We start from the raw sequence: 287,351 nt of genomic DNA, 5'->3' as shown, positions 1-287,351 counted from the left end.
TTTCTCTCTATTGTTTTCTTTTTTTTATAATCATGCTCTCTATCACCATTCTGGTTGTATTGGATGCGCTGTCCATGTTCACGCAGCAATGTATTAGCGACTTTCAATAAACCCTATGGGACTTGATCCTTGCCCCTGATTTAAGGTGGGAATTATCGCATTACTCAACCACCTCACACTGCGTTGTCAACACTTCACACCGGGGCCCGATCTTTGCCCCCATATCATCGTATTTCACATTGTGTATTCTGACAGTGCCAAACACCATCACGTCGTCAGCATTTCCCACCGGGGCCCGATCTTTGAACCCGATCACCATATTTTAAAATGTGAATACTGACAGTGCCCAACACTATTACGTGATCAACGTGATTTTCTTTTTTTTTTTTGTCACCGAACAACGGGTATCAACCGTAAACGCCGGGGTTAGATCACTGCTCCTGAACACACTTCTTAAGGTGTGAAGCATTACATTGTCCAACTGATACGTGGTGGTGAGTACTCCACAACGGTGCCTGATCCTTGCCCCCGATTGACAGTCATAACTGGGGCCCGATTATTTACCCCTGAACATACTTCAACTATTAACCCGGGGACTAGTAATTTTGCCCTTGATAAGCACAGCTGGATCTGGCAGACTTGGGTTTTAGGGCAACAGATGGCAGAGTCACTGGTGGGGTTCAAGTGCCAGAGAGCATTAAATGCATACTTAATTTCCACACAAAGGCTCTTACCTTGTGATTTCCTTGGCTTCATTTTTTCTGTTCCTGTCGAGTCCTAGTTTTCCAACATCCTCGGGCTTCTCTTTTCTGTTTCTGTATAGTTTCTGTTAGGTTGTTTACAGTTTCCTTCAAGTTGCACACGTAGATTCTTCTTCAAAACCATCGCCAAATGTTGTAATCAAATGAAAGTCCGGACTTCTAGCGTAGATTAGTTAGGTTATTTTATTTAAGTTGTTACAAGAAGTAATAAGATAAACCCCCACCAGGAGTAGCTGCCCTGCTGCGCAGCCCATACCCAACTGACACTCACAGACATCCAACAATCTATCCATCAAACATTCCACAGCACACTCATTCTGGCTGAACAGCAGGTACACATAAGTTACAACAGAAAGCATAGTTCCTGGTGGGCTATATGACAGACACATCACATGCTAATTGACTGTATTTTTAATTTTTAATGTAAAAACAGTTATTTGTTTAACTGGGTCCTTTACAGTGATGTCTATAGAGGTGTAATTGATAACTTTAGTGGAATGTGGAGTAGCTACTTACCAGACATCTCCTGATATCCTCCATTGACCGTGGTGTGTCAGCTACAGCTTTCATCTTGTCGACTATTCTGTCCCACATCCTATTTTTCTGGGTGATTGGAGTCTGTTGGACTAGGGTCGCAAATAAATGTGGCTCTACTTTGATGATTTCATCTACAAAAACTATCAACTCCTCATCTTTAAAACGTGACTGCTTCCTCTGGAGCATGGGGCAGGGTGAGTGCGAGTGTGAAGGTGAGGATGAATATGAAAAAAATAGGGTGTTTTGAAAACAAAAACCTTTGCCAAAGTTTAATGGATATTTTAGTGGTTTATGTTTTTGGGGATCCACTCGGGCGAGTGAAGGAAGAGGAGACAAAAAGTGTTCATTTGCATTTAACATTGGCACTGTTTGAATCTGCACGAAAGGCGGCAGAAACTTGGAATGCTTTATTTTTGATTTGTGTGTCACTTATTGTGCCAATCCAGCAAGTCGTGGCAAAATTAAAAGGGGGGGGGATATCCTTTTTAATTGCTTATAAATATAGCATTGTTGTATGAATATGCAATAAATATTGCTGGCAATTAGCAGGTTGTTTTGTGCAGATCCGAAGAGAGGAGCTAAAGAGGTGGTTTAAATCCTTTTGAGGTACTAATAACTTTAGCTTTGCCAGATGGATCTGCATAAAGTTTGAAAGAGACTTAGTAGGTGTATCCTTCTCTCACTTTTCCATGTTTTGTACAGGACCATTGAGTGAGGGGAATTTCAAAAGGGGGAGGGGAAAAGCATTCACCTGCTAATAAATTTGGCACTGTTTAATAAAGTCATGAAAAATTGGGCAGACATTTCGCAGGCTGCAGCTAGTTTTATTTGTTGTCAAGTTTTGTGCAGATCATTTGGAGGGGAGTTTCATTCATTCACTAATAACATTGGCACTGGTTATTCTACATGAACTTTGGTAGCTAGCAAAGCTCAGCGCAAGACCAGGAAAGCCCTGCTGTACACAGTCGATGGTCTTAGGCTAAAGAGTAGGCGAACAGCCAGAATGGGCACATCACAGGCTGTGTGCAGTGGTACTCGAGGCAGGCATGGTTGGTTGGGCATTGGATCTGATCAGGTCCAGCAGCACAAAGCCAAAAGCTGTGCATAGTGTGGGTTGGGAGGCCAAAGTGGTTGGGCAGTAATTAGTGGCCAGAGGCTCCGCTGCACACAGCCAAAGCAAAAGTGCATAAAAGTTTGTGAAAAGTGTTGGTGTTTGGTTAAAACAAGATTAAAAACTACTAAACTTGCTGCCATGTTAATCTCTTAGGGCGGGAAAGCAAATGACAACAATTGATGGACGGAATGCAGAACAAATGAAAACATTCATCCCCAGTCAAGAGATCTGGGTTAAATCCATCACTCTTTTGGTCACCATGTCACCAGAGTTTAGACCTGGCCATAAGCTAATCAGTCTTGACCATGTGCCTCATGGGAACAGTCCAGTCCCAAATGCCAAGCCAGGTCCTCCCTGGACTGGTAAAAAGTATCCTAGGACCGGTTTCAGGGTGTCACTCGTCATCAGCCAAGATACTTGAATCCAGTGGCACTGAGAGCCTGGGACCCACATCTGGCGCACTTACGGCGAGAGAGCAAAAGACAAAAGTTGATGGACGGAATGTAGAACAAATCAAAACATTCACCCCAATCAAGAGATCTGGGTTAAATCCATCATTCTTTTGCTTACCATGCCACCCCAGTTTGGACCTGGCCATATGGGATTGGTGTCGTTACAACGCATACATTTACAACGACCTACCATTACAACGGAACTTTTACAACGCAAAAACTTTTACAACGCATGTATTTACAACGCATTTTTTTACAACGCAGGTACCTTTACAACGCATACCATTACAACGTAAGTATTGGTAAATATATATTAATTTTATAATCGTAAATTAATTAAAAAAAATATAATTTAAGGTAATTTAATTTAATTTCATTTCATTTAATTAATTTAATTTAAATTTAATTTTAATTTATTTTTACCCTGTACCCCTGTACCCCAAAAACCCAAAACTGACCCTGAACCCCAAAAATACCCCTTTACCCAAAGACCCAAAACTGACCATGAACCCCAAAAATACCCCTTTACCCAAAAACTAAAAACTGACCCTGAACACCAAAAATACCCCTTTACCCAAAAACTAAAAACTGACCCTGAACCCCAAAAATACCCCTTTACCCAAAAACTAAAAACTGACCATGAACCCCAAAAATACCCCTTTACCCAAAAACTAAAAACTGACCCTGAACCCCAAAAATACCCCTTTACCCAAAAATTAAAAACTGACCCTGAACCCCAAAAATACCCCTTTACCCAAAAACTAAAAACTGACCCTGAACCCCAAAAATACCCCTTTACCCAAAAACTAAAAACTGACCCTGAACCCCAAAAATACCCCTTTACCCAAAAACTAAAAACTGACCCTGAACCCTAAAAATACCCCTTTACCCAAAAACTAAAAACTGACCCTGAACCCTAAAAATACCCCTTTACCCAAAAACTAAAAACTGACCCTGAACCCTAAAAATACCCCTTTACCCAAAAACTAAACACTGACCCTGAACCCTAAAAATACCCCTTTACCCCAAACATATAACATTTAAAATATAATTATATACTTACCAATACTTACGTTGTAATGGTATGCGTTGTAAAGGTACCTGCGTTGTAAAAAAATGCGTTGTAAATACATGCGTTGTAAAAGTTTTTGCGTTGTAAAAGTTCCGTTGTAATGGCATGTCGTTGTAAAAGTTGCGTTGTAAGTGATATTTCCCGGCCATATGCAAATCAGTCTTGACCCTGTGCCTCATTGGAACAGTACTGCCCAAAATGCCAAGCCATGTCCTCCCTGTACCGGAAACAAGCATCCTAGGACCGGTTTTGGGGTTTCACCCCTCATCAGCCAGGATAGCTTTAATTCAGTGGCACAGTGAGCTCAGGACCCACATCTGGGTATTCCCGGCTCACTTAGAGTGAGAAAGCAAAAAACAATAATTGATGGACAAAATGCAGAACAAATCAAAACATTCAACCCCAGTCAAGAGATCTGGGTTAAATCTATCATTCTTTTGCTCACCATGTCACCCCAGTTTAGACCTGGCCATATGCAAATCAGTCTTGACCCTGTGCCTCATGGGAACAGTCTAGCCCAAACTGCCAAGCCAGGTCCTCGTTGGACCGGAAACAAGCATCCTAGGACCGGTTTTGGAGTTTTCATCGCTCATCGGCCAGGATAGCTTAAATAGCGTGGCACAGTGAGGCCGAGACACATGTCTGGGGATACCCGGCGCACTTATGGCTGTACTTTTGATCACTTTTTTGTTATTTTGTGTATCTTTTTCGAAATTTGTGTCTTAAGATTGGTCTGGTTCCCTAGTTATGGTGTGTGTTGCGTGTGTTGCTAATCATATTTGGCATGGTGTTCTGACTTGTTTTTTCCTTGTCTGTGGGGTTTGAAAAGTTTGAGATTTAATGTTTTAAAAATTATATTTAAATTGCACCCTGTTTAAACATAAAAAACCTCTACTTTTGTATTGCTGATTATTGGCAAGTATGAGTAAAGATGGATTCTTTATTTTATTGGATACAGGGAGCAAACTCTAGAATTCACTCACACATAAGTTCTGAACGAAATTCCATGCAGTTTTGTAAACTCCAAGAAAAATGTATTCTCCTTTCAAGGTCGTTCATTCTTGTCCCACAGACGTTATTGGTGATAATGAAAACAGTTCACACTAATGCCAACAGATGGCTTGCTCTATTAAGATTGCAAGGGAGATGAAGGGAGGCTAAGGAAGAAGCACCCATCTTTGCTACACCACTAGGTTAGGGCCGACAATTCTCTTTCATTACCAGTTGGTAGCATGCCCAATTGCATCACCTATATACACTTGCAGTACCACTGGCTGGTTTGAAAATGTTTACTGAGCACCTGAACAGGTGGGGACATAAATTGTCTAATGTTCTTACACTTCTTTAAATTGTAGACATACAGGGTATATTTACAAGCCCCTATCGTCACCAGAACGTCACTTTTTTGACGTTCTGGTGGCAATAGGGTCTTTGCCTTATTTACAAAGCAGCGTTAAGCCACTTAGCGTGGCTTAACGCTGCCTTGTAAATAAAGCACCTATTCACATTATACTTAGCTTGAAAGGGATGGGCAATGGGTGTTGCAGTGGGCGTTCTGCCTCAACACCCATTGCTTTTGACGCTGCCCCATATGTCCAAGAGTGGCATAAACATGGGGCAGTGCCAAAATTAAAAACAGTGAAAACCTGGTCTTAACAGGGTGTAAAGAGGAGAAATGCTTTTTTTCTCCTTGTTTTTACTGTTTTTATGTGTGCTGCATTGTGCAGCACACATGAAACCAGCAAAACGCCATGCAGGATTGTTGATGTATAGGAAGGTTTTCCTTCCTGCACATAAAGGTCGAGTTGCAACTTCGATGTAAGCAGCACAAAGCAGCACACAGAAGTTACAAATTGCCCTTTAAGATGGTTTATGTGCAGGAAGGGACACCTACCTGCACATAAACAATCATTCCCCCCAATGCAAGCACCCTTGCACTATGAAATTAGTACCGGCGCAAGTGGAAATGTATGGCTATGCCTTATTGTTGTAAATATGGAGCAGCCATGCATTTCAGAAGTGGAGGAGTGCAGCATTAAGCCAAGAAGGATAATGCTGCGCACCGCCACTTTTTTGTAAATATGACCCACAGTTTTTTCCTTCATATTAAAGTTTTTTATGCAAAATGTTTATAAACTTACAAGGTTCACAGAACCAGTTTTGTTGGAAAGTTACGCACGGTTTATCTGCATACTGCACAGCATCACATATCTCTTTAAATTCAGACAGAATATGTCCAACAATATTTTCAACGCCGTGTTCATGTATGAGAAAATCAAGTGCTGCAGAGATTAAAATAATAATGTGACAAAATGGGTGTGATAATTCTGTATTCCATTTCAACAAAATGGGACAAGTCACCCAGTAAAAGCAGCAACTTGAAAATCACAGGCTCTCTGAACTATTCAGGCTGTAATAGTAGAGTTCGCAAAATATGCAGAAATTATTCTGTGGTTACATATGTTCTTTTTTGGGAAGGGACCTTACTTTGCACTTTAGGATGGGCCGTTTTAAAAGTGGTTGTCGACGCAGCGTTTCGGTTTTTGGGTTAAACACCTTCTTCAGGACAGTTTTTCTCAATTTAAAATGCATTAAGACTCTCACTTCTGATTCTGGGTTCATCGAATAAAAACTATGAATTTGGAGAACCAATAACCTCCTTTCTAAAAACAACCTTAAATTGTCAAGATTTCTTGGTGTATTAGTGTACACTTGTTGCTGACTTGTATAACAACATTACATTGTATTGGGCCCTTCAGGAAGAAATAAAAATGACCCTTTCACTCATCTTTTCCTTTCTTTGAATGGCACTTGGTTTGTGGCCGCAAAGGTGTTTTTTCAGTGTTTATATGTTTACACCGGTGATGGCTATTTTCCTTTTGGTGGGGTTTTAATCAGTTATTATAGGTTTAAACCTAAAACCAGATAGCCTACATATGATCTAAGCAGTACCTCACTGATGAGGCCTAATAGAACCAAAATTGGTGTTTGGTTGTTTATGTTCCCTTCTGGAGGAACCTTCACCTAGTAGTTATGGATGGGCTGTTTTCATGAGGTGCAGGGTTAATTATTAAGCAAGGCAAGCTTAGTCTAGAGTGGCACAATGGGTGAAATAAATGAGTTGGAGTGATTTTCACTAGTTGGACTATTTGCAAGCATTCCTCCAGTCAGCTTTGGAATGTTTGATGGATAAGGGAATGTCCAGATGTTAGATAAGGGTATGCCCATACATAGGTATCTTGCTTGATGTGCTACTATATTCAAACTGTATCTTGCGGATAAGGCCTAGTAATGCAGAAACTGCACTGTGATTTCTTATGTTCCCTTCTGGTGGGAACCTCAACTAGCACTTTTGAATAGACTGTTTTCATGAGGATCAGGGCCAGTATTGATATGCATAAGGACAACCTTCAGCAGAGTGGGTGAAAGAGGACGAATTGGAATACTACACAGAACCAATGGCTGTGGTTAACCTATTTGTAAGCATTCCTCTCATCACCTTTTGTGTTTGGTTGTAGATTGTGTGATGCCAAATTCCTCTGAAGGGAAATCTTCTCTGCTGAACCTTCTATTTTCTAAGGGTAAGGGTGCTGCTGCTATCATGCCGATGCTGTGCTTTATGGGGAGCGCCTTTAGGGCAATTGCGAGCAGCCTTTTTTTACTTGCTTGAGACTTCTAGACATTCCATTTTGGGTTCTGGCAGTGCTCTAGTCATTCAACAGGAGGCTGCAGTTGAGCAGTTTGTCACCCGAGGCCGAGCGTGCATTTATGCAGCACCATGCTGTTTAGACGCGCAGCTGGTGATCCACTGGCACACTGAAGGTGCACCTATAGCAAGTCCATCTGTACCCTCACTTCGGCTAGCATCAGCCATGTTGCCCAAACTGCCTCTGACTATCTTGGACACAGCCCCTATTTTAGCGGAGAGATGAGAGCCTTATGACCAGGCTCTACTTGGCCTAACCTGTGGAGTCAAGAGCACTTCACTGGACATGTTATGTTATGTTAGGTTATGCTAGCAGTGATTTATAAAATGCACGTCTACTAAGAAGAGTGTTCAGGTGCGAGCCCAAAGAGAGCAGAAATAGAGTACCAAAATAGAGGCAAATGGAAAACAAGCATAGTTCAATAGGAAAGTTCTGATTTTTTTTTACTAATTTGAGTAGGGTTTTGAAGGCTACGGAGATGCGGGGAAAGAGTTCCACGACTTAACAGCCAGATAGGCCAGGAAACTGCCTCCCTTTCTTTTCAGACGAATTCTGGGTATGGAAGCCAGGCACATGTTCAAGGAGTGCAGGAGTCTGCCAGGGACATAAAATGAGAAACAGTTCCTCAAATATACCGGGCCATACTCGTAGAGCGATGCATGGGCCGTAACCAGAACCTTGAACATGATCCTTGTTTTTATCGGCAGCCAATGCAAGTTGCACAGATGCTGTCTAACACTAGTGTGTTTGGGTAAGTCCAGCAGCAGCTGCACAGTGGCATTCTGCTCAACCTGTAGATTGTCCATGAGGTAGCCCGGAAGACCCACCTACAATGCATTAGCATAATCGAGACGGGAGGTAACTAAGGCCCGGCCTACCGTTTCTTTGGCAGAGAGAGGCAGCAGGAGCAAAAAATGTCTAAGAAGCTTCGGATACCAAAGCAGGTGCCTGTCAGTTTGCGGACCTGGTTAACAAAACTGAGTTTTTCGTCTCAGGGTCGAGGGGCATCATCAGGACAGCAGCCTTGCCAAAAAATCAAAGGAAACTCTCCAAAAGCAGGATCTCTATTTTATCTTCATTACATTTCAGCTGGGCAGATGTGAACCAGTTGAACACAGCAGACAGGCTGGCTCTGACATGGGTGGTAGCAGTCTCATGCTTTTTCCAGGTGAATAAAAGCTGAGTATCATCAGCGTAAGCTACCACTTTTGCACCAAGGTCCTCGACTAGCTGGATTAGAGGTGTCAAAATGGATCCCTGAGGGACCCCTGTCTGCAGGGCTTGGGTAGTAGATGCAAAAGGGGGGATCCATACTTTTTGGGTTCTGACGTTGAGAAAGGATTTTAACCATTCCCATGTGGCACCGATGACACCTAACCTCTGCAATCGGGCCAGGAGCAGAGCGTGCGGGACCGTATCAAAGGTGGCAGATAGGTCCAACAGGACCAAAACTGCCCTGCCCCCTGGCATCTAACGTCTTCCGGATAGCCTCCGTAATTTCCTCCAAGGCAGACTCATTGCTGTATGAAGCTTGAAACCCAGATTGAGCCGGATGCAGCAGACCCTGCTGTTCAATATAGGTGAGCTGTTTATTAACCAATTTATCACATACTTAGGCCACACCCGGAAGTAGAGAAAAAGGACAATAGCTGGACCGGATGTGAGAATCAAGAGTTGGCTTTTTGATGAGGGACCAGCAGAGCCTGCTTCCTGGCAGAAGGAACAGAGGCCGAACCCAGTGATGCATTAATCAGCTGGTTCACCAGAGGATTGATGGCAACAGCTGCGTGAGCCATGAGTTTGGCGGGACAAGGATCGAGAGGGGAACCAGATTTTGAAGAGGACAAGGCAGCGAGGGAATCTGCAAGTGATATAACGGAGAAAGAGGAGAAAGCAGCTTTGGTGGAAGAAGCAGTATTAAGGTCAGAGAACACCTGTGTGGGCTTGGCTACTGGTTTGTTGAAGAGCAATTGAAGTGATCTAACTTTATTCAGAAAGAAGTCAGAAAGCTCTTCACACCAGGAGATAGGGGGTGTGGGCGTTGTTCATTGCTTTAGGGGTAACATAACTTTTAATAATGTTAAATAGTTCCTTAGCAATATTGCCCGACATGGCGATACAATCAGCATAGAAACAGCGTTCAGCTGCTACAATCGCTGCATAATATTATTTTGAGGCTTTTTTTTAATTCTATAAGCTATAGTTGTGCCTTCATTTTATTTCCAGCCTTTTACACTGCTGTTTCTGAGATTCAAGCAGTGGTTTGGACAGAGGCGCACTAAGGCTGACAGTCGGCCAGTGCTATGCAAAGAGCACCTGGATCAATTTTATGAGGCACGTTGCGTGTAACAGCACAATGCGGCCTAAAAGAGGAGGGACACTTGGCGATAATCCAGGAAAAGGAGATCAAATAGTGATCTGACAAGATGGCTGGCTGCGGGCAGGTCACCAGCAGTGGCAAACTGGAACAGATTATGTCTAACGTATCGCCTTTACTATGGGGCCGAGAGGATACATATTGTTTAAGTTCGCTCACATGCAACGTGGCTAATTATCCATATGTATATTACAGTCTACGAGGAGCAGGAAATGAGAGTAACGCAAAGCACTGGGCATGATCCAGGTATCCAGCAACTTAGGAAAGGTGCCTAAGGGGCCAGGAGGACAGTAGAGCACATTCCCAAGTCTTCAACGTCAGGAAAGTCAGTTAATTAATTGAATAGACACTCCTATTCCTCTTTTACCACCACTGCCACACCCCGCCCATTTTTTCAATCAGCACGGGCAATTTTGAAGCTGTTGGGAATGGCCATTTCAGTAACTGGACTAGAGGATGGAGTAAGCCATGTTTCAGTCAGGAAAAGTATGTCAAGAGACGAGTCAGTGAGTAGCTCAAAATGTCCTGGCAGTGTTTAGACATAGATCGGGCATTTATAAGTGCAGCCTTAATAATGAAAGGCACCCTTCCACCCCTGAGAAGATCAACAGGAGAAATAGGGTATTGAAAAAGTACTCACTTACACTTATTACAAGTGTAGGAGCAGTCCAACGTGGCATCCCATCTCACACAGTTTCTATAATTAAGAGTGTTGAAGGACAGCAATTCCTTTCTATTATACTGAATAGTTCTAGCACTGTTTTTAATAGAGTCCCCGGGTGCAGACAGGCATGCCTTAGGCACACCTTTGACACACTCGCACAGCACACACTTTAAACCCCCGCCCTTCTCAACCACTAGAACACGCACTCTCCCAAGATGGCGCCTATAGGTGGCTCAACCCTGAAGTGGGAGCCGACGGTAGCACAAAGTTAAAAGCACAAGATTAACACAGTAAAAGTTTTCCACGCAATGATTATGAGGTAAAATTTAAAATGTAGATGTTTTTTTGAAAAAGAAGCAAGTTCATGGACTTTGCGGCTAAACTATTCAGTACACAAATTCAAGTGCTCAGGACAACAGCCGCTCGCGTGGCACGCATTTTAAACCCCCACCCTTCTCAACCACTAAAGCACGCACTCTCTCAAGATGGCAGCTTAAGGTGGCTCAAGGCATGTTCTATTGTTTCCTCCTTAGACTTCCCAATACCTGCGTCCCCTTTAAGGAAAGGAAGGGTTTCAGAACATTATTGTGCAAGGGAACGATTTTGTTGCTAAATTATCAGCCCTTCTTATAAATGTTCATTCCATGCATAAACATGCCCACTGCATTTTTAACGTACTAGTAGAAGGTTAGACGTACTCTTTATGATGGAATCAAGGATGATTGAGTCCTTTCCCCCTAACATTCCTTTGCTATCCCAGAGGGCTACTCTCTGGTCTACTGCCATATAAGTCTTAAATAGAGGAGTGGGGGACATATTGCTTACTATAAACAGCCTCTGCTCTGCACCACTTTTAAATCACTGATGTCAAAGCAGCAAAGATGCTGGGTTCCCACCTTGTGGTGTTAACTCATACCTCTTTTTTAGGTATTCTAATTTATCGCCCCCGGTCCTACCATAGATTTCATTGGATCCATGGGAGCTGCTTTGGCTCCTGCACCTTCTGCAATGGGCCAATTTCAGTGTGATAGGGGATTTTCACTTACTTGGGGATGATCCGCAGGACCTATTGGCACCTATACTTTTCAAACGTATGCTCTTCCTGAACCTGTCTCAGCTGGTTCTGGCCCCCACCCACTTAGTAGGTCACACTCTTGATTTGATATTTTCGAATTATCTGTCTTCAAGCTGTACCCCCCTGCCGTTAACATGGCCCAACTGTTTCCTGATTCCTTTTATTTGAAATATGGTCAGACAATGCTTGCTTGACAAGAGGGAAGACTCTGACCTTTGAGCCTGGATGAAGGATAGTACAGAAGGGGTACATTTACTCAACAATACCCACTCCGGCCTGACGAATGAGGTCGATTCTGATGTGGGGGCTGTCAACTCATGGGGGGGGGGGATTTACAAGAAATTGACAAAGGGCAAAAAAAAAAACATGTGCCACCATGGATGAGTCATATTTAAAATACTGCGCACTATGGCTCAAGGAGTGACAGATGCCTCAGAAATTCTGAAGTATCTGTTGGCGCAAAAGTAACGCATTCCTGGAATTGAGTTGCAAGCATGACGCTACTTCAGCAATACATAGGGAGGCCTATACCTAAGACACTGCATGACTCCTTATGCCTGCTCCAAGCAGGGGTAAGGTTTTGATGCAGTGATGACCTAGAAGTGGTGCAGTGAAATCTTGTAGATTTCACTGTCACTTCTATGAGGCTTTCCTGCATGGGAACGCCCACCACATACATTATAGCTGACGCAGGTATAATGTGATGCAGGGCTTTACAACGAGACACATCTCCCTAGAAGTGTCATTTGCAAATGGGGCACATTGTTTACACCACCGCTGCAACACAAAAAGTGTAGCATCGGTGGCGCAAGTGTTGCAAGGGGTTGTAATTCTGCCAATGGTTAGTAGGGGCAGTTGATGGGCTGGCCCCTCTACAGGGGTGGAAGAAGAAACAGAGTAGGCTCCCGGCCACTTGGTTTTAGGACTCCATGGCCGAGGAACACAAATCCTAAAATACTGGAACGTACATGGTCAAAGTGTTATTCCTCTAACAGAAAAAAGAATTATAAAGCCATTCTTAGAGCTTACAACGGGTTTCCTAAACAGGATCCAAGTGTGACAAAATTAACCTTGCTTAGCACTTTCTCCGAGTAATTTTCAAAATCATTAAACCCTTTCTCTCCCCACAGCCCTGTTACTGGTCAACTGTCCTATTTCAAGAATTGTGTAATGGTCTAGCCACCTTCTTCGACATAGTTCTTTGCCTGCTCGCCTGGAGAACTGTCCTCCTGTTGATGTCTTGGCCCTGATAGTCATAACAGCAGGCTTACCCAGTTTAGGTCTATCTCCTTAGAAACATTGAGAGAAGCAATTCTGAAATGTAAATCGTGCTCCCTGTTGGAACCTTGCTGTTCTTCAATGCTAGCCGTTGTGGTGGATGTCATCAACCCACTGATCAACTCCATTTTTAACGAGTCCCGTGCTTTGGAGGTTCTGTCTGCTGCTAAGTGGCATAGCTAGAACATTTGCCACCATGGCAGACTCTGAGTTTGCCGCCCAGTGATGACCGGTGCTGGTAAGAGGGTTGGGGGGGGAGAGTTGAAAGACAAATAACACATTCCTTGCGCACGCCACCGCCAACAAAAGTGCTGCCTGTGACAGACTGCCCTGCCCCACAACCCAAGCTAACCTACTGTTGCTGCTTGGAAACTGGCATAGTGGTCCCACTGCTTAAAAAGCCGGCCTTAGATCCTAACATCTTCTATAACTACAAGCAAATATCACTTCTCATAGCCTTCACTAAAATGTTATAAACCGTGGTCTACACGCAGCTCTTGGAGTATCTGGAGGTAGGTACGCTGCTTCATCCTAGTTAATCCTAGTTTATCTGGCTTCCCTCCATGTCATAGTACAGAGTGGGCTGTTCTGGAGATATCGGACCATAATAAATGGTAATTGGATGGGGGAAAACATGGGGTTCTGATCCTTCTTATTTGGTCTGCTACCTTTGACACCATTCCACACTCTATCCTCCTGCACCTATTGTCTGCCATAGGTGTGAGGGGCAATGTATGGGACTGGTGTAAGTTCTCATGGTACTCCAGAGGCCAGTTGGTTTGGCTTGCTACTTTTTCTTCTTCTGAAGGGAAGGCAGTCAAGCAAGGGGTGCTACATTGCTCTTTGCACAGGCCCACCCATTTTAATGTCTTCATGTCATCTTTGACCTCTATGGTAAAGCTGTTTGGAAGTCAAATCAGCTCATATGCTGATGATACCCAATTGCTTTTTGCATTTGATGGCTCCCACGCATCGACTGCAACCTCCTTCAAGAACTGCATACATGGCATATTTGACTGAATGCAGGGTAGCCAACTTAAATGCAACTCAGAGAAGACAGAAATTATTCCATTTGGATCTCATATGTCAAACTGGTGGGAATATCTTTAACCCCCCCCACACTGCTGGACTCACTTCCTCAAGCAGCTGTGGTTAAAAAAATTAGAGGTGAATTTTGACACTGCTCTTGCTATCAGGCCGCAGATTTCTGCAGTGGTGGGTCAATGCCTTGGCATGCTATGCTCTCTGAAAAAAATTACTTTCCCTCCCCCCTATGGAAGCAAGGAGAATGGTGGCTTATGCGTTTAGGCATCGGTGAGCAGTATACAGGTGGTCCAAAATGAGTCTTCCTAGGATTTGTCCATCTCATCGGTTCTGAAGGTTCTTTACTGGCTGCATATCAGGAAATAGATAATATTCAATCCCCTGGGCCTGGTGCATAGGGAGGGGTATCTGGTCAGTCCAGATAATCTGGTGAGGAAATTTCCTGCCAGAATGCTCTTCTGTCTCTCTTCTATTGATTTCTTGTTTCAAACATGTCCGTAGTGGGGGTAAAACCTTCTTCCTGGTGGCCGAAGCCTAGAATGAACTCCCATGAGATCTGCGTCTGATTCCTCTTCAGACTGTATTACGTAGAAAACTGAAATCTTGACTTTTCTCACTGGGACAGTTAGGTGTGTGTTAGTAGCTATGTATGCAAGGGGTTTTCTTCCCCCTTATCACTGGGGCGCTCATATGAGTGGTTGTGCAATGTATAAATTCCCTCATTAATTCATTCAATTGTATTACACTGCAGATTAAGTAAGATTTTGCCATGTCCATGGTCAACATGTGCACAATATTGTATTGTTGCTTACTTTGACGAGTTAGCAAGTTCTCAGAATACTTCAGCTCAGTACAGTTGCATCAAATGCAAAAAGTCACACCTCATAGTGGATAAGCTATACTACGGCCCCTTGCATATGCAATGATCAACGTCATGGTAGGTCTTGCCCAGGTACACAAACAATTTGAATCAGAAAACCAGACTATTTAATTAGCACTGGGGTTATGTTTTTAAATAGCCTTAAGGGAATGCAGAAAGAGAAACAGAGCTCCCAACAGTGGCCTACCTATTCATCTGTGGTGAGTTGTTGTTGGGGAGGTGGTAAGAGACAGGATCAATTTATGGTTTTACCACAAGAACACCAACTCTTACATCTTTTTTGAGAACCAATATGGCCACTAGCTTTTATGAGAGAGCATCACAAAAATGCATGTTCCACCAACAATGGTAGGCAAAAATTATATGGGAGCAGGAGGAACCAAAGTGGGAGTGGGAGGAACCAACAATGAGGAATCTAGATGCCAGCTGTGACATATGATTAAGACAATTCATAATATTGTATTCTTTAGCATCAAGAGGGTTTATATACGTCTGTTTTGTGATTAAAATTATTTTTAAGACGCATTTAGGGCTGCAGCAAGCTAAGCATCCATTGAGAGATCATGGCACTTGACATAAATCTTACATTTTCTCATCAGACCAACAAGCTCTCATCTTCTTGTTTTTGCATCTTAAGAATGTTGAGAAAGATTCTTTCTTTTATCTCTTTTGACCTTCAGAAAACAGTGATCACTGGTACTTTACAGGTTGGATTATTGTCATACCCTCTATTTGGGCATTCATAAATGCTCCATGAACAAACTTCAAATATTACAAAATGCAGCTGCATGTCTTTTTTAAGAGAATACCTAAATTTAAAAAGGTTTCTCACTCGTTATTGGAGCTCCACTGGCTTTTGATCAAAAAGCGAGTTGATTATAAGGCACTCTAAATGGGCCCACAAAGTTTTGCACAATATAAGCCCTGAGTACCTCTGGAAGAAATTCTCATGCTACACACCTAGGATATGTTCGATCTGCTGCATCCAAAACTGTGACTATCCCCAAATGTACAAAGATTTCTGGGGGGGAATATTTGTTTTCTCAATGTGCAAACTCTGAAATAAACTGTCAACCCAGTTACAAAAACCTGACCAATCTGACTTGTTTTAGGAAACAACTAAAATCCCTATTAGTTTTAGTAATCACTTAAATTTCAGTATTTCATATTTCCTTTGTCTGTTTGCCTTTGTAGCTAACCTTGCACCAAGGCGTCCTCAGGCATTTGCGTACTCTATAAATAATATCAATATTATTATCAATATCAATGAGTGGGTGGATGAATGAGTGGGTGAAAGGATGAATGAATGATAGGCAGATGGGCAGGTGAAAGGATGGTGAAGTAAATGGATAAGTAGATGGATGAGTGAATTGAGAGGTGGATGGACAAATGTGAATATCCTGTCCTTGGTAGAGCAAGTGGCATGGGCTATTATGCACGTGCTATACTGTGAACAGACTGTCCACTACATTTGTCATAAACTATCACATCCACCAATCTCTGCATAAGGTCCTTCAGAGTTAGAACTTGTGCATTATCAACACTAACCTGTTAATATGTAGCTAAAATATTAATGGATTTACAGAATTTAAAACTAAATTGACTCAGAGGTTGATATATTCTCTGCTCACAGCAGTTTTCGAGACCCAAAATCTGTAGCCATCACCCAAAGCTACTGGAATGATGTAAATCCTGAGACTTCAGCCAAAGTGCTGAAAATGTTCTTCGACAAAAGCTCAAGTTCTGATTCTGGGATGTGTTCCAAGTATTGATTTAATGCAGGTGTGCAGTTCAAACACCAGAATAAATAAGGTAATCAAAAGTCATGTTTTTTGGTTTGTAAAGGACTATGACCAAAATTCGAATGAGAAAATTATCAATCACTTAGAGGGAAAAATATGCATTTAAAAACATGCAAATTCCAGGAGTGACATGGCCTTGATCTGATTTGTTCAAACCTGAAGGTGAGATCATTGCAATTTGATCCTATTAAAATGAGATATAAGGTCTGTTTATCCCCACTTCAGAGAAGTGGCTAGGTCCACTGTGAAAACTACTACTTTTTTTAGCTGAGCAGTGAGATCTGAGGGATGGATGAGAAGCAAAGACCACGCAAAGGTCAAACACTTACATATATTGTTAACAGGTAGCACAAAGAGAAAAAGTGGGGTAATTATGTGCCTTTTGTCATAACACTGGAGTGTGAATGCCATCAGTTGCAGTAAAAATGTACAAGGACAACAGAACATGCAAACCAATCCACTGCTCATAAATGTACACACATCTACTGTTTGAATTTGGCCCATGGGCGAGTTAAAAATTCAAAAGTAGATTTTACAAACAAATGATTTAATGAAAATGAGAACGCAGAAATCAGTGTTAATAAGATAATTGTAATTTTGAAATACGGACCCTATGACTGAGAATGTGTGAGCTGTAAACCTGTGAGAGAAAGTGACACTCCACAAGGAGGTCCGCATGGAAACGCTCACAGCTGCTAACTCGAGACACTGTTGAAAGCCTATCATTTTTTTTAAACTGCTAATTTCTGCTGCTAAAATCTTTCGCATTTATTTATTTTAAATAATACTTGAATTGCACTTGCTGAATTTGAATTGTTCTTGGTTCTAAACTTGCCTGCATCTATGGCCGGGATGCCTATCACCCCCTCCCAACACAATCCCCAAGGATGGGAAGACGGACGCAGTTCTGAACTTTTGGAAGGCGGGAGGGAGTTACCCTCCCGGCCGTATTTATTAAAATATGAAACAAAATTAAAACATTAAAATAACAGTTTCATATCATGTACAATTTTTCATTTATACATTACGATGCAGTCATGTTTATTGGCTAACCTTAACAAATCTCTAATACAAAGGTTCTCCTAGCCGAGTCTAAACATCCTGCAAATGCATACTTTCTAAATAAAAATTGTACATCCTAACATTACGGGCCAACAGCAAGGTTGTAACCGGTGTCAGATCCCTACTACCAGAACTCCCCCCTCACGGTGTGAGGGCCGGGCGCACAGAGGACTGTACCTCTGTGCCAACTTCCAATTTCCCTTGTCTTAGCGGGGGACCCTTATTTAACTCGACGCCATCTTAATGGTCGTCCGAGGACTCGTGTGAGGTGTCTAGAAGGTAGCGTGGACCCCCCTCCCACCCCACACTGTTCATCACATCCGCCGTCGCGGATATCCTGGCCCTGGGAAATTCCTAGGAGGGGCATCGAGCCGCCTCCTCCCCTGGGAGGGGCCTATGACCGCCTTCCCTTCGGCGACCCCAAACTTAGTGGGTGCCGCCTCCCCGTGTGAGGGGCCAATGGCCGCCTCCCCCCGGGTGCTCCCATCCATAACGGGTGGCGCCCCTCCTCTAGGGATCTTTAAATTACTGCTCACCGATCATGACCTTAACGCCACAGGCCGAATAGTTGACCGGCTATCCGGACCCCCCACACTCCTACTAAAGGTCATGATTATACAAACCCCTTAACCATGCTATGAAGTCTCCTATGAGTAAGACATTCCCCTCCCGGGACAAATAAACCCCATCTTCGAGATACATGTTATCCCCCCGAATACATCCATGCGTAATACAGTGCAACTGTCCTGAACGAAACAATCTACCCAGCTTGTTATTGACATTCTTTACTGAATGACTCAAAGCTGACACAGAGAGGGCCCCCCGCCACACCTTCCTTGGAATCATGCGTGACCATGCTATCGTGCACCCCGGAATCCTCTTGGCCAACCAGCTAACAGTGGATAGAACCCGCTCGAGGAGTACTCGCCGACCGAGCGCCACCAAATCATTTCCTCCCAGATGCACTATGATTATAGACGGCGGTGACCTTGTCCGCCCTAACAGTTCCTCGACAAAACATTGAAACTGGTCAATACAGAGCCCGCCCCTTCCGTGGAAGGTCACGCTGCATGAATCATGTCACCTGCTTTGAATACGTCCGCGGCACGCCTCTCGTATGAGTTGCCCACGACCCACACCACTCTTTCCTCAGCCGGTGGTCTTTGACCGCTGGTCCCCAGGTGTCGGGTCGACTGCACAGTCCGCCCCGCCTCGCAAGCTCGCGAAACTGTAAACCAAACAAAAGACAAGAAGCGTGAGTGCATGACATTAGCTTCACAACATGTGCAACCGCACATACCTTTTATAACAGTTCGAGGACCATCGCCCTAATTGTTTCACCATTTCCACACTCTGACCCCTGGCTGTAGCTTCTGTAGCAGCCCCTATCCTGAAGGAATGGGTCCCAAAATCGCTCGGGTCCAAGCCCGCTGCCGCGATTGCCAACGTTAACACCCGCTGAAACTGAAACCTTGTCAGTGGGGTGGCGTCGGTGTGTCTCAGCAAGCTTCCCCCCCATGCTACCGCCCTTTGCGCCAGATATTCCTCAACGCACTGCACCGGGCACATGGGGGACCCTCGCATGCGCTGGACAACAATACTGTCCCCCATTGCACCCTGATCGGATTTAGACCTGGCTATCATGATTACCATTGAATCACCCTTGATCTGAACGTGTTCCCGACACAGGCCTCCCCCCACATCCTTCTTATTTCTTGCCACCAGCTCGCTCACCCGCATAGCCCCATGGAATGCTAATGCGAAAGCGGCCCGGAATAGCACTGCTTCGGACTGGGAGGAACATGTCGCGGGGAGCACCGACATCAACAGGGACAATCTTTCTAACCCAATCGGGCGCCTCTCGTCTACTCTATGACCCTCGAGGCGTTGCCACCCTCGCAGTGCCTTCTTTACCAAAAAGGACGATGTAGGGTCCCTGATGCCATACGCCTGTGCCATGAATGCAATGGCGGCCCGGTGCCTATTGGCCGTTGCTGCTGATCGGCCTGCCTTGTGGAGTGCTACCAAAAACTTCAGCACATATTCCTCCTGCCCCCACTTATCCCCTCCTGCTGGACCCAAAAATGCACAATAGGAACGAAACGCTCCTTCGTACGCCTTCCATGTCCTGGGGGCTAAGCTGGCTCCCACGAGGTCCTGTAATCCGGGGCACCGAGTGACCAGAGAGCTTCGGGAAATGGTGTCGCCACTAGATCTGCGGAAGGTAGATAACCCCTGAAGGCCTACATGTGGGAACGAGAGAGTGCATCAATCGCCTGGTTCAGTACACCCGGCACGTGCCTTGCCCTAAACTGAACGTTCAGTCTCATGCACAGTAGTACAATTTCCTTTAATAATCTCAAAATCCACTTGCAGCGTGCTGCCTGGTTATTTATGCATTCAACCACGGTCATGTTATCGGACCAAAACACCACTGAGCGATCACGGAATTCGTCCGGCCATGCCTCCAGGGCCACCAAAATGGGGAACAACTCAAGAAACCCAATGTTACCTGTGAGCCCACTGGTGTGCCACCACGTCGGCCATGTTTGCGCCGACCATCGATTACCAAAGATGGCGCCAAATCCTATGCTCCCTGCCGAGTCGGTCCACAAACCCAGCTCGTCCGAGGATGCTGGTGGTTTGTTCCATACCACTCGACCGTTGAAATCCGCCAGAAATGCCAACCATATGCGCATATCCTGGCGAACCTCTGCAGACAGTCTCGTGCGGTGGTGTCCTTCTTTGAGACCGACCATGGCTTGTGCAATAGAGCGGAAAAAGGGGCGGGCCATTGGTATCACTCTGAGGGCAAAGTTAAGCTGGCCCACCGCTTGTTGCAACTGATGGAGAGTTACCTTTTCTTTGCTAATGCACAATTCTAGCGAGGCCCTAAATTTCATTACTTTGTCCCTGGGCAAACGGAAGCATCCCTCCACTGAATCGAGCTAAATTCCAAGAAACTCAAGTGAAGTAGATGGGCCCACCGTTTTCCCCGGTGCCAATGGCACGCCGAACCGTTTCATGAGATTGCAAAATTCCAGTAAAGCCTGTGCACATTCCGTGTCACCGGCTGGCCCCAAGAACAAAAAATCATCCAGGTAGTGCATAACCTGTGTATAGCCCGTAGCTCTGGTGAACGCCCATTGCAGAAAACAGCTGAATTTCTCAAAATAAGCACAAGAGATGGAGCAACCCATTGGCATACATCTATCCATGTGATAGCGTCCTTGAAACACAAAACCTAACAGACGCTGATCCCGAGGGTGTACCGGGAGCAACCGGAATGCTGATTCAATATCGGATTTAGCCATCAGCGCTCCGGGCCCCAGGCGATTCAACATGGCGACAGCCTCATCAAAGGATGCGTACCGCACCGAACAGACTCCTGGATCAATCGCATCGTTTACCTAAAGACCCCTAGGAGCCGACAAGTTATGAATTAACCTAAACTCACCTGGGTCCTTCTTGGGGACTACACCCAACGGTGAACAAATTAAATTAGGAACTGGCGGGTGCCTATATGGGCCGGCAACCCGGCCCCAGGCAACTTCCTTCGCAATCTTGCTTTCTACCACCACCGGGTGCGGCTGAACGGACAGTTGATTTTTACACAGTGAGTCCCCCTGAAAATCCCCCGCCGGGATGTCGAAACCATACGAGAAGCCGTCCCGTAACACCCCAGCGGAGACATGATCAGGGTATTCGTTTAGCCAGGGGATCATTGCCATGATATCTACGGGGGTAGGTAGTGGTACCCCTTGGCCGATGTTAGACCTGTTTGGCACCTCCTCTACCCCCGGTATCCCCATTCCTGGCTCTGCACGAACTCTCAGGGTGTGAAGAATGTCTGCATCCTGCACACTCATGCCTGAACTTACATGTCCCCTGTGGCCTCGTGCACTTGCCTCTGTTAAAATTCCAGCAACCCCTTTCCTACCCCCATTCCCACCACTCCTGGGTTGGTGATCACCAGCGGGGCTTGCTCGAAAGGGCGCCGCCGATTGATGGCGGGAAGGCGCCGACCCATACTCGCCGAGCGAGGACGACTTCGTCGTGCCCGGCAAGAGCTGCTTCTGCCAAGAGACAGAGTCGAGACAGTCCCACGTCAGAGACGAATCGTGCTCCTTGGCCTTACGAAACTTACTATCATAACCCCTCCATTGATCCCCCTCATATGTGTCATAGAAATCCATTATGCGTGTCTGATAACAGGCCAATTCACTCCAAATCTCTGGCTTACGTTCACCCATAATAGCAGTAAACATCCCAAAGGCCTTGGCCCAATTAGAGATCGTCTCATCTACCCTGAAGCCCGCCATTTTTGCGCGCCACACACTCGGATGCAACAAATCCTTCTGAGCCTTAACATACTCAATCTCGTGATGGTCAGTCAGGAGCGAAAACATATTTACATATTTATCAGTCCAAATCATTTCCTTCGTGGCCAGTGGAATATGCTGAACTACTTTTTCCCACCTTGAGGGCAAAGACCCCCCATTTGCCATTGGCAATGGCTGCTTACCCGACTCCATAGCTGGTCCCGCTGATTTTCCACTGCCAGCCGCTGGTTCTTCCGAGGGAATCTGTGCGGGGACAAGAGGGAGATTCGCCTTTGCAGCATCTCGCGATTGCCGCAACTGCTTCATTAGCAACCTAGCCTCTTTGGCTGTGTCTCCGGATGCCGCTGCACCCTCGGTATTCTTCTGAAGCCATGCGGCCAACTGGGCGGCCAACTCCGGAGGCATTTCCTCCTCGCTGGTGGGCGTAACTACAACCGGAATCGGTTGGCCTGCATCCGGGATCGGTACCGGGACCTCGACTGGACTAACTGGGCTTGCCGGGGGTGACTCGGGTACTGGGGCCTCCCCCCCTGCCGCCCTATTCCTGGCCCTTTTACCTCTCCCTGCGGGGACTACTCCCGGCAATTCTGTCCCGATGACTTTCTTCGGTCTGCCCGTATTGTTCATCGCCGCCATCTGCTTTTTCATGCTCGCCATATCTTTCATCAGCATGCGGAGCATCTGCTCCGTCCCTGCCTTCTTTCCGGCCTTCTTGCCAGGCATTGTTGTCGGATACTCGACCCTTGCTGCTTAGCTGCTCAACGAGGTCCTGGATCCGGATTTCCGAAGTGAAGAGAAGGCTCCTGGAAGACAAACACAAAAATTACAAGTTCTCAAAATTGCTCCTTGTTCCGTCGAGGGCTCACGTGCAACGGGAGGGTGCAGCTTCCAAGCACAGGAACAAGAGGATGCTTCTTTGGATTGTTGCTCCTTTTATTCCTCTTCGGGAGGGCGTGTACCCTACTCTGGTACGCCTACGGGGCGTGGGTAACGGTGTAGGTGTCTAGGACAACCCTTCTTGGGCGGGAAAAGGCGCGCCCCGGCTACGCCGCTTCGGGCATACCAGCCGAGACACGCTCCCCGCCCAAAATGGTTTCCCGGGGGGATCAAGGCACCCTACCATACGTTCGGGGGGACCGAGTGGTCGCCCCTTTCCATTCTGCCTTTCGCCGATAATCGGCATTATAAATCTTTGCACTTCCGCTTTGTTAAATGTGGTCTAGTGCAGTTAGGTGTGTGTTAGTAGCTATGTACGCAAGGGGTTTTCTTCCCCCTATATCACTGGGGCGATCGTATGAGTGGTTGTGCCATGTATAAATTCCCTCATTAATTCATTCGATTGTATTACACTGCAGATTAAGTCAGATTTTGCCATGTCCATGGTCAACATGTGCACAATATTGTATTGTTGCTGACTTTGATGGATTAGCAAGTTCTCAGAATACTTTAGCTCAGTACAGTTGCATCAAATGCAAAAAGTCACACCTCATAGTGGATAAGCTATACTACAGCACCCTTGCATATGCAATGATCAACGTCATGGTAGGTCTTGCCCAGGTACACAAACAATTTGAATCAGAAAACCAGACTATTTAATTAGCACTGGGTTTATGTTTTTAAATAGCCTTAAGGGCATGCAGAAAGAGAAACAGAGCTCCCAACAGTGGCCTACCTATTCATCTGTGGTGAGTTGTTGTTGGGGAGGTGGTAAGAGACAGGATCAATTTATGGTTTTACCACAAGAACACCAACTCTTACATCTTTTTTGAGAACCAATATGGCCACTAGCTTTTATGAGAGAGCATCACAAAAATGCATGTTCCACCAACAATGGTAGGCAAAAATTATATGGGAGCAGGAGGAACCAAAGTGGGAGTGGGAGGAACCAACAATGAGGAATCTAGATGCCAGCTGTGACATATGATTAAGACAATTCATAATATTGTATTCTTCAGCATCAAGAGGGTTTATATACGTCTATTTTGTGATTAAATTTATTTTTAAGACGCATTTAGGGCTGCAGCAAGCTAAGCATCCATTGAGAGATCATGGCACTTGACATAAATCTTACCTTTTCTCATCAGACCAACAAGCTCTCATCCTCTTGTTTTTGCATCTTAAGAATGTTGAGAAAGATTCTTTCTTTTATCTCTTTTGACCTTCAGAAAACAGTGATCACTGGTACTTTACAGGTTGGATTATTGTCATACCCTCTATTTGGGCATTCATAAATGCTCCATGAACAAACTTAAAATATTACAGAATGCAGCTGCATGTCTTTTTTAAGAGAATACCTAAATTTAAAAAGGTTTCTCACTCGTTATTGGAGCTCCACTGGCTTTTGATCAAAAAGCGAGTTGATTATAAGGCACTCTAAATGGGCCCACAAAGTTTTGCACAATATAAGCCCTGAGTACCTCTGGAAGAAATTCTCATGCTACACACCTAGGATATGTTCGATCTGCTGCATCCAAAACTGTGACTATCCCCAAATGTACAAAGATTTCTGGGGGGGAATATTTGTTTTCTCAATGTGCAAACTCTGAAATAAACTGTCAACCCAGTTACAAAAACCTGACCAATCTGACTTGTTTTAGGAAAAAACTAAAATCCCTATTAGCTTTAGTAATCACTTAAATTTGAGAATTTCATATTTCCTTTGTCTGTTTGCCTTTGTAGCTAATCTTGCACCAAGGCGTCCTCAGGCATTTGCGTACTCTATAAATAATATCAATATTATTATCAATATCAATGAGTGGGTGGATGAATGAGTGGGTGAAAGGATGAATGAATGATAGGCAGATGGGCAGGTGAAAGGATGGTAAAGTAAAGGGATACGTAGATGGATGAGTGAATTGAGAGGTGGATGGACAAATGTGAATATCCTGTCCTTGGTAGAGCAAGTGGCCTGGGCTATTATGCAAGTGCTATACTGTGAACAGACTATCCACTACATTTGTAATAAACTATCACATCCACCAATCTCTGCATAAGGTCCTTCAGAGTTAGAACTTGTGCATTATCAACACTAACCTGTTAATATGTAGCTAAAATATTAATGGATTTACAGAATTTAAAACTAAATTGACTCAGAGGTTGATATATTCTCTGCTCACAGCAGTTTTCGAGACCCAAAATCTTTAGCCATCACCCAAAGCTACTGGAATGATGTAAATCCTGAGACTTCAGCCAAAGTGCTGAAAATGTTCTTCGACAAAAGCTCAAGTTCTGATTCTGGGATGTGTTCCAAGTATTGATTTAATGCAGGTGTGCAGTTCAAACACCAGAATAAATAAGGTAATCAAAAGTCATGTTTTTTGGTTTGTAAAGGACTATGACCAAAATTCGAATGAGAAAATTATCAATCACTTAGAGGGAAAACTATGCATTTAAAAACATGCAAATTCCAGGAGTGACATGGCCTTGATCTGATTTGTTCAAACCTGAAGGTGAGATAATTGTAATTTGATCCTATTAAAATGAGATATAAGGTCTGTTTATCCCCACTTCAGAGAAGTGGCTAGGTCCACTGTGAAAACTACTACTTTTTTTAGCTGAGCAGTGAGATCTGAGGGATGGATGAGAAGCAAAGACCACGCAAAGGTCAAACACTTACATATATTGTTAACAGGTAGCACAAAGAGAACATCTTAGGCATGTAATTCTTTGGGGCAAAAGTGGGGTAATTATGTGCCTTTTGTCATAACACTGGAGTGTGAATGCCATCAGTTGCAGTAAAAATGTACAAGGACAACAGAACATGCAAACCAATCCACTGCTCATAAATGTACACACATCTACTGTTTGAATTTGGCCCATGGGCGAGTTAAAAATTCAAATGTAGATTTTATAAACAAATGATTTAATGAAAATGAGAACGCAGAAATCAGTGTTAATAAGATAATTGTAATTTTGAAATACGGACCCCATGACTGAGAATGTGTGAGCTGTAAACCTGTGAGAGAAAGTGACACTCCACAAGGAGGTCCGCATGGAAACGCTCACAGCTGCTAACTCGAGACACTGTTGAAAGCCTATCATTTTTTTTTTAAACTGCTAATTTCTGCTGCTAAAATCTTTGCGCATTTATTTATTTTAAATACTACTTGAATTGCACTTGCTGAATTTGAATTGTTCTTGGTTCTAAACTTGCCTGCATCTTCTGCCTTTCGCCGATAAGCGGCATTATAAATCTTTGCACTTCCGCTTTGTTAAATGTGGTCTAGTGCTCAGGGGGGCAACAGCTGCCGCACAGCAGAGATGATTGGTTTGTGGGCGGAGGGAAGTTGTTTAAGGGCCGTGCTGGAGCGGACACGCAGTGGTTGCGCCGCTGGCGGGCTGAAGGCACAACAAAAGCAAGCCCGTCTGCGCATGTCCGCACATGTCCGCGCACGGCCAGGCCGAGGGGCCAGAACCCCTCGCCCTCCGCTGACCTATTCGGCAGAGGAATTGCGGAGGCTGGCCACAGACAACCATGTTTTAGATGTTAATAACACAGACAAGCAGCGAGGACAAGATTTATTGGTAAAAAATGGGGCTGAAGTTTTATCTATGTCCCGTGCATACTAGCCCAGGAAAACCTATTTCTTAACAATCCAGCAGGTCTGAAGGTGGCGGTTCTCAACATACGCTCTCTACAGAGGCACCATCTTGAAGTTTTTTTCACTCCTGCAAGATGGAGATTAAGATATTCTGTCCCTCACGGAAACTTAGCTAGGGGAATCGTCAGCCCCAGACATTATTGCAGCTCCCCCAGAGGACTTTGATGCTCTCTGGCAAAATGACCTGGGCATACCAGAGGAGAGGGGGGTGGCCATTTTCTTTAGGAAAAGTCTAACGGTCACTGAGATAACGACCAAGAACTTTGACAATGCATACATTTTAGGGGTCAAAATCTCCTTTAAATCTTCATACATTCTACTTCTGGTAGTGTATCCCCCCCGCGGACCACCCCCAGCTTCACTGACCTCTTCCTGGAGCTCATTACGGATCTATGTTCCAGATATAGACGTCTCCTAGTAGTTGGGGACTTTAATTATCATTGGGACAAAGCACAAAGAGAGCCAGCTGCTAATCATTTCGAAACTGCTATTCTATCAATGGACCTTCACCAACTGGTCAACAGCCCTACCCATGCAACTGATATTAGTCCCTGCGCTTGGTCCAATCATTCGCTACTTAGATGTTGAGTCAAGAGTGATAGTCTACTATTGCAACCACCACTGGTGTGAAGAAAGGCGAGAAATTGGAGAAAATTTGAGACAGAGCATTTAGTAGCCACCCTGCTTACACTCCCTCCCTTAAAAACTACAACAGAGAATCTTGATCAGGAGAGTGAAGCCTTTTCGGCTAAGGTACGCAAAGCCATAGACAAAGTGGTACCAGAATGAAAGGAGAAAGTCAGGGATAAGGGTAAGGAGGCCCCATGGTTTAATTAATCTCTGAGGGAAAGGAAACAAAATCTTCGCCAAGCTGAGAGGCGTGGCACATAAAATATAACCCAGATGAGTTGATTGCCCATAAAGCCCTTCTCACCTCTTACAAGCAAGCCATTATAACTAGAAAAGCGGAGTACTATGAGGGAAGGATTACAGAGGCTGCTAATATCCAGAAAGAGACATTCATATTTCTGAAAGAATTAAGTCAAAAGTCTGCGATTAAATCTACGGTCGCACCTATCAACTGTAACTTCTTTCAGGCATTCTTTCTTCAGAAAGTTAGGGATATTATCTCAGAAATTGCAAACACCTCGACTAACAAGGATTCTTTTCCCCAGACCCAGTCTCCCACCGGCCCTGTATACACCTCACAAATTTCCCTAAAATAGACTCAGCTTCACTGCTTTCACTAATGAGTCACACCAAATCAGGCTCTCCGGCAGACCACTGCCCTCCGGGGACTTCCAAATGGCCCTTCCTGGCCTGGAATAACAGATTCTTTTGCTATTGAACAACTCCCTGGAAATCGGCTACCTACCTGTTAATCTAAAAGAGGCTAGGGTTACCCCCCTGCTAAAGAAGCCAGGTGTGGATGCTTCCACTCTTAAGAACTACAGACCTATCTCCCAACTCCCCTTCTAGGCAAAAGTGATAGAACAACATGTGCTGAGGACACTTTTGATCTATTTGGAGGACCATCAGATACTTCATGCATGACAGGCGGGTTTCAGAGCCCATCGTAGCACTGAGCTAGTGATGTTGTCTGTTCTTGATTAGCTCAGAAATTTGGATGACAGCAAAAAATCGAGTGCCCTGATTTTATTAAATCCATCAGCGACTGCCCAGTCTTTCTGACCTGGGCATCTGTGGGCTAGCACATAAATGGCTAGAATCATTATCAGACCGGACTCAAAGGGTTCAGTTGAGTGAGCATGCTTCGGCTATGGGCAGTCTTACTTGCGGAGTACCCCAGGGCTCTGCCTTGTCCCCACTCCTTTTTAATATCTACTTTCAACCCCTGGTGGAGACGCTGGCTCATATGGATTGCCGGGTCTTCAATTACGCAGATGATACCCAATTCCTCATCTGGATTAATAACTCTAGTCAGGACCAGGAATTGGTGCAAAAGCTACACAGACTCACAGTGAATTGGATGACGGCCAATTCCCTGAAAATTAATCATGATAAGACTGAAGTGCTCATCATTCCCACAAAATGCACCCCTTGGTATGACCTTTTTTGGCCACCGGAAATGGGCACTGCCCCCATACCAGTCCCGGTCGTAAAAAGCCTGTGAATAAAATGGACTCTGAGTTGTCCATGTCTAGCCAAGTCACCACGGTGGTAGCAACCTGTATAGGGGTGATGAGGCAGCTATGGAAACTTGCCCCTCTTCTGTCAATGGGCTCACTAAAGGCGATTGTATCCACCACTGTCATTTCTTGGCTGGATTATGGGAACGCCCTCTATATTATCCTCCCCCAGAAACTTTTCAGGAGACCGCAAGTAGTGCAAAATGATGCAGCCAAGCTCATCTTCAGACTTCCCAGAAGGTCCTGCTACTCTTCTCTCACACACATTGCATTGGTTCCCCATCAAACAGAGAGCTCAATTCAAAGGCCTCTGTATTGCCCACAAAGCAATCTACAGCTAAGCCCCAGTATACATAAAAGAACGCCTGGAGAACTATGTTCTCTGCCGGACACTGCGATCATCTGAGGCCTGCCACTTATTCCTTCCCCAATACACCACCTAATCCAAAGGGGGCAGAGCGTTTTCGGTTATGCGCCTACAAATCTGGAACAATCTACCTGAGTACCTCCGTAGGGAACCGGTCCTCCTTACTTTCAGGAAACAACTTAAAACGCTCCTATTCAAGGAGACGTTAGCCACAGTATAATCCGCTGCCTGTTTTACCAGTTGACGTCTGTGATTTTGGTTTGTTTTTCCTCTAAAAGCGCTTAGTGGCCTGAATGGGATTTGCGGTATATAAAATACATTTAACATAAACCACTTCAAGGCATCAACCACTTTAAAGGCCATTCACACTCCTTTCATTTGTCACACATGATATCCATTCACACCACCAGCTGTTTGCCTAACCTTATATAACACTTGCATTAACAAACTCGTTCTAGGGTCCTTCACTTTTTTTTATATGCCCACAAGACTGACACAACGATCACACCACCAATCATCCAGATATGAGCCATCTTACATACAATCAGTAAATCACTACACACACGGCCAGTCAACTGCCAATACACCCAGACACTGCCAGTCAAGCACCACTACACACAAACTGTAGTGTAGTTCCTATTTTCCCAATAGGCCCTGCGCATTGGAATAACATAAACAGTAGTATCGACATAGAAGTGCGGATCTTCCAGGCCTCTACTGACTATGCTAAACTTAATTGGGTTTGTTACCAACTAGCTCAGAGGTCACTGGAAACTTTCTTCTCTGAATAGGAATTGATCAGCTTCCCTGGTACAGACAAGAAGGGATTCAGTTTTCCAACAACCGTGCAACATGACAACTTTGCTCCTCAGATAAGAGTCAATCTCTAGAGTCGTGTGAACAATAGACAGTTATTTTACTCAGTCAGGTTGGTGCAGATTACTTTCACAATATGTAGAGAATAGAGAGACGGGCGTTGTCAATAAAGGGTAACATTTATTGAACAGTCTTTCTTCTCATACAAGAGAAATGAATTGCCACAATTGCAAGACTTGTTATTATAAAAAGTACGTACAGTAAGATAAGTATTGCAAAATAATACTGTAAAAGCATTGATATGGTTTCTTAGCCATACAATGGTTTAAAATGAATAAAACATATATACATTCGGGGAACATCACTTACAACGCTTTTTTTACAACGCACTACCATTACATCGCAACCATTACAACGCAAACCATTACAACGCATTGCGCTGGGGGGCGCTCTAGGATAGGGAATATATTTAATTTACTATCCAACACCTTCCCTGCTATCCACGGGGACTGGAGTTGGAATAGTAAATTAAATAATTCACTATCCAGCGCCTAAAAGCATTATGCGTTGTAATGGACTGCGTGGTAAAAACCGCGTTGTAAAGGCATGCGATGTAAAAGCATGCGTTGTAGTGACACCAATCCATACATTCATATATACATTAGGCTAAAATACTCAACTGGTGCTTCTAACTACGCCTACCCCAGTGTACCTGACCTAAGCCTAATACTTGGGAGGGGAGTAAGTAAGTAGCTGTAGTTTAAGTTGGTTTTGCCAAGGTTTGCTTCAAGAATTCTCTCTAAGGGTTTAGTCACACCATACCTCTGGAATAGAATGATGGAGGTCTGGTATCTCCTTCAGGGGGTCGATATCCCAGTCACCCGCAAGGGTAGACTAGAAACGCCGGAGCTGGATTTCTCTGCAGGAGAAAGACAACGTCTCTTCTCAGCGCGTCGAGGAGGAGGAGGAGGGGCAGCGTCCGCGGGCAGCTTGCATCTGCTGGGCTCTTGCAGGGGACGGCTGTTCAGCTCCTAAGTTCACCACACCATCGTTCACTAGTTAGCAGCGATAGCAGCAGCGAGATAGCTGGCAGCATCGGCGATGGTATCAGCGAGACAGCAGCATACAGCAACATCAGCTTTGTCCAGCAACTAGCGATTTGCTTAAGGCAACGTTGGTAATATTTATACCTGAAAGGTGCCTTGTTTGACGTAAGTTTTTGGACATAAGACGTCAATAAAGATGTCACTAGGAAGTGATCGTCTTATCAGTGCTCATTAGAGTTCTATTACTAATCAAAACACAGCAAGCGGGGATTTCCAGGTTTGCTGAGTTTTTATCTTGTTGAAGAACTCGGAGTGTTAATTTAGGAATCTCAGATAGTAACTTCTGCTATGTCATTGCACTAATTGGTTGCAAAGGAAGTGGCAGAGAAAGCTATTCTCAAATGTGGCTCTGTTCGTGTGAGGCCAGAGACGAGTTTCTGAATATTGCACTTGAACGGTTATGCCAATATAGGGAATAAATGGATTTATAGCCGAATAGGGGCATAAGGTCACAGTATCGATCAGGATCCTAGATTAGAACGCAACACCCACTCCACGAATTCATGTTCATCAAATTACTAAAACTAGAGCAATAAGATGCATGTGTAACATTGCCCACCCCAAAATACATATATGCATTTGAAATAGGCGTATTTGTAATACGTGAAAATTTAGGTACTGTACGTTTTTGAAGCGTAGAAATCATTCAGAAATTATAGCATATGAAATCAATGAACGATTATGCAAAAAGAATTGCACATGAAATATCTCTGAAACAGAAGAAGGGCGAGATCATTTCATCACATATAAATGCATTGCAATAAAATGTGCTAGAGGCTGGTGTAAAGTTATCATGTCTCTAGATGTAAATAGAAATAGAAGGTGAGGCTTCTGTTCTCTATGAATAGTTTTACTTTAAGCAAAGAATTTTTCGTGCCAGAAAAAGGTGAATATTAAAAAGTGTTCAATTCAAAAGAATTATTGCTTGAACGGGGAAATAGAGTTCCAACGCTTTTAGCAGTTTTTGTTGTTAAAAACTGAAGGCCAAATTCAGAGTTCATGGGAACGCTGTGTCGGAATGCTTCTCTAAAGTTATTGTTTCTGTTCGGGTGAGAACATCATATCAGACAGGCTCTCAAAGAATTGGTCTACAAAATCAGGTGACAGTTCAACCAAATTCGATAGCGCTGTAACTTGGCAGGTGTGAGAATGATTGCTGTCATCAAAGGCAGGATCAGCAATGCTCACAGATCGTTGTACCTGGATGATGTTGCTTTTGTCACTCGCTCCACTGTCACCACTTGGTCATAGTACAGGAGTCTCCATCAGGATTGGTAGCCGCTGGGAACAACACAATGCGTGAGCCTTTATCGGACTGAGCAAAGTATCGTCGTCCATTGGTACTGCTGATGGAAGTGAAAGACAGGTGTCCAACACGCATTCATCTCCGCATAGCATACATCGTAGCACAGGTAAGATGCAGGATTGCCATATAGGTCTGAATGAAAGGAACCAGGTCATGTTTTAGATCTCTCAGCCTGGCCAATCCAAGGACTCTAGTTATTCTGTCCCGGTAGCGCATTGCTAGGATTGTCTCTTCCATTCCCATAGGAGTCATGTCTGAGCTGTGGCTTGCCATAACGAAGCAGGAGGGTCAAAAATAAAATCCCTGCTACAAGTCCCAAAAATAGGGGTATGCCGCCAAAAACAGAGTGGACAAAATTTGGAACGATTCCAAGAATTGCTTGAAATGGTGTTAGCAGTCCCGTAAAAATCGTCTTAAATATGCCTGGGATGCCTGTGGCACTAGACATGTTAAGGAGTTGGCTCAACATTTCTACGAAATGCACGGGGCAATTTGTTGATAAAAGGGCATGAACCTCCGTTGCTGTCCTTGCAACTAGGAGATCATACGTCTCTTTTGATGACGTGATGGGCACTGTTGTCTGTAAAAGCACAGACTTAATTTTGCTTAAAGTATCAATTCGTATAGAAGAGAAATGCAGACGAGGCCAGATGGGAGTCTCTATGTCTCCAGGCCCGCTCGGGAACAATGCTTGCATACAGCATTTGACCATGGAAGTTACGCTTACGAGATAACTTTTCCCTGGAACAAGGCCACAACATCTGTGATCCGTTCTTAGAATGTAACTCCCATTTGCAAGTTGCATAAAGAAAGGCTCTATCTGCGTTGCAGGTGTGACAAGCTGGTGGCATGAAAGGTTGTTAGTATTACCTTCACAGGCTCCATGTAAATTAATACCCTGGCACACGACTGTCCTTCTACACCCCCTCCCGTCAGCTATGATCCTCCAACCTAGCCCTTTCCAATGTACCTCGCATCAACAAAACAACCATGGGAGGCAGATCCTTCTCCTACCTGGCAGCTAAAACTTGGAACTCCCTTCCCACTCACCTTCACCTTACTCAGAACCACCTAGCATTCAGAAAGCAACTTAAAACTTGGATATTCGACAAGTAATTCCCCACCCCTCCGTAAGCGCCTTGAGACCCTATGGGTATGTAGCGCGCTATATAAATCTTTTGACTTGACTTGACTTGACCACTTAGTGAACGTTTACAGTTTTCACCACTAAGAAATACATTTTTGTCGCTGTCACTATAGCATGATTGTGTGTATGGTAATTTCCATGCTAACTTAACATAACCTTTACCCAATCGTTCATACTGCCCAGTAGGCATGTATTCAAGGCACTTTTTAAATCAGAAAGTTGTTATCGGAATAGTGATAATTCCGTGTATTATCCATTCAATGACAGGACTTTCTGACATTGTCAATGGTAATCTCTCAAGTTGTTTGATGCTCAGGATTGTATAGTCTGCTCCTTTCTGTGCCAAGCTGATTTGTTTATCAGTAAGGTTAAAAATGGAAAACAATGACGTTGTGTTGATTAAACACCATGGCACATAGCCTGAACGAAGATTTTGCAGCGTCCAGCCTAATTGTACAATAGAACGTAATTGTGACTGGCCATGCTGTAACATTAGCAAGTCTCTGTCTATTATATCAAAGGCAGAGGATACAATATTGTCCAACGAATATATTCTGGAGGACAGAGTCATTAACCCATTGTCCACTACAGAAAGTGATTTTTCCAAATTAATACGATCAATTTCTCGTATTTTTTCTGCTGTTTCAATTTGCGTGACTTTCCAAGCCTCGTTGTACGCAGCATAGATACTGGTCGCTATGAAACGCTTTTGACGCTGTTTGCGTGGTCCAAGAATGAAATCGCGCAAATCAGCACCATCTTTAAGTAAAGATAAGTGTTGCTTAATTTCAGCCAGTGTGGATGATCCTAGCCATTCGAGGCAGAGTTTCCCTACACTGTATGTTGTTACTATCCCTGGATGTTGTCTCTGGGAGTATCTAGGGTCTTGTCTGGTCATTTTTAACCCCTGTGTTTTATTCAGGAATCTATCTTGACAGTTGTTTGTGTCAGTAGGCCAGATTAACCACTTTTTCCAATCAGGATGTGTTCTGTTAAAATGTAAAATTTTAGTTACGTCTATCTCAATATCTGTTGTTGCATTTTCAGGTATTGGCTTCGGAATAGACGGTCTGTTAAGGTCTTTGATCTTAGCTAGGCCAAGACAGGATGTTTGGTGAATTGTGTCATTTAAAAACATAATTTGTTCTGGTATCATGCAGGTTCTGAATAGTGCTCCTAGGCCTTGTACCTGCCAATCTTTTGTACCCCAAATGGTTTTCGTTTCAATGTTATTTTTCCAATAATCAAAACCAAATGTCATCATTTTTTCATAAAATGCTTCTGAATATATCAATTTAGAATTTGTCAGCATTCTTTTCATTCCTGTTTTATCTAACAATTTGTAATAAAATGTTTCTGCATCACTGGTGTTAAACCCTGAGAAGTACTTGAATTTCTCAAAGAACGTTTTAGAACTGCTTTTAGGTGGTGTAGCACAATGTTCCCATTGATTATACTTAAAAACATTTCTAGGCTGTGCAGATTTATGCAAATAATGATCACCATAATGTGTGTAGCAGAATGTCTCCTCATAACTAGATGAACCTTGTAAATAATCATGTTCTGTGAATCTAGCTGACATTACTAAATCAGACATCATGTCATTAATACTGTTAAAGTCCCAATCATCAGAGAATGTACTTGGTTTTACAAAGTCACTTAAGGAAACCTTCAGTTGATGAGGATACTTCAGGATCTCGACCGGACCATAGATCTCATAGTCAGTTTTCTCCCATACTACCCCACCGGGTATTGGAATGGCTGTGACATTTACTGTTGACAGTTCTCTTTTCTTCACGTGGGATGATCTGTGTGGTTTGAGGACTAAGTTGATGTTCTGACTTGCTGTGTCCATTGTACTGTATTTTCCCTCAATGAATTTTCCCAAACAAAGTACCATGATGAGCCAAAGCAGGAGGAAAAATACACCTAGACCGAACCAGAACTCTAACCAAGGGGAAATAAGGTAGATTTCCTTCAGTTGATGAAAGAGTTCCGTAGCTTTTTCTTTACATATCTTTTTTGTTTCTGGCATCACTTCGGGGTTACTTTGATCTTCAGAGAAGTTGTCGAAGTTGATGAAATAACCAGAGGCAGTTCTGTCAATTGATGGAATTGGATATTCAATTTGTCTCTCGGTAGCATTTTCTGATGCCACATTATTGTAGATTGGTGTTTCTTGGCGAACTGTTTCAATCTGTGTCTCAAGAGGCACGAGTTCCATGGCATTATTGCATAGTCCTTCTCTGTGCACTGCAGGCTGATCGAATGTGATTAGTCTTTCAGTTTGAACCTCTTGGATTGTTGCAAGTTTGGGTATTCTGTTGTTTCTCGGGAGTCCACTGGGCCTACTGTTGATTATAGGCAACATGCTTGTGGTTTTACCAGGTCGATAGATGCAACTCTGTTCTCCTTTTTACCAGCAAGGGGCCTTAGTACTACTGATCTTGTTCCGGTTACTGCCAAGACAGGTACTGCTTTTCTGTAAGAAGGCCCAAATTCCTTCTTCACCGCTATTTTTTCTCTGACTAGATCCCCAATCTTTGGAATCCAGACAGGCCTTGCTGGGGCTGTTGCTTGTGGTGCCTCGTCAGTGGTATCTGGCTGTTGCTTTAACTTTATGTTGCTTAAGGATTTTCTTGTTTCATTCAGTTCCTGTAAAACAGCCAAACGATCTTTTATATCAAAGTCTGTTGTTTTTTCTTGTACCACTGATATCTGACTATCTAAGTCCTGAATTGTCATTCTAATTCCGAACAATAGTTCGTATGGGCTGAAACCTTTTAGAGATTTTCTTGGCAAATTGTTAAGACTGGTCTGGACACTTATTAAATGTTTGACCCACCCAGCGCCTGAACCTAATACCTTCGCTGTTATAGATCGCTTTATGTCCCAGTTTATTCTTTCTACCACACTATTCCCTTCGGGGTGCGATGGACAAGAATACCGCAACCCAATTCCCATGCTGGCCATGGCCTCCCTATAAGCTCGAGAGCTAAAAGCAGGACCCTGGTCAGAATGGAACGTGGTAATTGCGTATGTGCCGATAAAGACTCGCAGATCTTTTATAACCGTTCTGGCGTCAGCCGAGCTCTGGAGGCCACATCTTTTAAGTTTGTTTAGCCTTAAGGATGTACAATGGGACGCGCTTCTCTTCTTTGATTGCGCAGATAGACCGCCTTATGCTGTCTATCAGGGTTCCTGACACTATACTGGCCGGTTCTCCACTGCGATCTCTATTGCAGTTTTCACAATTTTTAGCAAAACATTGAATATCTATGCTCATTCCCGGCCACCAGCACTCTGATTGTAATTCTTTCAGAGAATCCTTAATTGTTTGATGTCTCAGACCCAACTCCATGTGTGCTTCCAGTAAGAGGAAGCCTGTCCTGCTCCTGTTTGGAATCACTCTATCCCCCACTCCAGGGATTCGAGCAAAAGGAACGGAGTTTGCATTGATTATGTACGCATAATTGAGTGGATAGTTCACGGGTAGTGCTGCACAGTCGCCTTTTACGGTCGTTTTTACTGCCAGCATGGTTTCCCCGTCAATGTATTTTTTTGAACGCTTTTTTGTGGCTACGGAAGCCGGTTTAGTTGCTTCCACTGTGGCTGTATTAGCCAATGAATTCCCTGCAACGTGAACGCCATCACGTTGAAGACTCTGTGCGTGTATCACGTGAGTCTTTTGTAGTTCTTTTTGTAAAAAAGCTACCTGTTTCCTTAGCAATTTATGCTTTATTGTGGCACCTGTGTCATCTTTGTAATCGTTTTCAATCCAGCTCTGCAGTTTATTATTGTAAGAGTTGACGCATAAATGAGAATCACACACGATTAGTGTCGGGAATTCACGTTCTGCATTTTCGAGCGCCATCTTTAAACATCTGATTTCAGCTCTCTGAGCCGAACAGTACTTTACTGATTCAGTTTTTGTTATTTTCGGTCTGAATTTACCGCACAGCCAGCGACCTTTAATAATCGCACATGCTGCATCGTAGGATTTGCTCTCTACGTTGAAATGCTGTACAAATCTATCTGTATAGATTATACAGGCATATTGTGGGAGAGGCAGAAGTTCGATTGGCAGAGGATATTCTTCTTCATATTCTAAATCATTCAGTTCTTCGAATTGCGGGGCGAAATAGTATTTCACATCTTCCGCTCCTAGAGAATCTACATACTGTATCCATTTCGGATCCAGTGACACTGTAGGCAGGTTTACTGGGCTGAATAGCGCCTCGAAGGCGGATTCCGCTGTGAGGATATTAATCCTTTACCATGTGCTAATTCTCGTTCATTTGCTAATGCAATTTGCACTGCTTTCACAGTTCTTTCTGTGGGACTGAATGTTTTTTCTGCTTGTGTGTACAAGTGAGATTTTATTGAAATTGGTACCTTTTCTCCTTCATTAGAGGCCAGGTACGTGAATCCGCATCTTCCTGGGATGACTCGGATTACAAGATCGCGTGTGTTGTCACGTGTATCTAATTTTGTTTTTGCTAACATGTCTGTTTGCAGTGAGCTCAAAATTTCTGTGTGTTTTTGAGTCCAATTGATTTGTTTAAAATCAGGTTTAATTAGGTCGTAGAGAGGTTTAACCCTCTCTGCGTAATTTATAATGTAAGTTCTTCCGAAATTCAGAAAACCTAGAATCGATTGTAAATTCTTCAGCGTTTTAGGAGCTTGGAGTACAGCGCACTTCTCTAAGAAGTTGTCCGCTTGGCTATTTCCTTCACTTGATAATTCGTATCCTAAAAATAATACTGTCAGATGGGCAATTTGAGACTTTTTAAAGTTTAATTTGTAACCCTCTGCTGCGAACCCAAGTATAATGGTGTTCACTCTTTTCAAGTGAGTATCCAAGTCATCGTCTGTGAGATAGATATCATCTACGTAAGATAATGCCTCATCATCATACATTTGTAGTAACTCTGTTACTCTAGCTGTGAATAGTCCTGGGCTGTTCTTGAACCCCTGTGGGAGTTGACAGAAATTTTTCTGCGACCCAAATGCTGGGAAAGCGGTCAAGTATCTGCTTTCTGGTGCAATGTTTTGACAAAAGAAACCATTAGATATGTCTAATGTCGTTTTATATTTTTTCCTAACTATGTTATTCATTAGGGCTGCACTATGCGAGTTTTGTACTGCAAAAGTTTTGCAACATGCATTAAGGTGTCTGTAGTCTAAAACTAGACGATATGAATTGTCTGGCTTGGAGACAGGAAACAAAGGATTGTTCATTTGAGAGGTGCATGTTTCAATCACCCCTTGGTATTCAAGTTGATCTAAGATCTCCCTGACTTGTTTTTTAGCTTCTTGCTTAATGGGATACTGCCGTTGGGCAGTTGGTTCACTTTTTAATTGGATTTTGTGAGAAGGTGAGTCCTCATCCCATCCTACATGATTTTTATATAATGCAGGTGCCTGGGCCACTGCCCATTTCCCTGCATATGTATATTTTTTGTGAATCGGAATGTGATTCGAGAAGGCAGGCATAATCATTTCTTCGCCACGAGGGCACTCCCTGACAAACTCTGGGGGCCAATCTTTTTCAGCTAACAGAATATCATAGCCTTTAGAGAGTTTATCCCAAAATAGACCCTTTATTTTCCTAGTCTTATCACCCTCTATACGAAGTGTTATTTTGTATATCTTATGGGGCTCGCTAAGTCTGGTGTCGGCAGCTTTAACCTGAATGTATTCCTTCGTGTCCACTGTCTCCAGATGACTCATCAAGATCTTGCGGGCTATACTGATTTCTGCTGCACTGTCTAACATTGTCTGTGCCCACTCCCCGTTTTTCAACTGTGTCCTCAGTATTCTCGACATGTTCGATTACTCTAATACTGGCTACCTTCTTTTTTGGAAATTGAGATTTTTTACTCTGAGCAGGTTCCTTGTCTTTGGACTTGGTGTGCTCTCCTGGGTCTGACCGTCCTCTTCTTTCCGATTTCTGCGAAAAAGATCGAGAAGAACGTGTATCAATACTTTGATATCTATCAGGTTTTTTCAAATTATCCCTATTTCTAAGGTTATATCTTTTCTCAGAGGGCTCCCTCTGGGGAGACTGGTGTTCTCGAGTCGGAGTTCTTTCCCTCCGTCGAGGAGACCTTCCTCTGGACTGGAAAACTTTTTCCTTGGGAGTGGATTGTTTATTTCCATCCCAGCTCTTTTTAGGAGTGTTTAAATTATTTTTAATAAATAATTTTTCAGGATTTTCGAGCAGTTGGGGCTTTACTGGTTTTCCACCCAAGCTGTCTCTACCTAATTCTTCATAGCATTTCTCTATAATTCTGGCAAGCTCAATTGGCTGATCTGTTATATCTGTTTCCCTCAACTTCTGGCGGATCGCCACAGATGCTGCTTCTCCCTTTATGTTGGCTAATAATATAGCCGAGACCTGCTTGAAGTCTTTCAGTAATTTCATACCAAGAGTTAAAGCGGGCTCTGGACCGTATTCATTCTGAATCTGTTTTAGCACATCTTATTACCATATTACCGCCATAGACGGAACACCATGTGTTTTTGTGTAAATGGAAGCAAAGACTGTACCCCAAGTGTCACAGTCCTCCACGTGTGGTGCGATTCCCATAGGAAGGCAGATGGTCAAGATTCTGTGTTTCTCAATAGGGGTAGTATCCGGAAATACTGCCTCTATTTGAGTGATTTTCTGTGCTAACCAGAAAGGAATCTGTTCCCGTTTTACGGGTGTTTTACCAAGACATGACTGTATGTTCTGTGGTGTAATTTTATTAGTGTTCCCCTGATGAGGGGTCAGCTGTGGTACATTAACAGCTGGTTGGACTGTTGCAGTCCGCATTACATATTGGACTAATTGCCTATGTATTTTTATAAGTGTTTTTAGCTGTACTAACAGCTCTTCTCTAGACATTTTTGCAATGTCCGGATGTGGTGTGTAGCTGGCTAGAACCGGCCACGTTGCTCCTGGTCTACCTAGTGGACCGAGCCTGGTAATATGATCATTATGTTTTAGGGCGCCATTAAACCAGAGCAGGTGCTCTTGGAATATTAGTCGGATTTCAGTCTCCTCGAAAGAAGCATACTCTTCCGGTGGTTTCTCTATTTTGTAATAGTGAAACTCTTTTGTTCTAGCGTTTGTCGCTGGAAAGTTTATCCATGAATAGAATACCTCTGTCTGCCGATATTCGTGTGCCTCTATCACGAAGACTACTGTACCACCTTGTGGTGTCAGTCCGTTTTCTATAAGTTTTAACGTTATAGATTTTCTTAAATGGACCGGGATGATTATTGCACCCGGTTCAGTATCGTCGGGACCCTGCTGAGTCGCATTTACTGCACCCCCAGTGGTTCCGTTGTTTTCTTCTGACATTCTATAAATGCAGGTTTTGCAGAGTTGGTCTCCAAGGAGACAAAGATTAGGTGCACAATATTTTGGAACACTGTATCCTTCAACGTTGAATAAACCAGAGCTTTACATAGGAATCTCTTTCTACTAAGGTCGGGCGGATTTTAACCTTTCACCCACTCCAGACGTCTATTGGAGTATTTACGGGAGAAAGGGGTCTGTGTGAAATATGCACGACTGAGTTACTCTAACGTCTTGCGTTAGTTTATCGCCTTACCAAACGTTGGGCGCCATGTAGTGTAGTTCCTATTTTCCCAATAGGCCCTGCGCATTGGAATAACATAAACAGTAGTATCGACGTAGAAGTACGGATCTTCGAGGCCTCTACTGACTATGCTAAACTTAATTGGGTTTGTTACCAACTAGCTCAGAGGTAACTGGAAACTTTCTTCTCTGAATAGGAAGTGATCAGCTTCCCTGGTACAGACAAGAAGGGATTCAGTTTTCCAACAACCGTGCAACATGACAACTTTGCTCCTCAGATAAGAGTCAATCTCTAGAGTCGTGTGAACAATAGACAGTTATTTTACTCAGTCAGGTTGGTGCAGATTACTTTCACAATATGTAGAGAATAGAGAGACGGGCGTTGTCAATAAAGGGTAACATTTATTGAACAGTCTTTCTTCTCATACAAGAGAAATGAATTGCCACAATTGCAAGACTTGTTATTATAAAAAGTACGTACAGTAAGATAAGTATTGCGAAATAATACTGTAAAAGCATTGATATGGTTTCTTAGCCATACAATGGTTTAAAATGAATAAAACATATATACATTCATATATACATAAGGCTAAAATACTCAACTGGTGCTTCTAACTACGCCTACCCCAGTGTACCTGACCTAAGTCTAATACTTGGGAGGGGAGTAAGTAAGTAGCTTTAGTTTAAGTTGGTTTTGCCAAGGTTTGCTTCAAGAATTCTCTCTAAGGGTTTAGTCAACACCATACCTCTGGAATAGAATGATGGAGGTCTGGTATCTCCTTCAGGGGGTCGATATCCCAGTCACCCGCAAGGGTAGACTAGAAACGCCGGAGCTGGATTTCTCTGCAGGAGAAAGACAGCGTCTCTTCTCAGCGCGTCGAGGAGGAGGAGGACGCGCAGCGTCCGCGGACAGCTTGCATCTGCTGGGCTCTTGCAGGGGACGGCTGTTCAGCTCCTAAGTTCACCACACCATCGTTCGCTAGTTAGCAGCGATAGCAGCAGCGAGATAGCTGGCAGCATCGGTGATGGTATCAGCGAGACAGCAGCATACAGCAACATCAGCTGTGTCCAGCAACTAGCGATTTGCTTAAGGCAACGTTGGTAATATTTATACCTGAAAGGTGCCTTGTTAGACGTAATTTTTTGGACATAAGACGTCAATAAAGATGTCACTAGGAAGTGATCGTCTTATCAGTGCTCATTAGAGTTCTATTACTAATCAAAACACAGCAAGCGGGGATTTCCAGGTTTGCTGAGTTTTTATCTTGTTGAAGAACTCGGAGTGTTAATCTAGGAATCTCAGATAGTAACTTCTGCTATGTCATTGCACTAATTGGTTGCAAAGGAAGTGGCAGAGAAAGCTATTCTGAAATGTGGCTCTGTTCGTGTGAGGCCAGAGACGAGTTTCTGAATATTGCACTTGAACGGTTATGCCAATATAGGGAATAAATGGATTTATAGCCGAATAGGGGCATAAGGTCACAGTATCGATCAGGATCCTAGATTAGAATGTAACAAAACTGCTTGTCAACCACTGGTATAAACACTACCACATACTGCCAGTCAACTATCACTGCACACGCCAGCAGTGAACGGACACTATATACACATTGCTGGTCAACCACCACTACGTACACCATCAGCCCGCCACCAGTAAACACGCACTGGCAGCCATCCTCCACTCAGACATCGTCATAGAGCTCCAAGACATTTATTTCTAAAGCAATCTGAAAATGAACAGAATACACACAAAAAGAACATGCAGAACACATTAGGACATCCAGCTAAAAACAGAAAATTATTTTCATTTTTTTGTTTTTAAATTAAAATTACCCACCTTGTGGTAGAACTTAAAATATCACCCAACAGGTGTTACGAAACAGATTAAACAATTGGCAACCTGGTGGCAAACAGAAAATATATAGCTATACAGATCATAGTCAGTTTCCTTTTACTCTCATAGTTGCTCCCAATACTTGAGGTACGTATTGTAGAGTTGAAAACACATGAACACACATTGGCCAGAATTATCAGGACATTTGGAGCAGTACATACAACTCTCCTTTCCTACTTCTTTTCAAACACAGATTCTATTTCTCCGACAAGGTAAGTCTTATTTGGGTGAAGGAACAAGGTATTCAGGAAATTGACAACCTTTCAATCAAGGCATGTCCTCAACGACTTGACTATGGCCAGAATTTGAATGAGAAATGTCTCTATCGTTTAGAAATAAAAAGAATGAGTAATTTGGTAAAAAAGATTTTGAGTTGATTTACATCACTTTTGTGATGCAAACACAACTCAAAATCTTAGTAAATATAAAGTAGCGGCTGGCGAGTGGGGGGTAGGTAGGGAATGGGGGTGGACAAATAAAAAGAAATAAAAAAACACTTATCTGCTCACTGCAATGCAATCCTTGCTTCTCTAGACACAGGCGCCTGCTAAAATGCCTCATCAGGATTGGCTTGATCACAGATGATTTGCACTCCCACTCAGCATGGGTGCCTGTCCCTGCTCTCTCCAACCCAGGAATGCAGCTGCGTTTGGAGACCGCTTCACAGAGCATGTGGGTTTTGCTGGCCTGAGACGGGTGGCCAAACCCATATGCGCAGTGAAGACAGTGCCCAACACTCGCCCTCCAGCCTTTCACACCCTGGCCCGCCCCCATGCCAAGATCCCTTTTCAGTACTCCTGAACTTCCCATGTTTGCACTCTATAAAAACCAAGACACACATACATACACCAGACTTTTTGTCAAAAGTGTAGCATTAAGTATTCAATATATGCTGCTCAGTGTTCTATTCCTTCCATTTCACAGTTTTTCTGAGTTACCTTTCAGTTTAAAGACTGAGCGGGCTGCAATAAAGTTTTCACATTAGTCAAAAGAAGCCTGGCGGTGACTTTCTGGCTCTCCAACCCTATGTCACCACCTTGAAATCTTTCTTTGGTTCTCAGATCCCTTCGGACACATTCTTTCAAGGCACTTATTTCTGCTGATTAGAACTTTCATTCCTATAAGGTAGACTTCTTGATGGCTATTTATTCTGCCTATTATGTTGGTTAATTATTTTATTTATTGTACTGTTCACGTTTTTGGATATTCTTTGAAGATTATGTTAAAACTGGATCTTTATTTTCTATCTGAGATAAACTCCTATTTATATAGTTCCCGGAGCTAGTATTACTATCGTCTTTCTCTCAATTTCCACTGAGGAGATGGAATTATTACACTCGCTTTGTGTCAAAGAGTTCTGCTAATTTTAACTTGACAGGACATCAGGCCATTTGTCTAAGACTTCTAGCTATGATTAAAGCAAGAAAAAAATCATATTTTGTAACAGCCACAGTTCATGTAATATCCATGCTATATACACAAAAGGAATTATCTCTCACTCGACAGTTTCTTGGTAAAAAGATTTGTACATCTAGAAAAGAAGTGTATGTTCAGTAGTTAAGTAAAAAGATGATATTTAGATGTATTTTGTAGTAAAATGGACAATATTGAAAAAGACATCGGATGGGATCTTATATCGTGTGTTATTCATCCATTTATCAGGCTGACTTTCGGGCCAACACGCAGAAGTAGTCGGTGACTAACTCTAGTTCTGTGCTGGTAGATGACACTCCAAGGATTTTTAAAAGCCTGTAATAGAAAATGTACAGAATAAATGGGGTATATGGATCAGTACAGGTCATGTGGCAGAGGAATACGATGGTGGGATAGACACAATAAGCATAGGTAATACGGCACAAATACTAACAACATGATATTTGTACACTGTCACATAAGGAGGTAATGCTTCATTCTAATGAGTGAAAGTGAAAAGACTTGCACATTGTTCAAAGACCGGTTAATTTTTTGCTCCTATATATATTTATTACCTGTAATTACACTCATTCTTTGTTCGACAAGCAATGATCTCAAGATCCCCAACGCTTCCTTGTATCATTTGTCTTTACCCATTTTATCTGCAACTTTACAACTCACATATTCACTATCTATTGTACATTGTGTATTTTAAAGATATTTTGCTCTTTAGGAATAGAGTACTAGCACTGAGATTTGCCTTCTCTAAACAACACTAACTGGCACAAAAGGCATTTGGAGTCAAAGAGTGCATCATTATGTTTTGTAAAATGGTCCTAAATGGCAGTTTGGGGAAAGTCAAACCACTGATGAGATTACACAACCTGGCCAAAGTAATCACATTTTACAACTAAATCTAAAAGTGGAAGATTCTGTAAGACTACCTTATAGTGATAATTCTGTAAATACTATGTTGTGCTTTTTGTTGTAGTTAACATGGGCTTATTTATAAGCACATTCGGTCAATGGTGTGTTACTTTTTCGGGAGCACCGGCGGCGCAATGTGCGAGCTCATATTTAGAAGGCCACATAAACCCACCCAGTACTTTTCATGGGTTTGTTAATATGCCCCCTTCACGCAATACTCAGTGTGAAAAGGGCATTCCATGGATTTGCTGTGGGTGCTATCATGCAACATCCTTGGAATCTGATGCATTATAAACCTGTGAATGAGTCAGATTCCTACGCCTCTCTTGTGAATCTTAAAGAAGGCTGAAGGAGGAGAAGGATTATGTTACTTACCCAATAAGCATCTGCTCTTGGCATGTAGAGCTGTAGATTCACATGCTTTGCATACTCCTGCCATTTAGTGTTGGGTCCGGATGTTTGCAAGTTATTTTTCTTCAAAGTCTTTCAATTCACAAGGTAAGGTGACTCCTCCTTTCGGTGATAAGGTGCATGGGCATCGACTCCATTGTTAGATTGTTTTCCCGCAAGAGGGTGAGAATGTTGTAAGTGAGTATATTAAAGAGATGTCCATGCATATGTATTGCATTTAAAGCAAACTGCAACAACTACAGGAGGACTAGGAGGTGGGAGGGCGCATGTCAATCTACAACTGTACATGCCAAAAACAGATGCTTACTGGGTAAGTGACATAAGCTGTTCGCTGCATGTGTGCTGTAGGTAAACATGCTGTGCATAGACTATATAGCAATGCTCTCCAAAAGTGGTGGCTAACCAGTAGATGTTGCAGTTGTCTGGAAAAGTATCTTTAGCACTGCTTGTTCTACATTGGCTTGATTGGCACATCCACACAATAGTGTTTAGTAAATGAGTATGGTGTGGACCATGTATCTGCTTTACAGAAATCAGCAATAGGAATGTTAGCTAAAAAGGCCATAGATGCCCCTATTTTTCGAGTGGAATGCACTCTAGTGGGATGGATGAAGTTCTTTTAGCTTTAGCATATCAGGTTTGAGCGCAGTTAGAAATTGATCTGAGAATGCCTAATTTAGAAATAGGATTGCCTTTGTAAGTTGGAACAAATGCAACAAAAAGTTTTTTTTTTAAAGGAAATGTTTTGTCCTATCTATACTACTATTATAAAGCAAGAACTTTGAACCTTTGAGGCGGGTAAACTCGGGAACCACAGCGCCAATCCACACACCCGATACATCATTGTAATCGTCAGGGTGTGCAGATAGACATAGGCTATATAAACTATAAAAATATGCGTTATTTAAAAACTGTAACTTTAAAAAAAAAGTAGTCCCTTCAAAGTAGCGCCGGCCACGACCTGCGTGCTGACGTCAGGAGCACGGGGAGGAGCGGCGTCCAGGAGCGTGAGGAGGACCGGCGGACATGGCGCGAGGGAGAAGCGGTGACCAGCGGCAGACAGGCAGTGAGGACCAGCGGACAGGCGGGAGGAGCGGTGACGAGCGGCAAGGAGCGGCGGAGTAGTCAACTGAGGTGCGTGGGGAAGGAGCAGAAACTACTTTAGGGAGAAATTTGGTGCTTAGAACTACTCTATCTTTATCTTCTAAAGTTTATGCCTGTAGCTCAGAAACTCTCCTTAATTAAGTGGTTGCAATGAGGAAGGCAACCTTCCATGAAAGGAACTGTAAAGAACATTTGTGTAAAGGCTCAAAGGGTGGACCCATGAGTCTTAAGTACAATGTTAAGATTCCGCACCGGTGCCGGAGGTACCCTGGGTGAGGGCAGGCCAACATGCGAAGGAGTAGACTAATATATTAACATACTCTGAACCTAATGGACCGAATCTGAGAAAACCCCCACTGCTCTACATGTCTGTCTAGTATCTCACTCCGGTTTGCTGATCTGCAGAGTGGATATAAGCAGCTCTACGCTGCAATTATAATATTGAGGAATCCGCATTGCAGAGGGGGAGCTGACGGGGCAGACATATTGGGCCCTTTATGGTGGTGAGTGCCTGTTAAACACATTATAGTGTTTTTTCAGGAGTGTGCCCGGACGGAGGGGAGGTGCGCAGTGATAACGCCACAAATTGCCCACACTGAAGTGAAAGGGAGAACAAATCATACACAGTGGCCTGTTTAACGTCGAAGGACACTTAACTAAGGGCTAGTCATTCATGCCATTGACAATGGGACTAAGCACTGATGAGAGGAAGTTGTGTTAACTATTTCCTGTCTTATGCCTAGGATAATGAGCACAATATGCAGTTGATGTGATCCTGTGGTGGGCATGGAGGAGGTATACTGAAGACAATTAATCTAATAGAGAGAAGTCATCTGGCTGAGTGCATAAAACCCCTGACACTGGGAAGACGACGTTCTCCTGTGAGGCGTGAGATTCTCCTACACAGCGGGCATGTGGAACAGTGCAAGCATGGGGAAAACTGAACAAATTCAATCACGCCCCACGTTTGAGCAGCAGAAAAGTAGCAAATCACAGCAACGAGTCAATTCCGACTCGAAGTTGGAAACTCCAAGTGAAACCTTGAAATCCACTGAAAAAAAACGCTCCTAACCATGCAGTCCATTGATGGAAAAATAGACAGTTTGAATCTCAGGATGGACAATATCTCTACTAAACTAGACAAGCATGCAGTGTGACTGAGCGAAGTGGACGATGTGCCTTTGCTATGTCTCAAGATATATGCTCCAGTGGTTTTTACGAAAATTAACTTTGAAAAATATATATTGGGCTACATTGGGCTATATATATGTTAGAGCCCAAATGTAGCCCAATGTAGCCCAAAGATGGCCACCAGAGACAAAAAAAAACAAATGTAGCCCAAATATCAGCCAGACGTAGCCCAGCTATAGCCCAGTGACAGAATGTCCCAGAGTGTTCTAAAGAACAACTAGAGCGCTAACAGTCTTACTTATGACAAAAGTATGGCACACCTGAAGTCATCTTGATTGAAATAAAGTGTTAACACTTAAAACATTTAATTTGCAAAGGAACAAAATGAGGGGGTTCATTTTGCCATATAAATTATGATTAATGCTGAAGAAAGAAAAATTAGGGCACATTTTGAGTGACTTCACAAATCCTCTTATATTTCAGTAAAAAAATTCTGATATGCAGTCTCACAAGATGGCCACCAGAGACAAAAGAGCCCAAATGTAGCCCAAATATCAGCCAGATGTAGCCCAACTATAGCCCAATGACAGAATGTCCCAGAGTGTTCTAAAGAACAACTAGAAAGCTAACAGTCTTACTTATGACAAAAGTATGGCACACCTGAAGTCATCTTGATTGGAATAAAGTGGTAACACTTAATACATTTAATTTGAAAAGGAACAATATGAGGGGTTTCATTTTGCCAGAGAAATGTTATATATTACCTACTGGCGGTCGCCAGTAGGTATATATAGTTAGGATTTTTTTGAATAGGGATTTCTGAAAATTCTATGTTGAATAACTTTGGCGTTGATGGACGGAATTGGCTGAAATTTTCAGGAAAATGGCAATTTGTTTTCTGAGCGTCCCCCGAAAGTTTGGGGAGGGTTGGTCAAGTGGGGGCTGAGAGAAAAGGGGGGTCCCAAAACGTGTTTTTAACATTGAGTTTTCCATAGGGCGGTTGGACTCACTTTTAGCTCGAATGCCTGAAAGGATTTCCACAAAACTTGGCAAAATTGTAGGGACTGGTAGCCCGATGTGCCTTTGCTATGTCTCAAGATATATGCTCCAGTGGTTTTTACAAAAATTAACTTTGAAAAATATATATTGGGCTACATTGGGCTATATATATGTTAGAGCCCAAATGTAGCCAAATGTAGCCTATTGTAGCCCAAAGATGGCCACCAGAGACAAAAAAAAACAAATGTAGCCCAAATATCAGCCAGATGTAGCCCAACTATAGCCAGTGACAGAATGTCCCAGAGTGTTCTAAAGAACAACTAGAGCGCTAACAGTCTTATTTATGACAAAAGTATGGCACACCTGAAGTCATCTTGATTGGAATAAAGTGTTAACACTTAAAACATTTAATTTGCAAAGGTACAAAATGAGGGGGTTCATTTTGCCATAGAAATTATGATTAGTGCTGAAGAAAGAAAAATTAGGGCACATTTTGAGTGACTAATCCTCTTATATTTCATTAAAAAAATTCTGATATGCAGTCTCCCAAGATGGCCACCAGAAACAAAAGAGCCCAAATGTAGCCCAAATATCAGCCAGATGTAGCCCAACTATAGCCCAATGACAGAATGTCCCAGAGTGTACTAAAGAACAACTAGAACGCTAACAGTCTTACTTATGACAAAAGTATGGCACACCTGAAGTCATCTTGATTGGAATAAAGTGGTAACACTTAATACATTTAATTTGAAAAGGAACAAAATGAGGGGTTTCATTTTGCCATAGAAATGTTTTATATATATTACCTACTGGCGGTCGCCAGTAGGTATATATAGTTAGGATTTTTTTGAATAGGGATTTCTGAAAATTCTATGTTGAATAACTTTGGCGTTGATGGACGGAATTGGCTGAAATTATCAGGAAAATGGCACATTTTGTTTCTGAGCGTCCCCTGAAAGTTTGGGGGGGGTTTCGTCAAGCAGGGGCCGAGAAAAAAGGGGGGTCCCAAAACGTGTTTTTAACATTGAGTTTTCCATAGGGCGGTTGGACTCACTTTTAGCTCGAACGGCTGAATGGATTTCTATGAAACTTGGCAAAATTGTAGAGACTGTTTGCCCGATGTGCCTTTGCTAGGTCTCAAGATATGTGCTCCAGTGGATTTTGAGAAATTAACGTTCAAAAAAATATATATATCTGTGACAGCGTCCCGGTTAGCGCCCCGGTTCGCATACCAGACGCGTAACGGAACTTCGCGAGGAGAAGCGGATTGGCTCTCCGGTGACTGTCAACATTCTAAACAGTCCGGAGCGGCCGCCATCTTGTCTCTTGGTAGGATCGAGAGACAAGAGGTGGAAATAAACGAAGGGGGAAATGAATGAAAGGGGGCAAGGTAGACCCCTCCTGACCCCCTAGGATTGATGTGGGGGCTATTAAAGGGCCCCGCGGGGCAATAAAATAAAATAATTTTTTTTCGATTTTTCGCGGTGGAAGCGCTACCCGGTTCGCGAACCGGGTAGCTCACCGGTAGCGTAACGGGAGTCCGCCATCTTGTGTTTCGGACGAATTTAGTCACAAGATGGAGGATAAACAATGTTTGGAATGGGTATAAGGGGGCACGGGAGACATATCCTGACCCCCTAGGTTTTCTGAGGGTGGCTGAGGAGGCCCATATATGTAAAAAAATAAACCTTTTTTTTCATATTTTTGCACGTTTAGCGTCCGGTCCGCGCACCGGGTAGCATTCCGGAAAGCGTAACAAGGGGAAAACCAAGGGAAATAGTAAAATAATATTTTAGAGTGCTTTGAGGTAGGGTAGCTCTGAAGAGATCTGTTGTGTTGTGTGGGTGATGTAAGTACCAACATGTAGGTACCAATGAAGAGTCTAAAATTCAATGTACACCGTCTCCTCTGTAGATATTTTGTATGTTCTAATATGGGTTATTTGAATGTAAATGTGTGGAAAAGCACTTCATGCTTTAAAGCAATTGTATTTTTGAACTGATTGTTCTTTCCTCTTAGTCCTCCTCTTTGTTTTTTTCCCCACACTCTTCTTCAGCATGATAGTTTATAAATTCTTTCCCTCAAAAAATTTATATACATAAAAGAATTATATTAAATATATATAAAATATATTTTTCCTTTAAAAGAAGAATACATTTTACAGCTTTTGATATTTGCTATTAAAAAACCATTGAAATTCACTGAAAAAACCCATAGGTTATAGACCATATATAGTTAGGAATTAGCATTTACAAAACCTTGAAAATTCACTGAAAAAACCATAGGTTATAGACCATATATAGTTAGGAATTAGCATTTACAAAACCTTATTTTACTCACACAAAACCATTGAAATTCGCATATATAGTTAGTTGCACTAACTATATATAGCGCACCCGCAATCCATTGCTGATCATGTCACATATTACATCATTCATGACATGGTCAGTGACATCACTGATGACATCTCAAATGACATCAATGATGACATCACTGATGACAACATCCAGTGACTGTATGTTTCTGTAAAGGCAAAATATGTCTTACATATTGAAGAATGAGTGGATGTATAAGTGTCTGGATGAAGGATTTAGTAGGTGCATGACTGACTTTATGAGTGAGTGATTAAATGTGTCTCACTGAGTGCATGGGTTAGTGACTAAACTGTCTTAATGTGTGCATCATTATGTCTGTTGTTATGTAAACTGCTGCATGTGTTGATCAGTAGCTATATGAGTAACTATATGGGTTATTGATTGGTTGCCGAAGTATTTGTATGGGAGACTGAGTGTGTGTGTGGGTGGCAGGGAGGTGTATGACTCTGTGCATAGATGTGTGAGCAGGTGATTCACTAGATGTATGGGTTCAAAAGTGCATGTGGAAACAGCTGTATGGGCGGTTGACTGTGTGCATGAGTGTATTGGTGAGTGAATGGATATCTCAGTGGATATCTCAGTGCTACATGTCAAAGTAAGTACATATGTAAAACACAGTACATGTGAGAGTTGACATATATAAATAACTGTGCATAAGAGCCAGTGAATGTGTGAGTGGCTGTATGGATCATTGTGAACTTGTATCAGGGATTGTATAAGAGAGTAAATATGTGTTAGTATATGTTTGAATAAGTAAGGTGTGTATAACTGTATAGTTGAGGAAATTGAGGTGTGATTGATTCTTTGCATGACTGACTAGGTGTGTGAGTAACTCCATGGATGAGTGACAGTCTGTGAGTGTCTGTTTACACTGAGTGTATCTAAGGTTATATTAGAGTCTGAAGAGTTTCATCGTATAATCACATTGGTAATTTTCTCTAATGTCTCAGTGGATACAGGCTGTTTACTAATGACCTTGGATGTAAACATCCTGTATACCAATATCCCACACGAAATGGGAATTAAAGCGTGCAGAAGTACCCGATCAGTGTCATACCTATTTCACACCGAAATCGTGTTAGACATGATATACACATGTCTTACCCAAAATTACTTTTTGTTCAATGGCGCCATCTACCACCAACTGCTTGGCACTTCTATGGGCACTTGTTTTGCCCCGAGCTTTGCAGGAATATATCTGGGGTGGTGGGAAGAGCAAATAGTCAGACAACTAGAACAATACCATACCGGAGTCCGTACCTGGCTCCGGTACATCGATGATATATTTATCATCTGGGATGGCACAATAAAAGAAGCAGAAGATTTCGTTGCCATCTTAAATGTGAATGATTTTAATCTGTCATTTACAAGCCATATTAACAACAAGACAGTGGACTTTTTAGATCTTAAAGTTTCCATAGAAAAGACAAGCCTTGTGACAACTCTGTACAGGAAAGAGACCGCCGGAAACAGCCTTCTCCATGCCCAGAGCTGTCACCCCCGAAACCTGATTAATTCTATTCCTTTTGGTGAACTACTCAGAGCCAAAAGGAATTGTACTAAACAGGAGGATTATGAAAAAGAAAGAGCAATCATGTGTGAGAGATTCAAGAGCAGGGGATACAGTAAAAAGTGCATTGCAGAAGCTGTATGCAAGGTGAGAGAGAGAGAAACATCCAAACCCTTTACAGAGAAAGATGAAACTAATAAAAATCTAGAAGGAGTAAGATTTATAACTGATTATAACTCCCAATCAAAGGAAGTCAGAGGAGCCATTAATAAATATTGGAGTGCCCTTAAAACTGACAAGGATATCCAACAAGGTATCCAAGATTTCCCACAAATTACGTATAGAAGACCTAGGTCCCTGAAGGACAAGGTGTGCCAAACCTTGATAGCCAAAAAAAAGAAAAATAATCCGGTTCAGGGATTTTATGTGTGTGGCCGCTGTAAAGCATGCAAGTTTAGCCACAGCACTAAAGAGATAAAACTGTCCCAAACCTGCGATCCCTTTAAGCTCACAAAACATGTTACCTGTCATACAGAGTACATGGTTTATGCACTGAAATGCCCCTGCGATAAAATCTATGTTGGTAGTACCATTAAACCAGCTAAAGACAGAATCTTACCGCACTTGAGAGGTATAAAAAACCATGACAAGCAATACCCAGTTGCGAGGCACTTTGCTACTCATCATCAAAGCAATAGTAGCCTCCTCTCATTTGTGGTACTAGACTAAGTACCCCTTAGGGAAAGAGGGGGTAATAGACTGCAAGAGCTCAGACGCTTAGAGTCTAGGTTCATAATTAAATATCACACTTTGCAACCCCAAGGACACAATTGCGATGAGGCGCTTGGAGTGCATCTTGGATGAATAGAGATGATATGAACAACACCTTGCATGCCTAGCTAACTTCAATCCTTGATTTTAATGGTATGAATGTGTGAAGCTCACGGTTGTATGTTATATAATCACTGTACTTTATCATTTGTCACAGGTACCGATTAATGTGGGAGAGTATGAAAACTCAGCACAGTCAAAGACAGAAAGTATGTGGCAGGATGTTTCAAGTGGCAGAAAACACGTTATGCAGTTGTGCAATGAGCGGTGCTACCTGGTATGATTTAAAACTTTTGAATTAGAATGAACAGACAATGGAAAGATAACGGGTTTAGCCCACTGGGGCTGTATTACTTGGAACAATTACGGCGATACTTAATGTGACAGAGGATGTCCGAATAAGCAAGGACACTAACTGGAAATGACCCGTGTGTTCATACCTAATGCTTGAAAGTATGCATGCCAATAAGTAGCAAAATAGCACAACTGATTAGACCTGAAGTAAGGTCGAGTGCATAGAACAGGGCTATGAGTTCGAGACCCTGAACCAACATTTATGTTCGATTTCCAAATGTTATTTATTTTGCACTAAATGTATTTATGATTGACTTGAATATTTTAAAGAAACCACATTTAGGAATTCATTAATGTTATTTTTGCCATGTTATGCCACATATTGCTGACGATGTACTTTGAATCTGTTTTCTCAGTTCCAGACAAACAATGAAGTGGTAGTCTGTCGACTATGTTTATGTTAACCACGATCACATGATTTCTTTAAATGCTGGATGTAAACAGACACTAGTACTCGTGAGCAAGGGAAGTTGTTCCCGAAACGCGTCGAGTAGGGCTGTGATTAAAATCCAGTTTTGAACATATTTGCTGGCCTGGACATCGTTCTTTTCGAAGGTGAATGTGTGCTGTGGAATTTGCTGGGATTGGCGATCCCGTCCTGGCCCGCCGCTGCAAGGGGCCATCAGAGCTTTTTCGCCAAAACGTTGTGCTTGATATATATATATATATATATATATATATATATATATATATATATATATATATATATATATATATATATATATATATATATATATATATATATATATATATATATATATATATATATATATATATATATATATATATATATATATATATATATATATATATATATATATATATAGCCACTGCTTCAAGGTGCATTCTCATAGATGTATAAACTAGACTACATAGTTGTATATGCAGAACGTAACAATGTTTTGAAAGGAAACATCTAAAGGATTAATTTTGTTATCTCAATAGGTAACAGAACGTTTCCATTTTGCGGATTAAAAACCTCTGGTAGTATGCGTTCTTCTTTTAAGATTAGCATGGAGTCTGGTGGCAGATTTAAATATCCAAATTCCTTCTGCTGAGGAGCTCGGCAATCTGATTGTTCACCCCTGGAAGGTGTTCTGACAGGAGACAAACTCTGTGATGGATTGCGCAACTCCAAATGGTCTGAGAGAGGTGTGACAGTTGGAGAGTGTATGACCCCCCCCTGTGTTTGTATATAGTACATAGCTGTCTTGTTGTCCATACGGACTAAGACAACTTTGCATGTGAGATGAGACTAAAACGCTTTGAGTGTTAGAAATACTGCTAAAAGTTCTAGATAGTTGATGTATAGATGTTTGTGCTTGGTGTCCCAGAGACCCTGGATTGTGTAATCTTGGAGATGGGCACACCAACCTGATAGAGATGTGTCTGCTGTTAGCACGATCTGTGGAATAGGGTCGATGAAGATCCGCCCTTTTGATAAATGTTGTGGATTCCACTACTGCAGAGAGTGATTGGTGCGGCCGTCTACCAACACTAAATCTATGAATTGACCATGTGATTGATTCCACTGACATGCTAAGCATTCTTCTAGGGGACACATGTGTAGTCTTACCTGAGGCACTTTTGCTATGCATGACACCATCATCCTTAGCAATTGCATGAAGGTTCTGGCTGGTATTTTTATTTATTGATTTATTTTAAGTTTTCAAAAACCTTTACTGACAAAGTTGCATAGAAAATCACATTCTTGAGCTGAGTCAAAGCACCTTGTACATGAGTGCGATTGAAAGCCGCAGAGGACCAAAAGCACAGCACATCATAACACGACAACGTAGCCAATGTTAAACAGGCACGTTTGGACAATGAGCAGTCAGTGGTGTAAGGCTAACAGGTCTCGGGTAAGGGGGGGGTGGGCCCCTCAGAGAGGGAGAGGGGAGATGGAGGGGAGGCAGTTAACTAACCAACACCGGCAGCCGCCATGGGCGGAGTGCCAGCTGGGAGCACCGGAGAGGAAGCTGGGCTCTGGGGGAGTGAGAAATGTGGTATAACACTAGGGGTTCCCATACGTCAAGTGGGCGAGATCTAGCTGGAATGAGGTCCCAACATTCAGATAATAGTGTCTGGAAGCACGATGCATCCTCGAGCCACTGAGCGAATTTCGAATTTGGGTGCAGGATTGCTGCCCAAACACATGGCAACCCTGCGCTGTGCAAAGACAAGCAGCATGGCAATTAGGTGGTGAGAAGTGTCCGGGCAGAATTTACAAAAACCGAGGAGGCAGAGTGGGGGGTCGGCCTGACCTCGGGCCAGTAAGCGGAGACCCTGGGGCACAGCCAGACAAGATGTGAGAAGTCCTGGCTGGTAATTTTTGTGTGGCCTGAAACTGAAGTGACAGAGCTTGAATATGGCAAATTCTTGCTGTATTGGGAGAGGCTAGTGCTTTTTGAGTGTCGAGATTGACTCCCAGATAATATTGTGTCTGTGAAGGCTATAGTTGAGACTTCAATGCATTTACTGTGAAGCCCAAGTGGTGAAGTAAGCCCAGCGTGACCTGAGTGTGTTGTAGACACTTTTGGTCTGTGCTGGCTTCGATGAGCCAGTCGTCTAGGTACGGGAAGAAGTGGATCTGTTGTCTTCTGAGATGAACACTCTTGGGGCAGTAGTTACTCCACATGGAAGTACTTTGAACTGATAGTTTGTGCCTGCTATCACAAATCGAGGGAATTTACGCTGAGCTGGATATATGGGAATGTGAAAGTAAGCGTCTTAAGCCCAGTGTGGACATAAAATCATAAAATCGCCTTGTTGCAGAAGCACTTGTTGAAGTGTTAGAATATGAAAATGTTCTGGGAGTATGTACCGGTTTAACACTCTGAGATCTAATGGGTCTTAAGGAGCCGTCCTTTTTGGGAATTAGTAAATATAGAAAAAAAATCCCTTAATCTTGGTAGTGTAATGAACTGGTTCTATGGCTCCTTTCTGTAAGAGGGATTACACTTTTTGAATAAGTAATTGTAAGTGGTCTGACGACAGTTTGCAAGTACGATGTGGAATGTTTGGAGGATTGGTGGTAAGTTCCAGGAAATAACCATGACAGATAATGTGGATCACCCATTTGTCATTGGTATGGATTGCCAAATGGGGAAAAACTGTTGAGGTCTTCCCCCAACAGGTGTTAAGTGATTGTGGGAAAGTTTGGGCAGTCACTGTTTGTTAGGTGGTGGGGTGTTGCGTGCTGAGGCACCTCTACCCCTACCATTGGAATTATTTCCTCTATACCCTATTCTATACAAAGCCTCTAGAGCAAGAGGATTGGGAATTGCTTTTTCAAGTGGAAGCATTTGGATCTCAGGCTGTGGTTTTGGACCCTCCTCTGTAAAAAGAACAATGAAAGGAGCCACTATTTGATGGGGACTGGAGCGCTCCCATGGAATTTTATACTTCTGTATTTTTTTTATTTTTTCTAGGGATTGGTCAACTACAGGACCAAACAGGTGTTGTTTGTCAAAAGAGGTGTTTAAAATGGATTGTTGTGCCTCAAGTTTAAAACCTGAAATCCTAAGCCATGAGTGCCTTCTGAGGAGAATGCTGGTATTTATCTCCCTAGCAGTGGTGTCAGCAGCTTCTAGAGCCCATCTAATAGAAGAGTTAGAAATAAGTTTGAAATAGCTCTTTTATGTTGCTCTTGTGTTCTTCTAGGAGATATTGGAGCAGTTGCTTCATATCATCCCAATGTGCTCTATTGTACCTAGCTAGCAGGCCTTGTATATTTATTGATATAATGCTGCACATCATACAAAACATTCAGCCTCATATTTCAAGCTCTGGTCAGCCTGTCGTGTAAGAGTTACCCAGTCAACTAAATATATTTTGGCTCTTAAAAGTTCAAAGACCTGGTTTAAAGGATGTGTTTCACTGTTTTTGTAATGGAGTAGTCTTACATATAATATAGCTCACGGCCAGAGACTTGCTCTCTCCCGCTGCAGCTCCGCTGCTGTGCTGTGTCGCTGCCCTGTATAGGGCTTAGTGCAAGTAGGGGTTTGAGCTTCTATCCATACTCTATTGTGCCTGTTCTGTTGCCTTACTGTGTTCCTCAGAGTTAAGTTCTGCTGCTGTACTGTGCCCTTATTTTTTTTACTGTTGACTTATTGAAACAACAACTGCCGCTGTCCATGCCAAGCACCACCGACGGACAGTTCTCCTGCCATCACTACAGCCAGACCTTCACCACCGTTCAGACCTCCATGGCCTTCCCCCCACACCAAACATCACCACCTCCGAAACCGTGTGGTGCATCCTCTTTTGAGTGAACTCCCTGCACAGACAAGTAGTAGCGATCTGGGACCTCCTCAACACCCTCCCCCTAGTTGTTGCCTTCCTTACAGAAACCAGGACCAACACCTCCTCTGACCCGAACATCACCACCGCCATCCCTGACGAATACAAGATCAAGAGGAAGGACTGCCCCAACCGCTCAGGAGAAGGACTCGACATCGCACACAAGAGCTCCCTCAGATTCACCACCTCCAGCACGAGTGAATACTTCTCCATCACTGAACAACTTCACTTCCAGATCCAGAGAAGCCCTAAAACCACACTTTGTGACACCCTTGCCTACAGACCCCTCCAGACCCTGGGCTTTGTTCACCACTACATTCGTCATCCTCGTCACACCCCACTCCATCTCCTGCATGGACTACTTACTCATTGGAGACCTGTACTTCCACCTCCGACAACCCCAGCGACCCCAACTCCACCACCCTCCTGGATAACCTTGCCACCATCGGACTAAAACAGCTCATCATCACGCCTACCCACAAGGCAGGACACACACTCAACACCATCTTTGCAGGAGGGAACAACATCCACTTCAGCCACACTGTGCAACCCCCATGGATGGACAACCACTGCGTACACTTCCACGTTAATAACCCACGCCGCCAAAACATGCACCGCGCCCTCCACGAAGGAACTGGAGCAAAGTCACTGAGGAGCAGCTCAATCTCTACCCTGAAGCGCATTGCCCCCACCTCAACAGACGCCTACCTCGCAGCCAAAGAACTCCACAGATGGATCTCCAACTGCGCAGACAAGCACACACCCCCATGTAACCCCGACAGACAGCGCCCCAGGAAGGCCACCTGGTTCACCGCCGACCTTCAAGAAGCCAAATGCACCTGCAGATGTCTCGAGAAGAACTGGAGAAACAGCAAAACATTAGAAAATCACAAAGACCTCTTAGCCTTTAGAAAGGCCGTCAAAACTCATCTTTTTCAATAATCTTTCACTTATCTGTGCTACCTTCTCTCTGCATTTTGTCTACTCGCAGCGCCGGGACGCCCCTTGGCTGGGGCAGCCGTGCGCGATATAAATTTCCATAACATTAACATTAACATAACATTAACCTACAAGACGGCCATGACGGAACACCAACAACGCATCAGATCCACCAAAATGATCTTCATCCAAAACAAGATCCTCGCCAACTCCTGCAACTCCAAGGAACTCTTCAGCATCATCCAGTAATTCACCAAACCCTCCAGAAAAAAACACAGACATCACCCCTCTCAAGACCTCTGCAACAAGCTCAGGTCCTACTTCCATCTGACAATCAAGGGCCTATACGACAACTTCAGCGACCAGACAGTGACTCTGAAACCACTTCCTACTCCAGCAACGCCAGCCAGCCCACCATCTCTTCCTGGACCCCAGGCACTACCGAAGTCACCACTTCGAACATGAATGGCATCCACTCAGGAGACCCCACAGACTTGTGCCCACTGCACATCTTCCATAGAGCCGCCATCGCTCCAGGACTATGATGCACTTTCAACACCAGCTTCTAGACCGGCATCTTTTCCGTTGATTGGAAATGCACATAGGTCAGACCCCTGGTCAAGTAGCCCTCAGCGAACCCAACGGACCTCAAGAACTACAATCCATCTCCCCCCTTCTCACCGCACCCAAAGTCACAGAGAAGACCGTCAATACACAACTAAAAAAATTTATTGAAGAAAACTCCTTCCTCGACCCCTCCCAAACCGGATTCTGCATCGACCACAGCACAGAGACCGATCTATTTGCCGCCAAAGACGACATCCGCAGCCTCCTCGTTCAAGGACACACGTGGCCCTGATCCTACTGGACCTTTCTTCAGCATTCAACACTGTCTCCCACCGCACACTTACCGCCAGACTCCACGATGTTGGCATACAAGGAACCACTCTTCACAGGGTTCGCTTGTTCCTCACTGGAAGAACCCAAAGAATCAGACTGCCACCATTCCTCTCCGAAGCCACCGAAATCAAAAGTGGAGTACCCCAAGGATCACTCTCCACCCCACGCTCTTCTACATCTACATGACCTCCATCACCACCATCTTCAGACAACACGGACCCAGAATAGTATCCTATGCAGACAACACCCAGCTCAACTCAATTTCCAGGACGGAATGAAGGACGTTGCATCCTGGATGAGCAGCAGCTGCCTGAAGCTCAACTCAAAGAAGACAGAGGTTCTCGTGTTCAGATCCTCCCCATCTGCATAGGATAACACCTAGTGGCCCACTGCCCTCGGCAGCCCTCCCACCCCAACGGACACCACCAGACACCTCGGCATCATACTTGACTCCTCCCTATCGGAGACGAGACAGGTCAGCGCTTTTGCCTAGCTGCTTCAACACCCTCAGCATCCTCTGAAAGACCTTCACATGGATCCGCCCAAATCAAGGATGGAAGTCTCTCAGGCACTCATCACCAGCAGATTGGACCACGGAAACGCCCTCTACGCCAGGATCAACAAATTTCTGCTCAACAAGCTCCAGACCATACAGAAGGCCGCAGCCAGACTCGTCCTTGGCATACCTCGACATGAACACATCACCCAACACCTGCAGAACCTCCACTGACTCCCCGTTGAGAAGAGAGTCATAATTAAGATACTCACCCATGCCTACAAATGCCTTCAAAACACCAGGCCCCACTACCTCAGTGAGAAAATCTCCTTCCACATGCCCAAGAGAAACCTCCGATCCACCAACCTCGCCCTCGCCGAAACCCTGCACATCCACAGAGCGAGAACAGGTGGCAGAGCCTTCTCCTACATCGTGGCCAAAACCTGGAACGAGCTCAAGATTAACATCAGACGTGCACCCTCCCTGAACATTTTCAGGAAGACACTCAAGACCTGGCTTTTCGACTGAACGGAGATGCTACCACCTCCCCTCCCCCCCTCCCCCCCGCGCCTTGAGACCCTCACGGGTAAGTAACATGCTTACAGTTCCCCTGATTGCTTGATTCCTGGAAATACTAAAATTGAAGAACCTGTAGCTTGGAACTAAGCTGTAGTGGTCTGGTGTTATGGCAGTCACAGGTATTATAAGTGGGAGGGTGGCCATCTGAACTATATGTTCCACCATTTGTTACAGAGTGATGGTATTTTACTATACGTGACCAAACTCTACTCCTAGCCCATGCAAGTCCTAAATAGCAAGGACTACAGGAGTACTTCAAATGTTCCTCAATCAGAATGACACGTTGAAGCAAGCAGGGCACTGCTCCAATGGTCAGTATTGGTTGTGGTTGGCTTATACTCAGATCAAATCCTCCATGCTGGGCTTCAGTCAGGTGGGCCTCTTTCCTTACTTCTAACTGGCTGCGTGTTCTCTTCTTTGAAGCCAAAACAAACTTATAGGTCTCTTTCAGGTTCCAGGCCGAGTCCTTGCAGGAAGGAGAAGGTGCATCTCAAGATCCTATCTCTGGAAAACACGTTGGCTGTGTGCCGGTTGTTTAAGGATTGACTCAATAAAAAGAAGCACTTTTTGAAATTACTGCTTGCATGTCTAACTTTATACGAGTGCACCTTCCATTTTTTCTTGAAGACCGGGTAGATATTTTGGCCACTTGAGAAAAGCTAATCGTAATCATAAGGACAGATTTATGTAAAAATGTAAATACTTATCCAATTAGGACAGGTAACATCTCCCAGGATTTTCTTTTTCTTTCCCAGAATCAGGCTGCCAACTAGAGAAATAGCTGATGCTGGCATATTTGTATATTTGCTCAGTTTATCCTCAGCCAAGAGCATCTGATTTCTTGCCTTAACCCAAACCAAAGCTTCAAAGAGCAGAAATGGTCTGGAGGAATCAATACCAAAGTCCTATACAAGTCAGGGATCATAAATTCTCTAACTGGGGGAACACAATTCTCGATATTATTTTAGGACTATTTTATGTACAATGATCACATGCCTAATCATCATCATGATTACTAATTTTATTTGTAGTAATCCATACTTAAAAGCAATCAATCTTTTTTTACATGCTATTATTTATCATATCAAATGCACATATATACATACATCTCTATTTTAGCGAAATACCTATAGACACATTTTTAAATTCACAATACAAAAAACACTATCACAAAAAAGTAATTCTTTTCTCACCCAAAGAAATGCTACTAAATCAAACGGAGTGCCCCCCTATTCAATCAGGGGGTCCACTAAGAGGAAGTCGTGCACCAACACAATCGGTTCTACAAAGTTCTAAACCAAAATTCCAGATTTTGTTCAACCAAACAGTTCAATCAAATACAAAATATCAACAGACTCCTCTTGTCGAAAATGGCATGTCGACAAGGACGTGTTTCGGCCTCCAGGAATCTTGGCCTCCTCAGGACAAGGGTGAATAGAGAACTACTCTTCCAACAAAAGTGTAGTCTCCAGAAACATCCAAGGACTAGATCACTTCCTATCTGGTAAAACAGGGACAATCCTTCAAAAAACGTCGCTAGTGGCCCCTTACACGGCGGACTACCGTCCTCTTTAATGGGTCTTGCGGTGTCCGCCAGCTCTCTGCATTCCGTTGTAATTACGCGTGGAAAATCTCAGCTACTTCCAACCCAATCAAAACAAGGGATTTTACAATTGATCAGTGAGTAAGAGGCGCAGCTGTATAACATTCAGGCCCCACCAACCAGCCAGAGTTTTTGGGACTTGTGCCCAAGAAACAAAGGCTAACCATGTTACATGGCCATAGAATGATATGGATAACTTGTGCAGAACACACCATTTTGTGCAGACACACACTTGTGGTCCTATTTCATCTGCCAAGAAATCCCCTTTTGGCTCACATACCAACTACACCAGTATTACAACACAGAACACTCCCAAAACCATGAATCAAGAAGCCCAGTTAGGAGTTACTATAGAGAGGTTGATAGTCTTTCTTCCACAGCCTCCCACTGGAGATACAAGTAAAATCTTGAAACAATGAAATAACATCCAGTTGCTACCACCTGGCAGTCAGACCATACAAAACCAATTATGAATGCAAAATACTGAGTATTTTTGTGGAGTGACATGAACGGGTATTTGCTAGTAGCACTTTATGCATGTGGTACTGACATTTGTATCGCTGTATTACATTATTAGCGCATTATTATCAGAAATTATTGTTGGATACAATTCGATACTAGTGTTTTCAGCAGTTTGACATGAACCAAAAAAATAATCCAGCCAAACTAGTTTGTTATGTGGCACAGAAACAAAAGTAAAACCCGAATCCCTCGGTCTTTGTCTGTGCCATACATCCACTAGTCCATATTCCCTGACTAACCCCTGTAGTGCTCTAAAGGCCTAACTCTTTCTACCCGAGTATAAGGAGTTACCAACAAGGTTGAAACTGCTCTCTAAATGTTAAAGTCAAAGAATCAGCGGAGATGGCCACACAGCTAGTTCAACACTCAGATAATTCAGAGCTTCAGGATCATCGATGTTTGAGCCATTCAGGGGACAAATTGTGAAAGAAACACAACTAATGGCCACTTCCAGGATCACCCATCGCCCCAATCGATCCTCCTTCTTACGTTTGCAAATTTTAACTCCATGTTTTGCCAAAATTGCTACCCCCCTGTAGACGTGTAAAAGCCAATAGGACGAGGGCCAGATCTCTAAACCAGTTTCGTTTACATCAAGGTATATGTGTTTCTTGTTCAGATACCACCTCTAATTGCATATGCCTAATCAATTTAGCAATTAAATTCCTTTGTTGGGGAAAATTGAGGCCACAGATGTTTATAGAGCAAATACGTAATTTATCCCTAGCCATTTTCCTTGTGGAGTACCCGTTTTTTTCCTATGCTCATAATACAAACATTTCAAGGAAGCCTTAGTGACAATACTATTGGGTATTTTCCTGTTCAAATGGAGACATACACACTGACTATGCATATTAAACAACAATTTTTAAAATAGCTCAATCCGCTTATTGAGTCTGGAGGAAGATTCAACATAGATTTATGATACCAAACATCAATGCATATACCCCCTTTTTTGGCGAGTGGGCTTCTACCAACTATATTTCAGGACTGAATTAAATTGAGCTGGGACAATGCAGGAATCACTGTTCTAGGGGACCTCTGTCATGAAGGCCAATTAGCCTCATTTATGTCTTTACAAGAGAAGTTTGGCCTTTCCAGGAGTGATTTTTAGGTTTCGCTGGGGAACGGAGCTGTAAGCTCCGCCTCCAGAGAAATCTGTAGTTTCTAGTATGGGTGACTTGAACACGCCCCTCTGCTTCATTGGCTAGCTCCATAAATGGAGGCTAGCCATTGGAACAGAGAGGCGTCCGTCATGGCTGGACCAGATTCGGGGGCGTTCCCGAGAATCTTTGGCTTTTGGCTACGTCATGATACGTCAGCCAAAAGCCAGGAACGCCCCCGAATCTGGTCCGGCATTGCCGGCACCTGATTTTCGATTATTTTGTCCGCTGGCAGGTGTCTACCCTGCCAGGGACCTTGCCGCTGTTGTGGTACCCCGAGCGAGTGCCCACCTCGCTTAATATTTAGATTTAAGGCCGGTGCCCACCCGGCATTGCTCCGTGTATTCACCGCCGCGGCCCCGAGTGAGAGGAGGAAGAAGCGCCCGCCTTCAAGCCCGGGCCGCGCTGGGATTGGCCCAGCCGGCCGAGCCCCCTTCCGCGTCATTGCAGGAGGAGGCGGAGAGAGCCGGAAGGAGGAAGCAGCCTGCATCGATCAACCGTCCCGAGGCTCCCGAGCACAGGCCCTCCCCCCCCCCATAGTAGAAATCACCATGTCCCCTGCACCTTTGTCCCGTGCATCCCCGTGCGCCTCCTCCTTCCCTCGTGTCGGGTCACCTTCTCCGTGGGTCTCAGCCGTCCGTCTACAGCCAGGGCCGTGTCATGCAGTCCTTCATGAGGAGCGTTCCATGCCACTAATTTTGTCCGCCGGCCGAGGAAGTCCAGGTGAGTGGTTCCCTTCCCGCCCCCCCACCCCTCCCGTTGTCTGTTCCTTTCCCCCCCCCCACCCCTCCCGTTGTCCGTTCCTTTCCCGCCCGCCCCCCCACCCCTCCCGTTGTCCGTTCCTATCCCGCCCCCCCACCCCTCCCGTTGTCCTTTGCAACCGGCACGAGTCACTTTTTGTCTTGCACATCCGCTCTTCGCTACCTCGCACCTCATGTTAGTTTGTAATACCTGCACAAGTGCCACTTTGACTATGTACGTTTCTTCCTGTTCTTCAGTGTCTGCCTTCTGTTGCCGTATCCTACCTCTCCTTGCACTTCCTATTCTCTTGTATCCCTGTCACTCTTCTTCCTATATTGCACCCTTTGCTACCTCCTGTATTCCGCTCACTCACTATATCCACTATTGCCTCCCGTAACTCCACGCCTCCTTTTGCAAGTGTTCACTTGTCATTTTCTCCTCATGCCTCATTATTGTTCCCACTGCCAAGCACTCTGATGCCTTCGGGTAAGGTCCTCGCTAGATAAACACCTAAACAACTAAATAATTAATTAGGATCGCCCGGCCACGATCCCACCCGTGCCTCCCCGAGGACCCTTGTCTGTGCCTCCACAGCACCCGACCCCCGCGATGTCCCCCCCCCCAGCGCCCGGGGCAGTAACTCCTGTTCCATCGGCCCCAGAAGGATGAAAGGCACATGCATGACACCCCCCCCATCATGCCCCGTCCCTTCATTCAACCACTGCTCTTGTACACAGTAGCCTCCGAACCGCGTTTGCCGCTCCCCGCTTAAACACCCCTCCCCCCTCGCTCACTGCCCTTCGTTACGTTCTAAGTAGTACCCTGGCAGCCTTGACCCATCCCGCCCGACGTCCCATTTTGAGACCTGAATAGGCATCCTCTCCTAGCTCTGCCTGCCCCCCATCCCCCTTTGGACATAAGCCCCCCCCCTCCCTTCCCACAGTCCCATCCTTCTCCCTGTATATATTGTTGACTCCGTAGATGCGTGGAGCTTTGGCCCTGCTGTGTTGACCCTTGCCTCCATATTTCACTTACAGGGCGGAGGGAGGGGGGAGGAGGCTTCCACAACTCCCTGGCATACCTGGTGAAGCAGCCCCCACCCACACCATACTGACCCAATTCGCCAGCCCGCCCCCTAGGCGGCCCTACCTGCCTCCTTATCTTACCCCCTTCCTTTACTAAGACGGCCCTCTTTTCCTTATCCTAGCACCCCTCCTCCCCCCGCTGTTATTTCCTTGCTGCTCGTGTTGGTGCCCCATCCCCCCCAGTACCTTCCCACTCCCCTTCTTCCTTGTCACTACCCCCTATGCCGTGTCTTACTTGACTGCCTGCGTTGGTGACCCAACTCCCCCTCCCTTTGGCGCCCTTTCTGTCTCCCACCCCTTTTCAGCTTTTGCACCCTGCCATCCCCCAGAGCCCAAACCCAAGTAGAATTTCTTCGAGTCAGCGCCTGCTCACGTTCTTGCATCCAAGCTCATTATTGTCCTAGTCTCAGCAACATGAACCTTATCTTATCTCTTGCACTCTGCTGGGCGCCCTTCTGTGATCTGCCTGTAATATCTCTTCTTAATTCCGTCCATTTTGCATAGATGCATGTCCTGCACCCAATCACCCTTGTCCCCTCCCTCCCTCCAAACAGCGCCCCCAACACTCGCACCCCGCAGACAAATGCGTAGCTCGCCACACCTTTCCCGCAAACCCGCCCACTCCCCGTCCTGCATGCCCACTTGAATACCAACTGAACCACCACACTCATACTCCTTGTCCACCTTTCTGCCCCGGCCTCATTGCCCCTGTCTGCGCAGTGCGCCCCTCGTTGACTTCTCGTTTTTTTTCCCATCACACGTAGGTTAACCTGCTACATGCGGTGTTCTGCCCGCATCAGTCAGTACGCCCAATTGTTTCGTTCTTGAATTGTTAATGCTACAGACTGTCTTCTGAAAATGCGTTGATAATTTTACTGCTTGTGTTGTGTGTGGCGTGTAGGGCTGACCCATGTGCCCAGGTGATGGTGCGACCTTGTTTACTGGCAACAAGAGTGCTTTTGTATACCGTCTAGGGAAACAGTCGTATTTTAGTTTGTTGTGGTGCTTAGGTACCTCCCTAGTGGCTGTCGGGGTACCCCTTCTCCCCCTGGATTGGATTGCATGCATGTTCTTGTGGATGGCCAGGACCTAGTGTTTTGAAAGCAAAGGCAAGCCTCTGGGTGCATATGATTCTTTCCCTGTATCACGATGACCTCCAACAAATCCAAGAAAATGCTGCTTAACATCTCCCATATCAGGTTTTGTCCAACTATGTTGGTGTGGGAAATGGAAAGTACACCAGCCCCTGCAGCTAAGGGCTCGATGTCTTCATTCCTGTGCATTAGGCAAACAGGGGATGTGTGCTGTTTCACTGTAGGCCTTGAGTACGAACTCCTGCCAGTCTGGAATACTGAAGAGTGCATGTGGAATACTGGACACCTTGTTGCGGTCAAACGACTCAATGCACTCCCTCTAGATGGGATGACAATAGTCAGCAAGTTTCTCCATCCAGCTTCTGCCATTGCATTTACTACCCAGGAAATCTTGGCTGCTTCAGCTGCTGTGCGTGGAAAGGTCATCGTGCCTCAAAGGGATTCGCAGACCGCAGAGACTCTCAAAAGTGTTGCATTTTTCCCAGGGCCTTGTACGGAGAGATGCCACTCTTTCTGAATGTTGTGCTGCCTTGTCTTTGCCATTAGCATTCTACCAGAATCCTAACGCAGCCCTCTCTTTCTGACTTGTTGCATCCTCAATCCTGCTTTTCTCTACTACCACCACGGTATGCCATCTCTCACTGGGCTGTGTCAGAATCTCCAGCAACCCTCTGTGTAGGCTGTTCTATCTAGGTATTACCAGTATCTGGGTCTCTCCTTCCAAGACACCATCTCTTTCGAAGTGGTCCCACCAGTATACCACCAGGCCTGGGTACTCCAGCAGGAATACACTGTATGGTGAGCATGAGTACACTGGACCTGTTGTGACTGCTACAAGGTATTTCATCAGCATAGTAAAGAAAATGGTGTTTGTTTATAACTGGTAGTTAATAGTGCTTCTGTTGTTCTAAGCAGATAGTTTGGGATGTATTGTATATTGGGCTGTTAGTATTGCTCCCAGCTCTCACATGCAAGTGCCCACCTCAGTCCATGTTCTTTCCTATTAATCAACCCAAGTTCTGAGCCTGAAGTTGAGGAACACTCCCTACACTCATCCAGCACCTGGGTGGGGAAACCCTGTACCAACTTCTTTAGAGGTACTTGTGTATTTTCAGTTTATACCTACCTGCTGACTCTGGTCATTATCTACCTTCCTTGGTTAGTCACTGCCCTGAGGTCTGTGGGCAGGACTGACAGTCGATGCATCTTCTTTCCCACCGGTATTCAAAGCCTTGCTACATAGCTACATAGCTAGGCGACCAGTGCTTAATTTGTAAAATAAGTGCCAGGGCCCTCGTCAGTATAAGTTCTATTGGTGCAGAACGCAGGGACAGTTCCTCTGTTGTAGCAGAGGAGTGTTGCCACACTTAAATTATCCCCAAACCCCCAGAGATGAAAAATAACATGGTAATTCATTATCATTTTATTGATCATCCCCGTCCTGAACAGAGCATCAGGACGGGACAGGGCCTGTTCACATCATTTGCTCAAACAAAAGTAAGGCCCACCTGCACCCTAAGCCAATGAAGACTTTTACACTGAAGGGCATCCTGAGGTTCTTTACTCCTCCCTTCGGTACATAGGTGATGATGATGTTTTTACAGTCATTAACCAGTGACTGGCTGATGGTAACTTTAATTGCGACATGGAATATTTTATTTTTAGTATTTTACTTTTAGTTCCCTGCCCCCTCGCTGTGCTTGCTTCCCTGCCCCCTCGCTGTGCTTGCTCTCCTGAGTGTGTGTGTGGCTCTGGGTGGGTGTGTGTGGCTCTGGGTGGGTGTTTGTGGCTCTGGGTGTGTGTGTGTGGCTCTGGGTGTGTGTGTATGGCTCTGGGTGTGTGTGTGGCTCTGGGTATGTGTGGCTCTGGGTGTGGCTCTGGGTGTGTGTGTGGCTCTGTGTGTGTGTGTGTGTGGCTCTGGGTGTGTGGGTGTGTGTGTGTGTGGCTGGCTCTGGGTGTGTGTGGCTGGCTCTGTGTGTGTGTGTGGCTCTGGATGTGTGTGTGTGGTAGTAATTGCTGTCTGCTGTTGTCCGTAGGGTACAATAGGTTTCGGATTTGCAAGAGATTAAGCTAATGGCAATGTAAATGACAATGCCATTTATTTATCTGTTTTCAAAACCAACACATAAATACAAATTTTGTCATTTACAATGCCAATAGCTCTAACTTTTCCAAAGGCGAAACCATTGCATTGTAAATGCTTGTTTTAAGTTTCCACAGATTCGGAGTTTCTTAGGCTTTAGATTGCAAGGGGTGAACGATAATCTGGGAACTATTGGTCTGAACTGCTGCGAAAACAATCACGGATTGGGGAAATTTATCATGCATTACTGGCTGAGATCCCTGATGATTTAATAGCTCAAAATACTAGCTGGGAAAGACAGCTAGGAAAAATAGGGATAAATATGGGGAAATCATTGGAATTACCTAACTGAGCGCTCATATCCAGAAGTTTGAAAACTCAGCATTTTATGTCTGCTTTCAACTTACATTATACCCACGCCAACACTCCTAAGTGGGCTAGCTCTCGGGGAAGCTTGTGTAGCAGATGTGGGCTTTAGGGAGCAGATACTCTACACATGTTCTATGCGTGTCATGGTCTGGCGTTCTTTTTAAGTGATACAAGTCACTTTTTGAATCTGATTCTTGTTACTCCTATAATATTCACTTCTGATCTGATTATCCTTGGGGTAGAAAGCAATAAGGCGGGAGACTCCCATGGTAGGTCTGAGACCTGCTTTCTTTTCATTGCTATGGCCATTCTAAGATTATGTATAACATCTCAGTGGATTAGTCTGGATGCCCAACATTTATTAACTGGAGATCTAGCATGTTAGCGCTATACAACATGGAATCTTCTGTTCATAAAATGCGGGGGCAAAGGAGACAAGCATGGCAGCTAAAAATGTGGTCTACTATTACCAGTTAGAGAAGACTGTTTAGCATGTAAAGACATCTTCTATTATTCATTAGTTTCCGTTCCCCTTGGTGATTTTTCTTTTTCTTTTAAGTGGGGTCTGATTCTCTCTCCTTTTTTTTCTCTTTCAATTTTTCCTTTTCTTTGTCTGTTTTAGACATTTAAGAAATAACTGAATTTCTTTGCTTATTTCCAAATAGTGAACCCTCAAACATTATTATATACTAAAGTCTAATGTATATTGCGTATATGCTTATGAAGATGTACTCAAAGTGACAATTTATTTTTGAAATAGAAATTTATTTTAAAAAAAAGAGGGCGGCTTCAGCAGATGTCTCAAGTTGGCTCAATCAGCATGAGTTACTCATCAATAACTGGTTTCTAGTACTTGAAGTTGTAGTATCCAGATTATAATTTCGTTACTAGGACGTGAAGATGAAAAGGAAAAAACAACTGAGCAAGCTTTTAATATTTGGAATGTGAATATTTGCATATTTTTAATTACAGAAATGTATAAACAAAGTTTATTATTTTAGTACATATAGTTTGTTTTCCTGATCAATAATGCATCAACCCAAGCATCAAGATGCAAAGGGAACACCTGAACTTGATGACCTTCTCTTATTTGGCACTGGACTTCAAGGTAGCTTTGCATCTGTTTATTCTTTCAGTAAAACCACAGGGAGTTAGCTAGCATAAGTGAAGAAGATGCAGTGGCAATGTGGCACGGGGGTGTGATGGACTCAATGCACCCTAATTATGGCTGTTGTTTACAATTAAATAGTGTGCCTTCATAGCATCCTTGCTACAACATAGAAAGTATTAACACACACAAGCCGAGGAGTCCTAACTGGTCTATCCTACTTGACGGCCACAGACTCACTCACTTTTTTTAATTTAGAAGCACATGGAAACAGGAAATACCAAAATCTGAAGGTTATAGTGAAAGCTTCTAAGAATTCCTAGATACCCATTTCCCAGGTCCCTAGTTTCCTTGTGATCTACTGGAAGTTGTTATCAGAATACCAAGTACTCTGATGCATGCTCACAAGGCCTGCCAGATGTCTTAAATAACTTTCACCTTGTGATACAATAGCAAGCGCATTTCCTTACCTTTCTTGCAGTTTTTGCAGGAACTCTTTTGCAGCTTCTGGTTCTGTCAAGAGGAAGTTTTGATACATGCAAGTTGACTCTATCGCCCTCATCAGTGCTTCAATAGACATGGTGAGCTTCTGCAAAATCTTAGTAACTCTGTAAAAATGCAAGAAAGAGATTATGAGTCGTAGATTTCCACTTTCATCATAGACAGACAATCTCATCCTCATTATGAAAACTTGATTGTGATTGTCATGATATGAGATCCTGGCTTAGAAACATAAGGTCTAAATTATGTAAACTGCAAAATTGCCTGGAATCCAAAATTAACGTTTCTTTTGTTAGGGTAGTAAGAAATGGAAGAAACGAATTTTGCTGAAATAATCTATTTTACATTAAGGTCTTGATTTCTAATGATTGAACTGATATGGGTGAATAAGAGGAGTTAGGCGCACTGGAACATAGTATCCATAATAAGTTAAATATAAACAATCCATGCAGTCCTCCAAAGAGTAGGGATGTCCACCCACATCACCAAGTAAACATCAATTAGAACAAGAACTCTGAGCACAGCACGGTGTGTGGAACCACGTCATTCGAATGAAGTAATCATTCAAATTACGCGGTTCCACGTGCTGTGCTGGGGTAATCAGAGACACTGGCCCACACTCGAAGGGCGCGAGCCAGATTTTATTGAAACTGATCATGCCTAGAAATTACATCGGATAGTGAGAAATTCATTTCAATTATAATTAGCAACGATACAGTACATATGATTTAGATATAAACTTTGTGAAGAGTGAAGAATTTTGAGTTTACAGCCCAGGGGAAGTCATTGGGTGACTTACGGAAAGACGATACTCATGTTGGCTTGTGCGAAAGGTGCTAATCGATTAAAGACAAGATTTAATGAACCGGAGGACTGCTGGAGCTTTCTTTAGGACTAAAGATCGCAGGTGCTCAGAGCTCTTGTTCTAATTGATTCATAATGAATGGCAAGTGAAATCCTCTAATTTCAGGAAAAAAATATATCTGGAGAAAAAAAGTACCTTTCTAGCCATGGTAGTGGAATGAATGTGACAATATCTGTTACCTCCTCCCAACTCTACATCTGGTCCTCGGTTTTGAGGTAATCCTTTTGCTGGAAGGTAAATTAGTAGTAAGGGTACGACTGCACCTACTTCTAGCAATAAGGCCACCAATGTATTATAAGGTCCAGAGAAGGTCTCCATAAAGTATTCCCTTGCTCAACCCTTGGTAGCTGGCAACTAGGAAACAGGTATGTAAAGCATTTAAGAACACCAATACATTAAATAAGTAAGACATGCCACACAATCAAAATCCCACACAAAGTTATAAGAATATAAAACATTTTTATCTTTTATGCCTCAATGGGCAAGACATAGCATTTTGATGCATTCCCTGGTATACATGGATGAATGCATGGGAATGCACATGCTCCAACCATGGAACTCCTTCCCAACACAAGGTAAAACAAGGCAGTGCTATGCACTGCCTTGAGGTACTTCATATTTAGTAAACCATGCAAAAGCCTTGGAAAGTGGCTTTGCATGGCTTAGTACGTACCAAAAATGTTGTTGAGTTGGGCCAGCACAACAAAAGTGCAGGTTAGGTCACGCAACATGGCAGCTATCTTTGAAAAATATAAAACTTTGTTTTCATTGTCTTTTATGTATTCAACATGACTGGGTGCAGCTAATAGCTTTCAGCTTCGCAAATGCTGGTGAAGTTAAAAGCATTTAATTCTGTCCCCACCACGAGGGATTACAAAGGGTATCATCAAAATTTTAATCTGGCACATAGCATATTTTAGTGGAGCAATGGAGGAAGGGAGAAATATGACATCTAAGGCATCATGAGGGCTGCCATTTGGCCTATCACCAGGCCAAATGGCAGCCCATTAGGCAGGAGGGAGGAGGGGGAAAGATGGGAAATCCATGGGATTAAAGCACACACTGACAAATATTTTCGCAAGAAGTGTTAAACAAGTAATGGATCCTGAAAAAACAGACATAAGTAGTTACATGATGTCAACAGGTGAAAGATACCCCTTAGCCAACCAATCAACAGGAAGACTAAAGGAGCTATGCGCCAGGCGAGGCACACACACATGCTAGGGAGGAAAGCCACTAATGCAAAGAAAGCAATTGACATTCAACAGAAAGTCATTTAATCATGAGCAAAGGTTGTTGCTATGCAGTAATGTATACAATGTGGACTGTGACAGACAGATGGAGCGGTCTGCAGCGAGACCACACATTAGGTTGAGGGCAAGAAGGCAAAAATATGAGCTGGACATTGCAAAATGAAGGCAATTCAAAAGAAAAAAAACATTTGAAGTTCATATTAAGGCAGCAAGAGAAATACGTTTTTAGTAGGCACTGGAGTGGAAGGTAATAGATCTATAATGTGTCATTGTAAAGATGCAATTCAATAAAATATGCCATTAAATACGTTGAAGTCCTGTATAATCTATGTATTGGTGCTGAGGGTTGGACCCAACTGGATGTGAATACTAATTCTTTATGGGTTTTCGGAGTAGCCAAAAAAAGCGCTTCAACAGCCCGTCAGGGGTTAGAAGTGCTATATAAATACAAACCTGCTTTCCTCTTCCATCCTTCTGCTATCCTTCCGAATCTAAATAACTGACTAACATATCCACCCCTTAAATGTTACTTGCATGTTTCACATACTAATTCAACACTAATCCTTAATGGGTCCCGGAGTAGCATGCTACTCGCCAAAAAAGCGATTTGACGCCTCCTCAGGGGTAGTAAGCACTATACAAATGCAATTACAATACAATACAATACAATGTCGCTGACTCAAATGTTTCCTTTAGAAATTAATGAGCTTCAGCTTCTACTGGAATAGTGAACAAAATATATTGAACCCCATTAACATTTTCTTGTTATGTGCAGTAGGAGATAGCAGGGCCGGAAATAACAATTCTTGCTGGTGTTTCCCCGAGAGATAATGGGAATTATTATTTGACGGCAGTGACATCCATTTTGTTTACCCATTGCCCGGCTCAGCACAAACTGGAGGATGAGGATTGGGCTCGCAGCCAAAGGAAGTGGAGGGAAGAAATGCAGACACTGGAGTGAAGAGGATAGAGACGGGGCTATCTTTTAAAAGTCCATGAGGCCTTTTGTTGGGCAGGAATGTCTGATTAGTTGACCTGTGCACAGCCATTTGGTTAATGGTAAGGGAGCTGCAGAATGCTGGGAAAGTTGAGGACGTTTCTAGGTATTGTCCTTCTTGTTTCGTCTGTTAATGATTATTACTTAAGTTGGGTTCATACCAGCCAGGTGCAGAAACCTCACACCTCTTTTACGTCTCTTGTGGATGGCAATAAGAAGCATCACTCCCCATAAAGTCTGAGTCTGAAGAACAATTAAAAAAAAGAACAATTGATGCAAATGCTGAACAACGTCAAACATTCACCCCCAGTACAAAGATTTGAGCCTAAATCCATTGTTTTTTGGCCACCGATCTTAGGATGTTTGTTTCTGGTCCATAGAGGACCTTGATAGGCAGTTTGGGACTGGACTGTTCACACGAGGAGCAAGGTCAAGACTGATTTGCTTATGGATGGGTCTAAACTGTGGTGGAATGGTGAGCAAAATAACAATGGATTTAACCCAGATCTCTTGATTGGTGGTGAATGTTTGATTTGTTTCACATTCCGTCCATCATTTCTGTGTCTTTTGCTTTCTCACCCTAAGTGTGCTGGGTATCCCCAGACGTGGGCCCCGTTGATCAATCTGCCACTGGATTCAAGATACCTGGCTGATGAGGGGTGATACCCCGAAACCGGTCCCAGAATGCTTGATTCTGGTCCAGGCAGGATCTTGCTTGGCAGTTCGGGCTGGAATAGGAGTTGGTGGAGGCATAAAGAAGAAAAAAACGGGAGAAGGACATCAAATCCAAGGGTCCAACAAACTGTGATCTCTCTGGTTTTTTCCCTATCTGTTAAAAGCACATGAGGCTAGGTCATCATCACCCAACTAAATGTGCCGGTAGAAGAACATTTACTGTTTTTCTTTTCCATTAAAGAGGCTAATGAGGACAACAACAAAAAAAAGACTCATTTGCTTATGTCGGAGTCTAAACTGGGGTGGCATCCATTTAGCTAAAGCCACCTGCCTCACAGCACGCCGGACACCTGCTACTCTTTATGCGCTTCACAGTTTTGCAGCCTCCAGCAGCTTCCCTGTTCTCTGCCTGTGACACTGAAGCAAAAAAATTCTTTTTTTTTTATCTTCTGCTGTCTCAATCATGGTTTACAATATTGTGAACTCACTGAAGAATGCAACTTTTCTCCCGTGTCCTACATGTTTCCTTGACAGTATTGTGTTCAGATTGTACAGTCTGATGGTTGGTAACGTGGCACAAGTGGGACTTCCAGGTGCATACTTTGGATTAGCAGAGGTTGGGCATGTGCTCCAAGCTGTTACTCATTATTTATTGCTACACAGGGCAATATAAAACTATTGGTACTTAATACGCTAAAGAAGTCATCTACAAGCCCTTGTGTGCCACCAGAACGTCACTTTTATTGACGGTCCGGCATCGCACTCCTTATCGCACACATCACACATATCCTTGACCAACCACTCAACATATATCACTCGCATCACTCACACCACTAATGTCACTCATTTAATACACTGCACTTCATATACAACACACACACTACTGACATCACTTATGTTGTTTATCCCACTCACAGATTAGTATCACAGCACACACATCACTCCCTAAAAATCACAACTTTCACCAGTCACATTCCCTTTTCTTGATCACCTTCGAGAATCACTTAAGTGCAATTCCATATATTTGTAAGCAAGAATTCTAGGAAATTATTTAATAATGAAAAATTGTAGATATCAGCAAAAAGAAATGGTGTAACTCCTTAAGCAACCAAGTCACCACGTGTGCCTTACCATGCCTACCCGCTATATTGCTAACTTACCTACTTACAATATCTACTCATCACAACTAATGTATTACTACTAACAAACATACCTACAGTACCATACTTAAGTACAATATCTTTCTATCATATGAACTATACTTGATCTTTTTTGCTTCTTTTACGGGTTCCCTTCATTGACTGCTCTATCTCGTTCACACCCTCGCTCGCTGCCTCTCACATTCTTACCATGCTTTGGCATATGGTATGAATGACCCATGTCCCTTTTGCTCAATTCAGTGAAATGCACATTTGACATTCATTGACACATTGCAAAACACAAATTTATTACAAAAACTTTCCAAGAATCCTACCCTTGTGTGTATGCATGTGCATGCTCACATGGATTGCGATCTTTAAGTGTTTTGGTAAAAAAGTATAAAAAATATTACCAAATTAAGCCAACTTTGGGAACGATAATAGACCAGAGCAAGCACCAGACTGATTGGCTGTGCCAATACCAGAAATTTGGTGGGCCTGTTGCAGGAAGTAAGAATGGCAAGGACAGTTGAGGACAGGATTTGTTTATGGTTTAGGGAAGGGAGTGAGGGTGTTACAGAATGAAAGGATAGGAATTTAGAATTTTGTTTTAAGAAAAGAATGTATTTTTTCAATATGTGCCTTTCATTTATTTTTTATTTACTGCTAGGCATTACTGGTCAGTGTAGCAAAAACCTTTAGCTAAACTGGAAGCACCAGTAATAGTTATAGTTATACAAGTAATTATAACCCATGCCCTAATGCAACTATAGGTTCCGTCCTCACCTTGCACTGCTAATTGTCCCACATACTACATCACGCATGGCATCTTCTCTGACATCATTGACAATATAATTACAACATTTGCAATAAAATTATTGAAGAGAATACTATAATATAACATAACAGGTGTATTTGTAAAGCGCACGTTCACCCCAGCAAGGGACAGCTTGGCACTGTAATAACAGATGTATATTGTTACCCAACTCAATGGTACTCATTTTATCGACATCAAATGGATGAAAGGTTGAGTGGACCCGCCGGGATTTGAACCCGTGACCATGAGGTCGCACACAGAGCCCTGCAGTGGATGCATTAGTCCACTGAGCCACCAGACCCGGCAGACTATGCGTGGCTGGGCAGTGAGCTAAATACATTAACAAATTGCTGGCAAAACTCCGGGGCCCAAGGGCACCATATGGGATGAGGGGGCAGTCAAAAATGTTATAAATGAATAAAATAAGTGCTGGTACCCACTCAGGGACCATGGAAATCCTAAAGGAAGTAGTGGCAGGCAAAAGCCAAAGAAAGGAATTACAATTTTGCTTACATTTTTCTAGGGACATTGGAGGCCTTATGAATTATGGGGGCTGTCCCTCTAGTTTCCCCTATGGACCCATAGGGATCCCATGGGAAAAAAAAATCACAACCGTGCACTACAATCAGACACAAAAACAATATATTATAAACACAAAAATGAACAAAAATATCACATGCTTCTTTTATCACTGTTGCTAGAATATGGTTTACTAATGGAATAAAAGTATTGAAACACCCACTGTGTGTACAAAAATGGTGGTCGCTAGCTCTTCCACCACATAGCCAAGGAGCAGGCATGGAAAACTAAGAAAAAATGAGCCACACACTCAGACACACATGCACATACACACAGTGAGTATGTAGGGTGCTGAGATGTATTGACTGCAGTGGTTTGTAAATGGGGCCGCAAGAGCGAACAGTCTCTAAAAATTTAAAAACCATTGCAGATTAAATATAGAGGGGCTGTTCCCACTTCCAGCCCTGTTTTAAAAAAAAATCCTGCACATTAATTCACCGGTGGAGCGACAGACTTTATAAGTATTTCTCTGTTGCAAAAGTAATGTGGAATTACCAAATTCCTCTGATTCTACCGGCAGAATAAACAATTCACCCAGGCCTAAATGACAGCAGGTCCAGTCATCTTCTAATCTTCCACAGATCACGAAAGCATTCTGAAGATGAAGTAACATTTATGTCTGATGCCAGCTTGCTATTGGGGTGACTTCTTGGTACTCTCTCGCGAATGGTATACATATTCCTGGGACCTACTTTATTAAATTTTTTCAGCAGTTTCTGAGCCTCACTGCAAATAGGCCCAGAATGCCATGTATCAGGGAATTTTAAAGATGGTTAATGTCTCTGGACATACTAATCTTAACTTCTAAGGTCTGGAATGTGCATCAAAGTATCAAAGGGAAACCACCAATGTACTCCCTCTTCTAACAAGAAAATCAAAATACAGTCTGAAGCAGGCACTAGTACCACAAAAAACCAGAGATAGAAGTCTGGTAGGATAAGAGCAGGGTTCCTCAACAACCAGACAGGGACAACACAAGAATTTTCTCTCTCCCTTTCATATGGGACATTAATTATACCTGGATCTAAATAGATCTGTGAAACAGGATTTGACAGTGTGGTGCCACAGGATGCCCACAAGCCACACATCACATATTTGATGGAGTTCAGAGGGGACATATCCGTCCAATCAGGGAAATGTATTTGCTCCTGGGTGGCGGTTCACACCTCATTCATCCCTCCCTTTTTAGGCCAGGAGAAGTTGGCATGCTAATACAAATTAGCCTCCTGAAACTTCATTGTCAATAATATTTATTCAAAATCAAACTTAGTCTTTGAATTGTTTTATTTTTATTTCTAAAAATAATTGTTCACTTATTTTTCTAGTTGTTCCAGTTCTCAAGATTAAATACTAATTATTTATCTGTACTCCAGCTTTCTGGCATTCTTAGGACACCTGGGTCTTCCACAGGGAAAAATAGAGCTTTGGGATTGAGATTTCAAGGAAATGCTAATGTAATCTTATTGTTGGTGATAGAGATGAGGGTGGATTGTATGTGTATCCTGTAGTGGGGTTTTTGTTGATTCTCAATTTCCTTTAAAGCTGTTCAAAGTGGCGCTTGGACTCCCGGATGTTGTTTGTGTACTAGCTGCGTCATTTGTTGTTTTTGTGGGTCTTGATTCTGGTGGGAGCTGTGCAGGTGATGCAATCGGCGAGCCATTTATTGAAGAGCTTGGTATTAAAATTGAGGTTCCCAATGTAGTTGGTCGCCAAAGACTACTTGCCCGTTATTATTAAAATCCTGGACAGGGTCCAGTTCCATAGACTGTCTGGGAGGAAATCACAAAGTCTAACTGCCAACTCTACCCTGGCATGTGACCTAGGACAGGCTGCAGGCACATAATGGATAAGGGCAGGAAAATGCCAACTTTCTAAAAGTAAACTCAAAGGGGGGGGGGAATAGCCTTGGTACAGACAACTAGATAGAGCCCAACAACAATAATATTGGTAAATGAACAATAAAAAACTATAAATTACTATAAAATTAAATATCGTATATCAATATATTTAATGTTTGGTCTTAGTCTGTTTAAATCAAAAACAGCGTGTATGTTGACAGCTAGATACTATCTTGTTTAGAATTTGATGGGCCCTATCTAGTTGTCTGTACCATTGCCATCACCCCTTTCGAATTTGTTTAGAGTGGGTAGGTACCCACAAAGATTGTTAATACAGCGAATCACAATTATGAGCAATCATAGACCCCAATGGTACAGGTGGTACAGGTCACAGCGACTTGATACTCTCTGAAGAAAGATGTCAGAAAGGGATACACCATTTTTTACTGAGGAACACATTCAGAATTTAATTTCTACCCCCTGTCCTTTTTCTACAATTTCTTTCATTACCTCTGCCAAGCAACAAAATGAATCAGAAAAGCGAATAAGTCTACGTAAAAGGCATATGCGGACAGAATTGAATGGCTTTTTTCTACTTGTACATCTTAAAGCTGGAACTATCCCCTGGGGTTTGCAGGTTAAAAATATTCCAGTCATTTTCACAGAAGATCCGGAGTATAAAAAAGGATTCAGCTTTAGAAGCACCATATGTAGTCGTGATTTGATAGTCCGTTCAACGGATTTGTAAAAGACAAGCCAAAGAAGCAAACCATGCTGTAGCAGAGGCCAGATCTCTGCTAGAAAAGGAATTGGTTGCTTTTATAGATAACACTATTAACTTTAAATCCGCTAAACTGGGAAACGACAAGTGAACATTTAATGTTGCGACAGTCTACCCGTACCTGAAAGACGATTTCTATACAAAGGCGGACTCTCCCAGAATACTGTCGGACTACCAAGGAAGATCTAAAAACATGTTTTTAACTTTCTCCAAAAACTCATCGGATTCAATTGTAGATTCAGACCTAGGGGAAGGCCCCTCCAACATGAATCAACAAAGATCAAAGTATTTTTTTGAAAAAGGACAGCAAATAAAATGATTGCGCTTTAAACAGCAACCATGGGCAATGCGAACAAGGCGCCAGTTTTATAAAACATAAACACAACTTCGATTGTCAATTTGTCAAATAAAATATTAACTAAAGAGGAGGAATAAGTCCTTGAGTTAGGACTCAAATGTGTACATAGTACACACACTGACGTTGTACGATTGAAGATAGAAGCTATTGAGTTCTTCTGCAAAAATCAGATTAAAAGCTTTCTTTTCACTTAAGGAGAATGCAACACCCAATGAACCATCTGGACTTGCGCATAGATCAAAATTTACCCCCTCAGCCCACACCATTCAGAAGGAAAATATAGCATTTGAACAAGTAGTCTTGTCATCAATACAACAGCTTGAAAAGAAGAACCCCTACAGCACAAAAATCTAACATCAGGATAGCAAAAGGCCATTCAAGATCTTAAGAAAGATGACTCAATAATCATTAAGTTGTCAGAGAAAGGCGGTGTGGTGGTGGTTTGACAAGGGAAATGTATTTAAAAGGAGTAAGAAATCAAGTCAATAATCAGATTTGGTACCGGCCAATTAAGGATGATCCAACAGGATAAATACAAGGGCTAATAACTAAAATCCTTGATGATGGATTGGAAGGTGGAGCATTAGATCCTAAAGCATTCCAGTACCTCAATAAGAAACATCCACGGATCCCAGTTATTTATTTCTTTAAAAAAATTCACAAACAACTGTTGAAGCCACCAAGAAGATCGATTGTTTCGGGCTGTGATTCTGTAATGGAACCAATTTCAAAATACGTGGACACCTTCCTAACACCATTTCTACAAGAAGTGCCCTCACACTTTAGGGACACTATGGACTTCATCAATAAAACAGAAGGTTCACAATTTGATTCCCAAAGACAACCGTTGGTATCTGTAGATGTGGTCTCTCTGTACACACAGATTCCTCAGGATGAGGCCTTCCAAGCAATTGAATTTCATTTGGAAGCCAGAACAAGACCTCACTGAGTACCAACAGACTTCATCCTATAACTGGCATCAGTAGCATTGAGAAACAACGACTTCAAGTTTAAAGATACATTTTATCTGCAGACAAAAGGGACCGCAATGGGATGTCCCTTTGCCCCAGAGATGGTGGTTTTGTACATGGCTACATTAGAAGATAAATTAATTTTTAACAATAAAAAACATCATCTGACACAGTGAAATCCATATATGTTGATGTCATCTGGTGTCTATCAGCTAGATTCATCAAAGACCCGTTTTGCGAGTCTTTAGTAGCGATTCATAAGGAATCGCTATTAAGTACTTGCAAAACGGGATTCATGTAGGAATTGCAAAAAATATTGCGATTGGTGGAAAATCCTGGTGGAGTTGGCGGCACTCGTATGGTCTTTAATCCGTAGATCCTCCAACATGTAAATCGAGTGGGTGGACCACCAAGTAGGCGGGTGGTAAAACCATCGGAAAAAATGACGACAGGACTGGATCACCAAGAAAATTGGAGTGGGATTTTGAACTGTTTTTGGTATTACTAAATGCTTTATTGATTTTCTCTAAGTTAAGGTGTCTGCTCTGTGCCATAGCTACCAAAGTTTGAGATCAGGTTTAAGTTACTGAAGCTTTTTACTGGACCTAACAGGATTGTGCTTTTAATATTTGTGCTGGACATTTGCCGACCCTAACGAATAAACCACCTTCTCAGAGTACACAAACAAATGTTGAAGGAGGTTTAAACCTGATCACTTCTGGGAAACCTTCCTGTAGGCAAACAGCAAGAATGGTAACAAGACTACACACCTAAACAGAATAGGCTCTTTTACTCTTATAATCATGCCTTCCAGAGTGGAAAACTTATAAGTAAACCAAACTGATCCCATATGAACTTCTTGTATGCTCACATGAAGCCTGGCCCTCTGTAAGAAGCATGCTATTTTGAAAACCCATTTGGGGAAAGATACTGAGTAGGGCCCTGCCCCTCACAGTCCTAAGGTTATAGCTCCAGGTTACCGAGTGATGTGTTCTTCCACCACTAAGATGATCCTGTTCCCTAAACCTGAACTTAGATTACAGGGGCCTGGCAGCTACCTGCCCAACACTCCCAAAGAGCGTCCCTACCACATAAAATGTCTATGATGAAGCCTAACCCCATGTACCAGATTAGTCACTAGCTTGGCAAGCCTCACAAGACTGTCATAACTCATCTACCTTCAGCCTCATCTGGAGCCAGTAAACATGTTGATTTTGGCCAGCTGGTAGGCCGTGTTGCACTGGGGTATCACCAGCACTCTGGCTGACTCAGGGACCTTAAGTTCTCTACTAGGGAGACCAACCTCCCAGGAGATTTGATGATCTTTCGTGGTATTCCCATTTTTCTCTCTCTCAACTTGTTGCCAAAGACCTTCAAGAGTGGGTTGGTTACCTTTTGCAGGAGCTTACTTGGAAGCATCCACATGCTGCTTTCAAACCAGCTAGCAGATTTCCCAGAGCAGACACCTCTTCCACTGTAAGCTCAGATTCATCCTTCTCAGGGTTATTCTCCTCTAGGACCATGGCAATTCTGGGGATAGTTTCATGAATCCCTTGCCCCTTCTAATTCTTGTAGGAACTTGGCCCTATTTTTCAGGCCCCAAGCTCCACTGACTCCCCTGACAAGCACCTAGAGCATATCACATACCTTTGGTTGTGGAGTTCACAGGGGTCACCAACCATACTTGTCCAATCAAAGTTTACATGAAACCTCTTTATTATGGAAAATGAACGTAGCCTCAACTTGAATTGGTGAGCCTGCAGAACTGACTCCTTAATATATACAACTGCATTGCAAAGTGCTGGCTATAGCTAAATGCAAAAAAATAAGTAAACTATGTTTCTTGCCCCATCCCTCAATAAACTAATAAGCAACCCGGATTATTCATTAAGAAGAATATTCTACCTGATCACGTGTGAAACCAAAAAATATTTATGGGGACATTATTCAAATCCAGGCTCAACTACATAATTGTGTTGTACCTTACATATATACAATATATACAATATATTGGAAAACTTCAAAATGCCCAAAACTTGGATGCTTGCTCATTAACAAGTTGCTCACGCTGAGGAAATGAGACCATGTTTTTCATGCATTCAATAACTAAAACTAGCTTTATTGTCATTGATAGAGTTAGGTTTGAAGATAAACTCCTGGAACATAGATGTGTTTTATATATCAATCCTGAATGCCCGAAATCCAAACACCTTGATACGATCCAGTTAGCACACCTCAATATGTTAATTCTAAAGGTGCAGTCAAGTTTTAGTTATCAAACAAAGAGAGTCTACATTAATAGCTATAGAATCTACTCTCTGGAGTCTCCGACCTTCCATCAGAGAAGTACAGGTAGTTAGAGAAACTACTAAAAGGACTCATTTTGGTGAGTCCTTTACATAGTATCACCAACCTTTAACTTTCATAGTACATTCATTTATTCATTCAAGAAAAAAATACACAGAGTAAATAGAACACCTTCCTCAGTTGCCAGAACCCACCATACACTCAGTAGTGATGCTTCTGGTTGGATTTATCATATAACTTAGAAAAAAAGTCAAATGGAGCAAATGAAGAAAGGTGGCCAGGGTGTGAATGGTAAGGACTCAGTATGAGTATAAATATATCACACTTCTTTAAAATGTAAAGGTACAAGGCATTAGAGGAAATTGCCTACACATATGGAATGTATATAGTGCCAATGTTTAGTCATTTTACGAGTTTTTTTTGTTGTTTACAAACCATTTGCATTGTGGACAGCTATGGCCACTGCAAGGTGACTTCCTGGCTCTCCAACCATTTCAATATTTGTCTTACCTTGTTTTATCTGCAAAATGCACTTCATCAAATATCTCTTTGTATTCAGATTGCCATTGGTCAAATTTTCCAGCACCATGTTTAATCGAAATAAATTCCAAAGCCTGCAGAGATAAATACAGTAATATGACTAGAATGGAATGCCCAATCTCCTCTTCATATCTTTCAAAATATAAAAGATGCAGTAATGGCTGCAACTTCCTCACTATTTCACCATATTATTAATCCATTTCTCAAGCATAAGATCAGTTCAGATCATGGTCTGTCCTCTACTTCGCTCTCATACCTTTTCTCACCTGAAATTCTGCTATCCCCTCACTGACCATACATGCTGTAAGTCATGCAGCAGTTTACCCATCAGTTTTTAGTTTTCTGCCATGTCTGCAGGGAACTTTCATTTAATATTCAATGATATGTCATGTTGAAAACAAAAAATAAATGCCTGTGGTGCACCTGGAGTTTCTTGCAGCATGTGGGGGCTATTTCCCTATTTTCCTGTTAGCGACCACTATGCCATTCAAGATGGTTGCAGATAAAGTGAGTATTCGGACTGGTTAGCTAAATCTTTTTGGAGAATGGGACAGGCTTCTCAACCAGAAACCAAGAATTGACCCACCTATGCTTACGGTAAGGGAATTACAATGTGGGGAAGAGCAATGAATAGTTTTTAGCAGATTCCCTTTTTCAAGCTATTTTTAAATGACTCATTTAGTAATTTCTTCATCGGTGAGTGAGGGAGTGTATGGCATATTGTATATTACAAAATGGATTGCATTAGAACCTTGGTGAAAGATACTGGTTGTGTTGATCTGTTTTACACGGCACACAATGCTGGTTAATTTGCTTAACATAGCTGTGTGGGTATCACAGAATGTGAAAAACAATTGAAAATGGGGCAACCTCTCACCCCATCTCCGGTGACACAGTGAAAATATATACTCGTGCTACAGCAAGTTAATCCAGGTTTGCTCTAAGTTTATTCAATTCATCAAAAGATTCACAATTTCCAAAGTTCTTCCGTCGTCACATGAGGGACATCTTACACTGGTCACTATAACATTAAGCGCTGTAAAAATGCCGACAGGCCTTAATCAGTAGCTGGTAGGGTGCGTAAGTGATCCTCATACGTACATCCTTGTAACCCAATGCATTTCGGGCCTTAATCTGGTCCTTTGTCAGGGGTATTATCAAAGTCTGTTGCAGACAAAATAATGTAATTCAAAAGGTTGACTTCTGAGGCAATGTTCTTTACAAAAAGTCTCTCTTGTGACTTTGTCATGGAATTTCATTCACGTATTTAATCCATGGGTGCCGACAGGTCTAAAGGCAGAAAATGAACCAATAAGAAAAGGGTTAATAGAGTGCACACCAATTGCTTCCTTTCATCAACATTAGTCCATTTGTAAGTTTATTTGCGTGCTGGCTCAGTATTGTGGTCTGCCATAAGCCAAGTGCATTGTGAAAAACAATAGAAAATGGGGTGACCTCTCACCCCATCTCCGGACGCACAGTGAAAATGTATACTCTTGCTACAGCAAGTTAATCCAGGTTTGCTCCAAGTTCATTCAATTCATCAAAAGTTTTACAATTTCAAAGGTCATTCTTCGTCACATGAGGGACATCTTACACTGGTCACTATAACCTTAAGCGCTGCAAAAATGCCAACAGGCCTTAATCAGTAGCTGGTAGTGTGCGTACGTGATCCTCATACGTACATCCTTGTAACCTAATGCATTTCTGGCCTACGTCTGGCCTCAGATGCCATTGCCTCAGAAGTCAACCTTTTGAATTACATTCTTTTGACTTCACCAGACTTTGATAATACACCTGACGAAGGGCCAGACTAAGGCCCGAAATACATTCGCTTACTAGTGAGGAGGCCCAAGAACCATTGTTCCCGGACATTATGGCGTCCATTCAAAGTGTTAAAAAAAATCTGGAGCCTAAACTTGGCTCAGTAGTTGCTGACATGTCATTCATCTGAGCGGAGCTCAATAAAGAGAAAGAGAGGCTCCAAGAGAGACAAATCAACAGGTCACAAGGATTAATGAGACAACCACCCAACTAAAGGAACAAGTAGCCTCACTACTTAAGGACAATGTCCCTATGCAGGTTTGGCTGGAAGACATGGAAGGCAGATCTATACCTTTTGCTTCAGACACAAAGAAAATAGAGATTTAATGGAACAGAGGGCGAAAAATGTACACACCTTGTCCAAATGGCATATCTATGAAGAAGGAAATAGTGACAGGGTCGGGTGAAAATGTCTTCGATCCGGAAGGGAATTCGGAGGCATTTGCGCAACTATATTCATCCACTATCATTGGCTCCATGCAGAGATCCTTGACTTCCTTAGAGACATTAAGCTCCCGACTCTCTTAGAGGATCACCGATACTATTTAGAGGGAGATATCGAACAATGCGAAATAGAACTGGCAATACTAGCACTGAATTCGGGTAAAGCGATAGGATCTAATGGTCTTCCTATTGAACTATACAAACACTTAGGTCCAGATTAATATCCCATTTGCTCCACATTTGGAGGGAGGCGAGAGGCAAACATACACTCTCATCAGATCAATGCCTCGCCACAATAGTTATTATTCATAAGGCAGGGAAACCGCTGAAGAAGTGCACGTCATATCACCCAGTCTCTCTCTTCAATGTGGAGATCAAGATTCTCGCCAAGATTTTGGCTACAAGACTACGCAGGGTTAGAACTACCCTTGTGCATCCAGATCGGTTGGGCTTTATGCCTAACAGAAGAACCCGCTTCAATTTTCATAGGCTGTACAGAGTGATGGCGGGCTCCAGAAACGACAAAGTCTCCACCATGGTTTTGTCAATGGATGCCTCAATGGGGTTCGACACCCCTGAAAGGAAATAATTGTTTGGAACACATGACTGTATGGGCATCGGTCCAAATTTCCTGAGTTGGATGTGATTACTATACACAGCCCTCACTGTCTAGGTTAGGGTAAATGACATAACATTGCGTAGCTTCCCTCTGGGTAAAGGAAGCAGACAGGGATGCCCTCTTTCCCCCTTAATATTTGCTTTGGCCTTGGATCCCTCGGCGGCATGGGTTTGACAGGGTCCAATTGTGATGGGAGTCACATGGGGAGAATCATGGTAAGAACGCATTTATTGTATGCGGATGATATCCTTCTCTTTGTGTCCAACGATTACCTTCCTCACACACATCTTTCATACCTTTGGTCAGAACTTTGGGCAGCACTTGCCCATATTACATAGAGCGGTGGAGCTGCCCATGTCAGCTGGACACTTTAAATACCTAGGCATCTATGTTACCATGGACCCTGTCCTGATTTACCGCTTGAATTTATCATCCTTCCTGGACGTTTTAAGGCAGATGTCGAGCATTGGAAAACTCCACCGCTCTCTCTATTGGGGTGAGCGTCGATGTTTAAAATGATGAAATTACCCCGAATGCTCTACACTTTACAGAATACCCTCTACCTAGTGCCAGATAGCTTCTTCCAATCCATAGATTCCCTTCTATACTCTTTTCTATGGAGCCGAGAATTGCTCTAAACAAGTTAGTACGTGGGGTATATGATTGAGGTACTGGCCTTCCAGATATATGAAATTATTAATGGGCGGCACATCTAGCAATAGTGAATGATTGGGTCTATGTCCCCTGAGGCGACCCAAACTACAGGTTGGAGCGGCTCTCCATGGGACCCAGAGGATTTCCATCCATCCTATACAGTTCACCGAAGGGCAAAAACTTAGTTCCCCAAACACACAATAGCCCAGAAATGGCACACAGCCATGTCCTTTTTAGGTCTTGCCTGAGCCAGCGCATGCGCTACTCTGCAAGACATTTAGTTAGGGCTTTTAAAAGTCCTACCACAGCTCTGTGTGGCATTCTGTGTGCGATTATGCACACAGGCATGAGCAGAGGAGCCATCTGGCTTTCCTCTCGCGCTACCACGGGCGCAGCTCGCTCTGTCTCTCTGCACCCTTACAGCGCACCTCGCTCCACCCCTCCCCCACCACAGACCACGTTCCCGCGATCACTTTTGCTTTCATTAGCAGATCCAGATCTGCTCTTGACATTTCTTTTGGGCATGCGTACACTGCAAATCTAGCATAGTGTGGTGAGATTGCACGTCTAGAAGCAAGAAAGGAACTCCCTCTTGGCCTATATATACTTTATAATTGGGGAAAGCCTCTCGTTATTTTTAAAAAAAAGATATGTTTATCTACTCTGACTTTGTAAATACAATATGAATTTTTGTATATTTATTTAAAGAAAACTACATGAAATACAGTGAATCACTACTTGTTTTCAAATAAGAAAAAAGAAAATATGAATTTTTGCATGACAAAAAAACTCTAAAAATAAAAATAAATAAATAACCTAATAAGTCTAAGATGTGGTTTATGTATGCCCCTGTTATTGGAGGCTTTCCCCAATTATAAAGTATATATAGGTCAAGAGGGAGTTCCTTTCTTGCTTCTGGTTATTTCACCCCTCAACTCTCTGACCTCAAAGTACATTTGGGAGGGGGTCCCTCCCCTTATTCATGCGAGATTGCACGTCTAGCCAAGAACTCTTGTATTGTTTGTATGAACACGTGCAGCCTATATAGAGCATAAAATCCAGGAGTGCGTGTGATAAATTCTTTGACTGCGCTTGGACTCTGTAAAGGGAAAAGATTTTCCCTGCAGGGAAAGGCGGGAACATTACGTAATCGCGCAGGAATCCCTGGCCAATAGAGGAAGTTACTTCTTGGTTTGAACACTGTTTAACAGCTTTGTCAACTTTGGTCTTTAGAACACGTAGGCTGTCAAGCTGTTTCCGTTTCTCACAATGGTGTCTATTCCCCATGTTAATTGTCGCTAGAGATTTCGGGTGTCAGCAGCTGCTCCCGTGAAACATAGGTTCACTTATAAACTCTCAGGGATCCTTGATCAGTTTATCTAGGACCCAAATCTAAAGGCTTTCCATTTTGGCACGCAATTGCTCAACAGCCAGCCTCCTTACAGCTGGCTGCATTTAACCTGCCAGCCACCCAAACTTCTTTTTGGGACTATCCGGTACAGTAATCGCCAAACTGATACAGCAGCATACCATAGAATCTTCCTATCATTTAAAACCGTTTAAGTTCAGGTCAGTGGTAACTTTAATCATCCATCTGTACTCCTCTTAAATTCAGCTTATTTTATTTACAAATACAGGTATGAAAGAACTTTGTGTACATTCACTCTTGGTGAACACAATGCATCCCAATATGAAACGGCAGAGGAGCACAGACTCCTAGGTAAATAAAGATAGTTACTGGTTGCTTTTAACATATAAAAAAAAAACAACAGGGCTACTTCCTGGCCTTCCATGACACTTTTATGACACCACCCTCAATTGAAGCATTGGTTCCACAACCCTCTGGCAGCATCAGGACAACTGCTCACACATTGAACCCTCACAACAAAATCCCCAAATATTTTACATTATAAGCAGGAATAATGGTATGTCATACCATGACATTTCAGGACCGCCATAACATCTCCCTTCTTCCTAATAAATACCAAACTATGGATAAAATTAAACAAAACAAAGAGCTCTTGACTTTTATACTATAAACATGTAAAAGTAATACCAAACAAACGTGTGAATAGTATGCAGGACTGCACATCATATATCTCAGTATTGCAATGATCTTTTAATGGACCTTGCACTTCTACGTTGTACAGGTTATCCATTTCATGAAAATGTTTCATGATACTACAGTTTGAAGGAATATCCGGATACCCAGGATCTTTCAGATCATAAGCCACTTCCATCAGTCTCTCCATGTTCCACCATTTATTACCTTTGACACGGTCAGCATTTCCAGACACCGCTTTCTTTTGAACTGGTCTCCTGAACTTCGACATGCCTTTCGCAACATAAGTGGAATCTTTAATTTAAATCCAATATCCAATTTTCACTCTCTGAATATCTTTAACTGTGTGCGTGTCATTTTAGCTTGAGAAGCTTTCATTTTAGGTCAGATGATGCTGTCAACTTGTTTCTCAAGAGCAATTTTGGATTGAAATGTTCGTAGCCATCCTGGACACATTTTTGCTACTGGAGGACGCCCTCCCATAACTTAAAATGGGCTCATATCAGTGGTACCATTCGGGCTTGACCGATGTGCCCTTAACATGCTATCAACTGCTTCTATCACATCAACTTTTTTCTAAATAGACCACTGCACACAATCCATCAAAGTATGGTTCATCTTTTCCATGAGCCCATTTACTTGTGGATGATAAAGAGCAATTCTCCTATGTCTGTTGACATTTGTCCCTAAAGATTCATTCATGGATCTTGATACAAATTGGACACCATTGTCTGAAACTATTTCTTTGGGACAACCTTCCCTTAGGAATACTTCCTTTAACCCCTTTGGGGCTCATGATGGAATGATTCCATCATGAGCACCAGTGCTCCTATGCTCATGACAGAACCATTCTGTCATGTGCACAGGAGAACTAAATCCCTGTGCTGCAAACAGCAGAGGGATTTTCTTTTTGGGGGACCACAGAGGTGGGGAAGCTAGGGGAGTTTCCCTAACGTCCCAAGCCATTTTTTTTCTATCTAATGACTATCACTCGCATGGAAATTAAACTAACTTAGTTTCACTGTTTCTGTGCTTGTGGGGCTCTCTCAGCCCCCTAGCACTGAAACACATGGGAGAGTTATAGCTGGAAAGGGGAGGTTCGCCCCTTTCCAATGTTACCATTCTCTAGTGGATCCCTGCTCGGGATCATCAAGCAGGGATCTACTCTTTAGGCACCAGGGAGAGAGAAGAGGACCCTTGGTAAAGAGTCTTTGCTTCCCCATTGGATTACGGTATAATCAGTCTTTCTGCCACCCTGGGGAGGCAGATGGGGCAGAATGCACCGTAGAATCCTGGGATTCTTGTTTTTTTATAGACCAGGGATGGGGGTGCCCAGGATGGGCTTGCAAATGCCTCCATCCTTACTCCCAAAAACATGCAAGTCTTTCTGATCCCCCAGGGGGCACAGACCAAGGAGGGGCAGTTGCATTGATACTGTTGGACCTGTCGGCAGCGTTCGACACAGTCTCGCTTAATAGTCTGCTAGAAACCCTCTACGATAAAGGAATTCCCTCAAATGCACTGAACTGGATCAGCTCATTTCTAAGCAATCGAACACAATCGGTTCACCTCGGCCAACATCAGTCCAAATAGAACTCCATCACCTCTGGTGTCCCGCAGGGCGCATCCCTTAGTCCCACCCTGTTTAATGCCTACGTCTCCTCACTGGCCAAAATTAGCAGGAAGTGGGCCATTGGTATTTGCTCCTATGCTGACGACACACAGTTGATGGTGACTGAAGTCACCAAATCAAAGTTACACAACTGTCTTACGGAGATGGCACAATGGATGCACGAGCATTACCTAAAGCTGAATGCAGGGAAATCCGAGATTCTACTCTTTGGAGGCGCCAAATTAGTATGGAATCCTACATGGTGGCCACTCACACTGGGCATCGCTCCAACTCCAAAGCACTGCGCCAAAAATGTGGGTATCATTTTCAACGACACCCTGTCCATGAAGGACCATGTACGGTCCCTCTGTGGAAAGGGATTTACAACCCTTAAACTCCTGGGCAGGCTGTTCCCCTGGATACCACTCGACTGTAGAAGGTCTGTCATACAAGCATTGCTGGTTAGCCAAATGGACTACTGAAACGCACTATTCATGGGTATGAACAAACTCTTGTTCTCACGACTACAGGTTCTTCAGAATGCTGCTGCCAAACTTGTCTGCAACAAAGGCAGGCTAAGCTCAGCTACTGCATGCCTGAGGGCCTTGCATTGGCTATCCATGAGGCAAAGCGCAGCGTTCAAGCTGCTGAGCCATGCCCACAAAGCCCTATACTGAACAGGCCCTTTAATACTCCAAGAGAAAATTGAGTTTTACGTTCCTTCCACGAGTCTTCGCTCACTTCACTCAGCTCTGGCTAGAACTAAGCGCATCAGAAAGGTGAGAGCCAGCAGGCGTTTTTTCTCCCACTTGGCAGCCAGGAAATTGAATGAACTCCAGCTCAACCTACGACTCACTTCTAACTACTTGCTCTTCTGAAAAAAATTTAAAACATACCTGTTCCCTAAACAATAACTCCTACAGTTCTACTTTCAGCTACCTGTTCCTAAACAATAAGTCCTACTTTCAGCTACCTCACCATGACAGTTGCTACTAGCGCCTTGATATCCTTCGGGATGAATGCTGCGCTTTATAAATAAAAATAAATAAATAAATAGCCCCACATCCCCCCAGGGGCAGAAAGCCTATTAGCCACCATGGATTTTGTTTGTGTGCGCTTAGGGGTGGTGGCTGCCCAGCCTTAAAAAAATTGCTACAGTCTTTCTGCCCCCCAGGGAGGCAGATGGGGCAACATCCCCTTACCTGCCCCACCCCCCAGGGGCAGAAAACCCACTAGGCACCCGGGATATTTTTTTCAAAGTTCAAGCGTGGAGGCTGCCCAAAAAGGGAATGCCAATGCCACCAACCCCCCCAGAAAATGCCAAATGCCAGTGTTTCTGCCCCCCAAGGAGGCAGATGGGGCAGTAGCCCCTGATTTGTCCCCAGGGGGCTGAACACCCACTAGGAACCAGGGATTATTTTTTTTCAAAGTTCAGGGATTGGGCTGCCCAGAATGGGCATGCTAATGCCCCCATGCCCTAAAACAAAGTTGCAGTCTTTCTGCCCCCGAGAGGCAGATGGGAGCAATATCCCCTTATCTGCCCCCCCCCCCTCCGAGGGGGCTGAAAACCCACTAGGCACCAGGGATTTCTTTTTTTTACAAAGTTCAGTGGTGGGGTGCCCAGAATGTGCATGCCAATGCCCCCACACCCAAAACAAAATGCCAGTCTTTCTGCCCCCCTCCCCCTCCCGGTGGCAGTAGTCCCAGATCTGACCCCCAGGGGGCAGAAAGCCCACTAAGCATCAGGGATTAATTTTATTTTAAACACATTGGGGTGGGGGCTGCTGATGCACCAACCCCCTTCAAAAAATTCCACAGACTTTCTGTCCTCTCTCCCCCCTCAATAGCCCCTGACCCCCAACCCCCCAGGGCAGCAGAAAGCCCACTAGGCACTGAACCTTTGTTTCCAATTGCCTTGTTTTGGAATTTGGGCCCTAACGCAGCTGGCATCTAGGGAAACGTAGCAAACCTGTACATTTGTAAAGTAGACAACAAGGGGAATCCAGGATGGGGTTACTTGCATGCCTCTATCCAGGTTCTGTTGCCCAGAATCCCTTGCAAACCTCAAACGTAAAAAGAGACAGTTTACTCACATTTTTGTGATGGAAAGTTCTGGAATCTGCATGGATCCACAAACTTCCACCAGCCCTGCATTCTCCAAAGTCTCCGGATAAAAATGGTACCTCACTTGTGTGGGTAGAATTAGTGCCCATGACCGGAATTGTCACAAAATGTACTGTGGAGACTTCAAAATTATGGATTACAAAAATACCTTGATTTGCTTCTCGTAGTATATATGCGCCCTACTGCAGAAACCTCAAAAATTTCAAAAAAAGTAAACCTATAAGAGATCTTTCTCTTGAATTTCCCCAAGAATTTGAAATTCTCTTCCTCTTGGGATCAGGACCATCCCTTAATTCGTTCTTTTACAAAACAAATACAATTAGACTACTGAATAATCTCCTTCCTATCTGATGCAACTATCTATGCCAATTTGATTTATTTGCAGGTGTTTTCACTATTTCACTATTTCTCTTTGTATTATCTTTTCATGCTGTATATTCTATATTTTACTCCTTGTATAGTTGATGCTATTTATTAGGTTGTACAGTGCTCTGACACCAACATTTTGGTCATGTTCGCGCTTTATAAATAAAAATAATACATTTGCGAGAGAGTCACCTGCATTTTTGATCTCTGGCTCGGTGGCCATCTAGGTAAATCTACCAATCCCAGACATTTATGCAAACTTGACACCCGGGGGAATCCAGTGAGGGGTGACTTCCGCGGATTACCCAACATTTTCCAACCCAGAATCCCCTGAAAATTTCAAATTTAGCTGAAAATAAATCTAATTGTTCTCACATGTCTGGGTGGGAAAGTGGTGGGATTACCGGGCTGACATAAACTTCCTCCTACCGCGCGTTCCCCATGGGTCAAGTACCTGCGACAAGCAAGAGTTCAATATTCTTTCCAGCAACTAAAATGTCATCTTGAAAGGTGACAACCACTTTCAAAACTTCCTCGAGAATCCATTGAAAAACAGACCCTGCAGACACTAGCCTGAACAGCATCCTCCTAATTTGAAACGTCCTCATAAAGGCAACATAGGCAGTCAGGTGTCTAAAGGAAGGGTTCAACACTACCAGATGGTATGCAGATGCCAAATCAATATATCTGAATACTCTGGCACCCGCAAACATTGTAACTATATTATTTAGTCTGGGAAGAGGTTATGAGTCAATTCAAATCACTTTTGTAAGCTCCTGAGGTCAATGCATACCCTCAGCTGACCATTCTTCCTACGGGTTAGAACCAAAGGAGATAACCACAAATATAACTCCACTGGTTGTGTGTTAGACAGAGTGAAGGGTTCTGTGATGAACAGAGACTGGTTGTGTGGCGGACAGAGTGAAGATGATGCAGATGATGATGCTGCTCACAGAACTCATACAATAAAGTTGCTCTGACCCCGTCTCGGACTCGTGACCCTGCCCGCGAGCTCTTCCCATATGATCGATATGCACGGACTGATACCTTATCGGTCAGGAGCTCATTATCAGCATGCTCGGTTGCACGGTGCACACCGTCAGTGTGTGATGTGGCCATGTGGGATGCCCAGTGCTTGGGACTGCAGAGCGAACAACTCTTCTAAAACTGAGACCTCGGGTCTGGTACTGAGGGTGTAAACCTTCCGCCGGACCCGGGTCTTTAACAGCCACTACTGGATGAATGTCTCACCCCTGACACGAGACAACTGAACAGATCACCCCTGACATGAGACAACTGGGGGGTCTTACCCCTGATATGAGACAACTGGGGGTCTCATCCCTAACATGAGACAACTGGGGTTTCTGGCCTGATTGAACGTCTCACCCCTGACATGAGACAACAAGGGGTATCTGCAGGCACGAAGCACAGCCATTAGAATAAAAAGAGGCGATGCAGGCATTAATGCAGTAGCCTAATTTGTGAGACAAACTGAAAAGGTAGAGTAAATGAATATTTCATTACTTTAATTACCAGGGGCTACTCTTTTCTTGTTGTCTTGAGATGTGTTCCAGTACCTCGCACGCGAAGACGGTCAGTAAAATATAAAGTGCCAAAGCAGCATTGCAGCCGGTGTCCATTTTTCAGGACACTAGGGCAGGGGAAAGGCAAGAAAATGATTGATAAATTTTCGGAAACGTAAACACGCGCTCGATTCTTGTCAGGATGCAGCAAGATAAATCAGAAGAGATTTCAACGAGTGTGAACGCTGAAAGGAGAGCGAAGCCAGGGAGTGGGAGCACAAGAAGGAGAAAGAATGTTTTATGTCTCCGGGGGTGCTAGGTGTACGGCGGGCCGAGTCTGCACGGTACGCTCAGCAACTGCGGCACTGGTGGTGTGCACCAAGCCTAGGTGGCAGTATGGGAGAAGACGGTGGGGATGACAAAGAAGTGGGGACGACAACACAGAAGTGCATCGCGGAGCGCAGTGCAATGAAAACAAGCTGTCTCCGTAGAGCCGACGGGAGCGAAAGTAGAATGCTGGGCTGGAGGAATGCCGCCATTCTATCGCGAACACGGGGAGCGCGCCTTAAATAAATAAACAAACGCGGCGTGAGAAACAGATGTGTCACTGCAATTAATTAAAACAAGTGCAAGTTGCGGACAAAAACTGTTTTTAGGCGCCACTGCTTTGGTACATGGAAGTAACTGGAGGATCAGCAGCCAAAAGAAAGCCTGAACACAACACAATGCCTCAGGTAACCAATCCCAAGCGGAAATACAAATTAGACTAAGTTTCGGGCCAACATACATATTACTTTAGGTCTCGCTGAGACAGCGCATGCACTGGAAAACGCGAGACCTAAAAAGCACTTGATCAATCATTCTTTCACTCACCCATCCCTTATAACTGCCCTACTCACTAGCTCAGGCACTACCTGCATGCACCCACAGCTTTCTTGCAGTTGCTTCCTTGTATGCATACATGTTCCTTCAGTAAATACTCTCACTCACAGCATGCACTTACAATGGTATTTCAAATGTGCAAAGTGTTGCTACAACTTTTTTGACCCTCATAACGAAATGTACAAGTTTGCACAAAGGTCAGAATAATTGCTCTGATTACGGGTTGGTCAGAATTTTCTAACGCCTGGTAAACCCCTCTTTACGTAGGGACTGGAATTTCAGGTTGGGTGGTATTTACTTACAGCATCTGGTAATTACCAGGTGCCTTACATATCTTACACTTCTTCACATTTTAGTTAGTCAAATCTGCAAGAATATAACAGCGGAAAAGTATTTTACTGAACTATGTGAAATTTGGTGTGATAAACACCAAAAGCTTCATGCTAACCTCCAAGTACTAGTAATGAGTGTCATTTATTGCACCCGATAAATAACGCACCCCATGATATCATTATTTATCAGGCACAACAAATGGTACCTTCATTTGGACAAACATAGAATCAGGGCCTATGAATTTTGTGATAATTAGGACACAATCATAGATTTGCACCGATAAACTCTAGCAAGAACTTGCTGAAATTTATCCAGGTGAAAGTACACCAAAAAAGATGAAACATTCCTAATGTTTTGTGTTAAAAATGATCCTACATGATATGTACAATTTTGTTTGTAAAAACTCAGAATAGGAGATATTTACCACACCTGGTAGATACCTCACCTTGTAGTAATCCTATTTATCAAGTGTGGTAAATACCCCACCGTATCACGACAAATTCGTAATGAGACCCTTAGTATTTTCATAATGTACTAAGGCAACAGACTGTCCCTCTGTTGTTCTGCAATGAAAATTGGCATTGAGCTGGTTCTCCTCTAAAATTTAGGAATCCCAAAGCACCCAAATCATTAAAATGTTTTCTGCATGTGAACAACCTGTCCTGCCCACACGAGATTTATGGCAATACCTTTTTGTTTTAACTACATGCCAGCACACCTTTTTATTGTTATTTTGATTTTTGTATATAATAGTTGTCAGCTCAATCTTGGGTTCCACCTCCGCCACTCGGTCATTGCCCCTCACTTACAATGTCTTCAGCAGGCACGATTTACCATATAAAGCATTCGCCAAAGCCACCATCAGTTTTAGGCATTATATATGGGCGTCTTCATCTAAAAAAATTGTTTAGCAATCTACATTTTTAATTGAGAACACTGTTTACTTTTATAATCCAGATTCTATCTGATTAATCTTATTTGGCACGTTTCACTGGCTGTGGATCAGACGTTGAATGCCTGGGAGAGGTGCTGTTCTTTCATCATGGATTGTTGTGCTTTTTTATACAATTGACTTTTCTTGGTAGGAAGGTGCTTTTAACAATTATGGTACTTAGCCAGGCGAAGATATTTGAATTTTGCAAGAAGTGCCTGAACAGTTAATGAGGAGCACCTTGAAATGTGGTGGGGGGGGGGGGGGGGGGTCAATTTGCCAATGTCTTAAAATGTTCTGTGGGTTCAGAAGGCTCTGAAACATGTAAGCTTACATAAAATATTTAGGGGTAGAGATGGTATGGGGGGCATGGTAGACCACGTATGAGTTCAAACACTAATTTCAGGAACATAACTTGATGTGGACCCATGTGCTGCTGTGACATTCGCTATCTTGACATGATTCACCTGCATGTGAATACACAAGTTTATTAATGATTGAAATATGTCACAATATAACGTTTATTGGGGAGTTCTTAGTCATTGCTGCTTTACAGAACGCATCGACTATATGTTATAGGCCAGTGCCTGATGTGAAATGTTCATACATTGCTTTGATGTATGTTTTTTTACAGTTTAGAGAAAACACAAGAACAAGAACTGCATGACAACTTGAATTCTCCATTTGTAGATTAATGTGGGTGTTCCGCTCACCTCATTCCATGCATCAGAGGCACTTTGAGAGCAGTCTTTGTAGTAAAGTTCACCATGTGCACGTAAGCTGTAAAAGGCCAGGCAGCCGTTGGGTTTGAGGACACGATCTACTTCTGTCATGAACTCCTTCATATTGAACCAGTGAGCGGCAGCTGAAGCAGTGATCAGATCCACCGAGTTATCTTCAAATGGCATCTTCTCTGCAGCAGCAACTCTAGAAATTTAAGTGAAGAGAGGAGTTTAAATTAGGAACTTGAATCTAAAAATTATTTTAATCAAATATAATTCTATGATCTCAGGAAACTCCGATATTTCTGCAGGTTCTGCTGTTTACCTTTACAAATTTATTGGAAACTAAGAGGCAGATTTGTCATTCTTTAATGCAGCGCACCATAGCAATCCACCTTGCGGCTCTGCCTGAAAAGGAAGGAATGTGTTGTATTTACCATTATACAGCACTTTCCTGTCCTTTCCTAGCACTGGTACACGTTTGCCTGTCTAGCGCTAACGCAAGCATCTTTACGTCATATTGCGAGGGCTCCTGCTTTGAAGGCAGGATTGTTTTTATGCAGGGAGGGACACACACATAGAAAGAGGAAGAAACAAGGCAAACTAAACATATTTCTCCTTGCGCCTCACCTGGGGAGGCGCAGCATTTTCACACATTTCCAAGTCTACCACTAATGGTAAATCTGGGAATGCAACAAAATCCATGGGAGGATATGTGGGAACTCTAACGCTCCACCCATGGAACACCTCCCTGTAGCAGAGTAAACTAATCCAGTATTTTGAACTGCCTTGTGTGAGAAAGTGCCCTGTTTCTTGCATGGTATGCCCCTTCGTTTTGCTGAATTGCTGACGTTCTTTGACTGAGTGTGCCCTGTGCTCCTGCTAATCAGGTAGCCAGGGCCTATGTTTCTTCTCTAAAACTGCATTAGGGCCAAAACCCAATTGGCATCTCAGGTCACGGGTCAACCTCTGGTAAATGGTACCACAGGTACCCTGGGCACTGTGACCAGAGAAGGCCTCTAAAGGCTGCAGCACTTATTGTGCCACCCTTAGAGGTCCTGTACCCTGACACTCACACACTGCCTTGGCAGACTTGTTGTCTTGGTGCAGAACACAGTGAAGAGTCGACATGGCACACATCCCTGTGTGCCATGCCCACAAACCACTGCCCTGGCATACACCAGTCACCCCTCTAGCTGGGTGCACTATGCCAGTGGTGAGGGTACAGGTGCATATGGTGCTGGGACTTTGTCAATACGAACTCCACAGCACCATAATGGCTACTCTGAAAAACTGGGAAGTTTGGTATCAAACTTCTCAGCACATTAAACCCACACGGATGCCAGTGTGGGATTGAAAGTAAAATGCGTCACAGAGGGCATCTTAGAGATGCCCCCTGAAACTCAACCAACTTCTAGTGACCTGACTGAGTGGCTGCTTAGGCTGCCACCACCAGACATGTTTCTGGACCCCTGGGTCAAGAGCTGCTGCTCTTGTGGGCCTGAAACAATGCACATCCAGGGATTAGGTGCCAATCCTTCTCCCCAGGATGGGCAGGGTTCACAAAGGAGAAGCTGCAAAAGCATGCCGCCTTTGTGAGCCTCTCCAGACCATTTGCTGCTTTCAGCAACTGGTCCCCACTGGTTCTATGTCCCACTTTGGGTGGGAGAACCGGCGAGAAGAACAAGTGAGGAAGAGAGGTGTGCCCACCTCTGCCAACTCCACCCCTAAGGTGGGGGAGGCGAGGTGAAGCACAACCTCGAGTCCCCGCCATTTTGAGAATGGGGGCACCCTGCTAACCAGGGACAGGCTCCTGCCCCCTCTCACTCTGGAGAGTGGCTGAAGAGGGGGGGGTACCCACCCCAGGGAAGGGACCAATTGGTCCCTGCCCTTTACCTACCTGTAACACCCCTAAATCTAGCATTTAGGGGGCACCCTGAAACTTGCTTCCTCAGATCCAGCAACAAGAAAAGAAGATAAGAAGAAGGACCAAATAGCCGTACAGCGCTAACTAGAAGACAACGCCCACTTACTTGGCCCCAGCCCTACAGGCCTGTCTCCTCTCGAACCTGCTCCTGCGAAATCCCGGTGTTTCCTGCAACCAGCAACCTCAAAAACCCCAGAGGACCTGCCTGCCTTCACTTCAAAGATTGAATCTCCTGTGAACACCGGACTTGTTCAAGCAACAACCCCTGGCAGCAGCCAGGGACCACGAATCCAGCCCACTCTGCACCCGCCGAACCCGGCCTGAACGGAAAAAAAAACCAGAAGGAATTCCCCCTGGTGATCTGATCCATCAACCGGCAACCCTTGACCTGCCTCAAGCCTCCAGACGACGCCTGCAGGCTCAATCCATAGGACTTCCCCTACCGCGACCAGGGCGGGTAAGAAAATACGACATGCCAATGCACCCGACGCCCCACGGCCTTGTGTGCCCAAACCGATGGTGCCTAACCAACCCACAACATCCCGACTTACCCCTCAAAGTGGTGGTCTCACCTAGAAGATCCTCATCCCAGAGCCTGCAGTGTTTCTTTGTACTGGAGGTACTCCATTGAAAACAGGGCACCTGACCTCAAAATAGCACCTGCACCCGGCTGCCCTAGTGCCGCTGAGGGTGCACCTTTGGTGCTACTTTGGTCCCAAACTTGCCCTGAGCTAAACCCTAGGAGCTTTGCTCCGACAACTATGTGGCCTGCTTGCCAGCAGCCACCAACAGGAGACCCCCTATCCTCTATAGGATAACATTCAATCAATCAAGCATTTGTAGAGTGCTCTACTCACCCATGAGAGTCTCAAGGCGCTAAGGGGGAGGGGAGGGGGCAGCTATTGCTGAACAGCCAGGTTTTGAGGAGTCTCCTGAAGGTAAGTAGGTCCTGGGTTCGGCGTAGGTGGGTGGGGAGGGTGTTCCATGTCTTTGCCGTGAGGTGGGAGAAGGATCTACCTGTGGTTGCTCGGCGGATGCGTGGGAGGGTGGCAAGGGCGAGGTCTGCGGATTGAAGCTGGTGGTTTGGGGTGTAGAAGGACAGTCGTTCGTTAAGGTATGCTGGTCTGACATTGTGGAGTGCTTTGTGAGCGTGGGTGAGGTGTTTAAAGGTGATTCTCCTGTTGAACATGAACCAATGCAGATCTCTTAGGTGGGTGGGGATGTGACTATGGCGAGGGAGTCTGAGGATTAGGCATGCAGAGAATTTTTGTATGTGTTGGAGTCTCTTCTGTAGTGTAGGCGTGGTTCCTGTGTAGAGAGCGTTGTTCTCCTGGTTTCGGTGGTGATCCATCTGAAAATCTTGCGGAGTATGCGTAGGGTTTTGAAGCAGGAGGAGGAAACAGTGTTGACTTGCTGGGTCATAGAGAGCGTTGAGTCCAGGATGAACCCCAGATTGCGTGCGTGGTTAGTGGGAGTCGGGTCAGCTCCCAGCATGGTCAGCCACCAGGAGTCGTCCCGTGTGGAGGGGTGGAGCCGAGGTTGAGGACCTCAGTCTTGTCTGAGTTCAGTTTCAGTCGGCTGGTCTTCATCCAGTCTACAACGTCCTTCATTCCTTTGTGGAGGTTGGATTTGATGGTCGCCGAGTCCTTGGTGAGGGAGAGGATCAGCTGAGTGTTGTCAGCATAAGAGACGGTGTTCAGGTGGTGTGCTCGGACGATGTTGGTGAGCGGTGCCATGTAGATGTTGTAAAGGGTCGGGCTGAGGGATGTTCCTTGGGGTATGCCGCAGGTGATCGAGGTAGCTTCGGATCAGAAAGGGGGAGGCTGACTCTCTGGGTTCTGCCAGTGAGATAGGAGGTGAGAAAGTCCAGGGTTTTGCCTTGGATCCCTTCGTCGTGGAGGCGTGTGTGCAGGGTGTGGTGGCAGACTGTGTTGAAGGTGGCCAACAGGTCCAGGAAGATGAGGGCTGCGGTTTCACCCTTGTCCAGTATAGTCCTGATGTCGTCAGTGACGGCGATGAGGGTTATTTTGGTGCTGTGGTTACTGCGGAAGCCGGATTGGGAGAAGTCCAGGACGTTGTTCTCCTCCAGGAATTGGGTGAGCTGCCTGTTGACTTTTGCCAGGAATTGGAGCAGGGAGATGGGTCGGAGGTTCTTTAGGTCTGTCGTGGGATTCTTGAGGAGGGCATTGATTTTGGCGGGTTTCCAGCTCTCTGGGAAGGTGGCAGTCTTGAAGGAGCTTTTGATGATTTTCCTGAGTTGGGGTGCGATGATGGACCTTGCCTTGTTGAAGATATGCTGGGAGCATGGGTCGGAGGTGAGCTAGAGTGGATGGTGTTCATGATTATGATGGTGTCTTCATCGTTGACGTTGTACCAGTAGAGCAGAAGATTTGTGTTTTTGGTGTGTGTTTCGAGTCAGGGGTGTCGGCATCTGTCTGTATCTATGTGTTGAAGTTGTTGTGGATGTCTGCAATCTTGCAGTGGGAGAAGGAAGCCAGGGAGTCGCAGAGTTCTTGCAACGGTGGTACGTCATTGGAGCTGGAGTTGGGGGTGGCGAGTTCTTTCACGATGTTGAAGAGCTCTTTGCTGTTGTATGCACTGTTGTCAATGCGTTCCTTGAAGGAGGTTCTTTTGGCAGATCGGATGTGTTTGCGTCTGGCGTTCCTGAGGGCTGTGTGGTTGTCTGGTGTTTGGTCATTGAGCCATTGCTTCTCGAGTGTTCTTCAGGTGTGCTTGGAGTTCTGGAGGTCGGTGTTGAACCATATGGCTCTCGTGTCGGTGAACCTGTTGGAGGTTTTCTTGATCGGGGCGAAGGTGTTTGCGCAGTCGTCGATCCATTGTCTGAAGTTGTGGGCTGCTGCGTCTGTCTCGGTCGGCTTGGGTGGAGGGTTTCGGGCGAATGTGGTGATGAGCTGGTCTTCGGTGACTTTTTTCCAGTTGCAGTGTGGGATGCGTAGCGGTTGCTTGTGTGCGGTGTGTTTCTCGAAGGAGAAGCGAATGCAGTGGTGGTCGGTCTAGTGGAGCTCGTGGTGTGGCTGAAGGTGACGTGGTCACTGGTGGACAAGTTGGGGTCGAGCGCCTGTCCGGTGGAGTGGGTGGTGTCGTGACAAGTTGTTTGAGTCCGAGGTTGACGAGGTTGACGATCACTGTTGTGGAGTTGTTGTCGTTGGCATTCTGGAGTTGGAAATTCAGGTCTCCGAGGAGGATGTAGTCTGTGGAGGCGAGGGCGTGCATGCTGATGAGGTCGGTGATGGATTTGCTGAACTGTGGTCCGGGTTCCGGGGGTCTGTAGACGAGGGTTCCTCTGAGGATGGGGTTGTGATTGATGTGGATCTGGAAGTGTAGGTGTTCGGCCATGCTGAGGGCGTCTTCGGTGCTGGTTGAGATTCTGATGGTGTTCCTGTGGATGATGGCGATACCTCCTACTGATGTTGTTGTTGTTCCGGTCCCTGCGTGTAATCTTGTAGCCGTCCGGGATGGGAATAGCTATGTCCGGTGCCAAGGAGGTGTTCATCCAGGTATTCGTTAGGAAGGCAACACCCGGGGCTAAGGAGTCAAGCAGGTTCAACAGTTTGACTGCATGCTTGTGGACTGAACGGGTGTTGAGTAGTATGCAGCTGAGATGGTTGTGGTCTGCGTTTTTGGGGTGGGCAGGTTGTGCTGGTGAGCGCTGGCAGGTGTTGTTGCATTTCCATCAGGTGAACATTGGGCCTCAACACTTTGCACCCAGCCACCCTAGTGCCGCTAAGGATGCAATCTCAGTGCATCACTGACCCTGGGCGGCCCCTGAGTCTAACCCCAGAACCTTAACTCCCACCGTCAATTACTTACCTGCAAACCGATTACCTGTTTTTCCTCCATTGGATAACATTGACAATTTTCCTTCCAAAAAACGACTGTGTGGAGTTTTGAAAACTAAAGATATTCTTTAAAAATCGTACAAATAACCAAAACGTGTTTTCTCACCTGTTTTCAGGACATGTCTCAGTGCTGAATCTAGACATCCAGCACAGAGTCGGAAAAAGTAACGCAAAAGTAACTTAGTTGCAATTTGTTGAAAAAGCAACCACATTTCAAAGTACTATGTTTGTTGAGTGTTGCAATCTACTATATTAACTGTAAATCAAAGCAGGTACAAATTATACTGCATTTTCGAACTGTATTCAATCAAGTCAGTTATTAATGAAAAGTATGCAATGCTTACCTGTACTAGGCTTGCTTGGTTCTAAAAATAAAAACAGGGGTAGGATGTCGGGTGAGGATGTCAGGTCAAAGTGAATATTCAAATCACCAATCACCCTAGAGGCCTGAAGGGAAGAATGACGGATTTTCCCACAATCTACAGACTTAGGAATCTGTCCCTTCCCCGTCTCCTCTCACCACTTTTGACCTGGTGGCGAGATGGAGGACTTGCGGACCGCGCTTCCCAGTAACACCAGGACCGGTGATTTTCATTGGAACTATTACAAGGCCCACTAGGTGAAAACCTTAACTGTTTTTTTCCTCTTTCTTTCTTACTGCGGAGCCTGAACAATTTTGACCGATGCCCGGTGGAGCTGTCCCCTGAAGCTATAAAGGAGTCTGGCTCTGGTTCAATCCCTCAGCCATCACCTACCCAGCCATATATCTGACATTGTTTTCCCGCATCTCCCTGTGTTTCCTTCCCTCCCCCGCCTCCTCCCTCCATGATTCTTTGGCTGCTTCTCCTTTTCCAGCCCTGCTTGGAGCAGTGGAGTTCAGCTTTGTGTTTGTTTATCCTGCCATTTTGGGATAATTGCTATCAGCGTCTGAGGGTCCTTTACTTGGCGGTTTTGACCTATTGCCGGTTTATCCTTCTCTTCTAGTCTACTACCCCCACCCCCTTTTTGGCCTCCCACACCCCTCCCCTTATATACTATCTTTTATCCTGACTGCTTTGTTCTCCCTTTTTGTACTTTCCCCCTTGCCGGTCTGCCTGACCTGCATTCCTTTCCCGTTTACCATTACCCCTCTACCTTACCGTCCTTTTCACCATAAGACGCGAGTCTTGGCTATTCTACTCACTAATACCGCATATTACTGTGTAATTTAATGTCTTTTGTTTTCTCCTATTGTCTATACTTGGCTCCTGTAATTGATGTAAATATAGAACCAGTAACTCGCTGATCCTCATGTAAAGCGCTCTGATACCTTTCGGGTCTAGCCAGCGCTATATAAAACTTTGCAACTAAGTAAACAAATAAACAAATAAATAAATAAATAAATAAATATTCGGGGCCTTAATCTGCTAGAAGCTGGTTTTGATAGGCCCCACTGCCCTAGACCTTACAGTGCATAGATAATTTATTAATGTGAGAATGATACCAAAATTCAAACATACTTGTTTTCTCTATTTTCATCTATGAATAACACAATCAGCTAGTCATGGGGAAAGGTGTTTATAATGTTGGAGATGAGTTTTGACTTGTATCACCTACTGTGCCGACTCCTTGCCCCCTTCACAATGCAATACAACAAGATTGAGACCCCAGGCCAGTTGGGACACTGAGAAACTCAGACTGATGAAACGCCATTGCAAGTAACAGGACAGCAAATAGAGAATGAGAAAAGGCAATGCAAACAGGAGCAGAATCAAATGTATTCAAATCCTGTCAAATGATCTAGACCCAAACAAACACCAGATGATTGAGGGTCTAAGGGAACATTTGAAAGATCAAGCATGGATATATTCCCCAAAAGTAACTTTAAACACAACAAAATATCCACAGGTCTAGCAAGCCTAAACAGACCCTAGACACAAGCAGAGACCTTTAAACTGTAATCAGAAATAATTCTTAAAAAGGAAAATCCTTTTTAATGGACGGATTCCCATCACTCCCCGAAGTGACATGCTTCATCTTCTGGGATCTCCTCCTGGATGCAAAGCCTAGTGCAACCAAGTGCTACAACCCCCTCACTAAGAGGGAGGAGCTCAGGGATGTTTTAAAAGAATGTAGCGTTGCTAGGATTTTCTCAAATCTGATAGATGTGAAGACTTATGATGGATATGAGTGATAGGCGCAGTGCATGGGTGTGAAAAGTGAAGTGAAAAAGAAAATTGGTTAACAAGAGGCAAAAGTTTTATTCATTATCTCTTGATATCCAAATTAACAAGCATTTGCAATGCAATAGGTCTCGCAGTAGTAAATGTTTGAGCTACTGGTGTTGCAGCTAATAAGGAGAGCTAATAAGAGAGCCTGTGTGGTGACACAAACACACATGGGTGTGTGTGAAAACACACTCACGTGCACCGTCCGCATAGGTGATTTCATTATTTACCATCCAGTTTTCCCTATTGGAAAGCGCTCTGATGCCCACGGGCTGAGCCTGCACTACATAATGTCACAAAATAAATTAAATAAATAAATGTGTGGCATGAACATGGCCCGTAGACCACTGGCAAAGCCAATAGTTCTGGCTTGTAGGTGTAATGTTATTTTTTGTAGTATATATCTGGATGTAATAACAGAAGCAGCAAACTATGCTAAGCTTAGATTTTTAGCTAGCATGTTTTTAAACCATCTTGTTTTGTATTAGGCAAGAACTCTCAAACTGGAGTCTTATTTTGAAATTGTTTCCAGACATGAAATGAAATGAAAAACGATTTTTAACGCGCAACTAAGCCCAGATGGGCGTCAAGGCGCCTAACCAAATAATACCGGACAACAGAGACTGATCCTAATTACGGATAAGCCCTGACAAAACACCAGGTCTTGAGCGCCTTTTTAAAGGAAGACAGAGAAGGTTGCATCTTAATCTCAAGAGGTAACAAGTTCCATAGTTTGGGAGCAGCAATGGAAAAAGCTCTGTTTCCCCAACGAACCCTTTTGGTACGTGGGACAACCAACAGATTCATCTCAGAAGATCTGAAAGATCTACCAGGCTGATACCGGGTCAGCAGGGCACCAAGGGGGTCAGAAGAGCCCTCTGCCAAAGCTCGATAGACAAGACAGAGGATCTTAAACGAGATCCTGAGATGAATGGGCAACCAATGAAGGCTCTTTCTGGCCATCGTAGCAGATGAAGCTTTGGGAAGTGCTAAGACAAAGCGAGCAGCCGCATTTTGAACTACCTGTAATCGCTGAATGAGCCCCTTGTTGGAGTCTACATAGAGCGCATTACAGTAGTCCAACCTTGAACCTATCAATGCTACTGCCACCTGTTTGCGTGCTGAGGGAGAGAGATAGTGAAGGATCCTCCTGAGAATCTTTAACACTCCCCAGCAGGTGGCCACCGTACGGTTGACCTGCAGAGTCATGGATAAGGAGGTGTCAAAGATTACCCCAAGATTTCTTGCTGACTGGGAAGGGGATGGACAAGTTCCTCCCTCTAACCCCTCCCTCTAACTAAAACTCCTGAGGCAATTCAGGCCTTCCATTACCAAAGATGAGCTTTCAAATGTAAAACCAATCCCTGGTACACTCATTTATTAAACTTAAAGTAACCCCATAACGTGCCAAAACCAAAGGAAGCTGGCAGTCTCATGAACCCTACAAGAAGAGGGAACTCCACAGTGAATGACCAAGGTTAAATGAAAACACACACACAGACACACACCCACTTACACCAGAACCTTCTCTGAAAATGCCTCTGATATGGAAGCGCTATACAAACAATTATGGCTGGCTCCACACCGGCCGCTTTATGAGCATTTATAGAAGCACAACCTTATGATTACCCATCTATTACCCAGTATATCCCCTGATTTTCTCATTCAATTCATTGTTTGTACTGAAATCTTACTCTTTTTTCCTCATCTGTATCTATTCTCCGTCCGACTCGGTGTCATCAAGCACAGTTTCGCTTCAGTCTTGGACTTTCACCTGATAACTAAAGGCATCCGAGGTGATATAACCTTTGCTTCCATTTAATAATTAAGGTGATCTAACCGGATATCAATGGCCTTTGGGTCAAAAATCCAAAACATGAAACTATCAGAGGCGACATTGAGTGAGGTTACCGCCTTAAACACACAAAATGTATGCAGCCCAAACCCCTCTACAGAAAACCCCCACGTTGTGGAGAGTGTGAAGCTCGTATGATCTTGCAGAACTCTTAAGTTTGCCAGACCCATTCCTCTAAAGGCTACAAGACCAAGAGATTAACTAAAAAAAATGGGTTTGGTAGTTCTGTTTTATAATGGAGCAACAACACCCAGAATGCAAAAGTGAAACATGGGCTGGAAAACCATAGAATTGGGAACTTCTATACAAGAGGGTAACTATGTGGTGGAGTCAGAAACAAAATTTCACTGGAAGAACTTGAGGACCCGATGCAACATACGACAGGAGACGGCAAGCAGATCTGGGCACATACAGGCACACAATGAGCGTTTTTGGCCAACCGCATCCAGGCGGTAAAACTGGACACTTCCTACTCGCCCATTTTTACCCTTCCCTGCGGGGTGCCCCAGGGCTCCTCGCTAAGCCCCACATTATTCAACATATATGTGGCGGATCTGGCGAGAGTCATTAAAGCACATGGGCTCCGCTTAACCACCTATGCGGATGACACCCAATTGGTGTTGGCGGTTCACAAAGATGGACCAGCCGTGGCCGCTGGATTCCAGGAGGGGATGCGGGCCATCGACTCATGGATGTCAAGCAACTTCTTGAAGTTAAACTCAGACAAGACCGAGGTTATGACCTTTGGCAACCTTTCCCTGGAATTGTCTTCCATCTGGTGGCCCACTGAAATGGGTCCACTTCCCACTCTGGTTGCCAAGGTCAGAAACCTCGGTATTATGTTTGATGAGAAGCTGCGATTTAAACATCACATCAACACGGTGGTCTCATCGTCCTTCTTCACCCTTAGGAAAATCAAAAAGTTGTTGCCATATGTACCCTCAGGGGCAGGCAAAACCTTGATCACCACCCTCGTTTTCTCTAAATTGGATTACGGCAACGCCCTCTTCCTCGGAACGCAAGGACAAATCCTTACTAAATTACAATTGGTACAAAATGCAGCGGCCAGAGTTTTGCTGGACATCCCTAGCCGCCATTCTACCTCGATGGCTATTCGTCACCTGCACTGGCTCAGAGTCAAAAGCTGGATAAAATTTAAGGCACTATGCATCGCCTATAAGGCCATCCATGACTCAGGACCTAGGTTCCGTAAGGACGCTTTCCGGATCTATTCTCCTCCAAGATCGCTTCGTTCAGCTTACACCCACCTCTTTCCCGTCCTTCGCACCAGAACCACCAGCTGGGGTGACAGACGCTTTTTAGTGGCAACCCCCAGGTTGTGGAATACTCTCCCTTTACACATCAAAACCAGCCCTACCCTTATCATTTTTCGTAAACTCCTGAAAACTTGGTTATTCAACCAATGACACTTCGGTTAGCTTTTCGCCTCAGAAGTCCGAAATGCGCCGAGACATCCTCGGGTATTTGTGCGCAATAAAAAAATCTCAAAAACATAAACAACATATATACGGCAAAACAACGAGAGCTGGAAATAAGAGAGGCTCAGACCTGGGGAAGGGGGCACATATGTAAACTAAGTCAGGAAGCCACAGGTTGGTCCCGTGAAAATACAGGCATTTAAGCTTGATGACGAACTAGAAGTAACTTTGAGCACTACCCTGGGTGCTATATTTAGAGCCTTTAGTTTATTTCTCTCCCTCGTGAGGTCTCAAATGTTTTACAGACTTTTGTCCCCCAAATGTGTCAATCATCCTTGAAACAGAGCATCCACCTACCATGGGTAAATTGGAGTGGCTGCAGTTTGGAGACCCAACAGATGGGACATACAAGGAGGGGAGGGACATCTGTGTTAGAATGAACTCCAAATACGTGACCCCGTGTAAGGCCTGCCCATCTTCAGCTAGGAGGTCAGATACCTGCACATCTGGGGACTGGTTAGAGACAAACAGAAGAGTCAAAACATCTGGGGGCTACAGGAGTAAGCTCTCCACTCTTGGGGTCTGAGGCGGAGTGGCCTGCACACCTCGGGTGTGAGCGAGAGAACCCTGCACCAGAGTCCAGAGCCTGCGGGAGAGGTCTGCTCTCATGCCCTGGTCCACTGGTCTGCTCTCACGCCTGTGGTAACAGGCCTCTGACAAACCCCGCAGGATGTCTGTACTCACCAGATCTGCATTCACTAGGCCTGCAGGGCTCGGGGCAAAGGCAGAGATGGAAGACGATGATTCACTGAGCAGGTCAAGCCAGGGAGAGGCACGGGCAGAGAGCAGGCAGAGCACGGGTAGAGGAGGGGCACAGAGAGCATGAAGGGCAGAGACAGCTATATTGTAGGTGCTATGAAAGAAGGAGACGAGTTCAGATATTGGGAGGCTGTGGAGAGAGGCACTGGCACTGGTCAGGGCAAAGACATGTATTTAAAGGAGAGACTGGCAGAAAGAGGTGAAGCCCGGAAGAAACCAAGGACAGGTTGGGGGAAGGGGACAGGAAGTGTGAACAGAGTGGGGAAGGGGACAAGATGCACGGGCAGGGAGAAGAGTGGCAGAGGCGGTGAGAAAAGGGGACCAGGTAAGTAAAAGCAAAAAAACAAGCATCAGGGAAAGCGTTTGTTTTCACTTCTGCTTGAACAACAAAGAAGCTTGCGAGTGGTGCGCGCGCGGGCACCACTGAGAGCCATGGCCTATTGGTGTCTATTACGCGCGTAAAAGACACCAAATGGCCATGGGAGGAGCAATGCACCCGCCTCGGGCCAATTGCGTGCAGTCTTTTAGAATAATACGCACGCAAAGGCCAATGGGGTTGCTGAAAAGGAAACGCACACGCACGAGCTGGTGTGATTCCTAGGTCAGCTTAGATTCCCCGTTTTTCACCTACAAAATGTCTGGCGCTGCACGATCAATGCTGTGCAGTGCAATGCTCCGCAGTGCAATGCTAGGCGCATGACCTAAAAAAAGTGCATATGCAGTTCTGAAATAACTGCATAAGTCCAAAAACAAGGTCTACATGTTTCAGCCATATGGATTATATGTAATCCAGGCCTTCCTCAGGACCTACATGTATAATTGCTACTGTGTAGTGACTAAGTGAGACAAACTTCACACAAGGTTGGAACCAATACAACCTTCTGGCCGGATGTTTAGGTCCTCAGTGGATTACAGAATGCTATTGGCACCTAAAAAAACCCAGAAAAGGGTCAAATGCTGCTGCCTAATGCTAATGCAAAGTGTGGATCAGAGCTATCCAGCATTTAGGTACTTGCAATGCTGGATTTCATGAAGGCTATACCTTTTCAAAGATCCTGTGGAATCAGTCATCTCTTGTAGTTCTTTGGCAAAAGAACGATGAATTTAACCCAGATCTTTGACTGGGGGAGACTTTTTGCATTGTCAGCATCATGTCCATCATTTGTTTGCTGTAACAGTTTTGGCCCTAAGTGGGATGGGTATGCTCAGACGTGGGTCCCTTGCTCACTGTGCCACTGGATTCAAGCCAGCCTGGATGAAGAAGGGTGACATACCCCGAAACCGGTACTGGGATGCTTATTTCCGGTCCAGGGAGGATCTGGCCTGGCAGATCAGTCTGGACTGTTCCCAGGAGGCACAGGGTCAAGACTGATTTGCATATGGCTGTGTCCAATCTGGAGTGGCGTCGTGGGCAAAAGAATGATGGATTTAACTTTGATCTTTTGACTGGGGGAGAATGTTTGCACTGTCAGCATTAAGTCCATCATTTGTTTGTTGTAACACTCTATTGTAATCCTAAGCACCTACATGAATATAGAACATTTATTTCAGTTACTTTTCATGTTGACAGCACTAGGATTTAGAAGAATCCAAACCTGGAGACAATAAAATAAAAAATTTAAATCTCCCCCAATTATCATAATGCCTGGTAGATTGCACAGTTCCAACCCTAAGATTTGAAGTGGATCAGGAATATCAAATCTAAGACCACAGTTTTAAAAACTGTAACTGCCACAATCAATTAAAAGCTAACTTTATCAGTAAGGGGCGTATGACATGTGATGTAAAAATTTTTAGCTAGCCCACTGCTAGTGGCAGCTGATAAGGAAAAGAAACAGTTGTTAACCCAAGAATAGTTTTCTTTTAAATCTTTTTTTACCTCGGATTCATTGAGTCTTTTACAAAATATTTATCGATGTATTAAACTGTAATAATCATAAACATAGGGCATTCCTCATTTGGTTATTATTTAGACCATTAACTTTGCAGTTGTAATTTTTTGCACCTGTGTTTAAGAGGAGCAGATGTATGGGAAAAATCAAATTCTTACACAAACAGCAATATATGTAAAATGTTACATCCTTCTACGATGCACCTTGCAGTATTTATATCAGTGTAAATTATGCCTGCTTTTTCGCTTTTACATTTCATGGTAAATACACCCGGAATCCGTGTGAACACCACCCTCACCAGAACCACACACTCAGTTTAGCTTAATCCTCAAAACCAGCCTCACAGTCTATGACACCCAACACACACCAAAGGTCCTTAGTGCCTTTCCCTATGTACTTAGCCCTCAACATCTATGTACATCTTGCATACTCCTCTAAATGGTATGTTCACTTCGCACATGCGGCTGAGCAGAGGCAGCCTTCAATGGTTTGTGCCACTCTTCACCAAGAATTATCTGGCTTCAGATATCTCTGACAAAGTATAAAAACATACAGACCAGAGAACCTTCAGCTTAGCTGGTTGAATAATCTGTCCCTCCTTACTATACTTTTCTATCATGTATTCAAACTTCCAGTGACAACAAGGGGTTCCATAGGAGACTCCTGGTAAGATTTGAGAAGTTAAATCCAAGTCCACCTGAATAGTTCTTAGTTGAATTGCCTGTCTCAAAACTCTCTTGTGAGTTTAGAAATCCTAGGAATAGGCCACAATGGTCCGAGGCTGGGATCCTTTTTTGAGGGTTTAAAAGGAACCATTGAGCCCTTGCTATTGATAAATCTGTGTAGGGCTCCTTAAGCATGTATATTGAATTTAATTTAGAAACTCCCTCAATATTGGACTTATGTTTATCAAAGCTCACCGGAACTCAATCAATCTATTTTTTTTTTTTGTCCTCATTTGCCATAACCTCCATCCACAAAGATTAGCCAACCACCATGCGTGTCTACCTTGAGAAACATGGAGATCTTTCATCCTTCATGTCCTTTCCCAAGCACGATTTGTTAGTTGGCGGGAGACTAAGCTTCAAAGGTGGAAACGGAGAGATGGGAGCAGCCCTTTTGCTCCAGCCAACGGTATTCAACCTGACAAACCCGGGATTTTGTTTCGGAGGGGGCCACGTCCCAAGGTCCCTAGAGCATATTCGGCATAATCATAGGACCCGGGGAAAAAAAAACACAAAAAAAAACCCGGAAATACTATCTCCAGTTAATTAACAGATCCCAAAAAGACAGATTTCTTTTACTACACGATCTGGCCAAATCAGTCTTTGAGGTTTCATACAATGACATTAACCAAGCTGCGTGTGATGGAGCATTGGAATCCACCCAATATTTACATATTTGTCTTCTTGCCAAAATGATAGAATAGAAAAGAAAAGTCTTTGCCTGACCGGTTACACTTTCCGCCAATCCAAAGATTATTAATGAAAGAGTGATATTCAAGGATGTACTATAGATCGATTCCAGGGTAGCCTTTACTTCTTCCCAAAAGAGCGTAATAGCAGGATAATCCTTAAACATCTGTATGTCTGTAGCTGCCACAAGGTTACCCTTATTACACTTCTTTCCCGGGAGAAATTTTGAGAGCCTTAGGGGTGAGAAATAAGTGCGGTGCAAAGTGAACAAATGATTACGCCTTGACCATGCTGGCTTCACTGTTCCGTAAACAAAAGTGAAGGGTCTCGTCCATAAATACTCGCACTGAAGGGCCAACTCGTTTCCCCATAGCTCATCTGGCAATGTTAAATCCCCATCCGCCTCCTCCACTATACTCCAATACCAGGTTGCCACCTCTTTACCTCCCTCTCGCTTTTCTACCAATTGTTGTTCAAGGTAGCTCTGTTTCCCCAGTTTGGGACCCCTCCTACTTACTGCTCGCGCCCAACTGTCCAGCTGTATAAATTTGAACCAAGAAAGGGCCGGGCCCACCCTATCCCTCAACCCCTCCCAGTCCTGGACCTTCCAATCAACCAATAGCTCTCCCCATATGAGTATCCCAGCCGCCTTTAACGGGATTGCCAGACTGTCCAGCATACATGATGGCTGCCCTGGCGAATCCCACACCGGGGAAAAATTAGAGTAATAGTGTAATCCGACTTTCTTTTTAATCTGCACCCAATTTATTATGGCAGACTAAGTAAGGTCTTTAGTCTAACTTTCTTGAAGTATTTCATATCTCCAAACTTGAATAGAAATCCGTCTAATGGAACTCAACCAATCTTGAATTGGCCCTACAATATCTGTTCTCAACATCTTCCAGTTTGGTGGAAAATATTTCTTTCTGAATTTGGATCAGCATTTCTGAGTTTCTTATCTGTTCATCTTCAATTGCAAAGACCCTCTGTTTGATTTCTTAACATTTTGAATTTCGATCTTGCCCTGATCTATGATATCCAATATAGTTTCTATTTTACCAGCTGCCTCCACTTGTGCTGCCTTTATTTCCTGAATTTCTATGAGGAGCTGCTAGAGTAAAGAAATCACATTAGTATTGTGGTGTTTTATCCACCGGATCCAGGAACAAATAGCTTTGTTATGCTGCTTCCAGAGTTGCACCACTGGATCTCTTGCAGACTTGGTTGGTACCATTGAGATCTCATTAATTCACTTTATTTCTGCAGAAATATGCTCCTTCAATAGATCCATAGTTTTTATATCACTGTCACCTTCAAGGAAAGCTTGCTTTAAGATTGCCAAATTGGGATTTGCACCCTTAATCTCAGAAGCTGACTCATGACCCACTGCAATGATATGTGGATGTTTGCACCCCTAGTTTACCCCTGGAGATGTGGTTGTTGTTTCCCTATTAAAAACGGAGATATTGAGGAACGGGGGTCTGTCTTGAATTAACTTCATTAGTGGCAGGTGGTAACGGGCATGGGAGGTTTGTTATACTGAACTGTTTCCTTAATCCACTCTTGGAGATGCGTGGGTGAATAGCAAGGCTTAATGCATGGCCAAAGGTGTCACCCCTACTGATTGCATCATACTTTAGTGATTTTGGAGCTGCCACATGTTTTTAAAACTTGCATTTACTCCCACATATCCTTTAAGTTGTGAACTAATTGTTCATCTTACACCATTTCTCAAGTTGCAGACATTTCATAAGAGGCAGGTAGCAGGAAATTACATTCTTGGGTTTGCCATGTTGGTGAGGCGCCATAGATGTAAGGTCCGGTTTTCGAGGCAACCACAGCACCAAGACCGCCCTCATCACAGCCACTGACGACATCAGATCCCTGCTCGACAACGGGGAAACAGCAGCCCTCATTCTCCTAGACCTCTCTGCAGCATTCAACACTGTCTGCCACTGCACCCTAGTGCAGCGCCTCAGCAACATCGGAGTCCAAGATAAAGCACTAGAGTAGATCATCTCGTTCCTCACCGGAAGAACCCAGAGAGTCCGCCTCATCTGTTCAGATCCAAGGCCACCGAAGTCATCTGCGGCGTACCACAAGGATCATCACTCAGCCCAACGTCTACATGAGCCCTCTCGCAGCCATTGCACGCAAACACAACCTCAACATCATCTCCTACGCCGACGACACCCAGCTGATCCTATCCCTCACCAACGACCCCGCCACCGCCAGAACCAGCCTACACGAATGGATGAAAGACGTCGCCGAGTGGATGAAGAACAGCCGCCTGAAACTGAACTCCGACAAGACGGAAGTCCTCATCCTGGGATCTTCGCCCTCCGCCTAGGACGACTCCTGGTGGCCCTGGGCACCACTCCCAAGCCAACGGATCACGCACGCAACCTGGGCTTCATCTTGGACTCCTCCCTCTCGATGACCAGACAAGTCAACGCCGTTTCATCATCATGCTTCAACACCCTGCGCATGCTCCGTAAGATCTTCTGATGGATCCCCACCGAAACCAGGAAGACGGTTACCCAGGCACTCTTCACCAGCCGACTGGACTACGGAAACACCCTGTACGCTGGAACCACAGCCAAACTTCAGAAAAGATTCCAGCGCATCCAGAACGCCTCCGCACGACTCATCCTGGACTGGCTCCCCGTCAGCAAGAGGATTACGTTCAGGCTCCTCACCCACGCACACAAGGGCCTCCATGACCTGGGCTACAAGTACCTCAACAACCGCCTGACCTTCTACGCACCCACCCGCCAGTTATGATCGACCAGCCTCACCTTCACCGCTGTACCACGCATCCACAAAGCCACCGTTGGGGGAAGATCCTTCTCCTACCTGGCGGCCAAGACATGGAACTCCCTCCCCATCCACCTTCGACTGACCCAGGATCACCTTTCATTCAGGAAGCTCCTCAAGACCTGGCTCTTCGAGCAGTAGCGGACCCCCCCCCCAGTGCCTTGAGACCCTTCCGGGTGAGTAGCGCGCTATACAAATGTCCATGATTGATTGATTGATTGATCATTCTTTAATTCCCTTTGCCACCCTAGTTCAGACACAGCCCGTGAGGCACAGGGGTCAAGCCTGATTTGCATATAGCTGGGTTTGAACTGAGGTGGCAAGGTGAGATAAAGAATGATGATGGATTCAACCCAGATCTGTGACTGGGGGTGAGTGTCTGAAAAGTTTCAGCACTATGTCAATATCTCCTTGTGTTTGCATTACAAGAGGATAGCAGCCTTTCACAATCACTCTTTAGTGGATGAATCAATTGTATTGCATCATCTATGAAATCATATGCCTGTGTACTCTCGATAAAGCGTAAACAACTCCTGTAGGCACTCTCAGCTTCGATCTTATTCCTGCAACAATGTACTCCCTGAGTACTCTATAGGAAATCTCAAAACAATAAATGTGATCACTCAATCCTCCAAGAGAGGAAAAGAGCCAAAAGCAGTTGTATGACCCACAGCCAGCCAAGCAGTTCAAACACACGTCTGGAAGTGAATAGGGGACAGAAAAGTCTCCGAGCCATGCTGGGCTCTCATCCTGCAACACACACCTCAGCTTCCGCTTCACTCCAGCATTTCAACCGCCAGTCAAATTTGAAACATTAGATCACTCCTTGGTATTTTTGAAGAGAGAGCTGCATACTTGAGCCAGAAGCAATGAGATCCTGAAGCTGAGGGTAGGCACAAACCACTCCGTCGGTAGATGGTCTCCGTACAGAATCTCACACACAGCAAGACAGCAACACTGGTCTGGACTTCCGGTCACCATGACAGCTCGAACAAAATTTCTCTTGTGAACTTCTCCCATCATCATCAAGTTTGAAAATGTTCCTCTTTCCCAAATCTTGACATTCTTGTCCTCTCGTCTAAAAAAGTCTAAAAGACTGCGCGCAATTGGCCCGAGGCGGGTGCATTGCTCCTCCCATGGCCATTTGGTGTCTTTTACGTGCGTAATAGACACCAATAGGCCATGGCTCTCAGTGGTGCCCGCGCGCGCACCACTCGCAAGCTTCTTTGTTGTTCAAGCGGAAGTGAAAACGAACGCTTTCCCTGATGCTTGTTTTTTTGGCTTTTACTTACCTGGTCCCCTTTTCTCACCGCCTCTGCCACTCTTCTCCCTGCCCGTGCATCTTGTCCCCTTCCCCACTCTGTTCACACTTCCTGCCCCCTTGCTATTGATAAATCTGTGTAGGGCTCCTTAAGCATGTATATTGAATTTAATTTAGAAACTCCCTCAATATTGGACTTATGTTTATCAAAGCTCACCGGAACTCAATCAATCTTTTTTTTTTTTGTCCTCATTTGCCATAACCTCCATCCACAAAGATTAGCCAACCACCATGCGTGTCTACCTTGAGAAACATGGAGATCTTTCATCCTTCATGTCCTTTCCCAAGCACGATTTGTTAGTTGGCGGGAGACCAAGCTTCAAAGGTGGAAACGGAGAGATGGGCGCAGCCCTTTTGCTCCAGCCAACGGTATTCAACCTGACGAACCCGGGATTTTGTTTCGGAGGGGGCCACGTCCCAAGGTCCCTAGAGCATATTCGGCATAATCATAGGACCCGGGGAAAAAAAAACACAAAAAAAAACCCGGAAATACTAGCTCCAGTTAATTAACAGATCCCAAAAAGACAGATTTCTTTTACTACACGATCTGGCCAAATCAGTCTTTGAGGTTTCATACAATGACATTAACCAAGCTGCGTGTGATGGAGCATTGGAATCCACCCAATATTTACATATTTGTCTCCTTGCCAAAATGATAGAATTGAAAAGAAAAGTCTTTGCCTGACCGGTTACACTTTCCGCCAATCCAAAGATTATTAATGAAAGAGTGATATTCAAGGATGTACTATAGATCGATTCCAGGGTAGCCTTTACTTCTTCCCAAAAGAGCGTAATAGCAGGATAATCCTTAAACATCTGTATGTCTGTAGCTGCCACAAGGTTACCCTTATTACACTTCTTTCCCGGGAGAAATTTTGAGAGCCTTAGGGGTGAGAAATAAGTGCGGTGCAAAGTGAACAAATGATTACGCCTTGACCATGCTGGCTTCACTGTTCTGTAAACAAAAGTGAAGGGTCTCGTCCATAAATACTCGCACTGAAGGGCCAACTCGTTTCCCCATAGCTCATCTGGCAATGTTAAATCCCCATCCGCCTCCTCCACTATACTCCAATACCAGGTTGCCACCTCTTTACCTCCCTCTCGCTTTTCTACCAATTGTTGTTCAAGGTAGCTCTGTTTCCCCAGTTTGGGACACCTCCTACTTACTGCTCGCGCCCAACTGTCCAGCTGTGTAAATTTGAACCAAGAAAGGGCCGGGCCCACCCTATCCCTCAACCCCTCCCAGTCCTGGACCTTCCAATCAACCAATAGCTCTCCCCATATGAGTATCCCAGCCGCCTTTAACGGGATTGCCAGACTGTCCAGCATACATGATGGCTGCCCTGGCGAATCCCACACCGGGGAAAAATTAGAGTAATAGTGTAATCCGACTTTCTTTTTAATCTGCACCCAATGTATTATGGCAGACTAAGTAAGGTCTTTAGTCTCACTTTCTTGAAGTATTTCATATCTCCAAACTTGAATAGAAATCCGTCTAATGGAACTCAATCAATCTTGAATTGGCCCTCCAATATCTGTTCTCAACATCTTCCAGTTTGGTGGAACATATTTCTTTCTGAATTTGGATCAGCATTTCTGAGTTTCTTATCTGTTCATCTTCGATTGCAAAGACCCTATGTTTGATTTCTTAACATTTTGAATTTAGATCTTGCCCTGATCTATGATATCCAATTTAGTTTCTATTTTACCAGCTGCCTCCACTTGCGCTGCCTTTATTTCCTGAATTTCTATGAGGAGCTGCTTGAGTAAAGAAATCACATTAGTATTGTGGTGTTTTATCCACTGGATCCAGGAACAAATAGCTTTGTTATGCTGCTTCCAGAGTTGCACCACTGGATCTCTTGCAGACTTGGTTCGTACCATTGAGATCTCATTAATTCACTTTATTTCTGTAGAAATATGCTCCTTCAATAGATCCATAGTTTTTATATCACTGTCACCTTCAAGGAAAGCTTGCTTTAAGATTGCCAAATTGGGATTTGCACCCTTAATCTCAGAAGCTGACTCATGACCCACTGCAATGATATGTTGATGTTTGCACCCCTAGTTTACCCCTGGAGATGTGGTTGTTGTTTCCTTATTAAAAACTGAGATATTGAGGAACGGGGATCTGTCTTGAATTAACTTCATTAGCGGCAGGTGGTAACAGGCATGGGAGGTTTGTTATACTGAACTGTTTCCTTAATCCACTCTTGGAGATGCATGGGTGAATAGCAAGGCTTAATGCATGGCCAAAGGTGTCACCCCTACTGATTGCATCATACTTTAGTGATTTTGGAGCTGCCAAATGTTTTTAAAACTTGCATTTACTCCCACATATCCTTTAAGTTGTGAACTAATTGTTCATCTTACACCATTTCTCAAGTTGCAGACATTTCATAAGAGGCAGGTAGCAGGAAATTACATTCTTGGGTTTGCCATGTTGGTGAGGCGCCATAGATGTAAGGTCCGGTTTTCGAGGCAACCACAGCACCAAGACCGCCATCATCACAGCCACTGACGACATCAGATCCCTGCTCGACAACGGGGAAACAGCGGCCCTCATCCTCCTAGACCTCTCTGCAGCATTCAACACTGTCTGCCACTGCACCCTAGTGCAGCGCCTCAGCAACATCGGAGTCCAAGAGAAAGCACAAGAGTAGATCATCTCGTTCCTCACCGGAAGAACCCAGAGAGTCCGCCTCACCCGTTCAGATCCAAGGCCACCGAAGTCATCTGCGGCATACCACAAGGATCATCACTCAGCCCAACGTCTACATGGGCCCTCTCGCAGCCATTGCACGCAAACACAACCTCAACATCATCTCCTACGCCGACGACACCCAGCTGATCCTATCCCTCACCAACGACCCCGCCACCGCCAGAACCAGCCTACACGAATGGATGAAAGACGTCGCCGAGTGGATGAAGAACAGCAGCCTGAAACTGAACTCCGACAAGACGGAAGTCCTCATCCTGGAATCTTCGCCCTCCGCCTAGGACGACTCCTGGTGGCCCTGGGCACCACTCCCATACCAACGGATCACGCACGCAACCTGGGCTTCATCTTGGACTCCTCCCTCTCGATGACCAGACAAGTCAACGCCGTTTCATCATCATGCTTCAACACCCTGCGCATGCTCCGTAAGATCTTCCGATGGATCCCCACCGAAACCAGGAAGACGGTTACCCAGGCACTCTTCATCAGCCGACTGGACTACGGAAACACCCTGTACTCTGGAACCACAGCCAAACTTCAGAAAAGATTCCAGCGCATCCAGAATGCCTCCGCACGACTCATCCTGGACTGGCTCCCCGTCAGCAAGAGGATTACGTTCAGGCTCCTCACCCACGCACACAAGGCCCTCCACGACCTGGGCTCCAAGTGCCTCAACAACCGCCTGACCTTCTACGCACCCACCCACCAGTTATGATCGACCAGCCTCACTTTCACCGCTGTACCATGCATCCACAAAGCCACCGTTTGGGGAAGATCCTTCTCCTACCTGGCGGCCAAGACATGGAACTCCCTCCCCATCCACCTTCGACTGACCCAGGATCACCTTTCATTCAGGAAGCTCCTCAAGACCTGGCTCTTCGAGCAGTAGGGCCCCCCCCCCAGAGCCTTGAGACCCTTCCGGGTGAGTAGCGCGCTATACAAATGTCCATGATTGATTGATTGATTGATCATTCTTTAATTCCCTTTGCCACCCTAGTTCAGACACAGCCCGTGAGGCACAGGGGTCAAGCCTGATTTGCATATAGCTGGGTTTGAACTGAGGTGGCAAGGTGAGATAAAGAATGATGATGGATTCAACCCAGATCTGTGACTGGGGGTGAGTGTCTGAAAAGTTTCAGCACTATGTCAATATCTCCTTGTGTTTGCATTACAAGAGGATAGCAGCCTTTCACAATCACTCTTTAGTGGATGAATCAATTGTATTGCATCAGCTATGAAATCATATGCCTGTGTACTCTCGATAAAGCGTAAACAACTCCTGTAGGCACTCTCAGCTTCGATCTTATTCCTGCAACAATGTACTCCCTGAGTACTCTATAGGAAATCTCAAAACAATAAATGTGATCACTCAATCCTCCAAGAGAGGAAAAGAGCCAAAAGCAGTTGTATGACCCACAGCCAGCCAAGCAGTTCAAACACAAAGTCTGGAAGTGAATAGGGGACAGAACAGTCTCCGAGCCATGCTGGGCTCTCATCCTGCAACACACACCTCAGCTTCCGCTTCACTCCAGCATTTCAACCGCCAGTCAAATTTGAAACATTAGATCACTCCTTGGTATTTTTGAAGAGAGAGCTGCATACTTGAGCCAGAAGCAATGAGATCCTGAAGCTGAGGATAGGCTCAAACCACTCCGTCGGTAGATGGTCTCCGTACAGAATCTCACACACAGCAAGACAGCAACACTGGTCTGGACTTCCGGTCACCATGACAGCTCGAACAAAATGTCTCTTGTGAACATCTCCCATCATCATCAAGTTTGACAATGTTCCTCTTTCCCAAATCTTGACATTCTTGTCCTCTCCCTTAGCAGTTTTTTGTTTATGGGGTTTTAGTGCAGGTGAACAGTTTTGAAGTGCGGGGACACACTTTTCCTAGTGTAACCAGGCGCTATATAAATGGTGTTATTATTATTATTATACCTCTATTGTAGACTCATTACCAACCACTCCAAACATAACTGCATTGAGTTATGTGTGTGAGGTTAAATTTACTATCCATAAACCACCCATAGCCACACTGCACAAAGTGTTGGACTTTGTATTGGTTAAATTTACTATACCCACTCCAAATGTAACCACATTGGGGCAAGTGTTAGACTTTGGGAGGATTAAATATACTATTCCTACTCCAAATATAGCCACATTGAAGAAAGTGTCTGGCTTTGGGGCAGGGGTCAAGATTCACTTTTTTTAATTCCAAATGTAACCTCATTGTAGAATATTGAACACTTGGGGGGGTGGGCTTAGATTTACTATTCACACTCTAAACCTAACTACATTGGTGAAAGTGTTTACTTTGAGGGTTGGGGGTGTCGAATTTACAGTTGCCACTCTAAACTTAACCACAATAGGTTAAATGTTATACTTTTGGTGGGGGTTGAATGTACTATTTGAACTTCAGACTTAACCATATTTCAGAATGTTTTAGACTTTGGAGGACTTCCAGTTATTAATTAAACAACAAACTTACCCTCATTGGGGAAAGTGCTGGACTTTGGAGGGTTTAAATTCATTGTTTCATCGGTTCCTGGTCTTGCCACTGGACCGTCTTGGATCCTCCTCTTCTTCTGCCTCTTCCTTTGTCCCTCCCTCTGTTAAAAGGGGGGTTCGGGAATTGGTGGAATTGTGGTGGTTGTAGATGATGTCCCAGTGGTATGTTCCACATGGATGGAGGTCCTGGATATACCTGGGGTGGGAAGCGTTGCTGTGGGAAATTCTGGAACAGAGGGGGCCGAAATGTTGTCACTGTGTTCCCCTGGCGCGCAGTGTGTAGCTTCTCTCTTCATGGCTTGAGTCACTGCCGAAGGAACCCGATCTGCTCGATTGGTTGCTGCTCCCTTCGTCGGTGGAGGTGTCGTAATTCTGGAATACGTAGTCTTCTTTGGTAGAAGGGTAAACCTTTTCTTTACAACTATATAATACACCATTGTAACTAAGTTTGCCCTACATGCTAACATAACTTTTATGTGCGTATGTTTTTCTTCCTCTATATTTCATTTTTTGTCTCACCAGGTTGGGGATGGGAACCTACAGTAAGAGTCCCTATCAGCGAAAGGACGCTAATACGCCTTAAGAATAAGGTATCACAGGTCCACAGGCTCATTTGCTGGAACCTATTTCATGTTGTTTGTTTTTCACTTCACACTCCGGTCCTGACGAAGCGCCACGGGATTCTTTAGGGACCACTTGAGAGCACGACACATGTTGACCTTATTTTATGTAGGACTTTTTCACTATAGCACACATCCTGAGAGCAGCGGTTAGTCACACATCTGCCCTCTATATTTGTTCTAAAGAGGAGCTCCAGGATCCAGACCCTTTTAATTTCCCATATGAATCCCTGAATAAACACAGGTTCTGGGTACCATTCGGTAATTTTAACACTCACTCACTTTTTTAAGATGCCCACATACCCACATGCTCAAATGCGGCGTATCCTTAAAAGATCTCTGCCAAAGAGCCCTTTTGCGAGGCCCATGAGGGACTGCATCGCCACCCCCATGAGAAGCAACACCCGATGCTGAAGCATGACTCTTGCAAGGGTGTGTGAGGGCAATATATTCAAAAGGAGAAATTCCCCTCATCTCTTATGTAGATCCAACCTGTTGTGAATCTTAAGTATCATAATTTGGTAACTGTCTGAGTTCTGAGGAACTTTTACCCCCCAGTGTATAAACCTTAACTTGTAGGAGCACGGGTACTGGACCTCCTTCCTTTCTAACTTCGCTCCCGGTCCCCAATACCTTTGTGCGATTATAAGATTTACTTCTCCCAATCCAAACCTTACCCCTTTGGGAAACATGTTGGATTTTTAGGGGGATAAATTGTTGTCTTTCCGATTCAAACTTAACCATGTTGGGGAAACTGGTGGACTTTGGTGGGGAGGGAGAGATGTCCTATTCCTATAGCTAACTAAACAATATTGGGGAAAGTGTTGAACTTTTGTGGCGAGGTTACAATTACTATTTCCACTCCAAACTTAATACATTGAAAGATTTCATGGTTTTTGGAAGAAATTCAAATGTACTGTTTAACCTCAAAACAACCCAGTTTTTTTTATTCTGAACATCTTGGAGTCTTATGTTAAACAGAAGCAGTACAAAAGACATACAAATACATCAAAAGACAAATTACAAACTATGTTTAAAAATGTAATATTTAAAAAACAATATAAAATTCCATTTCAGAAAGTGGAAACGAATGCAAGGGAAGTAGCACCCCCAACTGAGGTTGAGTTATAAGATGTTCTAAAATGTTACATAACTGTGAGTACATCTGGTGATACCCCTTTATTTATCTAGAGCCAGGGTTGCACTACGGAAGATCAGCCAACATTCACCATGACTATATGCTGACACCATCACAGACATGAATTTAAATGTGATCTTTATTACTGGAACTTGACCGTACTATAAGTAACAAATCATCATTGACATGGGAGGGCCTTATTAGAGTTTTGTGGATGTAAAGCTCTGCCGCAAATGTGTCAGGGTCACGTACTCCGTATTATAAGTGCACAATAGCCAATGGCACTTGTGTTATAGTGGATGACTATTCCCCAAATGTTGATGTAGTATCCGGTCCCTCAAACATTAAATAGGGACATACGTTTCTTCAGACAATGACAATTTTGCAGCCAATAGGGGAAACTACACAGGGGTTGTGGTGGCTCTGATTTATAGGAAAAGCATGCAATGTAATAACAAACCCCGAAAGTTCATTTATTTTGAAATTCTAAAAGTCTTCCAAAGATCTGCAAATGATTCCATCGCCTGCTATGTGCATGGTGTATATCATCTGCCTAAATCACAGAATCATTGAAGAGATCACCGAATAATTAACAGATCAACAACTGTCAAACATCAATAACCTATGCTTTGAGGATCTTAAGTTGAATTAGAACAATTTCCCCCAAAATTACTAAAGTGCTTCAACTTAAATCAAGCCATTAAATCTCCTTTACAAATAAAAAGAAAGATTTTGGACTTAGGGCTTGACTTAGAGAGTGGTGGACATGGTACGCTGCCACAAACGTGAAGGATTACCCTGTTTACTAAACCCTTAATTCTCCGGAGTTATTTTCAGATGGGCGGACTCCAAAGTTTCTGTTGGTGGGGCATTCATTGGCTTTATCAACAGAAAGCGTCCTCAAATGGTTCAATGGATTAAAGACCATCGGAATAAGAACATAACACCATCTACCCTCTTTGGGGTCAATGATGACATTTATTTCTGTTTGCTCAGGGCACAGCCCATTCGCCCACCATGCCACGTCAATTTGGACGCAGCCATATGGAAATCAGCCTTGACTATGCTCCAATAGGAACAGTCTAGCCAGAACTGCCAGGCCGTGTCCTCCTTTAACTGGGGAACAAACAACAAAAGACATGCTCTGTCCTGATAAGGTCTCATTGGTTGAGTATGGCTTGGTTCCAGTGGCACAATGAGCACGGGACCCATGTCTGGGCCTACCTGTCACACTTAGAGTGTCAAATGAAGCAACAACAAGGTGGCTGCACTGCAGTCCATTGTTTTTTGCCCACTGTGCCATCGAATTTGGACACAACCATAAGCTAATCAGAATGACTCTGCTCCATTAAGAACAGTCCAGCCCAAACTGCAAGGTCAGGTCCTCCCTGAACCAGAACAAAAGCAATCCAAGACCGGTTTTGCACGGATTAGGGCACATTAGTCTGATACATTCTGGTTCCAGTGGTACAATGAGCACAGGAACCACCTCTGTGCATATTGTTAAACTCAACGTGACAACTGTAACATGTTGCAGCAGCAACAAATTACTATCTACCCACTTCATTCAAATGTACATACATATCTTCAAGTCCTTGGCCTCACAATGGAAATGATAATCAACATGTCAGAAAAATGTTAAAGGTTATTGGTTTACTAGCAAAAAATATACATGGTTCAAGTATAGACCATCACAACAAATATAGATAGAATGCTGTTTTATTATAGAGCTCTGCTTGATATTGTTTTCCTAGTGTCAAACAATTTGACCTTGTATACCAACACCCACATGCATCAAACTCCCGTTTTGCGTTTCCAAATTTGCGATTTTTACCGAATCGCAAATATGGATTTGCAAAATGGGATGCACCATTGAAAATGCTAAATATTTCCGATTCGGTAAAAATCGCAATTTTTACCGAATCGCAAATATTATGCGAATTCAAAATTGCGAATTCGCTATTCCCATTGATTCCTATGGGCCAAAAGGCCCATAGGAATCAATGGAAATTGCGAATTCGCAATTTTGAATTCGCAAATGTTGATGCACACCTGAAATGTATTTTTAAATGGATGTTTCACACACACATGTCCTAAGGACATGTGTGTCTGTAACATGACAATGTTTAAAATGAAATTAAGAACATTTTAAACATTTTTCGCAAATTACCACGAGGTTCAACCTCGTGGTAATTTGCACTTCCAAACTTTGTTTTCGCAATTTGATTTCAGAATGATGCATTGCATTTAAGGAATCGCAAATTTGCGATTCCTTAAATGCAATCGCATTCTGGAAAGTCGCAAAATTAGCGATTTTCAATACAAAATAATGATGCATCTGAAAAAGCATTTTTGGAGTCGCAAACGGCTGATTTTAAGGAATCGCACCGTTTGCGACTCCAAAAATGCTTGATGCATGTGGGCACAAATTCCTTAACAGAAATGTACATCTTACTTTGTAATACTAAAAAATTGCATTTTGAAAACACAGAAAATTGAATGTGAAATATTTTTCATTTATTTTTCCTGATTTGTTTGAATAGGTCTGGCTACTGCACCCTTAAATTCATTTGTGGCGTGTTGTGGGTATCCTCGGAAGGATGTTGCCCACCACTGGCATAATCATGGTCCACAGTCTATAATGACAATTATTGGTCCAAAGCCTTTATTCTTAGCATGATGGTGGTCACCATGGCAGATTATTGGCTTTGGTGTACAGTTATCAGTAATCTTTAGCATATTGTGGGCAGCCTGCCTTAACGAAGTCATTCATTGTAGGTGGGCCTGGTGCAATTGTGCAAACCACCAACATATTTTAGTAATTCTTGACATTAGTCATTTTTTACTTAGTGGTTTAACATTGGCCACCCCTGGCATAAGATTGGTGGGCTACACTGTATACTTAAAGTTAATGAATAAGTGATGTTTAGTTATCTAAAAAAGAAATGCTTGAATAAGCTAGAAATAGATTTTGTTTTCCTGCCATTAAGACAGTCGAGGGTATTGTAATGGCATTTCTAACTTCTAGATTAAACTCAAATTTGAGAGCTAATTGGAACTGAATTAGATAAATGTATTGCTGATATTGTTTTACCGGAGCCAGAGTGCACTGACTGTTGTGATGTTTTCTGTAATGTGTATCTTATATGGATGCATTTTATCATCTATATTAATATAAATGCTATATGCCATGTTCACTCAAGCTATCTGTTGCCTACGCTTGTAAAAACCCAAAGCCATGTATACTGTGTGGTAAGTTTAATAACTGTGCATACCGAGAAGGTTTCTGTAGCATGAATGGTAAAAGTCTACTATCTTGCTCGTCTGCTATACCTTACAGGTACATTTGCAGTTACATGACTGACAAATTACTCAAAAGTTGAAGATGGAGAAATGAAAGGAAGGGAAATGTAGAAGTAATGAAAGATGTTAAATGGAGCACATGACATAGTAACCACAGCTATTTATTTAGAACCAGGGCCAACAAGTTGAAGGTCAACATTCTGTGATTCTAGACAAACAATGTAACCTACCTGTGTCTAAATGTGTGAAATGTATTTGTGTAATACTTACTTGATGCGCACATTCTTGTAGATTGGCTCCTTTCCCTCCCCCCATGTAACCACTGCGCCCATGTAACCACTGCGCCTCCCGGCCTGGTCACCGAGGGCCGCCGAGCCCCCTGCCTCCCGCCACCCCAGCCACCGAGGGCCGCCGAGCCCCCTGCCTCCCGCCACCCGAGGACCGCGCCAGATTTTCCCGCTGCCCCAGCCCGAGGCCCGCCCCCCGCCAGCCGATTGGCTCCCGCTCCCGCCCCCCCCCGCAGACCCTCCCTCCCGGCTCCCTTCTTATGACGTCCCCAGAGCGACCGCGCAGCGGACGCGCGCAGCGGGAGCACCGACTGAGCGCCGAAGGTGCGCCAAAGGTGAGCCCGTCTGCGCCCGTCCGCGCCTGGACCGCGCCCAGCGCCAGGACCCCTGGCCCCCGCAGACCCCCGCCCACCCGCCGGACGTACGCCGCCGCCACCCTCAACGCACTCAACACCGGCCGAATCCCGGGATGCAACCGAGCCACTCCGAGACGCACCCACGGACCCTTCAGCTGCCACGCCTGCAAGTTCTCCTGCATCCGGACCTGCCCTGCACCCACACCCGCCAAGCCGAATACCAGCAGCAACCACCTCAAGTGCATCCTGCTCAACACCCGCTCCGTCCACAGACACGCCGTGGAACTCTGGAACCTCCTCGACACCACATCTCCAGACGTCGCCTTCCTCACGGAAACCTGGATGAACGCCTCCTCAGCGCCCGACATCGCCATCGCCATCCCGAACGGATACGAGATCACCCGGAGGGACCGCGTCAACCAGACTGGAGGAGGCATCGCCATCATCCACAGGAACACCGTCCGCATCACGACCAACACCGACGACACCCTGACAACCGCCGAACACCTGCACTTCCAGATCCACACCTACCCCAAGACCACCCTCAAAGGCACCCTGATCTACCGACCCCCGGGACCCCGCACACATTTCAGCGAAGACATTGCCGACTTCATCAGCCCGCACGCCCTCCCCTCCGCCGACTACATCCTCCTCGGGGACCTCAACTTCCACCTGGAGAACAACAACGACCGCAACACCACCACCCTGCTTGACAACCTCGCCAACCTCGGATTCAAGCAGCTGGTGACCACCCCCACCCACCTCGCCGGACACACACTCGACGCTGTCTTCTCATCCAGCAAGGACATAGTCTTCAGCCACGCCACCGGACTCCACTGGACAGATGACAGCTGCGTCCACTTCAGCTTCAGACGGACCACGATCCACCACCACCAGCAACAGGCTGCACGTAGAAGCTGGAACAAGATCACAGCCGACCAGCTCACCGCAGCCCTGAACCAGCACCCTCCCGCCAGCTCAGCGAACCCCAGCCAGGCCGCCGACAACCTCACGAAGTGGATCAGCAACTGCGCAAACGACCTCGCCCCACTGAGGACCCTGTCCAGCAGACCCGGCAGCAAGAAGGTCCAATTGTTCACCGAAGAACTCAAGAGCTCCAAGAAGAACTGCAGAGCCCTCGAGAGAGCCTGGAGAAAATACCCAACACTGGACAACATGACCACCCTCAAGCTCGCCACCCGAAAGCACCATCAACTGATCCGCGCCACCAAGAAAACAGCATTCAAGGAGCGGCTGGACAACAACGCACACAATAGCAAGGAACTCTTCAACATCGTGAAAGAGCTCTCCAACCCCAACGCCGGAATCAACGACATCACCCCATCACAAGACCTCTGCAACTCCCTCGCCTCCTACTTCCACAACAAGATCGCTGACATACACAACAGCTTCAGCACACAACCAACGCTCCCCACGACCGCACCAATGCCCCCCACCACCACCCTCAGCGCCTGGACCCCAATCAACACAGAAGACACCATCCGCACAAAGAACTCCATCCACTCCGGATCTCCAACCAACCCCTGCCCTCACCACGTCTTCAAAAAGGCCGACGCCGTCATCGCACCCCACCTGCGGGACATCATCAACACCTCCTTCGACACCGCCACCTTCCCTGAGAGCTGGAAGCACGCCGAACTCAGCGCTCTACTAAAGAAACCAACAGCAGACCCCACCGAACTCAAGAACTACCGCCCCATCTCGCTCCTCCCGTTTCCAGCCAAAGTCATCGAGAAGACAGTCAACAAGCAGCTGGCCGCCTTCCTCAAGACGAACGTATCCCTCGACCCCTCACAGTCAGGCTTCAGGGCCAACCAAAGCACCGAGACCGCCCTCATCGCCGCCACCGATGACATCCGAGCCCTGCTTGACAACGGAGAAACAGCGGCCCTCATCCTCCTACACCTCTCCGCGGCATTCGACACTGTCTGCAACCGCACCCTAGTGCAACGCCTCAGGAACGCAGGAATCCAGGAGAAGGCACTGGAATGGATCATCTCCTTCCTCGCTGGAAGAACACAGAGAGTCCGCCTACCCCCGTTCAGGTCAGAGGCCACCAAAGTCATCTGCGGCGTCCCTCAGGGCTCCTTGCTCAGCCCCACCCTCTTCAATGTCTACATGAGCCCCCTTGCGGCCATCGCACGCCAAAACAACCTCAACATCATCTCCTACGCCGACGACACACAGCTGATCCTCTCCCTGACCAACCACCCCGCCGCCGCCAGAGCCAACCTACACGAAGGGATGAAACACATAGCCGAATGGATGCTGACCAGCCGCCTGAAACTGAACTCGGACAAGACGGAAGTTCTCATCCTGGGCTCCTCGTCCTCCGCCTGGGACGACTCCTGGTGGCCACCCGCCCTGGGCTCCGCACCCAAACCGACTGACCACGCACGCAACCTGGGCTTCATCCTGGACTCATCCCTCTCCATGACCAGACAAGTCAACGCCGTCTCCTCGTCTTGTTTCAACGTCCTGCGCATGCTACGCAAGATCTTCCGGTGGATCCCCACCGAGACCAGGAAGACGGTCACCCAGGCCCTCGTCACCAGCCGTCTGGACTACGGCAACGCCCTCTACGCTGGAACCACCGCCAAGCTCCAGAAGAGACTCCAGAGAATCCAGAACGCCTCAGCGAGACTCATCCTCGACATCCTCAGACACAGCCACATCTCCGGACACCTGAGAGACCTGCACTGGCTCCCGGTCAACAAGAGGATCACCTTCCGCCTCCTCACCCACGCACACAAAGCCCTGCACAACCAAGGCCCGAGCTACCTCAACAGCCACCTCAACTTCTACGCTCCCACACGCCACCTTCAATCGACCAGCCACGCCCTCGCCGCCGTCCCCCCATCCGAAGAGCCACAACAGGAGGAAGGTCATTCTCCTACCTGGCCGCCAAGACTTGGAACTTCCTCCCGACCCACCTCCGCCTGACCCAAGACCACCTCGCCTTCAGGAAGCAGCTCAAGACCTGGCTGTTCGAGCAGTAGCGGACTCCCCCCCCCAAGCGCCTTGAGACCCTCCGGGTGAGTAGTGCGCTATATAAATGTTTTTGATTGATTGATTAATTGATGTACAGTGCCCCATGGCATCTTTAGCTAGGTTTGCACTATGTGGAAGGCAACACATATATGCATATTGTTTTATTGTTATTTTTTATATGTGATAGGCCATGTGAAACTGCAAACTCAGGTATTTGATCTGCCTATAATAACTATGTCAGCCTGTAGGAAACAATTACTGACACAATTACCCATTTTGATGACGGTATTGAAGATTAATGCAACAAGTGAATCGCCCCTCGAAGAGGACTTCAAAACCTCCGACCTTTTAGACAGATTATACAACATTGTGTCCTATATTGCACCATTTGTCTCCATTTTAAAAATCATTTCTTGAAGCAGAGAGTAGCTGCCAACACTGTCTTTACTCACCTTGCTAGCCTGCTCAGTGCAGTCCAGGGTAGGTATTTATGGTGCACCAATTTCAAAGCTCACAAGCTAAAACTAGATATTAATGTCACAGCAGTTTGAAGGATCTCCAGTCACCACTGACCATGACATATATTGAGGATTCCTTTGCCCTCAGCCAGAATCATAGAAATGTCTTCCCCAATGTTCTACCGATTATAGCAAATTATGTTAATGGGAATATTTATAGTTCTGATCATTTTGTAAGAAATATATTTTGATGACATGTACAATTCCACCTCTAGAGGTGTCACTCGATGTTTGCATTTTAGGTGGTCTGACTAAATTTCATAAGGGTGCAGCATGGATAAAAAGGTGTGCTTCACATAGAATTTAGACTCTTGCAGGTATATATCTTAACTTACAGATAGGACACATTGGAAGGTGAACCAACACGCTTGGCCTCCTCTATCTGAGCTTCGCTGATATCAATCCCAATCACCTTCTGAAAATGAGCAGCTAAGACATTTGTGGCCTGTCCACTGCCACAACCGACGTCCACTGCCAGTTCAAAGGGTCTTCCCTTCTGCAAAAGGTAGAGTCTGGGGTGAAATATCAGACAAAATGCTTCCCTGGACATTATATATATTGCTGTGTCAAGGTATCTCAGTTTTCTGGTGACAGGCAGTAACAACAAACGTTTGTTCGATCTCAATTCCGCTATGTAACCTCAAATGTTTATATTCACTGCTAGAATGTGTACACAAGTATTTTATAAAATCAAGCAACTCCTTCAGTACTCTTTAACCCCTTCGATGCTGGGCCGTTTCCGCCGCTGTGCGGTAAACAAAAGAACAGGGGCGGGCCATGACGAACCCCAGCCGTCATCAGCACACGAGCGCCGCAGAGCGTGACGGCTGGGGTTCGTCACCAGCATGGAAGGGGCTAATACATCTTTAATCAACAAACCCAACTTAGTTTATTCCAAACAATTTCATCAAGTAATGCTATACTACATTAGTTGTTTTTTGAGCCATTGGAACTGAGCTTTCAACTAGAAAACATGATACTGTAAAAAAAGCAATTATTTTGCGTTTTCAAAAATGTTATTAATATTACTCCTCATCCTCAGCTCTAATTTGCCTCTTACCTTCTCTTCCAGGTAGGACAGGATCACATCATGTACCTTCTTAGGTGCAGGGAACATGTGTTTCTGGTAGATTGATACACGCTCCTTAGTTTCAAAGAATCGGAATGCCATCTGGAGTGGGAAAGAAAAAAGAATAAACAATAAGAATATAAGTCCTATCCAGTGGACTAGAGACGTAATTGAGAAAATGACAAAGAGGAAAATGAGCCACAAACAATGAATCCCTTAGATGCGCCAATCGGCCATTGCCCGACACCCAGGAGGGCTTTATAGGAATCTCTGGTGCTTGCACCATGGGTTTTCTTTCAGAGAGATAAAGGGAGGGGCCAAGGTGGATTTTTTTCTGATTCAGCCCCAACCCCTTGCCACGCTCATTTGTGACATCATCAAGCTGATTTAACAAACCCCCACTGGAGCAGAAGAGCAGCAGTTTCGTTTTTTACGGGGATGTATATAGCCCAAACTTGACCTGAAGGTATCAGAGCGCTTTACACGAGAACTAGTTGCGTTACATGAGGAAACATTAATTAGTATACTGCTCATTCATTTGTGGGTTTTTTTTGGCAAAGAAGCATCCCCCTGTCTAAGGGATGCACTGCAATCCATGAGAAGGAAGACCAGCAGACATCAGGTGTTGCAAAGATATCTTGTGCACTGGGCACCGCCATTTTTTTTGCTGACTGGTACTAGTGGTAACTGACTGATTGTCCCTGGCCTTTGCCTAGCCAGGCCCTGGGCCAGTGTTGGGGTGCAAACACCTAGAATACAGTGAAACCACCTTCACACACTAGGGTACACTAGGAGTTAGGATGCTCCTATTATTGACATGACCTCGCCTATTAGGCCCTAGTACATAAAAGCAACAAGAATAATTGATGAACAGAATGCAGAACAATGTCATACATTCACCCCAGTTCCGAAATCTGGGGCTAAATCCATTGTTGTCTTTGCTCCCCATTCCATTATAGTTTGAACCCAGACATATGCAAATCAGTCTTGACCCTGCGCCCAATGGGAACAGTCCAGCCCAAACTGCCAGGCCAGGTCCTCCCTGGACTGGAAACAAGCATCCTAGGACCCCTTTTAGTGTTTCACCACTCAACAGCCAGGATAGCTTGACTCCAGTGGCATGGAGAGCCCGGGACCCACATCTGAGCATACCCATCCCACTTTGGGTGACAAATGCAAAAAAGAACAAATGATGGATACAATGCAGAACAATGTCGTACATTCACCCCAGTACAGAGATCTGGGCCTAATTTAATTGTATTTTTGCTCCCATGCCATTCCAGTTTCAACCCAGCCATATGCGAATCAGTCTTGACCCTGTGCCCAATGGGAACAGTCCAGCCTGAACTGTCAGGACAGGTTCTACCTGGACTGGAAACAAGCATCCTATGGCTGGTTTCGGGGTTTCGCCCCTCATCAGCCAGGATAGCTTGACTTCAGTGCTCATTTTGCCATGGGATTCAAGCTAATCTGGCTGATGAAGGGTGCTACTCCTAAAGCGGTCCCAGGACGGTTGTTTCCGGTCCTGGGACCGCTTTAGGATAAGAAATCGCAAAATGTGCGATCCCTTATTTTGCAATTGCATTTAAGGAATCGCACATTTTGCGATTCCTTAAATGCAATGTATAAAGCAAAAAAAATAGCAAATTGTCCTTAAGGAATCGCAAATTACCACCAACTTCAAGTTGGTAGTAAGTTGCGAATTCCTTGAAAAATGCAAATGTTTGCATTTTTCAAAGTGCCATGTGACGCACATACATGCCCTTAGCGCATGTATGTGCGCCACATGGGAACCCATGCTTATTTCACGGGAGCAACAGGGTGTCCTTTGGACACCCCTGCACCCTTGAAATTATTCTCAATTTGCTATTCTCAAATTGCGAATCGCAAATTAAGAATAACTTCACATTCATTCCTGTGGGCCTCCTGGCCCATAGAAATGAATGGGAAAGTATTCCTTAATTGCGATTCACAATTTGCGAATCGCAATTAAGGAATACTTAGAATTTGGAAAACAATTGCAAATTTGTACATACATCCCAATTTGCGATTCTGAAATAGAGATTTCCAAAAAAAAAAAAAAAAAACACAATTTTAGAATCGCAAATCAGGTTGATGATACATATGGCCCTTAAAATGTAAATATGCAGCTGGAGAATGTATTTTGCTGTTAACTCGTATTGAAGTAGTGAGCTGGTCACCGTGAGCTAGGCTCAAAATATTAGATTTTTTACATTTCAACATAGTTCCTATCTTTATCACCTACCTCACCAACCTCTTCTCGCAAGCAAGTCCTCCGACCATTCTGCAATTAAAGCTGCTAATAATGTGGCAGTTCCAAGGCAGTTACTGCCATGCATTGTAGTCGAAGGATCAAACTACCATTCTAACCCAAAGTATATGACCTTCTTGATGGGTTGAAGAGTGCAAGTCCGTGCCCCAGAAAGTCGACAGGAGATTCAAATGATGGCTGCTGGCCTCCCTGTGCAAACTAAATCAAGGATGGCTGCTGGCTTCATTGTCCAAACTAAATCCCGATGAGGAAAATCCCGTTTACTATGGTTGCCTACAGCATCCCACTGTACCCAACGGCCAAGAATTAAGCTGCCCAGAGCAGCATATGTTGATACAGCACCAAAATTAAAATTGCACAGCTGTGACTGGTGCAACTCCGCCTACTCTAAACTGTTGTGAATGTATCTAGGACCCTAATTAAATATTCCTCATTCAAGCCCTTATGCGGTTATGATAAATCATGTCCTTATGAAGGCATAAGAATCTTACCCATATTTAGTCATAGCCCACGCAGCCCAAATAGATTCCTAGAGAGCACAACAAGTTCTTTCGACACACCAAACCTTCAGCAACCTGGGAATTCCCCATGTCTTTGTTTTATTTTGATTTGTAATTGTACTCCTGCGAGCACTAAAGGAACAGTCAGTTCTTAGTGACATCTTTTATTGACGTCTTATGTCCAACCTTACGTCAAACACGGCACCTTCCAGGTATAAATATACCAACACCTGCCTTAAGCAACACACAGTGGTGTGGAGCAGAGCGGCTATCTACTTATCCGAAGCCCAGCTGATGCGAGAGCCGAAGGAAGCAGTCCCTCCCCTTTGACACACTGGAGAAGCTGCCTTTTCTCACGCCGAGAAATCCAGCACCGGTGTTTCCAGTCACCTTTGCGGGTTACTGGGAGATCGTGTCCTGAGAAACGAGATACAAGACCTTCTTCATTCTATAACCAAGGTACAGAGCTGATTCAAACCTTAGAGAGAATTCTTGATTCAGATTCTTGGCAAAAAAATCTAACTTAACTTAAAACTGCAACTTACTTACTCCTTCCCACGTATCAGGCTTAGGTCAGGTACACCGGGGTAGGCGTATCTTAGAAGCACCAGTTGAGTTTGTTAGTCAATGTTTTTATGTATGTAAATATTTTATCCGTTTTAAAGTATCATATGGCTAAGAAACCATATCAATGCTTTTACAGTATTATTTCATAATACTCCTTTTACTGTACGCACTTTACTTCATGATAAGTATTGCAATTGTGGCAATTCATTTCTTTTGCATGAGAAAGAAGACTGCTCAATAAAACAACACCTTTTATTGAAAACGCCCGTCTCTCTATTTCTCTGCACCCTGGTGAAATTAAGTATGCACGATTGACTGAGTGAAATAGCTGTCTATTGTTTTCACACGACTCTGGAGATACACTCCTTATTCTGGAGGAGCAAAAGTTGTCATGTTATATGGTTGTCAGAAGCTAATCCCTTCTTGTCTAAATCAGGGAAGTTAACCCCTCCCTATTCATTTGAGAAAGTTTCTAGTGACCTCTGAGCTAGCTGGCAAAACTAATTAGGTCTAACATAGTCAGCAGAGACCTAGATGACCTCAGTCCTACGTCTACACTACTGTTTATGTTATTCCAATGCGCTGAGCCTATTGGGAATATAGGAACTACACTACATGGCGCCCAACGTTTGGTAAGGCGATAATCTAACGCAAGATTCTAGAGTAACTCAGTCGTGCTTTTCACACAGACCCCTTCCTCCCGTAAAAACTCCAATAGACGTCTGGAGTGGGTGCAAGGTTAATATCCCCCGAAACTTAGTAGGATGAGAATCCTATGTATTAGTTTACGGTATAGTCAACGTTGACAGATACAGTGTTCCAAAATATTGTGCACCTAATCTTTGTTTCCTTGAAAACCACGGCGACAACAACGAAACCAGTGAAGCCGCAGTAAATACGAATCAACCGGGTGCAGACCTTACAGGGTTTAATGAAGACGACCAGGATGCAATACTCATCCCGGCCAATATAAGAAAAACCATAACTATAAAACTTATAGAAAATGGGGTATCACCGAGAGGTGGTACAGTTGTATTTGTGGTAGGGGCACATGAATATCGGCAGACAGAGTTATTCTATTCCTGGATAACTTTTCCAGCAGCACATGCTGTGACACGTGAGTTCCACTATTATAAAATAGCGGAATCTCCAGAGAAATACTCTCCTTTCGAGGAAATTGAAATTCCACTAACATACCAAGAGCACCTGCTCTCATTTAATGGCGCCCTAAAAGATCTAAATCATATTACCAGGCTTGGTCCACTAGGTAGACCAGGAGCCACGTGGCCGGTTCTAGCCAGCTACACACCTCACCCAGACATTGAAACAATGTCAAACGAAGAACTCTTAGTTAAAATAAAAGAATTAACAAATGTATATAGAGATTTAGTTCCAATTACACTTGACGGTACAACCTACCGACTAGAACATATAATTGAAAAATCCTATGATGAATTAGGCAGAGATAGTTCGGGTGGTAAACCAGTAAAACCCCAGCTAATTGAAAATCCTGAAAAAACCTTTATTGAAAACAATCTTAATTCTCAAAAGAAGAAGTGGGAGGGTAATAAACAAACCACTCCCAGAGAAAAACAATTTCAGTCCAGAGGAAGGTCTCCCCAACGGAGAAATAGATCTCCAGGAGGAGGAGACAAGTCTCCCCAAAGGGAACCCTCTGAAAAAAGATATAACTTTAGAGATAGGGATAAATTAAGAAAACCTGACAGATATCAAGATATTGATACACGTCCCTCTCGATCTTTTCAGACTTCCTCACAGAAATCGGAAAGAAGAGGACGGTCAGAACACAAGGAAGAGCACGTCAAGTCCAAAGACAACGAACCTGCTCATCAAAGTAAAAAATCACAATTTCCCAGAAAGAAGGTAGCAAGTATTAAAATTAAACATGCCGAGAATCCTGAGGACACAACTGAAAAACGGAGAGTGGGCCCAGACAATGCTAGACAGCGCAGCAGAAGTGACCATAGCTCGCAAGATCCTGATGAATCTTCTGGAGACAGTGGACACAAATGAATACATTCAGGTGGAAACTGCAGACACGCGAGTTAGCGTGCCCCTTAAACTATATGAAACCACATTACGTATAGAGGGAGATAAAACTAGGAAAATAAAAGGTCTCTTTTGGGAGAATCTTTCTAAAGGCTATGATATCCTGTTAGCTGAAAAAGACTGGCCACCAGAGTTTGTCAGGGAGTGCCCTCATGGCGAAGAAATGATTATGCCTGCCTTCTCAAATCATATCCGAATTCATAAAAAATACACATTTGCAAGAAAATGGGCAGTGGACTAAGCCCCTGCCTTATATAAAAATCATGGAGGATGGGATGAGGATTCTGCTCCCCACAAAATCCAGTTAAAAAATCAACCTACTGCACAAAGGCAGTACCCAGTTAAACAAGAAGTTAAAAAGCAAGTAAGGGAGATCTTAGATCAACTTGACTATCAAGGGGTGAGTGAAACATGCACCTCGCAAATGAACAATCCTTTGTTTCCTGTCTCCAAGCCAGACGATTCATATCGTCTAGTTTTGGACTACAGACATCTAAACTCCTGCTGTTAAACTTTTGCAGTCCAAAACTCTCACAGTGCAGCACTAATGAATAACATCGTGCGCAAAAAATATAAAACAACATTAGATATCTCTAATGGATTCTTCTGTCAAAACATTGCACCTGAAAGCAGGTATTTGACTGCAGTTATGGCGCAGACGCCTTGCCTGGTCTCCAGCTGTTCCTGCGCAATGTGGGGGAAGTATAGGTAGTGGGGTACCAAGCTGATGAGGTCATCCAAGACTGTTGTGAGGAACTTGGATTGGGCTAGCTGTGAGACTCCTCCGACTCTGGCGGTTGTTGTTTGGAAGGTACCAGAGGCCAAAAAGTGCAGCATGGCCAGCAGCTTTGTCTGCTGTGTTGGTACCGTCAGCCTGTGGGCATGATGTTGCATGCGGAGGATGGTTGTCCTTTTGAGCCTGTAGTGGGTAATGACATTCTTTTGTGTTGGATCTGTGAGGTTGGTGCATTTTCTGAAGGTTGCTGTCTTTGTCTGAGCTGCCTCTGTAGTGGTCCGGGGGGTGGGAGGATTTCATGGGGTGTTCGGGTCCTGGTGGTAATGGTGGTGGGTGTTGTGGCCCTGTTGGGGCTCCGAGCGGCATGATCAGTGGCTCCATGGTATCTTTTGATCTTCAGGTGCGGCGCTGGGCTCCCTTTTTTGGTGCAGGTTGGCATCCTACTTTACACCAGGTCAGAGCAGGTGTTAATTTCCTGCAGCTAACGCGCCTTATCGGCTGTTTTGTGTTCTTATTGGAAATCTGGCTGGTCGTTGTGAATATTGAGGAGTGGTGTTGTCGCAGCTTTTGAACAGAAATGCCTACTCTGCAACTCATTAGCGATAGTTGCCGGTGTCATCTGTGGCGATGTTTTTTGCGACTGCTTTCGCAGGTAAACAGGTGGTATCAGCTGTTAGCACCAGCTTGTGAATAGTTTTATTTGTGTGTTCCTGAAAGCTGGGAAGATGGTGACCTCAAGGACAACAAACTTTTGGTTAATGCCATTTAAAAAAAATAATCCAGTCACTTTATCGCAGGGCACTTTTTTCCTATTTTTCCTAATAAACTCAATATGCAAGTATATTTGGGCCCGTTCCGGGGAAATGCACAAGCCCTGGGTATTTTTAGAATCCATGAGATGTTGGAAAAAACGGATATACAATTGGCATGGAAACCGTATTTGGAAAAAAAGTTAAGCTTAAGCGTGAACTTCCTCAACTAGCTTAACCATGGCTCAGATCTGGGTTGAAAAATTCTCAGCAACTAAGGAGTCATAAATGGTTTAATACCATCAAACCTCAAGCATACCACACATGGTGTTTCATCATACATGTAAATCAGTGTGTCTCTATTGGAAAGGAAACAGGGACTAGAGGATTCCCTCTGTAATAAAAAAATATCCCCCAAATCTACAAGAGTATTTTTAATTCCATTTCACAAACAGTTGTATATAAGACATCAACATGTTAACATGTTTTGTGAGGAGACATGGCTTGAAGTCTGCATTCCTCTACGATAGTTTCGCATGTGGGGAGACTCCGCAGTTGGAAATATACTCCTCGTAAAATACCTCTGTGAATAGTAAACAATCATGAACGTACACAAAAACATACTTTTACCTTTGTGCCCTGAGTGAGGAAACACAGGGTCAGATGTGATCGGTGTGGAATTCTACTGTGGACTTCTGCTCCAATCAACTCCTAATCAGGCAGATAGTAAGCAATGTCATAAATGAATGTATGTAAAAGTAAGCACTACTGCATTACAAATGCCAGCATAGGAAGTTCTGTTTCACACAAATTGTGTACTGGCTGTAACTGGCAATTTGAGGGAATCGTAGTCTACTAATACTCATTCTTAAATTAGGATATTTCATTGTATACCCACTATAAGAACTTTTTGTGAATGAAAATGAACAATGGAATGCAGCAGTCATTGTGCCTGTAACAGTGAGAGAATGATTGTTTTCATTATGAGACCTCACACGCCATCTGTTTCCTCTCCCATATGTTATATGTAATGACATGATGAGTTTAAATCAATGTCTGTAATCAAAATATATTGAATGCACAATTTAGGATGTAATATCCACATTGGGAATGGTTGTGAATGTCATGGTGAATTCATAAAGGAACTTAGGTCAAAAACCCTTTACAAACCGGTTGTCCGAATGCATAGCCATGTGTGAGAAACCTTCACTAGCAGGTTTTAACTATACCAACTTTGAAAGGCAGACCTGAAATATGTATAAACATTATTGGGGAAGAGTGGAGTAGGAACAGGTGACAGGCACCATGTCCACAGGCATGTTGATTACTAATGGGTCCTGTAGTTAAAGCAATTATTTTCTTCAGGAACTTGTCTACCCTGTGTTCACTGCAACATCTTGCCTCTATGTAGATGTATACCTATGAAGAAAGGTTTCCAATGCATAAAGGCAGCAAACAGAGGAAGAGCCCCTTGAATGCTCAAATTAGATGATGACTATTGATTGTATGTATATGACTTGAATGAGGAAACAACAACTATTCTCCTATTGACTGTGGCTGGTAATATTCTTTAGCTCACACTTCAACTCATGCATCCCCATGTTTAAAATCAAAAAGGCAGCCTATAGCAATAGTGTGGGTTTTATGGGGACATAAGGACTTGCAGGAGACCATAACGGTGTCAAGGTGAGCAAGGCAGTGCCAGAAAATAATACTAGGGGTTCGATTATGATGTTGTTCGGGAAGCATTCGGACTGAATCAATCTTGGAATGGTTTACGACCAAATCGGTGAGTCCGACCGACCAATTACGATTGTTCTGAATAAGATTCAGTCTGACGTCCATTGAATTCGATGGGAGCCTGTGTTCCGACCAAATAAACAGGCTCCCAATGAAGAAAGGGCTGGGTGGGGAAAATCATTCACCTGTGGTGTGCACCCCATGGTGCCCGGTACACTGTGCATGGTTGCAAAAAGGGGTGCCTTGGGTTTCCCCATGGGCCCCATTCGGAAGGCTCCAGGTGAAGGGGGCCTGCTATGGGCCCCAAAGTCAGATTCCAACAGCTGATCCATGTTGGAAGAACCAATTCAGAAAGAATGAACGCTTTCGAACATCGTATTCATCTATTCGGAAAACTTTCCAAATTGATCGGAAAGACGCTCTGTCCATCATCTCTTTGTGTTTGCTTTGTCCGTACTAAGTTGGCAGGTTATGCCCAGACGTGGGTTCCTTGCTCACTTTGCCCCTGGATTCAAGATAGCCTGGCTGATGAAGGGTGTTACCCAGAAACCGGTCCCAGGATGCCTGGCCAAGCCTGGTTTCTGGGTCAGGGAAGACCTGGCCTGGCAGTTCGGCCTGGACTGTTCCCATGAGGCATAGGGTCAAGACTGATTTGCATATGGCTGGGTCTGATCTGTGATAGCGAAGTGAGCTAAAGAATGATGATGGATTCAGCCCAGATCTGTGACTAGGGGTGAGTGTCTGAAAGGTTTCAGCACTCTGTCCATCATCTTTATGTGTTATCAATATCTCACTCAACAGGTAGGATTTAGAGAAAATGTATAATTCGAAGGCATTGCATCCTAAAGTGGTAGAAATGACTCCCAGTTTTAAAGCCTCTATGTATTAATTTATACAGACCGTCAAAAGGGCAAACCCCCAATACCTTAAGTAGATGATGTAGTCAGAGTTATGTCAAAACCCTATTCAAACAGAATGACTCACTTGTCCTCTCAGATGCATTATTTGGCACCCCACCCTCAACAGCAATGCTGATGTGATGGAGGCAAATGGCCAACCCCTCCATATCAGGTGTGTTTACCACACAGTGAGCACCACCTCCACCAACTACTTCTTGCACAACTAAGGAGCCACAGGAAACAACTGAGGATGAGAATGTGCCACACTTAAGACAACTATCATCAGGATGCTAATGTGGTGATGCAGCACTTTGCACCATGCAATGTTCTGGCGCAAATTGAGGTGCAGGCTGCACTTGGATGGATTTTTAGTTCCAGACTGAGGATGTAACAACAATCAATAATATGAAATAATGTGAAGCACATTTGGGGCCTCATTTATGAGGCATTGTGTCAGTTTTGTGCTTCGGATGGGTCACTTTTTGTGACGCATCAGCGGCGTAAAACATGCCTCCTGTTGCGCACTGTTTACAAAGTGACACATCTAAGCAGATGCGTCACTTTGTAAACCCCTGCGCTACATTATACCCGCGTCAGGTATAATGTATGCAAGGGGGCGTTCCCTCACAAAAAGCCTTGTAGAAGTGACGCAGTGAAATCTATGTGATTTCACTGCGTCACTTCTAGGACACTGTTGCGTCAAAATCTTGAACCTGCCTCACTGCAGGCATAAGACTGACGCAGGCCCTTTCACATGGGGCTTGCCCTATGTGAAAGGACGCCTTGCTAGAGTTGCATCACTTTTGTGACACACTCCAGCAATGCGTCACTTTTGTGCTTACAGATACATCAGAAATACTGACGTATCTGTAACTCCTTGCGACAGGATGCGTCATACATTAAATATGAAGCTTCAGGTATGTCGCAAGGAGTGTGCACTGAGAAGTGACGCATCGCTGCTTTCACGCAGCGATGCGTCATTTCTCATGAATGAGGCCCTTGGTCCCTCAAAGATGACAGAGAGTATTAGATGTGCATCTATTAATAAAAAAAATCATACTTCTTTACTTTGAAGGGATATATATTCCTTTAAAAAAAACAAAGTTTACAGGGATGTTATAATTAGGCTCAGATTTCACTTGTACAAAACCATACAAATTCAGCAGTTGTAGATCCCTGAGCTAACAATAACTTATGCCACCGCAATTTTATTTATTTTTATTTATAAGGTTTTATAAATCACTGTCTAGACCCTATGAGGGTATCAGAGCGCTTTACAAAAGTTACATCAAATGAAAAGTTGTATGCTTGTCACATATAAATGAGTATCTAAGAAGAGATTGAATAAGTTGTTAGTTCTGGTAGAAGGTCATGATTGTGCTAGTCATTCTCGATTAAAGATCAACATGGCTCTTGGTTGATGATTAGCTTCTGGTTGGTATCAACTTGCATCAGGGCTGGGATCAGGAGAGAGTTTTATTCATTTTTCATTTTTTGAATGAGGTGGTGGAGAGGTTCATTCTGATTGCTTGGGACAGGACGTTCCATATCCTGGGTGCTAGGCTAGAGAAGGTGCGTGTGTAGGTTTTCTTTTTCCTAAATGTTTGTGGTTTTAATAGCAGGGTGTTGGTGCTTCTCAGAGTTCTACTGTTGCCTGATAATTCGAGTTAATTGGCTAGATACTTTGGTGTATTGAGGTGCAGGGCTTTGTGCGTCATGCATGCAATCTTTAGCTGCGCTCTTGCCTCATAAGGTAGCCAATTTAGTTCCTTTAGATCTGGGGTGTTGGGTTGCTCTTTCTGGAGCCTAGTGACGAGTCTTGCAGCAGCGTTTATTGAGTCTCTTAAAGGAGCCAGACTGGCTCCCGTTAAGCCACATAAGGTTGTATTCCCATAGTCTATTCTGGGTAGAACTAGAGATTGAACAGCTGTTTTTAGGTCGTCGTCGTTGAGGAAGGGTTTTAGTTTTCTGAAAATGCTCATATGAAAGTGGCCTCCTCTGGTGGCTGTGCTGATGTGTTCCCTCATGTTGAGATTCTTGTCTAGTATTATTCCCAGTGATCTTGTGGAATCAATAATGTGAGGTTTGCAATTGAGCGCGGTTAGGTGTTTCATCCAGTTTTCTATGTCACCTTGTCCCTGTGGTGGGGAGATAAGGAGAAAGTCAGTTTTGAACGCATTGAGTTTGAGGTGGTTTTTTGCTAGCCAGATTTCTGTTTTTTGTAAAGTTGTGTTGAGAAGGTGGATATCATCCAGCGATGGTATTTTTAGGTATAGTTGTGTATCATCCACGTACATGTGGTAATGGATATTGGAGAGTTTAAGAATTTTGGTTAAGGATTCCATGTATAGATTGAAGAGGGTAGGAGATAAGACAGAACCTTGAGGGACTCCCAGGTTGAGGATAGCGATTGGTTAATCTTGATTCTTTGAGTTTGGTTGTCTAAGAAGGAGGTGACCCACTTTAGGACAGCTCCTGATAAGCCCATTCTGTGTTCAAGTAGGTCAAGGAGACTGATATGTTTGACCGTATCGAAGGCTGATGAAAGGTCTAGGAGGATTAGAAGGATTAGGAGCCAGGATTCTTTTTGATCTAGTTTTCTGAGTTCGTTATCGATGATGTGGCTCATTTCCGTGCTGTGGTTCTGCCTGAAGCCTGGTTGGAACTGGTCAAAGAGTTGGAATTGGGCTATATGGTTGCATAGTTGGGTCACCGGCCCTTCTTTTAACCAGCCTGGAAGGGGTCCTCGTGATAGAGATGCATTTACTATCTTTGTATAGATGGGTATAAGTACAGTTTTGATCTCGCTGAAGATGTTGGCTGGAAGCGGATCACAGAAGTGGTTTAACGTTTTAAGTGTTGTTATTAACTTGAAGATGTCATTTTCGTCAAAGATTTTAAAAGTGTTCCTGGACTCATTGTTTTTGAGGGTAAGATCATGCAGGATAGGTTTTAGTACCGATTGAGGCACGTTGGGGTTAGATGGGGGCGCCAATGAGAGTTGTTCATTTGCTGTACGGAGCGCTTTTTCTATCATTTTGTATTTTTCCAGTGTGCGGCGCATTAGTGTCCTGTTCAATTTGCAATGGCACCATTTCGGTGGGCTTGCACCAACACAGGCACCTTTGCATGGTGGTGCAAGGGTGCCTGTGTTGTCTGCAGGGTTGTTTTTGTGCAGGTAGGGGCACCTTCCTGCACAGAAAAAATCCTAGGAGGCATTTACCTCTTTCTATGTCTGCAGACCCCCTGGCCCCCGCAAACGGCACTCCTCCCGCATAACGTATGACGCCGCCACCCTCCTATCCCTTAACCCCAGACGCACACAACAATGCTACGAAGTGGCCCCAGGACGTACCCACGGTCCCTTCGCCTGCCACTCCTCCAAATTCGCCTGCATCAAGACCCACACCAAATCCACTAACTCCAAACACAGCTCCGACTCCAACCACCTGAAGTGCATCCTGCTGAACACCCGCTTGGTTCACAGACACGCCACTGAACTCTGGAACCTACTCGACACTACTTCACCGGACATCGCCTTCCTTACAGAAACCTGGATGAACGCATCATCAACACCCGACATCGGCATAGCCATCCCGGACACTTACAAGATCATCCGAAAAGACCGCACCAACCAAACAGGAGGAGGCATCGCCATCGTCCATAAGAACACCATCAGAATCACGACCAGCTTCGACGATAACCTTGCACCCGCCGAACACCTCCACTTACAGATCCACACCGACCCCAGGACCACACTTAGAGGCACCCTCATATACAGACCACCAGGAACCCGTAAACAATTCAGCGAAGACATCACTGACTTCATCAGCCCACATGCCCTCACCTCCGAGAACTACATTCTACTGGCAGACCTCAACTTCCACCTGGAAAAGAAAAACGACAGCAACACCACTACCCTTCTGGACAACCTGGCCAATCTCGGACTCAAACAACTTGTTGACACCCCCACCCATGTAGCCGGACATGCACTCGACCCAATCTTCACCTCCAGCAAGCACATCTCCTTCGATCACACCACAGCTTTCCATTGGACGGACCACAGCTGTGTTCACTACAGATACAAAACTACCACGACCCACAACCCCCCACAACCTATTCCGCGAAGAAACTGGAACAAAATCACCACCGACCAACTCCTCACATCGCTCAACCAAAACCCTCCCTCCCATCGGACCCAAACCAAGCTGCCACCAAACTCAAACAATGGATCACTCACAGCGTTGACGAATTAGCACCCTTGAAAAACCACCAAACCAAACAGGGCAGCAAAAAGGCCCCCTGGTTCAATGATGACCTTAAGAAATCCAAGAAACTATGCCGTACTCTCGAGAAAACATGGAGAAAAAACCCAACCACTGACAACCTGACCACCTTCAAGACAGCCACCCGCAAACACTACCAATTGATCCGATCCACCAAGAAATCAGCATTCAAGGATCGACTTGACAACAACGCCCATAACAGCAAGGAACTATTCAACATCGTCAAAGAATTTACCAACCCCATCCGCAGCCTCAAACGACATTACTCCCTCCCAAGACCTCTGCGATTCGTTATCCTCTTTCTTCTACAACAAAATCGCCGACATACATAACAGCTTTGAGAACATTTCCAAAGAACAGTCCACCCCACCCACCTCCGAACCTAAACCGCCCTCTAACAACCTTAGCGCCTGGAACCCAATCACCACTGAAGACACCATCCGCCTAATGAACTCCATCCATTCAGGTTCGCCAACCGACCCCTGTCCCCACCACATCTTCAACAAAGCAGACTCCATCATCGCACCCCATCTCCGTGATGTCATCAAGTTCTCCTTCAACTCCGCTACCTTCCCAGAAAGCTGGAAACACGCCGAACTCAGCGCCCTGCTGAAGGAACCCACAGCAGACCCCTCTGAACTTAAGAACTACCGCCCCATCTCCCTCCTCCCATTCCCTGCCAAAGTCATTGAGAAAGCCGTCAATAGCCAGCTCGCCGCCTTCCTTGAATCCAACAACTCTCTCGACACCTCACAGTCCGGCTTTCGAGCCAAACACAGCCCCGAAACCGCCCTCATTGCAGCAACAGACGACATCCGAACACTACTGGACAACAGAGAAACAGTTGCCCTCATCCTACTCGACCTCTCCGCCGCCTTAGACACAGTCTGTCATAGCATACTCATACAACGCCTCAGCAACATCGGCATACAAGGAAAAGCCCTGGGCTGGATCATCTCATTCCTCTACGGGAGAACCCAGAGAGTCCGCCTCCCCCCATTCAAATCAGAGGCCACCAAAGTCATCTGCGGAGTACCACAAGGATCATCACTCAGTCCCACCCTCTTCAACGTTTACATGAGTCCCCTTGCATCCATCGCGCGACAACACAACCTTAACATCATCTCCTACGCTGACGACACCCAGCTGATACTTTCCCTCACCAAAGACCCTAACACCGCCAAAACCAATCTTCACGAAGGCATGAAAGAAGTAGCTGAATGGATGAAAAACAGCCGCCTAAAACTTAACTCAGACAAAACGGAAGTCCTCATCCTAGGATCATCCCCCTCTGCCTGGGACGACTCATGGTGGCCATCGGCCCTGGGCACAGCACCCATACCCACAGACCACGCACGTAACCTAGGCTTCATTCTAGACTCCTCCGTCTCGATGACCAGACAAGTCAACGCCGTCTCATCTTCTTGCTTCAACGTACTTCGTATGCTCAAAAAAATCTTCCGTTGGATCCCCACCGAAACAAGAAAGACTATCACCCACGCACTGGTCACTAGCCGACTGGACTACGGAAACACCCTCTACGCCGGAATCACAGCCACATTACAGAAAAAACTCCAACGCATCCAAAACACATCAGCCAGACTCATACTGGACATCCCTCGCCAAGCTCACATTACCGATCACCTGAAAGACCTGCACTGGCTTCCCGTCAACAAGAGAATAACGTTCCGTGTCCTCACCCACGCACACAAGGCCCTCTACAAACTAGGACCCGAATGCCTCAACACACGACTGTCCTTCTACACACTCACCCGCCAACTAAAATCCTCCAATCAAGCCCTCTCCGCAGTTCCGCGCATCCACAGATCCACCATGGGAGGAAGATCCTTCTCCTACTTGGCGGCCAAGACCTGGAATTCTCTCCCCACTCACCTCCGCCTTACAAAGAACCACATTTCCTTTAGAAAGGAACTTAAAACCTGGCTATTCGATAAATAATGCACCCCCTCCCCCAAGCGCCTTGAGACCCTCTGGGTGAGTAGTGCGCTGTACAAATTCCTGAACTTGAACTGCAGAATGCAGCACACATAGAAAGAGGAAAAACAAGGAGGTCTAAAGCTATTTCTTCTCGTTAAGTGACCTCATAGTTGTGATTTTGTAATCTGCGCCACTGGAGCGTCACAAAAAGTGATGCTCAGGCGGCGCTAGGGGCTAATAAATATACCCCCAGGTTCATATATGCGAGATTAGTTGAGTGATACAACTTTTGATTTCAGTTAGCGTCCCGCAATAGGTGTTTGTAAGTAGTTGAATATCTGTACAATAGCAAAAATACAGTGATCCTCTCGGTGTATAAACCCATTGGCCTGTGTCTTCCTCTGAAATAATTGAAGCTTGTACATTTGAAAAATCTTTGAAGAATGTTCTCCTTACGGCTGAACACAAAATGTAATGCCTGTAAAGCCGCCACATGTAAATTAGCAGCAGTTGTGTAACTGCCCTGCATCCAATATCAAAATTGCAGCATGTGCATTCCCAACTTAGGTCTTTAAACATCTGACAGCATCAGTGGAACATAATCAGTGTGTTTGCAAAACATCAAAAAACGTTCCAGGCAGGTCACATGCAATACATCAACATGAGTCCTATGTGCAAAAGGAACAGTCGCTAAAATCCCCTTGCTCATCCCTCATGGACACACGCTTTAGTGTATACATCAGCAAGACACACATTGAGCCTCTACTCACCAGCACGTGATTTCATTCTTCACTGAAGACTATCATCGGGTTTACACTGAATTGCTTGTATTATTTCTTGCTCTGACCGACAATTCTGTCAGTATTGACACCACTTAATTCCAGAATTGTGCATTGATTTCCGACGTCCCGTGCCATATGGTGGAAATCTGGGATGGGTAGTCATTGTAGACAATGACTCGTCCAACCTGGGTGCATTTTTGCTGCTATTTATGTGTTGAATAGGTTTAGCGCAGGTAATTAAATTGAGTAAATTTAAGGGGAGGATCTCCTGTGACTTTCTTTGTGTATCTTAGGATGTCTGCCCATTTGTTTTTTTTCTTGATGCCCACACAGGTGTTTCTCCCATAGAGTTTTAATGTTCTCTGTATTGGAGTAAAGTGTGCAGAAAAGTGTTATAATACAGAGTGGATTTTCCATATCCTCTAGTACAAAATGTGAGTAACAGCCCAAGGGCATCAGTTCTGATGGGTTTGTTCTGGTCATTCCATATTAGCCTGGTAGCTGTAGCAATGCAATGTGTCCAATAAAGTGACCAGCCAAATCCCATAGATGTGCCTGAGTGAGTCGTGTGTATGCAGTGTTGTGTTGGAGTACACATTCCGTACAGCCAGTTCTCCTGCCTCAGTCCATGTCTGAGTATTGTGGTTCCTTAAATTGTGGGAGACACCAAACATTCCTTTTGGCAAAATTCACGGACATTAGCCTCACCTTCGGATTTCTGGTAACCCTGCTGCCTGCTGCCGCTGTTGCCGCTACTACTGGCCGGACCCGCTTCGCGGGTCCCGCTGCGCGGTTAGCTGCGGCCGCCACACTGCATCTTCCATCAAGGGGTTGGGCGTTCCCACTGACCGGCAGGGCTGCGAGCTTGCAGCGGGGGACTCCAAGGACCAGGAGTCCCCGCGCGCCCGTCACCACCTGGGCTGCTCTCCCTGCCGGCTCCACCCCCATCCTACCTTTCTTAATCGGCGGCTGAAAACCCTGCAAGCGGATTCCTTTTGGCAAAATTCACGGACATTAGCCTCACCTTCGGATTTCTGGTAACCCTGCTGCCTGCTGCCGCTGTTGCCGCTACTACTGGCTGGACCCGCTTCGCGGGTCCCGCTGCGCGGTTAGCTGCGGCCGCCACACTGCATCTTCCATCAAGGGGTTGGGCGTTCCCACTGACCGGCAGGGCTGCGAGCTTGCAGCGGGGGACTCCAAGGACCAGGAGTCCCCGCGCGCCCGTCACCACCTGGGCTGCTCTCCCTGCCGGCTCCACCCCCTCATCCACCAATCTCATAGGCATAAAAGTGAAGTAACATCCCCGCTGTGCGGGAGCGCGCGGGAGGGCGCCGGGAGAAGCCCGGGACAAGGGCGGGACCGTTTGAGGCCGTTCGAGGACTAGGAGGACTGGCCAGGCCCACCCCCCTTGGTTCTTGCCACTGTCATCGTGCCTGGACTCTGAGATTAGTGAGTACCCTACAGAAATCATAACTGTCACACATTATGTGTACTCGGGGGAGTCGCAGTAAGACTGCGCTGGGTTTAACTAAGCCAAATGGTACCTTGGACGATGTTCTTGTAAAAACAAACTTGGCAATAGATGCCGAAATCACAAAAATGCAGAAGAGGGTTTCAATCGAGTTACACGCTGCGCGCAGACTCTCCCAAACATTTGCTAATTCTAAAAAATCTTCCCTGGGAAACATTGCGTCTGCTGCATCCCCCCAACAATGGCCCAACCCGAAATCGATTATTAGCTCAATGAATCAGTACTCACAGTTGATCATTTTTTGTGACTGAATGGGTGTTTACAGTTAATCACCTTTTGTAGATTTTATCAAACCACTTAGAAATGCATCCACCTTGGAAAAATTGATTTATTCAAAAAAGTAGTTTTAATGAATTACTCCAACACAGCGAGGAAATTTCATATATACATTAATAAAATTTTTCAAACAACGAACGGTAACAAAGAGAGCAGCGTGCTTCTATAAAGGTGCCGGAAAAACAGAAGGAAAAAGTGATTTAGATAGAAAGGGTGTAAGCCTCAACAGAATAGTGACATAGGGTTATTTATAAAATTGAATTTTCTCTTTTAGCTAAACTCCAAAAAATAGGACCACTACCCTTTTTCTAAACATTATACATGCCAGTAAAAGAATGTATAAATGCTAAAAGAGAAATAAGCAATCAGTGGCCTTATTGCATAATCTTGCTGTTTTTTGTACAGCACTGTTTTTTTCAATTTTATAAATAACCCTATGTCACTATTCTGTTGAGGCTTACACCCTTTCTATCTAAATCACTTTTTCCTTCTGTTTTTCCGGCACCTTTATAGAAGCACGCTGCTCTCTTTGTTACCGTTCGTTGTTTGAAAAATTTTATTAATGTATATATGAAATTTCCTCGCTGTGTTGGAGTAATTCATTAAAACTCCTTTTTTGAATAAATCAATTTTTCCAAGGTGGATGCATTTCTAAGTGGTTTGATAAAATCTACAAAAGGTGATTAACTGTAAACACCCATTCAGTCACAAAAAATGATCAACTGTGAGTACTGATTCATTGAGCTAATAATCGATTTCGGGTTGGGCCATTGTTTCTATGCTAATATTGACTACCCAGGTCCAACAAAACCGCTTTGGGTTACCCCATTTTCTATAATGGCATCCCCCCAACAGGCTTCACGCCCCCCCCCCTTGTTGATTCTCGCCGACGTTCATCACTCCCCCCCTTCCTCCTCTCCACTACCATTAGACTCTTCCTTTATCTTCTCACCCATGACCTCCAAACCTAGTGAGGGCCAATTGCCTACTGAACAGGGAAACCCTACCACTTTGCCGGACATTCCTGCCCCTTCCTTTTCTGTAGCAAAAAGTAAAAACCTAGATCGCCAAGGTCTGAAAAAGAAAAACAATGCAAAATCTGCTTATGCTCGCAAGAAAGCAAAAATTGCAAGGCAGCAGTTTTTCAATCATAGAAGAACTCTGCCCAACACAGGGGAGTTTAAACAAACATCACCTCCAGCTACCCAGTTAACAGGGGGTGATAGCAATCTTACTTATTTTAACTCCACTGCTGCCCCTGTTTTAGAGAATCCTACCGTCCTTGGCGATAACTTAACAAGGGGAGGGCAAAATGAGCTAGGGAGGGACATGGATAAAGCGGGTGATGATGAAGACTTTCTCAAAACAGTCTGGGTTACTTTAAAACAACTATTGACACCTTTTAAACTCAGACTGTCACGCATTGAGAATCACCTTCTTGAAATGGATAAAACCTTAGTATCCCTGGCCACGCTTAGCCTAAAACAGCTGGAAGCAACATATCCCCATATTACTGAGGGTGCCCCCCAGGTTAGTAATGATGGCATCCAACCTGTACCAGCCTCTAACACTGGCATCCAAACGGCTCCAGCCTCTAAGGAGGCCCCCCTTGTTCCTTTAATTTTGCCCTCACCTTTACCCCCCCCATTACCCAAACCTACTCCTATTCCCAAACCCCGGACAATTGCAAATGTCGCTGCCCCTCCATCATCCAATCCACCAAAATCAGAGAAAAAACCTTCCAAAAAACAGGTGCAGCCCAAATCTTTTTCTAGAGCTGACCAGAAGGCGAGCAACCCTATCACTCCTCTTTTAGAGCGTATACCTAACCCACACCAAAATCATCAGAACTTTTGCGGAGGCTATATTGACCTCCCCCCTGAGGCCGGGCCCTATGTTGTTATCTTGGCTGGGGTACCTCCGCTTGACCCTGACACTGTGGAAACCCAGTGGTCCTTAAAGAACAAAGTGATCTACTGGCTAAATGTCAACAGGCAGCTCCCTCACACCAACAGGAGTAGGGTCCTAATGGTCAGGAGAGTCCCATGGGTGGGTCGCACTTACAAATCGATACCAGGAGACTGCATCGTGGTGTCATTTGCAGACCCTCATACAGCCCATCTCATCACCACATGGGATCCATATGCGACTGAACAAGCCATTGTCACTAAACCCCTTACCTTTTTTACCCTCCAAAACAGGTAGTAGAGTGTCCTGGGGCCTGTACCATAGCCCACAATCACAGATGGAAGGGGCATGGGCAGGGATGGCAACCCACTAACAACTGGTGGGAAGGAGCACCGACTATGAACTGGTTTGAATGCCTAGATCAGGTGGATTGACTGGGAATCGTCGATCTCCCACCCCGGTCGAGTGACCAAAATCACTCAATGAATGCCAGTAGTAGTGATAAATCACCACTCATTGTTAACAATCCGACCCATTTGGTGGTGGAACAACCCTGCCCTGTCCAGCGCCCCCTCTCAGTGCGGGCCACACAACATCTAGATAGGGTACATTCCCAAGTCCCGGTAGACGTAACAAGGAACGTGGGCCAAACACATCAGGAAGTTAGCGAATTAAAGCACTCACTGTTATCCTGGAATGTAGCAGGTCTGGGCAATAAGATCATGCACACACCTTGGTTGGAGACTGTGCAGAAGCATGGCATACTTTGCCTGCAAGAAACTTGGCTTGCAGAGGAAAGGCACATTATGGGGTATCGAACATTCCATTCACCCGCTGCGCCCTCTCCACAGGGTCGCAATAAAGGGGGTTTGTGCATATACACCTCGAATGTAGGGGATATAAAGGTATATAACTTCCACTCTGACCAATATTTCCAAATCCTTTCATTTAAATGGGGCACCACACAAAAGGTCATACTGGTGAATTTTTATAACAATATGCCAGTAAATGAAATGGAATTGATTTTGAATAAAATGTCAAACCACATCCATAAAGTGAGAGATCAAAACACGGGAGACCATACAGTTCTCTGGGTGGGAGACTTCAATTGTGCCATCTGCCCATTTTCTGAGTTAGGTTTGTGCGGCCTTGCAGATCATGAGGAGGATGGCCCTTTCCACTTCTCACACACCAATCTGGGGTCTCTCCTTAACAGTATTATATTCTCTTTTGATCTTACCTTCATTAATCAGGCATGCTCCCCCCCAGTTCCCTTTGCCCCAACATATAATGGAAGAGGCTGTGAAACTACAATCGACTTTGCACTGATATCCCCCACTAAACCCAATTTTATAACTTTTTGGGAGATAGGGGATGACCCAATGAGCGATCATTACCCTATTACCTTTGGGGTTAGGCTCTCAGAGGAGAAAGCAAAGGAATCTAGCGGTCCACTTTATCCACTAGAGGTCACCTTAACAAAGATAAACGGCTATGTGATAAAGTGGGAGAAATTGAACCCCACAATCTGCTTTCACAACTTCATATCATCTTGCTTTGCAGACATATTTGTCTGTTTAGAAGAAGATATTGATCCTAAGGCGATTATGGCAGCTTTCGCTAATATCCAGCTGTACATAAAAGATATTTTAACCAAGAGCCACAAAAAGAATGGGAAACACGCATGCGGGTGGTTTGACTCTAGGTGTACAGCTGCCCTAAAGAATTTGAAGAAAGCTTTAAACACCATTCCGAAAAACAGGGTTCAAATTTCCCAGGCCAGACGAGAGTATAAGAGGGAAATTAATCATCGGAAAGCAACTATGAAAAGGGAGGCCTGGGAAGCTTTGGGGGAAGCTGCCAGGAATAAGGACACTAACCTCTTCTGGAAAGTTATAAGATCAGTATACAACACAAAAGATACTGACAATTGCATAGATGTAGCAATCACGGCAGAGCTCTGGGTAGAACACTATGGCAAACTTTACACCAACAGCCAGGGGGACACCCAGAATCAACAAAAGGCAATCTTATCCTTGAATAAATCAACTCAGGATTATCAGTTAAGTGACCCCCCAGTATCCCCATACCCAATTGATCTGGTCTTTACCACCTTAGAAGTTGAAAATGCAATCAGGGAAAGCCCTCCAGGGAAAGCCCCTGGCCCCGACCACACACCAGTGGATGTCTATAAAACAAATCTGGAATTCTGGGCTCCCCTGTTAACTAACGTTTTAAATATGGGAAACAAATGCGGCTTAATTAACACCTGGTCAGACGCAATTGTAGTGCCCATCTTTAAAAAGGGAAATAGGGACGATCCTGCTTGCTACCGTCCTATATCGTTACTGGACGGCCTCATGAAAATCGCAGGAAGGATCGTCCTTAAGAGAATTCAGCACTGGGAGACAGAAAAAAAGGTCATCTCGGAACTCCAATATGGCTTCCGAAAGGGATTGGGTACCCAGGAACAATGTTTAAACCTGTCCTTATTGATTTCCAAATATACTGAGGCCAAAAAAGGGGACCTGTTTGTCACATTTGTTGACCTTAGCTCAGCATTTGATTGTGTGGATCATCTGCAGCTCTGGTCAACATTGGAACTTATTGGGGTGGATCCTACCATCGTCGTATTCATAAAAGAACTGTACAGAGATGCCGGTGCCAGAGTGAGGTTCGGGACCCAGGGGCAATGTACTCAGAAATTTGCCATAAATAGAGGGGTTAGGCAAGGCTGCATACTTGCGCCCCTTCTATTTAGCTTTTATATTAACTCTATTGTAGAGCATTTAACAAATCTGCCAAGTGACTACCCAGCCGTCAATGGTAGGCCTGTACCCATCCTATTATATGCCGACGACGCGGCAATTATGTCTAGGACTAAGGTAGGGTTGCAGAGAGCGGTAAGTGAATTCTCATCCTACATGGGGAAAAGAAATCTGAAAGTGAACATCTCTAAAACTTTCTCCATGCCATGCACCCAAAAAAACAAAAGGCCACAATGTTCGATATATCTTGACGAGCAAAGAATTGAGAGTACAGACACTTTTTGTTATCTGGGTGTTGTTTTTGAGCGGAAAGGAGCTTGGAAACATGCAGTATCTGCTAGGAAGCTTGCCTTTACCCGTGCTATTGGGGCCCTGAGAACTTTTGCAGCTAAAATTGGGGGCAAACCAACTGCCGAGATGTTACAGATCTACCAAGCCAAGTGTGTAGCGACAGTCACTTATGGAGCAGGCCTATGGGGCTTTGAAAATGTGTCCTCACTCCAAATTAGTGAGAATCTTTTTATTCGCTATTTACTAGGTGTGAGTAAATCTACTTCAACTTTTATTACTCACATTGAGACTGGCCTCAAATACCTTAGCGACACTATAAAGCTATCACCGTGTTTGCTTTGGCACAAAATCTGGACCACTATGGAATGCCAATTTAATAGAGAACTCATCACGGATTGTATGAACCTGGATGCTGCATCCAAAATCAAATGGCTACGACACGTCCGGCTGATGTTCTCTAAAATTGGACATCCTGAATACTATGATGACCCAGAGTCCCTAGAACATTTATCTAGGCCAGCTCTCAAAAAACTTTTAATCACACACCTGGAAAGCGTTAGATGGGACACTGAGAAACTCAAAAATACCACCCTGAGTTACCAAAAAATTACCCCTATTGAAGGTTTACAATTGTATCTCAGGACTGAAACTGCACCTTATCCTCGTATGCTTCTTACCAGGCTGCGTTTAGGCACTTTCTTCCGTATGGTCACTCTTCCAAAACAAATTGATTGGATTTCGCCGAACCTAATTTGCCCATGCGATGATCATTCATCACAAAGTAACATTCATATTATGTTTTTCTGTAATCTGTATTCTGCCCCAAGGAAATTGTTCCTCTTACCTCTTCTTAAACGTTGGGGCATAAGAACATGTAAAAACGCTTATTTGAAGTTACTCTTGTTAGATGAGGTGTATGTCATCTTTGTTGTTTCTCGCTTTTTAATGTCAGTGATGAAATACAGAAATTCTATGATGTAAGCCTTACATGTTTAAATTTTACTAGACGCTTTAACATGAGGCCTCCGGCCATATCTTCATCATTGCCTTTTTACATATGGAAAACTGTTTTATAGATTCTTTATAAATTTCTCGATGGGGAAAACTTTTTAAATTTGTTGTATAAAATGTACTTGTATGCTTTTATGATTTTTGCAGATAAATCGAATAAAGCTAAATTTGAGACACCAAACAAGATTCTGTTGACCGTCCATCATCTATCTGCATGCCTAGACAGCTGAATCGCCTCCACCAGCGCCTAAGTGCTTAATGGGCTGCAGATGTTATTTAGTCAAAAAGGCATTATATACATTTTTTTGTTGACATCCCATCATGAGGTTTCTCAGTAGAGGCTCTTTGGTGATGTGTACAGAGGGAAATCATTCCTGCTGAAGTTCATGTCCACTGCCCTACAGTTTAAACCCAGATGAATCCTTAGTAATTCTAGAGAAGGAAACAATGGATAAAGTGCAACTTACTGTTGCAGTGGGTATGTCCTCCTGCTTGGCCAGCAGCCTGCACTGGTGGATGGAAGGTCCTTAGTGCTCAGAGAGCTACCCTTCGTGGCGCAGCGATGAAGCCTGGCAAAGCGCTAGCAGCAATCATGGGATGCAGACTGGATCTGAAGCAATGTCAATGTTTATATCATTAATATTCATAACCTAAAGACAGAGGCACAACATTGAATAAGTCATGTGTGTGCATATCCGTCTAAAAAAAATGAATGTTTCATAGGTGGTTCATTGTTAGATCCCATTTCCATTGCCTGATTCACCTACCCCAATGGCTGCGGCTCCTCAGAGTGTCAGTAGTTTATGCCCAAGACTGTCAGGTGCCTAAAAGCATGGCCTTGGCATCCTAATTAATGACTCCAGGCTAGGGTATCTCATTTCTCATTTCTGAGTCAGTTAAATGAAAATGCAAACAGTCTGTCTTTTGATCTCTAGCGAACCATCTTAATTTCTTCTAAAAACCAATATGATTATTGTATTAATGTGTATGGTGTGATTGCCTTTTTTTTGCTGTGAGAGATATTGAATGTTAACTGTTACACAGGCCGGTGCTTCTTCAGTAAGTTACACAACAGAGTATGAGAAATTAACTTTATGCTATTGGCTTAGATGGGCTTCTACCCTGTCTTAATGAAACCACACATACAAAACGCACATATCAGGTCACAGTAGTAAACCAGTATTTTAGGGCTACTGGAGTTCCAGAGGGGTTAGAGCTTGTTTGTGCAGTCTGTGATCCATCTGTGGAGTTCGCTGGCTGCAGAGTTGATATTGGTTGTAGCAGGAGGGTGAGCGTGGTTGAGGGTGGAGTTGAGATGCTCTTCAGTGACCTTGCTCCAATTCCTGCACAGGGATATGGTGTAGGTTTGCGTGCAGTGAGTTTTGAGAAGGAGTAATGTATGCAGTGGTGGTCCATCCAGAGGGGTTGCAAGGTGTGGCAGAAGTGGTTGTTGTTTCCTCCTGTGAAGATGGGGTTGAGGGTCTATCCTGCCTTGTGGGTGGGGATGGTGACGAGCTGTTTCAATCTGATGTAGGTGGGGTTGTCCTGGAGGGTGGTAAAGTTGTGGTTCCTGAGGTTGTCTAGGTGAAAATGTAGGCCTCTGAGCAGTACGTAGTCCATGGAGGTGATGGCGTGGGGGGCAATGAGGTCTGTGATGGTTGTGGCAGTGCATGGCTTAGGAGGTCAGTCAGCAAGGGTACCATGTAAGGTTATTCTGGGTTTGGTCTGGATCTGGAAATGGAGGTTTTCCATGGGGGACGAGGAGTGGTTCTTGCTAGCTGTGGTGAGTCAGAGAGCATTCTTGTGTACAATGGCGAGTCCTCCTCCTGGGTGGTTGAGGCGGTACTTCCTCTAGATCTTGTATCCGTCGGGAATGGTGGTTGCGATGTTGGGGGTAGAGGTGGCGTTGGTCCAGGTTTCTGTGAGGAAAGTGACGTCTGGCGTCAGGGCAGCAAGGTTGTCCCAGATTTCTACTGGGTGTCTGTGGAGGGCGCATACGGTGAGGAGGATGCTGCTCCGGGGTTTGTGTGCGATGGTTCCCAATGGGTGGGGTGTAGCTGTGCGGGTCTGGAGGTGTGTGATGGTGCAGCAGCAGTGTCAGCAGGAGAACTGACCCTGGGTGGTGTTCGGCATGGACAGCTGGCAGTTGTTGTTTCTTCTGGGGTTGAGTGTGCGGAGGGCAGCTGAGTCGTAGTGCTGTGAGGTCAAAGAACCAGATTCCCTGGCGCTGGTCGCGGTCGGTCCATGAACGGGCACAGACGGGCTTGACTTGGGTACGCCTTCATTGTGTCAGCTGCTCGGCCTCACAGCGGCCATCAATAAGTAGAGTATGGGGGAGGGAGCTCAGCTGGGAGGTGGGAGCGGGAACCAGCATGGTAGGAGGGGCCATAGGGGCAGCAGGAAGGGAAAAAAAATGCAACAATGAAAAGAAAAACAGTGGAAGAGGCAACAAAGAGAAAAATAGGCACAGAAAAGTCACAAGGAGACAGACAGAAAATGAGCAAAGGTAGACAAACAGGCACAAACAAGGCACAATTACACAAACAAGGCATAGACAGGGCAGAAACTACAAAAGAGCTGGCAGAGTGGGCCAGCAGAAGAGCAAGGCTCTCCCACTAGACGACCAGGGATGAGGCGCAGGCAGGAACCTGAGGGTGGAGGAGGGCCTTGAACACCTACCTGCCAGCAGAGAGGTGCTGGGGAGCAGCGGAGCAACAACAGAGCTGTGTGAGGCGAGAGCAGAGGTCCCTGACCAGGAGGTCAGAGGTCTTGCTGCTCTGACCATTTAGTTTTGTGTCCAGTTGCTGTCCTGACACAGGTCATGTCACATTGCTTTTGGCCACTAAAAGATGTCAGAGTCTTTTTACATGCCCATTGGCCTTGACCTTCAAGATTCAATAACTATGTTGAAATTGCAAAAGTATATGATTTGGGATTTATGCTGGCCAAGGATTGCTTTTAAGTGTGTGGCATTTACTATGAGTGATTAAAGAAAGATGCGTCAGTACAGTATTATATATATTAAAGAAAAAGTTGGTTGCCTTATGAATTATTATTAGAAAAATATCAAGGTGACAATGGCCTATAATAGATGCTGGCACATACACAGTCGTCAGGAAATACATTAGAACATCCGAACAGTAAAGTGTGCTCTATGGAACAGATAACACTATGTCACCCCAATAGTGTAAAGTATATAAGAGAAAAAAACAACAACATACAAATAATATATATTGAATGTCCAGAGCACCATAAATCTGAAAAGTAAACAGTCCATCAGTTTGACAGGTCCATATTCGTAAAATAGACTCCAAGCATTGTGATGTAACTACATGTATGTATGTATGTATGTATATATGTATGTATGTATGTATGTATGTATGTATGTATGTATTTTAATGCTTATTAAGCGCAGCTGTCACCCAGCGGGTATCCTGGGGCTGAGATCAGTTCCACCATCAGTTCTACAATTTATTCTGCTCTAGGGAAGAGAAAGGTTTTAAAGTCCTTTTTAAATAGAATCAAATTTTGACTGCTCCTCAGTGTTAGAGGTAGAGTGTTCCACATTGTGGCGGCCGTAAAACTGAAGGCGCGGCCGCCCATTCTCACTCTGTTTATTCTTGGGACTTTCACTAAGAACGCTGTGGCGGATCTCAGAGGCCTAGCAGCCTGATACCACGAAAAGAGATTTTGCAATGGTATTGGTCCTTGACCATGCAATGCTCCAAAAACCAGGCACAAAGCCTTATAAGAGATCCTCTGCTGGACCGGTAACCAATGTAAGATTGCCAGGGCTCCGGCAGAAGAGGCCGAGCGAGGCAGGGATAGGGCTAGTTTAGCCGCCATGTTTTGAACCCTCTGTAATTTATGGATCAAAACCTTTGGGGCTCCTAGAAGTAGTGCGTTGCAGTAGTCTAACCTACTGAGGATGGTACTACGCACTACTTCTACTCTGGCTTCCCGCGGGAGAAGCGGCAGTATCTTCCGTAGAGCACGGAGCAGGCCCATACATGTCCCAACAGTCCTGTTCACCGAGACGTCCAATTGCAGGTTCGACTCGAACATGACTCCCAGATTGCGGGCCGAGTCTGCTGCCTCCACCGAGCCTGGAATGGAGCTAGGCCAAAAGTCTTCCGGCAATGGGCGAGGGAGTCGGTCAGAAGAGCAGTGCAATATCTCCGTCTTTGCGCCATTGAATTGGAGTGAATTGGCTTGCAACCACTCTGCTGTGGCCGACATACACTGATGGAAGGTGTCCCTCGACACTGCCTCTGAACCCTCAAAAGAAAAAATCAATTGGGTATCATCGGCATAGTTGATGACTTGAATACCGAAAGATCTTATAAGTTGTATCAGGGGGCGGAGGTACAGATTAAAAAGAATCAGACTTATCGCCGAACCCTGGGGGACACCCTGGTTCACCTGGCGTATGGCAGAGCGGAACGGTGGTAATGTTACTGCCTGTTGTCTGTTATCCAGATATGATGATAACCAGGCTAGTGCTGAGCCCATTATTCCCGCATTACCGAGACGGCTCAGAAGGACCTCATGGTTCACCGTGTCGAACGCGGCCGACATGTCAAGCAGTACTAAAAATGCTGACTTGTCCCTGTCGACACGCGTTCGCAGATCATTCAACACGGTAACCAGAGCAGTCTCAGTACCGTGGCCCGGTCTGAAGCCAAATTGAGCTTTCCCTTTAATGAATTGTTCCATTTCATGTACAGTATGATTAAAACAACAGCCGACACGTTTTCATCGTACTCGATGACTTTTTCAAAGCTCTCATAGTTTATCAGTGTACAAGTAGTACATCCAAAGTAAGTAGATAACTCGGATCCTGATCCTTGGAGCCCCGAGAACCCACAATAAAGTTAATCTGCAAAAATGCCACTTCTCACATGAACTATTACAATTGGTGTTCACAAACTGGTATGCAGTGAAAGTCACATCCAAAGGCTGAGCTGAACAAACAAAAGAACGTCATTAAAATAGAAGTCAGCCCATTTTACCAGGAGTCCTGATAAACCCAGGTCAGCTGCAGTGTCCAGGTTTGGGTCTGCGTGGTCCAGGTTCGGGTCTGCGCGGCTCCATATAAACAGCTCGTACTGACTTTCTTTTGTTTGTTCAGGTTAGCCTTTGGATACAACTTTCACTGCATACAGGTTTGTGAACACCAATTATAATAGTTTACGCGAGATGTGACATTTTTGCAGATTTCCATTACGGTGAGTCCTCAGTGTATAAATCAGAACTCAGCTCTTCAGTACTCCCTTATACCTGTGGACATTACAGAAGAAGGACTGCCTTGCCACACAGAGAACTGCTCTGCTCCTACCAGAGGACTGCCCTGTTTGAGTACAGCCTTTCTCTTTAAGAAGGAAGTCTAGACCTGCTTCCTTCATCCCATGCTAACCTGATTAACTCAGGGGCACAAAAGGTTCCCTACCTGAGTACTGCTGGCCTCTGCTGTAGTGAGCTCCTGATCCCCAAGAGGTTCTCCTCCAGGTCCTGGACACTTGGGGGCAGATGTACAAGCCCCGTGTGCCTCTTTGCGCCGCCTACGGCGGTGTAAACAATGCGCCCTATTTACAACATGAAGCATCTAGGGAGATGCGTCACGCTGTGAAGCCCTGCGTCACATTATACCTGCGTCAGGTATAATGTATGCAGGGGGGCATTCCTACACAGGAAAGCCTTGTAAAAGTGATGCAGTGAAATCTACTAGATTTCACTGCATCACTTTTAAGACGCCACTGCGTCAAAACCTTAAGCCTGCTTGAAGCAGGCGTAAGGAGTGACGCAGTGTAGTGGGAATAGGCCACAAAATACATTGCTGGATTTGAGTCGTGCCTGCGACACGACTCCAGCAATGCGTGACTTTTGCCCCAACAGATGCATCAGAATTTCTGATGCATCTGTCAATCCTTCCGCAATGATGCACCATATTGTAAATACGGCGCATCCATGGTGGTGCAAACATTTTTAGGGTAGCGCAAGGAAAGTGACGCATCTCTATAGATGCGTCCCTTTCTTCTAAATCTGCCCTTTAGTTGCCATTAGTTGAGCTTCTTCTGAGAATGGAAAAATCCTGAAATTTGAGCTTGTTATTACCTCAAACTGTCCGTTCTCACGTAGACTCACAATGACTGCCAACATAAAGCTCCAGTGAACCTGATTCTTTGCGCTACAGCGATTACCAATGAAAACCGGCAACACAAGATCTGCCGTCTGATTTACAACAACAACCGAATGCGGTGACCACCAATGAAAATCTCCAGCAACATTCATCTGTGACACCAGATCAGCTATTCGTGCTACAGAATCAAGAGACTGTGCTACCCAGCCATTTCTTTGCGTACAGTATTGACCATCAGTTATGCTCTCACCTCCACCTCGCAGCCTACAGCACTGTACACAGAAGTCTTTGTGCTGCACTTTAAGAAGGTAACGTTTTCAGCAGGTTATAACCGTTTCAGCAGCTTTGTATGTGTGGGTCCTCATCTTGAATTGCCATCTTTCAGCACTTGGAGACAGTGGAGTTTCCTAAGGTGGGGTGATGTCAGTCCATTTGAGGAGGTTGAGGATGATTGTAGCAGCTGAGTTGGTGTGAAACAGTGTTTAACGCTGTAGAGAGGTCTAGGAGGATCAGGGACGCTGTGTCTACATAGTCTCCTCAAATTCTAATGTCGACAGTGGAAAGGAATCAGGGCGGCCTTAGTGCTTCAGTCCCTGGAAGCCGGCCTGGGAAGTATCCAGAAGATTGTTGTTCTCCAGGTTGATGGCTTTCTTGAGTACTTGACTGGGAAGCGCAACTAGAGAGATTGGGCACTAGTTCTTGAGTTTGCTGGGGCCAGCTGAGGGTGGGCCTGATATTTCCATGTTTTAATTGAACGGAGAAGGTGGCTGTGGTGATAGAAGCATTGAGAATGGAAATGAGTTTGCTGCTGACTTCCTTGCTCCTGAGGTTGAAGAAGTGTTGGATGCAGGAATCCGTGAGTGTCCCAGCGTGGAGGGAGAACATGTTGGGCGTGTCATTCTGTGAGGTGAGCTGTTCCCATGCGATAAAAGGAGGATTGTGGTTGGTGTCAATCAGCGTTTAGTTACCCGGATTTGCAGTGTACCACGTCTCTTTTGGCTCACTTTCGACAGCCTTAGTGGGTCACAATTCTTGCCATGCAGCACGTTGATTTTCCAGCAGTTTTCAGGGAACTGGTCCCACTAATCCAAGGGAGTCTGATTCGGCTTCTGGGGTCCACTGGAGTCACTCTTGCTGGGGCAAAAAACCTTTTGCCACAGACACCTGTCAAACACATTGTTCCAGTATATGGTCTCTTCAGGGCACGTAAGTGCCATATCTTTGCATGGGGGCAGAGTCTAAAGTCCTGTTGTTGACATCTTATTTGTGCTTTTCCTCACATTCAAAGTCAGAACTGAGGTCCTGGTGTCAGTGGAGCCCCTTAAATCCTAGTTTAGGGGATGTTAAGTGTGTGAGGGACAGTGGCCAATGGGCTTCTAATCCCTGCGACTAACCTGTCCCTGGAGTGACAACATCATGTGTTTGTACACACTTTCCTACCCAGAGTTCTTCTTTTAGGGTCTTACAACATAGCTGAACCCTTCCTTGTCTGTACAGACCTCCTAGCTCACACTAAAGGTATGGCTAGCCTTTTAAAGGTGTACTCCTTCTGAATAACTTGTTTTCTCACCTGTCAGACTGGGCAGGGCAGGAAGGGCCTTGTACTCAAATGAGGGACAAGGAATTACACATCAAGGGCAGTGAAAGCCTTTAGGGTCACTGCCTTGAGGACTGTAAACACTAGTCATCCTGGGAGGGAAGGCTTGTGACCTCCTTCTTGCCTTAATAATAATAATAATAAAGTAGTTTATAAAGCGCATGGTTACGCCATCCCGGCCTGTCCCCTTGCTGTGGAAAACAATTTAGCAGACAACAGTAGCACCGCTTTCGCTTACCCACTGCAATTAGAGTTTGTACAAGTGGGTTTTCAGAAGACTTCTGAACTTGGTCTCAGATTCTTCCAATTTTAGGGATGTCACGAGTCTGTTCCAATTTTTTGCCACTACAACTCTGAAGGAGCGACCACCGAGATTCGCTCTTTTTACACGAGGGATTGTCAGTTGACCCGTCCCTGCTGAGCGTACCGCTCTTTTAGGCTCATACCTATGTACTAGATCTTGAAGATAGGATGGAGCTTTATGCCAGATTATTCTATGCCACACTAGGAGAGCTTTAAACATAAACCTCTTTCTGACCGGTAGCCAGTGTAGAGCCGCTAAAGCTGACTTGGATGCTGCTCTCCTAGGGAGTATCAGAACAAGACGCGCTGCTGTGTTTTGGAGGACTTGCATGCGCCCCAGACTTTTTTCTGTGGCGCCTAGGAACAAAACGTTCCCGTAATCCATGCGGGACGTCACCAGCGCCTGTGTCCTAGTGCGTCTGGCATCCATCGGAAGTCTAGGGTGTGATTAAGCGTTTTCAGTACTTTCTCACTAGGCGACGAATGTGCCCTTCGTAGGACAGAGTGGGATCAACCCATATTCCCAAGTTCTTAGCTTCCTTGCAGGGAACAGGCGTTGGACCCAGATATGTTGGCCACCAGTCCGGTGTCCAGCTCATGTTGCTGCCACCCACCACCATCACCTCTGTTTTGGATCCGTTTAGGCTCAGACAGTGCGAGTCCATCCATACTGCCAAAGCTTGCATACAAGCCTTAAAATTGGATGCCGCCACTGAAGGCGATTAGCTGTTGTCTCCATCCTGGGGAATGTCTTGCACATCCCACAACTGGACAGACTTTTGACTTAGTAGCTCACCCTGGACATGAGAAGCGTGTTGGAGTGAAAAAGCACAGTGTTTGACAAAAAACACAACAGTATTCAGTCATTCAATAATGAAGCTGACCATCTCGAGTTTTCTTGGTAGCTAGCCCATGTTACTCTATGGATTGCCTCTCATTGACAGTAAAACCTTGCTTTACAAGGTTACTGTAGGGATATATATGTATAAACATACATATCCACACATTTAATATAATGCACTCTACCTCCTGGGCTTTGCAGGAACGCCTTAGGAGGGACTTACTTATATTAAGGCAGTGGTGTGGCTGTGCAGCAAATGATGTGTGCAGAGTCACTTTCGAGCCGACAGGCGGCTCATGCAGGATTGCAATACCAGACCTGCAGACACACTTTTACTTGGGTCACACCAGGTGGCACAACCCAGTGCTTCAGCCCTGTTGACCCCTGTACCACCCTTGCCCTGTGTACCACTTGTACCATATACTAGGTACTTATAAGGGGGCAAAATACCCTGCCAATTGGGGATACCAGTTCACCTCACTTTTTGGGCAAAGGACACAGGCTTTGGGGCCTGGTTAGCAGGTCCCTGTGCACTATGAGAGTCAAAAACACACCGTTACCAGTCTAAAATGGGGTAAAAAGTGGGGAAGCATCAGCAAAATAGCCCTGTTTCCAACACATACTCACTCAGAGACCCAGTCATATACTCACACACCCACCCAGACACATGAATACCCACTGATAGACCCAGTCAGACACTCACACACCCAGACCCAGTCGGACACTCATACACCCACTCACAGACCCAATCAAACTCTCACACACCCAACTCACAAATACACTCAGACACTAACACACCCACACACAGAACCAGTCAGACACTCACATACCCACTCACAGACCCACTTAGACACTGAAACACCCAGTCACAGACATAGTCAGAGACTCAGAGACTCACATACCCACTTAGAAACCCACTCAGATGCACCCAGTCACAGTTCCACTGTCATGTAGTTCCTACTAATCCATTGGACCTGGGCATTTGTGGACAACATAAACTTTGGGCGAGGTGCATAGACTGAGTCCATCTACCACCACAGTATATGTTGGTCTAGAGACCATCTAGCTCACAGTGCCACCATAAGCCCCCTTAATCTAAACAGGGAGCAAATGGTTTATGGCAACCACTGAACATGATAAACCTGACCTCTCAGGGATTCTGGCAACAGATCCAGAACCCTTTCATCAGTCACTCATGTACATTTGTTCTCAGAAAAATATACAGAGAATACATAATGGGACGTTTTTCAATATGTATATTGAACCAATGTTATTCTTATGTAGAAAACATGTGCTGCGATAATCAGAAGACACAAGCAGATGAAAATGTTTACAAGTACCAAAACAGTACATAGCAGGTGTGGTTTCACCATGGTGCTAAATAGTGTATATATATGCAGGTAATAAAACTAGGTAGTAATCAGACATATTCATAGAATGCAATCCCTAGTCTATGTGCTTCTTTAGTGTATGTGTGTGTATAGCCAAGAATCCCCCTGAGGGATGATCCAAGCACACTACCTGGTGGTACAGAATGTAGGACCCTGTCTTGGTCATGAACTGGAAACCCCTCACAGAGATATTTAGACAGCTGCTTGGTGAAGCATCTGCATGCTGGGACCTCTCGATGTCAGCAGAAGTGTCTCCTCTGCCAAAAACCTAGAAATGCTATTTATTCATATAAAAAGCATCTTTAGTATTGTTATGGATATGCAGATAGCTCTGTGGCCCATTGGATGAAGATAGAATAAAATTTGTAAAGCGTGTGAAAAGTACTTGTACTCAATATTAGAGACATCATGATTTTGTTGCCTGAAGTGAGATGTGTAAGCAAAACAGTTTCAGAGAAACTAATCCAACATTGCCACACACTGAAATATGTGCAAAATGTTACAGTAAATGTTATTGTGCAGAAGGAGGACAATGTAAGACAATGTGCATTGTTGCTACGTGGGCCTAACTCAGGCACATAACACCCATTCCTGATATTAAGGTTCTACCCAAAAGCTATCTAAAACCAGAGGGCCATACATTTTTTGTATTTTGTATTCGTATTCAATAGTATTTATAGAGCGCATCAATAATCCCTAGGGACATCACGGCACTTGGTAGGATTAGAGTGCAGTGCAGTTTGGTTCTTAGGTAGGTTCAGAGTCTGGGAAACAGGGTGGTCTTCGGTTTTTTCCTGAACAGCAGGTAATCAAATGTCAGGCGAAGATCAAGGGGTAAGTAATTCCAAAGGACTGTAGCTGATTTTGAAAAGGACAGGTCGCCCATTCTAACCTTGGATGTGCGCTTGACTGAGGCGAGAGCTTGACGGCACGATCTCAGGTTGCGTGAAGGGACATGGAATTGTAGCTTGTTTTGGAAAATGTGTGGCCTTTTTTATGCAAGGATTTATGCGCAAAACAAAGGAGCTTGAAACCGGATCTCTGGCGGACTGGTAGCCAATGTAATTCCTTCAAGCAGTGGGAAGCAGAACTGTATTTTTGTATTGCTTATTAATTTAGTGGCAGCATTCTGGACCACCTGAAGTCTGGAGAAAAGATAGTCAGCCATGCCAACATAAAGGGTGTTGCCGTAGACAAGTCTGCTCAAGGGCAAAGAATGTGTTACAGTTTGTCTGCAATTTAGTGGGATCCAGGGAAAGAGCCATCTGTAAAGTTTCAGTGTGGAAAAGGCTTTTCCACACAACGTGCGTACTTGATCGTGCATAGATAGGGTGTCATCAAAGATGATGCCCACATTTGTTGCTGCTCGCTTAGGTTCTGGGGCAGTGCCTAGTGCCACCAGATATTGTTTCAAATTGCCTGGGCACCCACAAAGAGCAGAATTTCAGACTTCCCGGCATTTAGTTTTAAGCAGTGCTGGGACATCCAGTCTGCGAGCTCAGTGAGACAATTTATTAAGTTGTTCTTCGTCTCACTGTTGGTCGATCTGTTTATCAAGGGGATCACCCAATTGCATGTCATCAGCATATGAACAGATGTCAAAACCCCATTTCCTACTGACCGCCAGAGAAGAAACATATGTGTTAAAAAGGGTGGGACTTAAGGTTGCTCCCTACGGAACTCCATACTTAATGCTCTTTGAGGTGGAGGTACAGCATCCCATTTGAATTGTTTGGGTTCAATGTTTCAGAAATGAGGCTTTAGAACAAATTCCTTTTTTGTGTAGGATATGGAGAAGTTTATTGTGTGATACCGTATCGAAAGCCGCAGTAAGATCTAGTAGAAGCAGCGCTATGGCTCTGCCTTGATCCACTAGTGATCTAATATTGTCAGACACAGCCAGTAAAGCAGTAAAGTGGCCTCAGTGCTGTTATTAGTCCTAAAGCCAGTCTGCGAAGAGTCAAACAAATTATTAGATTCAAGGAAAGTGGTAAGCTGCTTATTGGCTAAGCACTCCGGAACTAATAAGGTAATAAGGTAATTGAGAAATGGGGCGATAGTTGGCTGGATCATACATTCCAAGTCCTGCTTTCTTTAAAAGGGGAAAAAACACTGTTTTTCCAAATGTCTGGGAATAAGGCTTGCTCCAAAGATTCGTCAAGGATTTTGGTGGCGTGAAGAGATAAAACCAACACTAGTCTGGTGAAGATAAAATGCAGGCAAGGATCAAGTGGAGATCCTTCCTTGACCTCAGTCATAGCTTTGCCCACCTCTTCCTCTGAAAAAGTAGTCCATGTGTTAAGGTGGATTTGTGTAGAGGGATGAGGTTCCAAGTTTTCCCAGTCAATATTAGCGTCTTCATCTGGGTTGTCGAAAGAGGCGTCGATTTTTGTCACTTTTGTCGCTGAAAAAATTATTGATTAGTTCACAGTTCCCTGTCGTGGGAGCCATGGTTTGTGATAGGCTGGTGGGTTAACAAAGTTCGCTAATAACTTGGATGAGCTGCTGTTATCTTCAATCCTTCTTGTATAATAGCTTGTTTTGGCATTTTGTATAGCATGGTGGTAATGTTTCAGTTCGGCTAAGTAGCTTTGTGTATCTATGCTGTCCTTTGACAGGGTCCATTTATGCTCCAAAGTTCGGCATTTTCATTGGTTTGGTTTTATCAGAGAGTGTACCATCTTTTGGATCAGCGATGAGAAGCCGGTTTGCTATTGAGCTTTGGGGCGCATTTTTCAAGGGAATTCTCAATCTCTTGTTGTAGGTGAGCAGCTGATGTGCTGGCAGATTGTAAGTGAAGTCTGCCCGGGTCATGATTTGGGAAGAGAGTAGTGAATGCTTCCTGGGTGATTAGGTTCCAGGCTCCTTTCCCTGGTTGATATGTAGTTTCCACCTTAGATGGCTTGTATGGTAAAGCTAGGGAAAAGGAGATTTGGGAATGGTCTGTCCAAGAACGTGGTTTAATCTCATGGATGTTAATGGTTATTATGTTGGAGAACATAAAGTCCAGGGTGTGTCCAGCCAAATGGGTTAGTTCTGAGATCGATCCTCTGAGTTAATTGCATCATGGCCATATCATTTCTCAGGTGTTTAACGCCAGGATTAGCGGTATTTTCATAATGAAGGTTGAAATCACCTATGACTAGAAACTGATTCTGTTTTAGGCAGAAGGGGAAGAATTAAGCGAGTAAGTTAGTGTTTAATCCAGAATTATGACCAATAGGGTTACAAATGACTGCTCCTCCCAGTAAAGTGTAGTTTCCCTTCAACATTGAAAACACTTAGATTTCATGGGAGCCTGTTTGGGTAATTGTGGTGGGAATACATGAAAGATGCTCTTTGAAGAGAATGTCTATGCCACCACCTCTCTTGCCTTTTCTATCCTGTTTTAGTATTTTGCAACCAGGAGATAGGGCAGAGACAATGTTGGGGGTATTATTATCATCGAGCCAGGTCTCTGTGACAAAAGCCAAATCTGGGCTCAAATCGTCAAGTATGTCCCAAATCTCAATGCTATGTTTAGGGAAAGATCTGCTGTTAAAATAGATACAGTTTAGGGTCAGTTTACTGTAATAGTGGTTTACATTTAGCACTATGGGTAAGGTTGGGACATCTTGGCTTCCCCATTTGCAGTCAAGGCAAGAAAAAGGTCCTTCAAACTCCGTTGGAGAGGCTTTTGTGCAGCACATACTTAAGTTGTGTTTGTCCACCAGTTGCAAGAGCTCCTCTTGTGAGCATAAAAGAGGGGGAAGTCTTTTTGAGGTGTGGGGAGCAGCATTTCTGGCCTCTGGGCACGACAAAAATCCACAATACTACACTTAAGATTGCTTAAAGATGATAAAAGTTGCTTAGTTCAAGCTGATGATAAATGCGACAAAGTTCTCAACAAAGTACCTGGATGCGTAACGCAAACTGAACAAAAGGCTTGCAAAAGGGGAGATGCGTCGGTTCCGTGATCCAGAGGAGATGTTGCGTCGGGCCTCAATGCTTGCGCAGAGTGGGGGATGCGTCGTGATCCTTACCGGTGCGGAGGTGATGCGTAGATTCTCGGCCTGCAGTCCCGTTGCAGTGCGCACAATGGCACCTTGATGCGATGCGATGATCCGGTTGCGATGCGAGAAGATGGCACCCTTGACGTGGTGATGCAATGATGATGCGTAGATGCCCTGGCAGCCTTGCGACAACTCTGTACTTTGGAGCAGCAACAGGCCCTGCGACACGCTTCTCCAGTGATACAATGACGACTCTCTCAATGGCGTCACGCTTCTCTGGTAATGCAGCAGCAGGCAGCTTCGATGAACACATTGGCTCAATGGTTAGAGCGGCAGACCCTGATGCAGAGGTCTAGCCCGGGACCAAGGTTCAATTCCCCGCCTCGGCGGGTCTTGGGCTCAAAAAAATCCACGGGCCTGATAATTCTCGCCTCGGTGCCTCTTCCAATCATGGAGTGCCACTCTGCAACTCGGGGCAATAGCTTACTTAATCTCCACAACCGCCCCCACAACGCTAAGGATGCCTGGCCTCCACCTTGGGGATGCCCAGGAGTGGACGCCTCACAGGGAAAGCCAGGATGGGTTCCACAGCGGTATTCGTACAAGCGCCTCGAGACCCTTGCGGGTGAGTAGTGCGCTATACAAGTATCAATTTGCATTTACATTTACTTCCAGGGAGATGCGATGAAGGCTCGCTTTTCCCGCAATGCAACGGTCTTGGCTGCGGCGGCGACACGCTTCTTCTCAATGCACAGAAATTCAGAGGGGAGCTGGAGATGAAGTCTTTTGTCCCTGAAACTTCAGTAGGAGGCAAGCACAGTTCAAGCCCTTGGAGAATATTCTATAAATGAAGAAAGTCCTTAAAAATTTCCTTCTCCTTTCCTTGGCAAAGAAGCAACCACTGCATGCCAACCCAGCAAACAGCACACTGGCAGAGGGGCAGTAAAACTCCTGCAGCTTCCTTGGTTCTTCTCCGTGGTAAAAGGTTTCTTGTTCCAGAAGTGATCTAATTTCTTGGGATCAGGGTCCCAATATTTATACCCCAAAATCCTTTGTTCTCTGAAGGCAGAGAGGCCTCTGCCTAGTCCAAACCAGTTCCTGAGGACTTTGTTGACATGATTTCTTCTCTCCTTTCACAGTGCAGGGCTGAGACATCAGAAAAGCCACAGGAGGTGGAGCCAGCATTGTAGAGGGAAGGCCCAGCCCTATTCAGGTCCCAGGTGCAACTACCCCCTCCCATCTATACACAGATCTCTCTATTCACCAGCAGGCTGCCCCAGTCTGTCTCCTTGAATCCCCCAGCCCTGTCACTCACAGACAAGGAATACACAACCTAGCAGAGGCAGGCCTGGACAGTTAGGCAAGAAAATACCTACTTGCTAAAAGTGGTATTTTCAAACACAGAATATTAAAACCAACTTCACTAAAAGATGTATTTTATCATTCTGAGTTCAGGCATACTAAATTTGAATTTCTACCATGTTCCCTGCGTCAGTTATGATTATAAGAATGTAGTAATCTAACTGCCCATTCTAGCCTATGGAGAACAGGTAGTCTTCAATAGTGAAAAACGAAAATGGCTGTAGTTCACTACTAGGACATGCTACACACATCAGAGTATGTCCTACCTTATACTTAGAATGCACCCTGCCCTTGGGCCTACCATAGGGGTGTCTGATATGAAGTAAAGGGAAGGTTTAGGGGCTGGCAAGTGGGTGCACTTGGCCAAGTTGACATGGCAGTGCTAGACTGCACATAGGCCTTGCAATGGCAGGCCTGAGACACACTTTACAAGCTGCTTCTGTGGGTGGCTCAACCAGTGCTGCAAGCCCACCAGCAGCATTTGATTTACAAGCCCTTGACACGCATGGTGCACAGTACTAGGGGCTGTCAGATAAATCAAATAACCCAATCATGGAATCCAAATAATACATCAATTTAACATAGGGAGCACTTGCACTGTGGCACTGATTAGCAGTGGCAGAGTGCCCAAAGCATAAAACCAGAGGAGGCAATCCGTCAAAATGGAAGGGAGACTCACGCCAGTGATGCCAGGTCTAACAATACCCTTTGTATTATCCATAAAAATACACTAGATCACAATCACATATATTACACTGTGCCACCAGGCTCTTGTCATGTCTTCACAGGAATTACATAAATCAATTGGCCATTCTGACCACCATCATATCCATTAAAGTTAGGGCGACCAGTAACTACTGGTAGTGACTGTACTTAGCATCACACTTTATGGCTACCCATCCTCAACAGTGCACCATAGTAAACATTTGTAGCGTGCACATGTTTGAAAAATCATAATCAAATTAGGGCAGACCACATCAGGGTATACACTATCCTAGGAGAGAATAACTGTTAGAGCACCACCTGCTCTCCTATGAGGGTACCTGGTGCCCTTTCCATAGGCTTCTGAGCCGAGTGCCTGTCAACACAATGGAAAATAGCAATTTTATCCAGGGGGGCCTCCATCGAGGCTCACTCCATCCATGAGCACAACGATCGGTTTGGTGCTCCGAATGACTCCGCCGGACTGGGACCTCCGTGGAGACTTCCTTCCCATCCGGTCCGCAAAGTGGCAAGTGCTTCCCTAAAGTAGGGGAGGGAAGGAACTACCTCAGCCCCCCCTGCAGGAAAACATAATTGCCCAAGTCAGCTGGTCAATAAGGCAATGGAGGTGAGGTGCTCCGCACTCACCCACCAACCTTGAGCTGCACAGACTACGTCAGGGCTGCGCAGCCATGTGAGGCCTGCCTTCGTCGAGGAACATGGAGCTAAGTCTCCATCGGCTTCGCAGTCTTCCACCCAGGGGTTCCCTTTCCATTGAGGGTGCTGCTTGCAAAGGCAATGCTGCTGGTGGAGGTCCTTCTCTGCGGCAGGAGGTGCTGCTCCCAGCAGCCGGGCAATATGGTAGGATACCAGTCCCTCTCGAGATGTAGGTTGCAGCCCCACCCACAATGAGGCTGAGCTGCTGCCTGACTTCTGGCAGTGGTAGGAGCTTCCTGCTGCTACAGTGCGAACACACTCTGCACCCACCGTATGTGGGAGATTGAGCCCACTTTTTGGGCTCAGGAAATAAAGTTGAAAGTGCCCACCATGCACTTCAGGTGAGTGGGCACTGTACTTCAGGGCACAGAAATAACGAAGCACTCCATGTACTCTACTCATAGCACGATCCAAGCCCAGTACCAGGGCCAAGAGGCCCAGGAGAACAAAGCACCCGGTTCTGCCCAGACCAGGGGCTCAGCAGCACTCCTGGAAGAGTGCTGGGGACAAGCAGATAGGGATCAGTCAGGCAGACCAGCACAAGGGGCCTCTTAACAGAGGAGCAGTCCTTCTCTCAGCCCCTGAGAATAGTCCAGCCCCTAGGCAGTTCCTCCAGGCAGTCCCATGCAGTGTCTTCTTCAGTTCCAGCAGTACAACAAATATGAGGTCAAAGCCCCACTACTTACAGTCACAAAGTCTTTGTTCTCCCCTGGCACAAGGCTCTGAGCCCAGTTCAAACCAGTTCTAGGGGCACTTAGAAATGGCATTTGCAAGTGCACAACACTCCCCATTCATAGTGTAAGCCTTGGCTGCAGACAGACCACAGGGGGGTGGAGCCATCATTGTGTAAGGCAGGCACAGCACTATTCTGGTTCATGTGCTACTCCTCCCACCTATCCAAATGCAGACCAGGCCTATTCAGTCTAGCGCTGAATCACACAGGCAGAGCAGGACACATCTCAACCCCCAGGAACTGGCTGCAGTGAAAGCACATCCCCTCTCCTCTGTCAGCCAGAACCAGACAGTCAATACATACAAGGCAGGCACAAAGACACATAGCACATAGGAAAGCCAACTTTTATAAGTGGCATTTCTAAAATAGTAATAATAAATACGCTTTCACCAATAAGTAGGATTTATCACTACTATTCCAAACATACCAAACTTTATTACGCTACCCCTTTCAGATCAGGAATTACCACTGAATTACCACTGAAGCACATATCAGGGAATCCCCAATGCATCCCTTTGAGAGGGCAGCCTCACAGCAGTGAGAAACCAAATAGACTGTTTGTCACTACAAGGGCATGCCACACAATTAAAGCACTTGTCCTAACTTTTACCTACACCGCACGCTGCCCAAAGGCCAGCTAGGGCGTACCTTAAGGATGACTGATATGTAGTAAAAGGGGAGTTGCAGACGTGGCAACCACATTATATATGCCAGGTCTCAGGAGCAGTAAACAGCGTGCACAGGCACTGCAGTGGCAGAGGCCTGAACAGGTTTGAAAGGCTGCTTTGGTGGGTGGCACAAGCAGCGCTGCAAGCCCACCAGTAGCATTTAATTTACTGCCCCTAGGTATATGGGATACCACTGTACAAGGGACTGATAGTTAAAATAAATACGCCAACCAGGTGTAGGCCTATCTTACCAAACTTACCATAGAGAGCACATGCACTTTAGCACTGATTAGCAGTGATACAGTGCCCAGAGTACGAAACCACCAACAACAGTTCAGAAAAAACACAGGAGGAAGGCAAAAAGTTCTGGAATGACCCTGCAAAAAGGACCAAGTCCAACATGTACCAAGATGGTCCAGCTACTACACGTATTCTAAAGCTATCATACCAGCTTGTACAGTTTCTGTGTCCAATGTGGCTTCAAAAGTTGTAAAATGGTTTTACATATTCTGCGTAATTCAAAAATAAAAATTCCTAAAAGAGATTGAAGTCTTTTCAGAGTCGCTGGAGGTTGGAGCAAAGCACATAAAAAATGGGTTGCTAGGCTTTTGGCTTAACTTGACAACTCATATCCAAAAAATAGGACATTGAGATGTGCAATTTTTTATTTTATTTCAGAAATATGCAGTCCACTCTGCCCAAGTGCTCCATTAATTAATTATCCATTAGATATATATTATCAACGAAGCACAAAGCCCCCTCATCAACATGTTAAAGTAACTCCATTACTCTGGCTGAAAACAGCCCAGGGCTATTCTCATACCCATGAGCTAATCAGCAAAATTGCCTCTGTGAGCCTAGCGCTGAGAATGCTGTCAATTATCTACTTCCAGGTATTATATTTTGGCAGAAAAATCCATTTGAGAAATCTAGTGTTTTGTATTTTTTCTGCGCAATGTTATTCATGAATGTGGCACTGTGCGCATTTTGTACTACGAATGTGCGAGCATATGTGTTCAGATACCTGTAACTTAATTCTAGATGGTACGTATTGTCCGGTTTTATTACAGGAAACAAGGGATTATTCATTATTGAGGTGCAATTTTCTATTACCCCTTGGTATTCAAATTGTTATAGTATTTGCATAACTTGTTTAATAGCTTCATGGTAAATTGGATATTGTTTTTACTCCTTGGAGTAAGAATGTTGCAATGATTCCTGGAAGATGTCAGAAAAAGCTGGTAACATTACCATTTCCTTGTTTGGGCACTCCCTTATGAAATCAGGTTGCCAGTTTTTTTTCAGCCAAAAGAATATCATAACCATATGTCAGGTTCTCCAAAAAGACAGCCTTGATATTCCTGGGTATGTCCCCCTCCAACTTGCTTGTAATATTGTATAAACGATGGGGAACACTTACCCTGGTATCCAGTGTTACCAGCATGAGATGCTTACTCAGTGCTACTGCCGCCATATAATCAATCAGGTTCCTGCGAGCTATTGTGAATACTGCCCACTGTCCAGCTTTGTTACTGCCCACTCCACATTCAGAAGCAGAGTCCTCAGTTTTCTGGGCATGGCTGATTTTATTTTCGGCTATGTTTTTCTTTTTGAATTGAGGTTAAGGAGTCCTTCATTTTTCTTCTTTATTAATGATGTAATCAGAAGAGTGTTTCTTTCTTTGGTTTCACGTTCTCTTCCAATCTGCGCTCTGAACATCCACTTCTTAACAATTGTGTATCTGATGACTCCCGATAGGAAGGAGAGGATCATGTATCAGTATGCTGATACCTGTCAGGCTTTCTAATGTTATCACGGTGTCTGAGATTGAATCTATTTTCAGTGGCTTACTGCTGTTAAGACCCAGAATGATAGAAGTAATGTTTGTGAAAGTTTTAGTGGTGAATGGAAGCATACTTCCAGTACTGAGCCTTTGTTAATGAAGAAATCTACTTCCAAGAAAACACATTAATGAATGCAGTTTAAACAACCGACTGATGTTATGAAGTTATACATGGTACTCCCATTGCAAAAGAGGGGATGGTTCCTAGGAATGTTGAGGAAGTGATAGCTGAAACTATAGACAGGTCCCTATTTTTAAATGGGGCTATAGCAGTATTTGCAGAGTTCCGCAAGAATCAATTAATATATTCAGAGGTGTTCGGCAAGATTCAATTAATATATTCAGAGCTTTCCTACGTAATTTTTCATGGAAAAGTCTAAAACAGAAAATTGGGATTTTGCAAGAATTAGATCCATGCAAAGTAAGGAAGTATACTAATTTACAGGGACATTCACTAGCATGTCTATTAAAGACAGTGTGCCAAAGCACCTTTCATCACTTAAGAATGCTAACTGTTGGGGGGTTGGCTTGGAAAGCCAACATGGTGGATGCAGGATAATCGGGCTCCGCACGTCCATGCCGTAATCCACAGTTAATCTGTCCCGAATCCTTTTCAGAGGAGCTGGTTTTGCAAAGATTTTGATCCTGGCAGGGCAGGGAGTGCTGTTACCTGGTAATTGGCTGCAGCGGAGACGGGACGAGTGCTCCACACCGCATGGACGCTGAGGAAGAGACGCAGGCTGGGGCCTGGGCAGGCAGCCTCCATCTGGAGACCGGACCCGCCATTCGCTGTGCAGCTGTGGAGGTGGGGGCTGGTCGTGGCCCTAGAGGTGAGCGTAGTGGCAAGCGTGGGATGGGGGGGGCGGCAGCATCTACTGTCTTCTACCCTACATCCTGGGGGTGTGACGGGCCTTAGAGAAAAGAGGGACTACCCCCCCCCCCAGGTGCTGCATTGCACCTGAGAGACCTCGGGCCGGGGATTACCTGCTGTACCCGACCCATGGCAGGGACTCAGCGGCCCGAGACCCCGCGTGGCTACCCAGTGAAGGCCTCATATACATCCAAGGCTGGGGGAGCCATATTGGTCACTGCCGCAGCCTACGAATAGGCCCTGCAGGCAAGGGGGCCTAGTACCTCATGACGGCTACCGTGCTTCTCCCCCACGCTATACATCTGCGGTGGCAGACTAATTAGAGGTTGCAGAAGCCTGTGTTGACGGCAAGGGCAGACCCCCACCTGCGCAGTATTGATTACTACCAGTGGTGCAAGCTCGTGAGATGGGCTGTGAGATGTGGATAGAAAGGTACTGTACCCCTTGATCGATTGGGATGCAGGCCCCCCCTTATTTTCGATTGCTTTCAGAGTTGTGGGGTGTGTGCAGCCCCGGAGCATCTGTAGCGATGCTGAGACCTGAGGTTATGCAAAAACAACAGGTGATGGACCGAATGAGGATCAATGTCACACATTAAACCCAGTCAAAAGATCAGGGTCCTAATCCATCGTTTTTTTGCACTCCACACCACCCTGGGTTAGACAATGGCGATATGCAAATCAGCTCTGACCCTGTGCCCCATGGGAACAGTCCAGTCCGAACTACAAAAGCCTTGTCCTTCCCAGAACGGAATCAAGCATCCGAGGACCGGACCGGTTTTGAGGTAACACCTCTCATCAGCCAGGCTAGCTTGACTCCAGTGGTGTGGAGTGCCTGGGACCCACGTCTGGGCATCCCCAGTACACTTATAGCGGATTTGCAAAAACAACAGGTGATGGACCGAATGAGGATCAATGTCACACATTCAACCCAGTCAAAAGATCTGGGTCCTAATCCATCGTTTTTTTGCACTCCACACCACCCTGAGTTAGATAATGGCGATATGCAAATCAGCTCTGACCCTGTGCCCCATGGGAACAGTCCAGTCCGAACTACAAAAGCCATGTCCTTCCCAGAACGGAATCAAGCATCCGAGGACCGGACCGGTTTCGAGGTAACACCTCTTATCAGCCCGGCTAGCTTGACTCCAGTGGTGTGGGGTGCCTGGGACCCACGTCTGGGCATCCCCAGTACACTTATAGCGGATTTGCAAAAACAACAGGTGATGGACCGAATGAGGATCAATGTCACACATTCAACCCAGTCAAAAGATCTGGGTCCTAATCCATCGTTTTTTTGCACTCCACACCACCCTGAGTTAGACAATGGCGATATGCAAATCAGCTCTGACCCTGTGCCCCATGGGAACAGTCCAGTCCGAACTACAAAAGCCATGTCCTTCCCAGAACGGAATCAAGCATCCGAGGACCGGACCGGTTTCGAGGTAACACCTCTTATCAGCCCGGCTAGCTTGACTCCAGTGGTGTGGAGTGCCTGGGACCCACGTCTGGGCATCCCCAGTACACTTATAGCGGATTTGCAAAAACAACAGGTGATGGACCGAATGAGGATCAATGTCACACATTCAACCCAGTCAAAAGATCTGGGTCCTAATCCATCGTTTTTTTGCACTCCACACCACCATGGGTTAGACAGTGGCGATATGCAAATCAGCTCTGACCCTGTGCCCCATGGGAACAGTCCAGTCCGAACTACAAAAGTCATGTCCTTCCCAGAACGGAATCAAGCATCCGAGGACCGACCGGTTTCGAGGTAACACCTCTCATCAGCCAGGCTAGCTTGACTCCAGTGGTGTGGAGTGCCTGGGACCCACGTCTGGGCATCCCCAGTACACTTATAGCGGATTTGCAAAAACAACAGGTGATGGACCGAATGAGGATCAATGTCACACATTCAACCCAGTCAAAAGATCTGGGTCCTAATCCATCGTTTTTTGCACTCCACACCACCCTGGGTTAGACAATGGCGATATGCAAATCAGCTCTGACCCTGTGCCCCATGGGAACAGTCCAGTCCGAACTACAAAAGCCATGTCCTTCCCAGAACGGAATCAAGCATCCGAGGACCGGACCGGTTTCGAGGTAACACCTCTCATCAGCCCGGCTAGCTTGACTGCAGTGGTGTTGAGTGCCTGGGACCCACGTCTGGGCATCCCCAGTACACTTATAGCGGATTTGCAAAAACAACAGGTGATGGACCGAATGAGGATCAATGTCACACATTCAACCCAGTCAAAAGATCTGGGTCCTAATCCATCGTGTTTTTTGCACTCCACACCACCCTGGGTTAGACAATGGCGATATGCAAATCAGCTCTGACCCTGTGCCCCATGGGAACAGTCCAGTCCGAACTACAAAAGCCATGTCCTTCCCAGAACGGAATCAAGCATCCGAGGACCGGACCGGTTTCGAGGTAACACCTCTTATCAGCCCGGCTAGCTTGACTCCAGTGGTGTGGAGTGCCTGGGACCCACGTCTGGGCATCCCCAGTACACTTATAGCGGATTTGCAAAAACAACAGGTGATGGACCGAATGAGGATCAATGTCACACATTCAACCCAGTCAAAAGATCTGGGTCCTTATCCATCGTTTTTTTGCACTCCACACCACCCTGAGTTAGACAATGGCGATATGCAAATCAGCTCTGACCCTGTGCCCCATGGGAACAGTCCAGTCCGAACTACAAAAGCCATGTCCTTCCCAGAACGGAATCAAGCATCCGAGGACCGGACCGGTTTCGAGGTAACACCTCTTATCAGCCCGGCTAGCTTGACTCCAGTGGTGTGGAGTGCATGGGACCCACGTCTGGGCATCCCCAGTACACTTATAGCGGATTTGCAAAAACAACAGGTGATGGACCAAATGAGGATCAATGTCACACCTTCAACCCAGTCAAAAGATCTGGGTCCTAATCCATCGTTTTTTTGCACTCCACACCACCCTGAGTTAGACAATGGCGATATGCAAATCAGCTCTGACCCTGTGCCCCATGGGAACAGTCCAGTCCGAACTACAAAAGCCATGTCCTTCCCAGAACGGAATCAAGCATCCGAGGACCGGACCGGTTTCGAGGTAACACCTCTTATCAGCCCGGCTAGCTTTACTCCAGTGGTGTGGAGTGCCTGGGACCCACGTCTGGGCATCCCCAGTACACTTATAGCGGATTTGCAAAAACAACAGGTGATGGACCGAATGAGGATCAATGTCACACATTCAACCCAGTCAAAAGATCTGGGTCCTAATCCATCGTTTTTTTGCACTCCACACCACCATGGGTTAGACAATGGCGATATGCAAATCAGCTCTGACCCTGTGCCCCATGGGAACAGTCCAGTCCGAACTACAAAAGTCATGTCCTTCCCAGAACGGAATCAAGCATCCGAGGACCGGACCGGTTTCGAGGTAACACCTCTCATCAGCCAGGCTAGCTTGACTCCAGTGGTGTGGAGTGCCTGGGACCCACGTCTGGGCATCCCCAGTACACTTATAGCGGATTTGCAAAAACAACAGGTGATGGACCGAATGAGGATCAATGTCACACATTCAACCCAGTCAAAAGATCTGGGTCCTAATCCATCGTTTTTTGCACTCCACACCACCCTGGGTTAGACAATGGCGATATGCAAATCAGCTCTGACCCTGTGCCCCATGGGAACAGTCCAGTCCGAACTACAAAAGCCATGTCCTTCCCAGAACGGAATCAAGCATCCGAGGACCGGACCGGTTTCGAGGTAACACCTCTCATCAGCCCGGCTAGCTTGACTGCAGTGGTGTGGAGTGCCTGGGACCCACGTCTGGGCATCCCCAGTACACTTATAGCGGATTTGCAAAAACAACAGGTGATGGACCGAATGAGGATCAATGTCACACATTCAACCCAGTCAAAAGATCTGGGTCCTAATCCATCGTGTTTTTTGCACTCTTCACCACCCTGGGTTAGACAATGGCGATATGCAAATCAGCTCTGACCCTGTGCCCCATGGGAACAGTCCAGTCCGAACTACAAAAGCCATGTCCTTCCCAGAACGGAATCAAGCATCCGAGGACCGGACCGGTTTCGAGGTAACACCTCTCATCAGCCCGGCTAGCTTGACTCCAGTGGTGTGGAGTGCCTGGGACCCACGTCTGGGCATCCCCAGTACACTTATAGCGGATTTGCAAAAACAACAGGTGATGGACCGAATGAGGATCAATGTCACACATTCAACCCAGTCAAAAGATCTGGGTCCTAATCCATCGTTTTTTTGCACTCCACACCACCCTCGGTTAGACAATGGCGATATGCAAATCAGCTCTGACCCTGTGCCCCATGGGAACAGTCCAGTCCGAACTACAAAAGCCATGTCCTTCCCAGAACGGAATCAAGCATCCGAGGACCGGACCGGTTTCGAGGTAACACCTCTCATCAGCCCGGCTAGCTTGACTCCAGTGGTGTGGAGTGCCTGGGACCCACGTCTGGGCAACCCCAGTACACTTATAGCGGATTTGCAAAAACAACATGTGATGGACCGAATGAGGATCAATGTCACGCATTCAACCCAGTCAAAAGATCTGGGTCCTAATCCATCGTTTTTTTGCACTCCACACCACCCTGGGTTAGACAATGGCGATATGCAAATCAGCTCTGACCCTGTGCCCCATGGGAACAGTCCAGTCCGAACTACAAAAGCCATGTCCTTCCCAGAACGGAATCAAGCATCCGAGGACCGGACCGGTATCGAGGTAACACCTCTCATCAGCCCGGCTAGCTTGACTCCAGTGGTGTGGAGTGCCTGGGACCCACGTCTGGGCATCCCCAGTACACTTATAGCGGATTTGCAAAAACAACAGGTGATGGACCGAATGAGGATCAATGTCACACATTCAACCCAGTCAAAAGATCTGGGTCCTAATCCATCAATTTTTTGCACTCCACACCACCCTGGGTTAGACAATGGCGATATGCAAATCAGCTCTGACCCTGTGCCCCATGGGAACAGTCCAGTCCGAACTACAAAAGCCATGTCCTTCCCAGAACGGAATCAAGCATCCGAGGACCGGACCGGTTTCGAGGTAACACCTCTCATCAGCCCGGCTAGCTTGACTCCAGTGGTGTGGAGTGCCTAGGACCCACGTCTGGGCATCCCCAGTACACTTATAGCGGAGTTGCAAAAACAACAGGTGATGGACCGAATGAGGATCAATGTCACACATTCAACCCAGTCAAAAGATCTGGGTCCTAATCCATCGTTTTTTTTGCACTCCACACCACCCTGTGTTAGACAATGGCGATATGCAAATCAGCTCTGACCCTGTGCCCCATGGGAACAGTCCAGTCCGAACTACAAAAGCCATGTCCTTCCCAGAACGGAATCAAGCAACCGAGGACCGGACCGGTTTCGAGGTAACACCTCTCATCAGCCCGGCTAGCTTGACTCCAGTGGTGTGGAGTGCCTGGGACCCACGTCTGGGCATCCCCAGTACACTTATAGCGGATTTGCAAAAACAACAGGTGATGGACCGAATGAGGATCAATGTCACACATTCAACCCAGTCAAAAGATCTGGGTCCTAATCCATCGTTTTTTTTGCACTCCACACCACCCTGGGTTAGACAATGGCGATATGCAAATCAGCTCTGACCCTGTGCCCCATGGGAACAGTCCAGTCCGAACTACAAAAGCCATGTCCTTCCCAGAACGGAATCAAGCATCCGAGGACCGGACCGGTTTCGAGGTAACACCTCTCATCAGCCCGGCTAGCTTGACTCCAGTGGTGTGGAGTGCCTGGGACCCACGTCTGGGCATCCCCAGTACACTTATAGCGGATTTGCAAAAACAACAGGTGATGGACCGAATGAGGATCAATGTCACACATTCAACCCAGTCAAAAGATCTGGGTCCTAATCCATTGTTTTTTGCACTCCACACCACCCTGGGTTAGACAATGGCGATATGCAAATCAGCTCTGACCCTGTGCCCCATGGGAACAGTCCAGTCTGAACTACAAAAGCCATGTCCTTCCCAGAACGGAATGAAGCATTCGAGGACCGGACCGGTTTCGAGGTAACACCACTCATCAGCCCGGCTAGCTTGACTCCAGTGGTGTGGAGTGCCTGGGACCGAACGTCTTGGCATCCCCAGTACACTTATAGCGGGTTTGCAAAAACAACAGGTGATGGACCGAATGAGGATCAATGTCTCACATTCAACCCAGTCAAAAGATCTCAGTCCTAATCCATCGTTTTTTTGCACTCCACACCACCCTGGGTTAGACAATGGCGATATGCAAATCAGCTCTGACCCTGTGCCCCATGGGAACAGTCCAGTCCGAACTACAAAAGCCATGTCCTTCCCAGAACGGAATGAAGCATCCGAGGACCGGACCGGTTTCGAGGTAACACCTCTCATCAGCCCGGCTAGCTTGACTCCAGTGGTGTGGAGTGCCTGGGACCCACGTCTGGGCATCCCCAGTACACTTATAGCGGATTTGCAAAAACAACAGGTGATGGACCGAATGAGGATCAATGTCACACATTCAACCCAGTCAAAAGATCTGGGTCCTAATCCATCGTTTTTTTGCACTCCACACCACCATGGGTTAGACAATGGCGATATGCAAATCAGCTCTGACCCTGTGCCCCATGGGAACAGTCCAGTCCGAACTACAAAAGTCATGTCCTTCCCAGAACGGAATCAAGCATCCGAGGACCGGACCGGTTTCGAGGTAACACCTCTCATCAGCCAGGCTAGCTTGACTCCAGTGGTGTGGAGTGCCTGGGACCCACGTCTGGGCATCCCCAGTACACTTATAGCGGATTTGCAAAAACAACAGGTGATGGACCGAATGAGGATCAATGTCACACATTCAACCCAGTCAAAAGATCTGGGTCCTAATCCATCGTTTTTTGCACTCCACACCACCCTGGGTTAGACAATGGCGATATGCAAATCAGCTCTGACCCTGTGCCCCATGGGAACAGTCCAGTCCGAACTACAAAAGCCATGTCCTTCCCAGAACGGAATCAAGCATCCGAGGACCGGACCGGTTTCGAGGTAACACCTCTCATCAGCCCGGCTAGCTTGACTGCAGTGGTGTGGAGTGCCTGGGACCCACGTCTGGGCATCCCCAGTACACTTATAGCGGATTTGCAAAAACAACAGGTGATGGACCGAATGAGGATCAATGTCACACATTCAACCCAGTCAAAAGATCTGGGTCCTAATCCATCGTGTTTTTTGCACTCCACACCACCCTGGGTTAGACAATGGCGATATGCAAATCAGCTCTGACCCTGTGCCCCATGGGAACAGTCCAGTCCGAACTACAAAAGCCATGTCCTTCCCAGAACGGAATCAAGCATCCGAGGACCGGACCGGTTTCGAGGTAACACCTCTTATCAGCCCGGCTAGCTTGACTCCAGTGGTGTGGAGTGCCTGGGACCCACGTCTGGGCATCCCCAGTACACTTATAGCGGATTTGCAAAAACAACAGGTGATGGACCGAATGAGGATCAATGTCACACATTCAACCCAGTCAAAAGATCTGGGTCCTTATCCATCGTTTTTTTGCACTCCACACCACCCTGAGTTAGACAATGGCGATATGCAAATCAGCTCTGACCCTGTGCCCCATGGGAACAGTCCAGTCCGAACTACAAAAGCCATGTCCTTCCCAGAACGGAATCAAGCATCCGAGGACCGGACCGGTTTCGAGGTAACACCTCTTATCAGCCCGGCTAGCTTGACTCCAGTGGTGTGGAGTGCCTGGGACCCACGTCTGGGCATCCCCAGTACACTTATAGCGGATTTGCAAAAACAACAGGTGATGGACCAAATGAGGATCAATGTCACACATTCAACCCAGTCAAAAGATCTGGGTCCTAATCCATCGTTTTTTTGCACTCCACACCACCCTGAGTTAGACAATGGCGATATGCAAATCAGCTCTGACCCTGTGCCCCATGGGAACAGTCCAGTCCGAACTACAAAAGCCATGTCCTTCCCAGAACGGAATCAAGCATCCGAGGACCGGACCGGTTTCGAGGTAACACCTCTTATCAGCCCGGCTAGCTTGACTCCAGTGGTGTGGAGTGCCTGGGACCCACGTCTGGGCATCCCCAGTACACTTATAGCGGATTTGCAAAAACAACAGGTGATGGACCGAATGAGGATCAATGTCACACATTCAACCCAGTCAAAAGATCTGGGTCCTAATCCATCGTTTTTTTGCACTCCACACCACCATGGGTTAGACAATGGCGATATGCAAATCAGCTCTGACCCTGTGCCCCATGGGAACAGTCCAGTCCGAACTACAAAAGTCATGTCCTTCCCAGAACGGAATCAAGCATCCAAGGACCGGACCGGTTTCGAGGTAACACCTCTCATCAGCCAGGCTAGCTTGACTCCAGTGGTGTGGAGTGCCTGGGACCCACGTCTGGGCATCCCCAGTACACTTATAGCGGATTTGCAAAAACAACAGGTGATGGACCGAATGAGGATCAATGTCACACATTCAACCCAGTCAAAAGATCTGGGTCCTAATCCATCGTTTTTTGCACTCCACACCACCCTGGGTTAGACAATGGCGATATGCAAATCAGCTCTGACCCTGTGCCCCATGGGAACAGTCCAGTCCGAACTACAAAAGCCATGTCCTTCCCAGAACGGAATCAAGCATCCGAGGACCGGACCGGTTTCGAGGTAACACCTCTCATCAGCCCGGCTAGCTTGACTGCAGTGGTGTGGAGTGCCTGGGACCCACGTCTGGGCATCCCCAGTACACTTATAGCGGATTTGCAAAAACAACAGGTGATGGACCGAATGAGGATCAATGTCACACATTCAACCCAGTCAAAAGATCTGGGTCCTAATCCATCGTGTTTTTTGCACTCTTCACCACCCTGGGTTAGACAATGGCGATATGCAAATCAGCTCTGACCCTGTGCCCCATGGGAACAGTCCAGTCCGAACTACAAAAGCCATGTCCTTCCCAGAACGGAATCAAGCATCCGAGGACCGGACCGGTTTCGAGGTAACACCTCTCATCAGCCCGGCTAGCTTGACTCCAGTGGTGTGGAGTGCCTGGGACCCACGTCTGGGCATCCCCAGTACACTTATAGCGGATTTGCAAAAACAACAGGTGATGGACCGAATGAGGATCAATGTCACACATTCAACCCAGTCAAAAGATCTGGGTCCTAATCCATCGTTTTTTTGCACTCCACACCACCCTCGGTTAGACAATGGCGATATGCAAATCAGCTCTGACCCTGTGCCCCATGGGAACAGTCCAGTCCGAACTACAAAAGCCATGTCCTTCCCAGAACGGAATCAAGCATCCGAGGACCGGACCGGTTTCGAGGTAACACCTCTCATCAGCCCGGCTAGCTTGACTCCAGTGGTGTGGAGTGCCTGGGACCCACGTCTGGGCATCCCCAGTACACTTATAGCGGATTTGCAAAAACAACAGGTGATGGACCGAATGAGGATCAATGTCACGCATTCAACCCAGTCAAAAGATCTGGGTCCTAATCCATCGTTTTTTTGCACTCCACACCACCCTGGGTTAGACAATGGCGATATGCAAATCAGCTCTGACCCTGTGCCCCATGGGAACAGTCCAGTCCGAACTACAAAAGCCATGTCCTTCCCAGAACGGAATCAAGCATCCGAGGACCGGACCGGTATCGAGGTAACACCTCTCATCAGCCCGGCTAGCTTGACTCCAGTGGTGTGGAGTGCCTGGGACCCACGTCTGGGCATCCCCAGTACACTTATAGCGGATTTGCAAAAACAACAGGTGATGGACCGAATGAGGATCAATGTCACACATTCAACCCAGTCAAAAGATCTGGGTCCTAATCCATCAATTTTTTGCACTCCACACCACCCTGGGTTAGACAATGGCGATATGCAAATCAGCTCTGACCCTGTGCCCCATGGGAACAGTCCAGTCCGAACTACAAAAGCCATGTCCTTCCCAGAACGGAATCAAGCATCCGAGGACCGGACCGGTTTCGAGGTAACACCTCTCATCAGCCCGGCTAGCTTGACTCCAGTGGTGTGGAGTGCCTAGGACCCACGTCTGGGCATCCCCAGTACACTTATAGCGGAGTTGCAAAAACAACAGGTGATGGACCGAATGAGGATCAATGTCACACATTCAACCCAGTCAAAAGATCTGGGTCCTAATCCATTGTTTTTTGCACTCCACACCACCCTGGGTTAGACAATGGCGATATGCAAATCAGCTCTGACCCTGTGCCCCATGGGAACAGTCCAGTCTGAACTACAAAAGCCATGTCCTTCCCAGAACGGAATGAAGCATTCGAGGACCGGACCGGTTTCGAGGTAACACCACTCATCAGCCCGGCTAGCTTGACTCCAGTGGTGTGGAGTGCCTGGGACCGAACGTCTGGGCATCCCCAGTACACTTATAGCGGATTTGCAAAAACAACAGGTGATGGACCGAATGAGGATCAATGTCTCACATTCAACCCAGTCAAAAGATCTCAGTCCTAATCCATCGTTTTTTTGCACTCCACACCACCCTGGGTTAGACAATGGCGATATGCAAATCAGCTCTGACCCTGTGCCCCATGGGAACAGTCCAGTCCGAACTACAAAAGCCATGTCCTTCCCAGAACGGAATCAAGCATCCGAGGACCGGACCGGTTTCGAGGTAACACCACTCATCAGCCCGGCTAGCTTGACTCCAGTGGTGTGGAGTGCCTGGGACCCACGTCTGGGACTCCCCAGTACACGTATAGCGGATTTGCAAAAACAACAGGTGATGGACCGAATGAGGATCAATGTCACACATTCAACCCAGTCAAAAGATCTGGGTCCTAATCCATCATTTTTTTGCACTCCACACCACCCTGGGTTAGACAATGGCGATATGCAAATCAGCTCTGACCCTGTGCCCCATGGGAACAGTCCAGTCCGAACTACAAAAGCCATGTCCTTCCCAGAACGGAATCAAGCATCCAAGGACCAGACCGGTTTCGAGGAAACACCTCTCATCAGCCCGGCTAGCTTGACTCCAGTGGTGTGGAGTGCCTGGGAACCACGTCTGGGCATCCCCAGTACACTTATAGCGGATTTGCAAAAACAACAGGTGATGGACCGAATGAGGATCAATGTCACACATTCAACCCAGTCAAAAGATGTGGGTCCTAATCCATCGTTTTTTTGCACTCCACACCACCCTGGGTTAGACAATGGCGATATGTAAATCAGCCCTGACCCTGTGCCCCATGGGAACAGTCCAGTCCGAACTACAAAAGCCATGTCCTTCCCAGAACAGAATCAAGCATCCGAGGACCGGACCGGTTTCGAGGTAACACCTCTCATCAGCCCGGCTAGCTTGACTCCAGTGGTGTGGAGTGCCTGGGACCCACGTCTGGGCATCCCCAGTAAACTTATAGCGGATTTGCAAAAACAACAGGTGATGGACCGAATGAGGATCAATGTCACACATTCAACCCAGTCAAAAGATCTGGGTCCTAATCCATCGTTTTTTTGCATTCCACACCACCCTGAGTTAGACAATGGCGATATGCAAATCAGCTCTGACCCTGTGCCCCATGGGAACAGTCCAGTCCGAACTACAAAAGCCATGTCCTTCCCAGAACGGAATCAAGCATCCGAGGACCGGACCGGTTTCGAGGTAACACCTCTCATCAGCCCGGCTAGCTTGACTCCAGTGGTGTGGAGTGCCTGGGACCCACGTCTGGGCATCCCCAGTACACTTATAGCGGATTTGCAAAAACAACAGGTGATGGACAGAATGAGGATCAATGTCACACATTCAACCCAGTCAAAAGATCTGGGTCCTAATCCATCGTTTTTTTGCACTCCACACCACCCTGGGTTAGACAATGGTGATATGCAAATCAGCTCTGACCCTGTGCCCCATTGGAACAGTCCAGTCCGAACTACAAAAGCCATGTCCTTCCCAGAACGGAATCAAGCATCCGAGGACCGGACCGGTTTCGAGGTAACACCTCTCATCAGCCCGGCTAGCTTGACTCCAGCGGTGTGGAGGGCCTGGGACCCACGTCTGGGCATCCCCAGTACACTTATAGCGGATTTGCAAAAACAACAGGTGATGGACAGAATGAGGATCAATGTCACACATTCAACCCAGTCAAAAGATCTGGGTCCTAATCCATCGTTTTCTTGCACTCCACACCACCCTGGGTAAGACAATGGCGATATGCAAATCAGCTCTGACCCTGTGCCCCATGGGAACAGTCCAGTCCGAACTACAAAAGCCATGTCCTTCCCAGAACGGAATCAAGCATCCAAAGACCGGACCGGTTTAGAAGTAACACCTGCATCAGCCCGGCTAGCTTGACTCCAGTGGTGTGGAGTGCCTGAGACCCACGTCTGGGCATCCCCAGTACACTTATAGCGGATTTGCAAAAACAACAGGTGATGGACCGAATGAGGATCAATGTCACACATTCAACCCAGTCAAAAGATCTGGGTCCTAATCCATCGTTTTTTTGCACTCCACACCACCCTGGGTTAGACAATCGCGATATGCAAATCAGCTTTGACCCTGTGCCCTATGGGAACAGTCCAGTCCGAACTACAAAAGCCATGTCCTTCCCAGAACGGAATCAAGCATCCGAGGACCGGACCGGTTTCGAGGTAACACCTCTCATCAGCCCGGCTAGCTTGACTCCAGTGGTGTGGAGTGCCTGGGACCCACGTCTGGGCATCCCCAGTACACTTATAGCGGATTTGCAAAAACAACAGGTGATGGACCGAATGAGGATCAATGTCACACATTCAACCAGTTAAAAGATCTGGGTCCTAATCCATCGTTTTTTTGCACTCCACACCACCCTGGGTTAGACAATGGCGATATGCAAATCAGCTCTGACCCTGTGCCCCATGGGAACAGTCCAGTCCGAACTACAAAAGCCATGTCCTTCCCAGAACGGAATCAAGCATCCGAGGACCGGACCGGTTTCGAGGTAACACCTCTCATCAGCCCGGCTAGCTTGACTCCAGTGGTGTGGAGTGCCTGGTACCCACGTCTGGGCATCCCCAGTACACTTATAGCGGATTTGCAAAAACAACAGGTGATGGACCGAATGAGGATCAATGTCACACATTCAACCCAGTCAAAAGATCTGGGTCCTAATCCATCGTTTTTTTGCACTCCACACCACCCTGGGTTAGACAATGACGATATGCAAATCAGCTCTGACCCTGTGCCCCATGGGAACAGTCCAGTCCGAACTACAAAAGCCATGTCCTTCCCAGAACGGAATCAAGCATCCGAGGACCGGACCGGTTTCGAGGCAACACCTCTCATCAGCCCGGCTAGCTTGACTCCAGTGGTGTGGAGTGCCTGGGACCCACGTCTGGGCATCCCCAGTACACTTATAGCGGATTTGCAAAAACAACAGGTGATGGACCGAATGAGGATCAATGTCACACATTCAACCCAGTCAAAAGATCTGGGTCCTAATCCATCATTTTTTTGCACTCCACACAACCCTGGGTTAGACAATGGCGATATGCAAATCAGCTCTGACCCTGTGCCCCATGGGAACAGTCCAGTTCAAACTACAAAAGCCATGTCCTTCCCAGAACGGAATCAAGCATCCGAGGACCGGACCGGTTTCGAGGTAACACCTCTCATCAGCCCGGCTAGCTTGACTCCAGTGGTGTGGAGTGCCCTGGACCCACGTCTGGGCATCCCCAGTACACTTATAGCGGATTTGCAAAAACAACAGATGATGGACCGAATGAGGATCAATGTCGCACATTCAACCCAGTCAAAAAGATCTGGGTCCTAATCCATCGTTTTTTTGCACTGCTGAGGTTAGGCATCCTGTGGGGAGCGCTATCAGGGTGGTCCGGGGAGTCTGCTTCCCTTATGGGGCCTACTTGGTGGGTGGTCGTGGGCTGCAGAAGCAGCTGAGCTAGGCTCGGCGTGGCTTGTGGCCCAGGACACATCTGAATCCATGAGGACCCGCTGACGGTGCTTCCCCACTGTGGGCATGACAAAGCCCTTCCGGCTCTTCTCGGACGGAGTCATACCCCCTACACCAGTGTGGACACGAATCCGGCATCTGAATTCCCAGGGGACCCCCGCGCCTACTCCCCCATTCCAACTGCTATGGCAGGCACAAACCTGGTGGAGCTGGCCCCAAGCAGGGTAACTTGGATCACTTCACTACTGCAATGAGGGGGGTGCCATGGGGGCGGGCACAGTACCGGACAATGCGGCACACCTAGCGGTGACTAATGACGCCAGAGGTAAGTTGGATGACAAAATCAGGGGTAGGGTCAGAGGTGTTGTTCCTGCACCAGGACCTTAGAAATGCAGTAGACCGCATCACAGAAGCAGAGGCGCGGGTATCGACAGTGGAGGATCAGGTGACTACTCTCCAAAAAAAGGTCAATGTTTAACTGTGGTTTTGCAGGAACTAGCCTCTAGAGTAGAAGTGTTGCAGGGATTCTGCTCCTACACAGAACTGTGCACAGAGACTTGGGATCTTACCGCCTGATTCATGAAAAATGGCATTTGCGATTCTGTAATAGCGAGAAAAAGCGAATCGCTATTCAGAAATCGCAAATCCGAATTCATGGATATTTGCGATTAAAAAAAGCGATTCGCACGCGATCGCAAATTCCGTTAGCGATTACCGATAATCGCAGAAAAATCGCTATTTTCGGCTACCCGCGCCGGGATTGCGAACTCGCAAATAGCGATATCGCTATTTGCGATATCGCTATTTGCGAGATCGCAAACTCGCGAGATCGGGAAAACGGGAAGTCGCATTTCGAGCCCAGTGATGACATCACAACCAGGATGCAGCCAGTTCCCACCCCCATTCACCACAGTGAGGCTGACTTCGAGGGAGCAAGTGGGAGAGCTGCTGCAATACATGAGATTACTACACATCTACTACTTTGCTACAATGTCAGAGGAACCTGTTCCTGGCACCAGCAACTCCTCTGGGCGCAAAAGGAAGCTCAAATTTTCCGAGCAGGAGCTCGAACACTTGATTGAGGGGGTGGTGGCCAACCACGATAAACTCTTCGGAAAAGATTCCAGGAGGGTCCCTGAGCAGGAGAAACAGAGGATATGGCAGGGGATTGCCTCCACTGTTAACTCCGTGGGAGTGGCCGACAGGTCCCTAGAGGAGCTGAAGAAATGGTGGTATGACCTCCAAGGCCGTGCCAAGGAGAAGGTGGCGGAGCGCCTTGGAGAGTCATCAGGCACCGGAGGTGGCGGACCTACAGTCCCTCCCAACACAGCCATGGAGGACCAGGTGGAGGACACCCTAGAGAGGGAGGCCTGTATAGGGTTCACACGTCTCGACTCATCCCGCACCACCCAAGACACCCAAGGTAAGTGGCATGCGACTGCGACCCTGCCCCCTATGAATGTCCATGACCAAATAGGCTCCCCTAATGTCCCATAGGCATGCCATAGTTGCACATCAAGGAATGTCCTGATGCATTGTGGGAGATGTAGTGTGGCCACAATGTAGTAGTACCACAATGCAGCCAGACAGGTCTCAAAGCACACAAAGCCACAGCCATTCAGGGAATGTCACCCAGCATGCATGTAGCAACTGCACTTCTGCCAGATACATGCAACTAATGATCCTCCACTTACCCCCACAGGTGGCGGCGAAAGCAGCGATAGTGAAAGGCTGCAAATTGATGAGGAGGTCCAGGAGGAGGAGGTGCCACCACCAACCCAGGCACCAGCCCCTGCCGCTGCTACAACACCAGCAGCCAGATCCACCTGCAGTGTTCCCCCTGCGACTGGTGCAGCACCTACAGCCGCTGCCAGGCCAGCTACTATTGTGCCCCCTGCTACTGCTGCACCACCTAGAGCCGCAGACAGACCAGCTACCATTGTGCCCCCTGCTACTGCTGCACCACCTAGAGCCGCCGCCAGGCCAGCTACCATTGTGCCCCCTGCATCTGGCGCACCAGCAACGCCAGCTGTCACACCGCCAGCAGCTGTCGCTACAACATCTGGGCCTGCGCCAGTTACGACACAGCGGCCAGCCACAGACTCAGGCCAGCAGGGCAGGCGTGCAGGTCTCGCCAGCACACCACTCCAGCAAGCAGGAGGGGCAATGGACAGGGACTGGCGCGTTTGAGCGTTGAAAGACGCATGTTGAGGATACACCAGCGCCAGGCATGACAGCAAGGAGCCATTCAGCTGCAGCTCCATAAGATAGGGCGCAATGTGGCCACAGTCGCAGACCACATGGACCGCATGACGGCGGCCATGGCAGGTGTGGGGGAGCGCATAGACAACATGACTGCATCCATGGCAGGTGTGGGTGAGGGGATGGCCCGCATGGCTGCAGCCATGGAGGTCAACACCGCTGCGATGTCCACACAGCGCAGTGCAGCACGCCGCCGCCACCGTCAACTCATGAGCCGGCTGGCCACCTACAGCAGGTCGAATTATGTTGCTGCCAATGCAACTTCTCTGTTGGCGCGGCGGTCCCTAACACAGCAGCACCAACTTGTCCAGTGCAGTGAGGACATGACCAGGCTCCTGGAGCACCTCACCACGGCTGTTACGGCACTACACCCTCCAGCAATACCATCCACTGTGGGGGGTGATGATGCTAGTGAGGGGGCATCCAGCATCAGCAGCCACTCAGCCTCACAAATCCCACCACACAGCCGCAGCACCAGGCCCACGCCAGGTCCAGAAGCCCCGGAGGAGGATGCCCCTCAGAGGCGCTCGGGCGCAATGCGCAGTAGGCGCACTTGAGAACATTTGACTTTCATTGGCACAGGCTGACTTTAAGCCTGCCATGTCCTATGACACAGCAGTATGCTGTAATACCGTTTGTGGGAGATAGTTGTACTGAAACCTTTTTTTTGTGAATTGAACAAATACATTTATTTTGCTACACACATTAGCGTTGTGTCATCATTACATTTTGCATGCATTGTTGATTTGTGGGGTGATGGAAGAGGGTGTACTAGAAACTGTTCACTGTGATGTGGTTGCGACGTCTGTGGCCTTCAGCTGGGTTCTCCCCACGTGCATGGCGCGCATGTGCAGGTGGCCGGTTGTCCCCTTCAGATTCACTGCCAGAGATGTCGACAGGTATCCGGCGCTTGGTTGCAATGTTATGTAGTATTGCGCAGACAGCCACAATGCGGCAGCACACTGCAGGACTGTAATACATGGCCCCACCTGTCTTGTGCAGTATGTGGAACCTGCTCTTGAGCAGGCCAAATGTCATTTCTATGCAATTCCTTGTCCGTATGTGTGCAATATTGTAGCGCCGTTGCTGGGGTGTAGCAGGGTTGAGGTATGGGGTCAGGAGGTATTCACGGAGGGCGTAGCCACTGTCACCTGAATGAGAGGAGCAGATGGTGATTGCCTGTGCTGCGTTGTTACATCTTAGCAATGTGACATTTTCGACAAAGTGTACTTACCAAGTAGGTGTCCTTCCCCAAACTCTCCCCTGACCAGTCGTGTGTGGAGGCCGCTGTGCCGGAATATGAAGGAGTCATGGGTACTTCCTGGGTACTGTGCGACAATGTCGGTGATGTATGTCTTAGCATTGCAGACCATCTGGATGTTGAGGGAGTGGTAGGACTTTCTATTGCGGAACATATACTCCATGGCAGCTGGTGGGCAGAAGGCGACGTGGGTACAGTCTATGCATCTGAGCACATGTGGAAAATGGGCTACATTGTAGAATTGTAGCTTGGTCATGTCCAATTCCTGTTGGCTGGCGGGGAATTTGATGTGACGGTGTAGCTGGGTGAGCATGGCGTCAACAAAAGTGTGGAGGCAGCGTGACATGGTGGGCTGGGATATCCCCCCAGCAGCCGCTACTATCCCCTGGAAACTCCCGGAGGCCAGGAGGTGCAGGCTACACAATACCTGCACATGTGTAGGCACCGCATTGGTACGGCTTGTTGGGTGCTGCATCAGTGGGTCAAGGTCCTGTATTAGCTGCATTATCATTTCCCCATTCAGCCTGTATTTAGCATATATCTGCTCTCTGGTTTGGCCCAGCAAGGTGACCCGCTGGCGGAATATCCTGTCCTGGATCCTGCGTCTCCTCCGTGCTAATCGCTGTAGCCTTCGACGCCTCACAACCATGTACATTCCAGGCATTGTGGGACTCCTAATGCTGCTGCTGATGATTGTCCTTATGTGTGATTGGTCAGGACAGAACCTGTTGGTGATTGGACAACGGTTTTGTAAAAGTAATTTTTGCATGGCTTTTATGGTTACCACCTGCTTTGAGTTGTCCTTATTTTGCGCGGCGCAAAATGCGATTTTTGGTTTTTTCGCTTTTAGCGATTTTTCTTGAATACCGATTGCGAATCTATAGCGAATTTGCTATTTATTTTGCAGAATCCGTGGTTTCTCGCATTTTCCGAATCGCTAATGCTCACCTGCCGGGATTCTGCGAATATAATAGCGAATTCGCTATTCTGTGTTTGCGAATTCGCTATTTTGATGATGAATGCCGATTACGGAAATTGCGCCCGCAATTGCATTTTCGCAGTGATTGCGGGCGCAATTTTACTTCATGAATCAGGCTGTTAGTGCATAAGGGTGTGCCAAAACTCAACTTAGTACCTAAAATCCACTACCAGACTAGCATCAGTGTCACATTGGCTCTTCCAAAAAACCAATGATTTGACAACCCAGAACATGCGACTTAGGTTACCTCAGGCAATGTGGAAAACATGAACACTCTTTCGTTATTATCTCATACCAGTCCAAAACAGGGAGTAGAAAGAGACACAAGCACGTTTGAAATATTTATTTCTAAAGCTGTGTTCTCATGCGCCTCACCTTAGCTAATACAAGCAGATATATTATTAGAAACAAGATTGTCAGCATAGTTATTATTCCATAAAATACAAAGGGAGAAAGCATGTTATAATGCTAAATGGAAACAGGTTTTAAATATACCTATATTTCACCCTCCTTTGCTAGTAGGTTATTTTATAACTACAGAAGGTCTCTTGGGATTACATAGGCGGCCCCATACCTCTGGTATTAGCAGAAGTGGATCCCATCAAATTCTGCACAAGCTCTCAGCATACAAATGTTCTCCAAGAGTGTCCGATCAATCCTACGCAGTGCATTATTAAACGCGCCAATATCAGAGGTAGCGACAGCTGCTTATGTGTTATGTCTAGAACGTGCGCTGATCAGTCCGAACAACAACCACAGTGTTGAAATAAGCTTGAAGTCCTCAGCACTCACTGTTCAGACTAAGATTACCAAGCAAGGCTACTAATGTATAAAACATGTTATTCTCGTGTGAAGTAAAACACTCTGCTAAACTATAAACAATTAATAAAGTGTGTGCCGTGTGCAAAAGGCAGCATAAAGGAAAAATGGTGTTTAAACTTCTAATAAACTTATGTCAACCTAACACTATGTGAATGTGTTATCCTCCAAGTCCTCGGAATCAGCAGGTTGATGTGATAAAGGCCACCTCCTGATCTAACCGAACCCAGAAAGCTATTACAGCCTGGGTCCAGGAAGGATCAAGTGAGGGCAGAAGGGAAGGAAACAGGAAGGAAAGGAAGGGGACAGCAGGGAGGGAGATCTGTAACGACAAGAAAAAAAACACAGTAATCGTATCTTTTCTTAGCGTATTGATGGATTCAAACAAATACTCAAAAAACCGCTGTACCCTATACCTGAAACAAAACTAAGAGTAGGCCCTGAAGATACTTCTCTTCTCCTACTATCTGGTCCAGGGTATAGGTATGAAGCGTGTATAAAACTCCACCTGTAATACACAATCAGTCGTGACCTTAGCTAGGAGATAACCTTTCCTGTCACTTTAATTACTACTATACTTAGTACGTACCATGCATACTCTGATGGTGGCTGTGAACACGGTTCACCATCCCATTGCAAGGACCGCGTTTAGGTAAACGAATACAATCAAGAAAAAAGGAATACGTTGGGTTACGTCACCCCTATGTAAAGTAAGTACAGTACCTGATAGAAGAATATTAGGTCTGGATAAGGCAGGCAAAAAACAGCTCACAAGGAGAGAATATTCCAACAGCGCTACTCCGCACGAACCGAGGCACTTAGGTTCATCCAACGGAGAGCACTGCGAAATAATTGACCCAGCAGCGCTAGGTTCTGGCACTGAAAACGTGGCGTCCCCCGCACGAGCCGGTGCAAGAAGGCTCAGCCAACGGGGACGCTGTTAGATGAAACAGAAGCTTGGCGTTCCCCGCACGAGCCGGTGCAAGAAGGCTCAGCCAACGGGTACGCCGAGTGATGGAACTCAATCTTGGCGTTCCCCGCACGAGCCGGTGCAAGAAGGCTCAGCCAACGGGGACGCCGAGTGGTGAAAACAAAGCGAACTCCGGGTGTCTCCGCACGAGCCATGCAGGTCGGCTCTTTAAATGGAAACAAACCCAGCGGAAGCAAACGCCGTCTTTTGGCGTGTAATAGACAAGTAAACTCACGGAACCAGGAACGCAAATCTTACTCCCCGCACGAGCCGGTGCAAGAAGGCTCATCCAACGGGGAACAACGGAAAAACGGCTGAGGAAACAGCAGAAAGGGCACCAGGAAAGGCAACAACAGAATCTCCAACGTCGATCAACACTCCACACCGGGTCCGGAACCAGAATATCCGACGCTTAGCATCAGCAGATTCCCCCTTATATACTCCTCCCACAGCGCCAAGGATTCTGGGACATGTAGTCTTGAGAGCCTGGATTGTACCTGGAGGCGCTTCCTGACACTTGACAGAATGCAAAGCTCAGCCCCACGAAACCCTCCCTTGATCTGAGCATGGCGGCAAATTTGGAACGCAAGAGTCCGAATCAAGTTCAAATTGCCACAGTTGAAAAACAGGAGCAAACTCCAAATTTTGAAAATACTTTAGCAGGCACCGTTAAGTCAACGGGCCTGGGGAGAAAAAAATGAAGATGACAAAAATAATCAAAAAATCCGTTGTCCAACATGTGTCGTCGGCCATGAAAGAGAGAGAAGAGGAAATGCATCTCACTCCAACAGTGTATATGCACAGTTTGTTGCAACAGCCTCCAACAGGTAGTCATTGTTCTCATCTGAAAACATTTCTGCCATCCAATTCAGTAATGGAAAGGAACATACATGTTCCTCAATAACCGGAGCCTCTAGTACCATCAGAGGACAACTCGGGTTCTCTTCAATATCACTGCGTGCCAAGAAATGTGGTAAATAAAATATTACCTTGTCATAATTTCTATAAATAACCAAAGGGTCATTAAATGAGAGGCAGAGTCCGTGGTGTCTGATTCAAAAGGGCTTTATTTCAATAACTCGAGTTAGGGGAGAATCAGTTCCATCACCACTTAGGTTCAGGAAGGGTCTTCTGAACTTTATTCACAGAGTACAATATTTATACATCGGAAATACATTAACTTGCATAGAGAAGGAGGAGCGCTCCAGGCAGAGCAAGAGAAAGAGAGAGATAAGAGCATGTGGGCGTGCAAGAGGGCGTGTAAGGAGGCGTTCACTGGAGGAGTCATAGGTGAGTCATAGGTGGGTGGATACATGAAGGGGGTCTTGCATAGTCAGCTGGAACCTTTACCCTACTTGTGCGCGCAACTTGGTCATGACGTGCAATTAACGTGCGACTGGGGGGAGCTGGGGGGAGCTGACTTTCGGTCTAGTAGAGAAACCTTGAGTGTCAGGACGACCTGCACATCGGATATTATCTGATATCTTAAGTTTGGAGGATGTATTGTCTGAAGTAAAGGTCGCTTGAGCAAAGGTTGCTCATCACTAAGAGCCAGTGTGTGCATATATTTCTTCGTACATTGCGTGGGGGCCATGGGCTTTCTATGGATGCGAGCTCTGTAAATCACTTGAACGGAGACAGAAGAGCTAGGCTCTATCTCTGTAGACGGGTTATGTTTACCTTCTTCACTAAGCAGGAATGTGTTTCTGTGGAGCATGCAGATAACTGTGTGCAAAATACTGTCTTGGCAGGCCGGGCTGGGCCCCTTTCGGCTGATCCAGAAGTATGCAAGAGGTCAGGGATACGTAGCTGAGCTGCAGCTTTCAGAGTGTCTGGAGGCAAGAAGCCAAATTCGGGTCCTGGCTCAGGCTGAGCCACAAAACGGGTTCATCTCGATGTTAAACGTGCACAATGCAAATACATTGGCAACATAGGCCTCAGTACAGAATTAACATTTCTTTCATGGAAGGCTTGGTAACTGACATTCTAACATGGGACGGAAATGCAGAGGCATCATTATTACAGGCATGAGAGTGAAAATGCATGGGCGACATGCACATACACTAAACGTGGGGTACACGCAGGGGACACATTGACCATGTAAAATTTCTATTTCCTCATTCCCTCCTTGTCCCCTACTGTGCCCTTCAGGACACATCTATATTCATGAGACCGTATATCTGATCATACAGCATCATTTGTTTGTCTTTTCTCTTTTGTATACGTGGATGGGGAATACAGGCAGTGGCACACAGGCCGCAAATCGCCGGGCCACATTGCAGACAGAGACAGCAAAAAGGCGTGGATTGGATGGTAGCCTTGCCGGTTGCCCTCTTTTACATGCGTATGGTAGCTCATTCCAGAACAGGCCTATCACCTTGTGAAGTATTTTTTGGAAGACCGCCAAACATGTGGGGTACGCCTATGCCTAAGAAAATAACTGATGTTGACAGTAACATGCTGACAGATTACCTGGCTTCCTTGATGTCTGCACTACTCTCTTGTCGTTCACAGGTTGCCGCCGCCTTCCCCGACAACACCCAAGTCAAGGAACATGCCATCGTCCCTGGTGATGACGTGTACGTGCGCATATTTTGATCGATCAGGTCCCCTTGAGCCGCGCTGGAAGACGCCGAAATTAGTTTTGCTCACCACGAGGACTGCCGTCAAGGTCGAAGGATGCAAAGGCTGGCTCCATGCCCAACACTGCAAGAAATTTTTTGGTGATTCCGGAACTTTGATCAAAACTAAAGACAGTGCCGATAGTACTGACTCTAATCTCCCGTTGCTAGAAAAGACTCCGCAACAAGAATATAGGTCCAAGTTACGATCTAGTAAGTCAGACAGCGTTTAATTGATTAAGTCCACTAGGTGGTGATTCGGTTAGACAGGTTCCTGACATGTATAAGATCGTAGACCAGAATAGTAAGAAGAGAGAAATGAAAGAAAAGTACTGCAAGACACTACGCAGTAGATGTATAGTAACTCTGATTTTTATGTCTCTTCTGTGCCTCACTATAATATGCATCAGCGGACTTGTATTTTGCTCGGGCTGGACATTCAGAATCATAAAGTTAAGGGAAGCATTTCCTTGTTCGTACACTTCATTTTCTAGATCGGTCCCTTTCCTTTGGGGAAGACCGTCTTTGTCTGGGAAACATGCCTCATACATAACTGTATTCAAGTTTCCCCATATCCAGACACCCTGAAAAACTGCGGACTTTCTGTCTAGTGATGACATTAAAGCAAACCATGCTCCGCACGAACCATTGTGCGAGAACGGAAAAGGAAAGAGAGGCAGAACTCCCTTCGTTTTCTGGTAAGGTGGGACTGGGCCACATATGTTTTATTTCTGAGAAGATGAGTGCGTAGAGGGATGAGAAATACAGGAAACTAAAAGTTACACCAAGACTTTCAGTCTGAGAAAACAAGGGCAAGCAGCAGGTGGGTGAAGGCATACAAAGGGGTAAAACAAAGTGTGAAAGAACCAAAGGGGAAGAGAAGGAAAGCAGGACATGAAGGCAGAGAGAGGGAAGCAAAAGAAGGTCTGAAGGGGAAATGCAGTAACAAGAAGATGCTTTTAGCAAGCTTTTTCATAATTTAAAGTATCGCAAAGCGTCATTAACTGACTATAAAACAGATACAGCAGAAGTTGCAACAATGCAAGCTTCCTTTAATGCACAGAACAGGCAAGCATATAGCTCCTCTTTGGCTCTTTTTTGAGCTTTTAGTAGTGCATTCTTGCGCTTGTAGTTTGTCTTTTTACATACCTTCATTGGCTTCATCCCAATTAATTTCAGGGAGAATACTGGAAGTACTCCCGACGTCGGGCTTTCATCCCCACTGATATAAAATGGTGGGGAGCCACGTCCAACTACCAATTAGGTCAAGGGAGCCACAGGTAAAAAAAGTTTGGGAACCACAGTGTTAAAAGTAGAATTCAGCAATAGGTTCTGTAATTCTCTGACAGAAAAACCGGTATTATTATCCCAACCGGGGTATTCTTCCAATTCAGGAAAAGAAGGAGCTTTTAATTTTTTAGTAGTAGCCAATCCAAAGCAGGTGGTTTGTGAAATAGTAAATTCAAAAACAACATATGGTTCGGGATGAGACGTGCACGATGCAAAGCCTCAGTGCCTTGCACTTGCCAACTTTTAGACCCCCAAACAGATTTAAGATGTAAATGTAAATGTACAGGAATTTATATCGCGCAAATCACCGAGCGGTTTCTAAGCGCTTGCTTAGGGAACCCGTCCTGGTATTCCCCTGTGAGATAACCCTGGCAGGGTATCCACAAGGTGAAAGCCAGGCATCCCGCCATGAGGGGCCGTTGTGGAGATTAAGCAAGCTATTGCCCAGAGTCGCAGAGTGTGAACCCGTGAATCGAGTAGGCACCGGAGCGAGAATTGTCAAGTCCATGGACATTTATTAGGAATCAAGACCCCGCCGAGCCGGGAATTGATCCCTGGTCCCAGGCTAACCTCTGCTTCCAGGTCGGCCTCCTCTAACCAGTGAGCCACACTTCTCCACAAGATCAATAGTATCTTTCCACAGTTCATAGCCCCCAATAGCCAATTGGTCAAGAAAGGACTTGGAATATAATATATTTGTGTGGGTAAGTCTAACTTTGGAAGTGGACTTTTCAGTCATCTTAAAATAAAATGCATTGGGATTTGACTGATTAAAATCAGTAAAATAGGTAAACCTCTTTAAAAGAGAACTGGAGCTGCCTTCAACACGAGCGGGGAAATAACCCCATTGCGTATAATAAACCATATTCCTCCTGGTGTTTGCCTTATGCAGGTAATGATTGCCAAAGTGTTGATAACAAAACAATTCACCATAATTCGCTGAATCTAAATATAAATCTTCAGCATCAAAAGCAGCATAATATTTCGAATCTGAAAACAAAGCCTCCACGGCTTGAACATTCCAATCATCGGAGCGTATATTTTGTTTAATCACATCCCCCATAGAAACCCTTAGGACATTCTGAACATTTATAACCTCTGTTGGACCATGGATTTGAAATCTAACAGCATCCCATACAATCCCATCTAAGATGGGCCAAGCAGTAATGTTTACAAAAGCCAGGTCCCTCTTCAATCTGTGTGATGAGGAATGGGGTGCCAATGTTCCATTAATGTGTCGAATAGACGTTCTCTCTTCAACGTAGTGTCCGTTTACAAGACGGAAAAAATACACCACAAATCCAATTGGAGGAATCAAAAACATTTTTTTAAACCATGTAGCAAAAACAGAGGTTTTTGAAGGGGACTTTGATGTGGTAGAGTTAGTGTGAAATGAAAATCTGGACTCAGTTGCCAAACATGTTTGTAGATCAGGCATTGATAAGTCTGTGAGGTAAGTATACTCAGTATTATAAAGATGATCAACAGGTGGGGTACTCAATAAAGTACTTGAAACAGCAGGCATCTTGATGACAACGTCAGGCCTGGTGTTAGGAGCCGGAGCCAAAACAGAATGTCTCAGTATAGATGGACAGGAGACCGCAGGTGTCATACTAAGAACAATCGGCCACTCTGTGTAATTTGACATTGTCAATGGAGATGTACTTTTTTTCCTTAGGACCTGGAATTGGAAGTAAAATGACTGTTCTTGTGCCCTGCATGCCAATTACAGGAACTGGCGCTCGATATGAGGGACTAAATTCTGTCTTGTTCTCGATCTTCTCTCGAACCAGTTCTCCAACTCGGGATAGCCCGCCAACTACCGGAATCTGCAACGCAGCTTCTGATGTGGAGGGCAAGTGTTCCTTTGCAAGACTGTCTCTCGTCAATTGTACATTCTGTAAAACATGACAATGTTCATCTACGTCAAAGTGGGCATCCGCCCCTGCCTGGTCTAGACCTTCAAGGTCAGGGACGAACATGTTGATCCCAAAGAGCATCTCGTATGGGGTCCGCTCACCCAGAGACCTTCTAGGGAGATTATTAAGTGCACGCTGTATGCTATTGAGATTGGCTGCCAGTTCTGTCCTGTAACTATAACTCGAGCTGTCAATGACTGCTTTAAGTCTCGGTTCATTCGTTCCACAACACTATTACCCTCAGGTCAGTATGGAGATGAAAATTTTATTTGGACCCCCAATAAACTCATGGCATCCTTGTACACCTTAGAGGCGAACGCTGGACCCTGATCCGAATGGAAGGTGTCACAAGCAAAAATTCCCACAAAGACATGCAAATCTTTTATGACAGTACGTGAATCAGCACCGCAGTGTGTCCACACCCATACAAAGCGCCTGCAAGAATCAGCTGCAACTAAGATGTACTTATATGCAGTATCAGAGAAAAAAAGGGCCGCAGTGAACTAAATAAACACAACCAAGTGGTCTATTAGAAATGTACAACTGTGTCTGGGGCGGATGCGTAGCAGTCGTAGGCTTTAACTGCTGACAAATGTCACATTGAAGGACATAATCACGCGTCTGTTTGTACAGTTCCCGCCACCAGAAATGTTGTTATAACTGAGATACAGTAGCTGAAACGCCTGCATGCGCGGACGCAATACCCTCGTGGGCAGCTGTATTCAGTGTGCACCTGCAGTCCCCGTTGGGAATCAATCTGTCCCCATCGTCCGGTATTTTCACATGAGGAACTTTATCAGGACTTAAATGATAAGAATACTTTGAAGGAAATCCAGTAGGACATGTATTTCCCTTCTCAGTAGCGGCAATTGCTGCCAAGATGTCATCGACAATCTTACTTTTGGAAAGTGTAACTGTTGCAACCAAATATGTCGAAACTGCTGTCTTCGCAGCCATATTGGCCAAGCTATTGCCAACAGCGTGAACTCCCACACGCTTATGGCCAAGAGTATGAATTACATACACGAGTGGCAGCTGCTCTTTCAGTTCAGCCACTCGAACCCAGATCATTTTATGTTTTATTGTGCTACCCTTGGAGTCACAAAAATCATTCTGAGTCCAAAAGAACAGGTTTTCATTGTAAGACTGGTCACAGTAGTATGAGTCACTCATAATGAGAGTAGTCCCACCAGGATCAGGGTGCTCCAATGCAAGCATCAGAGCACGGAGCTCTGTCAATTGGGCGATACAGTCCCCTAATGTCTGCCTATGTACAACATCGGACTTGAATTCACCAATCACCATGGTACCAACCACAATGGCGCAAGCTGAGATGTATGCGTGCTTAGACCCATGCGCAACCTGCGCTGAACCATCACTGTAAATGATACAATGGAAATCCTCCAAAGGCCGCATAGTCAACGGGGCAGGATGAACAAACTCATACTGCAAAAACTTCTGCGACTGTAAGGAGGCGTCAAAAATGAACGTAACATCCGGAGACGTCAATGACGATGCCCATTGTATCCACTGTGGGTGCAATGCTTTAAAAGTAGGTACACTGGCTTTGGGCTGCCTCTAAAGCAGGATACGGGGTAACAACCAACATGCGTTTTCCCTGCGACAGTGCGCGATCCTTCAGATTCATAATTTGCACTGCTGTCAAAATAATTTCAGCCGAAGTGTACAAGTGTGACTTGTAAGCGATAGGTACTGTGTCACCTTCGTTAAAAGTAAGGTATGTGAAACCCACCACCCCAGGGATAATTCTGATCACCAGGTTGGTGTGGTTATCACGCGTCGGTAAGAATTTAGATTCTAGCAGATGAGCCTGCAATGATTGCAAAATGGCTGAATGTTCAGGCAGCCAGCATGATTTGGTAAAAGTTGGTTGTATTAAAGCATACAATGGCTTGATACGCTGGGCATATTCGGGAATGTATGTACGCCCAAAATTCGAAAATCCCAGCTAGGATTGCAATTTTTTAAGTGTTGTAGGAGCACACATCTGTGCGCATTTCTCCAAGAAGTGAGGAGCCAAACTCCGACCTTCATTGTTGAGCTCATAGCCCAGGAATAAAACTGTGTACTCTGCAATGTGCGACTTTGCAAAGTTAAATTTGTAACCGAAGTCCGCAAAATTACAAATGATGCGGTCAACGAGGCACAGATGTGCCCATATTTCGTCGTCTGTGAGATAAATGTCATCCACATACGAACACGCATCTGGGTCGACACTCTCTAACAGAGATATGATACGTGCAGCAAACACACCTGGACTATTCTTAAAGCCCATGGTCAAGCCTTTAACCCCTTCGAAGCACACGATGGAATGGTTCCGTCATGAGCATCAGTGCCCCTGTGCTCATGACGGAACCATTCCGTCATGAGGCCAGTGGCACGAAATCCCTCTGCTGCAGAGGGATTTACTTTTCTCCCCTGTGACCTTGGGAGCTGGGAAAGAGCTTCCCCAGTTCCCGAGGCCCCCTCCCTGGTTTCTGTTCAATGACGATGCAGCGTGCACGTCTCGCTGTCGTCATTGAACAAAAACAGAAACTGAAATGAGCCTTTAGGCTCCTTTCAGTTTCACTTTCTACATGCTCAGTGGGCTATCTCATCCCCCTGAGCATGTAGAAAGATGGGAGAGGTATCATTGGTAAGGGGAAAATCTCCCCTTTCCAATGGTACCCCTCCCAAGTGGATCCCTGCTTGGGGATTGCCCCAGGAGGGATTTATTTGGGCACATTAATGTTAGGGTGGAGGCTGCCCAAAACGGGCATGCCAATGCCCCCCCCATGCAACAATTACAGCCTTTCTGCCCTCCCTGGAGGGAAGATGGGGGCAGTAGTCCCCAATCTACCCCCCGTGAAGGGCAAAAAGCCCACTTGACACCAACGATTACGCTGGCTTTTTTATGTATGGGGCTACCCAGAATGGGCATACCAATGCCCCCACCCCACCAAAAAAATAACCACAGTGTTTCTGCCCCCCTTGGGGGCATATCGGGCCAACCCCACCCCTGAAATCCCCCCCAGTGCGGCAGACTAGGCACAGATTTATTTTTAGCAATATGCCTACCTGTGGATTTTGGGCCCTAGCGCAGCCGGCACATAGGGAAACCTAGCAAACCTGTACATTTTTTAAAACTAGACACACAGGGAAATTCAGAATGGGGTGACTTGACTGGCTCTCACCAGGTTCTGTTACCCAGAATCCCTTGCAAACCTAAAAATGTGTCCAAAAAAACCAAATTTTCCTCACATTTCTGTGTTGAAAAGTTCTGGAATCTGCGTGGATCTACAAAATTCCATGCACCCCATGTTCCCCAAAGCCTTCTGAGAAAAATGGTACCTCACTTGTGTGGGTAGGCCTAGTGCCCGTGACATGCAAGGGCCAAAAACCTATTGAGGTGACATCAAAATGACCTAACACAAAACAACCTGGTTTCACATTGGGGGTCCCATGAGCTTTTGGCCCCAGGCTTGGTGGCCATCTAGGGAAACCTAACAAACCCACACATTTCTGAAAACTAAACACCCGGGGGAGTCTAGCGAGCTATGGCTTGCGTGGGTCCCCTAAAGTTTTCCTACCCAGAATCCCCTGCAAACTCAAATATAGCTGAAAAAAATCACTTTTTTCTCAAATTTTTGTGTGGGAAAGTTCCGGAATCTACGTGGATCTACAAATTTCATCCCATTCAGCATTTACCCAGGTCTCACGATAAAAATGATACCTGACTTGCATGGGTGGGTCAAGTACTCGCGACATGCAAGGGCCCAAAACCTATTGAGGCAACATCAAAATGACCTATCACAAAACAACCTGGTTTTGCAAGGGGGGTCACGTGGGTTTTTGTCCACGGGCTCGGCGGCCATATTGGGAAACTACTAACCCCAAACATTTCGGAAAACTAGACAACCGGGGGAGTACAGCGACGTATGGCATGCGTGGGTCCCTCAAGGTTTTCCTACCCAGAATCCCCAGCAAACCTCAAATTTAGCTGAAAAAAATCCCTTTTTTCTCAAATTTCTGAGTGGGAAAGTTCTGGAATCTACATGTATCCACAAATTTTATCCCACCAGGTGTTCCCCCAGGTCTCCCGATAAAAATAATACCTCACTCGCGTGGGTGGGTCAAGTACCCGCGACATGCAAGGGACCAAACTCTATTGAGGCTACATCAAAATGATCACAAAACAACCTGGTATTGCAAGGGCGGTCACCTGAGTTTTTGTCCCCGGGCTCGCCGGCCATCTTGGGAAACTACCAGCCTCAAACATACCTGAAAAGTAGACACAAGGGGAGTCCAGCGAGGCATGGCATGCGTGGGTCCCCCAACGTTTTTCTACCCAGAAATCCCTGGAAACCTCCAATGTAGCTAAAGCAAACACTTTTTCCATACATTTTTGCGTGGGATCACCTTGCCGGCACAAAGGTCCTACCACCCAGCATTCCCCTTGTTCTCCCGAGTAAAATGATACCTTACTTGTGTGGGTGGGCCAAAGGCCTGTGACTAGGAAGAGCCCAAAACATAGGGATTTAGAGTATAGCCCTGAGAATTCTAAGCGCTACATTTTATTAAAAATACATTTTTAGCCAGTTCTGCTTTGGACACCCACAAAAGTGAGGTATCATTTTACTCGGGACACTAAGGGGAACGCTGTGGGGTTAGAAATATGTCCGGGCATGGTGATTCCACACACAAATATGTGGAAAATATGTTTTTTCCAGCTAAATTTGAGGTTTGCATGGCATTCTAGGTAGGAAAACTTTGGGGGATCCATGCAAGCCACACCTCATTGGACTCCCCCAAGTGTCTAGTTTTCTAAAATGTTTAGGTTTGGTACTTTCCCAAGATGGCCGCCGAGCCCGGGGCCATAATCTCAGGTGCCTCCCCCCCAAAACCAGTATGTTTTGCTATAGGTAATTTTGAAGGCTCCACAGTACGATTTGGGTCATTTCCTGTTGCAGCAACTATGCCTACCTACACAAGTGAAGTACCATTTTTATTGGGAGACTTGGGAGAACGCTGGGTGGGAGGAAATTTGTGGATCCATGCAGATTCCAGAACTTTACCATACAGAAATATGAGAAAAAAGTTAATTATTCTGCAAAATTTGAGGTTTGCAGTGGATTCTGGGTTGGAGAATGATGGGGGACCCATGCAAGTCATACCTCGCTGGACTTCCCTGGATGTCTAGTTTCTAAAAATTTGTGGGTTAGGTAGGTTTCCCTAGATGGCTGCCGAGCCCCGGGCCAAAAACCCATGGGACTCCCCCTTTCAAAACCTGGTTGGTTTGTGATAGGTAATTTTGATGTTGCCTCAATCGGTTCTGGGCCCTTGCCTATAACGGGTCCTTGACCCACCCATGCAACTGAGGTACCATTTTTCTCGGAAGACTTTGGGGAACGCTGGGTGGGAGGAAATTTGTGGATCTACAAAGATTCCAGAATTTTCCACCACAGAAATATGGGGAAAATGTGATTTTTTGACAATTTTTAAGGTTTGCAAGGGGTTCTGGGTAACAGAACATGGTGGGAGGCAGTCAAGTCACCCCATCCTGTATTACCCTGGGTGTCTAGTTTTCAACAATGTATAGGTTTGCTAGGTTTCTCTAGGTGCCAACAGAGCTATGGTTCAAAAACTAAGAGCTAGGCACTTTGCCAAAAAAGGGTCATTTTTCACTGCAAAATTGAGGTGTGTCCATGTTGCGTTTTGCGCCATATCCTGTGGCGGGCACTAGGCCGACTGAGACAAGTGAGGTACCATTTTTATTGGAAGACTTTGGGGAATACGGGGTGGGTGGACATTTGTGGATCCACGCAGATTATCGAACTTTCCACCACAGAAATGTGGGGAAAATTTGTTTTTTTGACAATTGTTTAGGTTTGCAAGGGATTCTGGGTAACAGAACCGGTTGGGAGGCAATCAAGTCAACCCATCCTTGATTTCCCTGGGTGTCTAGTTTTCAAAATTGTATAAGTTTGCTAGGTTTTCCTAGGTGCCGGCCGAGTTAGGATTAAAAAACTACAGCTAGGCACTTTGCCAAAAAAGGTCATTTTTCACTGCGAAATTGAGGTGTGACCACGTTGCATTTTGTGTTGTTTCCTGTTGCGGGCACTAGACGGACTCACACAAGTGAGGTACCATTTTTCTTGGAAGACTTTAGGGAACGCGGGGTGGGTGAACATTTGTGGATCGACGCAGAGTCCAGAACTTTCCACCACAGAAATGTGGGGAAAATGTGTTTTTTTAAATAATTTTCAAGGTTTGCAAGGGTTTCTGGGTAACAGAACCTGGTGGGAGGCTGTCAAGTCACCCCATCCTGGATTTCTCTGGGGGTCTAGTTTTCAAAAATGTATAGGTTTGCTAGGTTTCCCTAGTTGCCGGCAGAGCTAGGGTTAAAAAATGACAGGTAGGCACTTTGCAAAAAAAGGGTAATTTTTCACTGCAAAATTAAGGTACGACCACGTTGCGTTTTGCGACATTTTCTGTCACAGGCACTAGACCGACCCACACAAGTGAGGTACCATTTTTCTCGTTAGACTTTGGGAAATGCAGTGTGGGTAGAAATGTGTGGATCCATGCAGACTCCAAAAGTTTCCACCACAGAAATGTGGGGAAAATGTGGCTTTCTTGACATTTTTTTAGGTTTGCAAGGGATTCTGGGTAATAGAACATGGTGGCAGGCAGTCAAATCACCCCATCCTGGATTTCCCTGGGTGTCTAGTTTTCAAAAATTTATGGGTTGGTTAGGTTTCCCTTGGTGCCGGCAGAGCTAGGATTAAAAAACTACAGCAAGGCACTTTGCAAAAAAGGGTCATTTTTCACTGAGAAATTGAGGTACGACCATGTTGCGTTTTGCACCGTTTCCTTTCGAAAGCACTAGGCCGACCCACACAAGTGAGGTAGAATTTTTCTCAAAAGACTTTGGGGAACACAGTTGGGTGGACATTTGTGGATCCTCGCAGATTCCAGAACTTTCCACCACAGAAATGTGGGAAAAATGTGTTTTTTTGGACAATTTTTTAGGTTTGCAAGGGATTCTGGGTAACAGTACCTGGTGGAATTCCAGTCAAGTAACCCCATCCTGGATTCCTCTGGGTCCCTAGTTTTCAGAAATGTATAGGTTTGCTAGGTTACCCTAGGTGCCGGCAGAGCTAGCGTTCAAAAACTACAGCTATGCACTTTATCAAAAAAGGGTCATTTTTCACTGCAAAATTGAGGTGTGACCACGTTACGTTTTGCGCTGTTTCCTGTCACACGCAGATTCCAGAACTTTCCACCACAGAAATGTGGAGAAAAGTTGGTTTGTTTGACAATTTTTTAGGTTTGCAAGGATTTCTGGGTAACAGAACCTGGTGGGAGGCACTCAAGTCACCCCATCCTGGATTTCTCTGAGTTTCTAGTTGTCAAGAATGTATAGGTTTACTAGGTTTCCCCACGTGCCGGCATTGCTAGGGTTCAAAAACTACAGCTAGGCACTTTGCACAAAAGGGTCATTTTTCACTGAGAAATTGAGGTACAACCACGTTGCGTTTTACGCCGTTTTCTGTTGCAAGCACTAGGCCGACCCACACAAGTGAGGTAGAATTTTTCTCAGAGGACTTTGGGGAACTCGGGTGGGTGGACATTTGTGGATCCACGCAGATTCCAGAACTTTCCACCACAGAAATGTGGGAAAAATGTGTTTTTATGGACAATTTTTTAGGTTTGCAAGGGATTCTGGGTAACAGTACCTGGTGGAATTGCAGTCAAGTCACCCCATCCTGGATTCCTCTAGTTTTCAGAAATGTATAGGTTTGCTAGGTTACCCTAGGTGCTGGCAGAGCTAGGGTTAAAAAACAACAGCTATGCACTTTGTCAAAAAAGGGTAATTTTTCACTGCAAAATTGAGGTGTGACCACGTTATGTTTTGCGCTGTTTCCTGTCACGGGCACTAGGCCAACCCACACAAGTGAGGTACCTTTTTTCTCGTAAGACTTTGGGAAATGCAGGGTGGGTAGAATTGTGTGGATCCATGCAGATTCCAAAAGTTTCCACCACAGAAATGTGGGGAAAATGTGGCTTTCTTAACATTTATTTAGGTTTGCAAGGGATTATGGGTAATAGAACATGGTGGCAGGCAGTCAAATCACCCCATCCTGAATTTCTCTGGGTGTCTAGTTTTCAAAAATGTATTGGTTTGTTAGGTTTCCCTAGGTGCCGGCAGAGCAAGGGTTCAGAAACTACAGCTATGCACTTTATCAAAAAAGGGTCATTTTTCACTGCAAAATTGAGGTGTGACCACGTTACGTTTTGCGCTGTTTCCTGTCACGGGCAATAGGCCAACCCGCACAAGTGAGGTACCATTTTTCTCAGAAGACTTTGGGAAAAGCGGGGTGGGTGGGAATTTGTGGATCCACGCAGATTCCAGAACTTTCCACCACAGAAATGTGGGAAAAATGTGTTTTTATGGACAATTTTTTAGGTTTGCAAGGGGTTCTCAGTAACAGTACCTGGTGGAATTGCAGTCAAGTCACCCCATCCTGGATTCCTCTAGTTTTCAGAAATGTATAGGTTTGCTAGGTTACCCTAGGTGCCGGCAGAGCTAGGGTTAAAAAACAACAGCTATGCACTTTGTCAAAAAAGGGTAATTTTTCACTGCAAAATTGAGGTGTGACCACGTTACGTTTTGCGCTGTTTCCTGTCACGGGCACTAGGCCAACCCACAAAAGTGAGGTACCATTTTTCTTGTAAGACTTTGGGAAATGCAGGGTGGGTAGAATTGTGTGGATCCATGCAGATTCCAAAAGTTTCCACCACAGAAATGTGGGGAAAATGTGGCTTTCTTGACATTTATTTAGATTTGCAAGGGATTCTGGGTAATAGAACATGGTGGCAGGCAGTCAAATCACCCCATCCTGAATTTCTCTGGGTGTCTAGTTTTCAAAAATGTATTGGTTTGTTAGGTTTCCCTAGGTGCCGGCAGAGCAAGGGTTCAGAAACTACAGCTATGCACTTTATCAAAAAAGGGTCATTTTTCACTGCAAAATTGAGGTGTGACCACGTTACGTTTTGCGCTGTTTCCTGTCACGGGCAATAGGCCAACCCGCACAAGTGAGGTACCATTTTTCTCAGAAGACTTTGGGAAAAGCGAGGTGGGTGGGAATTTGTGGATCCACGCAGATTCCAGAACTTTCCACCACAGAAATGTGGGAAAAATGTGTTTTTATGGACAATTTTTTAGGTTTGCAAGGGGTTCTCAGTAACAGTACCTGGTGGAATTGCAGTCAAGTCACCCCATCCTGGATTCCTCTAGTTTTCAGAAATGTATAGGTTTGCTAGGTTACCCTAGGTGCCGGCAGAGCTAGGGTTAAAAAACAACAGCTATGCACTTTGTCAAAAAAGGGTAATTTTTCACTGCAAAATTGAGGTGTGACCACGTTACGTTTTGCGCTGTTTCCTGTCACGGGCACTAGGCCAACCCACAAAAGTGAGGTACCATTTTTCTTGTAAGACTTTGGGAAATGCAGGGTGGGTAGAATTGTGTGGATCCATGCAGATTCCAAAAGTTTCCACCACAGAAATGTGGGGAAAATGTGGCTTTCTTGACATTTATTTAGATTTGCAAGGGATTCTGGGTAATAGAACATGGTGGCAGGCAGTCAAATCACCCCATCCTGGATTTCCCTGGGTGTCTAGTTTTCAAAAATGTATTGGTTTGTTAGGTTTCCCTAGGTGCCGGCAGAGCTAGGGTTAAAAAACAACAGCTACAGACTTCGCAAAAAAAGGGTAAATTGTCATTGTGAAAATGTGGTGTGTTCACATTGGGTTTTGAGCCCTTTCCGGTTGTGGACACTATGCCTACCCACACAAGTGAGGTACCATTTTTATCGGGAGACTTAGGGTAATTCATATTTGTAAAGCAATTGTTATTACCTATTGAGTTCTGATGCATTTCTGCCTTCCAAATGAAAGACATTGTGTAAAAAAGAAGTCATTTTAAAAAATGACCAATAATTCTCATGCTTGTATGAGTATTCTCAATTTTGAAAATGTGCAAATATGTACTGTTTCTAAACTCTATAGTTTGTTCCCATTTCAGAAATACATAGGTGTCTTTGATACCGATTTTTCCATGTATACGTTTTCGCACAATAATTGCTATATACCCGGTACATAATAAAGAGCCATTGCAAATTTCTACTCAGTTTTTAACTCTGGGTTCGTCTGCTTCTCGGTAGACCTACAAGTCCTATATATCTCCACAACTAGGAAGGTTCTGCAGATGTAACGGTATATTGCTTTCAAAGAGCTGTCATAATCACAAGAAGTTACAGGTGAAAACGTTGACATAACGGCTGTTTTTGTCAACTAATTTTCAATTTTTCCAATATTTAACTGTTAGTTTCTATACAGAAACCTTGATGGATCTACACAAATGACCCCCTTCTGAATTCAGAATTTTGACTACTCTTCTAAAATGTATAGTTTTCCAGCATCCATTATTGCTTTTATACTCATTTTTACCATTAACTGGAAAGAGGTTGAAAGCACTAAAAATAGCAAAATAGGCTATGTCCCAGAAAAATGCCAAAACTGTGTAAAAAATGTTGGTTCTCCGACAAAAGAGTGTCATTCCCTAAAAGCTGGGAAACTGGTGATTTGAGCCCCACAACCCCTTTTTTGAAACATTTGCAGGGAAAAAACAGAGGCTTTCATTTGTAGCCCGTAAAAATGTTACTGTATTTTGGCAAATTTCTGGGACCCCTCAAAGGGAATCCACAAACCCTGGGTACCTTTAAAATCACCATGACATTGGAATAAAAGGACGCAAAATTGGCGTGGATACCTTATGTGGTCAAAAAGTTACAGGGGCCTAAGCGCACACAACCCCAAATAGCCAAAAAAAGGCTTAGCACAGGACGGGAAAAGGCCTAGCAGCGAAGGGCTTAAAATGGCGTTGTTTGCCACCACTGGTAAAACTGGTCCATTGGGAACTTAGACCAGACAAGTTGTGGGCAAAAACAACATTGGAAATGTTAAGTGTGGTTTTAGACCGTTTTCGCACAAGACCATACACTAAAGCAGAGCTGTTGATATTCTGTACTGCACAGGTACGCCAATGCGAGTTGAAATGCCAGTAATCCAATACCAAACGGTCCGAACCATCAGGCTTGGTCACAGTAAAAAGTGGGTTATTCATCAGAGACACACAAGTTTCAATTACTCCTTGATATTCAAATTGCTCAAGGATTTCTGCAACGGAAGCTTTCGGTTCATGCCGCATGGGATATTGAGGTTGAGGCTGTGGCATAGACCGTAAGGGAATCTCATGGTGGGTGTAGAATTTATCCCAGCTACAGTGAGTACGGTACAATGCTGGCGCAAGGACCTTAGCCCACTCTTCTGCAAAATTCAGCGCATGCTCCTTAGACACTGTGTGCACGAAACTAGGGAGTATTACCTCCTCCCCTCTTGGAACTGTGAGAACAAAAGGTGGGGGTCAGCCAGCCTCCGCTAACAAAATATCTTAGGTAGTTGCAAGATTTTCCCAAAATACCCCTTTTATGGTACGTTGTATGTCACCTTCAATCAAAAGGTCAATTTCAAAAAGCCTGTCAGGGGGAGCTACTCTAGTATCAGTTGTCTCAACAACAATAAATTGGCCAGTCGCTGTCACCTTCAGTAGTAGATGCATGGCCTCAAGGACAATGGTAATCTCCGCCGCGCTGTCCAACAACGTCAGCGCCCATGTCAGATTCCGAAGCTGCGTTCCTACTATCTGTGGAATATCTTGCTGTTAAAGCGGCAACTAATGGATCCCTCGACCGCTCACAGTCTGGCTTCCGAGCCAACCACAGTACCGAGACCGCCCTCATCGCTGCCACCGATGACATCCGAGCCCTGATGGACAACGGGGAAACAGCGGCCCTCATCCTCCTAGACCTCTCCGCGGCTTTCGACACTGTCTGCCACCGCACCCTAGTGCAGCGCCTCAGCAACGTCGGAATCCAGGAGAAGGCACTGGAATGGATCATCTCCTTCCTCAACGGAAGAACACAGAGAGTCCGTCTACCACCGTACAAGTCAGAGGCCACCGAAGTCATCTGCGGCGTCCCTCAAGGATCCTCGCTGAGCCCCACCCTCTTCAACGTCTACATGAGCCCCCTCGCGGCCATCGCATGCCAACACAACCTCAACATCATCTCCTACGCTGACGACACCCAGCTGATCCTCTCCCTGACCAACGACCCCACCGCCGCCAGAGCCGACCTTCACGAAGGGATGAAAAACGTAGCCGAGTGGATGACGACCAGCCGCCTGAAACTGAACTCAGACAAGACGGAAGTCCTCATCCTGGGCTCCTCGCCCTTCGCCTGGGATGACTCCTGGTGGCCCCCCGCCCTGGGCACCGCACCCAAACCGACAGACCACGCACGCAACCTGGGCTTCATCCTGGACTCCTCCCTCTCCATGACCAGACAAGTCAACGCCGTCTCCTCGTTGTGCTTCAACATCCTGCGCATGCTACGGAAGATCTTCCGGTGGATCCCCACCGAGACCAGGAAGACGGTAACCCAGGCCCTCGTCACCAGCCGACTGGACTACGGCAACACCCTCTACACCGGAACCACCGCCAAGCTCCAGAAGAGACTCCAGCGGATCCAGAACACCTCAGCCAGACTCATCCTCGACATCCCACGACACAGCCATATCTCCGGACATCTGAGAAACCTGCATTGGCTCCCCGTCAACAAAAGAATCACCTTCCGTCTCCTCACCCACGCACACAAAGCCCTACACGATCAAGGCCCGAGCTACCTCAACAACCGCATCAACTTCTACGCTCCCAAGCGCCATCTCCGATCAGCCAGTCACGCCCTCGCCGCCGTCCCCCGCATCCGAAGAACGACAACAGGAGGAAGGTCCTTCTCCTACCTGGCCGCCAGACCTGGAACTCCCTCCCTCCCGACCTGCGCCTGACCCAAGACCACCTCTCCTTCAGGAAGAAGCTCAAGACTTGGCTGTTCGAGCAGTAGCAGCACCCCCCTCCCCCCCCCAAGCGCCTTGAGACCCTCCGGGTAAGTAGTGCGCTCTACAAATGTCTTGATTGATTGATTGATTGATTTTCTGAAACTGGGGTCTTTTCTGCGAAGAATCGTCCTGCTTGCCTTTTCCGTCTTTCGGGCGGGGCTGGTCGCGATTCTGCTGGCCACCCCAACCTCTGCCGCCACCTCCACCACCGGACGAAGAGGCTGATGTGTCCTGTAAAGAGCGTTGATCAGGAACCTGAAATCAATCAGGTGACTAAATCGTAGAGCGGTCGCACAAATCATAAACACGTTCAGTAGATGCAGGCACGGGTGATGCGAGACGGGACTCCTGTTTCTGTTGTTTTTTTCCCTGTTTTTTATTTCTGTTCCAATTTTGCTTGTTTGCTTTGGAGCTTTGGGTTGAACGTCTGTCTCAGAATTCGAACCCTGAGGTTGTTTTTTATCTTTGGCAGAAAAGGGCTTGACACCTAAACTATTACGGCCAATGGTTTTATAAGCCGCCGTTATAATTCTTGGTAACCTCCGGGGTTTGTCGGCATCGGGGACATTGAGCAAGGCATTAGCCACTTGAAAGTTCACTGCATCTCCCTTTATATTAGAAAGGACAAGATCGGAAACTACGTCAAATGTGCAAACGAGTCTCATTCCCTATTCAACCGCAGCCTCATCTTGAACACGCTTAATGACCGTCAGAAGGACAGCCATTGACGGAGTGCCAAAGCACCTCGTGTACCCTGCCGCAAAAACTCTACCCCATGACTCGCAGTCACCGGCTTCCGGTACCAAGTCTTTGGGCAAATTAATTGTAAGAATCCTGTGTTTTTCTACGGGAGTTGAAATAAGAAAAACTTCCTCCAGCTGGTCAAATTTCTCGGCAAGCCAAAAAGGCATATCATCCTTATCTTGGGAACGCTTGCCCATAACCGCATTAAACATCACAGGACTAAGGGCCATATGTATCATCAACCAGATTTGCGATTCTGAAATAGTGATTTTTCAGAAATCGCTATTTCAGAATCGCAAATTGGGATGTATGTCCATATTCGCATTTTTTTTGCGAATTCTTAGTATTCCTTAATTTCGATGTGCAAATTGCGAATCGCAATTAAGAAATACTTTCCCATTCATTTCTATGGGCCAGGAGGCCCATAGGAATGAATGGGAAGTTATTCTCAATTTGCGATTCGCAATTTGAAGATCGCAAATTGCGAATATTTTCAAGGGTCCAAAGGACACACTGTTGCACCCCTGAAATAAGAATGGGTGCACATGTGGCGCACATACATGGCACTTTCAAAAGTGCAAAAATGTGCATTTTTCAAGGAATTCGCAACTTACCACCAACTTGAAGTTGGTGAGAATTTACGATTCCTTAAGGACAATTAGCATTTTTTTTGCTTCATACATTTCATTTAAGGAATCGAAAATTTGCGATTCCTTAAATGCAATTGCAAAATAAGGAATCGCAAATTTTGTGATTCCTTGTTTTGCATCAGATTTTCCTTAATACATATCATTTAACAAAAACGCATTCGCAAACGCCGAAATTCTGCAAATTTCGGCGTTTGCAAATGTGAATTTGCTTGATACATATGGCCCCATGCTTCATTCGCTTGGTCCAGCTGGAAGCGCCACAACACCAGGGGCCCCACACTGGAAATTAAGGGTGATATATTGAACTAGGGCCCTGATAACAGTGATTGCAGAGTTATATAGGGGCCGCAATTCAGCAACGGGCACTACCCCCACACAACCATAAATAAAACACGGTGCTGCCATGCAGAAATCGGAATCTCCTGTGTCCTATAAGGAACATATCCCAAGGGCACAGCTGTGTGAGTATAAGTGTGAAACACCTGAGTAGCCGTATCCACTGGAGGAAACATTACCCACGAGTAGAAAATCTCAAACGGGTAAGCAACGTCAGCACTCACCACCAAAATAACTGCCATGTCCTCCAAACCAACGGTATAAGCCTGCAAATGATTGCGGACCGCAAAGCGACTATGATGCGGTATGTCAACGTTAGCCATAGGGACACAGAGAAATAGAGGTACAATGTAAAACAATGTAGCACAACTGGGTAGTAATTCAAAAGGAAACCGTTTCGAAAGATTCAAGCTTGAAAAGGCCTATGTAACTATTGGTAGGTTTATCCGACACCACTGTTATCCAGAAACAACAGTGAAGGGGCTAAGGACTGATATAAGTACTACTCAAGCGTCATGTAATAAGACCACCATCGTTGGGCGCCATGTTGCAGGGATTCTGCTCCTACACAGAACTGTGCACCGACTTGGGACCTCAATGAATAAGGGTGTGCCAAAACTCACCTTAGTACCCAAAATCCCCTACCAGACTAGCATCAGTGTCACATTGGCTCTTCCAAAAAACCAATGATTAGACAACCCAGAACATGCGACTTAGGTTACCTCAGGCAATGTAGAAAACATGAACCATCTTTCGTTATACTCTCATACCAGTCCAAAACAGGGAGTAAAAAGACACACAAGCAAGTTTGAAATATTTATTTCTAACGCCGTGTTCTCATGTGCAGCACCTTAGCTAATACAAGCAGACATATTATTAGAAACAAGATTGTCAGCACAGTTACTATTCCATAAAACATAAAGGGGGAAAGCATGTTATAAGACTTTAGGTTTAAAATATACCTATATTTCACCCTCCCTTGCTAGTAGGTTATTTTATAACTACAGAAGGTCTCTTGGGATTACATAGGCGGCCCCATACCTCTGATATTAGCAGAAGTGGATCACATCAAATTCTGTTCTCCAAGAGTGTCTGATCATTCCTACGCAGTGCATTATTAAACGTGCCAATATCAGAGGTGGCCACAGCAGCATATGTGTTATGTCTAGAACGTGCGCTGATCAGTCCAAACAACAACCACAGTGTTGAACTAACCTTGAAGGCCTCGGCACTCACTGTTCAGACTAAGCTTACCAAGCAAGGCTACTAATGTAGAAAAACGTGTTATTCTCGTGTGAAGCAAAATACTCTAAACAATTAATAAAGTGTGTGCCGTGTGCAAAAGGCAGCAGAAAGGAAAAATGGTGTTTAAACTTCTAAGAAACTCATGTCAACCTAACACTGTGTGAATGCAAGTCTCAGCCCCACGACAGGAGATGCATAAGGCAGCGCAAGGCACAATAACCTGCATTTCGTGGGCATGCCGGAGGGATGTGAAGGATCCTCCATGACCCACTTTATTGCCCAATGGCTCACAGATCTTAAGTCAAAGGAACTGTAATCCTCATGTTTTGTTGTCGAACGGACCCACCGGGCGCTGAATAAGAAACCACCCCAGGCGAGAATCCTAGACCGATGATCGCAAAGTTAATGAACTAAGCAGATCGTGATGCTATCTTGCAGTTTGCCAGGACATATAAAGAGAAGTTCCAACATGATACAAGCCCCATAATGATATTTCCTGACCTGGTCCAATAGCAACGCAAGTGCTTCATGGCAGAGGAGCGTTGGTTACAAGACCTCAATTTGCAACATATGCTTTTATACCCTGCTAGGATGCTAATACAAGCAGACATATTATTAGAAACAAGATTGTCAGCACAGTTACTATTCCATAAAACATAAAGGGGGAAAGCATGTTATAAGACTTTAGGTTTAAAATATACCTATATTTCACCCTCCCTTGCTAGTAGGTTATTTTATAACTACAGAAGGTCTCTTGGGATTACATAGGCGGCCCCATACCTCTGATATTAGCAGAAGTGGATCACATCAAATTCTGTTCTCCAAGAGTGTCTGATCATTCCTACGCAGTGCATTATTAAACGTGCCAATATCAGAGGTGGCCACAGCAGCATATGTGTTATGTCTAGAACGTGCGCTGATCAGTCCAAACAACAACCACAGTGTTGAACTAACCTTGAAGGCCTCGGCACTCACTGTTCAGACTAAGCTTACCAAGCAAGGCTACTAATGTAGAAAAACGTGTTATTCTCGTGTGAAGCAAAATACTCTAAACAATTAATAAAGTGTGTGCCGTGTGCAAAAGGCAGCAGAAAGGAAAAATGGTGTTTAAACTTCTAAGAAACTCATGTCAACCTAACACTGTGTGAATGCAAGTCTCAGCCCCACGACAGGAGATGCATAAGGCAGCGCAAGGCACAATAACCTGCATTTCGTGGGCATGCCGGAGGGATGTGAAGGATCCTCCATGACCCACTTTATTGCCCAATGGCTCACAGATCTTAAGTCAAAGGAACTGTAATCCTCATGTTTTGTTGTCGAACGGACCCACCGGGCGCTGAATAAGAAACCACCCCAGGCGAGAATCCTAGACCGATGATCGCAAAGTTAATGAACTAAGCAGATCGTGATGCTATCTTGCAGTTTGCCAGGACATATAAAGAGAAGTTCCAACATGATACAAGCCCCATAATGATATTTCCTGACCTGGTCCAATAGCAACGCAAGTGCTTCATGGCAGAGGAGCGTTGGTTACAAGACCTCAATTTGCAACATATGCTTTTATACCCTGCTAGGATGCGAGTCATTTTCCATATATGGTTGTTCTATAAGAGTTATCTTATGATCATATATTTCTATGAGGTTACAGACACTGGTCCCTTTCGGGCTTAATGATAAAATGGAAATGATATGTTTCCTTTAAACAGTCATATAATAAGGCCAGATCTGATACCCCGAGAATTCAGGCACCGCGATGAATTGAGTAATAAAGCACACGTATAAAGTTTTAGAAAAAACACATAGAAATATATGATCATAAGATAACTCTTATAGAACAACCATATATGGTTCAGATTGTAAATAGGCAGGCATATAGAAAAATCTTTTGTGTATATATGAGTGTTGCATAACAATTGTCTTTTAAATTGGTATGTTATTTTTCATAATAACAAATGATTACTTCTCTGAATTCTTTTTTTTCCTTCACTACTCATTTGTCTTTGCTTTAGATTAATATTTTTCTGCTCGCGACCAAATAATTAATAACCATTAAAATTGCCCAAAACACGTAATACGATCCGAAGTTACGAGCACATATGCTTTAAGACTCTGAAAGATGGCCGCTTCAAAAAGATACGCTAGTCCTTCATTTATTTTCATGCAAACACTGACGACCAATATAGACGTAGGACTTCGAGTCCTTGGACGGCAAGAAGCTACCGAGCACAGAACCCAGCAGGACAGAGTGCTGAATGAGCATATCGGTAAGACGCGTGAGCGTTTTATTTAAAAGACAAAATGCCTTTGAGCATGTTTTTCGGCTTCGCCGGTAACAACCTTCTAATACGTGGTTCGTATTTTTACAGACCACGCTGCCAACACAGACTGCGGAACCGAAGCGTCCACGCCTAGGACCGCAGGTAGAAGCTGTCTTTAATTGTTTACATAGACACGCTAGCAATTACCAAACTGCTAGCGAGTGCGTTGTTAGATAGCGTGCTGGAGCTTCAAGTTATACTAAAATAAGCTTCTTCAACTTTCCAATAGGTGGTTGTGAGCTGGTCACACAAAGAGAAGAAAGGCGTAGTTAATACTTCATTAAGAGGTAAACAATGGCTCATTATGAATATAATGAACAAACATTTTTTCACAAACCAGATTTTAATTTGGTTCCTTTTCTTACCAGAAAAGTTTTATTTGTCCTGAGCACAGAAGCGAGACCGACGTATCACACATAGGCTCGTAAGGTAACCGCAAAGGTGTAATATGACATATTTTCGATATTGTTTAATTAAATGGTGCAGTAAGTTACCCCACAATTATTATTTTTTTCTCTATAGGCAAGCTGCATACCAACAAGATTAACTTCTGAATAACGGTAGGCAGGCTTAACATAAAGCGTAGCACTCATTTAATCATATATCTCAAATAAACTAATGTGAATGTAACTCACTTTGTGCAGTAAAATAGCTCCCAAAGTTAAATGAAGAGAGAAATAATCTCATTAAATTAAGAAACTGTAAATGATTCAGTGTTAAAATAACTGTGAAACCTCTAAGCATTGAGAGTAACGAGTTTTCTTGTTCTCTTTTTCCTTTATTTTTCTTTCTTCTTTACTAACCTTTTTTCCCTTATGTATGTTTACGTAGACCCCTGACGAAGGGGCCTAATGGTCCCGAAATGCATTGGGTTAATGTATTTTTGTATTGTATTTTCTGTTTGATCAGACTGTGATGCGATGTACTTAATTTTGAAAAAGATGAATATTATTTGAATATGTTTGATGCATAGGTGAAACACAACATATAAATAATGGAATAAAGAATAAGTTGAATGTTGAAAGCTTACAAAGAGTTTACTCAATTAAGAGTGCACCCTAGAGCCCTGGCAGCCTTTAGGTGCCAGGCTAAATACATGTTTTGCTAAGTGTTGCAGGCACTAATCAAAGGTAGCACTCGTACCGGATTAATCTTGTCAAAAATATAAATACAGAGTGCAGTACCCACACTCATACATCATTGAGCTACTTGCCACAACATGCGAAGACTACATAATGCCATAGCGATGGCCCCAACGTTGGGATGCTCAGCAACTATACTATTAGCTGATATAGACAAAGCATTAGATTCTCTCAGCTGGGTCTATCTATTCAAATTACTTGAAGTGGTAAATTTAGGCCCTCACTTTATAACATATGTCTGCTACTCTACACTAACTTAACGGCAATCTGTTCGTATAGCCGGACATCACTCAGACCCCATCCCTATTCACATAAGACAGGATTGCCTCCTATCCTCGCTGTTGTCCTCCTTAGCAGTGGAACCTTTGGCCGCATGGGTTTGGAGTGACCCGGTGCTCCGTGGATTTGAATGGTCTCAGTCAAGATCAGACTGCATCGCTCTATACGCGGATAACGTCCTTTTCTTTATGACTGACCCTTGGGTTTCGGCCCACGTGTCTTACAAATCCTGAGAGTGTTTGGGTAAACTACTGGTATGCACATCAACCCTGCTAAATCAGTGCTTTTCTCAATATGAGGTAACCAGGGGCGGGTTACCTGAGCAAAGCAGCTGTCGCACATGACGGAGGTTTTGAAATATTTGGGCATCTTCGTGTCGCCATACCCTAAGATCTCATGGGCAAACAATATCAACAAGCTACTTATGAGTCTAAATAGCGAAACAACATTATAGTCCTCGCTTCCGCTCTCACTATGTGCATGTTCAGCCGTTTTTAAGATGGTTTCTCTACCCACAATTCCCTACAGACTACAAAACTTCCCTTACAAAATTCTGCGATCCTGGTTTGCACAAGTATATGTCATACACAATACATTTCTGTGGAACAGAGGGGCAATCAGGGTAGCGCTGCACACCTGTGCAAAGTCCACGTACTGTAGGGGTATTGTGGCAGCAGATATTTATGCATACTTTGTGGCCTCCCACATATTGATAATAAACTAATGGTGGTACAAGTCCCCAACAAACTCGACATTTGCGTTAGAGCATGCAGCAATGGAGGGGGTACCTTTCTTCAGCCCCTATATAGCTCCAGAAACTTAGATATACTACCCCGTCGAGTACAGTGGTGATACAGCTTTGACGGTTTACGGTCAGATAGATGAGGTGGTGCGGGAACCTAACCCAGGCAACTCCTTTGTGGCATGGCACATACCCCGGTCCGGTGGCGGCCCTGAGGGGGTTACGTGGATGGGACTTAGTAGGGATATCTACCCTGGGGGATATAATGCGGGCACTACATTGAAATATTTTCAACAGCTACAAGTAGAATTCCAATTACATAGCACACAATTTTATAAATATCTGCAATTACGCCATGCTTTGTACCCCTTGATTCATGCTTTAGAGGCACAGGGTCAGACTGATTTGCATATAGCCATGTCTGAACTGGGGTGGGAGAGTGGGCTAAAGAACGGTGATGGAATAAACCCAGATCTTTTGACTGGGTGTGAGTGTTTGATTGATTAAGATGCTCCATCCATCACCACCCCCTTTAGTCATGCTTTAGAGACCCTACCGGAATTTCATCCTCTTGAGGGTCGCCTACTGATGGGGGATCTGAGGTTAAATAAAATCCGGCAAACATATCAAACACTGACGACACATACATGGATGACACTTGACAAGACTATAAGAGCGTGGCAAGAAGATATCCCTGACTTGACGGACGATGACTGGGCCGAGACTATTGCCAGCCATCGGGGCACTGCTGTGTCCACATGATACTACCTTATACAATCTAAGTACATACACCGAGCATACTACACTGGCCAGACTCTTGAAGATGGGTGTTATCCAGTCCCCTACATGCTTAAAATGTGAGAGGGAGGGTGAGACCCATACAGTCTGGAGCTGCACTGTGTTGCAACCTTTTTGGCGCAAGGTATCATCTTGCCTAAGCAATGTATTATCATGGGAACTCCCACTTTACCCATGACTCTTCCCCCTGCACAGTTTTGATGAGATTGGGGGAAATAAATAAAAACAACCTCTGCTCTTATTGGCCCTTACTATTGCCAAGCGTGATATTGCCCAGCTGTGGAAGGGAACTTCCCCCCCTACTATAGGCAAATGGAAGGCCGAGCTAGACAGATGTATGGGTATAGAGATTGCGGTGTTTCTGGCCCGTAGCTGCCCCCCAAAACATCTGAAAATGTGGACCAGCTGGGCGATATATCCCCTCTACCCTCTTCGGACCCCTGACAGGAATCACTACTCATACACACATCCACTGACCAAATCCTTCCATACTATGTAACAGCCCGTCATTCTATGAATGTATCCTTTGTACAAATACTGGAATCTAGCACAGTCTGCATTGTGTACATGTTGTGTAACCTGCATGTTCCACAGGTATTGCAATTGTTTAAAAACTCTGGTACTCCTGATTTATTTTAATTCTTACAGGTACTTGTAGGGCTATGGCCCCGATTCCTTGAGGGAAACAAAATAACATTTGTTATTAAAAAAAAACTGCTAACTGTTCACCAATCTCAAACGCAAAATTTTGTAGTGAGACTTAACTATGTGACAAGTCATGCCATATGTTTAGGAGAAATTAATCGAGCTCCTTTGCATGGTACAGTAGCAGAGATAGAAGAAGTTTATGAAGAGGTTCAATTTTGTTTCTTTGGTCCCGAACAGGAGTCTAGGGAAATGAGGAGTTGGTATGTGCAGATGTAGAGAAACAGGACATGGTATTAGTATTGATAACTTTACACAAGAGATTGCAAAGTTTGACACAGTTCCTTCAGAGAAACCAAACAGTGTTTGTATTTTTTATTGCAACACTCACTACCAAAGCAAAATTCACAATTTTGTTCTGTACTCAAACACTGAGCAAGAAAACAGAGACAAATGGCAAAATGTTGCTGTGTATTTATTTGTAGGGGAATGCATTGATTTGTCCACATGGAAAATTATATGTAAATATTACTATAATAGGGTAGAGGATAACAAAATGCCAGGTAATACATAAAAAATTAAAATGAGTATCAATTCCAGAAAACCTTTGAGAATGTAATGTTTCTGAATCAATTCTCATACAATGTGCACACCCTTTTCAAGCAATAGTTCATATGCAACCAAAGACCAGAAAGCTGCCACCAACTGAGCTACAAATAGGTCTTAAAGCAAGAGTTGTCTACTTACCTTTAGATTTTAAACAGAATATTGAAACTGATGGGGTAGAGAGATATTTAAGAACAGCCTATCATACTAGTACATGGAGTGCCTACCAACAGTAAAGAAATCTGACAAGAGATCATTGATGTTAGTAAAGTAAAAAAAGTAACATTATACCTCGTACAAAATAATATTTATTCTAAAAATGTTGATGTTGTGTGAGATGTTATTTGTATGGAGGATGAAACATTACCATCATGTGGACAGATGGAAAAAGTGGATCAATCCAGATCAAAAGAAATGTATGAACACTCCTACATCAATCCACTGCTTTCTAAAAAATGTATTCGTAGTGCAATTGATCTCGTTCAAATGAAACATGCAAAAGGAGCGCCCATGAGTGTGTAGGAGAAAGATTTAGAGGCTCGCTGTTATCCACAAGTATTTCTCGATGGAGCTGGACGCCTTTATGATAACTGCCCCATACAAATACCAGCAGCTGAATACCATTCAAAAAGATTTATTCAGAGGAGCCTAGATTTTGTCAGTGTATTCTATACATTTGCCAACTTCCATCTGAGAGTGATTTGCCTATCTTATGCTGTAAAGCACATAATGAAGACAGGAGTTAATCTTCAAAATGTCTCTGTAATAGAATTTGTTGACAAAGTAACTAGAAAGTAAGAAAAGTTAGAATGCTACTTGATAGCGTGACAATATGGCACTAACAAGTATTGGTATCATCGTCATGGAGACCGTAAATGTATGTTAAGAAACCTAGGCGCACATACTTATTTTTTTCAACTCAGTTGTGCTGAATACGCATGGCATTACCTGCTTGAATTTTTGAGAGAATTGAACTCAAACATTAAGGGCATCAATGTGAAGACAGCAGGAGAACTTTGCCCTTTGGATCTTGCTAATGTTCATACATTTTTTAACCACAGGTTTACAGCCATTCTGTCTTTCATCTGCAACAAAACAAATCCTCCTCTTGGCAAAGTAACTTCTTTCGGTTACATACAGAGTACAAAGCAAATAAAACTGCAAAAGGTCTGAAACACCAAGTTCTGTGCTTTCAAACACAAAGATGTGGGAAGTATTGTTGTTGAAAATACAGATGCAAAGGAACATTTTTTGGTTTTCCATGACCTGTTATTTCCCAAAGAAGAGAGAACTGCTTTTTATCTGCAGTCAGACTTACACTAGAGTAGAGTTTGATCCAGAAAGTACAGACATTGTGAATTCAAGTATGTTGGTCACTTCCATCCAAGAATGAGTTCACATCTAGAAAACATGTGCCTCTATGAAGTACCTTAACACTACAGATATGGAAGCAATGTAATAGAAAACATAGAAAAAGGGAAATATACAGTAGTTGGTTGTGATGTTGTTTGTTGAGACATACAAAAGGAAATCTAATTAACTACTGAAAAAGTAGTTCTAAATTTAAAACAGGAGAGAATTTTTCTATTTGGAACTTCTACAACTGTTTAAGCTTAGGCATGCTGAATCCGAATTGCTTGGAGACTGTTACTGCGATGCAGTGCTTAATTTGTGCTGGTGCTTTCTGGTGCTAAGCACCAGCACAAATTTTTCAGGGCCGGGTCTTCACTCTGCACAAGTATATATAATAGAATTGGTTGCGCTGTGTAGAATTGGTTGCGCTGCACGCTGCTTACTAAGTTTTTACATGGGTCCCAGTTTCCCCGGTGAAGAGCCTCTGGTGACTGTGTGTGTGTAAAATATTTAAAGTGGATGCCATTGCTTGCTGTGGTGATGTGAGAATTATCGGCGGGCGTTCGCAGGCCGCACTGCCTCTGCGTATTGGAACGTGAATTATTCCAATTACAGGGAAGGCACAGGCATTAGTTTAAATGTGCTTTCCGTACATCTGCTAGGCAGAGTTCTCTGATACACGGGATCATTAAAAATATCGCTTCCAGCAGCGGCACCACAGAGGAATTCAAGAAAAGACACACCAGATAAATACAGGCTAGTAATGCCATCTTGGCTTCTGATTGTAGGAAGCACCAGCACAGTGAGACTGTGCGAGGGGGTTTGAAATTGTTAATTGGTGAAGGATTGCAAATTCGCCCCTGCTTGTCAACTGTGTAACCGGAGTGGACCAATGAGCAGTGTTTTGCCCATGGCTCACCCAGCATACTGGGCAGCCGCAGCCCTAACCAGCCGACGACAGAAGCAATCAGAGTGTCGAGCAGCAGGCCTCCCTCATAGGTCAATGAAAACTAAAAAAGCTGTTACAGTAAGTAATTAATTTAACTAGGTACCATGATGCTAGTAGTAGCGTGTACGCTACCTTTATGGTGCATCGTTGTGCAATATTGAGTCTGCACCTGAACAGAGCAGTAAGAGCGTCTGTTTTTAGATCAACTGTAGCATTTACAGTTTATCATTGTCATAGTCGTTCTTTAAAGTTAGGTTTGCTCACTACTGTATAAATGAAAATAAATATGACACTTCTGTGCTGCACTGATTGCTATCGAGCTAGCACGTGCTGGAGTCAGCATGTGTGCATCTTAGAACACAAGCATGTGTAGCGCTTAACTTGAGTCTGTGGTTGCCGGTGAGGACCACCGGCACACATTTTTCTGTGGTACACTTTTACCGAGATGAGAGGGAAAAGCACACAGAGCAGAAAGAGGGAAGAAGAGTAAGTTGGAAAACCTATCAGGAAGGGAGAAAGCAGAACCCTGCAAGAGCAAGGTAAAGGGACAGAGTGTCTGTTAGTGAAATAAAATGCATAACGAGGAATTAAGACTGTGCAACCTTGGTATTCTGCGAGTCAACTTTTAATAGCTTCAGAGCCGAGTTTGGGGCACCAACACTCATTCTTTTATAGATAAATACTGAGTTTGTGTGATTATACCATACTATGTGTCTCCTTGTTCCGCCCTGTACTTGAAGAATTGTGCTAAATGTTCATAGTTTGCAGCAGCTGAAACCATGTAAATGTTGTTGCTTGTTTTTGCATCTCACACAATTAATATTGCATGCAATCTCACAAGCCCTCTCACAATATTACTTAAATCGTACATAAAAAAAATACCTTGATTTATAACTTTTGCATGTTTCCGTCTCCTCTCCTACTGATGAATGGTATCCTTAGCTATGTCCCTTTGCATGACCTACTCTCCTCGGTCATAATCTTCTTTAAGAAGTTGCATAATTGTTTGCCTTATTTTCTATTATTATAATATACTTTTCTACGAATTGTGAATACCTCATTACATAGATTATAACGTCGACTGTCAGCAGCATGCCTACAACCTAAGAATACTGTAAAGATCCAATTTCCAGTCAATTTGATGAAGATCAAATAACTTTATTTGAGAATCAAGGCAGATACCTCCAGCACTGCTTCACAGCTCAAAGATCAACTCCTATAATCAAAAGCTAACATTCTATCCTAGCAACATAGCTCACATTCTAATGATGCCACGCAGATGCACTCAACTCTACACATCTCCCTACTTAACATACACTAAATACATTCTAAATTCTTTTTTTTTTATATAAATCATATTTAAGGAATATAATAAATTTCCATAGTTCATATTCAAAAGACATCAATCTTCAGAAACATGAACCGGAGCACGGCATTTGCATATGTTTCCAGTACTCCAAGCTGATGCATCGGATAGGATAACAACATTTCTTTTTATAGACTTCACTTGAATCGGTGCAGAAAATTTGCTGTCACCCTTTGTAGTTACACCACCACGTTTTATGGTCACCCAATCACCAATCTCAAATTTAATATCTTTCACACTCTTCCTATCATTATAATATCTAGTAGATTCAGCATGCATTTTAATTACTTTATCTTCCACAGCAGTTCTGTCCACCCACACACAATCTTTCACTTTCAACCAACCAGGAACCTCTTTGACACCAGGTTCACGTCCCTTTAAAGATATAAATGGAGAAACCCCGGTTATTGAATGCAGCGTAATCCTGTAAGACCACACCAATTTTTTTAATTCTTCACGTCAAGACAATCCATTAGACAGGGACAAATGAATATTATCCGTAATCAATCGGTTAATTCGTTCCACTAAACCATTAGCTTGTTGCCTAAATACAGCAACCCTCTCATGAATGATGCCAAATTTAGAAAGAAATTCCTGCATTTCTTTCAACACCAGTGGAACACCATTTTCTGACACTAGTGGCTTAGGTATCCCTTCATTTATAAACACCCTTTCCATAAAATCAACAACTCTTTGAGTATTTATAAATTCTGTGCTTTCCATCACAACCCATTTAGAATGGTAGTCAACAATGACCATCAAAAACTTGCTACGAGTACCAAGCTTGACAATTGGCCCAAGAAAATCAATCGCCACTCTTTCACATGGACGTTTGGGAAAGGTTGTAGACATCAATGAAGGCTGCCTTACAACTTTAGTTTTATCCGCTTGAGCACAAGCGTAACACTCTTTTACTGCATCCTCAATCTCTCTATCCATTCCAGGCCACCAATATGATTGTCGGACCCTTCTCTTAGTCATATTCCTGCCTAAGTGTCCCTCGTGAGCAATATTTATAATTTTCCCTCTCAGACTTGCTGTGGTACACATTGATATCTCCTCAATAGTTTACCTTCACTTACACTCAGTTCAGCCTCAACATGGTAGAAACCTCTGAATCTTACATTTTCAATAATGTTTTGATGCCACCCATGAGAATCACAAGTAAGCACTTGTTGTAAAAGGTCATCATTTGATATTGCATTTGTCCATTCCTCCTTGCTAAAAGCATGTTCAACTCCATTAACATCATGTACTACATCAATCATGTTGTCCATATTATTTTCCACACCCTCAACTGGCATTCTAGATAAATAGTATGCTACTACATTCCTGAGACCCTTAACATATTCAACAACAAAATTGAAATCAAGTACAGACAAGATCCACCTTGATATCCTAGGGGTAACATTTCCTTCTAATCCTCTGCCTCCTTTGAAAAGATGAACTAACGGTTTATGATCAGTACGCACATGAAAAGGAAGACCCCATACAAAGTACTTAAAGTGCCTAATCCCCCAACAACACGCTAAGGCCTCCCTCTCTATCACAGAATATGATAGTTCCGCATCTTGCAATCTTCTGGAAGCAAATCCAATGATCTTTTCCTCACCATTACTCAACTGAGTCAAAACAGCTCCAACCCCTACTGCACTTGCATCAGTAGTAACAAAAGTCTTATCCTTAACATTAAAATGCCCAAGAGTAGGAGCACTAATTATGTTTCTTTTAATGTTATTAAATGCCTTGTCACAACTCTCATTCCAAGTACAAATAACTCATTTCTTCATATGCAGTCTCAGTGGTTCAAGAATTCCTGTAAAACCCTTGACAAATTGTGAGCAATACTCAGCAAGTCCTAAAAACGACTTACGCTGATCCTTATTTTTTGGAATGGGAGAGTCTCTAACTGCAGCAGTGATACATTTTTTAGGCTTAATACCATCTTTGCAAATTTCGTGTCCAAGATACGTCACACTATCTTTTCTTAACTGACATTTTTCAATCTTTATGGTCAGTCCATTATCATCCATTCTTTTCAAAACCTCATTCAGAACAATATCATGGTGTACACTGTCTTTTCTTACAATTAAAACATCATCCTGAAAACACAAAACATCATTCATGTCTCTAAAAATCCTCTTCCTCACTCTCTGAAATACCGCAGAGGCGGATGCTAAGCCAAAAGGCATCCTACGATACCAATATGCCCCTAACGGGGTCACAAAAGAGGTAAGATGTCTTGATCCACTTTCCAAATCTATTTGATGATACGCCAAAGACATATCGATCACACTGAAAACAGTATCACCACCCATAGCTGTTAGCATTTCAGAAATATTTGGCAAAGGTTGTCTATCTACCAAAATATTTCTGTTTAAATCATGTAAGTCCACACACAAACGAATTTTGTTTCCATTCTGTGATGCTACGACAATCGGGGCCAACCACTCGGAGGCCTCGATTGGTTCAATAATTCCTTGAGCAATGAGTTTTTTTAAGTTCATATCGCAATGGTTCTCTCATTAAATGGGGTACATTTCTGACTTTGTGTACTACTGGAATAGCATTTCTCTTTAAAATAATATTTTGCGAGAAGTTTTTGAATTTCCCAAGGTCATCAGAGAACACTCTTGAGTACTTTTCAAATAAATCATTTTGATAGATAGAATTAATATAATGCACAACAGCAGATATAACAGGTTCTTCAGCATTAGGTTTGAGGATAATATTTGAATCCTTTTGATGGCGTCAGCCCAACAAATTCGAACCTTGTTTGATTAAATACACCCTTCCATATACCTTCTTTCCTTTAAAGAATATTAACATCCATTTTTAGGCCAATTATATCAATAGTTGTTCCTCCATACCCGACAGCTCTGATGTCAGCCTTATTCCATGAGTTAACATCAGATTTACTTTTCCACACTTCATTATACGTTTCCATGGATAACAAAGTGTAAAGACTCCCTGAATCAACTAGCATGTTAACTTCATATGAGTCTAATTTTATGATGCAGTGAGGCTTGTTCAACAATTCTATGCTTTCTCTAACCACATCACAATCCAAAACTGAATTTTTAGAATGTGATTCTAAATCATTACTGTACACTTGATCATATTTAGTAGAGTCACTGTAACCATCATCACATAACATAAGCTCCCGCATATTATCAGTAATATCACCCACTTCATGTACTGATTCCGTCTGTCCCGACTGGATCTTGGTCCTACACGCTTTGGCAAGATGTCCCCTTTTTGCACAAATTCTACACAAGGCATTCCTCGCAGCACATTTGGGACTAGAAGCAATGTGACCAGGTGCCCCACAACGTTAGCACTTAACAGTCCTAATGTCAAATTTTGGAATATTATTATTACCTACAAATCTATCAATTTTGACACGATTTTTTATAGAATATTTCTCTATTTGTTTATCTAATTTAGTTTCATCAACATAGGCTTGAGTTTCACATTTCCTATTACTCTGACCTCTACTTAATGAATCACTACAAACTTCCATTTCCTTAATCTATATCTGAGCATGTTCTAGACTCTTAGCGATTTGAATTGCCTCTTCTAGAGACCGATCTTTAATGAGAAGTTTTCCTTGTATTCTCTTATTGTTAGTACATCTTACTATCCTGTCTCGAATAAGAGAATCTGCTAGGTTTTCAAATTGGCAGGTAAGAGATAGACCCCTTAAAGCAGCAACATAGGTACCAATATCCTCATCAACTTTCCGTTTGCGACTAAAAAATGTATGCCTCTCAAGGACCCCATTCACTTTAGTAGTAAAGCGCAACTCTAACATTTTCATTGACATTTCATATAGATTAATGGGTTGACCATCTCCCATTCCTAGAGAAATCTCAGGTAGATCTTCATATAATTGAAGCCCTTCAACTCCAAGATGATGGAGTAATATATCTTGTTTTCTTATGGGTCCATATTTATCAGGCCCAGTAGCCAAAATGTAATTCAAAAATAGTTTCTTCCAATTTTTCCAAGAGATTGCCGGATCCCCTGGAGTAGGAATGAAACTTGGAGGAGTAGACGTGGACTGATCACCCATAATAATAATAAAAAAGAAGATTAGAATATATATAATACAATGTACCTGGAAGGAAAGTGTTGGTTAAGAAAACAACAATCAAAACAATAAGTTAATATAAAAAGATAAAACAATAGTTTAAAATAACAAACCAGGTTATTTGATGTCTTCTATTTATAATTCCTTTCCAGTCCTTCTATTTATAATTCCAACGACTTCTAAACTGTTGTAGTCTTTTCCAGTTCAATACTTCCAAACTGTAGAAAACTGTTCTCCTCTTTTCTTCAAATTCAAATATTCCGCAAGATAGATGCAGTTTTCTAAAGTCGCGATCGTATTTTAATAAAAATGATAATAAAGTAATGTTTTTCTAATGAACATCCGCCCAATCACTTAAAATGGCCGCTGAAAGAAACACTTGGTCCTTCTTTCAAGGGAAATAGGGCTTGCTTCAAAGAAAATCCAATATGGTCACAAAAAGAAACACTCTGTCCTCTTTTTCAAGGAAGGTAGAGCTTGCTACGAAGAAAATCCAATATGGCCGCAATCACCATATACCAGTTAGAAAGCAGTTCAGAGGAGGAGCTTCGCGCGCAACCAAGACGGCCGCGTGAGCACAGAGCTCCCGAGACCCTCGCAACCTCCCACGTCTATCCTGAAAATTATCCTGATTACATTGACAGGTTATTGAAGACGAGCCATGGCTGAGGCGAACACCATTGTCCAAATTTGAATCGACTTCGGGAACCGGACATACACCGATTTTAATATTGCGGCCTACCCCTCGGAGATGCCCGGAGCTCGAGTTGGTACAGTGCCCGGTCAGTAGTTGAACAACAACGGCATGAAGAGACACTTGTACTTTCACTTTAGTTTTCGAGGCTCCAGCCTGATCCTATCTGAGAAAGGAACTGCAACTAACAGAAGCTATTTGGTTGCTCAACGATCATAAGGCGGTATCCTGCTGCGCTCAATGGGCCTAGACTGTCTGTGCCCTCTGGTTGCCGCTGTTGTTCTGATTGCAGCTCCCGGTGCGGCCACTTTCTCTCGAGATACGCCACTTTGGAGGGCCTCCTTGTCTGTGATGGCGACCAGACCTGATGGCAACAAGCAAAAATCCAAGACCACTAGGCGAGGTGGCTATACCCAAACAAATAATATGGATTGATACGCCCAATCTAAAGGATCCCTTGGTGGTCCGAGCAGATCACTAGATGATACTAAAGAGGGCCCGGCCTCGACAGCAGAATTGACTTTACAAGACGTCATGGGCGCCCTTGATGGGATGAAGGCGTCCATCGGCCAGCAATTTGAGACTCTAGCCCGCAAGCTGGACATGGTTTCGATTGATGTTAATTTGATCCGTACGGATTTATCAAAAACTAATGACTTCCAGCCTAACGGGTGATGTGTCCGACTTGCAGACAGAGGTCCGCAACTTGCGGACCTCGAACAATCTTTTTGCGCACCTGTTGGAGGACTTTGAAGGAAGGGCCCGGCGTAACAACGTTCGCATTATTGGGGTCCCGGAAAAATCAGAGGATCCGGCAGCCGATTTGTTTGTGGAAGATCTCATCACCAAACACCTCGCTCCTAAGGGTTTGAGCAAGTTTTTCGCAGTTGAACGAGCCCACAGAGTACCGGGTGGTAAACCGAAGTTGGGTGCCCCGCCGAGACCTCTCATCGCCAGAATCTTCAATTTCTGTGATGGAGACGCTATCCTGCAGGCCTCACGGATGAGTGGACCTAATAAATTTGAAAATACCACTTTAAGTTTCTACCCGGACTTTACACTTATGGGCGTGAAACAGGGACTAAGAGAGATGGAATTGAAATACGCAATGTTATTTCCAGCCAGACTGCGCGTGGAATACAAGGAACGAACATATTTTTTTGATAGCCCGGATGTGGCAGGAGATTGGCTCGACACTCTACCACACGGGAGGAACATTCTGGAGGAGCGGAAGGTGGCCCGACTGAGCAGCAATAGGAGTATGGTTTCCGGTCCCTGAACTTTACTGATAACCCTGACTATGGTTCGATGACTTTTACAGTATGACTTGATGCGTCCTACCTGGGAGTGGCAGGGCAATGGGTTGACTCTCTTCCTCCCTGGGGGTTTCTTTTTGTAGACTAGTTTGATATTAGGGTGACAGGCACACTGCAAGTTGGGGTGGATATTTAGTCTTATGCAGGGGTGCAGGGTGGGGGGAGTTGTAACGGGTTTCAGGTTTGAGGATGGAGGGGTGTTCAAATGGGTGTGTTTTGGTTCTATGCAAGGCAACGTATTATATTATCATTTGATTGGGATGTTGAGTTCTGAGGGGGGGCTGCCTTCACCTTTGGGATAGGGGGTAGGGGATTGAGACTAATGAGTTGGAATGTGAATGAGCTGGGGTATAAGATAAAAAGAGGGGTTGTGTTACAGTTGTTGAAGCGACTTTCCCCATATGTGGTGTTGTTGCAGGAAACGCAGTTGATTGGTAACACTTGTCACGCCATGAACCGGAGAGGGTATCACCTGGTTGCTCATGCGGGGGTCACCTCTGGATCCAGAGGAGTGGGTATCCTGATTAGGAATTCTCTCCCATTAGATATAGATGCTACGGTCCTGGACGATAGGGGGCGGTATGTAGCTCTTACTGGACGGTGGGAGGGTAGAACTGTATCCTTGATCTCTGTTTATGTCCCCCCAGGTCTGCAGTCGACAACGTTAGCGGACCTGGGGCGACTGGTATTGGGACTTCCTGGGGGAACTCTGGTCATGGGCGGAGATTTTAACTCTGTTGTCTCTGGTAGAGAGGATCGTCACCCACCCAGGGACCTCACCGGGACACAGAATTGGCTTAGTGGCTTTGTAGATACGCTGGGGTTGGTGGATTGTTGGAGACTGCTGCACTCTGCCCAGACACAATACACTTTCCACTCGGGTGCACACAGTACCCTTTCTAGGATTGATTACATTTTGATGCAAGCTGCACAGGCCACCTCCGTAACTGAGGTTCGTCACTTAGCACGGGGAATATCCGACCACTCTCCACTATGGCTTCGGATAGACGCGCGAGTGGGCTCGGAGGTGCGGGTAGCCCCAATTAATCTGTGGTATCTCCGTAACCCTAAGACTCGCACGGAGTTGGTCAAATCTCTTGACCAGTATTTTGTTGAGAACCTGGGATCAGTGTCTTCTGCAGTATCGCTCTGGGAGGCCTTTAAGGCGGTCATCCGAGGTCAGGCGTTATCGTTGATTGCTGGTGCGAACAAGAGTAGAAACGAGGAGGTGGTTAGGCTTGAGACAGAGATCACCGAGCTGGAGCGTGGGCTGGAGTCGGGCGTCACCCGTGAGAAGATACATGTTATGCGACTTAAACAGCTTGACTAAAGGGCGTTGGTTACGGATGCCGCGAAAGTTATGGGCAGAGAGCAGCAGGTTGTATGATGTCGGAGATAAAGCTGGCAAATTGATTGCATGGTTGGATAAAAAAGAGAGGGCTAGTAGTGCGGTTCCTGTGATTGAGAGAGTGAATGTTGTGTGTGTGACTGAGCCCGAGGAGATTGTCCAGAGTTTTGCGGAACATCTTCGGGAAGTGTATTCCCCCATATCTGATAGGCCTGAGGAAGACTCACATTTATTGCTGCGCGACATTGCATTGCCCTGCTTATCTGATTCTGATAGAGAGTCACTAGATGCCGTAATAACCACGGAAGAGGTGGCTCTCGCTATTCGCTCTGTTCGTTCGGGCAAGGCGATGGGTTCTAATGGACTCCCTATTGAACTTTATAAACTGCGACCCGATAAAATTGCGCCATATCTTCGCGATATGTTCTTGGAATCGCAAGATGGCGGCTCCCTTCCCCGTGATCAGCGTCTTGCGACCATAGTGGTGAGTCATAAGGAAGGGAAGCCCAAGCACCGCTGCGCCTCTTATAGGCCAATATCACTGGTTCATGCGGAACCCAAGATTCTCGCTAAGTTATTAGCCAATCGTGTAATAAAGGTGATTAGTGATTTGATTCATCTGGATCAGTCCGGTTTCATCCCACATCGGAATACGGCCCTGAATCTGCGACGTTTGCATGGTGTTCTCGCGAGGGCTTCGTCATTGCGTGAGCCGGCCATCTTGGCCTCTCTGGATGCCACAATGGCTTTCGATACGATTGAGTGGCCATATTTGTGGGCTGTACTAGCTAAGTTTGGTTTTGGTCCTGGCTTTATTAGCTGGGTCAGGCTTCTCTATGAGGACCCGTTGGTGCAGGTGGTGGTGAATGGTCGGGTTTCTGAGCCCTTTGTTCTCGAAGGGGCACAAGACAGGGTTGTCCATTATCTCCGCTCTTGTTTGCTCTTGCCCTTGAGCCCCTTGCAGCCTGGATTAAATGGGAACCGTCGATGAAGGGTATACAGTGAGCCCCAGACCTCGAAGATCGTATTTCGCTTTATGCGGACGATATATTGTTGTATCTGACTTCTCCCCGGAAGTCGTTAATTGTTCTGTTTGATGTCCTCACCTCCTTTGGTAGGAACTCGGGTCTAGTCATTAATTGGGCTAAGTCTTATCTATACGTCCTCTCGGGAGATGTCCCTTTATTACCGCATGATTGTCCCATCCAGGTTACTGAGGCGGGTTTTAAGTATCTCGGGGTTTATGTATTATTGAACCCGGCTGCCCGATATGAACAGAACTTGCTTCCACCGCTGACCCGGCTTAAGCTGGATGTGGTGCGCTGGCGCAAGCTGCCGCTTGCGCCGCTTCGCCGTGCAGCGCTCTTTAAGACGATGTCATTGCCACGCTTTCTGTATGCTCTTCAGAACACCTTTGATGTAATTCCCGCAAGCTATTTTCGGACTATTGAGGGTCTCCAGAGGAAGTCGATCTGGGATGGGCATTCGCGTATCGCTCTCGCCAGGTTGACACTCCCATGGTATGACGGCGGCATCGCTCTCCCTGACATCAAACGGTATTATTGGGTGTCTCATTTGGGGGCCATTAATCATGGCATGTATGGTCCTGGATTGAACCCTGCGTTTGCCATGGACAGGTGGCTGTTGCCGGGGGGGCGATTATTATAGAGCGCCTTATTCTAGACTGGAAAGAGGGAAGCTCTCCGGGCCCACACAGATTGCTGTACAGGTTTGGCACTCTGCAAATAATGCTATGGGATGGAAGGATCGACTTACTCGTGCGACCCCACTTTTTGCTTCCGAGAAGTTGGGTAACTTATGGAGAACGAAAGGATTTGAGTAATGGGATATGATCGGTATCAGTAAGGTAGGTGACCTATGGGAAAAAGGCCAGTTTAAAACCTTTGAGGAATTAAGGGTTGAGTTTAACCTTAATGACAGGGAATATTTCCGATACGCTCAGGTCCATCATGCCCTGCATTCGGTTCTTACTGATGGTGCGGAAATTCCGGAGTCCTCCCCACTTGAGGATAGGATACTAGATGGTTATTTGCCAGATAGTACTATCTCTTTGATCTATAAAAAACTGATCAATGGTAGGACTGACCTGTTAGTGCTCCTCAGGGAGAAATGGACCCGAGACGGTCTTGAATTAGATGATGAGGACTGGCAATCTGCGATCTCTTCTCCCAAGGAGGTCGCGATTCCGGCCCTTTTCCGGTTTGTGCAACTTAAAATCCTGCATAGAGTGTATGTGACGGGCCCACGCTTGATTAGAATGGGCTATTCAGAGGATGGTCTTTGTAAGCGTGGTTGTGGGCTGCTAGGGACGTTTTTACATACAATCTGGGAGTGTCCTGCAGTAGCCGCCTTCTGGGCTGGGGTACACAATAAGAAGAAGGAGGCTACTGGTATTGATTTACGTCCCGAGGCTAGACGTTGTCTCCTGAATGTCTGGGAACCGACTGACTATAATGTTGCACAGACGCAGTGGGCAACCCTGGGAAACATGGTGGCTAGAAGAGACATAGCGCAGCTGTGGGGATCCCAGAGGCCACCCACGGTCGAGGCTTGGATGGAAAACATGGATTGGTGCATGTTTAGGGAAAAAACGGTCTATGTGGCGAGGGGGAGGCCCAGGAAATGGGGCAAGATATGGGGTTCTTGGAACACTTACCGGGGAGATATTTGCACTCCTCCTCTTGTGGATATACGTGAAGTTCCACTTTCTCCCTGACCTTCCATTCCTCGTAATGTAATAAATGTAATCAGCTTTGTACTCGTTAATCCCCTGCTCCCGTCCCCCTAATATGATTTGTATACTTTGTTCTATGATACTTATTCCTCCTTCCACATTCGGACTGATATCCTATTGTACTGTGTCTATTGCCTTGTTGTTTTTTACTTTCAATAAAAAGATTTACAAAAAAAAAAGCAGTTCAAAGAATCAGTCTTTAACACTCTTGATAATTCTCAGGCAAGCATGTAAATCCTTAAAGTTTCAGTATTAAAACATCCAGGCTAACATACTAATGATGACATGCAGATGCACTCAACTCTACAAATACCTTATCTCTTCTAGCCCAATCCACCCATCATTTGTATTAACTTATTAGTGAATTTATATGTAAGAAACGGAATTAAGCACATGGAAGGGTTACATTGTGAGCGCAAGATTAAACCCAATAATCTCTGGACTAACCAGTAACCTTGTATTCAGGAGTAGAAATCTTTACAGTGCTTCTGCAGGGATAGTAAGTGCTATATAAATCCAATTACAAAATAAACCATGGGTAATCATAGTATAGCCTGAGGGCCGCCAGCGGCCCGGCAAGGCTCTCTTGGCAGCCCGACGGACCTTGCAGACAATGTACCTGTGTTTTTTTTATTTTATTTAAAGTGTGTCAGTAAACACCGCCGCAGCAGCGCGGACTCTGATACACACTGCCCTATGGGGGCCGGGTGATTCACAACAAAGCCTCATTAACAAGTAAAGGGTCTTTTAAAGACCAGTGAAGTACTCTGGTGTGGCTGTGTGTGTGCCAAGGAAGCTGGGGTGAGGGAGACATCGAGAGAGGGAGACAATGATAGAGAGAGACAGAGAGGGAGACAGGGAGGGAGACAGAGGGAGACAGAGAGGAAGACAGAGGGAGACAGAGAGGGTGACAGACAAAGGGAGACAGACAGAGGGAGGAGGGTGACAGAGGGAGGAAGACAGACAGAGGGAGGGAGACAGAGAGAGAGGGAGACAGAGAGAGAGGGAGACAGAGAGAGAGGGAACAGACGGAGACAGAGAGAACGGGTGGCAGAGGGAGGGAGGCAGAGGGAGGGAGTCCTGGGTAGACAGAGGGAGGGAGAGGGAGACAGAGAGAGGGTGACAGAGGGAGGGAGACAGTGGGAGGGAGAAAGTGGGAGGGAGACAGAGACAGACAGAGGGAGACAGAGAGAGAAAGAGAGGGAGGCAGAGAGAGGGAGACAGAGGGAGGTAGACAGAGGGAGATAGACAGAGGGAGGCAGACAGAGGGAGACAGACAGTGGGAGACAGATAGAGGGAGACAGAGGGAGATAGAGGGAGATAGAGATAGAGGGAGACAGAGAGACAGAGGGAGACAGAGGGACGGAGACAGAGGGAGACACAGGGCGACAGACAGAGGGAGAGAGACAGATGGTGGGAGACAGACGGAAGGAGAGAGACAGAGGGAGACACACCGAGGGAGGAGGGTGACAGAGGGAGGAGGGTGACAGAGGGAGGCGACAGAGGGAGGGGGACAGAGTGCGAGACAGATAGAGGGAGACAGAGCGTGGTAGACAGACAGAGGAAGACAGACAGAGACAGGCAGAGGGAGACAGAGGGAGGGAGAGAGAGAGGGAGGGAGACAGTGGAAGGGAGACAGAGACAGGCAGAGGGAGACAGAGACAGGCAGGGAGGGAGAGGGAGACAGAGAGAGAGGGAGACAGAGAGAGAGGGAGACAGAGGGAGGTAGACAGAGTGAGAGAGACAGAGGGAGGCAGACAGAGGGAGACAGACAGAGGGAGACAGATAGAGGGAGACAGAGGGAGAGAGAGGGCGATAGAGAGAGAGGGAGACAGAGGGATGGAGATAGAGAGACAGAAGGAGAGAGAGGGACGGACACAGAGGGAGACAGAGGGTGACAAACAGAGGGAAACAGACAGATGGAGAGAGACAGACAGAGGGAGAGAGACAAAGGGAGACAGACAGAGGGAGGAGGGTGACAGAGGGAGGAAGACAAATAGAGGGAGACAGAGAGTGGGAGACAGACGGAGACAGGCAGCGGGAGACAGAGGGAGGGAAACAGAGAGAGGGAGACAGAGAGCGAGGGAGACAGAGTGAGTGAGAAAGAGGGAGATCGAGGGAGACCGAGAGAGAGAGAGAGGGAGAGAGGAAGGGAGAGAGAGAGAGAGAGAGAGTGAGAGAGAGAGAGAGAGAGGGTGAGACAGAGAAAGAGAGAGAGCGAGAGAAAGGGAGGGAGACAGAGAGAGAGGGAGAGAGAGATAGTGAGAGGAAGGGAGACAGAGAGAGAGAGAGGGAGAGAGAGAGAGAGACAGAGAGAGACAGAGAGAGAGAGACAGAGAGAGAGAGAGAGAGAAAGATGTGTGTATGCCGAGTCTGGAGGCTCAATGGACGAAGGCGTCCGCGGTAGGGACAGGTATACAATCTCATGGTCACAGTTTTTTTTTACTCTAGCCCTGCCCTGCTCCCCCACTGACCCTACCCCCACCCTGGTGCGGCCATCGGCCACAAATCACACTGTAAATTTGGCCCCAGAGAGAAAGTTTGTGAGTACCCATGATATAAACCATCTGCATAAGGAGAAGAAATCTGTGCAGTTCGCAGAGCAGCAACATTTGCGCTTCTTAACTGGTGTTGGACTGCTTTGATCTGCAGAGAAAGGACCATAAAGTAAACCTGCCGCCATGAGTTCTGCCCCTCCCTTTACAGGGCTCAGCCTTTTACTGTTAAGCAACAGTCCCACAGGACAGAACTCTACTATCCTTCATATCATACATCAATCATACATCATCACAGATGCGTTGTGCTTTGTGCCTGAATGTCAAATGTTGTGGTGGTGATGCCTTTGTGGCAAAACCACCAGCCGTGGTGCGTCCATTGGGGCATAGGGGCGTAACCCCACTAAGCCACATGGACACACCGTCATCAAGCACAATACTACAAATATTTTTTTATTGGCAATCCTAAAGAATGTTATAAGCGCCGCAGCGCTACCGTACGGGGATCCGATTCCGGGACACACCTGACTGAATCTGGAGTGCGCAGGGGGTGGGGCTGGGCTGCTGCAGCTTGAGTGACAGTCCACACTCAGCTGCAGCAGCACTACGCATGTGAATTTTTGGGCTCTTACGAGCCTGAGCATGCGCGTACACACCTTCCACTGAAGTTCCCCTTGCGAGGGACCAAGGGGGTGCTGCTTCTTTCAGCAGCGGGCCGCAGTACCCGGGGTTGCAAAGGGCGAGTCGTCAGTGTGCCCCCCTAGCCAATCCTGGCGCTGTGTGCAGCGCCAGGATTGGCTGGTCCACCACGCAGAAGGGCAGGCAATCCAATATTGGATGCCGCGTGGGTGGTGGCACACTGCCTCAGCCACACTTTATATGGCCAATCACTGTGTGACTTTATCTGAAGCCATGCAGTGATTGGCCATTTCGGGACGCGCCTGCCGCTGGCTGGTGACGTGACATTCTCAATCTCTCTAGGCTGGGGGCTCGTGCGCAGGCAGAAGACCGACTCCCGCCTCAGTCCACGTTACGCTGTGCCTGCCTGTGTTGTGTACAGTTACAGTAGTACTTCGTCGTCGTCGTGTAGATCATCCGATCCATCCTGCTGTGAAAAAAAGTAAGAGCTGTGAATGGAAATCCTCAGTAGTCGTGGTACCTTTATGTGCCTTGTCAGAGTACACTTTCTTCTTGTCTAGCTTGCCCCTTCCATGTCTTGTGGCACTTATTTAGCACTGATTGGAGCTTCTGACAATAATTACTACCGTAGTATACGAGTACTTTCTTCCGTATTATTACCTAAACTTTGCACACGCAGTTCACCCGGGAATTTGGATTTGCAGTTTTAAGGCACCCGAAGATTTTCCACACGTGATTTTAACCGAGTAAAACCTGACGCAATATATGCAGGGGAAACTCGCGCCATTCTACGTCCGTTTAACACCTCATAAGTTTGTACTTTTGTAATTTTTGTTACTGGGTCTTGAAGCTTGGCTTATGGCAGTATAATTGAACATTATAAATTAAATAAAACGAAATTCTGAACTATTTGTTGCCTGAGAGAAAAACTACCAGTTCCCAGTCAGAAACCTCTGAGGTATTTAAATGACTTTTAGAAAAATGTCTGATGCTCTAAAGAACCGACGCCAGCAGGATGAACGTGTATCCCCCCTCACCCCGCCAACCCTCCTCCAGGCGTGATGGGTGCAACAACAACACTGGGCATTCATGGAACGTTAACATTTTAAAACAGAGTTATTTCCCATCTCAATGTTACTCATGAGTCATTTCATCCATTTTAAATGGGTGAAACGCTGACACAACGCACTGCTGTCATGTGATCACGGAACCGGCAGGTTTCTGCAGTGGTGACTCAACCCACTGAGCTGCCTTGCCTTAATGGGAAAGCACAGTATTGCTGCCTTATCCCCATACAGGGACGCAGATCGCCGAGAATGATGTGGTAATATTGCACCTGCTGACCTGCTGTATACTGCACCCCACTGTATTGTGTTTTACTGGGTGTAATATCGGCAGTAATAGCAGCCTGGTTGTAATTAGCGTGAATAGGTTTAATTCAGCCTTATTACTATACTTCTTATGTGTGGTCTTTGATTGACTCCAATGGCACTGTGTGGCTTCTGGCTCTAGATAATTATTATTTGAGTTGATATTAGGCTGCACAACATACAATGGGTAATTTCAATAAATTCACGTGTTTCTAATCAGAACATTGAATTCACTGCCCTGCACTTCATGCCTGAACAGAAGGAACTTCAAAGATCAGCAAGTGTTATCCTAAGGGTAGCCTTTAGATAGTCGGGGTTAAATGGAAGAGGTAAGCGATGACATACCCTTTACAGTCTACCAGCGAGCTCCTTCTACTGGTCTCCAAGACCTACATTGGAGTTGATTTGTTTGTTAGGTCTGGCCTACAAACAGCTAACAGTACATGAGCATGATAACACGAACAGAATGAGGGTGTAATACAGTCCCCTTCAGCCATTGCTTTCCTGAAGTGCCATTCACTTTCTGGTTCAGCCTTCATGTAGCATCTGTAGAGTCTGGCAATGGGTTATTATTCGTGTGATATTGGCTTTGATGCCAGTATCAGTCGCATTTCAGACCAGACCAAAGGTCAACTATCTAAGGAAATACGAGTGACAGCATTTTTCTGCATTACATTACACCACACACCTTGCATCAGCAACAGCAACGTCACCTTTGGGACTCTTCTACATTTTGTTGCTGTCTTAAACCTAATGCTGCTTTTGAGAGCACTGTGACATAAACATGCATACATGGGTGGATGGATGCATGGATAAGTCCGTGAGTGCCCAACGAAGGATGCTTATATGATGAACGGGGGACTGAATGGATGGATGAATAGATGGGGGTGCAAATTGGTAGTATTGAGTGTATTGATAGACAGCCGCGGTGCGTCCATTGGGGCGTAGGGGCGTAGCCCCTCTAGCCACATGGACCCACCGTCGGCATGCATTGCGCATTAGCAATTTAGCAGCAATCCCATTCATTCCCCTAATAATTTAAATTGCAATCCGCCTGACCGTCGGGACACACCCAGCGATTTCGGAGTGCGCAGGGGGGGGTGGCCTCAGCCTGCTGCAGCTTGAGTGACAGTCACTCAGTCCATGACCACACCCTCAGGCTGCAGCAGACCAGGCCAGACCATAGTGCGCAAGTCCAAGTTGGTATAAAACTTGCCTGCGCATGCGCACAGTTGTACATTCCCTTACAGAGCGTGACCAGAGGGTGCTGGTTTACCCGGCCGCAGCCCCCGGGGTTTACATGGGGCGACTGGGCAAGCAGCATATATGCATGCAGCGCCAGGATTGGCTGGGCCACCACGCAGCATCGATCATTGGATGCTGCGCGTGGGGGTGACACACACTGGCTCAGCCGCACTGTTATGGCCAATCACTGTGTGACTTCATGTGAAGCCATGCAGTGATTGGCCATTATCGCCGGGATGCGTGCGCTGGCTGCTGTGAGTGTAGCGTGGTGACTCACCCGCCACACCTCGTGCGCAGCAGAGACCGTGTGTGTCCCGTCCGTGTCACCGTGACTGACTACCCTGGCCCTGAGGCACCTCACCGTCACCGACGTGATGTCAACTTTCTGAACTGAAGGTTTGTGATTGTGTCTTCTGCTGTAAATTACTTGCTGGAAGATGGGAGGTGTGTGGTGCTGACTGCAATGTCTAATGTATAGGCAGGATGAGCAGCTCACACCGTGTGTGGGTTGCACCAAGTACAGAACATGGGGGTGCTACCTTGCCTATCCGCATATCTACAAAAAACAAAAGCCGTTCTACATCCAGCGACCCTTAAAGATAGACCTTATGCTTCTCAGAAGGTTCTTTGTGCATCTTGTGTTACTAAATCGGCCAAATCTGGTGCAATTCCAGTCAGAGAGCCAAAATGAGGAATGCAGATCTGTGAGAGCCGCACCCTAAAAGCAGCCCGAGTTTCTTTAGAAGCACCATCTCACTTTCAAGAAGGGACATTGCATTACCTGCTATTGAACATGTAGAACCGATTAAAAATCCTCTTTGTATTCCTGTGAAAATTACGAAAATGTTAAAGGGCCCCTCTTGACAGACGGGAATGACAGATGGGAGATTCCAGCCGGGCTTGCGTCGTTTTTTGGCAGGAGCGGCCTCTCATGTGGCCTCCGAGCGCCCTGTTTCGACAAGCCGTGGACCTTTGATCTGCCTCATGAAAGGGGCCACAGCCCTGCGCATTCTGCCTCTGAGGCAGTGCAAGGCGGCAGCGCAGGTGCGCCGGCTGGAGCTGCCTCCCTCCCAGGTAAAGACGCGAGTACAAAGATAACATTTCTTTTTGAAGGCATTAAGGGAGTGGTTGATGTATGTTTGCATGTTTTACTGAAGTAATCTGGCACTTTTATTTACATAAAGGTCAGTGGGTGAACAGCTGCTCCGATGATCCTCATGTAATCCACAGACCACCAGCCCAGCTCACAGCCGGGCCTACTCTTTGCATTTAACCTTACAAAGACGATAGTAACACTGTCAGTGTCATTGCTCCTGTGGTAAAGGAAAATCCTTCCACAACTCTAGGCTCCTACATTGTCCAAAGACATGCCCCAGGAGTTAGTAACCCTGACGGATGACTCACTTCACATTGGCCACTTACTGCCTACAGAAGGAATCGGAGGTTTAGGTGTGGCAACGCCTCCCTGTCCTTAGCACTTTGGTGCAACTTGTGAGTTCTTGCTCGGTGACTGACATAGGCAACCTACGCTATTCTACCAACTGATCACTACTCTGAGGCCCACGGTATCAATCGTAAATTAAAGCTGCATATCGCGACTAGGTGACCTCAGGAGAGGGGGTAAAATTGTCACTTTTGCCCATTTACAAGAACATTACAAAAGATTAAACATGCACTGGTGGCGGTCATTCCACGTGATACGACTCTCCCAGAGGCCTCCCCATTAGAGGACAGATGCCTGACAGAGTATATAGATAAACATGCATTTGCAAAGCAATAGGTCTCGCATTAGGAAAGTTTGAGCTCTTGGTATTGTAAATGGGTTTGCAAAAACAACAGGAGTTCGGACTGGACTGTTCCCATGGGGCACAGGGTCAGAGCTGATTTGCATATCGCCATTGTCTAACCCAGGGTGATGTGGAGTGCAAAAAAACGATGGATTATGACCCAGATCTTTTGACTGGGTTGAATGTGTGACATTGATCCTCATTCGGTCCATCACCTGTTGTTTTTGCAAATCCTTGGTATTGTAAATGACAATTTTTTAATTTATGTGTTGGTTTTGAAAATAGCGAAATTAATAGCTTAGTCATTTACAATGCCAATAGTTTTAACTTTCGCAAATGTGACACCTATAGCATTTGTAATGCAATATGTGTTGTATTTACGTGACTTAGATGTATTGATATTACAAATAGCAATGGCTTTTAATTTTTTTTATAATTAATACGTTAATAAAAGTTATTGCAATTTATAATGGCAATAGCTTAAACTTTTGTAAATAACTTTTGTGAAGGTTATGTTCAGTGTATTTTATTGTGACGAAAATCCAAGAACAGAAGTGAAATATTAACATCTTTTGGTGACATTTGTAATATAGCTTGAAACATTGAGAGAACATAGTTGTTGGTGAATGGTTGCACAGATTGATGCTGTGGTGGCACTTGAGTGTTGGTTACCTGGTAGCGCCTTAGTTTGCAGCTCTGCAGCATTACTCAGGCCAGGAGTAAAAGCCCCAGCACCCAGGCCAGGAGTAAACGCCCCAGCTCGTCTGCTGCAGCTTTTGCAGACTTGTCAGACCGCATGAAATTTATATGTAAATAATTAAGTAAGAGGTGCTTTGGTGGAGCCCCTTCACTCGTTTTTTGGTCCAGTCTACAATTACAATACATAAATACAGATTTCTAAGTATGCTTTCACCAAATTAGCTTGTTGTTTTCACAAGGTTTAAAAGACCTGAGCCCTGTAAATGGTTTGACATAAAGGAGATGAAATAAGTTAATTTGTTCGTTGTGTTTTGCTCGGCCTATCACTAAATAGGTTTTCCATGCGCTCTGCTCCCTTAATTATCACGCTGAATGAGTTGCTATTTTCATCATGTGGCTGAACCTGTAATCTGTGTGTAGCAAAGGGGTGCTATGCTGTTGGAAACCTTGCTGAAGCTGATAAGCTGGAGGGTACTTTTAATGCCAATATTGGAGTCTGTAATAGGACGGAATGTATGAAGCTCTGTGGTTATACTGAATAAGCAGCTACCTATGTTATGCCATCTATTAATGTAATAACTGCACTTTCACAATTGCTTTATTAACCTTCCTGCTTTCTCAAATTTGCTTGAAAATGCACGATTTTTCTTCTTTTTTTTCAAAATTTTCTTCGGGTGGGTTAACCCCCCCAAACCCCTCTTTTGGGGTTCGGGCTCGCTCGCTGTGCTTGCTCGCTACGGTGCTGTATGTAAATCACTTTGCGCCCCACCACTTTCAGATGTCACCCACCGCCCCTGAAAACCACTATCGTCTGAGAGGAGAAACAGTAATTATTTAGTGCTAACTCCAGCAGAGAGAGCACAGATTCACATCACAGAGCAGAATGAGCAATCTTGCTCGGCACTGTGCTTTAAATTGTCGTACTGTTAGTGCAGATTGTGGTGGGAAATAGTAAAGTAAAAATAAAATAATAATATTGCCATAGCCATACTGCCAACATAATGCACAAGAACATACCAACTCTGACAGAAAGATGTTAAAGTAAGAAACAGGACAGCAATTAGAAAAAAAAAAGCTGATTTATTAGTAGAGGCATGTAGCTAGCTTTCAGAAATACAATAAAAAAAATCCCTGCCTCACTAATACTCTCAACAGCCTATGCCGCTGCCCTTAAGAGCCCCTAAATTATGAACTACCTCAAGCAAACAATCACAGCATACACTACCATTCTGCTTCCTCTCCTACCACCCACCCTCCCTTCATATCTCACCACTGGAGTAAGTCTGTGGAGCCAGTGGAGGAAGTGGGTGGAGCCAGGGTAATTGGGCGTGGTGAGTGTGAGCAAGGAAAATCTACCTCAAAGCGAGATTTCACCTCATTTGCACTCATCAACGTCAAGTTGGCAATCCTGAGAGAGGGATATGAAGCTCACTGTGAGATTTGTCAATCTAGGAAGGGTGTATTGTATCCCATGTTTGGAGATATCTGCATGAGCAGATATTACTATACAATCCCAGAGTCCATTCTTGTAGTTTCTAAGTGTGCAGGGAAGCCATAGAGAGTACATTGGCTGGACACTCGCCATTATGAAGCCACGAGCTCCATGAAGGCTTGACTGCACCCTAAGGTGTTTGGTACAAAACATCTCATCATCTTAATAAATCCTCACTAATGGCCATGTTGATTTTTTAATTAATGCACTCAGAGGATATCTTACAGGGTCCCCTGAAAACCTACTGTATACAAATGTGGATTTGGAGTGGTCTTCGCCACCCTGCCACCACTAGATGTGCTTCTGAGCTCATGGGGTGAGAGCCTTTGCTATCAGAGGCCTGGAACAATGTCTGCTCCTGCGGAAGGGGCTTCACACCTCCTCTAGACAGGAATTGCATAATATGGTGGAAATCATCAAAGGCAATGCCATCTTTCAAGTACAACCCAGCCTCCTTCAGTTAGGGGTGGATGCCAACTCCCCCCCATCCAGCCCCTACTTTTGGTGGGAGGTACTGGCCAGAAAAATCGTTAGAGTACGAGGTGGACCCCCATCCGCAAGCACCACCCCTAAGGTAGGGGAGGCGATGTGGACCCCAACTTTCCTATTCTTCCATCTTATTTTGGAGAGAATTAGCCAATTAGGGTCAGAGTTTTGCTAACGCCCCGAAGGAAGTGGTCACATAGAAGGTGTGGATACCCTAAAGGTAGATAGCCCATTTGCTACAACCTGTCACTCCATGTAATACCCCTAAATTTAGTATTTTGGTGGCATCCCTCTACCCTGAACTTCAGATTCACTGGATCTAAAGAAGAATTGTATAAAGAAGTGCTGCTGACCCAAGAATGTAGTTCATGCTGTAGAATGTTGGCATACACCTTGCTTGCTGCCTCAAGGGTTCGACCATCAAGAGTGCTGTCTCATCCTGCTGCTATGGGGTCAACTAGAACTCCAGAGCACCTCCAGCCCTTTGACAATCACCAGAGAACTCCCTTGGAGTAGAGAAACTACTCCTCCGCAACGCGCAGGCACCAAACCCACAGAATCTGCCTTATTGACTTGCCGATACCTGGTGACACCAATGCAACAACCAAACCAGAAGTGGTGCACCACCTCCAGAGGGTCAGATCAGTCCCCCCATCAAGTATGAGGACACTAGGACTTACCAGAGCCATGTCGTAGCAATACCCAAGGTACCAGATACTCTGCAACTGACGCCAAGGGGGGCTGCCATCTGCTGCTAGCAGCAGAGACTGGGGGTCACATTACAAAGGGAGCAGGCCTTTGAAGCTTCCCCTTCGAACATTGGGTTAATTCTGGGGGAGAGTGTATGACACCTCTGTACAGGATGTACATTGTTTCTGGTCCCTGAGAGCAGGGGCTCTCCAGATTGGGATCCAGAAACATGTGTGTGTGTGGCAGGCTGCCTAAAGCCAATCAGGACCAACATCAGAGTTGGCAGATTTTCAGGGGGCATCTGTGAGGTGCCCTTTAAATAAATGGTGTCATACATCGCACACTGGCATCAGTGTGGATTCATTACAAGGAGTTGTTTGGTGCCAAACACTACTGGTTTCAGTGAAGTTATCATGGTGCTGTGAAACTCGAGTTGTCAAGTTCCCAGCCCATGTACTCTCTATGGCTCACAATATTAAGGAGTAGACCCTAATACTGTAGGTGCATATCTGCTCAGATAGATATGCCCACGTCTATGATATAGTGCACCCTGCCCTAGGGCTGGTAAGGCCTGCTAGTGGGGTGACTTACCTATATCTTGAGCAGTGAAACTAGTCATGGACCAGAGGTAGTGTGCCATATCAAATTAGTTTGTCTGTACCAGGCCATGCATGCTGCAGTGGCAGTCTGAATAGCTAGGTGAGGCGTCCTAGGGGAACCTCTTAAGTCCCAATGCCATAGATAGACTGGTACCTTTTTTCAAGGATTTACAGGGGCCTGATGGGTCAATTCTAGATTGGTATTTGGGAAAGGACACTGGTACTGGGAACCTGGACAGTAGGGACCCAGTGATCTACAGTCAAAGTTGCATCAAAAGCCAGGTAAAAAGTGGTAGGGGTAATGCACCTGAACACTGTTAGACCTGACACCCTTGGCGTGGTTTTCCCCCATCTTTTTGCCTCTACCTCCTGTATTTTTTGATGCTGTGCTGGATTTCGTTTTTGCTGGTTTGGATGCTTTGGAGACTCTGCCACTGCTGATCAGTGCCAGAGTGTAAGTGTTCCCTATGCAAATTGTCATATTGATGGGGTATACCTGATTGGCATATTTGTATCACCATGAAGTCCCTAGTAAAGTGCACTGTGTGTGCCAGGGCTGGTGATGACAGATGCTACTAGTGGACCTGCAGCGTTGATTGCGCCACCATTGCGCCACCCACATAAGTAGCCCTAAAATGGTGTCTCAGGCCTGCCACCGCAGTGCCTGTGTGCAGTCAGTGGAATGCCATGTCCGTCTGGCCAGTGTCCCCACTGGCTGGGCCTAACCCTTCCCTGTCTGTGCACATCAGTCACCCCTAAGGAAGGCTCAAGGTACCCCCCTGGGCAGGGTGCAGTGTATGGGTAAGGTAGAGCATGTACTAGTGCAGGTAACATGCTCTGGTAGTGAGCAGCAGCCATTTTGTGTGCTCACTGCTGCAAGGTTATCTTGCTCCATAGACTAGCATGGGGGAGGCTGGTCCCAATGGATACCAACCTATCTTCCCATAGGAACAAGATGGAACATAAGTGATTGATATCCCTGAACTCAGAATTTAATAACACATCTTTTAGGCAAGGTTGTTTTTAATTTATGTGTTTGAGAACAGTACTTTTAGAAAGTGGCTGTTCTCTTGTCTAACCTTTCTGTGTGCCTGGGCCTGCTTGTGGATTGACTGTCTGGTTCGAGGGTGACAGGGGCTGCAGAGCCCCCAGGAGGTTGTCTGAGTCAGCCCGTGGCTGAAAGACTGCATCTGCATCTAGGGAAGTGGGAGGAGATAGCACCTGGGAGTGAAATAGGCTGTGCTTGCCTGACCACAATGCTGGCTCCACCTCCCACTGGGCGACTGTCACCTCTGCCCCTCACACTGAAAGAAAGAAGGAAGCCAGGAAGCCCAAGGGCTCCAGCAACACCCAGAACTGGTTTAGACCGGGCTCAGGGCTCACTTGCACAAAGACTTCAAAGACTTTTAGGGGTATAAGAGAAGGACCCCTGACAACAGAAAATTAGATTCTACAATCAAGAGGAACCTCTGGTGGAAGAAGGACCGCTGAAGAACTAAAGGAAGATTGCCTTGCTGTGTGCTCTAAGGGCTGACCTGTTCTGCTGTTCAACTGAAGCTGAGGAGAAGAGGGACTTTGCTATGTGCTGTGACCCTGCCAGCTTGACCTAAACAGACTTTGCTGTGTGCTGTGTCTTCAAACTGAATCTCCAAGGGCCTAAGAAGAGCTGGCCTTCTGTTTGGCAACTCAGGGACAGAAAGGTTGCCAAGGACTGCAAAACTCTGCTGTGTGCTGCAGAGATCGTGGGCTGTTTTAATAGAGCTTCTATCATCTGCCCCGTGTAGCGCGCTGGCTGCTCTCTGTTCTGCTTGAGAGTGCCGCGCTGAGAATCGCCTGCAAACCAGCTGCCGTGCCGTGGGATCGACGTGTTCGTCGGCACGTGTGCGGTAGTGGCCATGAGCCCGTAGGCGTCCCCAGGGCGAAACAATCCTCTGCCAGTATATACGATATCTAGCTCGCCCTGCTGACCCTGGGTGCGTTAAATCATCTGCCCTCAATTCACTGCCGTGGCCCGGGGGCCTGAAATTGACCAGAAGCTGTTTTCCTCGTTCCGCAAAGCCGCGTAGAAAGAAACGAAGGGGCCGCGACCTGAATGGTTGTTGTTTGACAGGAGCCGCGCTCTGATTGGCCTTTGCCATAGGCCTGTCCCCGAGAGCCGCACTCCGATTTGCTGCATTGCCCGCAGAAGCTGTGACGTCAGGAAGGCTTGTCCCGGGAGCCGCGCTATTATTGGCTGACTCCCGGGTGTCTGTGGAGGCTCGTCCGTGGAGCCGCGACCGGATTGGTCCACGTCATCGGGACCTTCGAGGAAGCCGCCGAGAGCCGTGTTTCTATCACCGGAGGCACGGAAGAAGTGACCCGACCTCGCCGAGGGAGCAACGCGAGTGCTGACTGCCCCTGGCCTGTTGTCCCCGCTCGGAGCGCTAAGCTAGCTCCCCGCTGCTCCCTGAAGTGCTGAGAGCGGGCGGAGAGCTGCCGGGACCGGCCGGGGCTTGGTGCGAGTCTTCTCCGCTCATCACGGTGGTGCCTAAAAAGTAATCGGTGAGGCGCCCACGCAGGGCTGGGTCTCGACGAGCGAAGGGCTGATTTTTGAATAGATAATACGCTGGCATTGCTTTTGCTAATAATTTGAAGAACTGATTTGAGCATATAGATCAGTGATATTATTTTTAATACTGAGTTAAAGAGACTTGAGACTACTTTCGTATATTAAGAACTTCCTAGCACAAGTGCAACCATCAAGATTAAGTGCAACCTTTTACTAAAGAAGCAACCATTGTGTACTGTTGATTTTTACTGCTGCAACTAGATAAAGTTATATTTTTATATATATACTTACCTGTGTGGTCTCAGTTTGTGGTGGATTGGGGGTCATTGTTTGTGTTAAGTGCATTTATTATACACAGTGTCTTGGGGATAAGCCTGTCTGCTCTAGCCAAGCTACCTAGGGGGTGAGCAGGGGTTATCTACAGTGTGTATTCCTTCACCCTGACTAGAAGCAAGGGTCCCTACATGGTCTAAGGTGCTTACCTCTGCCAATTAGAGACCCCCAGATCTAACATTGTTGGACAGCGGTGTGGATTTTGAACTAATATTTGCACTTGACCTGCAGTGATTTCTTGTACATCACTAGCCTAGTTTAGCAGCAACAGATTGCACAAGATTTTTCTTTTTGGTGAAACCTATTATTGAAAGTCTAGGAAGCATCATGTCTCAGAAAGGAGCAAGCGAAGGAGTAGAATTGGAATTTGAAATTCAGGAGTTGCTCAGACGTGAGTCCCTTGCTTATTGCACCATCAGGATTCAAGCAAGCCGGGCCGAAGACGGCTGTAATGCCAGAAACCGGTCCCCGGAAGCTTGTTTCCTTCCCAGTATAAGAATTGGCTTGGTAGTTTGGTCTGCCCTGTTCCCATGATGCACTGGGCCAGGGACAGACTAATTTGCATATAGCCAGGTTCTGAGCTGGGATGGTGCAGTGAGCTAAAAAACGGTGATGGATCAAGCCCTGATCTTTGGACTGGGTAGGAGTAGTCTGCTTAATTCAGATACTCTGTCCATCACCACCCCCTTTTCTGAATCATTTTGTCCACCATAAGCGTGGAAGGGTATACTCAGATGTGAGTCCCTTGCTCATTGCACCATCAGGATTCAAGCAAGCCGGGCCGAAGACGGCTGTAATGCCAGAAACCGGTCCCCGGAAGCTTGTTTCCTTCCCAGTATAAGAATTGGCTTGGTAGTTTGGTCTGCCCTGCTCCTTTGATGCACTGGGCCAGGGACAGACTAATTTGCATATAGCCAGGTACTGGGCTGGGATGGTGCAGTGAGCTATAAAACGGTGATGGATCAAGCCCTGATCTTTGGACTGGGTAGGAGTAGTCTGCTTAATTCAGATACTCTGTCCATCACCACCCCCTTTTCTGAATCATTTTGTCCACCATAAGCGTGGAAGGGTATACTCAGATGTGGGTCCCTTGCTCATTGCACCATCAGGATTCAAGCAAGCCGGGCCGAAGACGGCTGTAATGCCAGAAACCGGTCCCCGGAAGCTTGTTTCCTTCCCAGTATAAGAATTGGCTTGGTAGTTTGGTCTGCCCTGTTCCCATGATGCACTGGGCCAGGGACAGACTAATTTGCATATAGCCAGGTTCTGAGCTGGGATGGTGCAGTGAGCTAAAAAACGGTGATGGATCAAGCCCTGATCTTTGGACTGGGTAGGAGTAGTCTGCTTAATCCAGATACTCTGTCCATCACCACCCCCTTTTCTGAATCATTTTGTCCACCATAAGCGTGGAAGGGTATACTCAGATGTGAGTCCCTTGCTCATTGCACCATCAGGATTCAAGCAAGCCGGGCCGAAGACGTCTGTAATGCCAGAAACCGGTCCCCGGAAGCTTGTTTCCTTCCCAGTATAAGAATTGGCTTGGTAGTTTGGTCTGCCCTGTTCCATTGATGCACTGGGCCAGGGACAGACTAATTTGCATATAGCCAGGTTCTGAGCTGGGATGGTGCAGTGAGCTAAAAAACGGTGATGGATCAAGCCCTGATCTTTGGACTGGGTAGGAGTAGTCTGCTTAATTCAGATACTCTGTCCATCACCACCCCCTTTTCTGAATCATTTTGTCCGCCATAAGCGTGGAAGGGTATACTCAGATGTGAGTCCCTTGCTCATTGCACCATCAGGATTCAAACAAGCCGGGCCGAAGACGGCTGTAATGCCAGAAACCGGTCCCCGGAAGCTTGTTTCCTTCCCAGTATAAGAATTGGCTTGGTAGTTTGGTCTGCCCTGTTCCATTGATGCACTGGGCCAGGGACAGACTAATTTGCATATAGCCAGGTTCTGAGCTGGGATGGTGCAGTGAGCTATAAAACGGTGATGGATCAAGCCCTGATCTTTGGACTGGGTAGGAGTAGTCTGCTTAATTCAGATACTCTGTCCATCACCACCCCCTTTGCTGAATCATTTTGTCCACCATAAGCGTGGAAGGGTATACTCAGATGTGGGTCCCTTGCTCATTGCACCATCAGGATTCAAGCAAGCCGGGCCGAAGACGGCTGTAATGCCAGAAACCGGTCCCCGGAAGCTTGTTTCCTTCCCAGTATAAGAATTGGCTTGGTAGTTTGGTCTGCCCTGTTCCCATGATGCACTGGGCCAGGGACAGACTAATTTGCATATAGCCAGGTTCTGAGCTGGGATGGTGCAGTGAGCTAAAAAACGGTGATGGATCAAGCCCTGATCTTTGGACTGGGTAGGAGTAGTCTGCTTAATTCAGATACTCTGTCCATCACCACCCCCTTTTCTGAATCATTTTGTCCACCATAAGCGTGGAAGGGTATACTCAGATGTGAGTCCCTTGCTCAGTGCACCATCAGGATTCAAGCAAGCCGGGCCGAAGACGGCTGTAATGCCAGAAACCGGTCCCCGGAAGCTTGTTTCCTTCCCAGTATAAGAATTGGCTTGGTAGTTTGGTCTGCCCTGTTCCTTTGATGCACTGGGCCAGGGACAGACTAATTTGCATATAGCCAGGTACTGAGCTGGGATGGTGCAGTGAGCTATAAAACGGTGATGGATCAAGCCCTGATCTTTGGACTGGGTAGGAGTAGTCTGCTTAATTCAGATACTCTGTCCATCACCACCCCCTTTTCTGAATCATTCTGTCCACCATAAGCGTGGAAGGGTATACTCAGATGTGGGTCCCTTGCTCATTGCACCATCAGGATTCAAGCAAGCCGGGCCGAAGACGGCTGTAATGCCAGAAACCGGTCCCCGGAAGCTTGTTTCCTTCCCAGTATAAGAATTGGCTTGGTAGTTTGGTCTGCCCTGTTCCCATGATGCACTGGGCCAGGGACAGACTAATTTGCATATAGCCAGGTTCTGAGCTGGGATGGTGCAGTGAGCTAAAAAACGGTGATGGATCAAGCCCTGATCTTTGGACTGGGTAGGAGTAGTCTGCTTAATCCAGATACTCTGTCCATCACCACCCCCTTTTCTGAATCATTTTGTCCACCATAAGCGTGGAAGGGTATACTCAGATGTGAGTCCCTTGCTCATTGCACCATCAGGATTCAAGCAAGCCGGGCCGAAGACGGCTGTAATGCCAGAAACCGGTCCCCGGAAGCTTGTTTCCTTCCCAGTATAAGAAGTGGCTTGGTAGTTTGGTCTGCCCTGTTCCATTGATGCACTGGGCCAGGGACAGACTAATTTGCATATAGCCAGGTTCTGAGCTGGGATGGTGCAGTGAGCTAAAAAATGGTGATGGATCAATCCCTGATCTTTGGACTGGGTAGGAGTAGTCTGCTTAATTCAGATACTCTGTCCATCACCACCCCCTTTTCTGAATCATTTTGTCCGCCATAAGCGTGGAAGGGTATACTCAGATGTGAGTCCCTTGCTCATTGCACCATCAGGATTCAAACAAGCCGGGCCGAAGACGGCTGTAATGCCAGAAACCGGTCCCCGGAAGCTTGTTTCCTTCCCAGTATAAGAATTGGCTTGGTAGTTTGGTCTGCCCTGTTCCATTGATGCACTGGGCCAGGGACAGACTAATTTGCATATAGCCAGGTTCTGAGCTGGGATGGTGCAGTGAGCTATAAAACGGTGATGGATCAAGCCCTGATATTTGGACTGGGTAGGAGTAGTCTGCTTAATTCAGATACTCTGTCCATCACCACCCCCTTTGCTGAATCATTTTGTCCACCATAAGCGTGGAAGGGTATACTCAGATGTGGGTCCCTTGCTCATTGCACCATCAGGATTCAAGCAAGCCGGGCCGAAGACGGCTGTAATGCCAGAAACCGGTCCCCGGAAGCTTGTTTCCTTCCCAGTATAAGAATTGGCTTGGTAGTTTGGTCTGCCCTGTTCCCATGATGCACTGGGCCAGGGACAGACTAATTTGCATATAGCCAGGTTCTGAGCTGGGATGGTGCAGTGAGCTAAAAAACGGCGATGGATCAAGCCCTGATCTTTGGACTGGGTAGGAGTAGTCTGCTTAATCCAAATACTCTGTCCATCACCACCCCCTTTTCTGAATCATTTTGTCCACCATAAGCATGGAAGGGTATACTCAGATGTGAGTCCCTTGCTCATTGCACCATCAGGATTCAAGCAAGCCGGGCCAAAGACGGCTGTAATGCCAGAAACCGGTCCCCGGAAGCTTGTTTCCTTCCCAGTATAAGAATTTGCTTGGTAGTTTGGTCTGCCCTGTTCCATTGATGCACTGGGCCAGGGACAGACTAATTTGCATATAGCCAGGTTCTGAGCTGGGAAGGTGCAGTGAGCTAAAAAACGGTGATGGATCAAGCCCTGATGTTTGGACTGGGTAGGAGTAGTCTGCTTAATTCAGATACTCAGTCCATCACCACCCCCTTTTCTGAATCATTTTGTCCGCCATAAGCGTGGAAGGGTATACTCAGATGTGAGTCCCTTGCTCATTGCACCATCAGGATTCAAACAAGCCGGGCCGAAGACGGCTGTAATGCCAGAAACCGGTCCCCGGAAGCTTGTTTCCTTCCCAGTATAAGAATTGGCTTGGTAGTTTGGTCTGCCCTGTTCCCATGATGCACTGGGCCAGGGACAGACTATTTTGCATATAGCCAGGTTCTGAGCTGGGATGGTGCAGTGAGCTAAAAAACGGTGATGGATCAAGCCCTGATCTTTGGACTGGGTAGGAGTAGTCTGCTTAATTCAGATACTCTGTCCATCACCACCCCCTTTTCTGAATCATTTTGTCCACCATAAGCGTGGAAGGGTATACTCAGATGTGAGTCCCTTGCTCATTGCACCATCAGGATTCAAGCAAGCCGGGCCGAAGATGGCCTTAATGCCAGAAACCGGTCCCCGGAAGCTTGTTTCCTTCCCAGTATAAGAATTGGCTTGGTAGTTTGGTCTGCCCTGTTCCCATGATGCACTGGGCCAGGGACAGACTAATTTGCATATAGCCAGGTTCTGAGCTGGGATGGTGCAGTGAGCTAAAAAACGGTGATGGATCAAGCCCTGATCTTTGGACTGGGTAGGAGTAGTCTGCTTAATTCAGATACTCTGTCTATCACCACCCCCTTTTCTGAATCATTTTGTCCACCATAAGCGTGGAAGGGTATACTCAGATGTGAGTCCCTTGCTCATTGCACCATCAGGATTCAAGCAAGCTGGACCGAAGACGGCTGTAATGCCAGAAACTGGTCCCCGGAAGCTTGCTTCCTTCCCAGTATAAGAATTGGCTTGGTAGTTTGGTCTGCCCTGTTCCCATGATGCACTGGGCCAGGGACAGACTAATTTGCATATAGCCAGGTTCTGAGCTGGGATGGTGCAGTGAGCTAAAAAACGGTGATGGATCAAGCCCTGATCTTTGGACTGAGTAGGAGTAGTCTGCTTAATTCAGTTACTCTGTCCATCACCACCCCCTTTTCTGAATCATTTTGTCCACCATAAGCGTGGAAGGGTATACTCAGATGTGAGTCCCTTGCTCATTGCACCATCAGGATTCAAGCAAGCAGGGCCGAAGACGGCTGTAATGCCAGAAACAGAGGCGGACCACTGGACTAGCACCAGGGTCCACAAGGGGGTGGTAAGTACCCCAGCCAAGGGTGGACAGGGTCCCCAGCAGAAGAGTGGGGGGGACAAGGGTAATCAAAAGGAGTCTTCTAAAGGGCCCCAAAATAGTTCCCAGGAGAAGGAATCTCAACCCCCCAAGCCTAAGAAGTCCTGGCCCCATAAGGGCAAACAGGACAACAGATCTCCGCCTACTTGCTATGCATGTAGGGAGGTGGGGCACATTGCCCCTAAATGTACAAACAAACCTCCAGCACCCACTGGTGCTCCAACCCCAGGGTTAGCCAGTATAGCTTTGGGAGGGGATTTGATTTCCAGTGGGGAGGAGGGGTTAGTAGTGATGACCCTTGTCTCTTTAGGAGACCAAGAGATGGTACAGGAAACCTTGCTGCCCCTTAACACTAAAAAATATGGGCAAAAGGTGACCAATAATGGAAAAGAGATAGAGGCTCTGAGAGACACAGGGGCCAGCGTGACATCTGTAAGGTGTCAGTGGGTGTCTGAAGAGCAGATCATTCCCAATGTACTCCGTCCTGTGGTGGCAGCTGACAGTTCAGTGCACCTCTGCAAGTTGGCACGTGTTCCCTTTGAATGGGGAGGAGTCTCTGGTATTTTGGAAGTTGTTGTAAGTGATGCCTTGCCTGTAGATTGTCTATTAGGTAATGACCTGGAGAGCTCTCCATGGAAAGATATAGAGCACAGAACTCATTTTGAAATTTTGGGCTTGCCTGCGTGGGTCTCTTCGACCACACATGCTATGGCAGCCAGTAGGGGTGAATCAGCAGAACTGGAGCCTGGAACAATGGCCCAGGGACCTGCCAAGAGAGGAAGGGGCAGAGCGCGTGGGAAACCGGCCCCCACTGTTCCCACGGTCCAGGAAGAAGCAGAACCTGAGGGGGATGCCCTGGAGCCTACAGGGGAGCAGGTGGCCGAACTGGGGGAATTGCCTGAGCTGACCCATTGGCAGCAAGAGGGTGGTCCCTCCAGGGAGGAATTCTGCCAGGATCAGAAGGAGTGCCCTTCTCTCATTGGTGTGCGGCAACAGGCTGCAGACCAGGCAGCAGGCCTGGGGTCCAAGGAACATTTGATTTACTGGGAGGATGACTTACTTTATAGTGAGCCTAAGTTCGCTGAGCCCGGTGCAGCCCGTGTGCTGGTGGTACCCGAGCGCTTCAGGAACTTCCTACTGGGTCTGGCTCATGACGTGCCTCCCGCGGGACATCTGGGGCAAGACAAGACCTATCACAGGCTTGTCACCCACTTTACTGGCCCCAGATGAAGAAGCACGTCGCTGCCTTTTGTAAGTCTTGCCAAACTTGTCAGGCCAGTGGCAAGAGCGTGGCACCCCTCCAACCCTTTCCTATGGTGAGCGCCCCTTTTGAGCGGGTGGGCATCGACATTGTGGGGCCCCTGGACCCCAAGACAGCCTTAGGCAACAGGTTTATCCTGGTCTTGGTGGACCATGCCACCCGGTACCCGGAAGCAGTCCCTCTCAGGACAGTCACAGCCCCTGTGGTGGGCCGTGCCTTAATGGGGATCTTTTCCCGTGTGGGGTTCCCCAGAGAGGTGGTCTCCGACCGGGCTACAAACTTCATCTCTAAGTGCATGAAGTCTCTGTAGGAGGAGTGTGGGGTGACATATAAGTTCACCACTCCTTACCACCCTCAAGGAAATTGGTTGGTTGAAAGATTCAACCGCACCCTAAAAGGCATGATTATGGGCCTAGAAGAGCCCACGAGGCGGAAGTGGGACGTCTTGTTACCATGCCTGTTGTTTGCCTACTGGGAGGTGCCTCAGAAATCCTTAGGGTTCAGTCCCTTTGAGTTGCTGTATGGCCACCCTGTCAGAGGACCTCTCACTCTGGTGAAGGAGGGGTGGGAAAAATCCAGTGGGAAAACCCCCCAGGATGTGTTCAGCTATGTGCTGGCCATCCGCAACCAGACCAAGCGCTTTAGGAAGCTCGCTCAAGAGAACCTGGAGGCTAGCCAGGAGGAAATGAAAAGATGGTACGACCAGAACACCTGTCTGGTTGAGTTCCACCCTGGTCAGAAAGTGTGGGTGATGGCGCCGGTGGAGCCTTGTGCGCTCCGTGACAAGTGGACCAGGCCATATGAGGTGGTAGAGTGAGGTTACCTACTTGGTTAACATGAAGACTCCCAGGCAGCCCCTGAGAGTGTTGCACGTGAACCGCCTCAAACTCCACTTTGAGAGGTCTGAAGTGACTATGCTCATGGCTACAGATGCTGGAGGGGAGGAGGATAGTGATCCTCTCCCTGACCTCCTGGCAACCAAGGAGCAAGACGGGTCAGTGGATGGTGTGGTCCTCTCGCCCACCCTGACCCCAGAACAGCGGAGGGACTGTCGCCAGGTCTTGGGTCAGTTCACCTCCATGTTCTCCCTGACCCCAGGTGTCACCAACTGGTGCGTCCACGATGTGGACACTGGAGATAGTCTGCCTGTGAAACAAAAGTTTTACAGGGTGGCTGACAAGGTCAGAGCTAGCATCAAGGAAGAAGTTTCCAAGATGTTGACGCTAGGGGTAATTGAGCCCTCCAGCAGCCCCTTGGCTAGCCCAGTGGTCTTAGTACCTAAGAAAGCTGCTATGCCTGGTGGCCCTCCAGAACTCCGTTTCTGCGTGGACTACCGTGGGCTCAATACGGTCACCAAGACTGACGCACACCCCATCCCCAGAGTTGATGAGCTTGTGGATCGGTTGGGAGCTGCCCAGTACCTGAGCACCTTTGATTTGACTTCAGGGTACTGGCAGATTGCCTTAACTGACTGGGCCAAGGAGAGGTCAGCATTTTCAACGCCAGAGGGGCACTTCCAGTTCCGCGTCATGCCCTTTGGGTTGAAAAATGCCCCTGCCACATTCCAGAGACTGGTCAACCAGGTATTAGCAGGGCTGGAGCAATTCAGCGCAGCATACCTGGGTGACATTGTTGTGTTCCGCTCCACTTGGGAGGAACACCTGCAACACCTCTGTGAAGTGTTGAAGGCTCTGCAGAAGGCAGGCATCACTATCAAGGCCAGTAAGTGCCACGTAGGGCAGGGATCAGTGGTGTACTTGGGACACCAGGTGGGGAGCGGCCAGGTGGCGCCCCTACTGGCAAAGATTGATACCATTCTGGCTTGGGAACCCCCCCAAGACCCAGACTGAGGTGAGAGCCTTTCTAGGTCTCATCGGGTATTACAGACGGTTTGTCAAAGGATATGGCACCATTGTGGCCCATTTGACAGAACTGACATCTAGAAATCAGCCCAGGAAGGTAAATTGGACTGAGGCATGTCAAACTGCTGTTGATGCCCTCAAAACTGCCATGTGCACAGCATGGGTGCTTAAGGCACCTGACTTTTCCAGTGAGTTCATTGTGCAAACTGACGCTTCAGAGCAAGGCGTGGGAGCAGTACTCTCACAAATCAACGATGAGGGTGGAGACCAACCAGTAGCTTTCATTAGTAGGAGGCTACTCCCCAGGGAACAGAGATGGAGTGCAATTGAAAGGGAAGCTTTTGCTGTGGTCTGGGCCCTGAAGAAGCTGAGGCCCTACCTGTTTGGGACTCACCTCCGCGTTCAGACCGACCACAGGCCCCTCAGATGGTTAATGCAGATGAGGGATGAGAACCCAAAACTGTTGAGGTGGTCAATTTCCCTACAGGGGATGGACTTTACGGTGGAGCACCGCCCTGGTACAGAACACGCCAATGCTGATGATCTGTCCAGATTCTTCCGCCTTAGTGATGAGGACTCCCAGGAGGTTGGGTAGTTCTCCCCACTTTCAGCTGGAGGGGACACGAGTTAGACCTGACACCCTTGGCGTGGTTTTCGCCCATCTTTTTGCCTCTGCCTCCTGTATTTTTTGATGCTGTGCTGTATTTCGTTTTTGCTGGTTTAGATGCTTTGGACACTCTGCCACTGCTGATCAGTGCCAGAGTGTAAGTGCTCCCTATGTAAATTGTCATATTGATTGGGTATACCTGATTGGCATATTTGTATCACCATGAAGTCCCTAGTAAAGTGCACTGTGTGTGCCAGGGCTGGTGATGACAGATGCTACTAGTGGACCTGCAGCGCTGATTGCGCCACCCACATAAGTAGCCCTAAAATGGTGTCTCAGGCCTGCCACCGCAGTGCCTGTGTGCAGTCAGTGGACTGCCATGTCTGCTTGGCCAGTGTCCTCACTGGTTGGGCCTAACCCTTCCCTGTCTGTGCACATCAGTCACCCCTAAGGAAGGCTCAAGGTACCCCCCTGGGCAGGGTGCAGTGTATGGGTAAGGTAGAGCATGTACTAGTGCAGGTAACATGCTCTGGTAGTGAGCAGCAGCCATTTTGTGTGCTCACTGCTGCAAGGTTATCTTTTATTTTTTTTATTTTTTTTTTTATCCTCATCTGCCCGACACACGTCCCTTAGATGCGGAAGGAACCAACCAACCATCTCACTGCTTTTGGGAGCCAGGCCCTGAAGATTGAGCCGCTTCACAACTCGGCAGAGAATTTTATGAGTTGATAGGAACAACCATACATCTTGTGACGATGTCTCAAAACAACTTCGTGCCAAAATATTCAGTATATAAATGTCGAAATCTGGGCAGACCACAATACTGAACTATTGAGTGGGTGGGCTTAATCATCGGATATTGGGGGGGGGGAACCCCAAAGGGAACTCACTTCCATTCTGTCAAGAGCTTCCAAAATGTGAGATTTTGGGCTCTGCATGATCTTCTCAGATCTACCTTTGAGGTTTCATATAATGAGTTTAGCCATGCTGAGTGGGTGGGAGGGGTGGTGTCCACCCAGTGCATGCAAATCTGCCGTCTTGCCAGCAAAATGGCGTAAAACAGAAAGGATCGTGCTGCCCCAGTTATATTCTGGTCTAAACCAAGAATGACAAATGGTAAAGATAAGGAGATGTCGGTTTTGATAATTGAGTCCAAAGTAACTTTGATCTCTGTCCAGTAAGTAGCTAAATGGGGGCAATCCCAGAACATATGAATGTCAGATGCTGAGGGCAGTTGGCATTTGTTACAGCATTTCCCCTCTTGAAATTTGGATAGACGTAAGGGAGTGAGATATGCCCGATGTAAAGTAAATAGATGGTTTCGTCTAAGCCAAACGGGTTTTACCAATTTATACAAAAGGGTGAAAGATTCTGACCAACTGTCCTCATCCATTGCCGCAATTTCCCTACCCCATAGCTGTTTTGGGAGGAGAAAATCCCCATCTATCTCCTCATGTATAGACCAGTACCAACAAGCCACCTCTTTACCTCCAATCTGTTTTTCAACTAGCTGTTGTTCTAGAGGACTAATTCTCCCGATATTAGGGACTTTCCTGATTAAATCTCTGACCCAGCTACTAATTTGTATGTATTTAAATCTTGACAATGTCAGCCCTACTTTTCCCTAAGGACTTCCCACGGTGTCAAGATACCTCCACAAAGTAAGTCACCCCATCTAGAAAGCCCAGCTGTTCTTAGGGGGGTTGCCAGAGAGTCCTGCAGGCATGGTGGAAGCCCGGGAGAGTCCCAAATTGGTGCGTGAATAGAATAATACGCCAACCCCACTTTACGCTTAATTTGTACCCATGTCTTCAATTGCGTTAGTAGAGTCTTCAACCTCACTTTCTTGAAAAACTTTTGTTCTCCAAACTTGAAAAGAAACCCATCCAATGGAAGGTTTGCCCCAACCAACATAGCTTTAAATAGCTTCCCATTTGAGGTAAGGTCTGGTGACTTCAAAAGCATTCTTGAATGGGAAAGCTGAAATGCCCAGGAATATTACTGTAGATCTGGGAGGGCCAGTCCACCTTTTGCTCTCCTCCTCCTCAATTTTTTCCAAGCCAACCTTGTGGCTTTGTATCCCCATATGAAAGAGTTTATTCCTTGTTGGCACTTAAGAAGTTGTTTAGGGTCAAATGCAATGGGAATTGTGTTAAAGATAAAGGTCAATTTCGAAAGGATGGACATCTTTACGATGTTGACCCTCCCATAAATTGATAGTCTAAGCCCTACCCAGGATCTTCAAAGGGCCCTACACTCTTTGGCAACCAGGTCTAGGTTAGTTTTTACTAAGGCATCAATATCTTGTGTAATTTTGACTCCAAGATAACGTATTGAGTGAGTTGAGGGCGTCACCCCCACACCCGGATTGGCAATATTCCATGTCATCAACTCGGTCTTATCGGCATTAATGTCATAGCCAGAAATATCTCCAAATTCTTTGGCTTTATCGACCACTATGGGGAAAGCATTTGCTGGATCACTGGTGTATATTACAATATCGTCGGTGTATAGCCCGACTTTCCTTTCCCACCCACCGAATTTAAATGAAGAAATTCTTGGGTCATCCCTAAAAGATTGTGCAAGTGGCTCGATGTATATATTAAATAGTAAGGGGGACAGGGGACACCCCTGTCTTGTCCCACTAGTGATCAGGAATGGCTGAGTGCACACACCATTCACCATGATGCTTGCACTGGGTTTTTGATAAAGGAGTCCAATTGATCTTCGAAAATTTGGACCAAAAGCGAATTTCTTCATGGTTTCGGCAAAGTACGCCCAATTTACTCGATCAAACGCTTTGGTAGCGTCAAGGGTCATAATGGCCAAAGGAAGGGAGAAAGTAGAGGCAATATCCACTGCCCCGATCAAATCGTATGTAAGGTCCGAGAGTTGTCTACCCTTTATAAAACCCTTTTGGTCAGTGTGTATAATTGAGCCAACTTCACGTCCAAGTCTGTTTGCCAGCACGGCCGCAAAAATCTTATAGTCGCTGTTTAGAAGTGAAATTGGCCTATATGAGCCGCATTTAGCTGGGTCTTTCCCGGGTTTCGGAATTAGGACAATAATCGCCTCGCCCCAAGATTTGGGGGGAGCCACACCATTTAATAAGATGTCATTAAAAAGTCTTGTCAGCACCAAGACTATTTCGGGAGCTACGACCCGTAATAATTCGCCAGGAAGGCCATCCGGGCCAGTTGCCTTGCCCTTCTTCACCTTTTTGATACTTTCCCTCACTTCTTCCTCTGAAATAGGCCTATCAAGACGATCTGTTTGTTCGGAGCTAAGAGTGGGAAGAGTAATCTTCTCCAACCATCTAAGATTTGAGACGGGGTCCTCCAAGATTTCTTCCTTATATATTTTCTGGAAAAACTCCAAAAATGCTTCCCCAATATCTTTAACAGATGATCTTTCAATTGCCTCGCCCTCTACCGTAATATGTTTTATATGTTTTTTTGCCTGGTCAGATTTAATTTTCCAGGCGAGGACCTTACCTGCGGACTCACCATATTCAAAATTGGAGAGTTTACTTACTTCCCATTTTAGGGCGACCCTTTCCTGAAGAATATTTTCTAGCTTCTCTTTTAGATCTTTACGCTGTTCTTGTTCCATATTGGTCCCAATTCCGGAGCCAATATGTTGATCCAATAATGCAATGTCCCTTTCGATACTGTTGATCTTAGCTCTGTAGATTTTCCCTCGATAAGAGGCCCTATCAGTTATATAGCCTCTCAAATAAGCTTTGTAGGCCTCCCATACTGTATTTAACTGGGTGGAATTAATATTTGTGTCCATGAAAAGTTTTGTTTCATGGATAAGGAGGTCTGTTTCTTCTTCCTCTAAGAGAATAGTGCGGTCAAATGACCACAAGGCCTGAGAGGGTTGCTGGACCGATTGCAAACAAAAAAATATAGCGGAATGGTCCGATAAGTGTAAGGGCAAGTACGTTAAGTCCTTTAGGTGGTCTCTTAATGAATAACTAAAAAGGGCGTAGTCAATTCTTGATTTGTGGTTATATTTATGGTTGTGGTATGATACGCCAAGTACCCTACCAGCTCTCTCCCTCCATGGATCTGCCAATCCGAGTGTCGACATAACATCCCCCAATACCTGCCTGGATTTTTTAAAGGTTAATGCATTTGAATTGGGGGATTTATCCAATTTTGGATTAAGTACCAAGTTAAAATCTCCCATCCAAATTATCGGACCTTGTGTTGATAATAACTGGTTCTGAATTTTGATCAAATATGAGGGGTCATCCTGATTGGGACCGTAATAACCAACCAAATTGTATGTACTATTATCTAGACTGACTCTAGCGTATAGCCATCTCCCACTTAAATCTTCCTCATATGCAAGAATCTGGGCTTTTATTTGCTTTTTGAAGATGATTAATATACCTCGAATATTTGCATTGTGGTTAGTGCAAATAAAACAGTCTACCCATCTGATATTACTTAACATTTCCTTCACTTCATGTTGGAGCAGGTGTGTTTCCTGGATGACTATGACCTGCGCCGGAGAGTCCTTCAGATATTGCAGTATTCTATATCTCCTACTCTTAACACGCAGGCCATTGACATTCCAGGACAAGAATATTAATCCCATCAGCCGGTGTCCAAACCCCTACCCCTACTCCAGCTCAATGAAGGGTTGCATCTCCCAGTGAGAATTGAATGGAATATAGATAAAAGTATAATTGATGGAAATTGTGTGTTTGAAACGGTGCCTGAACAGTGAGGATATTTTATAATTTTACCCCATCCCCCCTCCCACCCCACCCTGGAAAACCCCCCCTTAATTAATCCGGCTATTGATGCCAGATTTGCCTCTCTATGGAGTTCCATATGCCCAGGTCAGTTACATGATTGAAATGTAGCCCGGCATGCCTTAATTCTTTCTAGGGGAAAACATTCATAATTATATAAAGTAATAATGCTAGTGATAATTAAGTTTAGGTGTTTGTCACACACCTTCCCACATATCGCGATTATTATTCTAATACATATTCCCAATTTAGGTGTTATATATATATTTTAACTTCAAATATACATATATATTTTAGTCTTTTATTTTCCTACTCTTTTTTTACTTTTTTTCCTTTTTTTTCTCCTTTTTTTATTTTTTTTTATTTTTATAAACACCCTCTGTGAAGAAACCCTTCCCCTACTCTCCGTCCTTATATCCCCTGTTTCCTTCACCACTTTTCTTTTCATTATATTTTAACTCGGTGGCTCAGTGTACCATGTCTGTTTTTAACCTAAGAAATTTTGCTAAATGTTACCCTGTTGATGATCATTAATAGATGTCAAAAGTTTGTCTGCCTCCAATGGGGAATGGATGTTGTGCATTTTGTTATTATACATGACCCTGAGAAAAGCAGAGAACCTCATTTGGACAGTGGCTCCCAGAGCCCTGAACTTCTCCATTTTCTGGCCTAACTCCCATTGTCTATCAAGAGTAGATTTAGATAAGTCAGATCTTACAACATAAGAGAAGTCTGGAGCTTTTAGGGGAGTGGCCTTTAGAGCTAAATTCAAAATCTTCTCTTTTACAGAGTAAGTCAGAAAATTGACTAGAATTTTCCTAGGTTTAGACCTTCCCTGTTTTAAGCGGAAAGGGTTTCTGTGAGCTCGCTGAATAACTTTTCCTAGCTCTTCCACGGATTCCTCCAGATTTAAGGACTCTTTAAGCAGGGAAGCTACAATTTTTTTTATTTCAGTCCCCTCTTTTCCCTCTGGAACTTTCAGGATTCTAATGTTATTTCTTCTTGAGTAGTTCTCCAAAGATTCCACTCTCTCTTTTGTTCCGTTCCCATCACGCCTTAAGTAATAAATCTTTTCATTAGCAGAGTCTAATTTGGCTTTTAGTTCATTTACTGTGCTTTCGAGAGTATCTGTCCTCTCCGAGAGAAGATCTACTCTCTTAACCAGGACATCAAACGCCGCTTTTATCTCCTGCTGGTTACGTTTTGATTCAGCGAACCCAGTTTTAATTTCATGAAGTAAATCCTCCAGTGAGATCTTCTCCTTCATCTCAGAGGTCCCACCTGCCTTATCATGGGCGGCTAGAAGCCCTGCTTCTTCCGAAGTATTATGGGCACCACCTGAGTCTACTTCCCCCTCCACTTCCACAGGGACGGAACCTTGAGTCTCATCTGTATCGCCCATCTTATTATTGTCCTCCAGTGGACCGCTAGGAATTTCTAGAACTTGAGGCAACACCTTAAAATAAGATCTAAGTGAAGGGGTAAGCCTCGCTGCACTACCTTTAGTGTTTTTAGATCTTAATTTAGAGCCCATTTTTGAGTCTTTTGGACCTTTTTGCCCAGACAACCGGGTGGTTGTAACCGCAGTTACTGTAGTGGCGGATTTTGCGGTGTGAACGCCGGAAAATACAAATATAGAAGGGCCCCGAATAATCTCTTTAGAGCCGGATTTTGATTCTTCTACAACGTCTTTCGGTCCCTCTTTAGCTCCCTCCTTATCGTTACCAGGACTGAGACCCAATTTGGTAAAAGTATCAGCAAGAGTGTTAGCTTTGACAATTCCTCTATATAAAGGGTGTTCCCCTTCATCGATCTTACCACCCTTAATGGCCACACATCCCTTCCCGAACACCTTACTTGATGGTAGTGCATAGACGAGTGATTTTTCTGCTCCTTCCTCCTCTGGTTCTGTCCTTGTCTTTGTCTTTGTTTTAGGTTTAAGGCGACGAATCCTCTGAGTTTTGCCCACGTTGAGGGTGTCTGATTGAGTTCCTTTAGTTGTATTAGGGCACTTTAATGGTGTGTAAAGGCTGCTAAGATCACCTCTAGCAGCCGCTCTGCGGCTCCTTCGCAGCTCCACGGCTGCCTCTGCCCACCGGGAAAGTGTAGCTAAAGGCGGGATCCTGGCGCCACACATCCACACACCAGCAAACTAGACGTTTTAAAAAAAAAAAAAATTTATAGGGTTGAGCTAAGGCCAGTACTGCCGCTTTCTATTCTATTCTGGTTTTTTTTCCCCCCGTGAAATCAAGAAGCCGAACAATTGGAGGTAGAAACCACCTGTGCCCGCTTCGTTCAGAGCGTGCCTGCCTTGACTCCTGTCTCAGAAGTGCCTCGGGCGCCGGACGCCGAACGCTGACAACAACAGACGTGCGAGCACCAAGAAAGGGTGACGGAGCAACAATGCATCTAAGAACCGGCAGGTAACCCCGGCAGCCCTGTAACAAAACAGATGTAGGCGGGTAGAGTAAGAGACCGCCTTTGCCTCTCACGGAGCTCCACTGCTCCGCTGCTCCGCTGCTCTTGCTCAGAGCGGCTCCTGCCTCGGCTCCTGTAGGCTCCTGACTCCGGAGGTGCTTCGGGTGCTTCGAGTGTCGGGCGTCGGACGCCAAACGCCGAACGCCGCAACGGGGATACTACGCTGAGCACTGGCAAAACAACGTTAGCTTCGGTGAAGTGTAGTCAAAAGTTTAGTACATGCTCTCTCTCAGGGGGAGTCGTCAATCGTGCTGGTTACATGCCGATTTTACCGCAGATTCAAAGGGCTAGCTGGAGCTCCACGGAAGAGACGAGACCTGCCCTAACCGGCGGCCGCCATGTTTTCTCTGCTTCAAGGTTATCTTGCTCCATAGACTAACATGGGGGAGGCTGGTCCCAATAGATACAAGCCTATCTTCCCATAGGAACAAGATGGGACATAAGTGATTGATATCCCTGAACTCAGAATTTAATAACACATCTTTTAGGCAAGGTTGTTTTTAAATTCTGTGTTTGAGAACAGTACTTTTAGAAAGTGGCTGTTCTCTTGTCTAACCTTTCTGTGTGCCTGGGCCTGCTTGTGGATTGACTGTCTGGTTTGAGGGTGACAGGGGCTGCAGAGCCCCCAGGAGGTTGTCTGAGTCAGCCCGTGGTTAAAAGACTGCATCTGCATCTAGGGAAGTGGGAGGAGATAGCACCTGGGAGTGAACAGGGCTGTGCCTACCTGACCAAAATGCTGGCTCCACCTCCCGCTGGGTGCCTGTCACCTCTGCCCCTCACACTGAAAGAAATAAGGAAGCCAGGAAGCCCAAGGGCTCCAGCAACACCCAGAACTGGTTTAGACTGGGCTCAGGGCTTACTTGCACAAAGACTTCAAAGACTTTTAGGGGTATAAGAGAAGGACCCCTGACAACAGAAAATTAGATTCTACAATCAAGAGGAACCTCTGCTGGAAGAAGGACCGCTGAAGAACTAAAGGAAGATTGCCTTGCTGTGTGCTCTAAGGGCTGACCTGTTCTGCTGTTCAACTGAAGCTGAGGAGAAGAGGGACTTTGCTGTGTGCTGTGACCCTGCCTTCTTGACCTAAACAGACTTTACTGTGTGCTTTGTCTTCAAACTGAATCTCCAAGGGCCTGAGAAAAGCTAGCCTCCTGTTTGGCAGCTCAGGGACAGAAAGGTTGCCAAGGACTGCAAAACTCTGCTGTGTGCTGCAGAGATTGTGGGCTGTTTTAATAGAGCTTCTATCATCTGCCCCGTGTAGCGCGCTGGCTGCTCTCTGTTCTGCTTGAGAGTGCCGCGCTGAGAATCGCCTGCAAACCAGCTGCCGTGCCGTGGGATCGACGTGCTTGTCGGGATGTGTGCGGTAGTGGCCATGAGCCCGTAGGCGTCCCCAGGGCGAAACAATCCTCTGCCAGGATCTACGATATCTAGCTCGCCCTGCTGACCCTGGGCGCGTTAAATCATCTGCCCTCAATTCACCGCCGTGGCCCGGGGGCCTGAAATTGACCAAAAGCTGTTTTTCCGGTTCCGCAAAGCCGCGGAGAAAGAAACGAAGGGGCTGCAACCTGATTGGTCGTTCGTCGACAGGAGCCGCGCTCTGATTGGCCTTTTCCGTAGGCCTGTCCCCGAGAGCCGCGCTCCGATTTGCTGCATTGACCACAGAAGCTTTGACGTCAGGAAGGCTTGTCCCGGGAGCCGCGCTATCATTGTCCGACTCCCGGGTGTTTGTCGAGGCTCGTCCGTGGAGCCACGACCGGATTGGTCCACATCCTCGGGACCTTCGAGAAAGCCGCCGAGAGCCGTGTTTCTATCACCGGAGGCACGGAAGAAGTGACCCGACCTCACCGAGGGAGCAATGCTTGGAGCGCTGAGCTAGCTCCCTGCCGCTCCCTGAAGTGCTGAGAGCGGGCTGAGAGCTGCCGGGACCGGCCGGGGCTTGGTGCGAGTCTTCTCCGCTCGTCACGGTGGTGCCTAAAAAGAAATCGGTGAGGCGCCCACGCAGGTCTGGGGCTCAACGAGCAAAGGGCTGATTTTTGAGCAGATAATACGCTGGCATTGCTTTTGCTAATAATTTGAAGAACTGATTTGAGCATATAGATCAGTGATATTATTTTTAATACTGAGTTAAAGAGACTTGAGAATACTTTCGTATATTAAGAAGTTCCTAACACAAGTGCAACCATCAAGATTAAGTGCAACCTTTTACTAAAGAAGCAACCATTGTGTACTGTTGATTTTTACTGCTGCAACTAGATAAAGTTATATTTGTATATATATACTTACCTGTGTAGTCTCAGTTTATGGTGGATTGCGGGGTCATTGTTTGTGTTAAGTGCATTTATTATACACATTGCCTTGGGGATAAGCCTGTCTGCTCGAGCCAAGCTACCTAGGGGGTGAGCAGGGGTTATCTACAGTGTGTATTCCTTCACCCTGACTAGAAGCAAGGGTCCCTACTTGGTCTAAGGTGCTTACCTCTGCCAATTAGAGACCCCCAGATCTAACAAACCCCATTTTCTTACAACTTCTATTTCTGCTTTTGGCATATGGTGGGGTGCACCAAGACAGTATGAGGGAAAACTGTCATTAAATGTGCAAATCTATCTTTCATTAGGATTCCATGTACTACCCCAGTCAGTGTGCATAGGTCATTGTTACCTCAGTACACAACCTTAAGGTCAAGGGGTTGGGAATCCACAATGTTTTTAACCAAAGGAAGCAATTGATACCACTTCAACCCTCTCTGGCCAACCCAAGTAATGTCCACATTAGGCAAATCCAAGTACCTGTCAATACCACTCTTTCTAGCAGAGGCTCTGGCCCAAACAATATAGCTGTAGCCCACAATCTATACTCTGAGCCATTTTGAAGTGAAGCAGCAGTAGGAGACAGGAGAAGGCTGGATCTGAATGAGTCAGTTTTCAAAATGGAAGGCAGTGACAATAAAGGTGTGATCCTGGTTTTTAAATAAATATACTTGATTGGGTGCTGTTAATATGGAGGTAAACAAAATTAGATAGTGTCTAGAAAGCGTAAGTAACTATATCTATGATTGGCAGCAGGTAAAAATAAAAAAGTGTAATACAGACTTGGATGTGCTTTTAATTCTGTACTCTACACCACACTTGCTACAGCTCATTTTGTAACTAGTATGGCCCTTCTAAAATGTGCTAAAATGTGCTGTGAACTTAGGACCTTCTGGTTCAAGTGGGTTGCTATGGAGACTTTGCTTTGAGTGTATTGAGTGAAGGATGCATATGGCTGAGATACCCGCCACCCCCTCTCAACACAATCCCCAAGGATGGGAAACCGGAAACAGTTCTGAAGTTTTTGGAAGACGGGAGGGAGTGACCCTCCCGGCCGTATTTATTAAAATATGAAACAAAATGAAAACATTAAATCAACAGTTTCATATTATGTACAATTTCATTACCACATTGCGATGTTTGGCTAACCTTAACATATCCTCTAATACAAAGGTTCTCCTAGCCGAACTAACATCCTACAAAACATTTACTTGAAATTTTGAAATTGTACATCCTAACGTTTAAGGGCCAACGGCAAGGTCGTAACCGGTGTCAAGATCCCTAACCCAGACATATCCCCCTCCCTTGTGAGGGGCGGCACGGAGGCATACCTCAAGTGCAACTACCAATTTCCCTTGACTTGACGGGGGCCCCAATAAAACTCGACGCCACTTAAAGGTCGTACGAGGCTCGTGTGAGGTATCTAGAAGGTAGCGTAGACCCCCCCCACACCCCACACAACTTACCACATCTGCCGTCGCAGACGTCCTGGCCCCGGGAAATTCACCAGGAGGGGGCTGTAACCCCTCCTACCCATGAAGGGGCCTTGACCGCCTTCCCTTTCCTTTCGGCGACCCATCCTTAGAAGGGACCGCCTCCCCGTTGAGGGGCCAATGGCCACCTCCCCCGAGCGCCCCCATCCGTAATGGGTAACGCCCACTCATAGGGATCTTCCAATTAGTGCTCACCGATCATGACCTTACCGCCCGACCAAAATAAATACGACAATGCTAACTAAATACTAAATGACTACATATAACCAACAGTAGCAACAACAACTTTATTCAAAGCATGCATACTGATGAACACTAAAGCAGAATTACTTTATTTGCAAAACATAACACAAATCGACCATTCTTTATTGCATACTCAAAATCTTCACGATAATACCACAACCTGTAAACGAAAATCCGAGTTATCCATCAAACTTTATTAAAACCACTTGCTGTCTTCAGGGGCTGGTGGGTGGGTCAAAATTGGCTCTTCGTTCCGTCTCGAGCTCACGTGCAGCGAGGAGGTGCAGCTTCAGAGCACAGGAACAAGAGGATGCCTTCTGGTCTTGCTTCTCCTTTTATCCGTCTTCAGGGCGGGCGTAAACCCGCCCCTGCCTGCCCCAAGGGCGTGGCCAGCCGCGTTAGTGTCTAGGCCAACCCACTCGAGGGCGGGAAAAGGCGCGCCCCGGCTACGCCGCTTCGGCCATACCAGCCGAGACTCGCCTCCCGCCCAAGATGGCTTCCCGGGGGGATCGTGGTACTCTGCCATACGTTCGGGGGGACCGATTGGTCACCCCTTTCCAAAAGAGAGCGTTTTAAGAAATTAGAGATCTTTAGACTGATTGTTCTGTACAATACAATACAAAACGTTATTGTTTCAGTTAATAAAAACCATAAAAATCTTCCAAAGGATAATTAATTTCCAAATCATAAAATTATTCAAATTGAATTTCATGTCAAAGTCTACATTGTTGTTATAATTTCCACTCTCAAATAAGGTTGCATTAATTCTGTTAAAAAATCAGTTTGTGATTCACTTTCATGCCTCGGAGATTAGAATAAAAAATGGACGAAGTGATCCAGTACATATTAATATATCAATAAAACAATCTTCTATTCCTATCACTTTCAATCCCAATATAAAGTGCATTACTGCAGTTAAAAAACAATCTGTAAATTACTTTTATAACTGAGGGGATGGATGCTGGATCTACTTAGTCATCCAGGGAAAGGGTCTTCGCATTCAACAGTGTCCGTAGTCGCTATTTCATCAGTGGATCGAAGGCGTGTTTTTCCTTGGTCTGTATTGACTTTTCATAAAATATCAGAAATGTCATAATTTGACAGTTCAGATAAGGATCTATTGGGTCCAGGCCTTTAATTATTGCCTGTCTACAAGATCGAATACCCCTATCATTAAAAACCTTTTTCAATAGCAAAGCCTAAATAGTTTTTAATAAGGGGCATACACAGATCAAATGAATAAAATCTTGCTTCGCTGCACCACATAGGTTACATGTCATAGGACCATAATACTTCCATTTTGGCTGATCTGCTAAACTTGTTAAAACCCCAAACCTTGTGGCCATGAGTGTTTGATTCCAATGAAATGGGTATGTTGAGGGTAGATATTCTGCCGGACGAGCTGGTGTGTAGGACTGCAGGACCATCCAGGCAGAAGACCACTTGGCTAATTTACTTTTGTCATCTAATGGTGAATGTAGTTTGGCCATTTTATTTATCATCCTATGGAAGACAGAAAAAGCAGAATTCTGCACCCAGAGTTCTGTTGTATTTGTTTCCTCCAGAGCTGTTTTCAGGAATTTGCAGTAACTTGAATGCAGATCTTCTTCCTGGGCCCATCACAAGGCATCATGTAAGTCATTGGCTCGATTTAACCAGATTTTATACCAGATTTTAATAGCAGCATATATTCTCCCAATCTCTCGCTGTGTTAGACAAAATTCCATGAATGCATTCTGAGGTAAACTGTACATTTTTTTGTACGCTTTTGTTTGTAAATTGTGTAAACGTTTTGCATCTTTACCATTTAGAACGGTGCTTGCATAAGCCACTGTCTGAAGTAATTTGGCACACAAAACTGCCAGCAGCAGCTTAAAATATGGACCGCTTACCTTTTTCGCAATGGCACAGAATGCGTAGATTAGGCCATTTCCTTTTTTCCAAGACATTGTTTGTGAAATTGAAAGTTCAGTCGATCATCTATATACAGCCCCAGACATTATTGTTGTGTAAAACAAATTTCATTTCCTAGTGACAGCTTGGTAATAAAGTCCACTGTACTCTTAAAGTGATAAAACTATCAAGGTAATATTTTTTTGATCTCCTGCTTTTTTCGTGATTTAATCTCAAAGATTGGAAAAAATGAGCGATTATGCACAAATACCCTAGCATATTGGGCTTCTTTCTTAACGTGCATGAAAGGGGTAACACGTATTAACCGTTAAAAAATGAAAGATATGTTTTATTTGCTGCCTTTCGAACTATCTGGAAGTGTAAAGTAAAAAAGTTTGCCATTAATGGGTACTTTGAATAAGAGTGGTGTGACATTCTTCTGGTTTGTATTTTCATATCATGAAAGTATGGAATCTATCTAATAACAGCAAAACACGAATTCACCAACAAACTACATTTTCAGGTATGTGAATGACATTGTAGTTTGAGAAAAATATGTTTGAAAAGGTATATGTCTATGTGAGATTGATAACAGTGAGTATGAAATATATAGAAAAGGGTTGAAACTACATGAGATGATCCATGAGTGGTAGTGTGAGTGCTTTAATATATGTACTTATAGGTGAGTAGGATGCTTTCTGAGTGTGTGAGTATGTATAAGTTTGTCTGACGTGCAGAGTAGATGAGTAAGAAGTTAGTTCAGAATTTATTGCAGTAGAACTGAATATTGTACATGTGCTGTTTTACTGCATGCTGTAATGGGTAGAAACAAAACTACTTGCAAGGGGTTAAACTCATACTGAACAATGTCTTAGAAAATGTGCAATGTTTTAAATGTCTGTACATGATGTGCTGCTCACAAATCAATCAATCAATCAATCATATCATTTGTAAAGCGCACTACTCACCCATGAGGGTCTCAAGGCACTGGGGTGGGGAATGCTGCTACTGCTCAAAATGTTTTTCTTTGAACTCTGGCACTTGTAGTCTTATTTATTCCATTTTGAAAGAGAACGACGCAAAATTAAAAGAAAAAAACATGCGCTATAGGTGTACATAACACATGAACATGTGATACTTGATAGCTATGTATTAGATAGCCTTTAGGGTAGGTATTGGAAAATTATAGAAGATGTTTTTATGTTCTTTGGTGGTATCATATATGTCCTTTTTACTCCTACACTCACGGAGATATGTAGACAAGTAGTGACACAACCTCGTTATATATACTGGCAAACACTCCTTTAAACTTGGATCAGGTCTAGTAGTGAATACACAGACTATGCACTGTCATGGCAAGCTTCACTTGGCAAGAAAAATCTATTTGTCAAGTCTTAAATGTATGTTTAAGAACACATAACTAACCTCTGAGATATGCTGTATGGATGCTACAAGGCAAGAATGCTTTGTTCTCAGATGATTTAGAGATGTTTTGAGTTTCAGTAAGTTACTGATGCACTTGCAGAGCTTTATGCCAAGCACTTCTTACAGTATACCATCCATAATACAAATGACATACATGTTTCCAGGGCACAGAGCCTCTCTCTAACCCAGTCATACAGTGACAGAGGGACTTATACATTCACTCACATATTGAGAAACTGCTTATGTATGCAGCAGTATGAAAGGCAGTTGCACAGACCCCTACATACCCCTGTATTCCCTAGCACAGACATGTAATGGCACAGCTATCGCTGGACTCCTACACTCACTCAGATATGCAGGTAAGTATTGACACAAGTTTGACATCTATCCAGAGAAATAGTAATTTGACCAAGGGTCAAGCCTACTAGTGCAGGCTCTCTGTCTGGAGTCTCACTTACATCTTCACTTGGCATGTAAAAACTGTTTGTCAAGTGGAAAATCCATATTTCAGTACAGATGATTCACCTCTGAGATACAGGTATGCTATACAGTACAGTGCTTGGTGCTTCAAATATTCAGAGTCATAGTTTTGGCTTTTAGTAAGTTACTGATACACTTGAAGACATCAATGTCAAGCACAGCATAGAATGCACCACCAATAATACAACTGACATACATGTTTCCAGACCACTGACCTTCTCTCTCACTCAGGAACAGACTAATAGAGAGATTTATACATGCACTTTCATACTCAGTATCTGCTTATGTATGCAATACCATCGAAGATAGTTGCAGAAACGCCTACATACCTCTCTATTCACTAAGAGAACCAATGAGGTATTTGGCAGGCCAATTATGTACACTTTTAGAGAGTTATAGAGTAACTCAATCAGTCAGTAAAATATCAGCACATTTACTTCAACTTCTCATGGAAGTGCTATATGTGGAGTCCTATATTTACTCAGATATGAAGGCAAGTAGTGACACAAGTTTTTCATCCTTCCAGGTAAAAAGTTCTTTAAACAGGGGTCAGGCGTTTGTGCACTCTCACTCTTAGCTTCACTTGGCAAGCAAAAGGCATTTATCAAGTCTTAAATCCACGTTTTAGTACACATAGCTCACCTGTGAGATACGCTGTAGGTATGATATAAAGAAAGGATGTTTGTGCTCACAGGATTGATAGATGTTCTTTTGCATTTTAGTAAGTTACTGATTCACTTGCAGACCCCTATGCAAAGCTTCTATCTCACCCTTTCACAGAGCGACATAGGGACTTTTACATTCACTTACATATTTAGAATCTGCTTTAGAAGAAGTATCGAAGGCAGTTACAGAGACACCTAGAAACCTCTATATTATCTAACAGAGGCACTGAAGTATTTGTCATGCCACTTACATACACATGTAGAAAACCACTGAGGTAATAAAACCAACAGTTACATACCGAGACATTTACTTAAACATCTTGTAGCTCTGACTGAGATATGTTGGCAAATTGTGAAACAATTTCATCATCCATCCAGACAAATAGTCTTTAAATATGGATCAGGCCAACTAGTGAAGACTATACACTGTCACGGTCCCCTGCTCTTGGCATGTGAAAGCTGTTTGTCAAGTCTTAATCCTACGCTTTAGTACACAGAACTGACATCTGACATACTTTTTAGGTATCCCATAAAGTACACTGATGTGTGTTTGTAAGATTGAGAGATGTTCTTTTGAGTTTTAGTAAGATACTGATGCACTTGCAGACCTCTATGTCTAGCACTACTTACTGTATATCATCTATAGGACAATTGACATACATGATTCCAAGGCATGGAGCCTCTCTCTCACCCAGTCACAGAGTGACAGAGGTAATTATACATACACTAACATGCTGAAAAACTGCTTATTTATGCAGAGGTATGAAAGGCAGCTGTTCAAACAATTACATACCCCTATCTTCCCTAGCACAGGCACAAAGGTATTAACCAGGACACATAAATGTATGTTTTGTGAGCAATTTAGGTACTTATACAAACAATCCTATACCTGCACATTTACATAAACATCTCTTGGCGGCCTTGATCTTATTAGATGTAAGTGTAACTTTCAACACAGTTACTCACTGTTGCTCATCATATTCTGCTACAGTATCTCAGAAAGGGAGGTGTGGCAGGTAGCGCCTTGAAATGGATGGAATATTTTTTGTCTGAGCGTAGTTTCCAGATGGCGCAGGGATTCTACTACTCTAAAGACATCAAGCTGAAACAGGGGGTGCCACAGGTGTCCACCCTTAGTCTGACCCTGTTTAATCTCTACGTCATTTCTTTGGCGGAGATCACTGAACAATTTGGGGTCAATGTTGTGTCCTATGCTGTTGATACTCAACTGGTGGTGTCCCTTACACAGTCACATGAAAAGGCAGCTATTAATTTTGTGACCTGCCTTCAAGGACTGGCGTCTTGGATGGCGAATAACTGCCTGAAATTGAATGGCAACAATACTGAGGTGCTTCCGATAGGGCAAGCACCATCAGTATGGTCGTCGGCATGGTGGCCTAGGACTCTGGGACCTACCCCTATGTGAACAGGCTAAGAACTTAGGGGTATGGCTGAACACCAAGCTCTCATTTGAGCATCATACCAGGCGAGTGGCAGGCAAATGTTTTGGAGTCCTGCGAGGTCTCTGGAAAACTCTAGATGTGCTGCCTACTGCAGCCAGGAAAACCATGGTTCATGCCCTGGTGACATCGCGTCTGGATTATGGGAATGTTAAAAGCATGCAGATACTCCAATGTATCCAGAATGCAGCTGCATGCCTAGTTTTGATGCTATCAAAGAGAGCCTCTTCCAAGAGGGCCTTAGTCTCCCTTCACTGGCTTCCGATCAGGGAGAGAGTTCTGTTCAAGGCTCTACGTGTTAGCCATCGGATCATACTAAGGAAGGTCCCCACCTACCTGCATGACTTATTAACTCCCTATTCCCTGACCCGTCAATTAAGATCCAGTGGGACGTGGCAGGTGAGTATCCCTACCATCAGAAAAGCAAGGATGGGGGTCGCTCCTTTTGTTTTCTGGCAGCTCAGCAGTGGAAAAACTCCCTCAGGGCCTCCGGCTGGAGGTCTCAGAGACTATTTTCCGTAAAAAGCTGAATCCCTCACCTTTTTTCCTTTGATCTCTCAGCGCGGGGACACACTGTTTAAGTGTAACCATGCGCTTTAGAAGTGGTTTTATTATTATTAATATTATTTTACTAGATTCTCCGTGCTACTGTTCAGCTTATGCCCCCACTTGAGAGGTGTGTTTCAGAATGTACGGCAGCCCTGGCACACACTAGCCTAGTGTAACCATGTGCTTTATAAATGTGACTATTAGTAGTATTATTATTATGGCACTGCTATAGCTGGACTCCTACACTCACTCTAATATGCAGGTAAATATTGATACAAGTTTGTCATCCATACAGTGAAATCGTCATTTAAACATGGACCCTGCATATACATTGAGCTGTAACAGTTTTTGTAGATTGTGGCATGAATTAACTAATATATTGAGACCTTTCCTATGTCAGTTTCTCTGCAAAAGTCTGAAACAGAAGTTTATGATATAAGTTAGCCTCTATATATTTATCTCTCATATTTATCTCACTTCTTAGAGCCATATTATTTACTACCTCAGACATGTTTACGTAGATAGATTATGATTTAAGTCAGCCTCCCTACATTTATCTTTTATAGTTAGCTCACATCTTAATGCCATAGAATTTCCTACCTCATACAGGTTTGCGTAGATAGATTATGATGTAAGTGTGCCTAACCGACTTCGTAATGCATAATGGTCAGTGGGAAGGTTATATATCAATACGCACCGTCAAAAGCCCTATAACCTTCTACTTCATATTTATGTTCAACGATCTTTATGACTGTATGTGAATCTGCTCTTTTATGTGAAGCGCTCTGATACCCACGGGTCTTGTTCGCGCTATACAAAACTTTCTAATAAATAAATAAAGCGCCTGAAAACCCTCCTATTTCCATAAATCCCTACCACCCCCCCTTGCCCCTCACTCCCCTCAGGTTTACTGTTCCTAGCGCTGGGATACTCATGGGTGACTACGCGCTCTATAAAATTTATTATTAATAATAATAAAATAGAACGTTAGCTGTTCACCACTCTGAAATGTGAAAACTACTTAGGAGTCAAAAACCCTCCTTTATGTTTAGTAGAAATGAATAGAGATCTTTTGCATGGTACAGTAGCAGAGGTACAACATGTTTGTGATTATGTTCAGTTTCATTTCTTTAGTCTTGAGAAGGAGTGTAGGGAAAATGAGGACTTGGTATCTTCAGGTGTAGCAGAATAGAACACAGGCATTACTGTTGAAAATTTTCAAGAAGAGATTAGAACGTTTAACACAGTGTGTTCAAAGAACCTGGACTGTGTTTGCATATGTTGCAGACACACTCAAAACAGAAACCAAACTCAGTATGTTGTGGTGTCTTCGAAAACTGAAGTAGACCTCACAGATAAGTGACAAGAATTCCCAGCTTATATAGTTGTAGAGAAACTTTTTGATTGTTCCACATGACAAATTATATGTAAGTACTATTATAATAAGTTGCATTAAAATAAATTGCCAGCTAGAGCAGCCCACAATATGTTAGAATTTTTTACATAGCTCAAGAATTACAATATTTAAATGTGTATGAATCAATTCTAATACAGTGGATTTGTCCAATTCCAAGCAATAGTTCATTTAGAGCCAAAGAGAAGGAAGTTATCTCGAAAAGATTTACAGAAAATTCTTAAAGGTAAAGTTGTGTACTTTCCATTAGATTTCAAGCAGAATATTGAAATTGTAGGGGTACGGACTGATTTCGAAGAAGCACTTAATATTCTAGTAAATGGTGTCCCTATCAAGAACAAAAAATATGGCAAGAGTTATTGGATGTTAGTAAAGTAAAGAAAGCAACATTATATCTGGTACAAAACAATATTTATTATAAAAAATGTAGATGTTCTTCAATACATAACACATATGAAGGGTGGCATATCATCATCAAGAAGTCCATATCCTGGGCTCCTCCCACTCCATCTCAGAATCCCCACACACCCACGGACAACATACAAAACCTCTGTATCATCCTCGACTCCTCACTCTCAAAGAACCACCAAATCAGTGCTGTTTTGTACTTCTGATTCCACATGCTGCGCCTCCTTAGTAAGATCTTCAAGTAGATTCCCACTGAGTCCAGAAAAATGGTTATCCATGCATTCGTCAACAGCACACTCAACTACGACAATGTACTCTACACCTGCACTAACCAAAAACTCCACAAAACACAGCAGACTGTACAAAACACCTCTGCCAGACTTATCCTGAACATTCCACACCACAACCCCATAACTGGCCACCTGAGAGACCTTCACTAGCTACCTGTCAACAAAAGAATCACCTTCAAGCTTTTCACGCATGCCTAAAAATCCCTCCACTCTGGACCATGCATACCTGAACCACCGCCTCTCCTGCCACAGTCTCACCAAACATCTCCTCTCCACACAACTGGCCCTGGCTACTGTCTCATGGTTCCACTAGACCATGGCTGGAGGAACATCTTGTTCCGACTTTCCTGCGAAGACCTGGCACTCCTTACCTCTGCATCTCAGGCAATTTTCATTGCTGCAGGAATTTAGGAAGGACATCAATCGCTGGCTCTTTGACTCAACCACAGACCAATTCCCCCTTACCCAGCACCTTGAGACCCTCAAGGATGAGTAGTTGTGCTTTAGAAGATTCCGATTAATTAACTGATTGATTGAAATGGTCAATCAATCCCAATCTGACGAAATTTATGAACACTACAGTATCCACACTCTGCATTCTAACTAACTCTGGGCAGTGAACTATGCTCCACTCGAGGAGTTTGCTAAGTAGCGGCAAGTTCGCGCTTCGCAGTGAACGCGAAGTTGTCAAATACTTCGCAATCTACAGCGTAGCGTAGTTGTTTTCTTCCTCGCGCACTCAATAGCGTTCTCGCGTGCGCGGTTACGACTTGCTGTGGTTCTGTGTTTGCCTTCTCGATTTTCTCTCCCAGTCGCGTGCGTCACGAGGTTTGGAATCCGACCGCACAATCCCGCGAGACTGTGCGAACGCGATCACGTCATTTGGACGGGCTTTATTACCTTGTGACCGGTCACATGATCGCGGGAATCATTGTTGACCTTAAGAACGCCGGAAACGGTTTCGGTTCACCGGCGAATTCAAAAGACGAGCTCCGGTCAAGACGCGAGTCACATAACCCTCAGGTTAGTCTCCATGCTCAACTTAGTACCGAACATAGTGCACAGTTAGTCGTGAGCGCTAACAATACGGATTGGGTTCCGTTGACGAGTGTTTACTATTTTTTTACCTCCATTTAGATTACCTCGACAAAGTTCACGACAGGCTTGTAAGTGAACGGCATACTTTTTGCTCCACCCCGACCACGATCCCTAACTCACCTCCCCATATTATTATTCACACCAATATGCATGACACGCACGTTATAATGATTTGATAACCTTGGGAGCATAAATCGATATGATATTGTCTACCATGTTAAATGATGTAAATACTATGCAATACCATTGATCCTAATGTCCGTATATATCATTATTTCCTAGTGTCAATTCCCTGATGAAGGGCATGCCACCTCAATGCCCGAAATGCATTGGATATGCTTTTTGATAATGCCTGATTTATGAATGATTATAATCATGATGAGATTTGACAAGAAAACTACATAAACAAAAATGAAAATGATGAAATAAATGAAGTATACAACGAAAATGGTTTGAAAGTGTTTTCTTCCACCAAGGAGACACGATATCAGTGAGTGCCAATAAGGGATGATACCAGAGGTTCTCTGGTTTCACTTATATAACTTGTTATCCAGACGTCGCGGGCCCTCGACACCTCCTCAT

At 45.2% G+C, this 287,351-nt stretch overlaps 1 protein-coding gene across 1 annotated transcript; it reads right to left on the bottom strand.

Annotated features, from left to right (window-relative positions):
- Nucleotides 1–43,893: 43,893 nt before the first annotated feature.
- LOC147701306 (putative methyltransferase DDB_G0268948) lies at nucleotides 43,894–158,894 on the bottom strand. Its single transcript, XM_086928619.1, has 7 exons — nucleotides 158,800–158,894; nucleotides 133,979–134,089; nucleotides 133,254–133,414; nucleotides 98,894–99,107; nucleotides 84,777–84,880; nucleotides 71,656–71,793; nucleotides 43,894–44,895 (listed from the first exon to the last, which is right to left on the bottom strand). The coding sequence occupies exons 2-7, from the start codon at nucleotides 134,087–134,089 to the stop codon at nucleotides 44,805–44,807; spliced, it is 819 nt and encodes a 272-aa protein (XP_086784745.1). The 5' UTR covers nucleotides 158,800–158,894; the 3' UTR covers nucleotides 43,894–44,804.
- Nucleotides 158,895–287,351: the final 128,457 nt, after the last annotated feature.

The sequence above is a fragment of the Lissotriton vulgaris genome, chromosome 7 (assembly GCF_964263255.1).
Source record: "Lissotriton vulgaris chromosome 7, aLisVul1.2, whole genome shotgun sequence".
NCBI classification, from domain to species: domain Eukaryota; kingdom Metazoa; phylum Chordata; class Amphibia; order Caudata; family Salamandridae; genus Lissotriton; species Lissotriton vulgaris.
The sequence above is the reverse complement of the archived record's forward strand: the minus strand, read 5'-3'. Positions and strand labels throughout refer to the sequence as shown.

Coding starts and splice junctions, on each gene's coding strand:
- LOC147701306 (XM_086928619.1), bottom strand. CDS start 134,089: ATGGCATTCCGATTCTTTGAAACTAAGGAGCGTGTATCAATCTACCAG. Junction 133,415..133,978: donor TGTCCTACCTGGAAGAGAAG/GTAAGAGGCAAA, acceptor TACCTTTTGCAG/AAGGGAAGACCCTTTGAACT. Junction 84,881..98,893: donor CCTCTGATGCATGGAATGAG/GTGAGCGGAACA, acceptor TTATCTCTGCAG/GCTTTGGAATTTATTTCGAT.